This window comes from Rhinoraja longicauda, chromosome 31 (genome assembly GCF_053455715.1).
Source record: "Rhinoraja longicauda isolate Sanriku21f chromosome 31, sRhiLon1.1, whole genome shotgun sequence".
Taxonomy (NCBI): Eukaryota; Metazoa; Chordata; class Chondrichthyes; order Rajiformes; family Arhynchobatidae; genus Rhinoraja; species Rhinoraja longicauda.
In genome coordinates, this window is record NC_135983.1 from 15,503,540 (window position 1) to 15,791,897 (window position 288,358).

General features: G+C 41.8%; 2 protein-coding genes across 17 annotated transcripts in view; one reads left to right on the forward strand and one right to left on the reverse strand.

Moving 5' to 3' along the window:
- The first annotated feature begins 545 nt into the window (after positions 1–545).
- sh2d3ca (SH2 domain containing 3Ca) lies at positions 546–126,534 on the forward strand. 4 transcript variants are annotated; one of them, XM_078425754.1, is made up of 14 exons: positions 546–722; positions 7,012–7,116; positions 17,030–17,107; positions 42,160–42,820; positions 64,523–64,562; positions 107,001–107,129; positions 110,309–110,757; positions 111,820–111,944; positions 112,832–113,496; positions 114,695–114,810; positions 117,340–117,511; positions 120,781–120,892; positions 121,915–122,121; positions 124,116–126,534. In XM_078425754.1, the coding sequence occupies exons 2-14, from the start codon at positions 7,074–7,076 to the stop codon at positions 124,289–124,291; spliced, it is 2,973 nt and encodes a 990-aa protein (XP_078281880.1). In that variant the 5' UTR covers positions 546–722; positions 7,012–7,073; the 3' UTR covers positions 124,292–126,534. The 4 variants fall into 4 exon arrangements, with proteins under 4 accessions (XP_078281880.1, XP_078281881.1, XP_078281885.1 ...); XM_078425755.1 differs by lacking the exons at positions 546–722; positions 7,012–7,116; positions 17,030–17,107; positions 42,160–42,820 and adding an exon at positions 46,819–47,002; XM_078425759.1 differs by lacking the exons at positions 546–722; positions 7,012–7,116; positions 17,030–17,107; positions 42,160–42,820; positions 64,523–64,562 and adding an exon at positions 73,123–73,220.
- A 20,730-nt stretch (positions 126,535–147,264) lies between these two features.
- fnbp1b (formin binding protein 1b) overlaps positions 147,265–288,358 on the reverse strand; it is a 145,784-nt gene continuing 4,690 nt past the window's right edge. Inside the window, exons 2-19 of one of the 13 annotated variants that reach the window (XM_078426189.1) lie at positions 248,601–248,716; positions 241,384–241,440; positions 239,160–239,307; positions 219,107–219,169; positions 217,597–217,701; positions 205,677–205,805; positions 201,877–202,023; positions 196,151–196,345; positions 192,671–192,853; positions 187,736–187,819; positions 177,589–177,603; positions 177,430–177,465; positions 173,124–173,233; positions 169,671–169,803; positions 165,182–165,300; positions 161,307–161,446; positions 159,973–160,131; positions 147,265–153,045 (exon numbers count right to left, since the gene is read on the reverse strand). In XM_078426189.1, the coding sequence (XP_078282315.1) occupies positions 153,038–153,045; positions 159,973–160,131; positions 161,307–161,446; positions 165,182–165,300; positions 169,671–169,803; positions 173,124–173,233; positions 177,430–177,465; positions 177,589–177,603; positions 187,736–187,819; positions 192,671–192,853; positions 196,151–196,345; positions 201,877–202,023; positions 205,677–205,805; positions 217,597–217,701; positions 219,107–219,169; positions 239,160–239,307; positions 241,384–241,440; positions 248,601–248,716 (1,947 nt within the window). In that variant the 3' untranslated portion in view covers positions 147,265–153,037. Of the gene's footprint in view, positions 153,046–159,952; positions 160,132–161,306; positions 161,447–165,181; positions 165,301–169,670; positions 169,804–173,123; positions 173,234–177,429; positions 177,466–177,588; positions 177,604–187,735; positions 187,820–192,670; positions 192,854–196,150; positions 196,346–201,876; positions 202,024–205,676; positions 205,806–217,596; positions 217,702–219,106; positions 219,170–239,159; positions 239,308–241,383; positions 241,441–248,600; positions 248,717–279,404; positions 279,484–282,939; positions 283,651–288,358 lie in introns of those variants that run through there. The other 12 variants (XM_078426190.1, XM_078426199.1, XM_078426191.1 and 9 more) reach the window with 12 other exon arrangements.

Here is a 288,358-nt window from a genome sequence, read left to right on the forward strand (position 1 = left end):
TAAACTTTCGTGTCTCTCGATTTCCACACCAGCATCTTTTGGAATTTATCTGGGTTATCGTCTCACGAATAAAGGAGGAAAATAAAATGCAGATTACACTCTGAGATCACGAAGTCTGCATTTCCAAGAAAGAGACAACTTTGTTTTTAAAGCAAACCCGTTCTCGCAGCCCTGAGCGTTTTTTTTTGTAACTAGCTTCAATTCCTTCATTTCTTCTGCGGGAATAAAGAGTCCAATTCAGGACAGAAATGGACATCCATCTCTCCCCTCCCCTCCCCTCCCCTCCCCAAATACGGACACAGCAGAGTACACAATTAGAATTAGCCAATTAGATTGGCTGGATGGTCAGTTGCTTTAAAGATGTTGGTCCCTCCTTTATCCCTAACAAGCCTCTACTGTGAGAGCTCTCCTTTGCTTCAGTCTCTGCTTGTCCACGCTGACTGCACCATTCCATCTGGCTCCCTTCGGCATTCTTCTCATCACTTGACCTTCGCCCCTTGCAATGTCCAGTGTTCCTGCAGAGTGGCACTGAAGGTCGGCTCGTCCAGAGCTGAGACAAAGCATTCACTGTCCATATCTGTCTGAGACTCCCCAGCCACAGAATGCTGCCTCTCCCAAACAACACGCCAAGTTTTTAAAACCAGCAGAGAAGCTCGATGTTTTTGAAGGCAACAGCACAAAGGAATCAGTTACGCACCTGAGGCAGGGAATCGCAATTACAGGTACTTTAAATAACCAACATCTACAAGTATAAACTGGCAACAAATTGTAAAGTTTAATCTTTCTTTAAAAGTATTGTAAATAGTGGCAGTTAGTTTGCATGTCTCGCTCTCTAATTATGTTCAACTAGTTCCACGGGATGCGATCAATATTAATCTCAAGAATCAATTTGAAGACAACCTAATTCTACTAACTCAGCATAGTGAGAACTGCTTCAGCGATGAATCTGGATAAAGGCAGATCTATCTGCTTAAGATTGTCATAATCAATATGCCAAAAGGGTCTCCTGATTTATTTTATATATAAGAAAATAACTGCAGATGCTGGTACAAATCGATTTATTCACAAAATGCTGGAGTAACTCAGCAGGTCAGGCAGCATCTCGGGAGAGAAGGAATGGGTGACGTTTCGGGTCGAGACCCTTCTTCATCCTGATTTATTTTATTTCAATCATTTGTAATCGCCACCTGAAGGGGCTGAGTCAGCCTTATGTGCGGTGACATGACTGTCAAAGAATGCCCAGTCAGATAAGTTGTCCCTAAGGTACCAGTACCATTCACTGGCACGAACTTGATAGAAAAAACAGAAGAAAAATTGTTTCCAGTTGATAACTGCATTTGATACGAGTGTCCTCTAATGGATACCCTCCAGCTACAGATGTGCCTTCGGTGAGTTACAGACTTATTCGCACTACATTTTAAATGGATACTGATATATAGTTTATACTATTAGGTGGCTCCCTGCTTTATGAGTTATATTCGTGTACAGCTTCATATTGGATCCATTATTTCACACATACTACACTATTGTTTAGCAATATCGGCCCTGGTTGCAGTACATTAAGTTCAGTTGCAAGACATTCAGTGGCCCCATACTTCCTGTCATCTAATGAAGAAGTGCTTTTTCCCATACAGTGCCCACTATTCTTAAAGGAACAATCAGACCATTGAAGAACAAGATTACTCGGATATATATATCACATAAGAATATTTAAAGTCTGTGAGAGGCCATGAGGCTCAACAACTTCCTTTGGACTGATCTCTAAATCTGCATATGTGTAGGAAAGAACTGCAGATGCTTGTTTAAATCAAAGCTAGACCCAAATTGCTGGAGTAACTCAGCCGGACAGGCAGCATCTCTGGAGAGAAGGAATGGGTGACGTTTTGGGTCGGGACTGAAGAAGGGTCTGGACTCGAAACATCACCCATTCCTTCTCTCCAGAGATGCTGACTGGCCCGCTGAGTTACTTCAGCATTTTGTGTCTACCTCTAAATCTGCATTCTCTTTTGGTCCAGTACCTTCAGGGTTTGATCATTTATTGCACAACTTGTGCAAAATAAAACCAATTTGTCTTATCACTTCAAACTTTCCCAGTTTTAAATGGAGCCATTTGGTATCAGAATCCTTCATTATCTTTAATGGAATATCTGATCACTTCGAAGTCTTTTCTTCCTGAACCGTGCTTTCTTCCAACATAAATCTCTAAATCTGGGATTATTTCTGTTTTTCAACTCTATGCCCTTCAAAGCCAACTACATTACTCCTAAAGATTCCCAGAATTATTACAGTACTTAAAGCATGTTGAGTGACAACAAGTTTCATACATCCAACTGGTTTGTGAACTCAAGTGATTGTTGTCACTTCATTGTATATGTATTTAATCCAGGTTATTCCGAGAATGCTGAGAAGAAGAGAGATACCAAGCCAGTGATATCTTGTTTATGAAATGCAGGTCTTCAGAAATTAAAATGTTACAGGCGATCTATTATTGGCTTACAAGATGGTGTGATGGGCATGTATTCAAAATAAATCTGATATCTTGCTCTGACACTAGGACATATGCCAAAACCATGACCGAAGAAGAACATTATGAGAAGTGTCTAAAAAGAGAATGAAAATGGATTTATGGGAAATTCCCATTATAGGATTTTTGAACCAATTTAGGGAAATTCGGTGATTTGGGCTTGCAGTTGAAGACACAATGAAAGAAGTAAAATCATGGATCCTCCAAAGTGCAAGGTTGGTGGGATGGAGAAAAGATATTATTCCCTCTGGTCGACTGAGTTTCAAAACCAGAGGACTGTGGTTTTAATTCATTAGCAGAGGATTTGTAGAAGAAGAGAACCCAGAACACTTGACCAGAAAAGGAAGTGGAAGCTGATGAAAGGATTATGGGCAAATGGGATCCAAAATTGGCTCGATAGCAGGAAGAGAAAGGCAACGGTTGAAAGGCACTTTTAGCACTGGAATGACGTTTCCAGTGCGGTTCGGCAGAGCAGCAGTCAAATATTGTTCGCAATATAAGTTAATAATTTGGATAAATGCAATGGAAAGGCAAAGTAGTGCTTGGTGGGGAGAGGGACTCAACACATTGTCTGAAAAGGTGTTTGAGGTAGAAATCTTCATTACATTTAAATATTATCTGAATGAGCTATGACCTGCAGGAACATACACCTGCTCCCACAACTGGGATTAGCCTGGCTTTTCCAACTGTCATGAACATGATGGGCTGGTTGGTCTTTCTTGTGTTGTCATATTCTGTGAATCCATGAAAATGCAGAGATGGAAGCCAGCACTGTGACGGTGGACAAAATGGCCTCCTGACCCGCAGGTTTCCAAGATTCTCTGAAGTCTTTCTTTTATTGGCATTCAAGGCAGTGGTCTTGGGAAAGCTAACAGTGAAGTGGTACCTGAACCACCTCGCCTGCCTCTCCAAGCAGCATTGACTGAAGCCTTTGCACAAGACACCTGCTATTCCCTTGCCGTTACAACGCTGTTTGTAGTATTTGTGGTTTGATGTCTGCAGGGGACCCTCAGGCTTTCATTTCCTGATTCATACATTAGTGCAACACTTGTTTAAAATAACTTGGTCTACAGTTTAAAATATTTCATCAATGTCTGAAGAAGGATCCTTACCCAAAACATCATCTGCCCATTCCCACCATCGATGCTGCCTGTGTTCCACCAACACTGTGTTTTGCTCAAGATTCCAGCATCTGCAGTTACTTGCAATTCCACTTGTTTAAAATAGGTAGGCACACAGCTGCATTAAAACAGTGCAGGAATGAACCTTGCAAAATAAAAATTAAACAGAGGAAATGAAACCCCTTTTAAAACCCCTTTTAAAACTTGAACAATTTAAATTCAGATGCGAGCTCTGGGCAGTATTTATCCCTAGAGCAGTATCACATAAATAGTAAATGTGCTCATCACATTGCTATTTGTGGGATGTACTTACGGACAAATTGGCTCTTTTGTTTCTTTGCGTTACAAGACACTATAAAATACTTATTGGGGATGGGATGTGAAGCAACATCTTGAACTTGTGAAAGAGATTGTAAATGGGAGTCCTGTCCTGCTTTTAATCCTATATGCTGTCTTTTCTACGGCTTATTCCAAGCTTTCTTTAAATAAAAACAAAGTACGTGCATTTCTGACGAACCTAATTTTCATCACAGTGCTTTAATACTTTAACTCGATGCCTGACTGCTATAATTACAGCTGGGGAGAGCATTAACTGGCTGTGTGGTTTCTTTTGTGTATTTAAGTCAGAGGTTGTTGACGCAGCGTGGAAAGAAAAAACAGTGGGAACATGCCCCCCCCCCCCCCCCCCATGGGATCCGAACTGAGTTCACAGATCTGTACAATTTGGCCTTTGTGGCCTGAAGGCCTCAGTTGGTTTGTGAGGATTGCCGTGCCTTCACTGCTCTGAGCGACCAGTGGGTAGTCTTGGTAATTAATTCTGAAAAGGTGGATTATGTTAGTGCTTGTGTGTCAGAGAGCTCTCCTGGGCATCTTATTCTCACGCAGTGTGTATACCCTTAAACAAAGAGATGGCCTCTGCTCCATGGTGACTGTACACACTGGACCTTTAGAGGCATCAGCCCTTCCTGCAGTACTGATACTGCTCTGAATGAGGAACTGGCTGGCTGTCTTCTTGCCCTGTTATCTGTATTACCGGACAGAGTATGGTTTAGCAGAAAGATAAATGCTTTCACACTGGCCACATGAGGGGCATAGATGCTTTGCACATAGACTGAAGAAGTGTCTCGACCCGAAATGTCACCCATTCCTTCTCTCCTGAGATGTTGCCTGACCCGCTGAGTTACTCCAGCTTTTTGTGATACCTAGAATTTCTTTCTGTGCCTAACTCCTGGTGGAATTTCAGGGGTCTAGGTGACTGTGATCCCAAAGGCCCTGCCCACTTTGCAACTCCTTCCCCAACTCCCACCTCACCAGCTTCACCTCTACAGAGCTGAGGAAGCTGCTGCTCATTTGCAAAGCTGGAACCTGGGGCTAATGTGCTTTAAGATCAGCAAACTAGTCAAGTTTCTCGCTTTACAGCTGGGACAGAATCATAAATTGTGCATATGCCCAATTTCCAGATCCTTAATGTCAATCGAATCAGTTACCAGGGAGTGTAACTATTAACATCCAAGTCAAATTTCTGTACCACACCAGGTTTGGTATCTCAGTTGTATTTCTAGTGGGACAACAATGAGTTTGCCTCAATTGTGTATAATAACTTGCATGTAACAGTGCTCAGTGTATTATCTACTGTGCCTGCACTCGGGAGGGGGCGGGGAATGGGGGTTGATGGGTTTATGTGTTGTTACTATTATTTACACAGACTGAACATAGATCATTTTACATTTAAGCCACTCTGCAGAATTTGTGTGGGTGGATATTCCCACACTCGGGTCACGACAACCTCAGCCTTGTGTAAACTATGACTTCCCATATTTTCCCACATTCTGAGAACTTTTTATTTATATTTTAAATCCCAGCTGTTACCAATTTAACTTAGTCCCACATTGGCCACAAGAGACTTATCACCTCATAACCTGCACTCAAACAGCATCTAATACAATGGTTAATCCAAACATCAGGAGCTTGGAATGAATGTGCAGCTTTTATTAATAAAGGACTCTAGAAGCATAGCCACATGACCCATCCTGTCCCCTGCCAGTGAATACCGGCATGGATGTTCTCCAGAACTGAACTGAATCTCTTCGTGTTCACTCCTAGTTGTCAACGCTGCTTGGAGATATTCCTAGAGTTCTGATCACATGGTATTCTAATCCTGTGCCATTAAATTACAGCCAGTTTGAACTTGTGATATCTGAAGTTTCTTTGCATTAACTTAATAAACATAAGTTGTCCTGCGGTTCAGTATATTTGGAGGTTTCCTTCCGGCTCTGTTGCTCGCAAGTATCACTTGCCATTTGTGATGAAGTTCCCAAGACGTTATGTAAAATCATTTATTTCTCCCCCTAGGTTTTGTAGAGTGAATCACATCTCCTTGTTCCCCAGTAAATCATTGCAAGATCAATCTTCCACCATTTCACCACCCTCCACCACCACCTGTAAACTCGTATCCCTCCCTCCAGCTTTACATTTCACTCCTCCTCTCTCCTTACCTGATACCCTTTTGTCTCCTTTTCACTTGAGCCTTTGTCACTTATTCCAGCCATCAGCCAATCAACCACCGCCCCTCTGCCATCTGTATCCACCTATCAATTGAAAGGTTTTGTTCCATCCCCACCTCTCTTTTCCAGCTTTCTCCCCTCTCCTCCAATCAGTCTGAAGAAGGGTTCATCCCTCCACAGATGCTGCATGACCCGCTGAGTTCCTCCAGCACTTGGTACTTTACTCAAGATTCCAGCATCTGCAGTTTCTTGATCTCAGTCTTGCACTATTTGTCCACTGACAGGGACCCAGGTTGTAGGTACCTGCTCCTATCCTGGCTTTGCACAAAATGCCGAAGCCAACACCATTCATTATTCAGTCTCGCTACTCATTCCTTCCAGAATCCACGACAGATGATGGACGTAAACTATTAGTTCTTTGTAGCCACAGAGAACAGAGCCACAAATTGGTGACAAGGGAAGGTGACAAGTTCAGAGAAAAACAAAGGGTGAAGTCTGGCCAGTGTTGTTGACATATTCCAGAAGACTCAAGCAAAGCGAGCAAGGGTGGACAGGCCATATTCACTTTGCAGAATTCAGATGAACTCCCATTTATTTCCAATATATGAAAATCCAGCTGATCAAAGCTCTTCCCTGCACCTGATAGCTTGCCGATCCATTATGCTTAATTCATTTTTCATATTTTGTATTACAGTTGGAACTTAATAACTAATACTCTGATAAAAGTCCATGCATTTTACAACTGTGCAGGCCTGTTTCATTATGACAGCATTGTTTCTTTGTTGACTGGGGAATGCCACTGCTGGCCACATTTTATAAGGATCTAATGCAAGCTTCTTCACATTGTTTGTTCCCTTCACAGACGATCGGTGTCGCCAATTTCTAAAGTTTTGACAATCGAAAATCAGTCGACATCTCTCAACTATGTCCAGCATCCAAATTTTCCCCAGGCTTGACAAATGTAGAGGTAAGCAAGTGACAGGGGCTGAGAATCGAGATGAAGTGGGATTTGATGTGTTTAAAGGACACAAGCTACTGATAATGAGGCCAACCGCATTGACAGTTCAAGAAATTGATTAATGTACACAGTATAAGTTGGTTTTAAATCCCAATTAAAGAACAGTAAGCTTAACCCATTTGTGGAACGTAGATTGCGGTTTTTCATAATATCGACTAACTAATGAGACACAATCTGAAGGTCATCAGACACCCATGAGTGACAAAATATTACAAGTGCACACATATTTGCAAACAAATCGTAAAAAGGGAGTAGAGAGTAATATTCAGAATATTGGTAACATTGGAAATAGGATTATTCCATAGCAGGGTGAAGAATCATGTCTCATTCACAACTGAATCCCAGCCCTTCCTAGATTAGAAGTGACCCATAAAACGCTTCAATGACAATTTTCACTGCCTTGTAGGCAGGTTACTGAGTCCGAAGAAGTCACCTTTCCATGTTTTTCCAGAGAAGCTGCCTGACCCACTGACTTACTCCAGCCATTTGAGCTTTGATACAACAGCTTTTATGAAGATTCAAAGGACTATGTGCAACTTGAATAAAGTGGAAATGTTCACATGGGATGCATCCCCTGCTACTGGATCAGAGATCAAGAAACAAGGGAATGGGACAGGGCAGGGATGTTGGAAGTGGGGTTGGTGCGTGGAGGCAAGTACTAAACTAAGCAAGGAGACAGCTGATATTTAATCCTGGTTTATTTAATTAAGATATAAATTAACTCATGAGTTGAAAGTGTGCCAAATTTAAATTGATAATGATAGATAGAAGACAACAGATGCTACAGCACATTTTTTTTTCTGCCTCGGTGAAACTTGTGTTCAGTTCTCCACCTCCCTACTCTTTTCTAAAAGAACACAAGTAACTGGAATTTCATAGCACAGTATCAAATTTTCATGCATTATGACCACTGGCCACTGGTTGCTTGCAAATCACATTCAGCGGACAAGTAAACAGGCAGTTTTAACATATTAAGATCCTATGTACAGCTAATGTCCACGTGTTATATTATAGGTAGTGCAATTGAAACAGCAATGATAGTCAAACCTTGCAGAATTATCCTGAAGAAGGGTCTCAACCCGAAACGTCACCCATTCCTTCTCTCCCAAGATGCTGCCTGACCTGCTGAGTTCTCCAGCATTTTGTGAATAAATTTGATTTGTACCAGCATCTGCAGTTATTTTCTTATAGAATTATCCTGATATATTCTCGAGGTAGTGCTTGCTGTTTTCAACATACATATGAGGGCCTCAAACAAAAGATTTACCCAAAAAGGTCTCCCTCAGCAGTGCTCCCTCAGTATTACACGAGCTCAGAGTCGCCAGAGTAATACGGTGAGTCTCTGTGTGTTGTTTCAGAAGAGGATATAGTTTAGAGTTTTGATATACAGCGTTGGAAACAGCCCTTCGGCCCACCAAGTCCATGCAATCATCGATTACCCTATATTAGTTCCATGTCTTATACAATAGGAATTTACAGAAGCCAATTAACCTACAATGGTGGAATGTGGGAGGAATCCGGAGCACCCGGAGAAAACCCATGTGGTCTCAGGGGGCTCGTACAAACTCCGCATAGACGGCACCTGTAGTCAGGATCAAACCTGGGTCTTTGGCGTTGTGAGGCAGCAGCTGTGTCACTGCGCCACCCTTTTTTGGTGTATCATGACAATAAAAACCCAAACTAAAACGACCCCCAAACAATGTTTTGCTCTGCTTCACTTGAGAGATTTATTTTATTCTCTATTCTAATTTTGAATAATAAAAAAACATTGTTACAATTTGTCATTTTTCCCACCCTCCAGCTTCGCTTCACCTTGTGAAAGTGTCACAAAATAGCCAACGTGATGAGGCACACAAACTAGCAAAGTCTCAGGTTTAGCTCCTGTGCACAAATAGTTGGCTGGCCATAACTGAGTTCATGGCACAGAAAAGTAAAGAGTGTTGCTGAGTAATGTGTGAGGGAGAACAAGTTACGGACGTGGAGAGAAATATTGGGTTTACTCCCCAATGGGTCAAAAAGCCTCCTATGGCAAAGCACAATTACAGGTAGCCCGTGTACCCCAGGACAAAAGGAGAGGATTCCAGTATTAAACACCCTCCTGTGACTGCCTGCTAGAAAGTGAGTGCTAGTGCACGTCAGTGGAATCTGTACTGACCACCCTTTCCTTATAGCCAACCAGCATTTGTTGCAACCACCACTGGAGGAGAGCCAGAGCCAGTGGAATTTATCTCGGTTTCGTTAGAAGGGAACAAAACATTGGAAGATGGACATATTCCCACCCGTGGACCTGATTACAGAGAGAGAGAGTGTGGGAGGGGTGTAGTGTAAAGATCGAGCGAGGGTTTACAATGTCATTTAATTTCAACTGTTTTCTCTACGTAATGTAATGCCTTACTGCAGTAACAGATATCTCTTTTAAGAAATAGCATGATTTTCAGCAACATCTTTCAGGACACATTTCTCAGGCTGATAATGTAGACAGCTAAAAAAACTGAATAGACCTGGCGTACTGGTGCAGAGAGCTCATTATTTCCTACCCCTCTCCCCTTTGTTTCTGCAGCATTTAGAAGTTCACATGTTCTTGATTAAGTCCAGCCACAGGGCGTCGTTCTTTTACAAACTTGCCAAGTTCTGTAATGAAACACAGAGCCTTTGACAGGGCCTTAGCCATCTGCTCACAACCAGTGTACCATGCGGTATCATTGTTTAAAATGAAAACCTGCCAATGATGAAGGCTTTTAAATCACCACTGCATGTATTTCTGATGCAAACAGCTCAGATGAGCAATGGGTCTAATTTCCAACTGGTGCTGCATTAAACTTTCTTGGCCGGGGCAGCAGTAATTGCAGGGAGCAAGTAAGAGCAGGGGCCGTTAGTAGGGAGTTAACCGTATTCCCAATCCCTCACCCTTTTAGATTTCGGTTTATCTTTGGCCTTTGTACCGAGGTACAGTGAAATGCTTTGTTTTGCACCCTGTCCAGTCAGATCAGATAATACCACACATAAATAAAATCAAGTCAAACTCAAGTACAATGGATAGAGCAATATGCAAGATACAGAGTGCAGAATATAGTTCTCAGCATTGCAGCACATCAGCCCCATAGACAAGTTCCAATGACCGCAATGGGATAGAGGTGAAATGGCCAGTACCCTAACTGATGGAAAGATTTTATTCAGTTAACTCTGTTAATGAACTCCCCTAATGTAGGAGAGGGGTCAATTGTGAACAAGTTTAGGGGGGCAGGTTCTTCGGGGAACCGTGCTATAAATCATCATGTTTGTTTGAATCATATATTCCTGGCCTTCTGCATGTGATCATGGATAAATCATGTCGTAGTTCAAAGCTGTGCTGAAGCTCAAACTTTGTGGTGTAACCAGTGGTGTAACCTGCCATTGGACCAGGAGGTGGGGATCTCAGTAAGAAACTGAAATTAATCATCAACTTGGCACTTCTGGCTGCCTTCAGGAGGAAATTCTAGAGTTTAGGAGATCAGGAGCTGAAGGCAAAGCTGCCAGTGGTGGAGTGATTAAAGCTGGGAGAGTGGAGGAGGCCAGAAATGGAGGAGTACAAATAACCAGAGCCTTGTGGGGCTGGAGGAGAATGGGCAAATGCAAAATGCGTAAGGGAGGTCTCCACTGGCTGCAGAACATGTTGCGGTTCACGGGAACAGGATCTTTGGGACATTTGAGTTGTTGTCCCTGCAGTCTCTGGGGACCTACTGACCAGTTCTGTGCAGCCTTCCCAGTTGGCAATAATGAAATGTTGTAGTCTTGACACACATAAACCTATTTCCTTTCAGAGATGCTGCTCAACTTGACAAGTTCCTCCAGCTGATTGTTTGTTGCTCCAGATTCCAGTATCTGCAGTCGTGTCTGCACAAAAACACCAGGTCTCATTACCCTACTCCAGAGTCTCATTACCCTACTCCAACAACTTTTCCACTTATTCCATCTTATCACAAGGATCTCAATGTCAATTCTTATTTGCAATGTTATTTGCGAGTAACTCAAGTTTCCTTTCAGTTGATTATTGAATATAGCCTGGTGATTTACTGTAACATAGCAAAACACTTAGCCTTGTTTAAAACTACATCTGAACAGAATAGGCACAGTGTAGACGTAAAAACAGGCCAGACCATGAAGGAATGAACAATATTAACAATCCTCCACACTTTAGTATGTTTAATTTCTCTGTGTTGTGGTATCAGATGAATACACTTAGATGGGAGGCTGGAAACATCTGTTTATTGAGACAGGCCGATCTTAACGGAAGCTGTTGCAATGATGAGCCACATATTGTAATCCTTAGGTTGCCACAATCTTAAAGTAACAGTTGTTCTTACATTTACTGCACAAAACGCTAAACACTGTACATTCTTTTAGTAATGAGGCACCATTTTGTTTTGACACTAACCACTAACTCAGCAACTATGATCTACTATGGACTTTGTTTAGATTGCACAACAGACTTCGGTATTGCATTATTATAGTCTGGTTATCCAGTAATATTGATTATTAATTTATTGTATTATTGATTATTGTATATTTATTTGTTTGTTTTGCATTAATGATGGGCCTGTAAACCTGCAGCAAATAAGGATTTCATTGTCCTGTTGCTGGTATATTTGACAATTAAATACTCTTGACTCTGTTTCCTGGAGATGAGATAGAACCAATGATAAAACAACAGCACCCACTCCCTCAACTAACTGCTGGGGTTAGGTCAGTACTGGCAGAGTGTGGTTTCATGTGTTACTATCCGTTCACAATATGAGCTCAAAGCTGAACTGCTTGCCATAATCTGGGTGGAGTACACAGATCGGAACCAAACTACTTTCACACACACACACACACACTCTCACCGCCTCTCTCTCTCTCTCTCTCTCTCACATTATTCACAAAAATCTGCAGTCTCTGCTGTTCCTAAACCAAATTTTGATTGTTCCTGATGTAAGCTCCTTTAGATTTCTTGCGTTACACCCGTGATGCTCCATCAGAGTATCAGGGTGGAGAAAGCAACTCAGAAAATATATTGCTTTAATTAAATCAACGTTCTTTAGATAACTGTTTGGAATTGGTGTCAAAAAACTAACAATGTGTAGGAGATGAATTTACAGGTGTCTTTACATAAAAGGACCTAAATAACTTCACAAAAATGTGGAATCAAGAGTCTAATGAAAAGGATGATTAAAAGAAATTAATATTGGTAAAAAATAGTGGTGAAGAAATTAATAAGACTGACAGCTTGCTACTGAATCCCCAGGGTTTAGTAATATACATTCCACAGAAATAGTGAACACTTTAGGTTAAAGTTTAGAGAAACAAGCCCTTGGCTTACCTAGTCCACGCCGACCATCCATCACCCCAACCCTAGTTCTATGTGATCCGACTTTCGCATCCTACACTTTAGGAACAATTTACAGAAGCTGATTAACTTACAAAGCTACACATCTGTGGAATGTGGGAGGAAACCGGAGCACGCTGAGAAAACCCACACCGTAACAGGGAAAACGTACAAACTCTGCACAGATAACACCCAAAGTCAAGATTGAACCCAGGCACTGGTGCTGTGAGGCAGCAGTTCTACTGCTGCGCCACTTTGGTTGTCTTTTTCCAAATTTTATAGATTATAATTTAATCCCATTTCCTGTTCCCCGTTTGACACTAATTTTCCATCCATAAAAGTACACTACCCCCAATTCCATGTTTAAAATTTTCACATTAATTTTTCACATAAGACTTTAACAAAAATATACTGAAAAACTAAATGTACCACATCCACTGATTCAGCCTTATCTATTCTACCAGTTACATCCTCAAAAACACTAGAAAGTTCATTAAAATGTATTTTCATTTCATAAATAATGTTGACTTTGTCTAATTCTGTTGATATTTTCATAATGTCCTTTAGTTGCATCCAGCATTTTTCCTCTTACTGATGTTAAGTTCACTGGTCTGCAATTTCCTAGTTTCCCTCTTTCTTCTTTTTTGAGGTTACATTTCCCATCCTCCAATCTGCAGTAGACATACCGTAATCTATAGAATTTGGAAGATGACAAAGAAAATGTTCACTATTTCCATATTGAATGGAGGAGCATGTTCCAAGGGCTGCATGGTCTTCTCACCTCCAATTTCTTAATGCTTCTATTTAATTGCAACAAAAGTTTAAAGAATAACACTGATGGTGACCAATGAGAAAATGGACTGCTGACTCTTAGCCATACACATCCACTTGAAGCACAGACACAGCAGACCCAATACTTTCAAACACATTCTATCAGACCCCAAGGTACAATGTCCTATTCAATAATTTCTATTAGAATGCCAGGTGGTCAGGTCCATTCTCAATGACTCTCAAGGATATATTACAGAATGAATGTAATATTTCAATGTACAACTCAAAACATCCATTCAAATTTTAACCTACAGGTAAAGATGGAGCATACGTTGTGGATTTTACAATAATCACTTGCCACAGTTTTGAGCATGCCAAACATGGTAGGACATGTGCCCTTCACCCAGATTATGGGAAACAGCTCTGCTTTGAACCAATTATTCACCCATCATAGTGGGAAATCAAAATCCTATTAGCATAATCTTCGTATTTGTATTCACAGTGAATTAATGATGAAAATGGGTCAAAACATTTACAAATTGCCATCTTTTAAATTATAGCTTCCTACATTCCTGATCCGATAATGTACAGCCAAGCTTAATGTTTCTTTGCTAAATAATACTGTTTCCGAGCAGGATGGCAGAATCAAAATTAGGAACCACTACCGAGGGGAATGGATTATAGAAGTAGCAACAATAAATAGTTGCTAAAAATTCCCCACCAACACTTGGCACAGAAGATGCTGGGTTCGCAGGATTTATTTCTTAGTAAGCAGAGTGCTGGGAAACTCAACGGGTCAGGTAGCATCTGTGGATCATCTGTACAGACGACATTTTGGGTGGGCGCCCTTCCTCACATTGACTCGCCGAGTTCCTCCAGCACTTTGTACTTTGTTCAAGATTGCAGTGTCTGCAGTCTCGTGTCTTCTCTTTATTTCTCATCAGTAGTTATTTCTCATCGGTAATTATTGATAAGTTATGTTTTATTTTCTGATGCTTCTTCCGAATGTGGCTACCCATTTCTGACCATGTATGGAAATTAATTTAACTCAATAGAATGTTGGTATCAGAACTTCCTAACCTCCACAGACAATCTGGAGGATTCAACAAGCCCAATATTTGTGCTGGAGAGACTTAGGTGCCTGCTATTTGCTACTCTGAAGCATCTTTAGCAAAGAATAGGGATCTTTGGATTACTGAGCTCTCAGCCTTGAAGGCTGTGCTAATACATGTGATCAGCAACTCTTGTTGCATCAGTGAATTACAGTGATATCTCTTTTATTGAGACGGTGCTAAAACCTACTCTTGAGTCTCCAACCTCTCAGGATTCTGAAGATTTTAGGAATTCAAGATTATTCCCTTGGACATTGTTATAAGCAACAGCGGGAAAAACTCATGAGAACATTAAAAAAAAATTTTTACGCAAAAAGATTATTTAAATCACAGATTCGATGAGCCAGTGCTTTTTTAGTAAACAAAATGGTGCTGGTGAGACTTTTTTTTCCATCAATATGCCCCTCACTTTTATTTTGATCTTGTGCCTAATCAACTTCTAACTTCATAAACTAATAACTAAAAAGTAAAGTAAAATACTAAAAAATTGAAAATTTTGTTTAACTCTTTGGAATGCTATCACAAAAAAGCACGGAGTAATGCAGAGGCAGAAGGTTTGGCTCATTGAGTGCATGCCGGCTCTTTCAAAGATCAATTTAGTTACACCCTTCTGTTTGTTCCCTACAATTTATCTTCCTTGATATGGAATGGCACAAATGCAATTGATTCACCAGAAGTTATAGCACAAGATCCACAGACCTTTTGACCACTTACCGTTGTGCAACAAATTCTAAAAGTTTCCAGTTCCCTGTAGAAGATATTTCTCACATCTACTTGCACAACCCTTGTCAATTGTGAAAAGTTGCTGCTTTTTCTGGATTTCCACTGTGACCTCGCCCAACTTCCCTTAATTTTATCTGAACACATCATTGACTTTAAATAGGTTATCAAATGTCCTAAGATAGACACAAAATGCTGGAGTAACTCAGCAGGGCAGGCAGCATCTCTGGAGAGAAGGAATGGGTGGTGTTTTGGGTCGAGACGCTTCTTCTTAGCCCTATTTTGCTCCAAGGAGCATAGTTCCAATTTCCCAGGTTTTGCCATCCACACTGTTAATTTTGAAACCACTGAAGTGAATCTCCTTTAAATCCTTTCCATCGTGGACTCCGCAATGGGGGCCATGTTCCAGCCGGTGATTAAATAATATGTACTTGGGGGTTCAGCAGATCTTCCATGCATTTGCACTCTGAGCGTCTATTTATCAGGCCCAAGATCCTTTATGCTTTATTAACTGCTTTGGTAACCTGCCCTGCTGCTCTCCAGAGATATGTGCTTGAGCTCATTGAGACCTCTCTGGTCTTAAATTCACATAAAACTAGCAGTTTGGAATTATCTAATTGGATAACAGAGTCTGTGCATCTTCCAATCAGTATGGGAGGTTGATGTGTGCAAGGATAGGGTTGGGGAGCATGGCACAGGCTAGTTGGAGGTTCCGTGATGAAACATCACGGTACAGGTAGTGGAAAAGTATATGTGACATTTCGGGTTGGGACCCTTCTTCAGCCAGATATCGTGGCTGGGACAAATCTTCCTTGCTTGTTTATTTTGCCACTAAAATGCAGAGCAATCAGGAGAAATCTCCCCAAAGGTTAACACTGCCACTAACAAACCTTTTGTCAAAGTGAATACACCAAACAAAACTCTGTGGTATATTTACAATGCTGCTAATACACAGTCCGCAATGCAAATCTTCCCAGTGTGTTTCTGGACACAGCAAACAGGGCAAATCTTCCCATCAGTTTTACAATGTCATTAATGTGCAGTGAACAGAGCAAATCTTTCTGGTGTAGGAAAATAACTGCAGATGTTGGTACAAATCGAAGGTATCACAAAAATGCTGGGGTAACTCAGCAGGTCAGGCAGCATCTTTCGGAGAGAGGGAATAGGTGAGAGAGGGAGAGGCAAATCTTTCTGGTGCGTTGAATGGTGAAACCAAGAAACAGAGGACAAAGCAAATCTTTCTGGCATGTTTATGATGCCTCTAAAGTGCATGGCAACAAGAGCTAATCTTGTTACATTTGCTGTGTTACTAAAGCATAGTGACCACAGCAAATCTCTCTGGTGTGAGAGATTGTTAATACCACTGCTACACAATGGCCAGAGTAAATATTCTTGTCATGAATACAATGTCACAAGGTTGTACCACCAAGAGCAAAATCTTTCTATCAGGTATACAGTGTTAAAGATGCTGTTACCAGAGCAAAATCTTGCCTTGGTTAACTGAGTTAAACAGATTATTATCTCTTTATCTTGACAAGCATAAAAAATAAACAAAACACAACCCTCAGCCGCCAATGGGTTAAAGGGAAACTCCTCTGAGGAATTTAATAAAATCAGATGTCTTGGCTAACTGTCAGAGACAAGCCATTAACAGCTAACTGCATTCATATAGGAAAGACAGATGACACACTCTAAGTAAGCTATGAAACTCAGGGTTCAGAAAAGAGTCAGTAAATGTTATATTAAAGATACTCTGAGAAGCGGAGAGTGACCTTGTCATTCTTGAAGACAGCCAAGAAATGTGACAGCTCTCAGGAAGTGATTCAATGCCACACGCAGAAGGGGAGCTGCTGTAAATGTAAAAGTATGAGCGTCTGTGGCTGACAGAAGAGTGTTTCTTTTTTCATCATAACAGTGCATCTACTGTCCTTCGCTGCCTTTCCAAATGAGAGAAAACCTCTAACAGGAGCCAACATGAGTCTGAAGAAACTAAGTAAGTCACAACTATTAATTTTACAATCAAGCTGAGAAAGGCAAATTGGTGCAGATAAATGTATCATGCTTGAGTGCAACAGTTAACTGTGAGAGAGTTTAAAGAGAAAGATATCTAACAGAAGTTGAGTGTGTTTCGTGCCCCTGGTATTTATTCTACAATCTGATATTTTTATACAAAGAGAGAGAGAGAGAGTGAGAAAGAGAAAGAGAGAGAGAAAAAAGAGAGAGAGAGAGAGAGAGAGAGAGAGAGAGAGAGAGAGAGAGAGAGAGAGAGAGAGAGAGAGAGAGAGAGAGAGAGAGAGAGAGAGAGAGAGAGAGAGAGAGAGAGAGAGAGAGAGAATACCATACCATGTTGATTTAGTTGCTTGTTTGTGCTGAGCCATTTCAGTAAAGATGTGATACTGCTAGTAACATAATTGACATTAGTGCCCTTGGTCTTGATGAGTTGAGATTCATGCTGATTGAAGTGACCTTTGATGATGAAGACACGTATGAAATTGATTTAGAATAGCTTTAGACCTTGGAGAAAAAAAAAGAAAAAAAAAGAACAAAAAAGAAAAAAAAGAGAGAGAGAGAGAGAGAGAGAGAGAGAGAGAGAGAATAAGAGAGAGAGAATAAGAGAGGGAGAATAAGAGAGAGAATAAGAGAGAGAGAATAAGAGAGAGAGAATAAGAGAGAGAGAATAAGAGAGAGAGAATAAGAGAGAGAATAAGAGAGAGAATAAGAGAGAGAATAAGAGAGAGAGAGAATATGAGAGAATATGTTGGGATTTGGGTGTGCATAAGAGAAGTGTGTGTGTGAGAGAGAATGTTCATGATATGTATGTGTAGGAGAGAGTAGTTGTATCTCTGTGTGAGGAAGAGAGATAGAATGAAATGTCTAAGAATAATGTAAGTGTTAATATGCAAGAGTATCTCTTCTTTCTGTGTACATGAGAGTTAGAATGATGGGTATGTTGGGGAGGCAGTTGTATTTTAGGAGTCGTTCACGTTTTTAAATGTGCTGTTTGAAAAACAGTACATTACATCGCTGAACTATTTGGCATCAGTCCCCCTGAAAAGAGAACTCAGTTCCCGTCTCTTAAATGTAGTTGTAAGATGAACTATCTTTGATATGATGAAATAGAATTTCTAAAGATAACTTTAAAATGGTGTATATTTTTGTGGTTTAGTCATTGTAAATGTATGGGCTTCATGTTATTAGTTGATAATTTGGTGCACTGATACTTTATGTTGAGATAATATGTGAAGAGAGTTTTTTTTACAGGGATTAAAATGTGGTTTAAAAATTAATTGTAATAAACTGAGCCTGTTTCTGAATCTTGCACCAGAAAAGACTTGGGGAGATATTACCTACCTGCTACATCTTCGGCGTAAGCTGCAGAGGGATTACAATGATATTGAGATGTACTTTTGGGTATAGTTGACTACTTTCTTAAAAGTATCCAATTCTTCCTCCTAGGGCTAGCATTGCAATGTAGACTAGGCCTTTAAATTCTCCACCATTGTACTTCCATCACCAGGAAGCACCTCAAAGACAAGAACGGGCAGCATAGTAGCACAGCAATTAATGCTACTAATTCACAGCGCCAAAGACCAAGGTTGAACTCTCTAACCCAAGGTGCTGTCGGTGCAGAGTTTACATGTTCTTTTCATAACTGGGTGGCTCTAATTCCTCCATATCCCAACGATGGAAAAATGTAGAGGAAATTTACATGGATGTTGCAACGACTTGAGAGGCTGAGCTGTAGGGTGAGAATGGGCAGGCTAGGATTTAATTCCTTGGAGCGCAGAAGGCTGAGGGATGATCGTATAGAGGTGTATAAAATCATGAGGGGAATAGATAGGGTGAATGCACAGAGTCTTTTTCCCAGAATAGGGGAATCAAGAACCAGAGGGCTTAGGTTAAAGGTGAGAGGGGAAAGGTTTAATATGAATCTGAGGGGCAACTTTTTTTTCACACTGCGAATGGTGGGAATATGGAATGAACTGCCAGAGGGAGTAGCAAAGGCTGGTACAATAACAGCATTGATGTTATTTTACCTGGTCAGAGTAAATATTCTTGTCATGATTCCAATGATATCAAGTCACAACAGCTGGATCATTTAAAATACATTGGGACAGGTACAAAGATAGGAAAGGTTTAGAGGGATATGGGCCAAACGTGGGGAAAATGGGACTAGTTTACATGGAACATTTCAGTTGAGCCGAAAGGTCAGTTTCTGTGCTATGACCCTCTGTGCCAGTTAGTTAATTGGCTCCTGTAAATCATCCCTTTGTGCATTTAAGTGGCAAATGAACCACAGGGATGTTGATGGATAAATGAGAGAAACTAACTTGTAGGTCAACAAGGGATAGGGAGAGTGACTGTTGAGTGTGCTACATTGAGAGCTGGCATGGTCCTGATGAGCTAAATAGCCTTTTTCTGTTTCTTCACAAGATAAAACCTTCCAAATAATGATCCAACACTAATCCCATTTTATTCTTCACACATTCTCCTCAACTCTTCCCAGGAGGTAATTCAAGGTGGCACAAAGGCAAAGTTGCAGCAAAATGTCTAAAGGCATTTGTAGACAGCCAAGAAATTCCCTCTGCCTCCCCCACCCACTCACCCACTCATCTCCATACCTTATAAATATGCAGTTAAACCTCAGCCTGGTTTCTGCAGTGATAGTTGGAGTGCCATTTTATCTTCCTATCTATGACCCACTTGGAATTTTCATCCACAACTCCATTGGAAAATTATTGCTATCAGCTTCACCATGCCTCTATGATCATTTAATCCAAAGACACATCCCTCAAGGTGGAAAATTAATATTTGGGGCCAACTAACACTAAATTCTATATAGACACAAAAAGCTGGAGTAACTCAGCAGGCCAGACAGCACCTCTCGAGAAAAGGAATAGGTGATGTTTCGGGTCAAGACCCTTCTTCAGACATTAAATTCTGTTGAATTATTTGTTGAGCAACAGTAGTTGTACAATGAGAGTTCTGAAAACTATATGTTTACAGCCATAGAGTCACAGAGATGGTAGTGGGCCCTTCAACCCACCAAGTCTGCGCCGACCCTTCAACAACTCAGTTATACTAATGCTACAGTAATCCAATCCACCCCTACAATAGGCTGTATCCGCTGTTCCAGATGTCAACTTCTTTACATCGGCGAAACCAAACGCAGGCTCGACAATCGTTTCGCTCAACACCTTCGCTCAGTCCGCCTTAACCAACCTGATCTCCCGGTGGTTCAGCACTTCAACTCCCCCTTCCACTCCTAGTCTGTCCTTTCTGTCATAGGCCTCCTATAGTGTCACAGTGAGGCCCATCGCAAATTGGACCCCATATTTCACTTGGGCAGCTTACAGCCCAGCAGTATGAACATTGACTTCTCTAACTTTAGATAGCTCCTCTGTCCCTCTCTTCCCCTCCCCCTTCCCAGTTCTCTCACTGTCTTCCTGTCTCCAACTATATCATTTCTTTGTCCCGCCCCCCCTGTCATCAGTCTGAAGAAGAGTCTCGACCCGAAACGTCACCCATTCCTTTTCTCCAGAGATGCTGCCGGACCCGCTGAGTTACTCCAGCATTTTGTGATATCTTCAAGCTGATTATAAAATAGATTATAAAATAAGATTGCCTGAGGACTTACAGATGTATTTCCATCCACCCTTGCCTGGATAAGCCTTACAGCAGAAATAGACCACAGGTAGTAGAGAAAATCAATACTAAGCCTGCAGAATCTGGGACAGAATGTCAATACTATACCAACCGACTGCAAATTTTATTGGCAACCTATGCAATGCAGATTGCTTGGCCTTTTGGTGGTTTCCACTTCGATTGTCAGCTTTTCATTGAACTGTTTGACAAATGTTCAGATCTAATATTCATTATGCATAAAATGTTACATTCAATTTTATTCTTTCTCAATGTGTAATTCACAATCCACCAACTTTGGCTTCATGACACTCCGAGAGAAGACATTTTCGACATCACCATCAGAAAATGGTGACATACCATTCTTAAGCAATGCCCTTAATTCCAGGCACTATCATAAAGGGAACATCACCTTTCATTCTCCAAAACGTTTTATACATTATCCCTTCAACTTAGTGAATCTTATACCTCCATTTATATCTTTCCTTAAATTTAAAACCAAAATTGTACGCCATACTACACATGTGGTCTTACCTGTGCCTTGTAGAGTTGAATTAACACTTCCCTATTTTTACACTTTATTAAAGCCAACATTCTTGTAATCTCTTGAATCACTAGTTGTACCTGCATTTCAATCCTTTGTGTTTTATGCAAGATTTTCAGATCTCTCCACCGCAACAGCCTATATTCTCACCCCATTTAAATAATATTTTGCACCTTCATTCTTCTTTTCAAAGGGGATAATCTCACATCACATTCTACCTTTTCCGTGCCAACTCACATAACCTACCTATAAGAAGACACAAAGTGCTGAAGTAACTCAGCGGGTCAGGCAGCGTCCCTGGAGAATACGGATAGGTGATGTTTTGGGTTAAGAGCACTTCTTTAAACCCATCTATAATCTCTTTACAGGTTCTTTGCACCCTCTTCACACCCTGTCAATTTACCTCTCTATGTGTCATTAGCAGATATGGATATAATTCGCATAATCACCTCATCTAAATAATTAATATAAATGGTAAAGAGTTGCGACTCCAGTGGCATTTAGAGTCATACTGCTGAGAAACAGGCCCTTTGGTCCAAACCACCTATTCAAACCCAAGTGGCTATCTAAGCTAGTTCTATTTGCTCGTGTTTGCCCCATATCCCTTTAAACCTTTCCTATCCGCATACTTGTCAAAATGTCATGTAAATGCTATTATTGTACCTGGCTCAAACATTTCATCTGGTAGCTTGGTCGATATACCCACCACCCTCTGTGAAAAGTTTGCCCCTCAGGTTCCTATTAAATCGTTCATCTCTCACCTTAAATCTATACCTTCTGGTTCTTAATTCCCCTATCCTGGGAAAAGGACTGTGCAGTCACCCTTTCTTATTCCCCTCCTGATTTTATATGCTTCTATAAAAAATACCCATCAGCTTCCTGAACTCAGAGAACAAAGTCCTAGCCTGCATCGAGCTCTGCCCTCGAGATGCAGAATTTCAAATTCACTGCCTACAAGGCTGTTAGAATCAGAGACCGTCAAAGTTTCCAAAAGGTTTAGGGTTAATATTGTCACGTTTACCTAGATACAGTGAAAAAACTTTGTTTTGTATGGTATCCAAACACATCAGACATACCATACATAAATACAATGAAGTCAAATTCAAGTACAATGTATAGAGCAAAGGAGAAGATACAGAGTGCAGAATATAATTCACAGCATTATCAGTTTCACAGATATCTCCCAATGTCCACAATAGGGGAGAGGTGAATCGAACAGCACCCTAACTTATTTTCTGGCAACTGGAAGGATTATTCAGAAGCCTGATAACAAAGGGGAAGATGCTGTTCCTGAGCCCCATGGTACACACTTTTAAGCTTCTGTGCCTTCTGCTGTAAAGGAGCAGGGAGAAGAAAGAATTACTAGGGTGGGATGTCTTTGAATATGTTGGCTGCTTTTTTGAGTCAGCTTGAAGTGTAGATGGAGGCGATGGTAGGGAAGTCCGGTCTGTGTGATGCATTGGCTTACATTTACAACTCTCTTGCAGCCTTGGGCAGAGCTGTTTCCAAACCAAGCTGTGATGCAACCTGACAGCAGTCTTTCTATGCTGCATCAGTAGGGGATTAGCCTTTTGTGACACCTTGCATCACAAATCCCTTCATCACACTCCCTATTTATTTTGCCTGTCTCTTTGATTCCATATATCAGTTATACTCACTGATGGGTGATTTTACAGTGCCTGTGCCCCTAATCCAAATACAGGTCCATCATCGATTTTCCAGCACCCCTTGTTTCAGAGCCTTTCTGGATTATCCATTCGCCTCCGAGAAAGTCCAAAAGTACCCGAACATTCCACCGAGGAGCCAAGATGGCCTCGGAAGTCGGCTAAGGGAACGGATTTGCTGGCTCCGGTCAGACTCCGTGTCAGCCGCAGGGGTCAGATTCGACCCGCTGATCGGCCGCAGAACCTGGCTATGGGAATGGATCTGTCGGCTCCAGTTTGGTTGGAGTTCCAGGGCCCCGGCTGTCGGGGGCAAAATTGACTGCGCCGATTGGCGCGAAAGTACCGATGAGGTGAAGATTGGCCTCCCCTCTCAGCCTGGCCACCACATTTTCCGGGGGACATCCGGAAGGTATTTTGAGCACGCTCTCATAATTTTGTTCGATTTAAAGGTCTGATCAGTCCGCCAGTTGCCAGAAAATCATCGGTAGATTTGTACAAAAAAGCTAGAGAAGGTTAGAACAGAAAGGAATCTCCAAATCATATATCTTGGGAGTCACGAAGAGAGAGCTCTCCTCACCTACCTACGGGAAGTGCCTCGTGTGTCAGTTCAGAACATCCAATAAGATTCTGCACTCATAGGCTAATTAGTAATTACTAATTAGTAATAGGCTCACTAAATTATCAAATGTCAGTTTTTTAAGAGCTGGAAAATCATGGGGAGTGCACCTGTTATTTCCTTGTCTTGGAGTTGGTGGATAAATTTTCACACCAACAGTGTGAACATCACACTGGTGGGTTTGTTTACAGCTTAGCTTAGGACGAGATCATTTTGCATTTGCACCCTCCAGAGGCCATTTTGAACTGTGTGAAATGAAAAGACACCATCAAATGCATCCCCTGATATCCATTTCATTGGAGCCAAAAGCAGATAATGTGGCCGCACTAACATCATCTGGTTTGTATGATGTTCTAATATCAAAATTATCCCCTCAGTGTGTTCGCACATTTTCAGATAAAACATGCAAAGCCTTCGTATTTAGTTTGCAAGGAATAACAGGCCACGTTGTGAAATGTGATCTCCAAACACATTTTGGAAACATTTTCTACCAGTGTAATAAAAATGGAAATTACCTTATTCAGTCAAGGCCTTGGTTGTCGAACTATTTGAGTTGGCTGTTTTTTTTCCTCTTATTGAAGCTGGCTTTCCTGTGTTGGCACACATCAGCAACTCGACTGCTGACCCAGTTCAGAGCAGCCAGTGTAGCACAATTATTCAATTGCAGCCTCAGAGATGTGAAACCCAGTTATGAAGCACCTTTACTTTATGATCCATTGGGTGGAAATGGCAGGAATCTGAACACTAGAAAAAAAAAGAGTTGGAATAGGGTAAGTGTCCACTTGATCTTACTGCACCATTCATAAGATTATGGATGAGCTTCCAACCAACACTCTCCCCCTTAATCTCCATGTGTGTGAATTCTCTCATGCCAGCAAGTTGGGCAAATGGCACACTCTAATTCTGCCCTTCCCTATGGGAAGACACCTGGTTTTGGACACCAAGAATGCAGTTCACAATAGCAGCAATAAATTAATCGACAAGTTTTTGTTCTTTTTATTTCTAATCCTCAATGGTCATAATTCAAAGAGCACTAACTCCAGAGACTCATATTCTTCATGCGCAAGCACATCTTAAACCAGACCAATCCTCTTCTCTCTGATCAGCCCAAATACATGGTTCAGATAGCAGTCTGAAACTAGAACCCTGGGTGGCATTTTGTTCCCTTGAAGTATGGAACTGACTTCCACTGCAAAGCCCCAACCAAAGTCAGCCAGCTCCGCACAATCTAACTAACTCTGGTTTTCCTTCATTGACCCCACAAGTCATCAGAGGACCTAATTATGCCTTTTTTTTTTGCTTTAGTGTTTTGTTGTCCTTTGAATTAAATAATCCTTTTCTTCACACAGTCCACTGCACCAACATTCCCACACAACAATGGTGTTGTTGTCTTGGCGACAGCTCAAAGAGGGCAGGGATGAGCCGTCTGAGAGGAGAACCTCCTGCTTTGCGTGTCCTGCTTGTCCAAATCAGCCAATGTACTAATGCATATGAAAATGCTTCATTCCGTCACCTACAATGGGACCCCACCACTGGCCATATCTTCCCATCCCCTCCCCCTCTGCGTTCCACAGAGACCGTTCCCTCCGTAACTCCCTGGTCCACTCGTCCCTTCCTACCCAAACCACCCCAACCCCGGGCACTTTCCCCTGCAACCGCACGAGATGCAACACCTGTCCCTTTACCTCCCCCCTGAACTCCATCCAAAGACCCAAACAGTCTTTCCAGGTGAGACAAAGGTTCACCTACACCTCCTCCAACCTCATCTATTGCATCCGCTGCTCTAGATGTCAACATATTTACATCGGCGAAACCAAGCGCAGGCTCGGCGATCGCTTCGCTGAACACCTGCGCCCGGTCTGCATTAACCAAACTGATCTCCCGGTGGCCGAGCACTTCAACTCCCCCTCCCATTCCCAGTCTGACCTTTCTGTCATGGGCCTCCTCCAGTGCCATAGTGAGGCCCACCGGAAATTGGAGGAACAGCACCTCATATTTCGCCTGGGCAGTTTGCAGCCCAGTGGTATGAACATCGACTTCTCCAACTTTAGATAGTTCCTCTGTCCCTCCCTTCCCCTCCTCCTTCCCAGATCTCTCTCTATCTTCCTGTCTCCACCTATATCCTTCCTTTGTCCCGCCCCCCTGACATCAGTCTGAAGAAGGGTCTCGACCCGAAACATCACCCATTCCTTCTCTCCCGAGATGCTGCCTGACCTGCTGAGTTACTCCAGCATTTTGTGAATGCATATGGAAAGTCCAACTTCAAAATGATAATTTGGTAATTTTCAGGACTCAAGGCTTTTATTGTACCTTCCATTGTATGGAATTTTTTGTTGGTAACTCGAGATGCAAACTAGAAGGCTGGAGTTTTCATTCCAAGCAAGATGTTTTCAGTAGCAGTCCCTTTAACTCTATCATACATTCTTGAATGTGCAATATTTTCAAAGGCAAGAATGAAAAATTGCATTATTTGCTGAATAGATCTAACTGATCAAAACCACAATATTTTAGTTTATAATTATCTAGGAGTAGCTTTTGCAAGAGCTGACAGTGCATTCAGAAAGTATTCAGATCCCTTCACTTTTTCCACATTTTGCTACGTTACAGCCTTATTTTAAAATGGATTACATTCATTTTTTAATCATCAATCTACACACAATACCCCATAATAAAAAAAGTGAAAACAGGTGTTTAGAGATTTTTGCAAAGTAATTGAAAATAAATAACTGAAATATCACATTTGCATAAGTATTCAGACCCTTTACTATGACACTCAAAATTATGCTTATTTTCATCCTGTTTCCATTGAATTTTCCTTGAGATGTGTCTACAACTTGATTGGAGTCCACCAGTGGTAAATTAAATTGACTGGACATGATTTGGAAAGCCACACACCTGTCTATATAAGGTCCCACAGTTGACAGTGCATGTCAGAGCAAAAACCAAGTCATGAAGACGAAAGAATTGTCTGTAGACCTCCGAGACAGGATTGTGTCGAGACACAGATCTGGGGAAGGGTATAAAACAATTTCTGCAGCATTGCAGGTCCCGAAGAACACAGTGGCCTCCGTCATTCTTAAATGGAAGAACTTTGGAACCACCCGGACTCTTCGTAGAGCTGGCCGCCCGGCCAAACTGAGCAATCGGGGGAGAAGGGCCTTGGTCAGGGAGGTGACCAAGAACCCGATGGTCACTCTGACAGAGCTCCAGAGTTCTTCTGTGAAAATGGGAGAACTTTCCAGAAGGACAACTATATCTACAGCACTCCACCAATCAGGCCTTTATGGCAGAGTGGCCAGACGGAAGCCACTCCTCTGTAAAAGGCACATGACAGCCCCCTTGGAGTTTGCCAAAAGGCACCTAAAGGACTCACAGACCATGAGAAACAAGATTCACTGGTCTGATGAAACCAAGATTGAACTCTTTGGCCTGAATGCCAAGCGGCACCGCTCATCACCTGGCCAATACCATACCTACGGTGAAGCATGGTGGTGACAGCATCATGCTGTGGGGATGTTTTTCAGCGGCAGGAATTGGGAGACAAGTCAGGATCGAGGGAAAGATGAATGGAGCAAAGTACAGAGAGATCCTTGATGCAAACCTGCTCCAGATCGTTCTGGACCTTAGACTGGGGCGGAGGTTCATCTTCCAACAGGACAACAACCCTAAGAACACAGCCAAGACAACGCAGGAGCAGCTTTGTGACAAGTCTGTGAATGTCCTTGAGTGGCCCAGCCAGAGCCCGGACTTGAACCCGATTGAACATCTCTGAAGGGACCTGAAAATAGCTGTGCATCGACGCTCCCCATCCAACCTGACAGAGCTTGAGAGGATCTGCAGAGAAGAAGGGGAGAAATTACCCAATACAGGTGTGCCAAGCTTGTAGCGTCATACCCAAGTAGACTTGAGGCTGCAATCGCTGCCAAAGGTGCCTCAACAAAGTACTGAGGAAAGGGTCTGAATACTTATGTAAATGTGATATTTCAGTTATTTATTTTTAATTACTTTGCAAAAATTTCTAAACACCTGTTTTCCCTTTTTTATTATGGGATATTGTGTGTAGATTGATGATTGAAAAAAACAATTTATGCAATTTTAAAATAAGGCTCTAACGTAACAAGATGTGGAAAAAGTGAAGGGGTCTGAATACTTTCCGAATGCAGTGTAAGTCAGTTCAGTATCAGAATGTGTAGCCTGACAAACCCGGGAGATACGATTCATTCGAGTTCTTGCACACAACTCCAACTCTGTGGCTTTCCTTCATTCCAGCCCTTGCTATTGAAATGTTCTCTGCTGCTATCTGACAGAGCACGGACACAAGCCCTTCAGATCGAATTAATGCTGAACATACAGCCCCCACTTACACTTAACCCTTATTCTCTCTAGATTCCCTTTAACTCCTCACAGATACTGCCACCCATGGAGAATTCATAGTGGTCAATTATTCTACAAATCTTTGGGATGTGGAGGAAACAGCAGCGCCCAAAGTAAAACAACATGATTACAGGGGCCACAGTTTAAGAATAAGGGGTAGGCCATTTAGAACAGAGATGAGGAAAAACTTTTTTAGTCAGAGAGTTGTGAATCTGTGGAATTCTCTGCCTCAGAGGGCAGTGGAGGCCAATTCTCTGAATACATTCAAGAGAGAGCTAGATAGAGCTCTTAAGGATAGCGGAGTCAGGGGGTATGGGGAGAAAGCAGGAACGGGGTACTGATTGAGAATGATCAGCCATGATCACATTGAATGGCGGTGCTGGCTCGAAGGGCCGAATGGCCTACTCCTGCACCTATTGCCTATTGTCTATTGTCTATTGTCAGAGAGAGAGAAAAAAAGACAAAGTGCTGGAGTAACTCAGCAAGTCAGGCAGCATTTCTAGAGGACGTTAATAGGTGATGTTTTAGATCAGGGCCTTCTTTAAACACACAGAAAACGTGCAAACACTACACAGGCAGCATCAGTGGCTAGGAATAAACCCAAGTCGCTGGAGTTGTGAGATATCAGCTCTTCAAGTTACTTTATTGTGCTATCTTAGAGTGCTGCAGTGAGAGCATGCAGCATAACACAGTTCAAATGGATAGAGGATTGTACAACTAGAGGACAAAGGCTTAAGTTGAGAGGGGAGTGATTTAATAGGAACCTCAGCAGCAACATTTTCACTCAAAGGATAGTCCATATCTGGAATAAACTGCCAAAAAAAGCTTTAGATGTACGATACGATAAATCTTTATTATATGTGGATATAATTACGACTTTTAAGACATTTTGGCATACATGAAATAGGAAGGCACAGAAGGGATCTGGGACAAATGCAGGCAAATGGGACATGCCCAGTCGCCAATTTGGTCAGCATGGATAAGGAACTCTGAAGGGCTTGTTTCTGTGCTGTCCAACTCTATGACTGATGTCTCAAATTATTCGAATCAGTATTCAATCACACACTTAGACTGATACTCCAGAATAACACTGAAGTGATGCTATTGAAGGTATCTTTTGGTTGTGCTCTGAAACCAAATCTCATTTGTTCTCTGAAATGGGTGTAAAAGTTCAGAAGCCACCCCCCTTTGAAGAAAAGATTGGATCCTAGAAAATCTATTGCATGGCGGAAATATTAGTTTACAGGATTCAGAATCATACAACTTGGAAACAGGCCCTTCAGCCTAAGCCAACTGAGATGCCCCACCTAGCCTCATGTACCCACATTTGGCTCATATCACTCTAAGCATTTCCGATGTACCTGCCCAAATGTCTTTTATATATTGTTATTGTATCTGCCTCAACTCCATCCTCTGGCAGCTTTCTGCGGAAGATGGTCTTTGGAAGACGGATTGCAGTCGATCGGGTGCTTACTGTAATTAATGGCTATAACGTTTGCTCTCCACTTCTACCTCCCCCATGTGTATGTTAGAAGTGAAGGGGACATGCTCAGGGGCTTTCAAAAGGGGATGCCATTACATTGTCTCATGTGGATGGTGCAGGTGTCTCTGTAGATCAGAGATATTTACTTGGAAATTTATTTATTTTTCTCCCTGTGTAACGCGATAAAGATGGATTGTGTCAGGATTCTGAAATTGGAGGAGGGCTTTGTGTTCAGAGCAAGCTCTTTAAAAACTTAGAATGGTATTGTAAATAGTTTACATTTGTATTAGGCAAACTTTTCTTTCATATCAAGAATGCAGAGTTTTATAACTTGACGAGTGACTTCGTTTATTTGGGACTGGAGAGAAAGTTCACAAATAGTTTAACTCCCTGGCTGCAGATCCTACACATTCCATTCCATTAAAGGCAGTTACACCATTGGAGACTTACGCTGTACTGTGTTTTCCCTGGATTTGCATTTTACAAATAGTATTGCAATTTTTGACAACTTTGATACATTTCTACAAGTCTTTCAGATCCCCAGTTCTAGCTTCCTGTGCCTGCCTGATTTCAAATTCCTCCATTATTGGTATCAAGAACTGGAGGGCATGGAATGGGTACATAGCAGGATATGGGCCAAACGTGGGCTAAGGGACTTGCTTAGATGGAGCATCTTGGGTCAGCGTGGATAATTTAGACCAGATAATTTCTGTGCTCTATGACTATGTCTTTAGCTGTCTAGATATGAGCTCTGGAATTATGCACCTCCTCCCCTTAGTAACATACTGCTTAAAATTTACCACTTTGACCATGCTTTGGGTAAACGGTGCTATTGTCTCATAGTAAGGCAATCTGATACTTACTAACTGTACTGTAAAGCACCTTGAGATGATTTTACTACATTAAAGCTTTATTTAAATGAAGGTTGCCATTTTTCATCCACTAAATAATTGATTGTTCCAGTGATCCAAGAGTCATAGAGAGATACAGCATGGAAACAGGCCCTTCACCCCAGAGTCCATACTGACCAATTATCCATTTACACTAATCCTACATTAATCCCATTCTACCTACATTCCATCAACTCCCCCAGGCTCTATCACTCAATGACACACTCAGGGCAATTTACAGAGGCCAATTAACTTAACTCTTTGAAAGTGGCAACTCAAGAAGATAGAGTGTTAAAGAAGGCATATGATATGCTTGGCCTCATTGGTCGAGGCATTGAGTACAAGGGTCAGGATGTCATGATGTAGCTTTATGGGACATTTGTTAGGCCATAGTTGGAATATTGCTTGCAGTTCTGGTCGCTCCATTACAGGAAAGATGTGGAGGCTTTGGAAAGGGTAGAGAGGAGGTTTACCAGAATTCTGCCTGGATAAGGGGGTATTAGCTACTGGGAGAGGTTGGACAGACTTGGATTGTTTTCTCTGGAACTTCAGAGGTTGCAGGGAGACCTGACGCCAGTATATAAAATTATGAGAGGCAGAGATAGAGTAGACAGTCAGAACCTTTTTCTCAGGATGGAAAAAAATCAAATACTGAAGGACATAGCTTTAAAGTGAGAGGAGCAAAGTTTAAAGGAGATGTGTGGGGCAAGTATTTTTATACAGAGGGCCTGGCGAGTGTGATGAATGCCTTGAACGCGCTGTCAGGGTTGATTGTTGAGGCAGATGATATGATATGAGGCTTCTGAGACATATGGATATGCAGGGAATGGAGGGATATGGATTATGTTCAGGTTGATAAGAGATGGTTTGGGCATCATGTTCAGCACAGACATTTTGGGCCAAAGGGTCTTTTTTTGTGCTGTACTGTTCTATGACACAAAGAATGGATTAATTGGGGACAGTCAGCATGGCTTTGTAGATGGCAAATTGTATCTTACTAACTTGGTCAATTTTGTAGAGGAGGTGACGAAGGTGATTGATGAGGATAGGGCAGTGGAAGTTGTCTACATTGATTTTAGTAAGGCATTTGATAAAGTCCACCATGGTAGGCTGATCTAGAAGATTAAAATGCACAGGATTTGGTTGTGTGGATTCAGAACTGGCAGAGGGTGGAAGGGTAACATTTAGACTGGAGTTCTGCAGGGATCTGTACTGGGAATATACAGTATTCTAGGTGTGGCCGAAGCAATGTTTTGTACAGCTACACATGACATCCCAACTCTGACACTTAATGTCCAGCCTAAGAAGATAAATGTACCAAATGGCTTTATTGCCGACCTATCTACCTGTGTCGCTGCTTTCAGTGAGCTAAGGACTTGTACCTCAAGGATTCTCTGTACTTCAACGCTTCTTAGGTGTCTGACATTTACTCCGTAGGTTCTCCCAGAATTTGACTTTCCGAAGTGCAATACTTCACACTTGTTTGGATTAAATTCCATTTGCCACTGCTCTGCCCAACACTTTTGCTGATAATGTGCCCTGCTTTATGCTGGGATACCCTTCTTTACTATTGGTAACTCCAATGTTTTTTTGGCAATGGTAAACTTGGTGATCATGCTCTGGTAGCATGGCTAATATTTATCTGTCAATTAACATCACTAAAGCAGATCATCTTGCATTTACCACATTGTTGTTTGTGGAGGCTTTCTGTGCAAAATGTGTGAAGTGAGCCACATCCCTGCTTTACTACTAATCTGCACTTCACTGTGACTGTATCTTTCCGGTAAACTCTACATGCTGTTAAATGCTAGTTTTTATTCCTGCTATTAAATACCAGTGTCTTCAAAAACAAGGAATTCAAAGGGAGGGGCAGACAGCAGTTTCAGCTCTAAATTTATATTTTCTATATTAAAAAAAAACAGTTGCAGGCAACGGAAATCTGAAAACAGATATCGTATTTGAGTGCACAATCTGTTTAGGTTTGAAGGGCGAAACAGTTTCCTGTCAAAGATACAAATAACCTTCCCCTGCAGGGCTGACTTATAGTTTGCAAAACACAGACTGATATCCAGAACAAGGCAGGGAGGATGATGTTTTTCCAAGTTAAAGGGATCTAATGCAACTTGCCAGGAAGTTCCTGCACCGTGTGCCTTGAAAGCTTTTCTCTCTCTGCACAGCCTATATTTCTACAGCAAAGTTCAAACCAGGCCTTGTAGAGTCGACCTTTGAGGCCTCATGCACTGATGTGATGCAGAGCCTGTCATGCCCTGTCAACCACTCCCCTCCTCCACCTCTTGCCAATCTTTGCCCCACCCCCACCTAGGTCCCTATTAGTCTGAGAAAGGGTCCTAACACAAAGTGTTGCCGCTGCATTTCATCCCCAGATGCTGAGTTCTTCCAGAGTTACTCAGTTCCTCCAGAACATTTTTTTCCTTAAATTCCAATATCTGCAAGTCTCCTGTCTTGGCTTAATGGCAGGGTTTTATTTGTAAAAAGCAGACTTAACTGCTTGTCACGTCAGGATCACATGAGAGTTGCAGAAATGACAAAGCCAACTGAATTGCTCCAAATTCTGCAATATTCCAGAGGGCAAGGTTTATAGTGTAAGTTTACTTCACTCTTTGGAACGCCATTGGAACGTCAGGGATTCTGTGAACAGCTGTTTATGAAAAGCCCTCCCTCGGGAGACTTGATAATGAGCAGTGGCCACAATTCACCCTCCATCATTTTCAGGATTATGGGAGATGAATCCTGCCACTTTTTCCATATCAGCCACTTTTTTTCTCAACCAAATTAGGGAATTCTGTGGTAGTGCCTCGTTCCCAACTGCTCAAAGGCTCCCAACCATTTACAGAACTAAGAACAGGAGAAAGATACAACACTGGATGCACACTCAGCAGCTCAATAGCATTCTTGCCATTAGGAATACTGTCTCTGCCACTGGAATCCACATCAACCCATGCTATGACTGGTATATTGAAACTGCAGCCTGCATCACCAACAGTCGGGATAATAACAAGCATTATTTGCATTTCTTCCACTTGCAATTTGTACTCCCTAAAGCTCCTGAGCAGCAGATTCATTTGACATTCAACTTACTACAAGTCTCATTTCATTATTTCCAGCAGCAATTTAGGATTTTCCATGCTGGTCTGTAAGTCTCTTATTGAGTATAGAAAATATAGGAAGGCAGTGTATTTTTTAAATGGTGTGAGTTTGAAAGTGCTGTCGTTCAAAACAATACATGGTCAGTGTAGGATTGTGGCACTAGACAATAGACAATAGGTGCAGGAGGAGGCCATTCGGTCCTTCGAGCCAGCACCGCCATTCAATGTGATCATGGCTGATCATTCTCAATCAGTACCCCGTTCCTGCCTTCTCCCCATACCCCCTGACTCCGCTATCCTTAAGAGCTCTATCCAGCTCTCTCTCTTGAATGCAGTCAGAGAATTGGCCTCCACTGCCTTCTGAGGCAGAGAATTCCACAGATTCACAACTCTCTGACTGAATTTTTTTTTCCTCATCTCAGTTCTAAATGGCCTACCCCTTATTCTTAAACTGTGGCCCCTTGTTCTGGACTCCCCCAACATTGGGAACATGTTTCCTGCCTCTAACGTGTCCAACCCCTTAATAATCTTATACGTTTCAATAAGATCTCCTCTCATCCTTCTAAATTCCAGTGTATACAAGCCTAGTCGCTCCAGTCTTTCAACATATGATAGGGTAATATATAACCTATGGTTAGTGGCATAGCAGTGACCCGTCCCATCTCCTGTTGTGCCCATGTTCCCCAGGCATATACTGACCAGCGCCACCCAGTGGGCCAGAATTGCACTGCTCACCACAGTACTAAAGCTTTGCTGATTGTGGAGTAATATTTTGACTTGGGCATTGGAGCACACTGAATGATGGTAAATTTAAAACAGTTTTTCACTGAGTACATTCCCAATCCAGTATTTTAATTTGCCATTTGCACTATGGGCCAGGGATGCTCATCCCAAGGATGTTCAAAGATTGAAACTCAAAACAAAACTGCAAATCTGAAATCAAAAGACGTACAGGTATGTAGGTTAATTGGCTGGGTAAATGTAAAAATTGTCCCTAGTGGGTGTAGGATAGTGTTAATGTACAGGGATCACTGGGCGGCACGGACTTGGAGGGCCGAAAAGGCCTGTTTCCGGCTGTATATATATGATCATATCATATCATATCATATATCATGATATGATATGATATGATAAAACAGAAAATGCTGAAAATTCTCAGCAGGGCAAGCAGCATCTGTGGAAAGAGAAACATAATTAGTCTTTCAGGTCAAAGCCTCTTCATCAGAATAGGGGAGGCAAGGAACAAATTAAATTGAAATTACGGAGCCAGTGGGACAGTGATAGAGTGATGTTCGGGTTGCTGAGGTGATTCTGCTATTTATAAAATTGTCTGGTTGAACCTAGATTTGCTCTAGGTTCCCTGGTTTCCTCCCACAGCTGGCTGGTATGTTAAATAGTTACTGTAACTTACCCTGATGAAGATGGTAGCAGAATTCGGGTGGAGTTGATGGAAATGTGGGAGAGAATGGGTTACAGGGAAATGACCTCTTGTGAACGTGATTGATTGGCCAAAATGGCTTCCTTTAATATCATAATCAAATATGAATAAACCAACACCCATTACAGGTCCATCTACTTCCACAACTATTTCACTTGTATTCTGTCTGGAGAAGGATCCCAACTGGAAACGTTGTGTGTCCATTCCCTCCACAGATGCTGGTTGACCTGTTGAGTTCCTCCAACATTTTGTGTTTTAATCACTTGCCCTTCCTCCCAACCTGCATTCTCCCAGTTCCTCTGTTTCCACCTGCCCTGATGACGGGACTTTCCACACAGATGTCCTTGACATATCCTTAACCTTGGCTTTCCTTTCTGCAGCTGATGGAGCACCTCTCCTCTCTCCCGTTTCATAGATGCTACCTGACCTGCTGAATGATTATCAGCATTTACTGTTTTTATGTGCACATACAGGACGTTGTCATTTGGGGCAATGTTGGCATTTAGGGCAAGAGAAGCAAAAAATATTGGGGCTCCATCCGTTGTCCAATGACAAAGTTGTGGCCAATCCCCTTAATGGCTGAGATCAGATCTGTGATTAAATTTACCATGTCATTCTCACCTTGTCAGAGGAAATAAATAGTAATGGTTGAAAAAGAAGGAACTTGTATTTATCATCTCAAGTTATCCAAAAACACATCAGTATATTTTGAGGAATTTCCGTCATTTAAAGAAACTGTGCAGCCAAAATTGCTCGCAGCAAAGCTCCACAAACAGCAAAGATTTAATATCTTTATTTTCTTTGAGGTTATTCAGGGATACATATTGTCCAAGGTATGGGGAAGAACTGTGAGATTCTTTTTGTCCAATTGAGAAGGGGTCTCAGTTTAACATCTCATGGAAACCTCTAACAGTGAGGCATTCCTTCCGTCAGAATGTGATTCATTTCCAGGTCTGACGGTGAGAAAGCACAATTAAGATAAAGCTTTTGTCTTATACAGCCAAGCTAGTAAATCCTCCCAGCTAGTCTCCCTGCTAACAGTGTTAGTTCTCCGTGGTTGACCAAAATAGTCAAAAGTAAATCCAGCAAGGAAAAAAATATGTAAATTTAGAAATTGCCTTTTTGAGCTAAGTATTAGTTCAATAGACAAACGTCGTGGGACTGTTATAGATTGCAACGGCTGAGTTTCCTAATGCTGGGTTCATTATGAGGCAATGTGCTGTTTTGTAAACGTGGTAAGTATGTCGTTGGAATGTGTTTGCAGCTGTTTTGCAAGCCAAGAAATGTACTTCTGGTGATTATCCCGCTGGGGACAGCTGGTGCCCAGAGAACCTGAGAGAGATCAGCTAGATGGCGCTGGCTTCAAGGGCTTGCAAACTCTCCCAGCTTGGCCTCCAATATTTACAACAAAATTCCACTTCAATGACATTACGATGTGACTCATGTGGTAGGGAAACTGGGAACAGCAATTTCTGATTACAGATTGTTTAGAATAAATCACTTCAAACCTTTTTTCTTGCAGGTCAAAGGGTCGCTTTAGACTTGTATCATGGACAATCATAATATATTTTATATATAGTGTGCTATTTAATATCTATTGGATTGTTAACATGCCCATGATATTATAAGTGTGTGTGAATGGTTATAAAAATCTAGTAGATGCAGAAATTTATGCCTGATAACATGGGTTAAATGCCTGGGGACATACATTGCAATAGCCACTATCTTTGCGAATGATCAATAATTCTCGGTCACATCATTTATTATGTAAACATACATATGGTGATTACATAGCACCACATCTATCATACATAAATGTAAATTCTACTAAATGAAAAAGGTTTTATTACAAAATATCACATTTTCCTGTAATTATCCAGCTCATTTTGATAATTATGTGTTTTGTTCAAACTTAGATCATTGAAAATATTTAGACCTGAATATGGTATTGAATTATCAGAAGAATGCCATTTACTGCAATAAGTCAGTAACAAATTTAAAAGCTGCTAGGTTTTAATCACCATGCAAATGCTCAAATAGCACTTTAATAATCTAGTAAACTGTGCTGTAATACACTGGGATATTGCACTGCCTACTCCATAATATAGAATAGGACAGGATACTCAACAGTACAATGTACAATGTTTCATTGGGACATTATACTCCCTAATCCACCATGTTATAATATAGTGTACACTGGGACTGGACCCATAGCACAGTGTGTATAACACAGGAACAGAATACTCCATGATACAATGTTATCATCCAGTTGTCACTGAGGCATTTTGCACAGCAGGATGTTACACTAGGTGTGTAATGTTGAAACATTAACATGACATACAGCTCTGTAAAAAGTTAATTATGTTATCGAATATCCCATTCTTTTGGGCATGAAATTTTAACATCCATGGGTGCAGTTTTTGATTCGGATTGCATCTTGATTCATATTGTGTCGTTATTTTATGCAAATTTGAATTTGACCTGCATCATTATTTTCACACCGTCTTAGAGAGAGAGAGATTCTATGACATTGCTGCATGAGTGATACACGAAGAATTATCGCTAAATTATTGCCAAAATATACAGCTTTGTGCACAAAGGATTGTTTATCAATTAGCCCTCTCTTTAACTTGTTTGTACTTAACTGATGGGTTGAATTTCAGATCAGTGTTTTATATTCACTTTGAGGAATTTGGGCAGCTATTTAGAGTAGCAGTTTTGAGAGAGTGGTTCGCACCTCTGGCTCATAAAATTGAGGCCTCCCAGCTCATTCCCGGAGCACATAATCTAGGGTGGCGTCTCTGCACTGAATGTAAATGTTGCTGTTTATTGAGGGTGCTACTCTTTGAATAAGGAATCAGACCTTGCAGGGAGATGCCCTTCACTACCTTTATCCCTCAAAAGGAATGGGTTTTTTAGCACCGTGTCGTGTGCTGGAGCCCAAAGTTCTATAAGAGACTGTAATTTCTCCTAAATCAAAATAGCAAATATGTTTCATGAGCTGTGAGGGGTTTCTGAATGGTCTGAAGATATAAAAGATTTCATCTTGTAAATTTCCCCGGTGTGGGACGAATAAAGGAATATATTATTATTATTATTATTATTATTATTATTATTATTATTATTATTATTATTATTATTATTATTATTATTATTATTATTATTATTATTATTATTATTATTATTATTATTATTATTATTATTGTTATTATTTATTATTATAATAATAATAATAATAATAATAATAATAATTATTATTATTATTATTATAACAACGTCCATAATAATAATAATTATAACAACATCCATAATAATATATTATTATTATTATTATTATTATTATTATTATTATTATTATTATTATTATTATTATTATTATTATTATTATTATTATTATTATTATTATTATTATTATTATTATTATTATTATTATTATTATTATTATTATCTGGAAGTCAGAGGATAATAATGCCCTGTCAATTCTAGTCATAGAGCCATATAGCATGGAAACAACGTCCATGCCGACCAAGAATCCCCATCTAATCTAGTCCCATTTGCTGCTTTTAGCTCATATCCCTCTAAACCTTTCCTATCCATATACTTGTCCAAATGTTTTAAAAATATTGTCATTATACCTGCTTCAACTAGTTCCTCTGGCAGCTTGTTCCATATATCCACCACCCCCCAAAAAGTTGCCCCTCAGGTCCCTATTAAATCTTTCCTGCACGCTTCGAGGAATAAATTCCTACCCTGTTCATCCCCTTCCCATAGTTCAAGCCCTCAGGTCCTGGCAACATCTTTGTAAATCTTCTCTGCAATCTTTCTAGCCTAACGGCATCTTTCCTATAACAGGGTGACCAAAACTGTGCATTTTTTATATGAATGTTTTTAATTATAACAAGGAGGTATGCAGCAGCATTTCCCTTCCCATGCCCTTTCCTTTGTGTATCCAGATGTTTGACAGATGCACAGAGGGGACGCTGTCAGGGTGAATGAGAACTAGCTGGAGAAGCCCTAACCCTGTTACGAGGTCCAACAAAAAAAAACGTTCAATTTACTTCAGGTTTCCATTTTTAACCTCAAAGCTGGTGATTAGAAGCAAACATAACATCATTCTTAAACTACATCATATCCTTCAAACAGGGGTTCCACAGACAGATTGTTATTTTAAGATGTCACTGAGTCATGGGACAGGCCATTGAGCTGCACCAGGCCTCTCATTACCAACACCACATGCTCTCTCGGAATGTGACCAGAAATAACTGAGAGCCTTTGAATTCTCATCATCTCCCTAAAGGCCTGGCTAAACCCTGGGAATCTTTCAGTGTTCGCTTCTCCCCCACAACTATAGATGGTCCACACAAGCTGATAATTGGATTCACTGACTTTTGCTGCAACACGTCAGAACTTAAAATGTGCCGAGGATATCACAGTTGCATGGAGAGTCCAATACGAATGAAAACACTCAATTGAAATTTCACACAAAGAAAATTAAAAATAATGGGGAGAATGGGTGTGTTGCAGGGGTGGTTTAGTGGAGTTTCTGTAATTTATTTATGCATTCCCTGGGCTCAAGGGTTCAAGGGGAACGAATTTCAGCCAAAGGCCCTCATTCTGATAATTATCCCATGACCTCCAGCTGAAATGTTTCCAGTTAAGAAGGGACACAATATGAGAAAAAAAAACATAACTAAATTGCTTTCTGCCGTTGAATAACCAACAGGAACCCATGGAATAGTGATCCCAGAGGATGTTGGTGGATTTTAAACATAGTGTTACGTGTTCATAGTGAAAATGGGATGTCGGATTTGGATATTAATAAACATTTCTATTTCTTCACTGATCGATGCAGGGATGGGGGATGGGGGATGGGCATCGAGATGGTTCTTATCAGTGCTTGGAGGGATAAGCCAGAGGGGTCTGGGGCAGCTATTCAGCGATACATGTGTGCATTATGTTGGAAGGGCTGGGAGTGAGTTCTAACGAAGGGTCTTTAGCCAGAAATGTCAATTCTTTTTCTTTCCATCAAGGCTGCTAGACCTGCTGAGTTTACCCAGTGTTTTCTGTTTTCATTTATGTTGAAAGGGCTATTCTGCTTGAGATGGTCTTGTTAGTCTTATCACGGTCTTAGTTTTCTCTAATACCTTGCAGTTTTTTTTCCCCATTAAAACTCAGTCTTGTGATTTATTTGAAGATTATCACTTAATCATAATCATAATCATACTTTATTAGCCAAGTATGTTTTACAGTTTACGAGGAATTTGTTTTGCCATACAGTCATACCAATAAATAGCAACAAAACACACAAAATACATTTTAACGTAAACATCCACCACAGCAACTCATCCACATTCCTCACTGTGATGGAAGGAGAAAAAAAAGTTCAATCTCTTCCCTTCTTTGTTCTCCCGCGGTCGGAGGCCTCGAGCCTTCCGTTGACGGGACGATCTTGGCTCCCATAGCCGGCAGTCGATCCTTCCATGTCCGGGCGATCAAGTTCCTGTATCGGGGGGATCTCAGCTCCCCGTGCCAGGCAATCTACCCCGAGTTGGGCCTAGTCGAACCTTCTACGATTTGGAGCTTCCCGACATCAGTCTCTACCCGAGACCGCGAGCTCCTTGATGTTGAAATCCGCAGGCCGTAGTTGGAGCATTGATCCCAGGCAAGGGATCGCAGGCTCCGATGGTAAGCCCAAAGCCCCGCGGTGGGGCTCAAAGTCAGTCCCAAACAAGGCCGCCAGCTCCCTGATGTTGGGCCACAGAGCGACCGGAGATACGATCCGGAAAACAATCGCATCTCCGGCAAGGTAAGAGATTGAAAAAAAGTTTCCCACCGCCCACCCCCTACATAAAACAGACCAGAGAACATTAACACATACTTTTAAAACACACTAAAAATAAGAAAAAACAGACAGACCGTTGGCGAGGCTGCCATTGCTGACGGCGCCACCCGGTGGAATTTTGGGTAATAGTGTGAAAGGAATGGTATTAGATCATCAACGACTTGTACCTCCTTTCTAAACATTCTGAAAACAGGCCCTTTGGTCCACCAAGTTCACAGCTTGTTCACACTAGTTCTATATTATCCCACTTTCGCATTCCATTCCTTACACAAGAGGGGCAATTTACAGAAGCTGATTAACCTACAGACTCACACTTCTTCAGAAGTGGGAGGAAACTGCAGAGAACGTGCAAACTCCACACAGACGGCACCCATGGTCAGGAATGAACCTGGGTCTCTAACGTGGGATGCAGCATCACTGCCAGCTGCACCACTGTGCTGAGCTTCTTCCTTTGACAGCTATGCAGCTATGCTGGTGCACTGATTTACATCATCAATGACTGCTTTTGCTGGGAATTGGCTCTGGACACATGGGGAGTGATCCACTTTTTTTTATAATTTAAAGAACACTCCACTTTCAACAAAGTGAATGACCAAATAGTATTCCTGCGGTGTTCTTGACCATTATCTATATCCCCCTGAAGTGTCCATGTATCCCCTCACAATCTACACTGTCACCCAACTTTGTAATGTCAACATTACAAAGTTTAATATTATACATATTTTCCATATCTAGATCATTGATATAGATTGTGAAAAGCTGGGCTCCCAAGTCCAAACCATGTAGCTCTAGAGCCTAAAAATACCTATTTATTTCCTCACCATTTTTTGTTCACTTTCCAAGGCTCAGTCCATGCTTTTCATTCTCCCAACTTCATGCATTCCATTTTTTAATAATCTCTGCTATCAACTAAATATTAGAGTAATGTATTGGGTTGGATTCATAATATGCTAAAGAAACAAAGAGTTTGAATCTCTATAGCACTTGTTCCAGTTAGGGGTTGTTCTAAGATATGTTACAACCAGTGAAGTACTTCTGAGGTATCGTGACTGCTGTAATGTAACAACAAAATTCTGCACAACAAAATCTGTGATGTGGTACTAACCAGCTGATCTGATTTTCTGAGATGTTGGTTTTCGTAAATATTACTCAGGACATCTGACAAAAACTCGCCTGCTCTTTAAAGTAATGTGCATGTGACCATTTGTGTCCATATGAAGGTCAATGAGGTACTTGCTTAGTGTCTCATTTGAAAGCCCAGCACTCCCTCAGAACAATTCATGGGCTGCATGGTAATGTGGTGAGAGGGATAAATATTGACCACAATATTTGTACAATATTTGTACAGTTTGATGAAGGAAGAAAGTTGATGGGCTATATAGCGATCTCTTGTTCTATATGTAATAATATCTTAACTAAGTTCTTTTTGTTCCCTTTGTTTCAGAGTTCTTTAAGTTTAAGGGTTTCGGCAGTTTAACAAACATCCGGCGATCTTTCACCAGTTCTTCTGAAGTTAAGAAGAAAGAGTTGGGAGACAACCATGTAGATTTCCAGATTCGTAGGGAGACAGTGCAAGGAACTTTGGATGATTTGGAGACCGTGGCCCACACCCCTAGCTATGTCCGATCAAGTGATATGTACACCTACATTGGCACAATGCCACGTCGGAACTCTAACAGGGCTGAGAAACCAAACAAAAAGCCATGTGCAGCTGAAGGACAGATCAAAGGAAGGGGTAGACATGGCCCTCTGCCACCCGTGCCAAATAGTGACCAAAATGAAACATCGGAAAAGGAGCAATCGCTGGCTGAGGTGGCATGGCCAGAGAAGGACGGTACTGCCCAGGAAGGCCAGAGCACCAACCAAGTAAAGCCAGTGTTCTTTGACTCTGAAGCACCAACGTCAAACTCAGCCCAGTTATCTCCTCATCGAAATAAGGATGATCAGAAGAGACACGTTGAACCCCAATTTAAAGATAGCCAGGACAAATCAAATGAACTTACAAATGGAGAAGTTCAGGCATTTCCTGCTAACGATGGAGCTGACCAATGTAATCAGACAGGATCAGAAATCACAGCTGTCAAGAGTGAGCTGACAGATGACAGGTAGGATAATCTATGGTCTTTCTTCAACTCAGATCACAGTGTGGGATATGAAAACATTTATATTGTACTTTAAAATTTCGAAATGTTTTTGGAAAAACTCTCCAGCTGATTAATTTCCCTTTTATTTCATGTTTCACAATCAATTTTAATAGAGGTTAAATTGAATCAACCTGGATTGGCAACCGATGAAAGGGTGGACTGTATAAAACTTGAGTAACATTACTCAACTTTAATTATAAATAAATGTTGCATTTGATTTAGCAAATTATTCCTTCCCTAATTTACTTCTTTAATAAAAATCTTGTTTCAATTATTCAAGTTGGATATAATTTTTAAAAAATCTCTGGAAAGAATGATATCCATTCAGTCTATCTAATCAGTGCCTTATGGATTCTGACAATCACTTGATGACAAAAAGATTGAAGATGCTGGATTGTAGAACATAAAAACAGAACACTGGAAGAACTCGGCAGATCAAGTGGCATTTGTGGCAGTGAAAAATGCAAGTTGACATTCGTGGTTAATACCCTAAACTTGGGCCTGAGGGGGTAGAGGAAAGATTGCCAGTTTGTGGCAGTATCATAGTGAAGGAGTGAGATGGGTTAGAGGCTGGTTGGCGATAAGGGGGACCAGAAAGCAAGGGAATAATTTACAGATGAAAACAGGTGGGGAGAGGGAATGGGAAAGGTGAACAAAGGGAGTAAAAAAAAACTAGGTTGATAGCTGTGTATGTGTAGGGGAATATGAGGGGAGTGAACAGAAAAAATCATTGTTCATGACTTTTGTTTGTAAGCTGCATAAATGGGATTGAGATGTTGTTCTTTCCTGAGCAATGGAGAAGTCCAAGGAGAGATTGGTCAAAGTGGGAAGCAGAGTTGAAATGACATACAACCGGAAGCTTGAGATGGCTTTTGCAGTCAGAATGCAGGAGCTTCCCAAAATGTTTGCCTAGCCGATGCTTGGTTTCATCATTACCTCTTTCGACCAGTGCACATGATGTGGCTTCCTTTACATTAGTGAAACCAACTATATGCTAGGCAGTCATTTTGCAAAGCACGTGCACTTTGTCTGTGATAGCCTTCCTGAGCTTCTGGATGCATGTCACTTTAGCATTCCCTTTCACCTCGACATTGGCGTGTCTGTCCTCAGCCCTCTCTATTGCTACAGAAAACCAAATGCAAATTGGAAGAGCTGTATCTCCTATTCCATTTGGGTAGTTTACATTAAATGTGTCAATTTCAGGTAACCCACACCCCTTGTGTTCTCTCCCACACACATTTGTCTATCCACCGAGTTTTCTTCTTTCTTTGTCCATCATTCCCATTCTCCCACCTACTTGGTTCCACCTACCCATCTTCCCTCCCCAACTAGTTTCATCTATTACCGACCAGTCTCTGTACTACCCACCCACTCCTTCCACTGGTTTTACCTGTCCACCATCTATTCCCCATCTTGTTCTGTCCATTGCCTACCAACCTCTATCCCACCCCTCTCCCTTGTTGAAGAGAGAACCTGTGGAACAATCCAGGGTGACTTTTGTAGAAAAAAAAGGAATTCACGTTGGACCTATCTAAGACCATCATCATATTCAAAGAGGCCTCTAATTCCAACATTTAATCAGTTCAAATGAATCCAAAAGTCAATAGCTCGCAGATATAGGGTTTTGACTTGAAACGTCAACTGTTCAACTCACCACCCCTCCACCGCTGCATCTTCTAAGATGCCGATCGAACGGCTGAGTTCTTGCAGTCGATTATGTGTTGCGCATGATTCCGGTATCTGCAGTCTCCTGTGTCTCCAATAGCTGTGTGTGTTGTGGAAACTCCTTTATAGTTTAATAAAGCAATGCTGCTCCTGGAGGTTATAGGTTGTGCCTGCAAATTGAGCCTTCACCTCACCTTGCCTGTATTATTAACAGGGAGCTGTGTTATAGGAAGGTGCAGACTAAATTCTTAGCAAAGCTCATATACACTTGGCTTGATCCATATTGATCAATTCTTGACAATACCATATCATAGTTGTCATAATAGTGGTCCTGGCAATTCAACTGCAGACAATGTTTATAGAAATAGTTTGGCTGGTTAAAATGGCACTTGGCTACAATACACAGACCAGTAAGTTACAAGTTCAGTTTCCTCTTCGGCATTAACCACCTCAACCAAAAGGAAAGCTCCAATTGAATTTGAAGTCCTTGGGTTAGCAAGGGAAAATCGGAGGGAGTTTCTACTTCTGAGCCACAAATAAAATGCACTGATGCAAAGTACATCAACAGTGATCATTGAACATTGGGATCAAGCCGTGATATCTCCTCACCGTATCCTCCCATGCTGCACAGTCTGTAGACTGCTGGGAATCGAAGCAGGTATTAGACCAAATGTGTAGGAAGGAACTGCAGATGCTGGTTTAAACCGAAGATAGACACATAAAGCTGGAGCAACTCAGCGGGACAGGCAGCATCTCTGGAGAGAAGGAATGGGTGATGTTTCGGGTCGAGACCCTTCTTCAGACCAGGTAATTTAGGCCCTCAAACACATCATTTCAACAGGTCTTATGTCAGCTGTTGTTGACTTCATCCACTCCCTTTGTTTTTTTTTAACATTTAATAACATTAAATGATAGAATATGCGTTTGTTGCAGAGGTTATTGCAAACCATAACCCTTTTAGAGAAGTGAAATTGCTCATCCTTCCTTTAATGAAATGAATCTGCTGGGTGTGGGGAACTCAATTGTATGAATAAAAATGTCCTGGGGCATTTCCACTGCTATGCTCTTGATGGAGGAACACTGGTCCCTGAAAGGCCCATTGCATTAGGACACCTCTGTGACTCTATACGAGACTAGCTTTGGAGGGTTACCTTGGTCGGCATGGATGAGTTGGGCTGAAGGACCTGATTTTGTGCTGTAATATTATAACCTGATTACAACAGTTGGATAAAAGAACAAAGAGATCAGGCAAGCCCAAAACTAAAATGGTCGTGCTTGCTATGTAGTTAATAAAGTCTTTGGATCGTTATCCAGGTGTAAGGCTTCTGTTATTATATGGTCACCATAACACTAAGTATCTGTTATGAATAAATACCTTCATTATGAATCTGTTGTGAATAAATACCTTCGATTTGTACCAGCATCTGCAGTTATTTTCTTACTCTAAGTATTTGTTAAGTGTCCGTTAAGTATCTTAGAATTAAAAAAAATCTAGATTGAAGAAACTGCACTAATGTAAGCTGCAGCTGCTGATGTTTGACTTTGCAGCAAGAATTGCAACTAAATCTTGACAGGCGACTTGACTGGGCAAGGTGTCATGGTCAAGCTAGCACCTGCAGCAAAATAGCCAGGCTGCATGTAGTAGTCAGAAATCAATATAAAGTAGAAGTGAACCAACAAGAAAAAGCTATTGACATTGAACCTAACTTGTGGGGGAGTACATCCAACAGCCTTTCAACTCAAGGCTGCTTTCTGTTTTCCCATTTGGAGATAATTTTCTTCACTAGAAATTGAAAATTTAAATTTACTTTGCTTTCAGAGACGTTATACCGAATAAATGATTTCAACTCATTAACGATAAGTTATACTGAAAAAATGTTGGTCATCGGCCAACTAAAGTGATTAGTAAATCTCGCAGATATTAAACAAGCAGCAAATCACAAATTAGTCTTGAACTAGAATAAAGGAGCTCATAGTTTAATTCTCCAGTACAAGCAGAACATAGAGTAAAAGTGGATAATGCGTGAGAAAGTGGCTGGAGATTATGAGATTTCTTTCAACAGGACAGAATGTTCATTCACTGTGTGGGGAGACGAGGTTTTACTACAATCCTATAATCCCATTCACAAGGTCAAACTACTGAATGTTATACCTCATCAGTAATTTTATCAAATACTTAAAAGAAAACTCAGCGGCCAGGCAAAAAAATGGGATGAAATCCCTGCCCCCTCACTTGGCTGGATTGGTACATTCCGTAAGTCGTTCTTTCCTCTCTCTCTACCCGCTTGTGAGAGGTCTGTTGAGATTGGATTAGTCTCTCTGTGAGACTGTCAGCCAAGCCTTTACAGAGGGAGCTGAGTACCTTAATTGTTGCTCAGCAGTGTGAGACAAGAGCCACTCAGTCCTGTTTGGAAGCGTAATAAGTTAGTGAGGACAGATGACAGAACTAGCCGGTGGAGGCTGGACCATGGGTCTGAGGTAGGTTGCATGTGCTTTTGTCTATTTTTACCCCTCTCCCCTATGTTCTTCTTGACTTAGTGAAGTTAACCTAATCCAGCTGTTGCTTTGAATAAAACTGCATTTTCAGTCTGGGGTGGAATTTAGGGTTCACTGTTTAACTGGCTTTTAGCTTAAAGGTTTCTTCACTTCCCTCTTTGTTTCTGAAACAACTTTCTTTCTCACTGGAAGGATTTGGTGCGAATGTAGCTATTCCATCACTGTTTCAGATTCCATCACTGCCGCTGCTTTTAAATATAACAACTGCCACATTTGTTTAACTAGCCAAAGTTTTAAGGTTTCCCTGTGTCTGCTGCTGTGACAAAGCTGCTGGGTCCCCAATTAACGAAAAGGCAGGTTGGATGAAGGCTGTCAAATAGTGAGAGTTAGTAATCTGTTCAAAGAGGCCCGAAGGCCAGAGCAATAATTAGAGGTGGACTGAGAATGTCAAAAATAGCTAAAATAGTGAAACGTAGGGTCAGTGGATAAAATGCACAACAGTATTAAAGAGACAGACGCGCAGGAGCAGATAGTAAGACATCTACATGGAGATGATCAGAGAATGCAGAAAGACACTTAAGAGAGAGGAAGTGAATGCAAGTCAGGAGAACACGCCAGGTAAGGGTAAAAAGAACAATTGAAAAGATAAGGAGGACGTAGAACACAGAGCATAGAACAGTACAGCACAAGAACAGGCTTTTCGGCCCACAATATCTGTGCCAAACATGATAACAAGACTAACTCTTATCCGCTAAGGAGATCAAATGAAAGGCATAAAGAGGAAGAGGGAACTGGGGGCTGAATTTTCCCTTAAAATTCTATTTGCATTTGTTAACTGCTGTCTCAGATGATCCCTGGTCTCTGCACCACTTTTAGTAAGTTCTCTGTATTAGGCCAACAATGTTCTGTTAACAGAATACCCGATTGCCCCTCAGCTTTGTCATGTGGTCTTCCTTAGATTGAAGCCGAAGCTGTCCCGGTCAGCACAGGAGCTCGGTTGATGAGATCTGATCCTGGTTTCTCCTCAGTCGGCTGATTTTACCTATAACAGAATTAGCCTCATTATTCTGGACCCATTGGGGCTCTGATTCATCAAAGTTTCTGACATCTTGAGATTCCTGCTGGATGAGGTGGGAGATGCCCAGCTGAGATCCCTCCATGTGGCAGTATCAGCTGGACCGATGACAAAGATGATCACCAAAGGCACCAGAATTGTATCCTAGCAAATAGCCAGTAAGAATAAAGTGGTGGGATTGGGATCGAGAGAGGGTGGGGTTGGGTCGATGTTCTAGGGTCTACAATTTCAGAAATGTCTCCAAAAGATGCAGGAAAGAATGGTTGATATCAAAGATAAATAAGGAATATTACGTTAAAAATTGATTTTAACTGCAGTGTCTTCATCGCCATGTTGGATTCGTGCAATGCCTTCAATGGGATAAAGATATTGCAGAGCATTTCACAAGGAAGTCATCTGATAGAATTTGTCATTGGCATCGCGGAAAAAATGGGGAGAAAGCTTAATTAAAGATTAAGGTTTTAAGGGACTATTTCAAAGAAACTGAGAAGTAGGAAGGATAGGGGTGGTGCATAGGTCTATTCTGACCTTGGGCGGCGTTTGCATGTTCTTCCTGTGACTGCCGCTGTTTTCCCCGGGTGATCTGGTTTCCTCCTACATCCTAAAGACAGATGCTTGATAAATGGAGGACAGAAAATGCTGGAGTAACTCAGTGGGACAGGCAGCATCTGGAGAGAAGGAATGGGTGACCTTTCGGGTCGAGACTCTTCTTCAGACTGATATCAGGGGAGCCCATTCCCCTGACATCAGTCTGAAAAAGGGTCTCGACCCGAAACGTCACCCATTCCTTCTCTCCAGAGATGCTGCCTGTCCCGCTGAGTTACTCCAGCATTTTGTATCTCCCTTCAATTTAAACCAGCACCTGCAGTTCTTTTCTACGCTGCTTGATAAATTAATTGGCAACTGTAAATCGCCCCTAGTAAAAATGGTTGGTAGGAGAATCCGGGTGCAGTGAATGGAAATGGAAAGAGCCGTGGGTCATACAGCACAGACACAGGCTCCTCGACCAACTCACACAATAGACAATAGACAATAGACAATAGACAATAGGTGCAGGAGTAGGCCATTCAGCCCTTCGAGCCAGCACCGCCATTCAATGCGATCATGGCTGATCACTCTCAATCAGTACCCCGTTCCTGCCTTCTCCCCATACCCCCTCACTCCGCTATCCTTAAGAGCTCTATCCAGCTCTCTCTTGAAAGCATCCAACGAACTGGCCTCCACTGCCTTCTGAGGCAGAGAATTCCACACCTTCACCACCCTCTGACTGAAAAAGTTCTTCCTCATCTCCGTTCTAAATGGCCTACCCCTTATTCTTAAACTGTGGCCCCTTGTTCTGGACTCCCCCAACATTGGGAACATGTTATCTGCCTCTAATGTGTCCAATCCCCTAATTATCTTATATGTTTCAATAAGATCCCCCCTCATCCTTCAAGATGCCCCATCTAAGCTGGTTTTATTTGCTTGCATTTGGCCCATCTCCCTCTATACTTTTCCGTTCCATATACCTGTCCAAATGTCTTTCAAATGTTGTTGTTAAAGAGAGAAGAGATTACAGGGAAATAGACGGGGGAATGAGAGCTTTGATGGGCCAAATGGCCATCTCCTAGAGATCTTCAATACTTTGACCCCATTACATGGCCATCAAGGTGAAAAAAAGAAAATCTGGAATGTGCATGGGGACAGAATTGGAGGTATGCAGGGATCCCAAATGCTTGTAGGAGTGGAGGAGATTGCAGAGGCAAATTTGGGTGGGAAATTTGAACCCAAGGGTGAAGTTTCCAAATTATCATTAGCAGTTTCTGGTTCTGCTCCAAAGTTCCAGTGACCAGATATGTGACTTTGGTGACAGACAGATCTAAGGGCCTTAATGTAATTTGAGCTGCACAGCACAGAAACAGGCCCTTTGGCCCACCATGTCCATGCTAACCTACTGTATTTGGCATACCTTTTACTGGCAATTGACTTATAGCTCACTGTATCTGCCTCTGTAGTTTCTCTGGCAGCTAATTCCTGATACGGACTCTGCTCTGAATGAAAAGGTTGCCCCTGAGGTCCCACTTAAATCTCTTTCTTCTCACATATGCCCTCTTGTATTAGAATCCACCATCTTGGTAAGAAGACAGAGCATTTACTTTATCCATGCCCTTCATGATCATAAATACCTCAATAAGGATCTTGCACTTGCAGAAGGCCTGAGAGCTCCTCAGAAGGGAGGATAACCTTATTTTAAACCTATGTGCCTTCTGTACTTTACAAATTGTTGACTTGTACAAAATGCAGCATAAAGGAAGTCAGTCAGATACTTGGAACCTGACTCCAGAGGATTTCCCTTTCACCGTTGGGCTTATAATTGTTTATGTGTCATTTCCTTCAATAGTTCACCATCATAAGCTCTCCTTTGTTTTTCTTTGTCGCTTCGGAATTGTTATTCCAGACTGTATGTTCGAAAGCTGTGTTTGTGCATCGCAACATCCCCATCACATCTCTCGCAGGACGATAGATGAGCTGAGTTGGTGCATCAGTCTGATGGTGCTGTTGGAGTTGTGGTACCTTTACAGGAGAGTAGTGACAGCACGAAAGGTAGAGCAAGATATTCCTGCATAAATTCCGGCATACAGGGAGAAATGCAAGTTATCCAGATATCAGTAAGTTAGATAGCATCTGTTAGAGAGAAAGAAACATGACTTAGAATCAGACAAAAATGGAGTGGCCTCTCCTGTTGTTGTTGTGTACCCGGGAGAGGGTTGAATAAATTTGCACAAAGGAGCAAGTCTAGGTTTCTGCCATCACTGTGGTGGCCAGTCCAAACATGGCAGCACGTGTCAGTGCCTTTACTGGGCTAGAATGTGGAGGTCAGGTGATCTGATGACATAATTCTACATAACAGGTAAATTCAAGTTAATTACACAAGGGTTGCATCAGTAATGATGGCCATGAAACTAATTGCTTCCGCATTGAAGGAAATATAGTTTAGAACTATTTGTGATTGCAGACCTACCAAAGAGGTTAACCCTCACTGCCCTCTCTATTGATTATCATATCATATCATATATATACAGCCGGAAACAGGCCTTTTTCGGCCCTCCAAGTCCGTGCCGCCCAGCGATCCCCGTACATTAACACTATCCTACACCCACTAGGGACAATTTTTACATTTTTACATTTACCCAGCCAATTAACCTACATACCTGTACGTCTTTGGAGTGTGGGAGGAAACCGACGATCTCGGAGAAAACCCACGCAGGTCACGGGGAGAACGTACAAACTCCTTACAGTGCAGCACCCGTAGTCAGGATCGAACCTGAGTCTCCGGCGCTGCATTCGCTGTAAAGCAGCAACTCTACCGCTGCGCTACCGTGCCGCCCGGATGAAGGTGACCATTAGGGATGGACAATAAATGACAGTCTGCCTAGTAAAAGGTTGCATTTACAAGCATTGCTCTATTTTTTGGGACATTTTCCTGCGATCATCATGTTGACAGGCATTAATTCTTGCGAAGGGAAAACTTTGATTTATATCCCCTACTCCCAATTCCTCCGTCTACGCCGCATCTGCGCCCGGGTTGAGGTGTTTTACACTAGGGCTTCAGAGATGTCCTCATTCCTCAGGAAACGGGGATTCTCCTCTTCCATTATAGATGAGGCTTTCACTAGGGTCTCTTCTACATCCCGCAGCTCCGCTCTTGCTCCCCCTCCCTCCATTCATAACAAGGACAGAATCCCCCTCGTTCTCACCTTCCATCCCATCTGCCAGCGCATCCAACAAATCATCCTCCAACATTTCCGTCACCTACAACGGGACCCCACTACTGGCCACATCTTCCCATCCCCTCCCCTTTCTGCGTTCCGCAGAGACCGTTCCCTCCGTAACTCCCTGGTCCACTCGTCCCTTCCTACTCAAACCACCCTATCCCCGGGCAATGTCCCCTGCAACCGCAGGAGATGCAACACCTGTCCCTTTACCTCCCCCCTCAACCCCATCCAAGGACCCAAACAGTCTTTCCAGGTGAGACAGAGGTTCACCTGCACCTCCTCCAACCTCATCTATTGTATCCGCTGCTCTAGATGTCAACTTATTTACATCGGCGAAACCAAACACAGGCTCGGCGATTGTTTTGCTCAACACCTTCGCTCAGTCCACCGTAACCAACCTGATCTCCCGGTGGATGAGCACTTCAACTCCCCCTCCCACTCCTAGTCTGACCTTTCTGTCATGGGCCTCCTCCAGTGCCATAGTGAGGCCCACCGGAAATTGGAGGAAAAGCACCTCATATTTCGCTTGGGCAGCTTGCAGCCCAGTGGTATGAACATTGACTTCTCCAACTTTAGGTAGTTCCTCTGTCCCTCTCTTCCCCTCCCCATTCCCAGTTCTCCCTCTATCTTCCTGCCTTCACCTACATCCTTCCTTTGTCCCGCCCCCCTGACATCAGTCTGAAGAAGGGTATCGACCCGAAAAGTCACCCATTCCTTCTCTCCTGAGATGCTGCCTGATCTGCTGAGTTACTCCAGCATTTTGTGAATAAATACCTTCGATTTGTACCAGCATCTGCAGTTATTGTCTTACACTACTTTGATTTCAGGTGCTCAGTATAAGCAAAAGATCTCTCAGATGTAAACTAAAGCATCTTCTGCTCTGCCCACTCCAACCCCTGAGCTTCCAGTTGCATCTGTTTATCCCCACACAGCTGCAACTAGTCAGTACTTTCCTCAGTCAAGATGGTTTTCTAGTATATTGTGGTGTATGAGCATGAAGCGTTAAATGACGTTCCACAGACTAGTTCTACTCAGCCTGCTGAATCAGGTGACACTCACTCTGTTAGGTTTGTATGAGGGTTCATCTCTGAGTATTTTTTCCCTCCAAAACAATTATTTTATCTAAAACATTTGGAATTATACAATACAGGACATTTAAATCTCCTCATCCATTATCCCAAGCATACCATTGCAATAAAAAAAAAAAGATATTATGATACTACATTGTGTCAACATAGCATTATTATTTAAAATTTTCAACAATGCATTCACTCACGCACCCCAGCCCATAACGCAGGGCAAGACAGAGGAAACAACTTAACCTGCCCAATCTTGCACGGAGCTGCCCTTAGGGTCTGGTGATAAAGTGACCCCTGCTTCAGCACAGAAACTCTGGCTCCCTTCTGCATAGAAGAAAGGGATAGGCAGAACAAAATAACAAAAGACTGAATAAAAAAAGTAAAGGAGAGGTTATTTGGCTTTGATTGTAGTAATCTGTTGTCATGGAGACCAGACCAGGAGGAAACACATATCACTGGGTGATTGATGGTGGAACTAATCCAGAGTCAACAAGAGGATTATTAAGAGCAAGTGAGCAAGCACCACGTTATATCTTGAAGTAGCCTGACCCATATACTTGATAACTTTCCTGACTATTCCAAATTAACATGAGGGTCCCCTACCATTAAACATAACATTTAAGGTGAGCTATTCTGCAGTGCCTTGGTTGTTTAAAGTCGCCAACATGCTATTGAGGAATATAACACACACAAAGGCCTCAGGCTCAGATGAAACACCCCTGGGTTTCTTCGGAGATGAGCCAGGCACGATTCCTGCTTCAACTGGAATCTTCATGGGGGTATGTGTTTCAATTAGAGCTATTGAATTTGGCTGTTAACTACCCACAGTTGGATCCTCTTGTGCCACCCATCGTGCAGTTGGCTTGACATCACATGGCAAAATTCTGTACCTTCAGGAGTGGAAGCGAAAACATTTACAACAGTTTAAAAAAAAGGCTCAGCAGGAAAATTGTTCTTCCTCGTGATTGTGATTTTATTGCCAAACTTATGAATGGTTGTTAGAGTCTATTGTTTCCATAAATTGGCTGATATTTTTTCTATACTGAAACAAGTGACTCTGGAGTCATAGAGCTGCACAGCATGGAAATTGGCCCTTCTGCCCACCTTGTCCATGCGGACCAAGTTTGAACACTGGGCTAATCCCATTTGCCTGCATTTAGCCTACAGCCCTCTACATGTTTTCTATCTATAACCATATAACCATATAACCATATAACAACTACAGCACGGAAACAGGCCCATTCGGCCCTACCAGTCCACGCCGACCACTCTCTCTGACCTAGTCTCATCTACCTGCTCTCAGACCATAACCCTCTAATCCCCTCTTATCCATATATCTATCCAATTTACTCTTAAATAATAAAATCGAGCCTGCCTCCACCACTTCCACCGGAAGCCCATTCCATACAGCCACCACCCTCTGAGTAAAGAAGTTACCCCTCATGTTACCCCTAAACTTTTGTCCCTCAATTCTGAAGCTATGTCCCCTTGTTAGAATCTTCCCCACTCTCAAAGGGAAAAGCCTACCCACGTCAACTCTGTCCGTCCCTCTTAAAATTTTAAAAACCTCTATCAAGTCCCCCCTCAACCTTCTACGCTCCAAAGAATAAAGACCCAACCTGTTCAACCTCTCTCTGTAGCTTAAGTGCTGAAACCCAGGCAACATTCTAGTAAATCTCCTCTGTACCCTCTCCATTTTGTCGACATCCTTCCTATAATTTGGCGACCAGAACTGCACACCATACTCCAGATTCGGCCTCACCAATGCCCTGTACAATTTTAACATTACATCCCAACTTCTATATTCGATGCTCTGATTTATAAAGGCAAGCATACCAAACGCCTTCTTCACCAACCTATCCACATGAGATTCCACCTTCAGGGAACAATGCACAGTTATTCCCAGATCCCTCTGTTCCACTGCATTCCTCAATTCCCTACCATTTACCCTGTACGTCCTATTTTGATTTGTCCTACCAAAATGCAGCACCTCACACTTATCAGCATTAAACTCCATCTGCCATCTTTCAGCCCACCCTTCCAAAAGGCCCAAATCTCTCTGTAGACTTTGAAACTCTACTTCATTATTAACTACACCACCTATCTTAGTATCATCTGCATATTTACTAATCCAATTTGCCACACCATCATCCAGATGGGTTTTTTAAAGTCATAATTGCATTTGCTTCTCTCACTTCCTCTAGCAGCTCATTCAGATAAGGGCTACCCTCTGAGTAAAAAGGTTGCTCCGGAGGTCCTTCTTAAATTGCTCCCATACACCTTAAGCCTCTGCTTCCCCCCAGAGAATCCTCTATCCTGGGGGAAAGACTGAGCTTTATGCCCCTCTTGATCTTGTAAACTTTGTATCTTTGTACTTTTATAAAGTTCTAATTAAAAACCTCTGAAATTGTGAAAGACAATAAAATTTATGGGGTTTAAAGAAAAATAATGTTTAGTCAGTCCAAAGAGCCAGTGATTTTAAAGTGAGACTGTAGTTTGCAGCCAGGGTGATCCTGTAAAGTTCTCATCTGCTCCATGCTTGAGATCAGGATGCTCCTGAAAACAGCTGCTTCTGGATTTGTAACTTGACAAGTGCAACAAGCTACATTCCCGACACTCAGAAGCCCTGTACATTCAGCACTTGTCCAAACATCTGTCAGCAAACTCCCACCCTTCGAGGGCTGATCACTCACACTTTATATTCGCCAATCAACACCAAATCCTCTTTTCATTGTCCCTTACAAAACTTTATGCCTTTAATTTGCTATTAACACTTGTTGCTCACGTTTCAGTGTCGTCGCTCTTTCCGTATGGACTGCTCTAGCCAATGATTTCATCAAGGAGATTGATCATTGAAATTTCAATACACAGCGCTATTATTGAGATTTCCCTACAGGTTCAGTTGGTGATTGAACCATAGAGAGCAGAAAGGCCACAATCCCTACTGTTAGATGATCTGAAAAATTGCAAATGTGTTTAACAAAAGTAACCTTCAATCCTCGTGCTTAATGAAGAACAAGTTCATGCAAGGGACCTGATTGAGATGTACAAGACCATGAGGGGCATGGATAAAGTGAATGCTCATAGTCTTTTTCCCCCCAGAGTAGAGGATTCTAAAACTAAAGGCCGTAGGCTTAAGGAGAGAGTGGAGAGGTCTAAGGGGAATCTCAGGGGCAACTTATCCACTCAGCGGGTGGTCCATATCTGGAATGAATTGCCAGATGAAGCTATAGAACCGGATGCAATTGTGTCTTTTAAAAGATATTTGGACAGGTAAATGGATAGGAATAGGTATTTGGAGTTTGTAAAATGTGTGCAGGATAATTTTTTGCAGCAATACGTAGAGGTGCCTACCAGAGAAGGGGCAGTGTTGGACCTCCTGTTAGGAAATGAGATGGGTCAGGTGACGGAGGTATGTGTTGAGGAGCACTTGGGGTCTAGTGATCACAATGCCATTAGTTTCAATATCATTATGGAGAAGGTCAAATCTGGACCAAGGGTTGAGATTTTGGATTGGAGAAAGGCTAATTTTGAGGAGATGAGAAAGGATTTAAAAGGAGTGAAATGGACATTTTTGTTTTATGAAAAGGATATAATAGAGAAATGGAGGATATTTAAAGGTGAAATTTTGAGAGTACAGAGTCTTTATGTCCCTGTTCGGTGGAAAGGAAAGAATAATAATTTGAAAGAGCCGTGGTTTTCCAGGGAAATTGGACACTTGGTTCGGAAAAAAAGGGAGATATACAATAAATATAAGCGGCAGGGAGTAAATGAGGTTCTTGAGGAATATAAAGAATGTAAAAGGAATCTTAAGAAGGAAATTAGAAAAGCAAAAAAAAGATATGAGGCTGCTTTGGCAAGTAATGTAAAAGTAAACCCCAAGGGGTTCTACAGATATGTCAATAGCAAAAGGATAGTGAGGGATAAAATTGGTCCATTAGAGAGTCAGAGTGGACAGCTATGTGCTGAGCCGGAAGAAATGGGGGAGATATTAAACAATTTCTTTTCTTCGGTATTTACCGAGGAGAAGGATATTGAATTATGTGAGGTAAGCGAAACAAGTAGAGTAGTGATGGAAATTAGGAGGATTAAAGAAGAGGAGGTACGGACACTTTTGAAAAATATAAAAGTGGATAAGTCTCCAGGTCCTGATAGGATATTCCCTAGGACATTGACGGAAGTTAGTGCAGAAATAGCAGGGGCTATGACGGAAATATTTCAAACGTCATTAGAAACGGGGATGGTGCCGGAAGATTGGCGCATTGCGCATGTTTTGCCTTTGTTTAAAAAAGGTTCTAAAAGTAAACCTAGCAATTATAGACCTATTAGTTTGACGTCTGTGGTGGGAAAATTAATGGAAAAGATACTTAGGGAATATATATAATTATTTGGATAAACAAGGCCTGATTAGAAACAGTCAACATGGATTTGTGCCTGGAAGGTCATGTTTGACTAATCTTCTTGAATTTTTTGAAGAGGTTACCAGGGAAATTGATAAGGGCAAGGCTGTGGATGTTGTCTATATGGACTTCAGTAAGGCATTTGACAAGGTTCCACATGGAAGGTTGATTAAGAAGGTTAAATCGTTGGGTATTAATAGTGAGGTTGCAAGATGGATTCAACAATGGCTGAATGGGAGATACCAGAGGGTAACGGTTGACAATTGTATGTCAGGTTGGAGGCCAGTGTCTAGTGGAGTACCCCAAGGATCTGTGTTGGGTCCACTGTTGTTTGTCATTTACATTAATGATCTGGATGATGGTGTGGCAAATTGGATTAGTAAATATGCAGATGATACTAAGATAGGTGGTGTAGTTGATAGTGAGGTAGATTTTCAAAGTCTACAGAGAGACTTGGGCCTTTTGGAAGGGTGGGCTGAAAGATGGCAGATGGAGTTTAATGCTGATAAGTGTGAGGTGCTGCATTTTGGTAGGACAAATCAAAATAGGACGTACAGGGTAAATGGTAGGGAATTGAGGAATGCAGTGGAACAGAGGGATCTGGGAATAACTGTGCATTGTTCCCTGAAGGTGGAATCTCATGTGGATAGGGTGGTGAAGAAGGCGTTTGGTATGCTTGCCTTTATAAATCAGAGCATCGAGTATAGAAGTTGGGATGTAATGTTAAAATTGTACAGGGCATTGGTGAGGCCGAATCTGGAGTATGGTGTGCAGTTCTAGTCGCCAAATTATAGGAAGGATGTCGACAAAATGGAGAGGGTACAGAGGAGATTTACTAGAATGTTGCCTGGGTTTCAGCACTTAGGCTACAGAGAGAGGTTGAACAAGTTGGGTCTTTATTCTTTGGAGCGTAGAAGGTTGAGGGGGGACTTGATAGAGGTTTTTTAAATTTTGAGAGGGACGGACAGAGTTGACGTCGGTAGGCTTTTCCCTTTGAGAGTGGGGAAGATTCCAACTAGGGGACATAGCTTCAGAATTGAGGGACAAAAGTTTAGGGGTAACATGAGGGGGAACTTCTTTACTCAGAGGGTGGTGGCTGTATGGAATGGGCTTCCGGTGGAAGTGGTGGAGGCTGGCTCAATTTTATTATTTAAGAGTAAATTGGATAGGTATATGGATAGGAGGGGATTAGAGGGTTATGGTCTGAGTGCAGGTAGATGAGACTAGGTCAGGGAGAATGGTCGGCGTGGACTGGTAGGGCCGGACAGGCCTGTTTCCATGCTGTAGTTGTTATATGGTTATATGGTTATATGGAATGGTTTGAAGGGCTATGGGCCAAATGCAGGCTAATGGAATTAACCCAATATGCCAACTTGGTTGGCATGGGCAAGGTGGGCCAAAGGTCATGTCTCTGTGTGGTATAACTCTATGACTATGCCTGGTCCTGGCATAATGGTGACCTAAGGTTTAAGTACTAGTGTGGATGTCCATTGGCACGTTGTTATAGAATGGTTTCACACTGTCCACACTCACATTTGAGTTCTCACATGAAAACAGGCTGCACTTAGGTGAGGTATTGAAGTGCAATCAGCAACTTTGAACCAATGCTGAGGCTTAATGCCTTCAATGTAGGCGGGGAATAATGCTCCTCATTAAATTTTAAATTAAAAGATTACTGAAAGGAAAAAGAGTCACTGCAGTTAATTAATCACATCATTACACAGCCATATATTGGTGCACAGTTACCATGTTTGATATCATATTAATGTCTTGTCAATAGGCATTTTACTTCATGGTAATTGATTTTAATTTCTTCTTCAAATCTGCCCCCTCCCCTCTAAAAACAAAATATTATTGACAATGCCAAAGAGAAGCAGACACATTAACTTCCACTAATGCAGTTCACCGCATCAAAACATTTCGCACTGGAAAGTGATCCTGGTTGTTTGGTTGTCCTGACGTATTCTCAGTGGCTGGATTATAAGTATTCACTTTCTTATTATTGAATTCCACAGAGTTTGAGAGGTTTCCTACCTTACCTTCCACGTAAAGGAACATCTGGCTGCTGAAGTTAGATTTGTCTAGTCTCTAACCCCACTCCCCTCCTATCAAGTGACCACTTAACCTGGACTGAAAGTGCAATATTCTTGGTGTAGGAACAAGAGTAGACCATTCTGTACAACTGGGCCATGCAGGTACCAACGTGGCCACTTGTGTATGGTTTCATTTAAAATGTTCAACTAATTTATTTTAATGATTAAGGTTTCCAAATGCATTGCATCTTGTTTGTGTATAATTGGCAGAATATTACCTGGGGTTAATTTTGTAATTTGATTCCTATAATCATTAAAAAGGCTTTTTTCTTAGAGTGTAATGTCAACGTGCAAAGTAGTGAATCTAAAATTTAAATTAGATTTGAGAAAAGGGATGAAGGGGTTAAACTTCAGATTCAGGCCCATTGCAGATGGAAGGATATGTTCTGATTGCAAGTTCCTGAGTTTAAAAGGTGCTGCCGCTGTGAGTGTTACAGGAACAGACGTTCTTCCACCAGAATGTACTTGCTGTCCCAGTGAAGGAAGCCTTAACTCTGACCTCGCCCAATCTAGAGAGAGAGGACTTGCGTCAGTGTTAAGTGTTTTGTGCTTTCCAATGAATCTAATCTGGACCACATTTTGCATGCATGTTTAGTGACCTTCCCCACCTCCACAGCTGTGAGGAGATAGGGTCATACCATGTCACAAGTAAACATTTTTTTAGGACTTCTGAAATGGTCTCATGCATTTTTTTTCACTGAGGTAGTTTTGTGTGTTTCAGCCCCAGTGTTCTAAAATCACATTTTTATCCTGAAAAAACCTTGACAGTGAATGTGAAGAAATTATTGTTTCAATGAGGCTATCAACATTCATACCACAGGCCTGATACAGTTTGGGATTAACTTGAGACAACATTGAAACAGGCCATGTTGCCCAACTGGTCATTGTTGCTCTCCTCCCACCTTTCATCATTTCGTATTCCTATCATAATTCTTGTAGATTCATAGGGCTGCTAGGCCCAACTGTCCATGCCGACCATGATTAGGAGGCATGGCAGGGGGCATTCGTATTGTGCCTCTAAAGGTAAAATTCTTGGACTGGCGCAAGAGGGAGGCACAGTAGTGCAGCTGGTAGAGCCGCTGCCTCACAGTGCGTTTTATCCTGACCGTGGATACTGTCTGTGTGGAGTTTGCACGTTTTCCCTCTGACTGTGTGGGTTTCCTCCAGGCGCTCCGGTTTCCTCCCACATCCCAAAGAAATGCGGATCTGTAGGGTAATTGGCCTCTGTAAATTGCCCCTATTTTGTAGCGTGTGGATGAAACATAGAAACATAGAAAGTAGGTGCATGAGTAGGCCATTTGGCCCTTCGACCCAGCACTGCCATTCAATATCATTGATGATCATCCTGAATCAGTACCCCATTCCTGCTTTCTCCCCACATCCCTTGATTCCGAATGAGAAAGTGTGATAACATAGAACTAGTATGGAATGGGTGATCGATGGTTGGCATGGACTTGGTGGGCTGAGGAGCCCGTTTCAATGCGAGTTGGAATACAGGGCTAATCCCATTTGACTGCATTTGGCTCACCGCCCTCTAGACCCTTCGTATCCATATATCTGCCCAAATGTCTTTTAAATGCGTATTCCTTTCTCTTTTTTTTGTATCTCTAGACTAATGATATATTAAACTCTGTCAAAGTTATGAATTCTATGTGTTAACTACTCTCTGGTAGAGAGATTTCTCCTGAATTAGTGACTATTACATTTATGGCCTCTTGTTTAATTTCAAAATGAAAATGTTATTCTTGTGCTTACTTCTTCCAATCTTTTCATACTTGTCAGCTTTCTTTCAGTATCACCTGAGACTCTCTACAGCAGTGATTCTTAAACTGGTGAATGGTTCACCCAAGGGTGAATGAAATTATTTTGGGGTGAATGAAACTAGAGGGGTGAATTATAGACCAGTTAGTCTGACATCAGTGGTGGGGAAGATGCTGGAGTCAATTATAAAAGACGAAATTGCGGAGCATTTGGATCGCAGTAACAGGATCGTTCCGAGTCAGCATGGATTTACGAAGGGGAAATCGTGCTTGACTAATCTACTGGAATTTTTTGAGGATGTAACTAGGAAAATTGACAGGGGAGAGCTGGTGCATGTGGTGTACCTCGACTTTCAGAAAGCCTTCGACAAGGTCCCACATAGGAGATTGGTGGGCAAAATTAGAGCACATGGTATTGGAGGTAGGGTACTGACATGGAGAAAGTTGGTTGACAGACAGAAAGCAAAGGGTGGGGATAAATGGGTCCCTTTCAGAATGGCAGGCAGTGACTAGTGGGGTACTGCAAGGCTCGGTGTTGGGACCGCAGCTATTTACAATATACATCAATGACTTGGATGAAGGGATTAAAAGTACCATTAGCAAATTTGCCGATGATACAAAGCTAGGTGGCAGTGTGAACTGTGAGGAAGATGCTATGAGGTTGCAGGGTGACTTGTACAGGTTGTGTGAGTGGGCGGATGCATGGCAGATGCAGTTTAATGTGGAGAAGTGTGAGGTTATCCACTTTGGTGGTAAGAATAGGAAGGCAGATTATTATTTGAATGGTGTCAAGTTAGGAAAAGGGGACGTACAACGTGATCTGGGTGTCTTAGTGCATCAGTCACTGAAAGGAAGCATGCAGGTACAGCAGGCAGTGAAGAAAGCCAATGGAATGTTGGCCTTCATAACAAGAGGAGTTGAGTATAGGAGCAAAGAGGTCCTTCTGCAGTTGTACAGGGCCCTAGTGAGACCGCACCTGGAGTGTGCAGTTTTGGTCTCCAAATTTGAGGAAGGATATTCTTGCTATTGAGGGCGTGCAGCGTAGGTTTACTAGGTTAATTCCCGGAATGGCGGGACTGTCATATGTTGAAAGACTGGAGCGACTAGGTTTGTATACACTGGAATTTAGAAGGATGAGAGGGGATCTTATCGAAACGTATAAGATTATTAAGGGGTTGGACATGTTAGAGGCAGGAAACATGTTCCCAATGTTGGGGGAGTCCAGAACCAGGAGCCACAATTTAAGAATAAGAGGTAAGCCATTTAGAACAGAGATGAGGAAAAACTTTTTTAGTCAGAGAGTTGTGAATCTGTGGAATTCTCTGCCTCAGAGGGCAGTGGAGGCCAATTCTCTGAATACATTCAAGAAAGAGCTAGATAGAGCTCTTAAGGATAGCGGAGTCAGGGGGTATGGGGAGAAAGCAGGAACGGGGTACTGATTGAGAATGATCAGCCATGATCACATTGAATGGCGGTGCTGGCTCGAAGGGCCGAATGGCCTACTCCTGCACCTATTGTCTATTGTCTATTGTCTATTGACTTAATATATATAAATTTATGCACAAGGGAGAATAAGATGAAAATTACCATAAAACATAAGAAAATTTAGTCGAGGGTGAATAAAATTTTGTGATAAAGACTCAAGGGTGAATGACACTGAAATAGTTTAAGAGGCACTGCTCTACAAGACTGAAAGGTTCCTTTAAGATCTGGAATCCCCTTGACTTAAAGATGAGATGAATGATCAGGCCAGGAAGCTCAGTAGGAAATGGTTCTGTTCAAATGTCGGTTGCAGATTCCGTTCCCAGCTCAAGCTTTGAATAGCTGGAAGTTCAAATGTAACCCCAAGTGGACCAATAATAAGCAACCCTGCCTTTCCCTTTGGGTATACAAACCTAAAATGGGCAGGATCCTCATACTCATCTTTCCCGATTCATCAGTTTGCTGCGATAGCTGTTTCCCAGAAAAAATTACAAAGATTCAACAGTAAAAGCCAAGGTTTAAACACCCTCTGTCCAATCTCAGGAATCATTTGATTTTAATACGAGAAATTAAAATGAAAAGCTGAGGGGAAATGGCATGAAAAATCAAGGTGTAGGAATGAATCAAAGGTCAGTTGGGCTAGAGATGCATGGGTGGAGGAAGACAGCATCTCCTTGGAGTTCAGTGATTATGAAGTTGTGAAAATGAGCAATGGGAGAAGTCTCTATGATGAACCTTTATTCAACATTCTGTCAATGTAGAGAGAGGGAAGTTTGGATTTTAGTATGGACAAAATAGGAAAAGTACATGGACTGTATGTGAGTGATGTGAGTTGGTGCTATGTGAAGGGCTCTCTGCGAACTTGTCTAATTCAAATGCTGTGGGTGGGTATGAAGAGGAGAAACATTGAAGGTATTTATCTTCTCCCTCGAGTTTTTATTTTTCTGATGGTCTTCCCAGGGTAAGAAAGTAAATGGATGATTTGTTCACAAGGTACCTGCTCCCTACTGAGATGCTTTTGTAGAATCATAGAATTACACAAACTACAAAACTACATCCCTGCCACACTGCAAATGCTGGAATCTTGAGCAAAACAGAACCTGCTGGAGGAGTTCTGCAATAGACAATAGACAATAGGTGCAGGAGTAGGCCATTCAGCTCTTCGAGTCAGCACCACCATTCAATGTGATCATGGCTGATCATTCTCAATCAGTACCCTGTTCCTGCCTTCTCCCCATACCCCCTGACTCCGCTATCCTTAAGAGCTCTATCCAGCTCTCTCTTGAATGCATTCAGAGAATTGGCCTCCACTGCCTTCTGAGGCAGAAGGCAGATCAGGCAGCATCTGTCTAAGGAAATGGACACACAATGTTTCAGGTTGGGATTCTCCTTCTAAAGAAGGATCCTGATCCGGACAACGCCCCCTGTCCATTTCCTTCCACAGATGCTGCCTGACAGTGTTGCAGTGCTAATGTTTTAGGGGCCGGAGCTGTCACTGGTGCCGGAGCAACCGCTGTTAAATTCCCCACTGGTTAAAATTCCCCGCTGTTTATTTTGGCTTTTTTTCACAGACGTGCCGGAGCGGCACTCCGGTGAGCTCAGGCAACACTGCACCCCTGCCGCCTGATCCACTGTGTTTCACCAGTAGATTGGTTTTGGCAATGAAAATTTTGTATGTTTTAATGAAATATCCTGCTCTCCTTGAGAGATTATAGACGCAGTTTACTTAATCACGCCTCACTAGACAATTTCTCCCGATTCCAAGAATCAGTTTAATGAGCCATTGTAATGCTTGCCGTCTTCCTGATGCTAATTGTATATATAAAAAATAATTATTTTAATGTTTTTACCTCAACAGTAACCTACAGAACATGGATTCCAAGTCAGAATATGTCAAGGTAAGTCTCTCTCCTATTTATCTGAAAGGCAACTAATGTGCTCTAAGAGATGTGACTTGGTTACTATCTGGCCCTAATAATCTCGGAATAATCTCTCTGACCTCAATAACAGGATTTAGATTTCACTTTAGAAAAAACACTTCAATAGAATAGTCATTAAGCTGGAAAGTTAGAATGTTATGTTGATTTTCCCCTTTCCCTGCAAGGGACGGAGTCCCCAGAACAAAAGGTCTTTGGCTCCCATCCAATGAGTCTGTTGAGGTGAGACACCGCAACTGTGTTGAGCCAATTTGGTTCAATGGCAGAGGAGTAATGGGCTAGATATGGGGAAGGGGGAAGGGGGAATTTTAGATGAGTCATCTGCTCCTAACCATTAACCATGTTGGGAAGGTACTAGTTTTGGCTTGAGCTAAATACCCAATGCACAAACGAGCCTTGAACACTGACCTTCAAGCCTGGGGATAACTACACTGGAGAGAAAATGGAGAACGGTTACTTGGCGTGAATCTGTCTGAATAACTTTCAGGAGGAAAAATAAATCAGCTGAAAACCTTTATAAAATTGCTTAGAATTAGGTTTGTATTGATTCCAAAGAGTGCCAGGCTTTTCAACAGCATTGCCAGGCACTACAAATATTCATTGATTTTATTGTGTGTGTGCTGAGAAGCCTCTCAGTCCTAATCCAGTGGCTCCACAAGGAATGGCTGCCACAGTTAGAAAGTTCATTTACACTTGGAAAGACACAAAATGCTGGAGTAACTCAGTGGGGTCAGACAGCATCCCTGGACAACATGGATAGGTGACGTTCCAGGTCGGAACCCTTCTTCAGACTGGGGGGTGTTGGTGGGGGGAGGTTGTTAGTTGACAGATATTGCTGAGAAAAGACACATGGCTGTAGTAGTGAGTCCGGGTCACGCTACTTTTTTTTTACAAAATCCGACATCGATTTCCAAAATGATCTACACAATAAACCAATTTTATTTCTGTGATGTGCTGCTCAATAACATGACGTTGGTGATCTAGGTGATGGTGATTAATTTTAACAGGGTTATCTGAGTTTGAATGTTGATGCGTTGTTCAGAAAGACAAAATGCCGAAGAACTCTTGATAGTTTTTTTTTGTTAAAGGGAAATAATCAATTTTGATGAGCATTAACTGACGTAAATTCAGGTCTGAATTGAATCTAGAGCGAAAATGGAAAATTTCAAGCTCTACTTATAGATGATGGCAGAAGGATTATATTTATTACATTTAATGTAGCATTTATTGTACTGTACTTGTTTTTACCATCGCACTCAAAAAAATAATATGAGTTGGTGTGAAATGAGAATTGAGAGAGTAAATAAAAGAATACAGAACAAGAAAGGAACTGGTACAAGAGGTGAGAAATGTGTACCACCTACACACACGCAGACACACTAGGTTCTAGCCAAGGAAAAGTAAGCAATAGAAAGATATGATGGTTGACTATAATTATATTAACATCCAACATTGACATCCACCCACCACAATCTGTTTAGGTTTATGTTGGTGCAGCACCCACTAATACTTTGAAGGGAAAGTTGTTCCAAACTATAAAATTGCAAATATCTGTATACTGCTGTAGAATTATCTGCCCTATGTTCTGAGTTGGGCAAAAGCAATCTGTAAATTTCATCTGGCTTGTAACATTGCCAGCAGTTACACCACAAGAATGTCAACATCGTGTCTCTTTTCGCGTGTTGATGTCATGATGGTGAATGACGGCAAGTAAACAATCTTGGCGGACGGCTCTCTTTTGTAATTGAGCTACACATGTGTGCATGCAAAGAGTCTTAACTGTCTGTCAAGTGAGCAATGTGGTTCTAATGTTAACAGAATGCGTCAGAGTGAGATGTTTGGACAGGTACATGGATAGGAAATGTTCACGGGGATATGGACCAGGCACGGACAAATGGGATTAGCTAAGATGGGACCTGTTGGTCGACATGGACAAGTTGGGCCTGTTTCTGCATTGTATGACTTTAATATTCCCGTTCTGCAGCTGTCCCCATCTTAAGATCATTGGGTGATATAGAAAAACTGTGTATGTGCTTTGAGCTATCCATTTAATACCACCCCTCTGCTTTATAGACAATAGACAATAGGTGCAGGAGGAGGCCATTCGGCCCTTCGAGCCAACACCGCCATTCAATGTGATCATGGCTGATCATTCTCAATCACTACCCCGTTCCTGCCTTCTCCCCATACCCCCTGACTCCGCTATCATTTTTTCAACTTCAAGTAATTATTTAATTTTATTTCGAATATATTACTTTTGAATCCACTTTCACCGCCCAATCAGCCAGTGACCTATAGATTAGCAATTTTTAATTCCATGTTCTCTGTATAATGGCCCTTCTTCCACTGGAAAACAGTTTACTTTCTCTGGCAAAATACATAATGATGTCTGGCCCCCTCAATCAAACCTCCTGTTAATCATCTTGGCTCTTAGAAGGTGGCAGCGTCGTCCATCGCTCTGATCGCTGGCATCATTCTTGAAATCTCTTCTGCACTTTTCCAGAGGCGCTGTTAAAAGCAGTGTCCCAAATAATACTCTGGAGGCCTAACAAAACTTTTATGAAAGTTTAGCACAACATGATATATTTTCTTCAAGTGCAAACTTTCATGTAGAATATAAACGGTCATAATGCTACAAAAGATTCTATTTCCAGTTGTGTTTTTAGATTTTGTTATCATACATACAGTTTGGTTTAAGGTTGAGCTCATCAAAGCATTGCCTGGGGTTGCTGAAGCTCTGGTATTCCCTCCCTGTTCCTCCATGGAGCACCTTTCAATTCTCCTGTAAGATTATCTACCTTTTTTACTTTACTTTTGGCTATCTGTATAGTTATAAATTAAAGGGGTGATAATTTAACACTGAGATGAGTCAGGACAACCAGCTAGTAGTGAATTTCTGGATTTTTTGACCTAAATGGTTTTGGGAGTCAGATGTTTTATGGTATATAAAGTGGAGGTAGATACATTTTTGAAAGATGAGAGAATTCAGAGAACTGGCGCAGAAGAGAAGCCTAGGGCTGATCAGCCTCTAGCAGGACTGGATGGCTGAGTTGCCTATTCCTGCTACCATTTTTGTATGTTCTTGCATTGTAAGCATAGGGCATCACATGTCTCTGTGCTCAGTTCCCTGCTCTGATGATTCTATACCCATGACTGTGTAGCTGGACGTTCCAACTCCTTTCAACACATTACTGGAAACGATTTAGCGTACAGGGAGATTGATCGTCTGATTGAAGGGTGCCATAACAACAACCTTGCTCTCAACGTCAGTAAGACCAAGGAGCTAAGTGTTGACATCAGAAGAGGAAGGCTGAGAATCCACTAACCTGTCGTTGATGGGTTAGTGATGGAGAGAGTCAAAAACTTCCAGTTCCTGAGAGTAGGTATATCTGAAGATCTGTCCTGGAACAAGCACATTGATGCAATCATAACGAAAGCCGATCAATACCTCTATTTCCATGGAAGATTGGGGAGATTTGGTATGTTAATCAATACTCTCTTGAACTTCCACACGTGTATAGTAGAGAACATATTTGTTGATTGCACATTAATCAATTGCATCTGGTTGGTTCTGCAACTCTGCCCTGGAGTGAAGGTTACAAAACGTGGTGGGCGCTGTCTGGGCCATCACGGGTACTGATCTCCCCACCATCGAAGAGGTTTATCGAAGGTGCCACTTCAAAAAGGCAGCCAGCATCATCAAGGACTCTCACCATCCTGGCCACGCTCCCATTTCACTCCTGCCATCAGGAAGAATGTATAAGAGTCTGAAAACTGTGACTTCCAGGTTCAGGAACAGCTTCTTTCCAGCAACAATCAGGCTCTTGAAGGCTACAAACACCAACTAATCTATGAACTGTCTTGATTGCACTAGGGGCTTAGAGCTTTTGTTTTTGCAATAATATTTTAATTTATTTGAACTTTCTTTTGTTTATTGCGTTATCTATGGCTGAGTTTAAGTATAGTTTGGGCTCAGAGGTTGTTTGGAAGAGGATGAAGTTCCATGACAGGGAATCTTAACTTTAACAATAAAGAGGTTGCAGGGAATCTCATCAAGAAAATTATAATTCAAATGTCTTAATACGAACAGGTTGAACATGCAGAGTGGAGAGGCTTTGTTTTTGCCCCTTTGGAAGACATGAGAAGGAAGTTGATGAATGTGGCATAAATAGACCGGAAATGACAAGAAAATTATGACTTTTAAAAGACATTTGTACAGATATATGAATAGGAAGTGCTTAGAAGGATATGAGCCACTTGCAGGAAATGGGCCTAGCTCAATATGCCAACTTGGTCGACATGGACAAGGTTGGCCGAAGGGCCAGATTCCAAACTATACAGCCCTACAACTATAAATCTAGTGATGAAGTGAGGATTAATGGGTTCCCCTGATTTGAGAGGGCTATAGATAGAATCAGTTTAAGTATTGCTGAATCACTGGAACAAATGCAATAGACCAGCCTTGGTTTCGACTCAGTCCAAACTGTGAACAAGTGGGAGCTTTGTGCTTGATGTTTTCGATCTGTTGGCACCACTTTGCTGTTCCTTTATTTCTTCTCTTCATTCCAAGAATTAAGCTGTAAGGAGGAGGGTGTGGGGAGGTTTTATTCCCTCCTTTGCAATGGAAAGAATGGCAGAGGAAGAGAGAAGAGGCTTTGGTAAGTTTTGCAGCAAGGGAAGCATGAAGGGTCTGAATGAACTCTACGCACAGTCAGTGATTGTTAGCACTGTCACTTTTTTGCTGTCAACTGTGAGGGAATGTAGTGATCTGATGCCAATGTAAAAGACTTTTGCTTAAAAGGACAGGATCACTGTTAGTCCACAGTGAAACCTGGCCAAACAAAAAGTTTACAGTCAGTTTCCAAATTCAAGCCAGCTTGGTACAAAGCACAGAGGTGCTGTGCTGTAATGCCTGATGTATTGTTTAGAGGCTCCTTATTATGAAGAAAACTTCATTACATTTTTTTAAATGAAACTGGAGAATCTATTTCAAGGTTACACTAAGATGTCTTAAATCAATCCAGACATTCAATGCAGCAGAAACTACTCCAAGGTAACATTCAAAGAATGGACATCACAACCTCAATACACCCATAATGGGTAAAGGAAGGCAAAATATTGAAATCAACCAGTATATCATTTTTTAATCATGCGCTAATGATTTACTATAGTAAGGGCATACACTGTATGGGCATTGGCTGAAGAGACGATTGAGCTTTGATGCCAGTTAAATAATCCATCAATAGTCAACATTTCAGAGTGAATGTGCAGGTACAACATCTAACAGCTTCCTGTGTTATATAACAACCCGGTCGGTCCATTGCACAGATATTGGTGCCTCTCTGCACAAAATATTAGTAGAAGCAGTGACCAAGATTATGGTCAGAGTTAAGCTTTAAGCAGCATCTTCAAGCATAACAGGGGAGGTTTTATCAAGGGAATTGCGAGTCCAGGAACTCAAACAGCTGAAGGCACCGCTGCCAATGGTGGAGTGAAGGAAACGGGCAACTTTCCTGTCTTTAAAAAAAACAGCTGCTTGGCTGAATCAGTGAAGAGCACTCAGTTATTGGGGCATGCAATCCTAACCAGAACTGGAATCTTGGTAGAATGGAGAACATAAGAACACAAGAACCAAAAAAGCAAGATTCAGTGTTTGTGCTGACTGAAATAAAGGTGGGAAGATGATTAGTAACTTCTGTAAATATTTATCTTGGCTTCCTGCTTTGGTAATGGATCCAAGTCAATTTGGCATCTCCTCAACTTCTCTCAGCAAACTTTATGAGCAATATACTAAGTGGATCTAATGAAGTGAGCAGACTTGAAAAAGACCTTTGTGCTTTCCCCTCTCCCAATCTTGTTGAATTTTGCCCCCTACATGTAAATGCAGGTAACATTTCGGATCAAGTCTGAGGGATGCTGAGGAAGAGAGGAGTCATTGCCAACCATGGAGGTTCATTAAAAAGCCCCACATTTTCAAACTACTTATATGGAGAAACATTTGTAGTCATGTCTGTTTCAAACAGCAGGAGAAGATTTGCTTTGGTTCCTATGTGCAATGTGCATAGATACAGTCTCCTGATAAGGTTCTGAATAATTGAAGCGGGGTTTCATCACACCCATATCAATACATCCAAGCCTCACAACTTACATACACCGATTAGCCAAAACATTATGACCACTGACAAGCGAAGTGAATAACATTGCTTATCTTGTTACAATGGCACCTGTCAAGGGGTGGGATATATTAGGCAGCAGGTGAACAGTCAGTTCTTGAAGTTGATGTGTTGGATGCAGCAGAAATGGGCAGGAGTAAAGACCTGAGCGACTTTGACAAGAGCCAAATTGTTATGGCCAGACGACTGGGTCAGAGCATCTCTGAAACGGCAAGGCTTGTGGGGTGCTCCTGGTCAGCAGTGGTGTGTACCTACCGACAGTGGTCCGAGGAGGGACAAACCACAAACCGGCGACAAGGTGTTGGGCGCCCAAGGTTCATCGATGCGCGAGGGCAATGAAGGCTATCCCGTCTGGTGATGAAACAGGGGAGAGCCTGAAGAAGGATCCTGACCTGAAACATCACCTGTCCATCTCCTCCCCAGATGCTGCCTGTCCCTCTGCGTTCCAGTTTTGCTGAAAAAAAGTCCATGGCACAACCTCCACAGGGGATTAACCAGTGGAAATCTTTTAGGTGTTAATTAATTAATGGTGTAAGAAGGAACTGCAGATGATGGTTTATAACGAAGATAGAGACAAAAAGGCTGGAGTAACTCAGCGGGCAGGCAGCATCTTCTGGAGAGAAGGCGTTTTGGGTCGAGACCCTTCTTCAGTTTGAAGAAGGGTATCGACCCGAAACGCCACCCATTCCTTCTCTCCAGAGATGCTGCCTGTCCCGCTGAGTTACTCCAGCTTTTTGTGTCTAATTAATTAACCTTGATTGATATGTGTGTGCGTTTTACCGGGGTTGTCCCCAGTCAGCTTTGCAGCCCATGGACCGAGACATAGGAGGAAAGGGCACTTAATATATGTGGTAAGCCAAAGCCAGGGCAAGCCAGGGTGAGCCTGCAGAGCAGCACCAGTTATATCCTGACAACCCTGACAATTCCTGACCACCTCACTTTCTCCCCTCACTTGGCCGTCTTTATTAAAACGATCAGCTTCTAACATCTTTCTCTTTTGCTAAAAGGCTTTCATCAGTGCAGCTGCAAGTGGAAATTGATTTTAATTTGAGACTGCCTAAATTACAAGGGAGAGCTGAGTCCACAGAGGAACATAAAATAACGTGCAATGAGAAGCTCGATCTGGTCAATGCAGATGGGGTGCAGGTGCCCTGCAAAACGGTTGCTGAGTGTATGTCTGTAGAGGGGGGAAGGGATGAAGGGGGGAGGGGGGGCAGCTGTGGGAAACCACATTTGGTTTAATTGCCTTTTAAACCAGTGGATTCTGCCGAGTGTAATTATTTTTTTCGTTCCTGATGCAGGATCTCCATCTTTGTCATACCTTTGCCCCAACTTGTCCATGCTGACCAAGATGCCCCATTTAAGCTAGTCCCATTTGCCTGCATTTGTCCCATATCCTTCTAAACCTTTCCATGTATCGTCCAAAGTCCTGGTAACAATTTGTTTCTGGTTAGAGCATTTACTGTATGTTCAGTTTCAAAAGATGGGTAGATTGGATTAGCCCCAGGGGAGTATGAAGAAAAATGGCAGTATGTTCAATGGTACGTGTTTCATTCACTTTGTGGCGTACCCACATAGACCATGGCTTCATTCCTTGGTCAAGCCTGAATAATTCATGCCCCCAGGCAAGGACAGTCTTGAGCTTGGCTGTGATTACTGAACTACTGGCCACTGCTTTGGAGAAAACTGAATGGAGGCCACATAAGTTAAGTGTGAGAAAGTTGGTCAACCTGTTGGAGAAAATAAATAAACAACGTCCTGTTTAAACATTGGTAGTCCTAATGCATGATACTGATTTCAAGTGTCAAAAGATGCCAGGTTCTGCCTAACAATTCAAGCTTGTCATGGGTCCAAGTGGATTATTTTGTTCTCTTTATGCCTCGATACCTCCCGCTGAGGCCCATTCACATTTGTACAATCTCCCAGCTGGTGAGATGGGTTGACTGTGCCAGAGTTAATGTGTTTCCAAAATCCAGTATTGGAGGGACCTGAAGGGCGAGTTTTCCTCCGCGTTTGCTACTCTTTTATTGGGAAATATTGGGAATTTCCTGGACCTCCTGACTCCCCCAATGGTGGCAGACACTGTGTGAATGAGGCTGGGTGGTCTTTGATACCTGCTCACCTGTCATGTCTTGGCCTAAACTGTGTGTTGAGTTGGATAGGGCAGCGGAAAAATCAAGCTGGAATTAAGATGTGTGGGGGGAAAGAGGGAGTGGGAGGAAGGAGGGAGGCAGCAAAGATTGTGAAGGAGGCTGAGTGATCTCTGATGCCATCTGGTGGACAGCAAGAAGGGGACAGATTGAAATTTCACTCTCCCAGCACATTCAGCAGCATTAAGTAAGGGTTAACAAACAGATAAAAATTGCATGTGAGCAAAAAATCGACTTCAACTATGCCGTCGAACCATATCTACAGATCTATAACGGCAGCTGGCACAAAGGAGCAGGTGAGTAGGCATCAATATCAGCCTTGAGGTAAGGCACAATGATTGAACTTTCAAAAAAACAACAAATGACAGGATCACCACTGCATCAATTCGAGACAGACCATCCAAGTGCACTCACAAAGACATGTATTTCCCCATTTATTGGGGCAGGAACCGTTTTTTTCCCAACAAAAAATGCATTTTCACCAATCCCTGCAGATGTTGTCACAAATCCATTCAGAGCAGGTGCTAATTTAACAACAACAAAAAAACATGCATTGCAATAGTGTCGCTATTTCCCAGATCAGGTATGTCAATAGTGAGAAATGAATTAGCCCTGTGGGCTAATTAGTATTACACACACAATCAGAAAGCGGCCAGGAAGCAGATTGTCTCAGTAAATGAGGCTTGTAGAGCACAGATGTGCAGGCTCCATTTCCTCATCTGTCCAAGTGGAAGTACTTGTTGATGCAGTGGATTAGGCACAGGCCCACAAGCCTGGATCATGCATCTGAATCCAGCCCAGAGAAAAGGATGTGACTCTTGTATATGTCGAGTGGGGATCATTGGCTGTTCCCAGCCCAGCCCTTGTTGTGCACAGGCACTCAGTACAAAGTTGCAATAACTGACAACACAACTTAGGGCACAGGGATGATGGCTGTTGTGTGAAATCAAAAACATTGCTCTAATACCTTATGTTTATAAATCAACAGCTTTGATCTAAACCTCACTGAACCTGTGGCGTTCTTGTTTATTTTAGACAAAATTAGTTGTGCACAATTTGTTTCGCAGTCTGCTAGTGCAGTCTTTACAGATTCACACCCTCCACTGATGCTTAATCCTAAATTCATAGAAAGGTAGAAACATACAGATCAGAAACAGGGCCTTCAGCCCATCATGTCCCTCCCACCACTTACCTACACTGATCCCATTTACCAGCACATGGTTTGTGGCCTTCTGTGGCCGGGTGATTCCAGTGCTTGTCCACATAGTTTGTAAATGTTGTGGGAGTATCCATCTTTGACATCCCTTCAGGTGTTTTGATCCAGATTTCATCTATCCTCTGAGTGAGAGAGTTTTTCCCCAATCCCCCCCCCCCCCCCCCCTCAAACCTCTTACTCCTTACTCTAAACCTATGCTTTTCAGTTTTAGGCATTTCAGCTGTGGGGAAACGTTTCCCACCTGTGCTGTCAGAAATCTGTATACAAAAATCAGAGTGTCACATTGAAAAAAAACAAGTTGGACCAACTGGGTCCATTGCAGAGCGGAGGGATGTAACTGGTGGAGTACACCAGAGATCTGTTCTTGGCCCTCAATTGTTTACTATTTACATTAAAGACTGGTAGATAGAATAAAATGTAAGGTTTCAAAGTTTGTAGATGATACGAAAATAGTGGTAGGGTATGTTGTGATGAAGATATTGTGATTCTGCCATGGGATCCAGATAGATTAATTAGATAAAAATCTGGTCAATAGATGTTAATGTAGGGAAGCTTGAGGCAGTGCACTTTGAAATGAACCAATATATTTAGGGTAAGGGCCTGATGTGGGCAAATTGAACTGGTGCAGATGTGCATGCTATAAGGCCATCATTCATGTGGTTGAATTTTCTGTGCTGTTCAATGCTGACTCTCTGAATCTTCCCTGAGTCACACACCATCTGCTGCACAGGAACTAATTGGAGAAAGGAGAGAAATCCTTTCATTTTTGAGCACAAATCTGAGATAAGTGGGAATCAAAAATAAAAGCGAGGGCCTTGTGAAAACAATTCTCTCATTCCATTAAAAATCAGAAAAGGATGCACTTTCCCATCTGTGGTGTGACTTCTCTATTAGTTCATCTGCCTTATTGTAATCCTGCTAATTTATCGTATCAGAAACCTAAGACAGCATCAGTTTTACAGGCACAAGTCACTGCAGAGCAGGAATCTTGAGCAATAATCAAAAGTGCCGGAGGAACTCAGTGGGCCAGGCAACATCGGTGGAGGAAAATAAACAGTGGACTCTTCTTCAGAGCTGAAGCATTGATTCTCCATTTCCTCCACAGATGCTGCCAGGCTTGCTGCATTGTTGCACAGCATTTGGTTTTGGTTTAGTGCTCCTAAATTGAACATGGCGCCTTGAACACCAAATGCTGTTCAAAATTGCACAGAGAATACAATAATAAGTCAGGACTGCAGGGAGGATGAATGCATAGGGATAGGAACCCATGACATGTTCCTTTCTCCTAGTCTGCACATAGCTAGTGTTTAAATTCAATTATTTAAATCCTTTTCAACACAGAACAGTCTGCTCATCTATTTTCTAATGCATTTCTGTCAAAGGAGGACCTCAGTCATCCAATTGAACAGAGGGAATTTATTTTCTGGCCTTGGCTTCATTAGGCTTTTGGGTTTTGTGGAGAGAGAATTTGCTGAACAAACTGAATAGAAAAAGGACAGAATTTTATTTTGCTAACCTTGACATATTTTGCCAGCGCATTGTTTGTACATCCGTGGTGCGGAGAAGCATTAACGCAATTCACAACTTCAACCTGCCGAACCATCTTCCTGTGTGAACGTCAGCAGAGTGGGCAGCATTCTGACCTCTGAGACAGATAATTGTGGGTTTATATCTAGTGCCAGTTATTTTGGGGCAGTTTCTTCCCAGCTGAATCAGACAACTGAATCATCCTACCACACAACCAGAGAACAATCCTGAACTGCTATCAACCTCATTGGTGACCCTCAGACTATCCTTGTTTGGGCTTTGCTGGCTTTACCTTGCACTAAACATTATTCCCTTATCATGCATCTCTACACTGTAAAAGGCTCGATTGTAATCACGTATAGTCTTTCCGCTGAATGGATAGCACGCAACAAAAGCTTTTCACTGTACCTCGGTACAGGTGACAAGAAACAATAAACTTGGGTGAATGTTCTAATCTTGTGCAAGTTGATGGTGCGGTAATTTGGGTGGGTCCAGAGGTGAATTAAAATTAAAATGTGACTGCTTTTCTCAAGGATTATTACACATAGATACTTTACACATACTTGTGATGTATAATTACTGGTCGGTAGTCTACCCCGCTCCCTTACTCACCTCTTAGCTGCATTCCAGCCCTTCTTAATCCTATAAAAGATCAAGGGATTTCCCCCATGTCCTAGAAAAACCTTTCCACCATGAATATCACTAAAGCATATTATCTACACAGAGCAAGCCTGGCAATCACTAACAACCACTTAATATGCTTTTGTGATATGAGTGGTGGAAAGGTCCTGGCCAGATCTTCTTCAGTGTCATGGGATCTTTTAGCTCCAGTCGGTGTAGGCTGGGGTTGTGAGGAAAGGGTAAGGGGATGAGTGTGGTTGCAGTGGCATGGCCCACTGCCTGGCAATCATTAAGCACAAGTGATTTAACAGTACATTGTGGAGTTACTCGTATTGGATTTAAAGGGGCAATGGGCAAAGTTGAACTGGTCTAGGTGGAATTGATCATGGGGGCACTGCACATTCTTCCCACACCACTATTGATTGTGGGATTGCAATAATGAATAAGCCCACATAAGTTTAACTGTCTACTCTCAGTCCAGCACAATATTTGAACAAAGACACAGAGGGTGGTGCAGAGGAAAATTTGAATATTCAGGGACAATTAAATGGATCTTCATCAAAAACATTAATATACACTTACTCTCTTAACGCCAGTTCCTCAATCTCTTCACACATAACTTTATTGGTTGAGGGGACAGGAGGTCTAATCCAACCACTGCCGTTCTCCATGAAATTCGGTGATTTTTCTTTAATGAAAAATTAATTGAGATCAACTTCCCTATGATTCTTAGGAAAGGATTTGTTTGTAGAACAGAACAATGAAGCAATCACAGGACTGCACTTCACAACCGAATCATAGAACAAGTCAGGGGTCAGAGTATCCATGACTAGACAATGATGTATGGGTTTATCCCACCGAGGGACTGTTCAGTTTCAAACCGTGAAATGGTTAATGTCTTTCCAATCAATTCAATATGTTGAACAACGAGCACCATCCACTGGCATGTCAATGATGGATCACTTTGCATTCCAAAACCACACAATCAGCTACCCTGTGAAAGGCTTAGCCGGTGAAAGAGTGACCAACACATCCCCACAGACCCGAAGCAGAGTCCGTCTGATCTTCAAGTCTGTATTGAGGAAGTTAGAGGTGTAAAGTGGCATGGAAACAGGACCTTAGGCTCACTGAGTCTGCACCTGCCGTCAACTACCCACTTACATAAATCCTACAATAACCCTATTTTATTCTTACCACATTCTCAACAATCCCTCCGAGATCCTACCCCTCACCCGCACACTAGGGACGTTTACACCAGCCAGTTAACCGACTAATGTCGCCATCTTTGGAATGTGGGAGGAAACTGGAGTATGCAGAGGAAACCTACAGAGTCACAGGCAGAATGTGCAAACTCTGCACAGAGGCTGAGAGTGAAGCTGGGTCACTGGTACTGTGGCACCGGTAGCATTTGGCTCTATTAGCTGCACCACTCTGCTGCCTCAAATTAGGTTGAATAGTAATTGGGGCCAGCAATTCTGAGTATGGTTATGGACCTTCTTTAATCATTCCTGGATCATCTCCAGGAAAGAAGAATGAATGTCTTGGCCTTTGCTGCCAGTAACCCCAAAAGAAAAATCATTGTGGCATTATTTTAAATGTGTGTTTTGTTCAGTTTCTTTTAAGAGTTCTTTGTAAACCATGACAATTACAGGCAGTGAAAGGAAAACAAAGATCACTTGGAGTCGAGAGTTTCTGTGTTGAACAAGTGGAAATGCCAAGTTTCCCCTCACCTGCACAAAGTAGAAAGGAAAGGGTTGGGCAAAAACTTGTCTTGATTCTGAAAAAAAGATGAACACTAGCAGGCACAGAATAATCCAAGCCTTTGTCCTGGTGGAGGTTCATGATGAAAAGATTAGCAGCTGGCTAAAGAAATCTCAGGAATTGTTAATCTGTTCATTTCCTCTTATTGTAGACTTTCAGTATTTTGTAGTCACTTTTTTTTACCCAGCCTGCTCTACATGTGATCCAGTAGTATTTCAATGTTGTATAACAGTATAACAGAGCTTTATTTGTCGTTCGGTACCGAAGTACCGAACGAAACTACATAGCAGTCATAGAAAAAAAAAAAAAAAAAAAGAACACAAGACACATGACCTCAACACAAACGTCCATCACAGTGACTCCAAACACCCCCTCACTGTGATGGAGGCAACAAAACTTCCACTCTCTTCCCCACGCCCACGGACAGACAGCTCGTCCCCGACCGACCCGCACAGTCCCCGCACCGGGCGCTGAAACGTCTCGCGGCCGAACCGGGCGATGAAAGGCCCGCGACCAAGCCTTGCGCAGCTAAGTCCCGTGGTCGAGCCGCACCGGGCGATGTCAAGTCCGCAGCCGAGCCGCACCAGCGATGAAAAGCCCCGCAGCCGAGCTGCACCGGGCGATGTTAAGCCCCGCGGCCGAGCCGCACCGGGCGATGTTAAGTCCTGCAGCCGAGCCGCACCAGCGGTGAAAAGTCCCGCAGCCGAGCTGCACCGGGCGATGTTAAGCCCCGCAGCCGAGCTGCACCGGGCACTGTTAAGTCCAGCGGCCAAGCCGCACCAGGATGTAAAGTCCAGCGGCCAAGCCGCACCGGGATGTAAAGTCCAGTGGCCAAGCCGCACCGGGTGATGTAAAGTCCAGCGGCCGAGCCGCAGCGGGCGTTGTTAGGCCCCGCAGCCGAGCCGCACCCCGCGCCATGAGGAAGAGAAAAGTCCCCCCCCCCCACACCCACCCACCCACACCACCACCCCCTCCCACACATACACAACCAAAAACAATATATAAAAACCATCCCAACACCGACACACAACAAAAAAAGGGAAAAAAAAGACGGACAGACTGCTAGTCAGCCGCTGCCGTTAGGCGCCGCCACGTGAGTAAAAGACAAACTGCTGGAATTCAGCAGGTCAGGCAGTCTGTGGAGGGAATGCATAGATGACATTTCGGGCTGAGACCCTTCTTCAGACTGAAATATTGGATGTCCATTTTCCTCGACAGATGCTGCTGAACACCTCCAGCAGTTTACTGTTTGTTCACTCTTACGTTTTGATTTTTAAACTGCTGCACCACTTTCCCAGACTGAAGAGGAGATGGTGATGAAAAGCAAGCCTTATTACAATGAGTCAGAACATAGCATCTTCAAACGTTTGAGGATTTCCATGCCAATGGCTGAGGTCGCCTCCACCACTCCTAGTTTACCGTTGCAGATCAAACATCATTCAATGATATTATTGACAAGTATTGCATTGAAGGAAAAAAACTGCAGATGCTGGTTTCAATCTGATTGAAGAAAGGTCTCGACCCGAAAGTCACCCATTCCTTCTCTCCCGAGATGCTGCCTGACCCGCTGAGTTACTCCAGCATTTTGTGTCTACCATTGCATTGAAGGAGTTATAGATGTAAATTCAAAATCCAATTAAGAAAGCAAAAAATAATATGACCAAGGGATTTGTGAGCTGGATAAAAGGAATTTATAGTCCAGTCTATATTTTGGGATTGGGTCAAGTGCTTGGCTTATGCTTTGTCCCATTTTCTGATCAACTTACATTACCGGCGAAAATTGGTGGGGAAGAGACAAACCCCAAAATGTAGAAAATATCATAACCTCATACAGAGGTGCACATTGGGCATCCGACGAAAGGTTTCCCCTTTCTTACAATGGGTGGTGAATATCTGGAATTCTTTACCCCATGAGGATTGTGGAGGCTGGATCATTGGGGGTGCGTAAAGAGGAGGAGATAATTTTTGAAAAATGAGGGAATTGAGGGCTATAAGGAATTGGCACAGAAGAGGAGATGGGATCTGGGGCAGATCAACCATGATTATATGGAATGACCGAGCAGGCTTGAGAGGCCAAGTGGTCTATTCCTACGTCAGTTTTCTAATGTACTCTGTCTCTTTGCTTGTTTTGTGTAAAAGTGAAACCTCACCTCCTACCTGATGGATGCATCATGTCATTTTAAATATATATTTGCACACTCATTTCTGCCTGTCCGAGGACTTTTAAGATTTCAGTCAAGTTCTGTAGACCAGGCCAAGTTAAGTTTCACTGAGGGAATCACTTGGGATACTTTCAAGGCACAAATGTAAATGGCAAGTATATGATGTGTAATCTCTATATAATAACACACTAAGTTATCATACTAGTAAGAATATCAATGCATGATTTTCCAAGAGAAAATTGGTTCCAAAAGCATAAGGTTTAGATTTTCAGAAAGTAAAGGAAAGAAGTAAGGCTTTTGATAGGCCCCTCATGGTAGCTGATCCAGAAGATTCACAATGATTGTGAAGATTTGGAACTGGCCTCATTCATAGAAGACAGAGGGTTGTGGCAGAAGGTAGGTATTCTGGCTGGAGGTCTGTGACCAGTGAAGTTCTGCAAGGACCTCAGCTGTTTGTGATATATACAAATGACCATGGACTTGGAAGATGGGTCCTGACCCGAAACGTCACCCATTCCATCTCTCCCGAGATGCTGCCTGACCCGCTGAGTTACTCCAGCATTTTGTGTCTCCCTTGGACACGGAGATTTGGTTGGTGAGTACGTTTGCTGGTGATGCAAAGATTGGAGGAGTTGCAGACAGAGGAAGGCTGTCAAAAGATACAGTGAGATATAGATCAGCTCCAGAAATGGGCTGTGAAATGCCGGATGGACTTTAATCCGAACGAGTGTGAGATGTTTCACTTTGAGAGGTTGAATGTAAAGCGGGAGTGTACAGTTGATGGCAAGCCCTTCACAGCAATGATGTGCAGATGGATTGCAGAGTCCAAGTTCATAGCTCCCTAAAGGTGGCAACATAAGTAGATAGGGTGCTAACAAGGCATATATGGTATGCCTGTCTTCGTTGCTAGGGCCATTGAATATAAGAATCAGGAAGTCATGATGCAGCTCTATAGGACGTTGGTTAGGCCGCATTTGGAATATTGCATGCAATTCTGGTCACCCCATTACAAGAAAGATATCAAAAGTATGGAGAGGGTGAAGAGGAGGTTTTCCAGAATGCTGCCTGGATTAGAGGGTTTCAACTACAAGGAGAGGTTGGATACACTTGGGTTGTTTTCTCTGGAATGTAGGAGTTTGAGGGGAGACTCGATAGAAGTATTTAAAATTTATGAGAAGTATAGATATGTTAAACAGTCAGAACCTTTACTCCCAGAGTGAAAATGTCCAACACAAGAGGGCATGGCTATAAGGTGAGATGGGGAAAGTTTACTGGAGAAGTGGGGGGTATGGTTTTTGTGCACAGAGGGTGGTGGGGACCTGAAATGCATTGCCTGGGATGGTGGTGGAAGCATATACAATAGTCGTGTTTAATGTATCAGGAGAGAAAGAATGGGTGACGCTGCCTGACCTGCTGAGTTACTCCAGCTTTTTGTGATACCTTCGATTTGCACCAGCATCTGCAGTTATTTTCCTACACATAGTAGTGTTTAAGAGGCTTTTACATAGGCACAAGCAAGTACAGAGAATAAAGGGATATGAATCATGTGCAGGCATAGTTCAACTGGACATCATGTTCAGCATAAACATTGTGGGCTGAAGGGCCCATTCCTGTGCTGTACTGTTCAATGTACGAAATAGGAGAAGATTAATGGAAAAAGAGAGGACAAAATGGTCCCATTGAAAATATTTACTCTCTTTTTGAGGTGAGGTAGTTGTCTCTCGAGGAAAGATTGAGCAGAGTGGGCATAAACCTATAGTTTTGAAGAGGAAATACTGATCCTTGAAATTAAAAAAAAATGTGAGAAGCTAAATGGAGTCAATGCTATGAAGATGTTTCCTTTACTGGGTAACACCAGATTTGCAGTGTACAGTTTCAAAATAAATGATTGACCATTAAGACTGAGTTGAGGAGAAACCTGTCCTCTTAGATGATTGTGAATCTCCAGTATCCTCTACCCAGAGAGCCTGAGATGCTGAGTCATTGAACATATTCAATGCCGAGTTGTTTTAATTATTTAGGAATACAATTATGGGGATTGGGGAGGAATGTGAAGGGTTTGGCCAGAGATCAGATTAGCTATGGTCTTGTTGAAGGGTCTTGTAGTAGACTGATGTGATCATTAAGGACATGCTATTTCCCTCTCTCCCTCAGAATAAAAAAAGATCTGCCAAAAATCTTTATGGAATTAAATGTCTCTTAAGGCATGGCCTTGGATTCCTAAATATAGATGTTTCAATTCGCTGCGGATTGTTCTGACCATGATGCAATGGACTGAAACAGTTCATCCAGCTCATCATGCAGCAGAATCATTAACATGGAATAAGACTAATACCATTGGAGGCAATAAGAATTGGCAGGCAGCATCAACACTCATTCCATTTCATGTACAAAGAAACCATTAGATATCAAGATTTCTAAAGTGGGGCATTGGATTGTAGAAACAAGGAACTGCAGATGTTGGTTTACAAAAAAGACACAAAGTGCTGGATTAACTCAGGTCAGGCACATCACTGGAGAACATGGATAGGCGACATTTCAGGTGGGGACGCTTTTTCAGATTGATTGTGATGGGTGTTGATAAGCAGATGGTTGGACAAAGGCCAGAGATGAAATAAACAAAAGGTGTGAGATGAGGTTAGAAGAGTTGCAAACTGTGAAGTCAGAGGAAGGAATGTAGGTGGACGGGGAGGAAAGAAATGGGTGTGTATCCAGGTGGGACACAGGGAGGGGGGTAGGTATGGGTGCTGGGAAGAAGGGTTTTGGTTAGTTACCTAAATTGGAAAATTCCATATTCACACTGTTGGGTTGTAGGCTACTCAAGCAGAATATGAGATGCTATTCCTCCAGTTTGAGTGTGGCCTCACTCTAGCAATGGATGCGGCCCAGGACAGACAAGACAATATGAGAACAGGAAGATCAGTTAAAATGGTTAGCAATCGGATCCAGTGTTTCTTTGTGATCCAGTGTCAATTGATTGAAAGAAACGGTCGCCGAGTCTGTGCTTGGTCTTGCTGATGTACAGGAGGCCTCATCAGGAACACTGGATGTAGGAGAGGAGGTGCACGTGAACCTCTGTCTCACCTGGAAGGACTGCTGGGGTCTCTGGATGAAGGAGGTATAGGGACGGGTGTTACATCTCCTGCAATTGCAGGGAAAGTACCTGGTGAGGGGGTGGTTGTGATGGAAAGGGATGAGCGAACCAAGGAGTTGCAGAGGGTGCGGTAAAGATTGGTTGTCTTTCCGTTAACACCAGCTGCATACGTTACAATACTGAACTTAATTGAGGGTTTCAAAACTCAAAATAAACGGACTTACAAATATCGGGTATTGTATTAAACAGGCTTGAATTTACCACCAACTTTCTGCTGTTACCAATCATCCAAATAGTTCGTTTTCCACTGGATTGCCACTGGGGACACTGGTGATTGGTAAGGTCCTGCTGGCTACTGAATTATTTGACCTTGGCCGAAGTGCTAATGGATGGCATGTTACAAGGAAACAATCAATCCGATATATATTACAGGGACCAAAGCAAACAGTGTAAAGAGAAACAGGCGTGCTTGTGCCCAGTTGAGCCCGTTTTGGATGCTCTTCTACACTAAGTAAGCTATCCATTTGCATAATAACTAGAAGACCCACAATCTTTTGAGAGAAAGAAGCAGTTTACAATGAATACAACTCATATACTTGTATATAAATCAATTGACACTGGATCACATACATGGAAAAGATGGGGATGTTAGGAAGGTGTTGACAATCACAGTGATTGAGAAAGAACACATTATAAAATGTATGACAAAGGGTGAGTTTACACTATAAGCCTCATTGGAGTAATGCTTCTCCAATCCATGTTACACAGTATTTATATGGATAGTTGCACACTTATATTTTTTGGATAATTTGAACACTCTACTATTGAAGATGCCGCACCTTTTCATGTTGTTACATTTATTATATAAATTACATAACGACAATTATATAATATGACTTGGAATATTCACAACTAAAAGGGTCATTCAATAATCAGTCAATGCAGGCATTGCTGAAGTCAGTGGTGTTGGAACCTTCTTCCATTGTTTCCTTATCCAACTATCATAACCTGCTGATAAACGTTCTATTATCCTCAACTTTTCTCTTGAGGCCAATTATGTGACAGTCATTTTTACTGGATGCTCCCCTCTTTCCAGCTCCAGTTCATTCACCATTGCCAGATCAGGTGGTGAGTCTTTCCTTGTGGTGTAGTAGTCTTCACCCTTTAGGAACTCCATTTCCGAATCCTTTTTACCCACTCACCTGCCTGTTAGTTTCAGTGGAGTTAAAATTCCCCATGAATATTATATTAGATGGGTGGTCTGAATGCTATTGTTTTTGTTATTGATCCTTATGTATTTTCATCTTTTCTAATGTAGATTCACTTTTTGTCTTACTGACATACTGGAATTATTTTACCTCTGCTTGCTTTAATGTTTCACCTTTCCTTTGCTCTGACCATCGTTTCTTTTTTTTAAATCCTACAGTGATTAATTTATACTAATCTATGCACTATACTATATTAAACTTTCCAATCCTTTTTTGTTTTAAACTTAATGTATTTTGGCATATGGACAATTTAACATTATTAACAGGATTTCCTCACACTTTGTTTTAATCACCACTTTACGTTTATTCTTATAACCCTATTTATTCCTGATCTGTGTTAAGACCAACATGTTTTATAGATCAGAATGGCACATCCAAGCAAAGACACAAAATGTCAATTCTCAATTTCTCCCTACAGATACTACTGGCCAGCTGAGTATGTCTAGCATTCTCTGTTTTTTGATGTTACCTTGTATATATTATAGGGAACGTATAACCATAATATATTATAGAAAATTTATCCACTGCATAGAATTGCAACAATACTTCAAATGTTGCATAGAATGATGGAGTTGGAATGTCAAATTACAACTTTATAAAATACTGAATAAACAAGGAACTGTAGATACTGGTTTACAACAAAAAAAAAGACAAAGTGCTGGAGTAACTCATTGGGCCAGGCAGCATCTTGGGAGAACATAGATAGGTAACATTTCAGGTCTGGACCCTTCTTCAGGCTGATTAAAATACTTGTAAGAGGATGTTATTGTTTTGGAATGGGTGTAGAGGAGATTCACCAGGATGTTGCCTGGATTGGAACATTTCAGTTGTAAGGAAAGACTGGATGGGTTGAGATTGTTTCCTTGGAGCAGCAGAGGCTGAGGGGTGACTCGATAGAGGTATTAAAACTACAGGAGGGATAGATAGTGGAAATATTTTCTCATGGTGAGATGTTAAAGTTTCAAGGGGATCTAATGGGGAATTTTTCACACCGAGTGTGAATCTGCTAGGAAGTGGTGGAGGCAGACACTGTCACATTTAACAAGCACCTAGGAGACTACCTGAACTATCAACCCAATGTACCTAAATAGGGATAAATGGGATTAGTGTAGATAAGTACAACGAGTTGCATGGACATAGTGGGCCAAAGGGCCTGCGTCTGAGTATAGGAGCAAAGAGGTCCTTCTGCAGTTGTACAGGGCCCTAGTGAGACCGCACCTGGAGTACTGTGTGCAGTTTTGGTCTCCAAATTTGATGAAGGATATTCTTGCTATTGAGGGCATGCAGCGTAGGTTTCCTAGGTTAATTCCCGGAATGGTGGGACTATCATATGTTAAAAGACTGGAGCGACTAGGCTTGTATACACTGGAATTTAGAAGGATGAGAGGAGATCTTATCGAAACGTATAAGATTATTAAGGGGTTGGACACGTTAGAGGCAGGAAACATGTTCCCAATGTTGGGGGAGTCCAGAACAAGGGGCCACAGTTTAAGAATAAGGGGTAGGCCATTTAGAACTGAGATGAGGAAAAACCTTTTCAGTCAGAGAGTTGTGAATCTGTGGAATTCTCTGCCTCAGAAGGCAGTGGAGGCCAATTCTCTGAATGCATTTAAGAGAGAGCTAGATAGAGCTCTTAAGGATAGCGGAGTCAGGGGGTATGGGGAGAAGGCAGGAACGGGGTACTGATTGAAAATGATCAGCCATGATCACATTGAATGGCGGTGCTGGCTCGAAGGGCCGAATGGCCTCCTCCTGCACCTATTGTCTATTGTAATTTGTGTGCGATTCCCAGCAGTCCTAACCAACTCCAACACTCCCCACGCACACAACCTGCCTTTGCACCTGTCCGAGCGGTCATCCCGAGTTACCCTGGGGATGGAGCTCACCTTCCCCACCCGGACAGGCGGGTTGTGCGATGGGGCAGAGCGATAAGAGCTGAGGGCAGAGAGAGAGAGAGAGAGAGAGAGAGAATAGACAATAGGTGCAGGAGGAGGCCATTCGGCCCTTCGAGCCAGCACCGCCATTCAATGTGATCATGGCTGATCATTCTCAATCAGTACCCAGTTCCATTGGCTTTCTTCACTGCCTGCTGCACTGCATGCTTCCTTTCAGTGACTGATGCACTGGGACACCCAGATCTCGTTGTACGTCCCCTTTTCCTAACTTGACACCATTCAGATAATTCTCTGCCTTCCTATTCTTACCACCAAAGTGGATAACCTCACAGAGTGGGGATGCGGGGAAAGAGCTGGGTGTGGGTACGTGCGAAGAGGGGAGCATGTTTACGCGGGGGTGGGGAGGGAAGCCCCGTTGTGTCTGTACAGACCCCGGCTGCAGACTTGCGTTGATGAGCAGGCTGGCTGGCGAGCGGCTGGCCGGCTGTTCACTCGCCCAAGATGCAGCTAACGCGTGGTGTCTGAATCTGACTGTGGGCACCGCGGGCTGCGAGGCTGCCTGAGCAGAGAGCGGCTGCTTTATCCGCTGTCTTTTCCTGCCCTTTTATATTTGCCACTACCCCCCCCCCCCCCCCCCCCCACCCCTTCCCCGAGAGAACCCGCGGAGTGAGAGCCGAGCTCTTGGCGTCAGCCGGTGCCCGGGGGCAAGGGGGCTGTGGGCTTGCAACCCAGGACAAGTGTTCTGGCTGGGAGTGGCTGGGTGGGTGAGTGGGTGGGTGAGTGGGTGGGTGAACTGAGTTGGACTCGCCCATCCTTCCCCCTCTCCCCTCTCCCCACCTCCATCACCATCAGCTCCCCATCAATTCCCGCTGGGACTTGCTTGCATTTTCATGAGCTGGGAAGCAGCTCCTGACAGTCGTCATTGGCGGTGCCGCGGACTGTCAGGAGGGTGATGCCTAGCAGCATCTCCGGGACTGCGCCAGACCACCCTCTCCCCTCCCCTCCCCTCATCCAGCATCTGTAGATGTGTAACGGGCAGTAATTCAAGCCGAGGGTGTGGGAGGAACCCGGGGGTCAGTTCTTGTTAAGATCCTGGATTACACTCACCCTTGGAGGAAGCGAGAATGACTGACAAGTGCAGTTTGTGGAGCGCGATCTCGGCGGCAGCTTGCTGCTTCTACCGAGGATCCTTCATGCAAGTGCAGGTAAGGAGAACATGAAACACATGCACTGGGTGCAGCTCGCCGGGCTGTGCACGGTCCCCACACGGGAAGGGGTGGATGCCACACCGCGACTTTATGAATGAGATTTGCCAGGTAGTAATTGTAAACTGGTCTAAACGTTCGCTGCTTGCTTTCTACTGAGGGATTCCGTAAGTAATCCCATCGCGTTGGCTTGGTATATACACTTCTACAGATAGCGTTTGAATCAACGACATTATATATTTTACACACAATTAAGATTGAATGTACGGATGGATTACAGTTAAACAAATGGCAGTAAAGGACCTAGCAGAGGCGCCCAGCAGATTGGTTTGTAGACGATGGTACAAGGATGTTAAACATATACATACACAAGCAATTTCTGAAATTACACTTGGGCAATCGGAATCGTTCATGTACAGAGTACCTGGCAGATGAGAGAGGGGTGGACCAGGGTCAAACAGAACAGGCAGATACAGACACTAAATGGTATTCGGAGGGATAGTCACAAGAAATGCAAAGAGACGGAGATTGGAATGATTCAGATCTGGGGAGAAACTGAGACATAACCAAGAACAGGAGACTGGGGTGAAGAGTCGCAATGGGCTGTATGTAGGGAGTGAGACAGAGACATGAAGGGGGGGAGATACGAGCGGACACACACAGTGAGACAATGCTACAACCCAGACCCTCGGGGAAACACAAAGGCACATAGGCTCACAACAGCACACATACTCATGGGGACAGATACAAGGCGGGGGGCAGTGACTGTCTCGGTGCCTGTTCCAGTGTGTGATGGATGTGTTGATCTTCCACGATCAGTTCATGCACTCGGTGATGTAATGCGGTGCCTCTTCCTCGTGTCGTGACCGAGTTCTGCTGGAATTTGAAATATGGCCCGTGTACCATGTTCACAGTCTGATAGCAGTCAGAAATGTTTCAGGCCCCAGTCGGTTTCTTGATGCTGGCTCAGACCAGGTCGGTCACGATTAAAGTCTAGGTTTCATGCTCGGTGTTGATCAAAGCACCGTTCATTCAATACCGGCCAAGGCAGTAGTGAATAATGAAGTGAGCTAACTCGGAGGAGTATTGCATTTCCAGGATTCCACCGCACTATTCCTTGCCTCCCTCTCCCCCCCCCCCCCCCTAACCTCCGCCTTAACACAAGTGGAGACGAAGGGGCATCGTAAATGGGCTGGTTTACAAACAACTAAACACAGCAAGTTGCTGGCAGTGGGAGGTGGTGGTTACCAAACAAGAGACCCTCCAGTTGAGTCCTCATCCCCCTGCGTTGGGCAGCTTTATATCGAAACACAAAGGGAGGAACTCTGCGGGCCAGGCAGCATCTGTGGGGGGGGATGGACAACGTTTCGGGCCACAGCCCGCTGAGTTCCTCCAACACTTCGTGCTTTGCTCAAGATCCCAGCATCTGCAGTTCCTTCTGTCTCTACTTCAATTTCTGGTCCGGTCAAGAACACATTCAGCCAGAGCTGGATAATTGGATGGATGTTCCCTCCCTGGTTAAAGGATGACACTCGGAGGGTGATCAGCAGCGAGATAAAGCACCAGGGACCTGCGCTCCCTCATGCGGGGATCTATGAACCAGTCCCCCCCGCCCCTACTTGGCACAAGAAACAGACTTGGAGGAAGTAGTTCGGAGCAATTCCAGTAAGACAGCACTTGTCACATCAGGACCGAGTGAGTGTAAAAAGCACGCTCATTCGGAGAGATGAATATAGGATGCGTGCTTTGGAGATTCTGGCATGATGTAAGGACAGGTGTGGTGTGGTGTGGGGAAAGTGCGAAGCAGGCGGATGCTCTGTGGCTTCCTTGTAATGTGACTGAGCGAATGACGGCGTGGGGCAGCTGGATGAACGTGGGGATTGAAAACACTGTTCAATAACATATTCCATTCTTCCTGCGCTAGTATATTCTATATAAATATAACGCTAAATGCTTTACTTTCGTTTTATTAAGGATTCTGATGACGACTGTTGTCCTCCAGTGCCTGACAAATAACAATTCTCTAAGGTCATCGTTGGAGTGACCAACATCACAAGCACGTCTGCTCGTTCCTTACAAAGAAAGCCTAAATTCAGAGATTGACTCCCAGTCCATGATTGAGAATACTGATCTTTGCCCATTTCCTTGCCCAGAGGCCACGTACCTAACTAACCCTGCCTAGGAAATACCTGTTCACGGCGGAATCTGTTCAGTGTAACAATTGCCCTTGGTCAAACCCCACAATGCTGGTGTTAATGTTTATGGGCTATTTCATCACAGGATCTTCGTCCCAATTACACTCAGATGCGTTTTCAAGGAAGGATCAGCGGTGACAACAGTCTACTCGCTTCCCTTCTCCAATCTATCACCAAAATACACACACAAACACACACTCTACTCAACACAGATTAGGAATTGAGCAGATATATCTGCTTCTCAATGATTCACTCCATCAGCAGTATATTTGTAAATCGGCCCGAGGGGGGGTTTTGGAAGATGTACTGCAAATTAACGTATTTGCATTGTAATCTCGTTCTTTCTAAATGTGTTCCTTATAATTGCAACGTGCACTGCACATTATTTTTTTTGCTCCAGGAAAACATTATCCGCTTTATTGATCACACATTGAAATGCAGACACTTAGCCACTCACACGCCATTTCAGGCTCCATTGGAAACCCCCGACCTCATTCAGAGAGAACGACTACATCGCTGTCTCCCTGCCGCCTCTCCCCCACACCCACGCTGCCTTTAACCGCACAGCAGTAAGTTCTAAAAAGTTTCCAAAAATTGACCTGCGGAAATGAATTCACACGTAAAGTGAAGATAAAAATCTGAATTCTCGTGGAAGTACAATAGTACAAAAGTACAATGGGAAGTAACGTTTCCAATCCATTTCAGGCACGCTGGGATCAATTCATTTACAATGTGATGGAACTGGACAATATTCTAGGCTGGCCATTCCAATATATGTTTTTTTATAGCACAGAGGCAAGGCTCTTTAAATTAGTTGCCAGAACATCATTTTGTTCCCAATTTTAAATACGGTGCTGAGCACTTCAATATAATTCACTTTCACTTCCACAGAACTGGTGTCCATTTCAATCATCGGGGAGAAAATAAAGGTGTTCAAATGATAACAGAAACTGCCTCTGAAAAGATTACGTAACCAAGAAACATCGATGTGCAGTTTCGGTCCAATAGACGAGTCAGGTGCCGGGTAGAGAGAGACCCATTACAATAACAGACGATCATCTCTGTTGAAACAGCGATTGAGAAATGGCACGATGCTCATTTAGCTCCTCATTGCCGGCAATGGTTTATAATCTTCATTGAAACACCCAAAGCAAAAACAGATATAAAAACACAATCAGCTATGCGATTGTAGCGGGGAATCGTGATTTTTTTTGTTTTGTTGTTTTTGCTGCGTGTAATAATTCCTCCCTTTTTAGAGTACGGAGAGGTTGAAATCTAGCATCTGTGGAATTCTCTGCCTCAGAAGGCAGTGGAGGCCAATTCTCTGAATGCATTCAAGAGAGAGCTAGATAGAGCTCTTAAGGATAGCGGAGTCAGGGGGTATGGGGAGAAGGCAGGAACGGATTGAGAATGATCAGCCATGATCACATTGAATGGCGGTGCTGGCTCGAAGGGCCGAATGGCCTCCTCCTGCACCTATTGTCTATTGTCTATAGCCACTTCTGAACTGGGAATGCGCTGCCCCTGAGGAACCAAACTCACTGACAAGTTTCGAAAGGGATTGTGACAAATACTCGGGGCGGGAGATAATGGCAGAGAGGTGGATAAACAAAAGATTGCCGGGGGTGGGGAGTGGTTGGACGGAATTGGACGGGCCGAACTGTCTCTAGTGAGAAGTGAAATGCACACTGTTCATTTCTCGAATCCCCAAATGTTTATTAAGAAAATAACTGCAGATGCTGGTACAAATCGAAGGTATTTATTCACAAAATGCTGGAGTAACTCAGCAGGTCAGGCAGCATCTCAGGAGAGAAGGAATGGGTGACGTTTCGAAGGGTCTCGACCCGAAACGTCACCCATTCCTTCTCTCCTGAGATGCTGCCTGACCTGCTGAGTTACTCCAGCATTTTGTGAATAAATACCCAAATGTTTATTGGGCTATTTCCTCACTATTGAGTCACTGGTGTAACTCAGTTTTTTTTTTACACATCGTGTTGGGTAAATAGTGTCTGCCACACTCAAAATCGAAAAGAGCATGTTTTAAAAAATATATTGGATCCAAAGTCCGATTTAAGGCAAATAAATTGCAAAAAAATGTTTAAAAATTCTGGAGGTAATCTGCCCTTCTAAAATAGACACACAATGCTGGAGTAACTCAGTGGACTAGGCAGCATCTCTGAGACTCAGATATGCTGCTTGTTCCGCTGAGTTACTCCAGCATTTTGTGTCTATCTTTGGTGTAAACCAGCATCTGCAGTTCCTTCCTACACATTTCGTCTACCATTGTCTTTCTGCCCGTAACAGACATTCTTTAAACCGTGCGGGGAAGAAAGGCAAACATGACTGAAGGTCGGTGCAAGCAGCTGTACCGTGTTATCACTGCACCAACCAGAGCTTTTCCTTTGTGGTAGCGGTTACATCATTTCTGGCCAATAGCACCCCTTCCCGATGACATCTACAGCAAAAAAAGAGCCCGTTGACAGAGAGAATCCTTAACCTTTTCAGTGCCAGAGTCTAAACTCCCGTTCTCCCTGTCACTGGATATGGTGGGCTTCGACTTCCTCGCTTAATATTACATTTCCAGTGTCCAGTCCAATGTACCAATGTCCACAGAGAGTTGTGAATCTGTGGAATTCTCTGCCTCAGAAGGCAGTGGAGGCCAATTCTCTGAATGCATTCAAGAGAGAGCTAGATAGAGCTCTTAAGGATAGCGGAGTCAGGGGGTACGGGGAGAAGGCAGGAACGGGGTACTGATTGAGAATGATCAGCCATGATCACATTGAATGGCGGTGCTGGCTCTAAGGGCCGAATGGCCTCCTCCTGCACCTACTGTCTAATGTCTACCCTTCCCCACACCTCCCCTTGCATGCCCGAAGCCAAATAGATAGCGTAGGAAGGAATTACACATGCTGGTTTACACCAAAGATGGACAGGCTGCCTGCCACTGTATGTTTCTTTTTTTTCCTAATCAGATGTACAGCACTTTGGTCAACGTGGGTTGTTTTTAAATGTGCTATACAAATAAAATTGACTTGACTTGACTTGACAAAATGCTGGAGTAGACTCAGCGGGTCAGGCAGCATCTCTGCAGAAAAGGGTCTCTGAAGTGTCTGAAGAAGGGTCTCGACTCGAAACATCACCTATTCATTTTCTCCAGAGATGCTGCCTGACCCTCTGAGATACTCCAACATTTTGAGCCAAATAGACAGTGTTTGAGAGATGTTTGAATGCTGAAGGCACCAATAAGGAATCCAATTTATACATGGAGCCGTACAGCATAGAAACAGGTCCTTCAGCTCAACTTGTTCATGACTATCAAGATACCACATCCAAACTAGTTTGACGTTTTAACAGCATGCGTTTGGCCCATATCCGTTGAAACCTTTCCCATCCATGTTCCTGCCCCAATGTCTTTCAACTGTTGTAATTCCACTGACAGCTTAGTCAATATACCCACCACCCCTTGTGTTGAAAAAAGTTGCCCCTCAAGTTCCTACAAATCTTTTCCCTCTCACCTTAAACCTATGATCCCTGATTCTTGATTCCGCAAACCTGGGAAAAGACTGTGAATTCACCCTCGCCCCACCCCTCATGATTTTATGCACCTCAGCCTCTAGCACTCCAAGGAATAAAGTCCGAGCCTGCTCAACCTCCCCCTGCACATCAGGACCCTGATTAGTCACTGCTGCATGGGGTTAACCTCAAGTGAGCTGAAGACTGGAACTTAACAGTTCATCTTGGTTTGGTTGAGTTTGTGACTGAAGACAGTCCAGGATGAGTTTGTGTGTGAGGACAGTCCAGGATTTTATCTTACACTTTAAGATGACGTGACTCGTTTAGTGACTGTTTTTCATGCTGGTGCAGTGTTGTCAGTCTGTGTGCTCCCATTCGCTGCTGAGCTGTGACGTCAGTGCTGGAGGATTAATTGCTCCTGCACCAGGCTTGCAGATTTATGAAGAAATTATTTGCTGCTCATTACCGGCAAATTCAGTGTCCTGTATATTATCAATTTTGTTAATCGTTTGTTCCATTTTTACATTTTCTAGCTCAAGTAGTTGAGAATTTGTGATCGGAAGCTGTGTTGATATCAGGCATCCACTACACATGACATCTATATATTAGTGAGTGGCTCGGTGGTCTCAGCAGGGACAGAGTGTGTGTGTGTGTGGGGAGGGAGGGAGGAATCTGCAGACAGTCCCTGCACAGACTCCTGAGAGGAAGAGGTAGTTGTGTTTAAGCCCAATTACAAGTTGCGCTTGGTTGCAGAGACCAGTTTGTCCTGTTGCTCATCACCTTCCCCCTCACGTTTTCACCAACGCTCTCTGGACAAACACAACAGAAGCTCCAAAGTGGCCGTTTCTTTGTTTCTTTCTCCTTTGCAAATCCTACAGGATTTCATTCTTTGTCCAGGGAGTAGCACTTTCATCTCGTTTGTCGATTCTAATCTATTGCAGAGATTCGAATACATAATGTCGACTGATGATGAACAACCTTTCTGTGGGGAGGGGCAGATTTTACAGTGCAAACCACATCTGAGGGCCAATCACAAGAATCTCATTTTGTTTTAATTGTATATAACGAGATGGATATTTTTAGAAACATTTATACACTGGTGCCATGGCACCATCTCATTGATCCACTCGCTCCCACAATGCTGGTTTCTCTAGTGATTGCTCCTTCATCCCTCAGCGTCCTGTGCTCCGAGACATGCCTACCCAACCTCTCCCCAAAGCACAGGCTCCACATGCGAATTGACCCTGCTGCAGGGATAAACCGAGAATGAGTTGCAGACTGGAAATTAATTACCTCACAGTTCAGTTCGGTTTGGTTTAAAGCTGTGTTTGAGTTTGTGATTGTTACCTTGAAAACATGTTTTGTCTACTTGCTGCCCAGTTATTGCCCCCTAGCATTGAGTTTCACCCAGGGACACAGATCTGGGCTCAGGAACGCCACAAGGACATAGAATGTGGGAACGGTGGACACATCTAGTGGACAGATTGCGGCCTATATGCCATCCATTTTCCCCTATGGATTCAGGATGACACTTCAGTGCCGTTCTGAAGGTGTGCAGCAGTGTCAGTCCTTCAGATGAGAAATTAAACCAAGATAGTCATCAAAGACATAATCATCCTTTAACAAGATGACCAAGGTAATCCTGAGTGTTTTAGTTTTCAGAGATACAGCGTGGAAACAGGCCCTTCGGATCACCAAGTCCACACCAACCATCAATCACCCATACACTAGTTCTATGTTGTCCCACTTTTTCATCCTATACCCTGGGGGGAAATTTACAGAAGCCAATTAACCCACAAACCTGCACGTCATTGGAATGTAGAAGAAAACCGGGGCACCCGGAGAAAGCCCATGCAGTCACAGGGAGAACTTACAAACTCCGCACAAACAGCACCCATTGTCAATATGGAACTCGGGGTCTCTGGCACTCTGAGGCATCAACTCTATTGCTGCGTACATTCTAGCTAATGTTTGTCTCTTCACCAACATTAATGAAAACAATTGGTTTGTCATGATCACATTCCAGTTTGTGGGAAATTTTGGCAAATTTCCTTCTGTACAATGTAGAGGTGTAGAGGTCGCAAAATATATTATAATGCATCTAAATCTTTCTTTGAATGAGGTGACAATAAAGCCAAAGGTTTCCCATGGTGATTTTTCTCCAATCATATTTCTATTGAGCTGTTGGAAATGGCAGCATGCCATTTCAGCGCTAAACATAGCTGTCTTTTCTTCTCGCTGTAAAACAACTCCAATTGGAATTCATCTGGGAGCAAGGGGCTGGTCTCTGCAGTGAAAGGTAACAGGATCCGGCCTCTGACCCCATTAACTGTTCCATCTCAGGACAGTGAAGGTCAGTGGTGGCGTCAGAAAGGTCACAACTAGAAAACCAGGTTGGTCTGCTGTTTCCCAGTTACAGTTTAGGTCAATATTAATCTGTTCAGGGTTCAGAGAATCACACTGTGTGATGTGTAAAGGCTGTTTGTATTGGTTAGAATAGGTCGTAACCTTAATTTCAACTACCACAAGTGACTGAGAAAAGCCAAACAGTAAAAAAAAACCTTTCAGAACTGAATTCCTGAGGTGATTATTCTGGGCTCTGCAAATTTGCCCGATTGAATTGTGCTTGCAATCCTTTTTAATCATGGAATGTTGAACCCAGTGGTACAACCAAGACTTGCCTTCAGAGTGGAATTCTCAGCTTTATAATGGGGAGCCATATTATTAAATGATGTTTATCATGTTGTATTATAATTGGCAGCCTTATCATCAGAGATGGGTGCATCAGACTGGTGCAGTCAGAACTGTTGTCACAAGAGCATTATAACTGGGAGCCTCATCAGCATGGATGTGGCAGGCATTGTTATAACTGAGTGTCTCATCATCAATGCAATGTAGCGTAATATTATCGAGAATTCTGCAGTAGATGTGAAAACACTGGTCCATTCGGCCGCCAATAGGATAAGGTTTCACTATGTAGATGCAGGGTGTTGTTAAATAGATACTTACATTTCATTATCTGAGCTACTGGGGAAATATACACAGGCTGGAGAAGTAAATGTGGCTCTTGTCTTTACTAAAAACATGACCTTTGCCAATGTTGCTCATTCATTAATTCATCATTCGGGTGGGCACCTTTTGTGCTAGTGTCTAGATAGTGAGTATCATCTGGAGATAAAGTATGTCAAACTGAAACCAACATCATCCAATGTCATCCATTCGTACGATCATGAGCAAAACCCTGGATTGCATTCTACCAAGCTGGAATCCTACCATTTCCTTCAACCTCTCCTTCTCTCCGCTTTTGTTATACCAGGGCAGCTGTGACTAACTGAAACTCTATCACTTTCTCCCTGGTGGAATCTTGCTAAGTTAGAATAGACCAATAATGAAATCTGGGATCTTTTTGCACACAGGAGATGCATTGCAGAAGAATAATCTGTAGCATTCTGATGTTTCTGTAATTTCACTTAATGTCTGGGTGAAATAGTATTATCCCTGGTAATTGCTTTAATTTGGAAGCTATAGCTTTTATAGGCAAAGAATATTCCTAATTTAATTAGTTGGAGTTGTTTTTTTATTATCATGTGTACTGAGATAAAGTGAAAAACGTTGTCCTGCCTGCTATTCTGTCAAAACATACCACGCATGAGTACAATCGAACCACATACAAGTACTTGGAGAAGAGATTTAAAAGAGTAAAAGGATTGTCACGGATGATAATGGACCCTCTGCTGGGAACAGCGGGCTAACGGTTGCCACACTCTGGCGCTTAGTAGAATAGAGGGAAAAGTAATTTTTACTGACATAATCCTCAAAATGATCAGACAAATGAGTTCTCGTGGTTCCGATTTTCTAAAGAATCTGGCGATCCTCATCTATCTGTTCCTTGGAGGGTACAGACCATAATTGACACTGACTGAGCATTCTTTACAAACATCAACTCTATTTTGATAAAGCAGACATCATTTCAGGTTTAGCACGACCAGTTGAATATTCATTAGTTCATTTTGCACCAAAGTGATGTGTTGAATCACACTTGGTAAATCACATTCCAAAGCCACTTCTACATATTTTATAGACTGCAGTTGATTGTGAGGTTATTATGGTAATTGCATTATCCTCCTTCATGCTTAACTTGAACCCTGGCAATTTCAGATGTGATGGAAATCATTCTCTCAAATCATGGGATTTGATATGAGTTGATGGCTGAATATCATTAATATTCTAAATGGTGGATCTTGGTTGTGGGAAGGATGATCAGTGAAGTACCACTTAGGACAGGCTGAAGTTAGACCCTGAATGAGCAAACCTTGTGATTAATCCAGAAAACGTAAAATGCTATTCTGAGTTTAATGGGCACTTCATGCATTATTGAAAAGGCAAAAAGCACTGCTGGAGTCCAGCAGAGTTTAGGCATAAGAAATGTAAGCTGCTTATATTTCAGTAAGTGACTCACCATCGATGCATCAAAAACACTTCCCGTAAAATGTGTTCACAACCAGCAGTGCTATTATGCAGATTCTATTAACAGGTTATTGATTTTACACTGTTTCTGGAGGCAGTTCACTGGAACAGAAAGGAGAAATATCCATTGGTGAGATTAACTAGAAATGTCAGGAAGGCTTTGGTAATACAGCCCCTCAGGTTCCCATTGGTGTCCCTGCTCCTCATGATCTCAACTGTACCCCAGTCCCTGTCCTCCCCCCCCCCCTCATTGGCCTGCTACCCACCTAAGTTATTCTCTGCAACAAATGTGTTCACCTAACGCAACATCTTTCTCCTTCACACCAGTACGAGTGGACACCGTGTCCTTGGTCTCCACCACCAATGCCCCAGTGACTGTCCGATCCCTATGTTCATGTTACCTCCTGGATCATACTTGGCATAGCCCACATTCATGCTGCCCTTTACTCTTGCATCCTCGACTATATGCTCATGGTGTTCCAGCTCCCTCTGTGTATTTTCAAGCTTGCTAATCCCATGTCTTCTTGCTGCCTGCCCCCCTTGCCGCTACTCTTACTATTGATGACCCCATGTTTTCTTTGTACCCCCCTTCTCCCCCCACCACCACTGTATTGGTCATTGCTCCATGTTCTTGATGTTCCCAACATTTCTTACTCCAAAACCCAGGTTATATTTTTGTTCCTCACCATCCCACGTCATTGCTTCCCACTACAAGGATTCTTTTTGTACCTCTCTGTTTTGAACATTTCTGTTTTGAAACTCCGCTCCACTTCAGCGGAAAAGCCGAGTGAAAATAGAAGACTTGTAGGAGGTACAAAGGTCCTACAAGGTTCAAAATGGATAATTTTCTAGGCAGATTACAGTAACATCTCACATCTACCCATACTACAATCTGAGTCAAGTTGTCGGGCGCTCCCTACTTTTCAGTACTTCACAAGGAAATGTTTAGTTGGAGCGGTGGGTTGTGGGGTGGTGGATGGGGATTAACAGTGCAGTTATGGATAAGGAGAAGTGGATTGCCAGGGACATAGAAATGGATGGCCAGGAACATTAGGGACACACCCAACCAAGCCAGCCTTTGGCAGTGTGGATTCCACAAAAAATGTACATCAGCCACTTCGGAGCACAAACATATTGGAAACTAATCAAATGGGACTAGTTTAGATGGGGCATCTTTGTCAGCATGGGCGAGTTGGGCCAAAGGGTCTGTTCCTGTGCTGTCTGACTTTAAATCATCCTTGGCCTTAGAACTGCCGAGGAAGATCGGGCAATGGTGTGAATAGGTGATGGGGGGAATCTCCTGTTGTAGATGTATCCCAGATTTGGTTTACCTCCATGTTTAGTCACTGTGAGGCTCATGCAGTGAGAAGGAATGGAATTGATGAGAGGATGGAGATTTGATATGGAACACCCCTCGCATTTGATTTGATTATAACCTGCTCCTGGCCACACAGTGTCAGATGTTATGCTATCTTTAACATTTGTAGTTTAAAGTATAGGCGTGATAAAACCGTGGTTACACCTGAGAAACCAAAGGCTTCCTGCAGCTTTAGAATACCAAGCCCGTTCCTTAATAAAATGTGCTTGCCCCCCTCGCTCTGTGCACAGGACTGGTAGGGACAATATGTCAATGCTGTAAATCACCATGGTCCCAATGCTTTACTGCAACTTCCTGCCATTGTCGCCTGCCTTACATTGTGTGTCTATCTCTTTTCATAGACAAGTATACTCAGACACACCCACATCGGCACAAACACAAGCATGTAGATAGACACACACACACACATATAAACTCATTCGAATCTGCATAACACTCATGCTGAAACCTAGAACATAAATGAGCCAATTTCCTGCTTCGTAATTCAATGACTGTCGCTGTTCAATCCTTTTACTTCACCACGATTAATTATGGACCTTAGGCATTTGAGCATATTTTTTTCCCCCCTGCCTCTCTGATCATTCTGTATCTCAGCCACGGTGGGGAAGGTGCAGGTGAGCTGTGTGCAGGGGAATAGATGGGGAAGTGCCCACTGAAAGCTTGCAGTCAAACGCATTGTGAGGAGCTGCAGCTGAACTAGACATTACCTCATCTCCCTGTAGCCTCACGGGCACCAAGCACTGAGGGGGAGGGGTAGAGAGAGATAGAGAGAGAGAGATAGAGAGATAGATAGAGAGAGAGAGAGAGCCGCATCAATCCAGGCTGCCCGAGTGATAATAAAAACTAATCTCAATCAATCGGCATGATTAATATTTCGATCAGCAGCAAACACAATAATATACCTTTTGCAGCATTTAACGTTCAATTTTCCCATAATTTATGTTCAGTGTAAAAAAAAAATGCACAGCTATAAATGTAAAATGTAAATAAGCTGCTTTAAATAAAAATGGGATAATAAAAACGAAGGAGAGATTGACTTCATAAGTTTAAAACAAACCGATGGTGATATTACTAATCTCCTGCTGCTGTTGTGGGTCTGGAATGTGGTTTCCTTTGGCCTTCTCTCCCTCCTCTCCCCTGGATTTACCCACCGAGCTTTCGTCCTACTTTGTCCCCAGTTCACCCTCAACCAAATGACTGAAATGGTTATCGTCTCACTGATTCACGGGTGTGCAAATTCAGTTCCTCCAAGATTACACTTCAGAATTATTTTGTTGGCTGTCGGGGACTTGAGGGTCCCCTTGAAAGGCACCATTCAAATAAAAGGTTGTCCTTTCTACAGACACCACCCAACATGCTCGCTGTCGAGGCAATTCATGGAATAAATGGGACTCTAATTAGGGAATAACATTCCTCTGTACCCTTAACTACAGGCTCGAGTCCCACCTCCCATATGGTCCCATAAGCTATGAATTAGAGCTGTGTTCGACAGTATATGGTAATGAATGCTGAACTGCAAAGGCACATCATTAACCAGAGCATGTAATTATCAGCATTGTGTTCTCTTATTTAGTCTTGCCCCTGATTGTGAAGACACAAGGAGAGAGGCAAGCTGATAAACAATTAATTAGAGCTTATAATTAAAAGCACTAGGAATATTAAAACTGTTCAAATATGTTATCGGGGAGACAGCAAGATATCATCAGTCGGAGATCATTAAATGTTCATCATTTCAAAACAGGACAGATTTAGGGCGGTAGAGTTGCTGCCTTACAGCGAATGCAGCGCTGCAGACTCGGGTTCGGTCCTGACTGCAGGCGCCGTCTGTACGGAGTTTGTACGTTCTCCCCGTGACCTGCGTGGGTTTTCTCCAAGATCTTCGGTTTCCTCCCACACTCCAAAGACGTACAGGTATGTAGGTTAATTGGCCTGGTAAATGTAAAAGATTGTCCCTAATGGGTATAGGATGGTGTTAATATGCGGGGATCACAGGTCGGCGCGGACCCGGTGGGCAGAAAAGGCCTGTTTCCGCGCTGTATCTCCAAACTAAACTAAATGAAAAGATTAAAAAGATGGGTGCAGGTTTTGCAGCACAAAGTTGACAGTTCTATCCTGCTGCACAGTCTCATGTGCATGTCACATCTGATGATTCAAGATGACACAAAGCTGAGTGACAGTGTGTGCCGTCAGGATGATGCACAGAGGCCCCAGGGGTATTGGGAGGTAAGCAAAAGGGCAAGGACATGGCAGAAAATGTGAAGGCATCCTTGTTGATATCAATAAATAAAAGATAGATAAAATATATTTGTTAAGTTGTGAGAGATTGAAAGGTTGGTGTTCAGAGTCTGAAGAAGGGTCCCAACCTGAAACATCGCCTGTCCTTTCCCTCCACAGATGATGCCTCCACTGTGTTCCTCCAGCAGTTTGTTTGTTTTTTGCTCAGGTGTTCAAGGCACCTGGGTGTCTATGCCCATGAAATACGGCTTGTTGAGACAGAAAGCAAGCAGGGGGGCAAATGGTATATTATGTGCCACTTCAGTCTGAAGAAGGGTCTCGACCCGAAACGTCACCCATTCCTTCTCTCCCGAGATGCTGCCCGACCTGCTGAGTTACCCCAGCATTTTGTGAATAAATACCTTCGATTTGTATCAGCATCTGCAGTTATTTTCTTATACTATTATGTACAGTACTGGTCTCCCCAGAGGAAGCACTACAAGATCTCACCAGATTGATACCTGGGAGTTTGTTCTATTAGGAGAGATTTAGTAGACTAGGCCTACACTCTCTCCTTTAAAAGAGTGAGGGATAAATATACAAAATCATTACATGGCTTGACAGGGTAGAGTCATTGAACTATACACTACGGAAATAGGACCTTCGAGTCAACTTGTTCACATGCCGACCAAGTGCCTAACCAAGGTAGTACCACTCGCCTGCTCCTGACCCATACCCCTCCAAACTTTTCCAATCCATGTACCTTCCAAATGTCTTTAAATGTTGTAATTCTACCACTTCCTCTGGCAGCTCATTGCATATATCCATGTGTGAAAAAGTTGCCCCTCAGTTCTTGATAAATCTTTCCCTTCTCACTTTAAACTCATGTCCCCAGGTTCACGATCCCAACTCTGGATAAAAGACTGCGGTTATTCACTTTATCTAAGCCCCTAGTGATTTTCTACAGCTCTATCAGGTCACGCAGCAGCTTCCAATACTCTGAGGGAAAAAGACACAATCCATCGAGCCTCCCCTCATAACTCCAGACCTAACAACATCCTTGAATCTTTCTTGCACATTTACCAGTTTAATAACAGCCTTCCTTTAACAGGGCAACCAGATCTGTACAAAGCACTCCAAAATCCTAACTCCTGCACCCAGTGATTTGAACGATGAAGGCAAGTGTGCAAATACTCTTCACCACCCCGTCTATTGGTCTTCACTTTTGTGGAACTATGATATTGTGGCATCCAGCCGCACACTATGTAAACCGCTGAGATCTCGTGACATTGGGACGCAGCTGATACCAGGCATCGTTCTATTGTTCAAAATCCATGCTTATAGTATTGGCTTCATTCAAGCTGGCCTTACACAGCTGGCTGCCTGCCAAAAGGTAAGGCTGCTGGGAAGATTATTTTTTCAGAGAAGAATAACAATAATCATCCTGACAGCACCTGCAACCACGTTGCATCTTTATGCAATAAAACATCCTTGAAGGAACATAATCAGGTAAAATACCATGCTAATGGGCAATGACCAAGAACTTGGGCAATGAGGTGTCTCGTAAGTTACTTTCTAAATGAGGAAAGAAAGCTGAAATGTTGAGAAAGGGAATCTTCGGGTGAAATCTGAGCTTTGTTAGAGTGTTGTAGGAAATGGCTTTGCACAAGAGATTAACGTTGGAGAAATGCAATCACGGAGAGCTGGAGAAAGTTACACTGTTAAAGTCAGGTACATCAGAGTCGGAAGAAGGGTCTCGACCCAAAACCTCGCCTATCCATGTTCTCCAGAGATGCTGCCTGACCTGCCGAATTACTCCAGCACTCTGTGAAACCTCGCCTATCCATGTTCTCCAGAGATGCTGCCTGACCTGCCGAATTACTCCAGCACTCCTGTCCTTTTGTGTATTATCCGGCGTCTGCAGTTCTTTGTTTCTAAATTTGAGATGATGACAATTTATAAACGTAGGTGAGTGACTTGCTTTCAATCCTCTGTTTTATAATATATGAAGTTTAATTCCAGAGTCGAACTAAACCACAAAATGCTGGAATTACTCAGCGGGTCAAGCAGCATCCACGAGATAGATTTCTAGTTTGGGTTTTTTTCTGCACCTGCAACATTTCGCTTTTGTAATTTCCTTGGTGGATTTATTTAGTTCTTGGTCTGTTTTGAGCCCATCTGTTTCTCATCCCATTCATTTATTTGCTCCCATCCCGCCTTAAAAGCACCACTTTGGGCCAGAGCTAGGCCGTAAGAAGTGCTCACGGCAATGAACTACGCTGACTGTCTCTTTCCGGGAATCACTACTGTGCCTTAGCTTTGATGGGACTTGCTCTCCTTCTAGCCTTAATGTTTCTTTCAGTTCCATTTCCACTCCCACTCCTCTCATTTTGTCTTTTCTCCTGTTTTGTCCGCTTGCTCATGTATGTCTTCCCCCTTTTTTGTCTTATTCTCTGTCTCACGGTCTTGTAACTAAGCCTTTCTCAATTTGTGTAAAGTCCTTCTTCACATCATCTCTCCCCCTTTGTCTTCCTGTCCTTGGAACCGGCAGTTTAAACCTTACATTGTACCAGTGCCCCAGGGAATCTCGAAGAGCAGAGTAAAAATATAATATGACATCACCAGCTGACCTGCATCAGCACCGCGGTGTGTGTGTGTGTGTATCTGCAGTTGCAATAGCAGAACACATCGAATTAGCACAAAGGAATCAAAAGCAATTTCACACAGACAAACCCTCCAGGGCTGGCTAGTAAATTAGGAGGAAACAGAATGAGTTTGGAAAAAAGCTATCACCATGATCATGAGCACAGGTGGGGTTCATTATAAGAATATTTTAACCTTCACATTATATGAATTGACTGCTAAACCTCAGTCACATATATAGCACGGCCCTCACTTCACCACTCCCTCATATACCACACCTCACATATTACTGTTTACCACACCACACTCATTCCGTAGAGTACATCCCTCATCACACTGTCCAAAGGAACATGTCTCCACTTACACCCTAACCTCCAGCTATATTTAAAAAGCTGCTTGAAACTTCTCTTCATGGTGACAAGCACAGATGCAATAAAGTCCGTGGCAAACTCAGATGAGATCATTGAAGCAAAATGGCCATTGGACACACTTTGAAGTACTCTCTCCCCACAAAAGATAGTGACGTATTGAATTTTCCGAAGTGTAAGACAACATGTTCCACTGGGGAGCTTTATTTGGGACACATTCTTGGTTATTTGTCATGCTTCATGTTAAAACGTATGACAGATACCGGAAAATATTCATCTCTCCCTGCCATATTGCACCTTGATATATTGGCACTATTGAAGGAGGCTAAATAAATGCTGAATAATACCATGTGATTTGTTGTCTCCTCCTGTATCTGAGTAATGTTTAAAGCATGTTCCTTTATTCCCAAATGCAGGAACATATAACTACAGATACTGGTTTAAACCAAAGATAGATACAAAGTACTGGAGTAACTCAGTGGGCCAGTCCAAACAAGGGTCCTAACCCGAAACATCACCTATCCTTTTCCTCCAGAGATGCTGCCTGACCCACTGAGTTACTCCAGCACTTTGTGCCTATCTCTCTTTTATTTCAAAGTTGTTTCTTCTGAGGTGCTTACAGGATTGTTCCAATGATTAATCTTCAAACCCTGGAGGCATCAGGATATTCTGTCACGATTGGCAACCTAACATCTGTAAAAGTCAGGCATTGCGAAGGATGGAAAGAGTGGTGGAGTAATTTAGTGTGGTTCTGTTGTTGGTGTTTTACTGTGTCTAGTGAGGCTTTGTACAAGTCGGGGAATATCAATTTGCCTATATGGAATTCAGAATTCACTTCCAAAAATATTTACCTTTGTTTTGGTATATTATGGTCACATTTACCGAGATATAGTGACAGACTTTGCTTTAGATGGTGTCCAGCCACGTCATATCATGAGTACAATTATACGCAAATAAATGAGTGAAACAATTGTAGTTGTCAATTGTAGCTGGTAGAGCTGATGCCTGACAGTGCCAGAGACCCAGGTTTGATCCCGACCTCTGGTGCTGACTGTGTGGAGTTTGCATGTAACTGCATAGGTTTTCTCCAGGTGCCCCATTTCCTTCCACGTTCCATTGGGTTGGTTGGCTAATTTGCTTCTGTAAATTGTCCCCTGTGTGGGTGAATAGCAGAGTCTGTGGGGAGGGGGGGGGGGGGGGGGGGGAGGGGGCGGAGTTGATGAGAATAAGGAGAGAGTTTTGAAAATGGGATTCATGTAGGATTATTGTAAAGGGGTGATTGAGGGTAGACAGGGATTCGGTGGACAGAAATTGGGAAATTTATAGAGCCCAATTAACCCTCAAATCCACTTGTCTTTGGGATGTGGGAGAAAACTGGAGGAAACCTACAGGCTTACAGGGAAAACGTGCAAACTGCACACGAACAGCACCCGAGGTCAGGATTGAACTCAGGCGCTGTGAGGTAGCAGCTTTACCAGCTGCGCCATTGTGCCATTGAGCCATTCATTGAATGCTATGTATCCTGTCTTGCAGCAGTGGTCTAAAGTACTCAGGGACCACCTAAGATAATTAATAGTATTTTTTCATTTGTGCTAATGTGTACTGTGTGAAAGAGCAAAAATTTTAAAGCAGTGTTTTACCCAACAGTGACACAATTTGCAAGCTTTGGTTCCGTAATTTTGGTCAGCTTTGTTCCCCCCAAAAAGTGAAAGTAACTGTTACAGTCTTGAAGTAGTAATGTGCTGGAAGATCCTGTTGAAGGTTTCAGAATATAAATATCTGGGAACCTGAAGCCCTTTCCAATTTTGACGAGATTTGAATATCAGAAGTACCAGTCTAATTTGAAAAACCTCCACATAGGTTTTCTGTCATTTAGTTAAGTTTAGAGATACAGCGCAGAAACAGGCTCTTCGACCCACCGAGTCCGCACATCCAATGATCCCCGCACATTAACACTATTCTACACACACTAGGGACAATTTTACATTTATAACCAAGCCAAGTATCCTACAAACTTGTACGTCTTTGGAGTGTGGGAGGAAACCGAAGATCTTGGAGAAAACTCACACGGGTCAAGGGGAGAAAGTACAAACTCCGTACAGACAGCACCCGTGGTCAGTTTCGAATCCGGGTCTCTGGTGCTGCAAGGCAGTAGCTCTACCGCCACACCACCGTGCTGTTACATAACATCTGGGGTACAGTCTATCCAGTTTAGGCATTTTCCTTTCAAGGGTTTTGATGTCTATTTAATTCAGAAAATCTCATCAAGTCTATGACACAACAGGTATCCAATTTTGGGAATCTCTCAACATTTATGGTAAGTAATATCCATCAGGTTTAGGCATTTATTTCCAGTGCAGGGGTAGCCTTCCAGAGCAATTGCCCAGGAGCTCTGGGGTAGTAGTCAGAAATCTTTAGGACAAGTTGGTAGAACTTACTGAGCTAAGCATATGTTCCAATCCAAATTAACAGCAGACAAGCCCAGGTGTTACTTCAAAAAAAAAAAATCCAAATTATTACTAACATCCAGTTTCCCTTGTTTCCTCTAGTTTTCAAAGGATAAATATATCCTGGATTCCAGTCCCGAGAAGCTGCACAAAGAGTTGGAGGAGGAGCTGAAACTGAGTAGCACAGACCTGCGGAGTCACGCCTGGTACCATGGGCGCATCCCACGAGAGGTAATGGAAAATGGCACCTTAAATGGTTTCTCAGTTAACAAAGGGACAAATTATATCATACCTACTATATTTCTGTTGGAGCAAAAGTTATTATTACCACAAACTATCACCCAAAGCGCGTGACATACATTGCAGATGATAATATTGTGGAGTATCTTTGAGGTTGTTACTTATGATGGAAACAAAGGCTGTTGTTTATGAAATAATTATGAATTATTAGGCGCAATGTTTCTCAGAAGCCGTTAATAGAAAATTCCTCCAGCTCCCTCGACGTTCTGTGCCTCTTGCATGTTGTGAAGTTGGTGTGGAGGAAAATCATAGCTTTCCTGTTTCATTGTTGCTTCTTGGAGAACCACCAATTGCTGAATGCTCCCGCTCCCTCTTATGGAGCAGAAATATGTTGAGAGAGTGACTTCAAAAAATAGCACAGCCAGCAGGTTTTGTGAATGTAAGAAAATGATGAGATTACAACAATCACTGATAGTTACTATCTTTTAAAAAAAATGTGTGGAAGCCTTTTATAGCTCACTTTGAAGTGCCTGCTTTTTTAATGTTGTTTGCTGTACCCATGGGACATGGATTTACACTCACAGTAAAACCCTGCCCGTTTCATGCTGGGTATTTATGCGGCATGTTCTGTACACTAGGCTACTAAAGTCAGCATTTCCAAACTAAAAACCCGTTCAAATACTTTATTGAATTATTTCTATTTTTATGATATAAATCAGTGTTGTAATTTATTCGCTGAGTAACACAGTTCTTCTCCAGGATATCTGCCTGGATTTTCTATTCACATCAGGCTACTGTCCAGATTTCCACAATTTCACACTATGTGAGGTACCAAAGCTGAACTTCAGCAGTCAGCTTCAGCAAAGATGTGCACAAGTTGGAAGGGAAATTGACTGAAAAGAAACACCTAGTAAATTGGTCACCCATTCCTTTTCTCCAGAGATGCTGCCTGTCCTGCTGAGTTACTCCAGCATTTTCTGTCTACCTTCGATTTAAACCAGCATCTGCAGTTCTTTCCTACATGTAAATTAGCTGCTGTTCATTTTTGCACTAACTTCAGGGGAGAATTTTTTAAAACTATGGAAACGATGTTTACAGATTAGGACTGTGAAATTCAACTTGCTAAAATACAGGCGGAACACCTAAATGGACATCTAAAATGGGACCCCCTCTTCAGACTGATTGGAATAGGGGGGAGAAAGTTGGATAGAGATGGGGGTGAGACTAAGTCTGGCAAGTGACAGGTGGATACAGGCGTGGGGAGAGGGTGATGGGCAGATGGGTGCAGTAAGTGACACAGGTGAGAGATGCAAAGGAAACAATGGGGTGTCAGAAAAGGAGAGATGAGGAGTGAAATGTTGAGCCAGAGGGAGCTATTTGTGTGGAAGGGAGCAGGAGGTGGGAAAGGAGTGTGTGTGGAGGGGGGATAAGAGGGAAATGTGAGACTCTGCGATTGTCATGTGTATCGAGTCACAGTTTTGCATGCCAGGAGGGAAGGGAGCTGAGCATACAAATGAGGGGAAAGGAGCAGGGTGACCAGGGTGACAAGAGATGGCGATCTGGATATCTTCTATTTCAAGCCATGTTGAAAGAAACCCGATAAGCTTTTAAGAAATTATTTAAAAGTTAAGTGTTTTTATCAATGAATTACCTACCCAATGGTAACCAATGGTTCATCTGTAACCTGGGCCTTATTTAAGAATCGTATGATATTCTATGAAATGTTTATATTTATTTTGCCACTGTTCTACAATAAATAAGTTATTGGTAAAGGCATAAGAGTTCATCTTATGTGCCTTATGTTCAGACTTTTATGTTGTAACTACTTCCAAATTTAGTTCCAGTCACTAAAGTGACTGTTCTCAAGATGTTTTCACTGTTTTCAAGGTGTTTGTGGAAGCACTTGACAAAGAAAGCAGAAAATTCAGTTACCAGGAATGAATCTAATTTGAAAACAAATTGAAATGTCACAGTGATAGCTCCCTCGTGTATTACTATGAATACAAATGGAGTGATCAAGAGATATGGTCACCTTAAAAGCTGGGAAAAAAACTGCAATATATCTCCTGCTTTTCCTCTATGCAGGAAAAAGATTTGACATTTTTACTGCTACAGGCATTAAAAACATAAATATACATCAGAGCACAGTGAGCAGTTGGGGGGGAGAGTGCAGCTGACAGTCTGATGAACTGTCTGTGGCTTCTCAGTGCCTTGACACCTTTTCATTAGTTTGTTCTGAAAATGTCATACCTGCCTAGTGAGGTGAAGAATGGATAGTGATCTTCAGCAGACATGTCAATTGAAAAATTATTTCCAAATTTATCAACAATTTTCTCCCCATCAATATGTCCCCTTCCTCTGTTTTGATTCTGTGCCCACACATCTTCTAATTTAATAACGGATAACTAAAAAGGTAAAATCAACTCCTGTTATAAATTAAACATTATTTGAGAATCTAGTTTTTATCTTTTTAGAAGATACTTAAAAAGCACTGATGGTCTTTATTTTCAGGATCTCAAGGGTTAGTGACATGACTGTCAGGTCATGTTCAGCCACCTCAAGCACAGTGGATCACTTTCATTGGTTTCACCAGGGGGTGCCTCTGTTGCAACCCTAGGAAGAGTACTGTTGTTCAAAGTAGTTACATTGATGGATGGGAAATGGTCCTGTCCCCATCCATTAATGTGGGTCTTTGCAGAATGATATTCCTACTGCTGAGCGGAACTGCTGGTCAGTGATCAGGAGCAAGAACATTGGGTGATTTTATCTAAACGCCAGCCCATGGGTCAAAGCCACGTCGATAGAGCACAGACTGTAGACAGGGACTCACTTCAGTGGCTGGGCGACAAAGGATGTGTCAATGGAACTGATGCTGAGGGATTGGCCATTAGAATTGATGGAGTACCGAAGTACGTTGAAAATGCGGTGTTAAGTTAGAAATCTGGAATCCTTCAAAAATGCTATTGAAACTGGGATGGGGAGAGGTCGGGGGAGGTACAGGGTCATCTGAAAGGGACACACTTTTTTTTAGGTAACTGCATAAAGAGAATCAGAATTATGAATACAACATAGATTGTCCATTATCCAATGGTAGGGACGAAGAGGCTTGTGGGGACAAATCTGGTTCCTGTGTTCCTCAACAATTATTTAACATTCTGATATTTTTTCAGGTGTCTGAGAATCTAATGCAGAAAAATGGTGATTTCCTCATTCGAGACTCCCTCACGTGCGTTGGTGATTACGTGCTGACCTGCCAGTGGAGAAATGAACCTCTCCACTTCAAAATCAACAAGGTGATGATCAAACAGAACGAGTCCTTCACCCGCATCCAGTTTCTGTTTGAGCGGGAGAGCTTCGACAACATCCCCGCCCTGGTCAGGTTCTACATCGGGAACCGCAAGCCCGTGTCCGAGCAGAGCGGTGCCATCATCTACAGCCCAATCAACCGCACCCTTCCCCTCCGATACCTGGAGGCCAGCTACGGACTGTCCAACGGGAAGTATGGGCTCGCCCACCCCTCAGCAAACCAGAAAGGTGGATACATTAAGCGGAGGAGCGTGACCATGACAGACGGTCTGACGTCAGACAAGATCATCCGGAGTGACAGCTGCAGCAACAGGTGAATATTTGGGTTCTTCAGGGAAAAGGAACTCTTGTTTCCCTTGTGCTGCAGAAGATGAGTTTCAGATCCTCAGACAGCTTTGTATCTACGAGGGTGGGATTGGTAAGGGGGTCAAGGGTTATGGGGAGAAGGCAGGAGAATGGGGTTGAGAGGGAAAGATAGATCAGCCATGATTGAATGGCGGAGTGGACTTGATGGGCCGAATGGCCTGATTCTGCTCCTACAACTTATGAACATGTACACATGCATTGGGACTAAATGGAATACTTTGTAACATTGTCAGCACCCCATATGTGGCGACTCTTTGCCTACTTGTGTATGCAAAACAAAGAATTTCACCGTGACATCTCACTTGTGATAATAAAGTATCATTCTTTCATCGGTTGAGTATAGGACCAGGTTTTGTTATGATTTCCTTGTGCCCATTTCCCATTATCTTATTGTCCTAGACACTCAAATGACCTGCAAACTGTGACCTTCTGCTTGAAGATCAGAGAAGCAGGAAAACATTTGGCAGTGGGGTGGGCGTGTTCGTGAAAATGGGCTATGCTTAGGGTGGCAGTGCCTTGGAAATGGAGGCTGGCTCTGAATTCCCGCAACATTGGGCAGTGGGTTGGCAAGCTGCTTATTGGAAGTAGGGAGGATCCTAGAGTGGCAGCATTGCTTCTCTGGACTACAGCTGCTTCAGCGAGACTCCCAGAGTCAGGTGGTGAGCCCACTTCAAGGTTCAGTTCAGGGCCTATGCTGTAGTTTAGGTTGCCATTATACGGGATGTCCAGCAGTTTACTGTCAAGTTGTGCTCTCTTCAATTTGTAAGCTAAGTGAGACAAAGATGGTCAGGAGAAAGCTGGCAGTCTCCAGCAACACCCGATCTCCATCGATGGCCAGCTGGCACAACATAAATGAAAGCTGGTCTTCAAAATGGACAGGCTTTCACTAGCTACCCTAATTTACTCCTGGATTTCGACTTCCAGAGAGTATGTTGTGTCCTCTTGACAGTTAGATGGTAATTGGCAACGCAAAAGAGCCACCATTCAACAGTTTCTTGCCTTCCTACAGCACTCCGTCACCGCATCACAAGAATCCAATCCGCAACTTTGCTCTGAGCATGGATCAAATCAAGGACATTCGCCAAGGAATGTGCCCAGTGAATGAGATCCCTCTCTCTCCAGAGTACAGCACAAGTAAGTGACCGCAAAATAATACCGTAACTGGCCTTCCAGTAACATTTTTGCCATCTGACTCAACAAAGCATTTTATAAAGATCTAAGCAGATCTAGAGCATTTAGAGTCATAGAGGAGCACAACATGGAAGCAGGCCATTTGGTTCGCCTTGTTTATGCCAACCAACTGGGCATCCTGGAAAAGACCCATTTGTTTGCACTTGGCCCATTGCCCTCTAAACATTTCCTATCCTTTCCACTTGCAGTTCTTGCTAGATATGAATTACCTTCCGAGTGAAAAGATTACCACGAATGTCCATCTTAAATCTCTCCTCACTCACCCTCAGCCTATGCCTCTAGTTTTAAAATCCTTCAAAGAAAAACGTCCCAGCCTCTCCCTGGAACTCAATCCTGCAAGCTCAGGTGACATCCTGGTGCATCTACAACCTTTACAACTTAATAACATCCTTCCTATAGCTGTATAAGAAAATAACTGCAGATGCTGGTACAAATCAAAGGTATTTATTCACAAAATGCTGGAGTAACTCAGCAGGTCAGGCAGCATCTCGGGAGAGAAGGAATGAGTGACGATTCTGGTCGAGACCCTTCTTCAGACTGAAGAATAGCTTCCTATAGCTTCCTTCCTATAGCTGGGTTACCAGAGCTGCACACAGTTTTTTTTAAAGTTCTGCTTCCACAAGTGAGAATCACTGTCAGGGAGTCACTCTGGTAGATGCGTGTGTTTAAAAAACCTCAGACCCACATTTTGATTGGGCCCTGGATCAATCTCAGGCACTGGATCTGTAACCCAACAATATGTCAGTTTCATCAGAAAAGCACAAGAGCTGGGGGTAGGGGGTAATCCAAGTAAGGTACCAGCATCTAACGTTGTGTTAAATCTTCCCCAGGCTTGAAGCACAAAAGCCAACTGGGCCGGGTAGCAAGGATGTCGCCGTCATCGCCTGTACTCCGGCGATCCAGTGAGCCACAACTAAGCCCACCGATCGGTAACAGACTATGTCAGGAGCCCAACAAGGAAAGGGCTCCCGAGGCTTCGAGTGGACCTCATTGCACAGGCACACATTCCACCCAGTCGCACGGCACCTCGCAGTCAGACCAGAGGGTTGCCTCAGAGAACTGTGGAGAATCAGAACACAGCCACTACTGTGAGCTGCGGCCATCTTCACTGATCGACTGGGAGAGGCAGCAGCTGGAACTGGCCCTCAAGCAAAGCCAGCCGATGGCAAAGAGCTACGTGGAACGGTTGAAAGTTGAGGAAAATCCGAACATATCTAGCTGGCAGTCTGAGACGAACTTCGGGTTCCTGGAGACGGAGACGTACCTCAGTCCATTGCCCAGCTGTGCCGAGGAGGAGGAGGGGCAGCAGTGCCATTGGTTCACAACCCCGGTCATCGAACTGGAATCTTCCTTTCACCTAAACGGTTATCAGTCCCCGCTCATTCCCTTGGAGAACAAGCCACTCGAGATGACTGTCCTAAAGAGAGTCAAGGAGCTGTTGGCTGAGGAGGATGCAAAAACTATTGCCAAACATATCACAAAAGTTGACTGCACGGTAAGAAAAAAATCCAATTCCAGTGGATTCATCTCAATTATATTTCATTATTATTGTGCTGAGTTGGGGAAATAGTAAACCTTTCTTATTAACAAAACTAGTCCCATCTAACAAAGTCCCATCCAAACAGCTTGTTGGCATAAAATGCTCATTCCCATGTTGCCTTTTCGAATCATCAGACGCAGACAAAGTCCTTCTCACAGAATAAAGACTTGTCATCATTGTAATCTAATAAATGGCACCAGGAAACTTCTATAAACAATAGTGAAAAGAGGACAGGTTAATCTTTGCGGGTGTTTTTTAGTCGAGCATTGAATGTTGGGTTCGACAGCCGAGAAGAAGTTCTGACGCTTACTCCACGAGGTCTTGTATATCAACCTCAAAGAATAGATGGAGCTTCAATTTAAGGTCTCACAGAAAACACTGCATCTTCAGTGATGCAGCATTCCTGTAGTATTGCACCAAAGTGCCAGGCCTGATTATACTGTACAATACCTCTGAACCCCCAATCTCTAACTCAAAAGTGTAATTACTGAGCAATACAGGCTGTAGAAAGTCTCACAATCTATGCTGTTGGACAACCTGAGGCACAGTGCAAGCTGTGCACTCCTGTTGGTTTTTCATGTACTGGATCTGGGGAGGGAGCTGTTTTTCCCACTAAAGGTTGTTAACTCATCAGTTGTCCTGCTGGAATAGTCAGATAAGGACAGGACCAGTTCCGGTTTTCTTACACGTGCAGCTGAATATTTATCATGGACAATGCCCTGGCTCTCATATTATCCAGGGCCTCTTAGCAGAAGCTGACTGAGTCCTAGTGAGCCCAGAAGAAGAAATGGAAGTGGACTTGAATTGCTTGATTTATTCATCTTTTAAGCACAGTGGTTGGCACATTACCAGCCTGTTCCAACCACCAAGTTCCATTTGTTCCCTGGCTAAAAAGCAACAATGTTCCTTAAAATGATGCAAAACATTTTTCAGTATGTGGATCCATACTTCTCTTGTCCAATTCTGAGAGACAAATGTGTATCCCAAACAGTTAATTGGGAGTCTTGATGTTTCACAAACGCAAGACTTGGTGTGGAGATCCTTTTGACAAACAGATCGATATTCAGAGGGTGAAAGTGATGGTTGTAACTTGTGGCCGTGTAATTGCCGAGAGTGCAAGTCGATTAATCCCTTTTATATCCTGTCTCTGCAGGTTGCCAGGATACTGGCTGTTTCTAAGGAGCTGCAGGAGCAGATGGGAGTGAGCTCAGGGCTGGAGTTACTCACTCTTCCCCATGGGCACCAGCTTCGACTCGACTTACTGGAACGGTGAGAGAAGCCGAGAGTCGTGATGCAAACCACGTCTGTGTTCTTGGCCGCCTTGCAGCCCAGTTGCTTTGAAACAGGGTGGCTTCTAGAGTGGTTTCATAAATGTTCTGGCATCAATTTTGAAACATTGGGATAATGTCACTGTATTTGAGCCAAACTGCTTGTGGCAATCAGATGGCCAATCTCCTGTGGCCATTAAATTAAAAGCCAGATCTGATGTTCCTGGAGCAAGAATATGTGCAGAAAATTTCCATTTCATTTACATTTTTGTCCTGTGGGAAGGAAAATTATGATAATTTCTTCCTATCCTAAAGGTGCTGCCGCCTGATTGGTTTGTTCCCTTAGGTGCATGTAAAATAAAGGCAGCCAAAGCTATTCCACAACAAGGGACGTTCACACAACAATCTAGAGCAAGCACACGGAGGAGAGCACATGTTGATTTTTAGGTCAAAACTCATTTGTAGGTCAGGAGATTAAAGGCCAGATCTGATGTTCCTACCCATGCTGTAGTCAGCCACACATGACCATGCAACATATGTTTTTAAGTTCCAATCTAGAACGTAGAGCACCATTTTGGCTCTAGCTGAGCTGCTCATTTCAGGAACAAGTTCAAACAAGGCCCAAGTCTGCTGTTTAAAGTGGTTGTGAATGATCCCAAGTCTCAGTATTTTGAGACCACCGAGGGGGTTATCCCTCGTGTTAACATAAAACATAGAACAGTACTGCCCTTCAGCAGGCCCTTCAGCCCACAAAACTGGAATGGTGAGAGAAGCTGAGAGTCGTGATACAAACCACGTCCTGTGTTCTTGGCTGCCTGGCAGCCCAGTTGCTTTGAAACAGGGTGGCATCTAGAGTGGTTTCATAAATGTTCTGGCATCAATTTGTAACATTGGGATAATGTCACTGTATTTGAGCCTATATTACTTTCAAAAATGCTTTTCACTATATTACTTTCAAAAGCATTGGTTAAATCTTATTTTACCTGTTGGCAATTTTGGAGATTAATTAGAAGAACTGATAGGCTCTGGGGGCTGCTAACTCCCTTAAATGTTTTGCAGCAGCACAGTGTGATGCCTTTACTGAGCAGATCTTACTGGGGGCTGAAAATTAATATTTAGCCTGCTGGCAGGGAAAATTAGTGCACAGCTGTATGTATTAATTTAAAGCAACAAATAATAGCATGTTAGGTTCAGTGGCAAAACCTGGAAACACTCTGGCCAGTTTGTAAGTCAATAAAAGTACCTAAACAAGAATGGTCATAAGGGACTTGGAACCAGGAAGGATGAAGGAAATGGAGTGTTATGGAGCACGCAAAGACAGGATCCGGGTTAGAAGACAGTGATTGATATGTTATGGATATATAACTGCATTGTTCTTCCTGAGAACAATTAATGTGTGACAGGGATGCTGCCAGGCCTTGAGGGCCTGAGCTATAGGGAGAGGTTGGCCAGAGTAGGATTTTATTGCTTGGAGTGCATGAGATTGAAGGTTGATCTTATACAGGTTTATAAAATCATGAGGGGAATAGGTAGAGTGAATGAACATGATCCTCTACCAAGAGTAGGTCAAGCAAGAACTGGACAATATAGGTTTAAGGTGAGAGGGGAAGGATTTAATAGGAATCCGGGGGGGGGAACTTTTTCAGAGGGAGTTGGGTATATGGAACAAGCTTCCTGAGGAAGTAGTTGAGGCAGGTACTATAACAACATTTAAAACATTTTGGACAGGTACATGATTAGGAAAGGGTTTAGAGGTGTATACGATAATGCAGTCAATGGGACCAATGTAGATGGGACTAACTGTTTGGCATGGACAAGTTGGGCTAAGGGACGGGTTTCATGCTGTATGACTTTAATTGTCCACAAATACAGGTGGGAATTTTGACAATCATCTATCACTGCAGGGCAAGTAGCTGAGTGTTCTTAGAGAATTCCCCAGGCCAATGTTATTCACTGAACTAATTAGACCGCGGTTGATTACAGTGGTACAAGAGGGGCTGGAAGACGCAAGTGACGGCAGATGCTAGAACCTGCTGGAGTAGCTCAATGGGTCAAGCAGCATCTGAGGGGGAAGGAATGGTCAATGTTTTGGGTTGAAACCCTGCATCAGATGTTCTGCTATTCTCTGCAATGAAAAGTTCTGACAAATAGTCATTTATTCACAGTGGTATGAACATCGACTTCTCCAACTTTAGATAGTTCCTCTGTCCCTCGCTTCCCCTCCTCCTTCCCAGATCTCCCTCTATCTTCCTGTCTCCACCTATATCCTTCCTTGGTCCCGCCCCCCTGACATCAGTCTGAAGAAGGGTTTCGACCCGAAATATCACCCATTCCTTCTCTCCCGAGATGCTGCCTGACCTGCTGAGTTACTCCAGCATTTTGTGAATAAATACCTTCGATTTGTACCAGCATCTGCAGTTATTGTCTTATATGACAAATAGTCATGGTAAGTCAGTTTGCTTTACCTAATCCACTGAGTATCCCCTGCATTTTCTATATTAACTCTGGGTCTTCTTTACTCTTCTCATAGATTTAATACCATGTCGATCATGATGGCAGTGGACATTCTGGGCTGCACAGGCAGCACGGAAGAGCGAGCCGCCCTCCTACATAAAACGATACAGTTGGCTGCTGAACTGAAGAGCAATATGGGAAACATGTTTGGCTTTGCTGCTGTGATGAAAGCTTTGGAAATGCCTCAGGTGGGTGCTGGAATCGCTGAGATAATCTGAATTTGTTCTCCTTGTTTTATTATTATTCCACCATTGGGCCAAGGGAAGAGTGAGATTTGTGTTCCTGGACCAACCCCCAACAGCCTGACTCTTCCGTTCCCCTCGGCTCCATGAGGCAGCATAGCCTGTTAAACGCCCCAGTCTGACTCCCCCCCCCCCCCCCCCCCGCCACACTGTGGAAGACCTCTGCTTCCTCACAGAGGGAAACAGTTAAACACTCAACAGTCGGGAGTATTGAGGGTAGCAGGGAGTGCAAATCTGATACCCTCCAGGATATGTGGCATTTGTTCCATCGTTCATCGTAAGAGCATCAAATTCCACTGTTTTTTTTTGTCTTTGAAGGAGGTTTAAGTCACATTCAAAACTACCAAGGAACCATGTTAAATAATTAATTGTATTGTTGATACTTAGCATCATTACATTAAAAATGTCCACAGGGTATGGATATCAATGGTTGTGCTCTCGCATACTACAGTTGATGTCCCATTAAATATATTAATCCATCACCGATGATACTATATTGATCGAAACTCGATTAGCTGGAAATATGAGCGAGGTTTCTCCAGTAAAGGTCTTTTGGTGAATTTCTGATTATCGAGCTGGCAGTTGTTCCAGGAATGTCATTGTCAGCTTCTGCAGGTTTTATTCTTGCTTGGAAACAGTTTTGATTTGGTTATATATTACCATACTTTGCAGAAGTTGTTTATTCAGGGAACTAGTTCGTGTGAATTCAAACTCTACTACTTTTCCTTGTCCATTGTTGTCAGAATATGATCGGTGGTGGACATTGACTGAGTAGTTTGAGTTGGAAGAAGATGTTTGGTTCAGGTTCCTTGTATCCCGCGGATCTTCTCACTGCACCAGTCAGCCTCCTGCGGCATTGCCAATCACGATTCATCATTTTACAATATGACAATTGATTTACCATGGCTAAGAAACTACACTCCTAATAAGCAGTTAGGAAACAGGCCCTTCGGCCCACCGGGTCCGCGCCGACCAGCGATCCCCGCACATTAACACTATCCTATACCCACTAGGGACAATTTTTAAATTTACCAAGCCAATTAACCTACAAACCTATACGTCTTTGGAGTGTGGGAGGAAACCGAAGATCTCGGAGAAAGCTCACGCAGTCACAGGGTGAACGTACAAACTCCGTACAGACAGCACCCATAGTCGGGATCGAACCCGGGTCTCTGGCATTGCATTCACTGTAAGGCAGCAACTCTACCGCTGCGCCACCGTGCCGCCCGATTCTGATGGTTTTTTCCTGGTGTCTGATGATTACATTTCACGGCTTGTTCCATTACTTTGTAAAATCTACAAAATCACATCCCTTAAACTTACCAAAGCTCCAAACAGAAGGGGAATGCCGTGCCTATGCTTTTTATATGCTTATCCAATTGCCAGTTTAAAGTTACAGTGGAGTGTGATTCCACCATGCTCAGGAGGAGCTGCAGATCTTAACGACCCTCTGAACAAAGGCATTTCACCTCAATTGTCAATTATTTTTAATCTACAACAACTTGTCACTGATTTACAAGGAACTGCAGATACTAGTTTACAAAAAAAAGACACAAAGTGTTGGAGTAACTCACTGGGTCAGGCAGCATCTCTGGGGAACACGGATTGGTAACATTTCATGTTGGGAGCCTTCTTCAGACTCCCAAATCTGAAGAAGGGTTCCGGCCCGATACCTGATCTCCAGGGATTCTGCCTGACCCATTGAGTTATTCCAGCACTTTGTATCCTATCTACATAGGTACATTAGAGTATTCAGTGACATCTCTTTAAACCTCTAAAGTTGAAGCTGCTAACTCTCTCCACTATTTGCCCCACCAATGGTCTCCCGACTTCCCCATTCTGGTCAATGATTAGTTGCTGGATTTTGTTGATAATGAGCGAGAGGTTGTGATTGTGACACCACTCAACCACCTGTTCTATCTCCTGTTTTCTGACTCAGCACCACCTGTGATTCAGCCAACAGCAGTGGGAGCATTGGCAAATGATTAGATGGCATTGGAGCTGTGTTTAGCCACATCGTCATGGGTGTAGAGAGAAGAGCAGGGGGCTAAGCACGTAGCCTTGAAGTGCATCTGTGTTGATAGTCAATGAAAAGGAGATTGTGACCGTTTTCCTAACATAATGTGCCTAGCATTATAAACATTACTCCTTCTGAATCTTAAAATGTGATTTGTGAAGATTAAGCATGCCTCCCTTGCTTTTATGATTTACACTATTATCTCATATGTTTTGTTAATTATCACATTAGCTTTTCTTGACACCTTCAGTAATATACAAAATCTCATCCTTGGTTATTTTGCTTTTCACTATACCACCTCTTCAGAACAGTGGCATCTAGTTCACATTTCCTTTTTCCCTAAGAAACTCGCGTCACACCACCAAGCCCAATTAAATTGCATTTGTCATATCTTCTACCCAGGGAAAAAGTGATTCACAGTCTTTTTCCCAAGACAGAGAGTTCTGAACCTCGACTGTGAAGGCTGAAGGCGAGAGGGGAGAGATTTAAGAAGGACCGCAGGGGCTACTTTTTCACTCAGGGCGGATTGCATCTGGAATGAGCTGCCAGAGGAGGATTAAATTACGAGTTTCAAAAGACATTTAGACAGATATGTGGATAGGAAGGGTTTAGATAGATATGGGACTAGTCCAGTATGCCAACTTGGTAGGCATGAACAAGGTGGACCAAAGGGCCTGTTTTCTACTGTACAGCTCTATGACTCAAATATCTGCCTTACCATCCGTCTTTATTCTCCTGAACTGTGCACTGTCTACTGTACTGTATTATACTGAACTTTGCCATTAAACTCCTTAAATCCAGCTTCAGTTTGTATCCATAATACCAACCGCCACTTCCTACTTTCCTGCAGTAAAAACTGTTCACCGCTCCTCTTTATTGCTACCCGTTTGCCTCTAATGTCCACAAGGAGTCACCAACTGAAATACCAAAGGCTGCTACTCTGTGAATAAATCTGTAATGTGATACTTTATCAAATGTGTTCTTAAAAATATATACACACATCGATTGGACCATATTTCTTCAAATCTGTTGCCTCAAAAAGTGAATTCAATCAAGCTAAGTAAGCAACCAATATGAAATTCCCCTCTGTGACATAAAGCAGTTTCCTGACAGGTTACCCACCATGAAATGGTCCAATTCATATTAAATCTGTACCTTCCCAGTTGCAACATTTATTCACCTCAAGTTTCTATCGTAGATTTCGAGGCTGGAGCATACATGGATGGCTCTTAGACAGCGACACACCGAGGGAGCGATTCTTTATGAAAAGAAGTTGAAACCCTTCATGAGGAACATGAATGAAGGAAGAGGTAAGACGCAGAATTTCATCCGGCATACATGTTCGTTATTAAACTGCTTTCATACACTGAAATCAGTCTAGTAAAGGGAAGGAGAGAAAATGATTTTAGTTAGATAGACAACACATCTTCAATGCCTATCCATGGTGGCAAATTGACCCCTTGCTAATTGTGGGATTAAGGTCGACCTCATCTGATGATGCACAAATGAGATGAGAGGGATTATAGATTTGAATGGATATAGATCCAATACCAAGAACATCTCTTAATATGAACACGGGACCATTATGTGAGTGTTTATGAAATAAATGGAAAACAAGCTCCATCCTCAACTGCATTTTAAAAAGAGTTATTGATGATATTGGAACAGACCAACAGGATGAAATGCTCCCCTGGGCAATACTCGTGCCCCTGAGAAATAGGTTTGAGACAGGGGAACTGTTGCTACAAAATCAATTACTGAGTCAAAGGGCCAGGGTGAAAAAAACATTGACAAATATCATATCATATCATCATATCATATATATACAGCCGGAAACAGGCCTTTTCGGCCCACCAAGTCCGTGCCGCCCAGCGATCCCCGTACATTAACACTATCCTACACCCACTAGGGACAATTTTTACATTTACCCAGCCAATTAACCTACATACCTGTACGTCTTTGGAGTGTGGGAGGAAACCGAAGATCTCGGAGAAAACCCACGCAGGTCACGGGGAGAACGTACAAACTCCTTACAGTGCAAGCACCCGTAGTCAGGATCGAACCTGAGTCTCCGGCGCTGCATTCGCTGTAAAGCAGCAACTCTACCGCTGCGCTACCGTGCCGCCCTTTTAAATATTTAGTAATTTAAAAAATATATATATTTTATGGATCAGAATATTTAGCAACTGATCAAATGAATGAAGTAGAAATTGTAATTAGGCAGATAGTGTGTGGTAAGAGCAGCATTGATGGAACCTCTCATTCTGCACATCTCATTCTAATTTATTTAGCTTTCTGAGTTTTATTTAAATAATAACGATTTGCCTTTCAGAAGCATCTCTGTTGACCAACACCACCTTTCCTCACGTGGTTCCTCTCATCACTTTGCTTGAGCGTAATTTGGCAACGACTGAGAATTTTGAGCCCTGGGAGATCAATGACAGTGGTGGCGAGGTGGTGATGTCACATCTGGAGGCTGCAAGGACTATTGCACATCACGGGGGACTGTATAAAACCAACGCTGAACTGAAACTACAAGGTAAATACTTAGAATACTCTCTCTTGCTGAAACAAAGAGTTATAGTTAGCATCCATCAATAATCTCTCCCTTCCCTGGTCTCCCCTCTTTGTTCTAAAGGACCTGCAGGGTTTGTCTCATTGGTTCAAGCCAAATGCCCACCCAGGTACCAAATCCAATCTTTACACGAGCTCCGACAGCGACCAGCTGTTTAAACACTGTATTGGCCTGACCTACGCATCTCCTATCGTTTCCCAGCATTGGCCACTGTCAGGAACCAGTGTTGGACTTTTCTTTCCTACTGCTTTGACTCAGGCTGCTGTATCCAACAAAGTCTGACCGCTGCCAGCCTGGTTGAGGGCAGCTAAAGTGGCCTTGGCCAGAGACCCACACCTATCAGTCTGAGGAATGATGCCAACCAAAAACATCATCTGTCCATTCCCCCCACAGCTGCTGCCCGACCCGCTGAGTCCCTCCAGCACTATTGCGTTCTTCTCAAGGTTTCAGCATCTGCAGTTCCTTGTGCGTCCTCATTGATCTGTTTAGTTCAAAGCCACATTTGCTTTGAAGGGAAAGTGGAAAGCAGACAATGGCATGGGATGATGTGGCTACACACATTCAGACTGCATTTGTGCATTGGTCCAGTATGGGAGGAGGGGCTGGACTGAACAGATGGCGGTTATTTTGTCATGGGAAAGGAAGGAAACCCCTAGCACAAGGTTGTCCTCCACAAGCCTTTTAGATGGTTACAAAGCACAATTGGCATGAAGCCAAGAGCAATTTGTTTGTCTGGTTTGGGGAAATAGTGGAAGCTGTAGGGGGACTTAAAAGTAAGACAATATGCACACATATTCCATTATTATTGTGTAGCACCTGTCAATACATTGCAGGTACCCTGACCCTCCGAGACTTGGGTTTGGACATCGTCCAAGCTGATAGGTTTTAATATTGGTGGTAAGGCTTTAGCTACTTGTAAACTCAGAGCACAGAAAAAGCACTCGCTTCAGTTCAGGGAGATGTGTGTGGTTGTTGGATGTCAATCATCCCAGCCCCAGGGCATCACTACAAGAGTTCCTCAGGGCACTGTCTGAGACTCAACCATCGCCAGCTGCTTGATCAATGACCTTCCACCACTAGAAAGTCAAAAGGGATGGAGTGTGGGGTGATCACCGATGCCTGCACAAAGTTCAAGCCCATTTGGAACTCCTCATCAAATGAAACAGTACATACCTTCAGGCAACAAATGCAGGCTGTTAAGCAGCAAACAGCATTGGTGCTACAAAGTGCCAGGCCCCGACCATCTCCAGCGAGAGACAGTCTAACCATGTACTCTTGATATTCAATTACTTTACCAATGCTGAGTCCTCTACCTCAATGTCCCCCGGGTCAGCATTGATCAGAACCCACATATGTAGCACCTGCTACAAGAGCAGGAATGTGGTTGGGTATCCTGTGGTGAGTGACTCGTTTGTGGCACAAAGCCTTAAACCGTGTACACAGTCCAGTCAAGGGTATGATGGAACATGCTTCTCTTGCCTGGAGGAGTGTTGCTCTAACAATACTCAAGAGCACAATGACATTCAGGTCAGTTGTTAGGCACCAGATTCACCAGACTAAACATTTGTTCTCTGCACCACTGGTGCACAACCTCAGCAGAATGAATCGATGTTTCTCATTTCTGCTACTCACACAGCACCTCTCAAACCCACAATGTCACCTACCTAGAAAGAACTGTTCAACAGGTGCATAGGAATATCACCCCCACTGCTTTCCCGACCATGTCATACACCATCCTGACTTGGAAGTGCATCACCGTTCCTTAATCATCACGCGATGTAAATGCCCCAACCTATCATGGATAATAAAGGACTTTTGTTTTAAATTGGAGCAAGTTGAATGATCTAGAGCACCATTTGAATGGAGATGTTTACACCATCCTGGCTTTGTTTTCAAAGCAATAAACAATAGACAAAGTCACCGCATGGTGTCACACTCTTCTCTTTTTCATTCCGCAGGTTTTCAGGAGAACGAGCAAGTTGTTGAAGTCTTCAAGACAGAGTTCCAAATGCGGTTGCTGTGGGGCAGTCGAGGAGCAGGCGGCAGCCAAGCCGAGCGATACAAAAAGTTTGACAAGGTCCTATGTGCGCTGTCGAACAAGCTGGAGCCTCCAGTCCGTCACAGTGAATTGTAGCATGGAACAAATATCTTCACAAGCCTGGTTAAGGGGATCACTAAACAGGAACTTCTTAGTATTGTTCTTTTCTCATTGACCTTTTTTCTAGAAATCCCATCTGTTTAATGGGCTATCGTAAGAGTCATTGGTAATTCATAAGTGCACACAGATTCATAAATAGAAAGAGATGGGCATGGATTTCAAACGTTGATTAACCATTTTAGATTTAGAAACCATGACAATCTCTGACTTAGTGTGCTTTAATAACGTTCTTAATCATTTATTGCCAAGCAGTATGGATCAGAATAGTCCACAGAGAAGCATGTGCAAAAAGTAATCTCATTTCACCAAGGTGAGCATGGAGGTGTTACAGTGGGTGTAAAGGATCTTTCTTTTAGACTGGAGAAGTGGGGAGAAAACTCAGCAAGCAGTTGTAATCCAGTGAGTTTTACTGGGAAGTGGACCTGCATTTGAAATTGGATTGAGCCAAGGTGCTACTAGCTAACTGGGACTGATTGTCAAACTTGTTTTGACAACAGTCATATGGATAAGGTTCTGGAGCCTGAATTGGCTCCTTTTAGAAGAGGAACTAAACCACAGTGGAAAACTGACAAAATCTTTCAGAAGGTGATCAAACCCCAAAAGATTTGCACTTTTTCCAAAAAAAACGAACCAAAAATATTGCAATGTGTAGTTACCTAACATCTTTAATGTGGGGAAATGATAGCTGTGATTGTCATGGTGCCCCACTGCATAAAGGAGATCCAGCCGAATGATGCCTCCGAGATCTAAATGACTAAAAAATCAACAAACTCTTAATGAAAGATGGCAGGCAGCTACCCTTCAGATGCAAAACTAGGGTTGTTTGGTTTGTAACCCATAAAATGACAAGTCTGACTGTCTCACTGTGAAGTTAGCAGACTGGAAAATTATACTGTGAGATAAGTTAGGGGTAAGATGGCACATCAGCATCCAATACCACTGTGGGAAGGGTAATCCCAGACTGATTAGCATGTTACATGGCATCAGTAACACCCCGCACCCATGTGCAGTGTGAGAGGCATCTCATTTTTGAAATGGCTTGGAGCTTTCTAATAGCAGAGTACCTTCTGCACACTGAAGGCAATGCTGAGGAACAGAGAATAAAGATACATTCAGATGTTCCCCATTACCCGAGCTAGTTAGGAAGCAAATGCTTAGCTTCCAATCTTTGTTCAGTGACCTTCCCCACATGTGAAACATTGATGCCTTGTATGCTTTCCAACCCTCTACAACTGGACTTCTTTGTTTAAACTACTTTGAAGAAAGTTAAACCCAAGGAAATAGACGCAAGCACTTTCAGGAGGGAAAACAGAAGACATGCCAGAGGGGGAAGATTTGGGGGGTGGGGGAAGGGTTGTTGCAACAACAAAAAAGAGTAATTGTGCTCTTAAGTATCAGGATACCAACCTTTTCCTGGGTCCTGTTGGACTCCTGCACATCAAACTGTCCTTCATTGGAGGAGTAGAGAAACTCAACAATCTGGAATAGACTGACTCTTATGTAGCTTTCTGCTTTAAAATACAGAATTTATCTTCAAAATATGTCATTACCAGTGTACTTAACAGTGTTAGTGAATAAGGTTAGGTTAGACACATATGTGGTTTATCTTACCGCTGAAGACAATGAACTCTGGAAAAGCTGAAAACAGGCCTTCACCACAGTGCTAACATTTACTGCTATTCCCAGGGTGTTCCTTTGGAGGGGACGGCATTGTTCTGTTTCTGAGACAGATGCTGTCAAAACTATGCTTTCCGATTCACATATGACACACCAAAAAAAAATTTAAAAGCACTCCATTTGGCATTGGCCACGCTGAATGGCACAACAACAAATGGAATGCAGGTGCACAGATCCAGACAGACATTTAACTGAATAGACAACAGTAGTTAATACATGTCCAACACCAATCCTGCATTATTTACCCAGGAAAGGAACATACCTCATGTACTAACGTGGTTCTCAAGCCATCTAATTACATTTATGTTTAACCACAAAACTCTTCAGTGCTCTTCTGCTTTTGCAACAATGGCACAGTGTAAATAGAAAGAGATGTATATAATGAATATGTCCTTACATAAAATTGTCCCATTTGTTACAGAATATAATCTTGGTTGTTTATGAATGATTTCATTTGTATTAAGATGTGTATGAGGGAAAGTAAGTGATCGTATGTCATTTCTGACTTCATTGGTGCAATTAAAATAATTTTTTTAAATATACGTTGATTAAAAGTTGAGAAATGCTAATAAATTGAAAAAAATGAGATAAAATAGTTTATAATTTTTAATCATGAAATAGTTTATCCTTTGGTTAAAGTTCTTGATGTTTCAATTGATAGCTATATTTGCCAACAGTTTAATCCCAGCACTGAGAGCTCTCAAATCATGTTCAGCATAGGTCAAACTACAGTTAAAACCCTGTCCCAGAACACCTTCATCCCCAATCTCCATCATTCCCCGTACTTTTATACGATCCAACCTACAAGACCTCACGGCAGATGAAGTTATCTTGAACTCAACGGCTGTGAAGTCGGATGAAGGCTGCAACGGATCTATCAGCTCCAATCGTCTTGGTTTCCTTGCCATTGGAATTAGTTGATTGATTTGTGAAGGACCGTGTGCTTCTTGGAGTGCAACATCAAGTACACGTTAAACAAACACACGCACAGGCGTATTCATTATGTGAGCAGCATAAAACTTCACTTAAGACTTTCGGCGATGGGGGAAGGGTGACGGGAGCAGGCTACATGATGGCTGGAAGCTCCTAGTCAAGAACCGGCACGGAAGCGGTGAATACTTGATTTAATCGCTACAATGGTACGTAGACCATCATCCTCGACGATAAGGTGGTGTTTTAAAGTTTTCATACTGCATCTCCTGCGGTCATTCAAAATGTGGCCGCTGTGTGTGGTAGAGGCATACACACACAAGAATGGAGCAAAGAATATAAGCTTTCAATATGCAATTTAAGTCTTAAATCCATCCTCAATAGAGTTAAGCCATCTATAGATTAGGCACCTTTTGCAAAATGTGCATTATGCCGCCCTTTCAGAATATGCTGTTCAAATTGGAAAGCTTTATCCAAAATGCACAGCAGTCCAGTTAGAAAACTTGAACCGTTTTCTGTGGAATGGTAAGAGATGGAATGTGCTCCATATGGTTTCAATATGCTTCCATCCAAAGGGGCAGAACTTAAAATATTTCAGTACTGGTATCATCACTGACCAAAATCAATCAAATAAACAGGTCGTTCCCCCGAGTGCTGAAGCAAATTGCAGTATCCAACGATTCGGTGCACCAGTCTTGGAAACTATAAACACACAAACATTACTTATGGCTCCTTGGAACACAAAGTGTTGGACTAACTCAGTGGGTCAGGCAACATCTCTGGAGAACATGGATAGGCGATGTTCTGTATCGGGACCCTTTTCAGACCTTTTGGCTCCTTTCTGTCCCCCTTCTCTTTTTTAAATAAAATCAATAATCAATTCCAAAATTAGAGTTTTGAAGTAAATTAAAGCTGCTAGAGGAGGCGGCATGATGGCACAGTGATAGAGTTGCTGCCTCACAGCCCCAGTGACCCGAGTTCAATCCTGACTATGGGAGCTGTCTACAGTGAGTTTGTACGTTCTCACCGTGACCGTGTGGGTTTTCCCCGGGTGCTCTGGTTTCCTCCCACATTTCAAAGACGTACAGGTTTGTAGATTAATTGGCTTCAGTAAAAGATTATAAATTGGCCCTAGTATGTAGGATAGTAATAGTGTACGGGGATCGCTGGTCGGCCTGCAGTCGGTGGGCCGAAGGGCCTGTTTCCGCACTATATATCTAAACTAAAGGAAGTGATCAAGGCAGATGCAAGTAAATAACACCTAGATAAGCACATAAATAGAAAAGGTTTGGTGGGATTTGGGCCAGGCATATACAAATGGGATAGCTAGGTTAGGCAACTTGGGCAGCATGGATAAGTTGGGCTAAAGGACTTGTTTCTGTGCTGCAGTGGTTTCACCATTGGGAATCTCATGCACATAACCGTGTTCTTGAAAGGATGGTCAACTGGGGATGGCAGAAACACCATGAATGGACCAAGCCTGATCCTGTCCTTGGCCTGCCATTAACAACTTCCATTAGTGCATGCCTAATACTGCAAATAAGTGGAATTCGCAGTTAACCCTTTTCTCTACGGCCTGCCACCAACTTAGGTTAGCCAAGCAATGAAGAATGAAGCAATGCTGGCTTCAATGTTTAGAGCTATAAATATTATCCAGCTAATTGCATCAACAGACCTGGTATTCTCTATAATCCTGAATGAATCTTAACTTACCCAATATCTTAGTAGGAGACAACATGGAAATGCGGCCTTTATTCTATATATTATCAGTCATTGAGTGCATTTAAATGATATCCCTCTCTATGTTTACTCCTACTTTACAAATACTTAGGCTCTGAATGCAAGCAGGAACATGGTATACCATCTCTTGCAGATTTCCATCAAGTCACTTATTATCTTTACTTGAAATTTCATTAAGGAATATACAAAATGCTGGAGTAACTCAGCGGGTCAGGTAGCATCCCTGGAGAACATTGATAGGTCACGTTTCGGGTCAGAACCCTTCTTCAGATCTCAACCCGAAACGTCACCGATTCATGTTCCCCAGGGATGCTGCCTGACCCTTGAGTTACTCCACCATTCTGTGCATTACCTTTGCAAAGCAGCATCCAGTTTCTTGATTTCTACTACTTAAAAAATTACACTATCATTGTTGCTCTGTCTAAATCCCAGAACCCATTATCTAAAACAGGGGTGGCCAAACTTGCTTAATGTAAGAGCCACATACGATAAAGTTCAGATGTTTGAGAGCCGCAAGACATGAACTTAAATATTTTTACTAACCATGAACATTAAACTTACGTTTTATTCCAATGGGGTCTCAATTCATACCCAGTAAATAATGATAAACATATATTATATAACATATATAACAACTACAGCATGGAAACAGGCCTGTCCGGCCCTACCAGTCCACGCCGACCATTCTCCCTGACCTAGTCTCATCTACCTGCACTCAGACCATAACCCTCCAATCCCCTCCTATCCATATACCTATCCAATTTACTCTTAAATAATAAAATCGAGCCAGCCTCCACCACTTCCACCGGAAGTCCATTCCATACAGCCACAACCCTCTGAGTAAAGAAATTCCCCCTCATGTTACCCCTAAACCTTTGTCCCTCAATTCTGAAGCTATGTCCCCTTGTTGGAATCTTCCCCACTCTCAAAGGGAAAAGCCTACCCACGTCAACTCTGTCCGTCCCTCTCAAAATTTAAAAAACCTCTATCAAGTCCCCCCTCAACCTTCTACGCTCCAAAGAATAAAGACCCAACCTGTTCAACCTCTCTCTGTAGCCTAAGTGCTGAAACCCAGGCAACATTCTAGTAAATCTCCTCTGTACCCTCTCCATTTTGTCGACATCCTTCCTATAATTTGGCGACCAGAACTGCACACCATACTCCAGATTCGGCCTCACCAATGCCCTGTACAATTTCAACATTACATCCCAACTTCTATACTCGATGCTCTGATTTATAAAGGCAAGCATACCAAACGCCTTCTTCACCACCCTATCCACATGAGATTCCACCTTCAGGGAACAATGCACAGTTATAAAGCTTGAAATTTTTTCTTATTTCCTCCTCATAACCTACAAAGCCCTCCATAACCTGGCCCCATCCTACCTGACTGACCTCCTCCACAGGCACACTCCCACCTGCACCCTCCGCTCTGCCGCTGCCAATCTCCTATCCCCCCACATCCGGACTAAACTCAGATCCTGGGGGGACAGGGCTTTCTCCATCGCTGCTCCCACCCTATGGAACTCACTACCCCAAACCGTTAGAGACTCCCCCACACTCACCACATTCAAAACATCGCTGAAGTCTCACCTGTTCAGTACTGCCTTCAACCACTGAAGGTCACCTCACCTTCTGTCTCCTTTCTCTGTTCATTTATTTATTTACTTATTTATCTATTTATTCATTTCCCTATGTTCTCAAAATCTCTGTAAAGCGTCTTTGAGTATATGAAAAGCGCTATATAAATAAAATGTATTATTATTATTATTATTATTATTTACCTTTTATATTAACTGATGAAAAAAGGAGCTCAGCCAACATATTTCCACGAGCCGCATATTAAAGGTCAAAGAGCCGCATGTAGCTCGCGATCCGTGGTTTGGCCACCCCTGATCTAAAAGATACGAGAGCACCTTTACCAGAAGGACTGCAATGATTCAAGAAGCTCACCACTATTTTCACAGGGAATCCTAGCATTAACCACATCTCTATATAAATAAAGACATCAGCTAAAGAGAAATTTATTTACAAGGATTGTTGCTTATCTTTTGAATCCTCTACGCCATACTCTTTGGACATTCAATTACAATATAAATTGAAGCATGATATGGATAGATGGTAAGAAATTAAGAGATGTTAATGAGGCGGAAAAGTGCAGTTGATGTAAAAAGTTGACAATGACGTTACCAAATCGTAAAGGTGTGTGTGCAAACTTTTCCTGCTGCTTCTTAAAAGATAAATAATATTTTTTCGCATTTTTGAACATATTCTATTCCTACAGAATCTGACAGCCATTCCTAAAAAGTACGTCAATTCTTCATGTGCGACTTTTCAGTGCACCCTGTCCACACACAAACACTCGGGCACTTATTCGATGGCAGCCAGAAGTGAAATCATCAACAGATTCCTCCCCACAGAACGAGAAAAATTACATCATTCCTCTCACTGGTCTCACAATACCCATATCACACCTAGTTTAGGATCTTAACCCAAACTCATTGTAGGAGCACAAGGAGAATAAAAATTCCATTGTTGCATTTCGATGCATATGACAATTAAATACACTTGACTTTACCACTGGAGTTTTGAATATTAATCTGTCAACACTACAGCTTTTTTTTGTAACACACATTTCATCTTTTTAAGGAAAAGTACATAAAAAGGGCAATTTTGAATTAAAGGTATTCTCTGACAACTGGAACGACACCCCGTTGAATACAAATCTGGACCAAATGTGTACTTTTGATTAAATGCAAGAATATTTCCATATAATCTCACATAGCACTGTATGGATTTTAATAAACATCCAATTTTCAATGAAAATTTTCAGCTTAGTATATAATACTCAACTTCCTACTGCTTCGAGGTGCAAATTGTGTGGGAAATAGATTGGGTGATTGCAGTCCTTTTCCCAGGGATGGGGAATCAAGAAACAGGACATGGGTTTAAAGTGAACGGGGGAAAGATTTAACAGGAACCTGCGAGGCAACTTTTCCACTCAGAGGGTGGTGGGTATATGGAACAACTTGTTCAGCTAGAGGTAGTAGTTGAGGCAAGTACAATAATAACATTTTAAAAAGATTGGAACAAGTAAATGGATAGGAAGATTTTGGAACTAGGTGGGCCAAATTCAGGCAAATGAGACCAGCTGAGATGGGGCATCTTGGTTGGCATGGACGAATTGGGCCGAAGGGCCTGTTTCCATGCTGTATGGCTTTATATTAAGAAACAATAATAGGGAGATATTCACATGCTAACCAATATAATAAGAACCCTCTGTTGTACTGGATAGGACAAGGCAACATTAATGCTCGATTTACTATCCATATATTGATATTGAAGCCGTATAGACTTCAGCAGTTGCATGCTTTTTATTTGGTTAACAAACAAGGGTTTGGCTAATCTGGATTGAATGACCACCCCCACCTCCTCAGCCCTCAACAGATGCCTGTCCTGCTGTTGGTCTCATCTGTCATGGAGACAGGTATCAGCATGACAATGGCGTTGCCCATACCTCCAGCTGCCTCCGGATTCCACAAGTCACTGTGCGGTGGAATTACTGGGAGATCCCAGTTTGTTCTCTCACATCAGTTTCACATAAGACGATTTATTGCAATGTGTTACACGGGTGTGGGAGGGTTGAGGACATATTTCTACTTGTCAGTTTGAGATTATTACCATAACAGCAGACGGGGACAAAATAACAATGAGCTGCTCCCCATTGGTTCAGCAGATAATTCATCATGCTCTGTGTTACAATTACCAACATCGCAAAGTTATGTATCATCTTGGAAAAACATAGCTTTCTCTATATTCTCTCAATAACAATTAAACAAGCCTTTATCATCAATTCAACATTCTTAAAATCTCTCGTACCACAGTAAAAGGAATCACGCACAGCATTGAAGTTTAGTTAAGTTTAGAGATACAGCACGGAAACAGGCCCTTTGGCCCACTGAGTCCATGCCGACCAGTGATCCCCACATACCAACACTATCCTACACACTCAATTTACCAAGCCAATTAGCTAACAAACTATGTCTTGCGAGTTTGGAAAGAAACTGGAGATCCCAGAGAAAACCCACACAGGTCACGTGGAGAACGTACAAACTCAGTGCAGACAACACCCGTGGGCAGGACTCATATCATATCATATCATATATATACAGCCGGAAACAGGCCTTTTCGGCCCACCAAGTCCGTGCCGCCCAGCGATCCCCGTACATTAACACTATCCTACACCCACTAGGGACAATTTTTACATTACCCAGCCAATTAACCTACATACCTGTACGTCTTTGGAGTGTGGGAGGAAACCGAAGATCTCGGAGAAAACCCACGCAGGTCACGGGGAGAACGTACAAACTCCTTACAGTGCAGCACCCGTAGTCAGGATCGAACCTGAGTCTCCGGCGCTGCATTCGCTGTAAAGCAGCAACTCTACCACTGCGCTACCGTGCCGCCCTCAGTTAAATCTGTGGTCTGTATTTGATCTGGGTCGGCACATATTCATTTTGTGCTAGAAATCAACATTTCACTGATACATCAATACTTGAAGTATCTCAGGTCTAAATGTGTTAATCAATGATTCTGTTAAAATCTCACTAGCTATCAAAACAACAATCTCCAAGCTCTACATTTCTGCAATTTCACTACCCACAAACTGAAACGGCTTCCTTATAAAATAGGAAAAGGAGCTTCCTTTCAATATCAAAAGCTGAATGCACTGACTTGACCCAGCTACCAGCGCCACGTAAAAATCATCCACTTTGGGCCTGAGTTTTGAAAAAAATTCTGTGCTATTCAGCACAATGACTAATGACTTTGTACTCAAGTTTTGTTTAGCAGGAGTGATTAGTCAAACTAATGAACAGCTGTACTCTCTATAACACAGAAAATATTAAGTTCCCGCTTCAGTAGGGACAAACAATTCAAAGTATTTACTGTTATTTCAAGTATTACCTTCCTCCAATGATAATACAGACCAGCCTCCCCATCATTGCCTCCATCTACACACGGTTGAATAGGCAAGTTACAATCACTAGGTTTGCACGTTCATTAGCCTCTCTGGCAAAGTTATGATCATGGAACGTAATGCCAGCAAGCACCCAAGGTCCAGGATAGATGGGGAGAATAACAAACTTCCTATTCGAGCTCCAACTTCACCACCTTTCTCTTTTGTTGAATGCACTGTTTTAAGGACAAAGCCTCCATTGTAATACCTTTTTGCTTTCACTGTGTCTCTTTCCATCCTTCAGCCAACAATGCTTTGGATGCCAGCTTCACGTAGTGATTCACTGCAGTCCCATCTGTCCATCGCAGCTGTGCGGCTGCAGCTTAAAGTCCGCGGTCTGTTGAGGTGTAATGCATCATGTCCAACATGTCAGCCAGACATTCAAGGGCTTCAGTTACAAATGGGGAGAAAGCTTTTCGAACAACAGATGCGTTAAAACAGTTCAATGGAGGAGTATCTGGAATGTTCTTCGCAGTCTAGGTTTAACGAAGTTCACTTCATGCAAAAATCAAAATGCCAATGTATTTCCCTTCTTTGCTAAACAAGATCTGGGGTCCTTGCAGAAGGGTTGAGGTACAGGGAAGTATCACAGTGACCATTTGGGCCATTTAATCCCACCGCCATTCATTAACATCAGTTATCCTGTATCTCAACTTTGTTTTCTTACTGCAATTCTCTTGACACAACGACCCAACAAAAAGCTCCAACACTCTCACTCTCACCTCTTTTAAGAGGGGAGGAGTCCCAGGTATGTTTGATTGATTGAAAAATACAGCAGGGAAACAGGCCCTTTGACCAATCAAGTCCACACCGACCATCGATCACCCTGGTTCTACATTATCCCACTGCGATTAACATTTGAAATAACTTTCAATTATCTTACTCTATCCCTTCCTCATCTGACCCACATTAACCCTGTGTTGTCATCCAGAAAGTGAACTCTGACTTTTGCTACCCTGTCACCAGTCACCCAGACTAAACATTACATCTTTTCAGTCAAACCTGGCTTGGCGGCGACTTGAACAACACACTACCACTGGATTGATTCCTTGCCTTTTAACAACCACTCTAGCATTACATTTATAGCTTTCGAGTGCTCATCACAGACTTTATTATATATTTATTACACTTCCATTTAAGTTTCATTGCCCTAAAGTAACTGGCACAATAAATGTATGGAGAAAGCCATGATCTAATCAGCATTAGAATCAGACAACATGTAATGTTTTACTTAACAGATCAAATTATTTTCCCTTCCTCATGTTAAACTCTGGTCTCCGCAGGTGTTGAACAGAGAGTCACGGAGTCTGATACCCATTCCTCCTGTGGTGAGGTATGTGCCAGTTCAATGAAGGGCAAGAATAAAGGCTCAAACACAAACTTTGATGTTTCATTCAGTCCATCTACAATACACAAGCTCGATTCACACCCACAGAGCTGCAGTTTTTCCCCCTGTGATGGTGGAAGAGCAGAAGACGATTTCCATCATTTTCTTTCTCCAGAACAGACTCTGCTCCCAATCACCCTTGAGATGTGGACACATGATGCTGCTGTTGTTTTAGTGATCCTGACGGTGATTTGCTTCCAACGGTTCAATGGTTTCATTTACTATCACGTGCACAGAGATAGAGTGAAATGCCTGTTCTGCATAATATCCGGTCAAATCATACAATACATGACTACAATAGAACTTGTGGAACAGCACGCCGCGTGTCGCCACGTTCCAGCGCCATCTTGCAACTTCCAAGTCTCTGAAAAGACCGATCTTGGCCCTGGGAGATGTGCAATTTCTTATTTTCATTCCTTCAAGGTCTGGGGTCCTGGTGCCATGGGTTGATGAAATAGGGGCCGGCATGGCCCAGCATGATGCCATCAGCTCCTCGAAGTGCAGTATTCACAAAATAAAACTCTTAATCATAATGAACTTTTCACTCAATCCTTTATTGACATTGTTGTCCATGGTGGTTTCCCATCACATCAATAAGCTGTTAACCCTAACAAATTGATAAAGTGAAGCTCTGCTCCTCCCCATCCCGATGATTGAGAAGACTCTGATTCTGACATGACTGAAGAGGCCAGTGTGCTTGGCAGGGCTGACGGCTGGATAGTTTTGGAGGTGGTTCACTTCTACCATTAATGCAGGGCTTCCATGTGCTCCTGATGTACAGACTCAAACTCCCACTCCCATGCCAAGTACTCCTCCATTGCCTTGAGTGATTCAGGCATTCCCAGGAACTGGTGACAATGTTTTTTGTAAATCGAGGAATCTTTACAAATGTCCACCTCAATTTCTTTCCATGGAAGAGTTGTGTTTGGAGCGCCCCCTTCAGGCACCTTGTGATTGTCTTATCCTGCATGCACATTTGAAGAATTTTGCAGAGGTAAATGGTGTGAGTAGTTCAAACCACAGAAGCATGAAGACATCATCGCAGCTCAGTTGACCATGAGTTTGTGCTGGGTGTGGAGTCTTGATCTTCAATTATCCACTTCCTCTCTTGACCAAAAGATGTCCGACCATTGACACACCGTGCTAGACTTGAAGTCATGCTCACAGTGGTGGGATTGCCATAACTGTGCATTGATAAAATGGAGTTGACTTTCTGGGGCCAAGCCCTGGAAGGGATGCCATTTTAATCAAGTCATTGCTGAAGTTTTAGAGACATTACATTGCTTTTGGTACTAAGCCAAGTGTCATAAATTGGGTAATTCAAACCCAATTAATCTGAATTCTGTTAAAATAAATTTAAACCTGGAAGGTAATTACATGTAAAGGCAATGTTGGAGATGTCAGATCGTTGTAAAAACCTTACCAGAGCCCCTTTGAGAATGAAGCCTGCTTTCCTTACCTGGTCTAGCCTATTTATGTCTCCACACCAGCACTGTTGCCTCTGGACTGTCCTCTGATACTGTTTACAGGTAGTATGGTAACTGGGAGAAAAATTAAAATATTAATCTCACAATCTCAAGCAACATGGGAAACATCAGAATTTTGAAAAATATTCAAGTAGAAAATAAGTGATTAAATGGAGTGAAACACAAAGTGCTCGAGGAACTCAGCAGGTCAGGCAGCTTTCAGTGGAGGGATGGGATAGACAACGTATAGGGTTGGGATCCTTCTTCAGACTTAAAATCCCACTCTCAACACAAGTGGGTGCTTTGATCTGCTGTTACCCTGACCCAGGAGGCTGTTGGGAGTCTGCTCCTTAATGAACGATGGACTATTGTTTTTCTTACACTGAACTTTGAAATGTTGCTTGGATTGAACTCATGAAATACTCTTCAACATGTTTCAAACACTAACACGCCTGTACATTTTATCCTTTCAGTTCCCACATATTTAGTACTCACCTACTACTGATACATTTAGAATTACGATCATGATTGTGAAAGGTTTGATACTAACTAAAACTGCCACTCTCCCAGTGTTTGCTTTGAACCTTGAGTCCATTCTCATGCACATCGGTTCAATGGCCGAATGGCCTAATTCTGCTCCTAGAACCTATGAATGTTGCTTCTGTGAACACCCCTCATGTTCTAAAATGGCAATTTACCACTGGTGTCTTCTGTTTAACCTATTTCCCTCCACACTGGCACTTTCTTATTTACTTGTTTCACCAAAAGCAAAAACTGAAATTCTAATTTAAAAGAACTTTGAGAAACACAAGAAAACTGCAGATGCTGGAACCTTGGCCAATATATAAAGTGCTGGAGTAACTCAACGGATCAGGCAGCATCTGCGGAGGGAATGGACTGGCAATGTTTCAGATCGATCAGAAATGTCACTTATCCATGTTCTCAAGAGATGCTGCCTGACCTGCTGACTTACTCCAGCATTGTGTCTATTTAAAATAAACTTTAGGACTGATTGTAGGTGAATTAACAGAATTAACAGCAAGCAGATGCAGTATAAAGGCAGACGAGTTAATACAGTAGACCAGTGAATTCAGAAACGTGAGAGCTGATGAAAAATTTGAACGGAGGAGAGTCAATGTGAATTGTTCATGTTTCTGCACCTTGCAAGCATTTAACATTTATTAAAAAATTGTATTTAACCTGACAGACACAGAAAACAGCCTGGGTGTTAAATACTACAATAAGAAAGTCTTACAACATTTGTTATCGTTCCGCTGTTGTATACCATCTGTACTTTTGCAATAGTGTTTCAAAATTCCTCCCTCCCTTTGCTCAGGAGTTATCAATTAGTGTTTGGTTAACAAAATAAAACAGGAAATTATGACCATTACCATGCAAGCTTTCAATATAAATTTTTAAATAAAAATGTAAGTTTAAGAAATTTTCTTTCCCCCGATTTTCATTTATGATTCATAAAGTACCATTGAATTGAATCCCCACCTGCTTGGAATCGCTAATCGCTAATAGCTCAATGCTGCTACCTGCTGGTAATAAAAAGAAACTGCAACATCAACTACTGACATAACTCTGCCAATCCACCCAATTGTCTATGACTACTAAAACATTGATAAAAAGTGGATTGGATGTAAGCCTGTTCCACATTGTCTGATGTTCAGACTTCCGATACCACACTGCTTCAAATGTTAAAAGTATTTTGTGAAATGTAATTTTTAAAACCAGGATGCATTGAGGGGCAAAATTCTTCTTAATGAAGGTCAATAAGAATCTGGGACTCCACTCCTCCTAAGAGTTCTTCATGGATATCTATTGCTGTCCAGACTGAATGACGGGCACAGTACTGATTAAAAAGTATTTAAAATGTAACTGCTATACAACTGACTATTTCCATATTTCTACACTTTATCTTATAGAACTCTGATAAGTGTGATGTGCTGCAGGCTCAATGTCCTGAAGAAATAAGTCATAGGTCAGTCAAAATAGAAATGATTAAATAATGTAATTCTCAATTTTCTCTGTAACAATAGACAATAGGTGCAGGAGTAGGCCATTCGGCCCTTTGAGCCAGCACCCCCATTCACCGTGATCATGGCTGATCATGCACAATCCTGCCTTCACCCCGTATCCCTTGACTCCGCTATCATTAAGAGCTCTATCTAACTCTCTCTTGAAAGCATCCAGAGAATTGGCCTCCACTGCCTTCTGAGGCAGAGAATTCCACAGCTTCACAATTCTCGGAGTGAAAAAGTTTTTCCTCATCTCCGTTCTAAATGGCCTACCCCTTATTCTTAAACTGTGGCCCCTGGTTCGGGACTCCCCCAACTTGATGAAGGCAAAAATGTGTGCATTAAGCTGTATTAAAAATGTCATGGTAGCTTATTACATGTAAAAGTGCTTCATCTGTAATTCAGTAATACAAGGTTTTCTCCGCAATGTTTGGTGAGATCAGAGAGCGAATTACAGTTAGTGAGCAGAGGCTGTGGGCAGAAATGGAAGTGGGCAGTTGATTTGAAGGAGGAAGAGATAACCTGTGATGAAGAAAGGTTGAATAGGTGGGAGAATTAAGAGTGGCTTCAGTGTTGTGCAAGATTCCAGTACACTCACAAAACCTTCAATTAATATTAAATAAGTGAAAAGCGAGTCCTGCCCTCGGAAATGACTCTCCAAGTCCCCATGATTAGGGCCTAGATATGCCAAGGAGGTTGATATTTGATATTCAAGTTATCCAATGGCAATCGCAGTGATTAAGGCAGCAGCAACTAAACATAGCACAAAAAGTAAGGAAATTTGTGTTTGGTAGATTATTTCTTTGTTGTAACAATGCTTCTTGGCAATAAATCTTATACCGTTGGAAAGCCTGTTTATTTCCCTTTTAAATGGTGCCACATTTGTAAGGAACATGCATTTGTGGGATGAGCAGCAGAGCTGAGTATATGGGTTGCGCCCATGAAAAATTTGCCAAATCTTCTCTGCCAATGCCAAACAGCTTATTCTGCCATTGACTCTTGTTCGGTGTTGTTTGGTGGATTGGATGATTGAAGTCTGAAGAAACAAGACATATTGGCAATTTAACAATTTATTCATTTAATAAACAGGAGCCACAATAGCGTGTGGAAGAACCATACACAGCCATAACAGCCTGGCACCTCCTCCTCATGCTGGTCACCAGCCTGGTCACACACTGTTGTGGGATGGCATCCCATTCTTGTCAGCACCTGGGGGTACCAGAAGCTCAAAACAAGAGTCAATAGCAACAGCAGAATAAGCTGTTTGGCATTGGCAGAGATTTGGCAAATTTTTCATGGGCGCAACCCATATACTCAGCTCTGCTGCTCACCCCACAAATGCATGTTCCTTACAAATGTGGCACCATTTAAAAGGGAAATAAACAGGCTTTCCAACGGTATAAGATTTATTGCCAAGAAGCATTGTTACAACAAAGAAATAATCTACCAAACACAAATTTCCTTACTTTTTGTGCTATGTTTATTTTGTGCTCACTTATTCAGTCAGATGATGTAGACTGTAGTGACATACAAGGCCTGTGAGGCTGGCTCCCCATGGCAGGAATTGTAAATTATGATAGGAAAAAAAAAAAAGGAATAATGAAAATCACGACTGGAGTACGAAGTGTTGACTAGAATGGAACCTTGACAGCTTGAATTCCACAATGCCTCACAGACATCACTGCCACACCATTCACCTGGTAATCTACTGTCGCCAGAGGGCTGAAGGATGGTTGTAACTACCATACCATATGACTGCACTCCCCTTCCCTCCATTAACTAACAGTGAAGAAAGTGAGGGATCCAATTGCCAAAAAAGTGATATTTTAGGGTATCCTTCCATACTTCCTGCATGCTGTGAGGAAAATGTCTCTCAAATCATTGAGAGACGCAATGGTGGCGCAGCGGTAGAGTTGCTGCCTTACAGCGACGGCAGCGCCGGAGACTCAGGTTCGATCCTGACTACGGGCGCCGTCTGTACGGAGTTTGTATGTTCTCCCCGTGACCTGCGTGGGTTTTCTCCGAGATCTTCGGTTTCCTCCCACACTCCAAAGACATACAGTAGGTTAATTGACTGGGTAAATGTAAAAATTGTCCCTAGTGTGTGTGTGTGTGTGTAGGATAGTGTTAATGTGCTGTGCTGTGCTGGGCGGCGCGGACTCGGTGGGCCGAAGGGCCTGTTTCCGCGCTGCATCTCTAAAAAAAAAAAGTCACAAGTTGGTAGAAACAAGTGCAGCTCTGCCCAGTCACAATGCAAAACATTTCACTTCAGAAGGTTGACTCCAGCCTGAGTGAGTTGATATTTGCATGGAAAATCTCAGGTACCGCTTAAATAACACCCTAACATACAATTCTCAACTAGCTCTGGGATAGTTCTGCGGAAACATCAGATTTCGGAGAAATTTAAAACCTATTAGTCAAGAATCAAGTGTTTAATTGTCCTATCTACCGGCAACAGAACAATGAAATTCTTACTTGCTGCAGCTTTACAGGCTCGTTAATGCAATAACACAGATAAATACATAATAATCAATAATATAATAAACCAATAACTGTAATAGTAGGTTGCCACAAAAGTGCAAAGCCAAAGTCCGTAGTGCAATCATCCATAGAAGATCCTAGTTGCTGAGCTTAGTGTTGTGTAGTGTTCAAGAGACTGATGGTTGCTGGGAAGATGCTATTTTGACCTGGAGGTCAGTTTTCAGGCTCCTTACCTTCTCGCATTGAGATGAGAACATGGCCAAAGTTGAGATGAGAGCATGGCCTGAATGGTGTGGATCTTTGATGATAATGGCTGACCTTTGAAGGAACACCTGCTTTAGATCCCTTCAATCATCTTCTGTCAAGAATATTCTTCTGACTTAGTGAAACCTTTCAGGTCAGAAGGTGCATGGTTCGAATGTTTTTCTGTAGTTCTGGCAATAGGGACTGGAACACTGGTTCTGATACCTAAGTTGGCATCTTTTAGAACAGTCACATCTGCTTGTGCCTGGCAGCACAGATTAAAAATCCAGTTTAATTTCCTCATCGATTCCTTTGACGTTGTTGCCCTGCCCTCATCTCCCAGAGCATTGCCATTCAGAATATTGGGCAAAGTCCCAGGATTTGCAGGTTCAGTGGAGCCTCAGATTTAGGCAAGGTGAACGTTGGCATGAAGACTGATGGCAATAATGGAAGGCAAGAGAGAGAACCATGATGAGAAAGGTCCAGGAGACCAAGAATCGGTACTGACCTCACTTTGCCATCATACCTTCCACACTATAGCCTACATCAGGATGGAAAATCTCTTTCGTGCAGTACCTGCTGACAGTATAATCCACATCAAACTCATTAGAAAGCTCACAATTAAACAATACTCGTGATTGTGTACTTAAAGGCTTATAAACAGATAGGGCTAATTAGCCTGCTCTGTATCAGTGAAACATTTTAAATAATTAATCTGTTTGCTTTAAAGATTTTTTTTTCCAAATTGGAATAGGAATGCACATGATAAATCTGTGCCATTTCTTCAATCTCTTTCAGTCTAACGCAGCTGAGGTTTAAAAGACCCTTGATTTGAATGATTAGTAAAAACCTAATTGGGGTAATCATCTGGTGTGAAACAAGTGCAGACTACAACACAGACCCAGATAAGCAAACAATGAGCAAATTAAATGAATTCCTAAATCATGCTGCCTGACTTGTGTTGTAAGCACGATACAGTGGAAGAAGTTGTAGATCGTATGCCCACATACATGATCTTTCTCCTAAAGTGTTCTGTCAAAAGGGTCCCGACCCAAAACATCTCTGTTCATTCCCTTTACACATGCTGCCTGACCCACTGAATTCCTCCAGCACTTTTTTTTCACTGAAGGAACTCAGCAGGTTCTGTGGAGGCAGTAGGTGTGGGTTAACATTTCAGGGTGACATTCTGCATCAGAACTGAGAGAAAACTGACCTTCCTCTCTGTGGCTCCAGATTCCAGCATCTCCAACTTCTAATGTCTCCATTTTACTACTCCATGCAAAGCCTACTCAAAGTATGCCTACTTTGAGGAAGTTCTCCTCCTCTCTCGGACAAAGGTTTTGCGAGATCTTCTCTCACTGCTCCCACTCTTTGATTCCTGCTGCTCTCCCACCACGGTCTGACCCACACTCACTATTACAGCCATGTGCAGTCTGAAGAAGTCTCAACCCAAAATGTCATCTGTCCATTTTCCTCCACAAATGTTTCCTGAGCTCGTAGTCACACAGCAGGGAAAAGAGGCCATTCGGCCCAACACATTCATGCCGACCAAGGTGGCACATGCAATCTAGTCCCATTTACCCGTGTTTGGCCCATATCCTTATAAACTTTTCCAATATTGCAAGTTCCTCCAGCGCTTTGTTTTTGCTCCTGTATACTTTAGCTGAATATGTCCAAGAGCATTTATCTCAGAGCTTTTGTCACTGCTTCTTAAGAAACCATCAGTCACAAATCTCACATAATGTGGAAAATATCGAGGCTGTTTTGAGGGTAATAGTACAAGATAAACTGACAAAATCTGCTTTACTGAAACTGTTAAGAGTCTTAAACACAAAATGATACCTAAAACTATCACTTGGCAAAGGACTAACACTTTAAATCAGAAAAACACAACTTGATAACTATGTTTTATCATGCTATTATGAACAACATCTTTAAATATGTTATACTATATGCTCTTTATTTGGATACTAACATTGTGAGTTACAGGGAAACGTTGTCAATATTCAACCCTTTCCTTCCTCCATTCCCCTCCCCGAGTATTTTGTGTAACTTACATGGCTGACGTTTCCACTAGGCATTAGCCCTTCATTTGGGCACGGTTTAAAGTATCACTACATATATAAATTGTGTCCTGTTCCTTCTCTTTTGATCAGCACAATCACTACCTACCTTGACTAAAACACAAAGTGCTGGAGGAACTCAGCAGGTCAGGCAGCATCTGTGGAGGGAACATTTCAGGTCTCAACCCTTTTTTACCCAGACAAATCTAGAACATTTCACCTGAAATAATGTTCCACGGAGTGAGTCTTACTAATACTGTCTCAGTTTTTCCTCGATGTAAAATAGTAATTCACAATTAAAATGTTACATTCTGTAACAAACTGCATGGGGTTATCGACAAACATAGAAAATAGGTGCAGGAGGAGGCCATTTGGCCCTTCGAGCCTTTCATTGTGATCATGGCTGATCACCTACAATCAGTAACCCGTGCCTGTCTTCTCCCCATATCCCTTGATTCCACTAGCCCCTAGAGCTCTATCTAACTAGAGGATCTCCGCTTCCCTCAGTTCAGATGATTTCAACAACAGGTTCTATCACAGGAGCAAAAAAATTAAGTCCACACAACTCATTTTTACATGTTCAAATAAGCTGTTTAATTAAACCTTCAACTTATTTCAAGCCAGGATTTGTTCGTTTAAATCTTTAGAAAGAGAAACTAAAGATGTCGATTTCATGTTTGGCAAACTCAATGAATAATAAAAGAACATTTTGTTAAATCACAAGCTGAAATGCAAGCTGTTACAGAATGAAATGTCTACTTTTCCATACGTTGCAATTTCCCCCCATGAAGGATCGCTGATGCCTCAATTTGTTCAGTTTTGTTCCATCCTCCCAGACGCTAAAGTGCACTCTGATCTTCCAATGTCACGTTGGTCTTATTCCAGAAGCTCATGCAGATTGCTACACAGCGTTGGTAAGTCAACTATGCATCGTATAAATTTTCACTCACAGTATCTGCAGTCCAATATTCAGATGCCGGCCACGTTTACCAAATCCAAAGCCAGATGAAATGAACACATGATACTTTGGCTCCACGGTTTCTTTGATGGTGAGGACAATCATTGACCAAATTATTAACATCTTCTGATCTCAAAATGCAGAAATGTGCAGAAAAACGATTTCAATGTATTGCTTTAGTTTTTCCAGATTGTTATCAAATTGGCATTTAGAAACTTCTAGGTAGCTCATTTCAGGTGCCGAGAGTGAGACAATGTTTTGTAAAACCGTTAACATTTCAAATACAGTATTTCTATGCAAAAAATATATCTTTATAACTGTTGCATCAGTCAGTGCATTGGCCTCGTCCTTATAAACTTTTTTTCCACCCAGCTCTTTCCTATTGCAACAGACTGAAGTCTCTTGAGTTGGCACACTTTACCTCCAAAGATCACTGCAATTCTTATTCTGTAAGAATTCCAGGAATAACATGTTGATATCTGTCCAGAATTGGCATAAATTTGAAATCCTTTTCAAGCACATATTTTATCCACCAATTTGCTCATTTAAAAAATATAAGATTATTCTTCTCAATGCAATTTTATTAAAATAAATTTCAAGTGTACTGGCGTCCTGTCGTATTTGGAATGCTACCATGTCTCACTCACACTGTTACCCACTCTGCACTCATTTCAGTGAAGTTCAATAACTTCAGGATTCCCAATCTTTGGATGCATTTGCTCAGTAATATAAAATTGTTTCATTTATACAATGAGATAAGAAGTAATTTGCCCTCACCACTCCACACTGCCCTGGACAAATTTCCTTTTGGCTTGCATGAACCAATTTAAAATTAGATAAGGTGGAACATTAAACAAGTCTTTTTTTTTAACCTCAGATAAGAAATAATATCACTGTAAGCAAATACTAAATGTGGACTTAGTACAATTAATTCTACCCCAGGCACCTACTCCAGTTTGATCTCACTTCTTTTTACCTTAAGAAGGCTAGAGGAATACCTGTAAAAAGTTTCCTGAAAACAATATCACATTATTAAAGGACGACCAGTTTTCTTTAAATATTTCTCCATTTGCCTCATTCAGAATTAAATGAGCATCTTCTGCTTTAAAAAAAAAAATTCCAAAGTTTGTACGTTTGCTTTTAAGCTGATTCCTCTAGCGTAGTTTACATGTGGGGGAGAAGATTTTGCCAACACAAACACCACAGCATTAAACTGGGTAAATTGAACTTCCAAAAAGGCATATTGTACAGGGTAAAATAATCACAATTAACTCAGTGCTCAGAAACAAGGCATAACAAAAGTGCACAATTGTAATATTTTTGTAAATATAGTTATATATAAAATTAAAAAAAATATTTTGGGTTTAATTGGCTATATCTGGAGAGGTGGCAAGGAAAAAAGTTACACTATATAAAAATAGCAAATACAGTTTTCATGTCTAACCAATGCACAGCTGTAACCTTCAACTTAAACAGAAACAACTTTTTCCAGATGGTTTAAAAAAAAAAATATCGTTAACATTTTTCTCCAAAATATTCACACAATATAAGGGAATAAAACTCAGTAACGTGTAACATTCCTATTTCTGGCTCATATTGTACGGCTTACATGAATTTAAAAGTAAAAAGCAAAATAATTTCTCATGTTTTGCTGTGCGGCAGCAGAACAACTGCCTCAGACAGCTTAATCTATAAACTGATGCAAGATCCATGAACTCAAAATAACAGCAGTCATGTCTACAACATTCTGCTCAAGAGGCTCCTCAATTACCATCACAGTTTAAGAATATTACAAGGAAAACCTGGTTTACAGCAGCGCACCGTGTCCACTGAGATTTACATAATGAAATCCCATCCACTAACAATCAACCAGAATTAAACCACTTTAAATGAAAAACTATGGTTTCAAACTACAAGGTCAGGATAACTGCTGGTATTATAGTGCGTTATAAAAAGACGAGCTTGTGGCAGTTTTGTGAAAAAGTTTATTTGTAAACATGAGCTGTCAGCCAATAAAATAAAATCTCAATACTTGCCATCTTTCCTGAGTTTTTGTATCATAAGATCAATGGATGCCACTTTATTCACAATTGGAGGGTGGGGGGAGGGGTAGTAATTATTTTGGAATGAAAAGTTTTTTGTCTCTATTTGGTGAGCCGTTTGTTTAAGCTTGGCAATTGGAATTATAACTATGCAGCTGAGTTTGTATTATTGTATTATGTTCCCAATGTTATAAATGTGCCTGGCTGCTTCCTCGTCTATGTACATACTAACGTTTATAGAATGTTAAACTCCTTAGAAAAATTGAGTTTAAATTAACTGAGTGGTTACAAAACTGGACTTCTTGCAAAAGCAGCTCACTCTCAAAAACTTTTATCTTGGGGAGACACAACTTTGGACATGACACAGAAAGTGAAACAAGTACGTTTGCCACTCAAAAATGAATACTTAAACTTTGTAGATAAAAATCTTTCTTAAAATAGGAAACAAAACAAATCATGAAACTTCTATAAATGATATGTACTGTATAGTGCTAATAAGTTCTCAATTTTTGTGCATTAATTACAAATAAATACATTAGTAACCAGTCTATAAAATGTTCGAATATATGTTCATCACAGAAAATGCAATACAGTTAAAACCAGCACGAAGATTAACGAGATCAAAGTCACCTTTAATCCTTGTATAAACATCTTCATAAAGGCAATTAAAGGAAAAATATTTCATGTTAAAATCACTTTTTATGCAGTGTTGAGAAGCCAGCAGGAGAGAGTTCAACAAACTGACAAAAGGTGGCCAAAATAATTAACCACACTAAAGCAAAAGCACATCGAAGGTATCACAAAATGCTGGAGTAACGCAGCAGGTCAGGCAGCATCTCAGGAGAGAAGGAATGGGTGACGTTTTGAGTCGAGACCCTTCTTCAGGCAGTCTGAAGAAGGGTCTCGACCCGAAACGTCACCCATTCCTTCTCTCCTGAGATGCTGCCTGACCTGCTGAGTTACTCCAGCATTTTGTGATACCTTCGATTTGTTCCAGCATCTGCAGTTATTTTCCTACAAAGCAAAAGCACATAATCAACTCACAGTCACAGTCAGGTGCAAAAGACAGGGAGAACTAACTAACTTAGCAAAAGCAAACAGAGCAAGTAGCTTTGGACTGCTGAAAGACAATATGAAGTTCACTTAACTACTTTTTCCTATAGTATCTATTTGAAACTAAATTAATGATATTTGTACTGGAGCAAATTCAAGGCGGGTAGCTTTCATTTTTTAACATTATGTTTCTAGGCTGCGTAAGAGAGCAGGCAGGAGGAGTACCAACATTTTAAACAGCGCTGTCAGTAACTTTATGTGTAAACACCGTTTCAAAATTAAATCTTGTAACATCTCAAACTACAATCATTCTAAATACCAATTTCTAATATTAAACAACATTTTAAACACCCAGATGCAGTCACAAGGGCAAAATAAGAGCTGAATTCCTCATTGAGCCATGCCCTGTGCAATTATTAAATTGTACCACAGACACCTGTGAGTGGAATTCATTTTTAAATTGTGTACAGTTGTATAAATCTGTAACTCAATTGCAAAGTGTATATTTGTATGTATAGATCTTTTTTTAAAAGGTTGAAATATACAACAGAGTGAATTTAACAGTGATGTACATACACTGCTAGATGAGGATGATATTTGCTTAGGAAAGCTGGCAAGTATAGATCTTTAGATTGTGTGGTAGAAATAATATGCAAACAAGTGTGCAATGCACGACAAAAATCGATAGACAAATGAATTAAAAACATCTTGAAGCAATGTATTTTTACTTCCTTTTCAGTTTTGGCTCTCCTGTCCCAGTGTGATAAGCTCGTTCGACCATGATGCACAAAGTATCATTCTCAATAATGAATTTGAGTTGGTTCACAAGAGTTCTGAATCAGTTTCCCTGATAAGTAACAGCCACAGCATGTCTTAAGGAAATCCCACATTTTACTCCACTTTGACAGACCAGTGTGTAAAAGCCAATGACCCTGTGCAAACATGCCTCCTTGCCAGTTATTCTCACTGTTATAAAAATGCTCACAGAACTCCAAGACACACTGGGAACAATACATTAGCATGAAATTTTCAATTCAAGGAACAAATCTACAGAAAATGTTTTTTTTTTTTTTGCAATGGCACTTGAATTGAACTCTTGTTAATAAATTAACATTATATTATTTTTTAAATTATTATTTAAATCAGTACATGCGCCCGTGCACATCACTGGGGATAGGCAAAGCCCAACACCAAAAAGCAAACATCACATGTGGAGAGTTCTCTCCTCATCCAGAAACAGAAATTAAAAAACATTGCAGCTTTTTTTGATACAACAGATGCCAAAAGGAAAGTAAAATATTGAGATAGGTTTTTCTTGGTCCTTCCATGTGCATTATTTCTTTAAGTAAGTTCATTAGGTTTTATTGTTGTTTTTCCCACCCTAAGTGTTCTAAGTGCTTGGAGTTGCACATTCTATTTCTGACTATGATTTAATATTTTGCTAGGTACTGCCAACTATATTTATTTAGTACCTTTTTATTATTCTCTGCACTTGATACCAGACTGTTATGGACCCATTCTATACTTGCAAACAGTTTGCTCGAGGTTACTTCTCGTCTTCCATTGTCGAGGCAGAAGCAGTTGATGGCAACACATCTAAATACTGAAAGCCATCTCTAGGTATCTTATCAGGAGTTATAGAGCTGACCAGCACGGAAACTGACCCTTCGGCCCACCTTGATCATGCTGGCCATATTGGCAAATTGGACCAATGCCATTTGTTTGGATTTAGCTCATATCCCCCTAAATGTTTCCCATCCATATATCTGTCTAAATATCTTTTAAAAGTTATAATTGTAAGTTACAGCTGAAAATCGGGAAAACCACAAAGCAATTTTCATCTGGTCAACTAGGTTTTACAGGAGTTAAACTATGTTTATTCAAAAATAATCTTGTTACTACCAAACTCTGTAACCGTGAGGCTTTCCATCTCCAACTGTCTACATCTTCCATATCCTTTCCTATATAATGACCAAATTCTAAGAATTAGGAAAAAAAACTACATTATTGCTATTACCGGTTAAAGACTTACTCAGTTCCTATAGTAAAGAGGAGGACAAACAATAATCTGGCATCACGGTTGAAGCAAGTAAATAAAACTCTTGCAAGGAGGGAGGTAATGAAATATTGCACTATAATTATCTGTGATGAGAACAAAAGTTGAGAGGAAAGTGATGGGGAGGGTTTCCTGGGTAACTGCCACGGATTGTGAGGTGCCTCCCAATGTTCCCAGTCATTGGTCCCACCCAAAAGCTGGCTTTAGATTTCTACACATGGGTTTTTATGTCTGTTCTACCATTAGAACGAGGTCAAATGACATTTCCTGGAGGAATGGGTGGGTAGCATTGGAAGGAAAAAAATGTTTTCATTTATTATCTATTGGGACGGGACAGCTGTTGGGACATACACTGATGGCTTATCCACTCACCCTTTGCTCACTGAGTAAATAAAAGGGTGCTCCTCTTGTGATGTACATGATGCTGAGTTATCTGCAATGGCCCACATTCCCTTGTGATACAGAGGCAACGCCGTTTTAAACTTTCTTTTCTAGCTCATTAAATAAAATAAACTTATTCCACAGGGAACCAAAACTGGAGAAGTAACTTCTAAGAAACTCTATTCAATACTATAACTAAATGAACTAAAATCAATTTAACATTCTATTGGTAACAAAAATGTAAACTATAATCACTGCTTTATTTTCTAGACAAAAAGGTGCCAGTATGCATATCAATTAAAAATTAAGCTTTATCACCTTTTTATGATCAAGATATCCAACTTTGGCTACACTAACTCATAACATATTAATTGAACACTGTCTAAACAAATAAATGCTCCATTTCATTCAATTACGCTATCCATTAACTAGGCATGATTAATAAACAAACATGTCATGCTAGAGATACTGGTGCAAAACTTTGGTGAACACCGTAACAAATAAAGCACTGGCTATCGTTCTCATATTAGGTAAACCTGGGTGTTTCAAATTGACAGTCTTGGTTTCTCCAGGATATTCTTTAACAAGCCTCAACAGTCTGATACTCTGAGGCTCCAGTTTCTCCACCTCACCTCAATGCTGTGGCTGCACTGGTCGAGTACAATTAGTCACCAAGACAAAAGCACTTCATAAATGCCTCTCACAAAATAAACAATAAACCCTGATGATTACTGATTAACTAACGAACAAACACACATTTGGAAGGAGTAAGATTAAGGTTTGTGCAATGCAAAACCCAAGCTGGACTTTTGTCTTTTTAAGAAATCAATGAGGTATTTGATTTATTTTGCAACTGTTGTATTTATAATACTGACACAAAAATACAGGGTTTCAGCTGAATTTTATAAGCATGGTCTCTATTGTGAAAATGTATTTCAGAAACATTTTTAAAAATTAACTTAAAACTACAAATGAGTGTAGTTTTTTTTTCTGCAGCATAATTGGATTATTTAAAAATAAATGAATTTCTGGTTTGGGAAATTCAGAATTAACATTTTTTTGGGACCTGCACCTTAAAGCAGCTTCGCACTGCATTTCTGATCATCGACGAGAGTGATCACAAACATCAAAAATGTCTGAATAATCAGCCAGCCTTTGTTATCCAACTATGGTTGAAGGGTGACCAACACGACCAATGCTGGGCATTGTGTCCCGCTTGTCAATGTAACAATGTTTGCCAGTGGTATCAACAGGGAATTACTTTCCACAACAGTATGAAACTTTTTTTGGTTAATTTTAATATCTGCCAGAAGAAACCAGCATACATTCAACCTCCCACACATGCCTTTCCAATCTCAGTCATGCCTCATGAGGGTGATAGTTGGTAAGGCACATCCTTACAGAAATCTTAGTGCTTGGTTGCAGAAACCAGTTGGCATACATTTGAAGGCAGGCTGACCTCAGGTGGAATAATACCAGTTTTGGACTATTTGTCCACTACAACCACTTTCTCACATATCTTTCATTAGTAATTCAACTTCGATTTGCTGTGGGATAACAATGGAACTGGGATTCAATGTGACTGCTTTACCTTAAGGTGCAGTCTATGTATATTTAACCATTGAAACAGCAATACTTGGGGGGGAAAAAACATTCACCGATAATTGAGAACTGTGGACAGCATTAAATTAAAATCCCTTGCAGAAATGCAAACCAAGCACAAGACTCTTCCCTGGATCGCTCATTCCTGGCTCTGCGTGCACAGTCAATGTAAACTATTTCTTCACACTTTCACTTGGATGATGTTAAGTGTCGAAGCGATTACAAACAGCTGAAACCCCAGCAGTTTAGCAGACAGTGGTTTGTAGGCAGCTTTAGGGAGAGCAGCTACTGTTCAGCAGAAACTCCAACAAATACACAGGTGAACATGCAAGAAAATAAAACGTGTCACACGACCAGCAACTCCACTTCTTAAAGCCGACAAAATAATGATGCAGAAAATGTGACCATAACTTTCATTAAGGTGGGCACAGGCAGAGCATCAGGGCGAGCATGCAGACTGGAAAAGATGGACTGATGTTGGGCAGTGCTACAAACCGAAAATGATAATAATGATGTGATGGTGACAAAGAAATCTACCAAACACCAGATACAGGTACTGCATGACCACTCCAAGTGCTCCACTCTGTCATTCCAGTATCTACATGCTTTGACAATTAAAACGACTCCATCCACGCTAAAATTATCCTACATTTCTACTTGGCTAAATGCTCACAAGCAAATGGGACAGTAGCAAGCAAACGGGACTATGGCCTTCAACTATCTTCTTTGCATTTTAATGGGCAAAACCTCAGGAAGTTTCTCTATTTTAGCAAGTTATGTTGGCTGGAGATGTGTGGAAGAGGTAGAGAAAAATTCAAATATAAAACTTAATTAAAAACTCAGTAGAGTTGAGGATGAACGAAAATTAACTGCACTTCAGTCAAATGTTAGTTGTAATTCTTTTTACAACTCCACATAATTTTATCTTCTGGGAAGATTAACTAGTATGCGGTTTGCAATGCAAGTTCATCAAAAGTGAGGTATGAATGTATCTCTCAGGGCTTCTGAAGCCAAGATTATAAGCATTACAATTTTGACAGGACTCGCACTGCAGTGGCGTCGTTTCTCTGAACACTGAAAATGCTCTGTGGTGAATCCCAAGTGATCCCTTAACTTCTTACATAGAACAAACTAAACTAAACAAAATGAACTTACATTGTCAATCACTTCATTTTACTATCCCTCCCCGACCAAGAACTACCTGTACCTTGGCTCGAATAAAGATTTAATGAACAACATCCACCCAAACAACGGACGGATACTGTGGTGATGAAGTACATGTATTCTGTAAAGTAGATTTCAAAATTTACATTGTTTTAAAATTTTAAAAATGGGCAAAAAATTTTAGACAGAGGCATGCATCAGAAAATTGCATTTTTGACATTTACGGAGTATCCAGGTTAATTAGAGCAATAGATGGCATGCCATGAAATAAGAGCAAGCACTTGCACCTTATGATCATATAATTTTTTCATCTTGCTGGTTTTGCTTTTGATTATTAAAAACGAAACCAGTCTGGCTAGTCTTCCATTTTGAATATTAAGCTGAAGAAGGTGTCCTTGTATACCAGCTCGCCCGTGATTCATGGACCATGACACCACCTTAGGTACCTAGAGTCCAGAGAGGGAGAAAGGGACATGGGTTAGTGACATTGACAATGTTAAGGGGACAATCAGAAACCTCACAGCTGACGCAACTAGACAAGGCGCCTACAAGGAAGCATTCAAGAATGCTGATGTATTGAGCACAAGTCTTCCAGTTCTTAACCTAGTTAAAGCTTTTTGTATGGTACACCAATAAGATCAACAATTTTTAATATTGTTCGTTACAATTAGAACTTGAAGGTATAAACGAACAACATTAAAAATATTAATAACATTAAAAAAAAATATTCAAAATTTGGCCAGAGGGGAAAAAAAGAAAAATACAATAAAACTAACTCGATGAAAGGTGATCCACATTAATTACTGTCACGTAGACATTCTGAATCAGATATTCCAACAACATTTAGTGGCTTGGCTATAGGTGCCATTGACATTCAGTGTTAGATCATTAGCAAACATTTCTTTTCTGGAATAAAAACAGAAAACACTGGAAATTGTTTTCAGTGGAACACTGGAGAGGGGATCTTATAGAAACATATAAAATTCTTAAGGGGTTGGAGAGGCTAGATGCGGGAAGATTGTTCCCGATGTTGGGGGAGTCCAGAACCAGGGGTCACAGCTTAAGGATAAGGGGGAAGTCTTTTAGGACCGAGATGAGAAAACATTTCTTCACACAGAGAGTGGTGAGTCTGTGGAATTCTTTGCCACAGAAGGTAGTTGAGGTCAGTTCATTGGCTATATTTAAGAGGGAGTTAGATGTGGCCCTTTTTGCTAAAGGGATCAGGGGGTATGGAGAGAAGGCAGGTACAGGCTACTGAGCTGGATGATCAGCCATGATCATATTGAATGGCGGTGCAGACTCGAAGGGCCGAATGGCCTACTCCTGCACCTATTTTCTATGTTTCTATGAAATATACAGCAGGCCAGGGGGTATATGTGGGAATCAAGAAAGAGCTCAGTTTTTCTTCCCATTGATGCAGTCTGACCTACTGAGTATTTCCACAATTTCCTGTTTTTATTTTATATTTCCAACATTGGCAGTTTGAAAAAAATGATTTTCATATTTCTATGGAATTGAAAACACATCTACTTTTTAAGTGGGTCTTCTTATTCTCCAATTTTAGCAGTTCACAAACATATTGAAGCAACGTTAAATCATACACTGATACAGCACCATGTTCTGAATTTAAATATACAGGTGCAAATGTTCGATGACAAAGTTAAGGAGACGGCAGGTTTGAATGCAAACTGAAGATTCACCATAATTGCAGATCCAAAAGCAAAATAATAAATTTAAACCTCCTCTCCAAAATATGACAGATTCAGTGACGTCTCACAAAGCAGTCTGATTTCTGTTCCTTTGCAGAGGGCGTGAATCTCAGACCCCACTACATATGTTGTGTTGCTTACAAATTAAACAGCAGTTTGCAAAGTTTCTTGTTTTCACTGCAAATCCATGGTTTAAAGTACACTTTCTCCAGCACAAGCACAAATAGGGCATTACCACGGAAAATAAGTCATGGCCCCAAAAGACAGAGGAGATTAAAATATTATCTTTTTAATAAACATTAGAAAGCATATGAAATCAGACACTACAAACAACCACAGAAGTGGGATTAATGGGCTGTCTTCCTGCACATTTTAACTGGTTGGTTGACAGCAGCATGAGTGAATGTTTGAAGGTCCGATAGCTGATTGTTCTCTACAGAAGATGCCGTCTGGGTCTGATGGGGATGGAATTAAGATTGTTTCTAAATAAACAACAATAAACCTTTATACTTCTTTGGAAAGATTTACGACAATTTTTTTCCATTTTCACTAAATCATATCGCTATAGTTTCATATGCAATATGTAAACGTGGTAAATGTTCCTTGCCTTTTCATGCAATAATTGGAATATATACATGATACCTTAAAAAATGGCACCATTCTGACAAACTAGTAAAAAAGTTAAATCTTTTAATACACAAGAAATATGAGCAAGACCAATACACTTGACTCCTCAGGCCTGCTTTGTCACACACCAAGATCATGCCCCAACATAATGTGTAGGAAGGAATGGCAGATGCTTGTTTACACCGAAGATAAACACAAAATGGTAGAGTAACTCAGCGGGACAGGCAACATCTCTGGCTTGAAGGAATGGGTGATGTTTCGGGATGAGGTCCTTCTTCAGACCTCAACATAATGTGCCACAACACCGTTTTTCTGCCTTAGAACACGGGAACAGGCCCTTCGGCCCACAATATCTTCTTATATCTAGATTCCTTTACTATCAAGAAATCTATCACTCTCTGCTTTGAATGCAATTAATGACCAATCCTCAATGGCCTTCCAAGATAGAGAATTCCACAGATTCACCTGGCTTAGAAGACAATCCTCATTTCAGTGAATTATAATTCTAGACTCCGGAGCCAAGGGCAGTGTCTCTCCTGTTGAGCTGTCTGTATACGTACCATAAAAAGCAATTTTTACTTTCTGACCTTCGGATTGTTGCAAAAATTAAAAATGCAGCATTTTCCCATATAATTATGGAAAACATTCTAAATAAATCCCATCCCCTCCCCTCTCTGCGTTCCGCAGAGACCGTTCCCTCCGTAACTCCCTGGTCCACTCGTCCCTTCCTACCCAAACCACCCCAACCCCGGGCACTTTCCCCTGCAACCGCACGAGATGCAACACCTGTCCCTTTACCTCCCCCCTCAACTCCATCCAAGGACCCAAACAGTCTTTCCAGGTGAGACAAAGGTTCACCTGCACCTCCTCCAACCTCATCTATTGCATCCGCTGCTCTAGATGTCAACTTATTTACATCGGCGAAACCAAGCGCTGGCTCGGCGATCGCTTCGCTGAACACCTGCGCTCGGTCCGCACTAACAAAACTGATCTCCCGGTGGCCGAGCACTTTAACTCCCCCTCCCATTCCCAGTCTGACCTTTCTGTCATGGGCCTCCTCCAGTGCCATAGTGAGGCCCACCGGAAATTGGAGGAACAGCACCTCATATTTCGCCTGGGCAGTTTGCAGCCAGTTGGTATGAACGTCGACTTCTCCAACTTTAGATAGCTCCTCTGTCCCTCCCTTCCCCTCCTCCTTCCCAGATCTCACTCTATCTTCCTGTCTCCACCTATATCCTTCCTTTGTCCCGCCCCCCTGACATCAGTCTGAAGAAGGGTCTCGACCCGAAACGTCACCCATTCCTTCTCTCCCGAGATGCTGCCCGACCTGCTGAGTTACTCCAGCATTTTGTGAATAACTCAAATTTATTATATTAGATGTTTTCCCTAGAAAACACATAACATGGGTGGACATTTAGGTATATTTGAAAACTAAGCCATTTAGGGGAGAGAATCTGAAAGATTTCAGATGGTATAGGTTTAAACGACAATCTTTGATCCCAAGAACAAGATAACAGATTCTACATTCTCCAGCCACAAGAAACAGCTCCCAACATTTCAAGCCTGCTAAGAAATCTGTAAGATTACTTCTAATTCTTACAAAAGACAAAATCCATTGCCTCACAGGACAAACCCAAATCAAAATAGTGAACCTCGTCTGCAAGAATAGAAAGTGAAGTTGTGGCATTTGTCAGGAATCTTTCGCCAACAACCTCCCTAGGTACAAACAAAACTGTAAAAAAAAACACATCACAACCAGTCTGGCCCTGTGATTATACCACCATGTAGATTCAAAATAGGATTTCCTGGATATAAATAGTAAACTTTGAACAATAAGCTTTGACGCTTAGGCTTGGGGTGTGCTGACACAATTATATTTACTATATCTAACACTACATCTACAACAAAGAAGCTTAAGTATGCAAGAATAACAATATTGTAAAGATCAGGCAGCTTCCAAAGGAAGATATACAAAATTATATAATATTAACAATTTTATCAGGACCTCAGAGACTATTCAGAGATTGGGTCTCAAGGTAAAATTACACTGGTTTCCAAAATTAAACCAAGTATTATTTACTCATAAAGAACTCTACAATGCAACCTGAAAGTTAGCATTCACAAAGTACAGTTTGGCTTAATGGATATTTTCCCAATAGTGACACCATAAAGGTAAAAAACAAAGGACAGCTCACTAGAGTGTTACCAAGCTGATTGATGGTTGGTGCTCAGTTCTGCTTTGGTGATGATTCTCCAAACATGTAGGAATATAATGTGGATTTTTATTTTAAGATCTCAGAAAGGTTATTTGCTGATGAATTCTCGCTGAGAGGCCGAGCACTAATTGCTGCTTGGACGGAGTATTGTTCTGCTATAAAGAAAAGGTTCAGCAGATTTGTAGACCACGACTGGCAAAATGAAGTGTGTTCAGGGGACAATATTCATACTAATTTGTCCATGGCTCTGTGCACTTTTGATATATGGTTCATTTTTTTAGATCATCTTATGTCCTTCATTGCATTGAGGCTCTCTTGCATCATATTTGAACTATAATTATTTTTTTGTCCAGAGCCATTTCCTTCCAAAACAGACTTATAACACTTAAGGTAACGAATCAAATTGCTGTATAAAACAGCTAGCTATTGTAATGTAAAAAAAAAAATACTGGTAATTGATGGAATGTAAGAAGACATTTCTCGTTGTAGAAAGAATTTGCAGTTCAATGTTACAGAAATTTCTACATAAAGGGCTTCTGCAATTGACAGTTTGCAAGTGTTGTACACTGACTTACACAGAGGACAACTTGAACCAGTGAAGTGCATGGGAGAGAATTCCACCTCAGCTTCTTGTGCTAAATGCAATTAGATAGGTACAGTTGCGTTTCCATCAGTCACTTCAATGGAACTAAATTACAAAAGGCGAACATGCAGCAAGTACTGTATCTGCACCGTTCGCCCAAGTACCCAGAGAAGTTTTACCCTGCATTGCATGCAAAATACGTCACTCAGTCTTCTCGACATCAATCAATCTCTCTGTTCATAGATACACAGCAAACAGATGAAGAGGTGGAAAATTGAAACAACAGCAATGAAACAAATGAAAACTGGTGCGAACAGCTAATAATCAACAAACATCTTGTGTACCGAATGGACATGCTGCTATAATTAGATCAGCCCAGGCAGTCATGCAAATAATATATATTTAAAAAATTCTCTTTTTTTAAACAAAAAATTAACAAAAGTTATAAAAATGTAAAAACTGTGTAATTAGGTACCAGCAGAAATGCGAATGGACCATTATTTAAAAGATTAAATAGCATTGTTAAACAATGATATGCAATTCATTCGGTTACTTACAAAATTCTTTATACAGAGGTTTATGCTGGATGCAGTTCATTGTGGAGAAATAAAATATGTAACATGGGTGTTTCTGTACAACAATTAACCCTTCAGTGACTTAATCTGTCAAATTGGCACCCACTCAGACAATTCTTTCAGCATTGAAGAGAAAGATAGAGGGAGAGGGAGAAAGCGAGAGAGAGAGGAGAGAGAGAGAGCCATAGAGGGAGTACAGAGAAGGTTCACCAGATTGATTCCTGGGATGGCAGGACTTTCATATGAAGAAAGACTGGATAGACTCGGCTTGTACTCGCTGGAATTTAGAAGATTGAGGGGGGATCTTATAGAAACTTACAAAATTCTTAAGGGGTTGGACAGGCTAGATGCAGGAAGATTGTTCCCGATGTTGGGGAAGTCCAGAACAAGGGGTCACAGTTTAAGGATAAGGGGGAAGTCTTTTAGGACCGAGATGAGAAAGTTTTTTTTCACACAGAGTGGTGAATCTGTGGAATTCTCTGCCACAGAAGGTAGTTGAGGCCAGTTCATTGGCTATATTTAAGAGGGAGTTAGATGTGGCCCTTGTGGCTAAAGGGATCAGGGGGTATGGAGAGAAGGCAGGTACGGGATACTGAGTTGGATGATCAGCCATGATCATATTGAATGGTGGTGCAGGCTCGAAGGGCCGACTCCTGCACCTATTTTCTATGTTTCTATGGAAGGGAGAGGGGGAGGGGGAGGGGGAGGGGGAGGGGGAGGGGGAGGGGGAGAGGGAGAGGGAGAGGGAGAAAGACAGAGAAAGAGAGCGACACCACGCTCTCTCTCTCTCTCTCTCTCTCACTCCCCCTCTTTGTCTCTCTCTCCTCAGGGACAGAGAGACAGTGGGGGAGAGAGAGACAAAAAGAGAGAGAGAGCGCACGAGAAAGAAAACTTGAGAGCAAGGTCGGAGCGCGAGACAGAGAAAAAGACAAAATGAGAACAAGAAAAAATGCTTTTATATTGCATCTTTAAGGATATCCCAGAATGTTTTAAAGTCAACAAAGTACTTTTAATCATTCACTGTCATAATACTGCGTGGTGTCAGCAAAATAGCAGAAATGTATCACCTTGAAAATGACCTGTACTGTGGACAGGATTTCTCTACAATGCAGCTGCATCAACTGGATATGGGCAGAGATTCCTATGGTCATGAAACTCATTATGTACTTTAAATAAAAGTAAGCAGCCATTTAATAATATAGAAAAATGTGCATACATATCAAAGCAATGGAAGCAAGTACTTTGTGCATTAGATTTTGTGAAATGAAATATAAATTCTATGTACCATAGAAATATAAATAAGTTCTATGTACCATAGAAATATAAATAAGTTCTATGTACCATGAAGTGATTTTAGTTTGTAAGAAGACCATATTGTTTGTATGGACAGAGGCAAAGGATGTTGATTTTCAAACATAAAACACCGAACACTAAAGTCGACATCAGGATGTACCAGAACCTAACTCACCGATCACAAACTCCAATCAGCACGAGAGAGGTCTCCCCACCTGCTCTCTCGTAACATGCAAAGGTCAGTAAGTATAGTGCAAAATAAGGAATTGATATGACCAGACAGTGTATTGCACTTTGTTGCAATCACTTGTATGTGTAAAGGTCCGGTCTAACCAAGAGTTTACTTAAAACTAGATATAAGTCATTGCACCTTTAACACTTTTGTTCAAATAGACCTCCACGTAAGATGATGGAACATATCCTTCCTCGTCTTCGCTTCGTCGAACTCTTGTCCACCCATCTCCTTTATCTTCCTCTATCACACTCAGCATCTCTCCCTCTGTAATCGTTATAGTTCCTTCATTCTGACCTGAATTGAAAGCAGATTCACAAATCAGATTACACCAGACGCGACGATGAGTACAGATAGCACTAGGAAAGACAAACATTGTGTTCATTGCATAGACCAGTACAGCACAGAAACTGGCCCTTTGGCCCACAATGTCCGTGCTAAACATGATGTTGAGCTACAGTAACTTCCTCTGCCTGCACATGATCCATATCCTTCCATTCCCTGGATATCCATGTGCCTACCTGAAAGCTTAAATGCCCCTGTTGTATCTGCCTCCACCACACCTGGCAGCACTACGTTCCAGTCACCCACCACCCTTTGAGTAAAAAAGAACCTATCTCCTTTAAACTTTGCTCCTCTCACCTTAAAGCTATGCCCTCTAATCTTTGACATCTCCACCCTGGGCAAAAGGTTCACCCTGCTACATATAAACTCTCTCAATCCACAATTTGGATCCTCACTTAGGACAGGGATACAGTTTTCAAGAGAAGCTTCAGGTTAGCTGGTTTTGCTCCTTTGAGAGTCTCCTCCACAGTTATTGCTTCATCTCCAATTAACCCCTGATATCCCACTTAAAAAAAGAGGCTCAAAAAGGTCTGATGTCAATTTCTCTGCACAGTGCGACACATCTTGTTTGCAGCTTCAACCCCAATACTGTTCCTGATTATTTGTAGGGGGAAACTGTCTTCTGATTGAAAACATAGAAACAGAAGAATGCGTCCTCATCCTGCTACCCCTCGTCAGGGTTAGATTTAGGTTTATTACTGTCACGTGTACCGGGGTACAGTGAGAAGCTTTGTTTTGCATGTTATTCAAATGGGATCAGATATACTATACATCACTACAATCGAGCCAGTCTCTTTGTTCCAATCATCCCCTTCCATGGGTGGAGAGATCAACCTGTGAATTACATCCCATTGCTCGAACCAGGTTTCCGTACAATTGCAACACAAAATCTCTCCTCTTGTACTCAAAGCCTATTGCAAAGGCGGCCAACATACTCTTTATCTGAAGAAGGGTCTCAACCCTAAACGTCACCCTTTCCTTCTCTCCTGAGATGCTGCCTGACACGCTGAGTTACTCCAGCATTTTGTGTCTACATACTCTTTATCTCTCTAAAGGACATACAGCCGGTGTTGCAGGATTTCGAAGGTGTGGTTTTTGCTGCTTTATTTTCTCCATGGTCTTTATACCTTCAAAAGGATACATGGCCTTGCATGTTCCAATTGTTGTCAGCACTTCTTCATCATCAAACTCATCGTCAAACTCGTTTTGGGCTGCAACTTTTAACTGTGGGTCTTGGCTTTGTTCTTCGGTATAGCTACCATCAGGACTGCTCAAGAAAGAAAGAAATACAGTAACTATAGAAATAGTATGTCCCAAATAAACCACAGCAGATCCAGAGGCCATGGCAGCATAATAGTCAATAGAAATCATGTAGTAAAGCAATATCATATGCAGCTGCAGCTTAACAACCAGTAGAAATCACTTTGGAAACCATTAACAAAACCCTGGACTCAATTTATGATAACTAAAAACAGGGCAAGTTATAGCAGAGAAGAAGACCACTCTGCCCATCATTTCCATTGCATTCACCGATGGACTTGGATCTGATTAAACTTCCCATTCCCTGGTCTATAGTGACACAGGCTTACAGCTCTTCCAGTGGCCACTGGTTAAATGTGGTGATCGTCTCAGGCTCTAGTAATCTCTCATGCTGAAAGCTGCACACATTATGTAATACCCGACAGTCGCAATTTTGGATAAAAGGTATTGAGTCGATCTGATAGCTTTAATTCATTAATTTCCCATAATTTATAATTTGAAACTATGCACATACAGAAATTGCGAATTCACGTAAAAAATTATCAATATTCCACTTTGGGCGTCGTTGAACGGCAAATATTAAAGTTTATATTGCACTCTTGTTTGACACTCAAAATACGTTAAGAGCAGTTGGCATCTGTTTATTATTGCCACGCGTACTGAGAGAGAGTGAAAAGCTATTTCCTTCACTGTATTCTTTTCAATTGTGTTCATTTGTTACAAAGTATACTTCGACGTATGGCAGAAATTGCAAGATTGTTTCATCAATTGTTTCCATTTCAAGAAGAGATACACTGAGAGTAAACTCATTAATACTTTTAGATATTATTTGATTAAACAAAAACAGCATGGGGACACCAAAAACAGCAATCTTTTATTGATTTTACATATTGACCAATTAGTGCTTTATTTCAATTTCCAGTAAATGCAATTCTTATTTTAACAACCCCAAAACCCCGCTCCCCGCTCCGCAGTAACTATGATAGACAATAGGCAATAGGTGCAGGAGTAGGCCAATCGGCCCTTCGAGACAGCACCCAAATTCAATGTGATCATGGCTGATCATCCACAATCAGTACCCCGTTTCTGCCCTCTCCCAATAACCCCTGACTCCGCTATCATTAAGAGCTCTATCTAACTCTCTCTTGAAAGTATCCAGAGAATTGGCCTCCACTGCCTTCTGAGGCAGAGAATTCCACAGATTTACAACTCTGAGTGAAAAAGTTTTTCCTCATCTCTGTTCTAAATGGCCTATCCCTTATTAGAAACATAGAAAATAGGTGCAGGAGGAGGCCATTCGGCCCTTCGAGCCAGCACCGCCATTCATTGTGATCATGGCTGATCATCCACAATCAATAACCCGTGCCTGCCTTCTCTCCATATCCCTTGATTCCACTAGCCCCTAGAGCTCTATCTAACTCTCCCTTAAATCCATCCAGTGATTTGGCCTCCACTGCCCTCTGAGGCAGAGAATTCCACAAATTCACAACTCTCTGGGTGTTCTTAAACTGTGGCCCCTGGTTCTGGACTCCCCCAACATTGGGAACATGTTTCCTGCCTCCAGCGTGTCCAATCCCTTAATAATCTTATATGTTTCAATAAGATTCCCTCTCATCCTTCTAAATTCCATTGTATACAAGCCCAGTCGCTCCAGTCTTTCAACATACGACAGTCCAGCCATTCTGGGAATTAACCTCGTGAACCTACGCTGCACTTCTATGGACTGTGTCTTTGGATCCACTACAGGCATTGGCTTTGCACTATTATGGTTACCTAGTTTTACTGTTAATAATTCATTGTATTATTGATTATAATATATTTAACTATGTTTTATTACGGTTATGGGCCTGTTAAGCTGCAGCAAGTAAGAATTTCATTGTTCGGTTGTCGGTACATGTGACAATTAAACACGCTTGACTCACCCCTGACTAACTCTCTGCATCAACTGCAGCGCATTGAGTTGGGAATTTACAGTTACATAAACTTCTGTTAAATGAAATGACTTCATGGCGCCTTGTAAAATTAATCTGACAGCAACATCAAAAATTAAGTTCTCAGGAATAGCAGAAAGACTTAAAGAAACAATTTAATCTAAATTTTTAAACATTTCGAAAAATGGCACAGGAATTCACAATTTATAAACTGCTGGTCAAAATATATCCATCTAATTCATCAGGTCCAACATGAATTCTAATTTATTCATTCTACTCTATTTTGTCTATTTTAAAAAACAGATAGATAACTCGATGACGAGTTTCAGTAAATGGGGAATTTTTGCAAAATAATTTCAAGGGAAAGGAGTGGTAATCTACAGATAGGTTCAAATTGCCCAGATGATATTGTGGAATTTAAATTCAGTTGAAAAATCGAGAATCAATGGCCAATAATAATGATAATAATTAAATAATAATAATTAAATAATAATAATTAAATAATAATAATAATAATAATAATAATAATAATAATAATAATAATAATAATAATAATTAAATAATAATAATAATAATAATGGCTATAATGGTGAGCAAGAAAATCTTATAAATATTCAACAAATTCACAAACACCCCGAGAGAAGAATTTTAGTCATTTGTGTGCAGTGACATCATTGGTGTGATCACCGTATATTTTCCACACTACCTTCCATTTTCCCCTTTCGACACATGACACATTGGCACTGTTACCTTTAAACACAACTTAGAAAAAGCACCTGAGGATAACAAACCCCTCGGCCAAGTCACATGCAATCTTAGAAATGTCTTAAACGTGGGCAAATGGGACTAGCTGAGATGGGGCATCCCGGTCAGCGTGGACAAGTTGTGCCGAAGGGCCTGCTTCTGTGCTGTGTTACAAAAACTTCTCTATGTTACAAAAGAAAAAGTGCCAACTTGGCCAACCAAGTCCATGCCGGTTCATTGTACAGAAGTCCTGTCAGTTCCAAATCCCAGATTTTGCCGCATGGTCATGCACATTGGCTGCAGTCTGTCAGGCACACTGCAAGATTGCGTCTGTGGCAGATGGCGAGAGAGAAAAAAAACGGCCTCATTTTCACATGTCCATCTGTTCCATATGCATCAATTCATTGGTGACCATCTCAATCACCCAGAAAGATCAGTCCTGTCTCCATAATAAAGATGTTCTCAATATTACTGTGTACCACTGTGTTAAGCGGGATAGATTTTGAGTTGAGTCAGTAGCTCAAAACTGGACATTCCTGAGGCAAATTAAGGTCACCAGGATCATTGGAGTAACATTCTATGCACCCACATCTTCCACCATCATCCCCTCTTCTCCCCACCCCTTCATTGTCCCCTTCCACTCACATCCCACCCTCTGGCTTTCTATTTTACTCCTTATTTAACAGCCGTTTGTCTCCATCTCTCGCCTTTATCACTAACTCCACCCATCAGCTATTCACCCCCCCCCCTTTACCTCTATCCTATCATTTGCCAGGTTTTGTTGCACCCACCTCTCTTCCACTTTTCTTCCCCCCCCCAACCCCCACTACAATCACTGAAGAAGGGTCCTGACCCTAAACATCATCCGCCCATCTCCTCTACGATTCAGCCATAACCAGGAAGGCAGAGATCAGATTAACTCTGTGCTGTCTGATCCTTGTGTGAAGTGACCACAGATCCAATAACACACACAGTACAAAAAGGGAACAGCAATGCCTGCTGTCATCTTCAACTTCTCAACATTCAGCTCAGTCTGTGAGTCTCCGTGACCAGTAATGGTACCGTACCTCTCTCTGTCCTGTGGACAGTTGTTGACGACACTGCTCTGCGACTCGAACATTTCACTCTGCCGCCGAGTTTGATCCGACTTTGCCGGTAAGCGACCTTCCACCTCAGCAAGCCAAGCCTGAAAACAAATGAGAAATGGACGCTGAAGTACACATCACCACTTTGGCACGCTGAGTCCAGAAGTTGGGTGTAAAAACACAGAGCCGGAAGAACTCAGTAGGTCAGGCAGCATCTGCAGAGAGCATGGATAGGTGAAGTTTCAGGTTGGAACCCTTCTTCAGACTAAAAAAGAGCCTGAAAGAAGATATACTCCTCAGATGCTTACTGACTTGCTGAGTTCCACCAACACTGTGTTCTTGGCATACGTTACCAGCATCTGCAGACATTGGAAAGTTATGTTACAGTTGTAGATGACGATGGTGAGGCCACACATGGAGTATTCTGTTCAGTTTTGTTCATCCTGCTAAAGGACAGATGCCATTAAGCTGCAACAGGTGCAGAGAAGATTTATAAGGATGTTGCCCCCAGGACTCGAGGTTCTGAGCTATAGAGAGAGGTTGGGCAGGCTAAGGCTTTATTCCTTGGAGCCCACGAGACTGAGGGTAATCTCATAGAGGTGTTTAAAATCAGGAGGTGAATAGATATAATGAATGTCCACAGTCTTTTTCCCAGGGTAGTGTAAGTCAAGAACTAGAGGGCATAGGTTTAGAGGGCGTAGGCATCGGTCTAGTCAGACAGTGGGGAAAGATTTAATAGGATCCTGAGAGACAACCTTTTCACCCAGAGGTTAATGAATATATAGAATGGGCAGCCAGAGGAAATAGTTGTGGAAGATATGATAAAAACATTTGAAAACCATTTGGGCAGGTACATGGATAGGAAGGGTTTAGCAGGATATACAAGTCAAACGCGGGCAAATGGGACTAGTTTAGATGGAATGTTTTGGTCGGCCTGGATGAAATATACTGAAAAGCCTGTTTCCATGCTAAATGACTGTTTTCCAGTTAAATGCAAGAAAGATGTGTCCTCTGGCTGGGGAGGAGAGGTGAAGGAAGATCTTGATGAATGACTGAGAAAGCTGAAGTTCAAATGTTTTATGTTCTTTTAATTTCACACTTGAGCATCTTGATTGCGGTTTGTAGTCACCAGAGGGCATAATAATGCTGGATAATGGCATAAGCCAGAGATCAACTCTCCTTCATGCACCTCGCATTTCCATCTTACTGTAAACATTTATCCAACAGTTAGCATCCACAGGTATTTTGACTTTAGAGCGTGTAACAGATAAACCCACACCTGTTCTCAAACAAAATGGACATGCACTTACTCTTGTGTCGAATCACCTGTAATATCCAATGTACTGCTTTGGCCAAGACCAGCTAAATTAGCACAGAAATAGGATTAGATCAATGGCCGCCTGGTTCCTGTCACTTAGTGATACGTTGGTATCAGTTGCAAGAAATATCCGCCTCAGTCTCTGAGAAACATCACTAAAATTTCACTGGCCATTTTAACTCTGCAGAAAAAGAACTGTAAATATTTGTTTACTTTGGCTTATCATACTGACAATATGACAGTCTATTCATTATGTGGTTTATTTTCTGATGAGTTCAGCAGTAATGAACATAGTAAATTGGATGTAGTCACGGTTCAGTGTCCTCACGTAAACTAATTATCCAACCACTTAGGAGTCAAGGGATTAAAATGTTTGTTGTCTTTCATTTAATCAAAATTGTTATCAAAGCCTTAGTGCTTACAACACAATTTGTATACTTGCAGGCCTCAAATCTTGATTAAAATAAACATTCCTCTTTTGGGAAAAATAAATGCTTCCTGATATTCAACACTTTTTGTTTAATTCTAAAGCAGTCATGGTATTTCTCTTAGGGTCTAAATGTTAATTTCAATCCTGAGCAAAGATGTGTCACTATCACTAATGAGTCCACAGAAATGCCTGCGGCCTGCCTGTAGGTTGGGCATTGTGACATGCAGACGTGTGAGATTTCAAATTCCATTCCTGGTTGTGCAGCAGCAGCTAATCGGAGTCATAGTTGTAAGGAGACTGCAGAGAGTGGCAGACACCACCCAGTCCATCAGAGGTACTGACTCCCCACCATTGAAGGGATCTCTACGTGGCACTGCCTCAAAACCACAGCTAATACCCTGGTTACGTTCTCATCTCACTACTGCCATTGAGAAGAAGGTGCAAGAGACTGAAAACCATGACTCAAAATTCAAGAACAGCTTCTTCACAGCAACTATTAGGCTCTTCAACACTAAACTACAGTAACCTTGGCACTCATGTCCTCCAAAAATGCGGCCTGACCCACTAAGTTACTCCAGCACTTTGTTCTGCAAGATTCCAGCACCTGCAGTTCCTTGTGTTGCTCTGTCTTCAGCAACTATAATCTCCTGTGTAGTGTCTCTAGTTGCACCACATGCTCCTGTTTTGCTCTATTATTGACTGGTTACCAAGTATTACAATGAATACATTTATTGTTTCCTTTTATATATCATCAGTGTTGTTGCATTTACAGGCTTGTTCAGCTGCAACATGTAAACATTTCATTTTTTTGTTGTACATATTTCAATTAAACACTCTTAACTGCAGTTGGTCTCAGTACCCCAAGCTAAGAAATCAACAAAGATGTCTTCTTGAAGAATATTGCTGTACGTACATCTGCAGAGCACTGCACAGTGAATGACTGTGAACCATCCTACGAATCATCCAAAAGTATTGGCTACTTGAACTGAATAATGAGGTGCTGCATTTTGGTAGGACAAATCAAAATAGGACGTACAGGGTAAATGGTAGGGAATTGAGCAATGCAGTGGAACAGAGGGATCTGGGAATAACTGTGCATTGTTCCCTGAAGGTGGAATCTCATGTGGATAGGGTGGTGAAGAAGGCGTTTGGTATGCTTGCCTTTATAAATCAGAGCATCCAATATAGAAGTTGGGATGTAATGTTAAAATTGTACAGGGCATTGGTGAGGCCGAATCTGGAGTATGGTGTGCAGTTCTGGTCGCCAAATTATAGGAAGGATGTCGACAAAATGGAGAGGGTACAGAGGAGATTTACTAGAATGTTGCCTGGGTTTCAGCACTTAAGCTACAGAGAGAGGTTGAACAGGTTGGGTCTTTATTCTTTGGAGCGTAGAAGGTTGAGGGGGGACTTGATAGAGGTTTTTAAAATTTTAAGAGGGACGGACAGAGTTGACGTGGGTAGGCTTTTCCCCTTGAGAGTGGGGAAGATTCCAACAAGGGGACATAACTTCAGAATTGAGGGACAAAAGTTTAGGGGTAACATGAGGGGTAACTTCTTTACTCAGAGGGTGGTGGCTGTATGGAATGGGCTTCCGGTGGAAGTGGTGGAGGCAGGCTCGATTTTATTATTTAAGAGTAAATTGGATACGTATATGGATGAGAGGGGATTGGAGGGTTATGGTCTGAGAGCAGGTAGATGAGACTAGGTCGGAGAGAGTGGTCGGCGTGGACTGGTAGGGCCGAACGGGCCTGTTTCCGTGCTGTAGTTGTTGTATGGTTATATTAATTAATCAGATGGGGAGAAACTAGAAAACAAAATCATGCATGCCTTCGTCAAATAATTATTTCACCTTTTCTATTGTGTTCTACAACTCAAAGTTTTAAATCAAAGGATTACCATGTTGAACGTTTATTAAAGCACCCACAAGCTTCAATGTACTGTGCCAGTGGCTGGACTAAAGAGCACATCACTTTAGCATGAAAAGGTTGGCTTTTGCAAACTCTATCTGGGCCAGATAATTTGACTAAGGCATGCATGACATTATTGATGAAGATAATGTTTAAATTATTTAAATCGTGATATTAAATAACATAGGTGGTGGCTATTTGGCCCACTGTAATTGAAAAGAATTGTTAAGGTTAGCCAATATTATGCCAGTTTTTTTTCCCTCCAGGGTAGAAGATTCGAAAACTGAGGGCAAAAGCTGAAGGTGAGAGGGCAATTATGACTTTTAAAAGACATTTGACAGATATATGGATAGGAAGGGTTTAGAGGGCTATGGGCCAAATGTAGGCAAATGGGACTAGCCCAATATTGCAACTTGGTTTAGCATGGATTACACATAGAAGGAACACTTGCACAGGTAGATGGAAAACCAGCTCTCAAAATTTGGTCAGATTATTAATCAAGAGAGAGTTAGATTTAGCTCTTAGGGCTAACGGAATCAATGGATACGGGGAGAAAGCAGGAAGGGTTACTGATTCTGGATGATCAGCCATGATCATATTGAATGGCGGTGCTGGCTCGAAGGGCTGAATGGCCTACTCCTGCACCTATTTTCTTTGTTTCTCTGTTTAATCGTCATGTTGCCATGTTAAGATATACTGAGTGCTACATCATTAATGAATCAGTAGGATGGAAGAGATAGGGCTAGCTTGAATGGCAACTGCATACTGTGGGGAGGTGGGAGTAAGAGAATTTGACTTTGAGTCAAACGTTACCTCAAATTTCTGACTCTCTTGTCGTAATTTCTCGATCGTCTGTCCGATTTCTGCGAGCCTGGGAGCCACACTGCTGGGGTCACCCATCTGAGGGTTCTTAACGTAGACATCTTTCATCTTTGTCAAGCCATCTCTACGAAGTAAAAATAAATACAATTAGTGTACCAATACATTGCAGTCTACTGGTTGTCCTCTTATTAAAATTGAACAGTACAGCGCAGGAACTGTGCATAGGAAGGAACTGCAGATGCTGGTGATAAGGGTATCCCGGTTACTAAACACTTTAACTCCCCCTCCCATTCCCACACTGACCTTTCTGTCCTGGGCCTCCTCCGCTGTCACAGTGAGGCCCAACACAAATTGGAGGAACAGCACATTATATTTCGCTTGGGGAGCTTACAACCCAGCAGTGTGAATTTTGATTACTCCAACTTCAAGTAATGTTTGAATTCCCTCTCTCACCATCCCTCCCTCACCCAAGTTCTCCAACTAATTTCACTGTCCTTCTGATTAGATTTACTGATTGTATGTCTACTTGTCACTTTCCCCTCAACTAACAATGAACCATTCTAAATTTCCTTATCATCGTCTGCTTTGATCTTTCATTTTCACACCTTACCCCTCCATATCTTTAGACACCCTGTCCCCTGACTCTCAGTCTGAAGAAGGGTCTCGACCAAAAACGTCACCCATTTCTTCTCTCCAGAGATGCTGTTAGTCCCGCTGAGTTACTCCAGCATTTTGTGTATATTTTCAGCTCAGGAACAGGCCCACACTGCATGTGCTGAACATGATGCCAAAACCAACTCTTATCTACCTGCACATAATCCATATCCCTCCACCTATCCAAAAGTCTCTTACATGCCACTATTCTACCCCAACGATCACCCCAGGCAGCACATTCCAGTCACCCTCTGAGTAAAATAAAACATGAAAAGAGTATTAATTTTACAAATAAAACACTCGGCAGATTTGTGTGCTAGTGTCCTCTTGTTCTGTTTCTGAACTGCTCTCGGGAGGGTTTAAAGTGGACTCGCAAGTTGGAGAGAACCAGAGCAGCAGGTCAACAAATGGAAGGGCTGTTGAGAAAGTGGAGGTCATGACAATTCAATCTCAAAGGAAGGAGAAGCAGGGAGTGGTTCATGAATATGGGGATAATGAACAGCTGAAGTGTGTTTACTTCAATGCAAGGAGTACTGTGGGTAAAGCTGACGAACTTTACTGAAAGCTGGATCAGTGATTGGAATCATGATATTGCGGCCATTACGGAAACCTGCCTGTGCGAGGGACACAGCTGGCAGCTCAACGTGCCAGGGTTTCGATGTTTCAGACGTGACAGAGCGGGAGGTAAAAGAGGTGGAGGGGTTGTTTTACTAATCAGGGAGATGTCATGGCGGTTCTCAGAGAGGACATACTGGAGGGCACATCTACTGAGACATTATGGGTTGAGCTCAAAAATAAGAAAGGAGCAAGCACTTGAATGGAATACAGGCCATTCAATAACCAGTGGGAAATAGAGGATCAGATATGTAGACGGATTACGGAAGGATACAAGAACCATAGGGTTGTTGTAGTGGGTGACTTTAACTTCCCCAGTATTGACTGGGACTTACACAGTGCAAGAGGATTAGACGGGACAGAATTTGTTAGGAGGTTTCCTTAAACAGTAGGCGGATGGTTCGACTCGAGGAGGGACCATACTGGACTCAAATTCCAAGGCTTTTTATACACATGTTACAAACAAGAGGGTGACCAGGGAGAAGGTAGGACCACTCAAGGATAAAGGAGAGTACTTGCTTCGAGTCGGAGGATGTTGATGAGGTGCTAAACAAATACTTTGCATCTGTATTCATCGACGAGAAAGACTAGGAGGACAGCGAGATCAGTGTGGGAAATACAAATATGTTAGGGCAGTTTGAGATCGAGTAGGCGGTGGTGCAGAAGCTCTTGAAGAAGGTGGATAAGTCACCAGGGCCTGATGGGATCTATCCAGTCCCCAGGGCCTGATGGACCTATCCCATGTTATTCAAGAAGGCAAGAGAGGAGATTGCAGTCGCCTTGACGAGGTTCTTTGTTTCTTCTCGAGCCACAGGGGAGGTCCCAGAGGACTGGAAAGTGGCCAATGTTCTTCCTTTGTTTAAGAGAAAGAAGGAACTATAAGCTGGTGAGCCTCACATCAGTGGTCGGGAAACTATTAGAGGAAATTCTTTGAGATCAATTTACTCCCATTTCGAAGAAAATGGGCTAAGTGGGGATGGGCAGCACGTCTTTGTATGCAGCAGGTCATGTTGTACTAACTTGATTGAGTTTTTTTTGAGGATGTGATGAAGGGGCCTGGATCATGTTCCGATCAGTTTAACTTGGATCATGTTCGGCATAAGTACTGTGGGCCAAAGTGCCCGTTCCTGTGCTGCATGGCTTGACGTTTAGGTAGCACTGTGCAACTGGAAAGAGTTTGACCGGTCATACAGGGTATTTATCCGCAATGACATCACAATACTCGGCCACTGTCAATACCCTGGGAGTAATCACGGACTAAAGACTCAACTGTGTCAGCCACCATGTCTGCCTGCACATCAGTGACCCAGTATCATGTGCCTAAGAAAATGATGCACCACAACGCGCCACAATGCTGAGAACTATATTCTGAACTCTGTATCTTCCCCTTTGATCCACCTTATGTGCTTGAGTTTGAAATGATTCTATGTATATCTGATCTATTCAGATAGCATGCAAAACAAAGCTTTTCACTGTGCCTCAATACATGTGACAATAATAATAAACCTACAGTGACTCACCTCACGATTTCCAAAAAAATTCCCCCAGTTTACAAGGCACATCAGTGGTGTGTTGAAATACTCAACACTTGCCCAGATGAATGTAGTTGGATACCATTCAGGACAAAACAGCTTGCTTTATTGGCACCTCCCCCACTACACTGAGCAACAAATCCCTCTACCCATGGCGCATTTATGGCTCCAAATTGCACAACAGATATCCACTGAGACAAACCAGACAAGTTTCCACAGTCAACAAGCTTGAATCAAGGACAGAGAAGCGGTCTGATTGGATGATCAGTCTCCTAAAGTGACACACAGTCTTGACTTGGAAATAAATCACTATTCCTTCAATATTGCTCTCAGCATCGTAGACTCCTACCCGTCACAAGGGCTGTTCATGGCACTGACTCATCGCCATTCTCAGCAGAACAATTAGCGATAGGCAACAAAAACCGGTCTTGACAGCCACGCCCACATTAAAACATTAATCATTTCAGCAGTGCAATCAAAGATGTCGAACGTCCACCCGTCAACAGATAATTAGCAGTGATTACTATGAAAGATGCCGTTGCAAAAATACTCAGTAATACTATTGCTTAAAATGCTTTGTACAGCACTGTCGTGAATTCACGGTGGTGACAAAAACCAAAGAGAATAATGAACACTCTTCTACCTTTCATCAGACTCCTTCTGGATTTCTTTGTTGATTTCATCAATTTTCTGTTGAAGTTTCTTTCTCCGTTGCTCTGGTGGCAAATGACTGAAGTCTTCTGGTCCCGAGCCCTGTCCAAGCCAAGATTAGATATGTCAGTATCACAAGTAGATTTACACCTTAGGTCACAGTTTATATCAGAGGCCAGTGATTGAAAAAAAAAAATCACTTTCCCCATTCAGCGTGTTTCACTTTCTCAAACCCATATTACTTAGCCTGGTCGCCTGAATTTAATTTAAAGTTTGAATTTAAAGTCATAATTTAGAACTGCTCTAATTTAAAGTCATAGAGTCATAAAACTCTACAGTGCAGAAACAGGGCCTTCAACTCACCTTGTCCAATTTCCAACTTAAGGACATCTTTCCTAGAGCTTTAATTTATTACTTAAACCACATTTTCAATAAAAAATACTTTACATGTCTTTGCTTCAATGACCTGGCTACCACATATTTTAATGTTTATGAGAAAATGGTTTTAATAAAAAATGCCCCAAAATAATCCACTTTGCGCGTGCACGCTCATGTGTGTATGTCACATATGTGCGTGCAGATGCACGTGTTATTCCCTGAAGTTGCTGTATAAACTCAGGGGTGACACAGCTGATCTCACGGCGCCAGAGACCCAGGTTCGATCTCAACCTCAGGTGCTGTCTGTGCGGAGTTTGTTGGTTCTCCCTGTGTGTGGGTTTCCTCCGGGTGCTCCTGTTTCCTCCCAGATCCCAAAAGACGTGTGGGTTTGTAGGTTTATTGGCCTCTGTAAATTGCCTCTAGTGTGTAGGGAGTGGATGTGAAAATGCAGAAAGCACTGGTGATCCAGTCAGAGTTTATTTACATCATGCGCCCCAAGTGCTCAAGACTGAAAAATATGTTAATATAAACCCCGCACCTCTGAATTGTAAGCGGGTGGAAACAGTAGACATCTTGAACGCAAAAAGAAAACCTTAATACTGTTGGGGGGACCAAAACAAGTGGAGAGTTTATTGGGGAAAATTAGCGTGTCTCTTTCCTCACACATCACACTGCAGACCCTAAATATACTTCTCCACTGCTTCAACCGGAAAGGATTAAATAAAAAATTAATGCCATTCCTTTAAAGAATGGCAAACTCTCAGACAGTGAGTGACAAGAACAGCAAAAATAGCATTCACCGACTAGCTTTACTTGGTCACACAAAAATAACAGCGGTTAATTTTAGGCATCCTAAGCCAGTGCGGAAAAAATACCAAGCATTTTCAAAATAGAATGCGTCCATTAACAAAAAATGAATTAAACTATTTAAAACTTCTGCATTATTACAGAAGCACTGGTTCCGATTTTTTCCAACATTTGGTAGAGTGAAATAATGCACTGTAAAACAGCGCAAATTGAGTTAATGAAAGGAGATCAGCAGGTGTTTCCTAATCTTGCTGTCACGTCTCCTCTGTGCAACCTTAGCCTCTTCCAAACTATTAGTTTCATTAACAGGCTGAAGAATGCAGAGGCACTGGATGCACGAGACTTGACACTTTTTTCCCCCCCGTTCCTCTTGTTTCTTCGTATCACCTATGAGGAGGCCCACCCCAAGAGAAAAGTAAATCTGGCTCCATCTCATCTTGAAACTCATGTCCATCAGATTTAAGAACACCACCTTCCCAGCAGGGGTCTCGAACACTAACCTCAGCAACTATGATCTTTTATAGACTGTGTCTTTGGTTGCACTATATGGGCCTTGGTTTTGTTCTATTATGATTTCCTAGTATTATGGTTATTAATTAATATAGCATTATTGATTATTGTACATTTATTTGCACACACTATGGGCTTTGGTTTTGCTCTATTATGGTTACCTGGTATTATGGTTATTAATTAATATCGTGTAATTGATTATTGTACATTTATCTGTGCGTTATTGCGTTAAAGGGTTTGTAAACTGCAGTAAATAAGAATGTCATTGTTCTGTAGCAGGTACATAGGGCAATTAAGCACACTTACCCCCTGCCTCACTCTAAGTTATTAAAACCATGAAGGAAAGCGTACTGTGTCGATACACAAGATGTATAACAAGATCCGAGCTTTATTCTACTGACTATTGAATATCAAAAGACTATTCAGACAGATGTGAAACTGACGACTCAATTGCCCTTTGAAATTTACATTACATGTCTCATACTGCTGTTCTGATTAATTTTTTTTCATCAAATAATGTAATTTCTCGTTAAAAAAACAATTTTTTTGCTCACTATCACATTCTGTCTTTATGAGTTTGCTCTGAACAATGTCTCAAGCTCACAAAAGGAGCTTTGTAAATATGTTTCCCTTTTTAGAGTCATATTGTCATACAGCACGGAAACAGACCCTTTGGCCCAACTCACCCATGCTGGCCAAAATGTCTCTCTGCACGAGTTCCATTTGGCTGCATTTCACCCACATCCCCCTAAACCTATCCTATCCATGTTTGTATTGTCAATACAAACTTTCTAATTTAACGGTTAGATCAGAAGTTGAAGATTCCACACACATCGTCGTGTTCTTTCGGCATTTTTACCTTACATTTCAGTTCTTTGGATAGTAAAAGCCATTGGAACAGACAATTTATAAAAGTACTCATGCCACTGTGAACGATCGTTAAATGCCACAATCCCAGTTCAGGTAAAATTTAGCTGTCCTGTGTGGCCAAGTAGGGATACAAAAATTAAAAGATCAAGCACAAAAAAAGCCATTATTCTACAATAAATTTCACTAACTATATCCAGAAACTTTTAAAAAAAATGGCATCAGTTTCACATTTATGTGTAGAGTCTAAATTTTGGCATATAAATCCAATCTACTGACTATTTAAAATATTTAGAAAACAGTATTCAACTGGTACAATGGATGTTGGCGACAGTCAAATTCCAACTCAGCAAATTAAATATAATGAACCAGTTAAGTTCTATAATAACCTCAAATTACAGTGTTCAATTTCTCTATAATGCGCTTTACAATTGCCGGTTTAACACACAACGTAGCCCATGGGAGTACATTGTGTTTAATGCAATATACGAGGATTAATGAGAATTAGTGCGTTTCTTTAGTAATTCTCTAGCATGTTATGGAGAGGTTATTTTTTAATATTTATCACTAAAATTCCATCCAATCTGTAAAAAAATCCCTGGTGAACACTTAAACCACCTTCCTTCTTCTCCCTGCTCCCATTGGGCCGAAGGTTGAAAGCGTGCACCAGCAGAAACACTTTTTCCCCTCTGTTTTCAGGCTTCTGAACAGTCCTTCCATGAGCTAGGATACTGTCCTATTCAAATCTACCCCATTGCAAACATTGGACTTTGTCAATGGAACTGATCAGTCTATGAACTGATGAGCGACAATGCTAAGAACTATATTCTGCTCTCTTTATCTTCCCCCTTGCTCTATCTATTGTACTTAAGTTTGATTTGATCGTATTTATATATAGTATTATCTGATCTGAATGGCGAGGATGCAAAATAAAAAAATTCTCAATACCTTGGTAAACGTGACAATAATAAACCTAAACCAGGCTCCAAATATTTGTTCAATCTATAGCTCTCAGTGGGAATTTGGAGCATTGCACTAACATTGGGAAATTGTTACAAGGTATAGCCATCTCTTAGAAATTAACACATTTACATGCAACAACAAAGATCTTCGATCTTAAGAGAGAGTAAAGTTCCTATTTGATTCCCATCGGGACTACAACACATTGGAATGCCAGCTTTGATAAGATTTTCAGTTTGTTTCAGCATGACCCTGACACGCTGAATCCATTACAAACTCCTTGCATCTTGTCACTAACTTGTGGGTGTAAGTAACAACTTGCCATTAATTACTTCTTATTATGGGCGCACAGTAACAGGATCTTTTACAACTTCTCGGTATTGCTCAAGTTATTAGGAGAGAGATGTTAAATGAAGCCAAGAAAATCAAGAATGCCCATCATCCATATGTTAAATCCACCCAAGTGTTACAAATAGATCACAGATCACCCATATTCCCATAAGGCTCACCCATATTCACTTGAATCACCATGGGGGAGGAGGGAGGTTGTGGGAGCCTGGGTGCACATTAGGAGCACAACTGTCTATGGCAATTGATATTTGCAGCTTTGAGTTAGTGACATAGTGCAAAGGATTTGTATTGGATTTCACATTGATAATTATAGCTGGTTTTGTAAGTTGGATGCAAGACCATCAATTAAAAAGTGTTGCATTTTTAATTGTGCAAGTGTGTTAATTCATTAATAATGTGATTAAAACAATGATGCCAGTGTTCACCTCAATAAAATTCCAGACTTGTGTATTCAACATTTTCTGACAAAACAAACAAGGACAAAGACAGTCAAAAAAAATTATTCACAATTAATTTCACAAGTGGTTATCATGGTTGGTGAATCACATTACGTTGGACAGACACACAAATGCCACGTTGCTTACCAGTTTGAGAGAAAGCTTCACGCAAAATTGGAGAGGAAAGGAAGAAAGAGAAAAGAACAAGTAACGTCAATAGGAGATGATCATTCACTTTAAACGTGATACAACTCTGTACCGAATGAAGATGGTAAGGTTACAATGAACATGGTTCATAAGGGAGCCATCTGAAAATGCACTGCTAGGATATGTAAACTGCAGTACCAAAAATCCTGTATTTGATCAGTATAATATTGAAACATGAAAAAGAATGGAGTAAGTTTAGTTGTTCTATCAAGTCTGTTCACATTACATATCATATACAATCCAATTGGTGCAAACCCAGTTCATTTGACCTTCTTACACATGCTGTGGCCAAGTTTCTAGCAGCTCTCCAAAAATGTAAATCAAGCAAGATTTCAAGGCATCAATCTAACTTTCATTCTTTTGTCCACCAAAGCCTTTCCAGAAGCCTCATGGCCAGCAACCAGCGTAGACAGCAAATCAATCTTACAGCTCACTTTTAAATCACTAAAATCTATTCCAAAAGCAGTCATACCTCCATAAAGTTCTGAAAAGTCCATATCTGCAGCTTCAAAGAAAGAGTTTACAAAGTTAGAAGTGGCACTAACCTAGTCTGCCCACCACAGCTATGTGCTGGAGAGAAGCAACCAGTCTGATTGCATCATGGTGTGGTTCGGTAACTCACAAACTGGCAGTCAGCACTTGTAGAGAGGTTAGTTTTAGTTTAGTTTGGAGATACAGCGTGGAAACGGATCCTCCGGTCCACTAAGGTCATGGCGACCAGTGATCCCTGTACACTAGGACTATCCTACACACTGGAGATAATTTACAATCTTTTACCGAAGTCAATTAACCTACAAATCTGTATGTATTTGGAATGTGGGAGGAAACCGAAGCACCCAGAGAAAATGTACAAATTCTGTACAGACGGCACCTGCAGTGAGGATCGAATCTGGGTCTCTGGCGCTGTAAAGCAGATATGCTATCACTCTGACACTGTTCCACAATATTGAGGATGCTCCTAATCATGAGACCAATATCCCGATGACTAGCTGGGTTCCACATGGAACTGCCTGGAAGTTTCCTGTGTAGGAAGGGACTGCAGATATTGGTTTAACGGTGATGGACACAAAATGCTGGAGTAACTCAGCAGGACAGGCAGCATCTCTGGAGAGAAGGAATGGGTGATGTTTCAGGTCGAGACCCTTCTGCAGACTGGAGTCTGAAGAAGGGTCTCGACCCGAAAGGTCACCCATTCCTTCTCCCCAGAAATGCTGCCTATTTCACTGAGGTACTCCAGCATTTTGTGTCTAACCTGGAAGTTTCCTCTGTTGTCTTACACCAGTCAGCACAGGGGTAAGAGCATGTGAAGGGAATTCCCAACGTGAAAACCTGGTGTTTAATGTGTATTTAATTAACGTACACAGTTATAGAGTCATGTCATATTTTATAGTCATGTTTTATTCAGAACGTGGTATTAGTGGAAGGAATGGTTTGAGCAAATGATAAAGATGCATTTAAAACATGGCTGGAAAGCAGGGTAATGCTAACAGTTAAATAAAGGGAAGACATGAAGAGGTTGTAGTATAATTATCGCATGGACTGGTTGAACTGATTGGTTGTGTTGTATGTGCTGTGAAGTTTCAACCTGGACCTTCTGAATGGCCTAATAAATGTCTGTGCATTTTATTGCATTCTGTAAGAAATTATTGGAATTGGGATATTATTTCTGATACTGTACAGATTTCAGTATTGTTCCCCTTCTTTATATGCAACACAGATGCAGATATTCTAATAATTAAAAAAAACCCTGAAAAATGTAAAACACGTCAATTGAAGTTTCAACCACTTGAAATGCGAGCTGATGGATTTTCCCTCGGCTGCTTGGCAATCAGATTACAAAACTGAGTCAGGGTGATAGAGCACCTTGTTTCCATATGTCGAGTCACCAGCTTAGCTAAAGCTAAAAGTATTTACTGCAGAGCCCAGTTTCGTGACAGACAGCCACGCAAGTGAGCTCACTTGAACTTTCAGTTTTTAGAATCAAGTGCATTAGTACAGTAATTGTGATTTGGTTGGTCAGAGCCATTGCTTCCAGCTTGGCACTAGACTATCAGTATGGTAGGCAATGGATCTTTCTGATATATAAAGCAACTCAGAAAAAAAATAGCTGCAATGAATTAAAAATAATTTAGTCACTTTTACAGTCAAATATCTGTCTTTTAAAAATACTTTGATAGATAAAGTAAGAGCTGGACAAATATTTTTATTTTCCATAAGCTCAAGGTCAATGTTATATCACTTTCAACTAAAGAAATAAAATAAATAATTATAATTTCATGGAATATATGATTTGGTGTTTCAAATATCTTTGCCAAAGTAATATTGTTCACACTCCAATCACATCACAGAATGGCTTCCTTATGAACCTTGGCCTGACACAATGAACAAGCAACAACTGCTTTTCTAACAGACATCTACTGTTATGCACAACACAGACATGAAAGCCTTATATTTACTGTATTCTGTCTTCACTCTATGGAAAACTATAAACTCTTCTCTTTAAATTGTAATCTAAAACTGATTCTTAAAAATTCTGGTGTTTTCAATGCAAAATGTTCCAAATGAAACAATAAAAAAAGATACTTACTTCTTTTTGGTCGAGAACATTCAATTTAAACTGGATGAGTTATCTTGTACATTGCACACTCCTGACATTCAATAAACTTCAAATGAATCACATAAATCATGCTAAGCTTCTCAAGATGGCTATGTTTTAATTTAAATGAGGTCTTCAGAAGAATTGGTAGAAGGTCATGCATTGAAACAACTATTTACAATTGAACCTTTTAACAAAATCAAAAGATCAGAAAAGAACTGAAATCCAGGTGTCCGAGAGTGGATAAGAAATGGCTGACTCGGTCACGGCCATTGTTCAGAGAACAAAATTAAATTTGCAAAGCTTGGTAAATATTCAAATTAATGTTAATCTGTGTATAATATCTCACCACAAACTATTTAAACTGGGTTCAATTTATTTGAAAATTAAAATAAAAAACTTCCTAAGATTCATGTAAAACTGCTTACATTACTATCAATTATTCCTTAATATTGGTGTGTTTGTTTGAGAAAAGGATGCATTTACATAGCAACCCTAGGACAAGCAACACATTTTCAATTACTTTTCACCAATAGCCTATTGATGATATAAAATGCCCTAAATACAACTATAAAATTAAAAGTTGTGAATTAATATCCTAAAAGGAGAATCCATCTTGGGACTCAATCGTGAAATATCTGACAGCTTCGACATCTATACATTCACACAGGCAAGTTTCATTTCATTTCTCCCTTTCCTCCTCAGATTCCTCCTGATTCTCTGGCTGAAAGTCTGGGTATATACGTGAAAGGACCTTTTGACCGAGACAGCTGATTGCATAGACCACCAACTGAAATATCAAAGCACTGATATCAATTCAATGAAGGGAATCAATGAAGTCTCAAGGGATTTGCTTCACAATCATGGATCAAGTTAACTTGAATTGCTTCTATCACTGTATCATGCCAATTATATCTTCATGCTACTCACATCGGCTGCGTTTAATCATATCTCTACTTGCAAGTGTCACATAAATCTGATTCCACTTTACATTTAGCTGTGCTTCTCAGCGTTCTGGCAGTGGTTGCTTGTAGATGATCTCATTGTTTTCCAAAAGGAGGACAGAATTACTTTCCCTCACAAAAGAGTTTGCAGTTTGTATTAGACACATCCTTTATGAACCACTTCTCACTTACATATTCATCCCCAGATATGTGTCAACTTGAACTGAAGATCCAATCTGATTCAGCTGCACTATTTGACTGGGTAATTAATGAGATGGGATTTGTACATCAACTTTTTGAAATCCAAGTCACCTTAACTTTGATTGAAACTTCAGTTTTCTTGGAAGATATATATCTCATTTACTCGAGTCAGGTCCGTATGTGAATAAAACTCTGAACTGGAACGGTTTGCAATTTCACAGCACAAGTTGACTCAGTTGCCCAGAGATCCTCAATATGTGACCATCACCTTTAGTAAATGAACACAACAGTTCCCTAACACAACAGTAAAACACTGGAGCCATTGACATCGTAATGTAAAACATTGACAAGGCCTTTACACAAACCATTGTGCAGCATGTCAGCGGAACTAATCCAAAACTAGATATAACCACTAGTGGTAACCTTTCGCCTCCTGCCATTGTCCAAGCCTCACAAGTATTAGTGCTGCCATTCTTTCAAAAGGGTAACCACTGGCTTTTTCTTGCTGACATCAGCCTCATACCCAGTCTCTTTATTCACCCAGATTTAAAACGGAAATGTTCCTTGCTGAGTGCGCATTTCTTCCTGAAGAAGAAAACGCACCAAATCTTTTTCCCCACAATCACGAGATGAAGAATTTAGCTCCAATCTGCTTTGTATTAAAGATGCACCCACACACTGCCGAGGAGACGTCAAAGCTCACTTCGCACAACATACAACTAACTGGCTGACAGCTTTTATTCCAGTGGTACAGTCATTCCCTGAAACTGAGATTCATATTAAATTACAGGCAATGGAAATTCCAAAACTCACCCTCACAATAAAAACGGGAAGCTGACTGAATTGCCAAACCTTACTTGCGTGCAAAGATCAATGGTAAAGGTAAGAACAGGATACGGAAATTAGCAAAGGAGCTATCTTTGTCAATTGTCACTCCTTTGTTTGAAACCCTCAATGATGTTGGTGCCAGGCCGGAGGCATTGCTCATTTCTGAAACTGGAAAGCTAACCTCAGCAGCCACGCATCAGCACAACCGAGAGCATTTTTAATCTCAATGTATGCAAATATAATTTACAACTAGGGCCAACAATTTAAAAAATATTCCTTTCCCGTTCAGTTCTTGAACGCCATCACATCAAATGCATTCAATATCACAATGCTAGCTAGAGGTATTCTCAAAGTGGTTTTCCTACTTTGAGTTGATAAATGAGAGTTAAATGTTTGATGTTCACTGTGAATTAAAAATTAACATAACCCTATGACTCTAGTAAAAAAAACCTGCCTTCTGCAATTGAAGGGCCGGTATACATTTCTGTTTGCAGATCTTGCTTGCAAAGTGACTTGAAATAAAATATTTTATTGCATTACATTAAACTGCTGCAAGTTTCTGTGTCTCACTGGCATGGCTCAAGTGTCCATTTGAGCTAGAAATGATTCCTTTCAGCTAGGTGTCAGTAACTTGAGAAGTGGAAGAAATACTAAATGAGAAAAGTACTCGGCAGTCTGGAAGTTCAATTTAAAGCTAATGATCATATTGACAGAAGTTAAAAGATTTGCTGAATGTTCATGCTTTCATTTCTCTGCATTAACTGCCTAAAATCCATGCAGGCTCTCAGATGCATATTTATTTCAAAGAAGTTGGATTTGATTGTTTTTCCATCTCTCTCTTTAGATCTTCCACATTATACCCTTGGTCAGCAACTCCCAGGCTGGATGATATGTAACAAAGCTTCAGTGAGTTGTTTATTCTCCACGCTTGCCGATGAGAAAGTGTCTTTCCTCCATTCACTGCCATAATTTACTATGTGGCTGAGATGAAGATTTCAAATGCATAAACCATTCAAAGAGGAAAGTTTATATCTCTCCATATTTGGTGCAGTGTGTTACCACTTTGAATCATTCAAAAAATATGCACATATGCATTTTAATAGAGTTTTGAAAACATGCCAATGAAATCACCAACTAGGAAAATTAACGGGAGACACCGTTTAGTTTCTTTTAACAGTTTATCTCCTAACAAGCACTAATGATCTTATAAGCTTACGACAACTAACAATGAGAAACAAAAGTCACAGTCTTATGGGTTTTGTACTCAGCCTACATTTGTTTCAGCAAGCATCTACTCACAGTTAGCTATGATGTGAACTGGAGCCACAAGATGCAATAACACATACAATGAAGCAACAAATCCATGTGTTATTGTGAATTCCAGGCAGTAACCCCACTTACACAAATATTTACCTCGGTACAGAAATTTGTTTTATGCCAGAGCTAAAATTAGAACTATACTTAAATAAGTTTGGACGTAGAGACCTCTTTCAAAGTTCTTAAGAGGTTCATCATGTTTATGGTGCCTTTTGATTTAATACTGCAGTAATGTATTTTTTCAATTATGTTCCATTTTGCGTACCATGCGCCTCACTACAATAATGATCAAGTTAACTGCTTCACTGAAAGTGAGAATGGTGATACCATCAAAAGGCAAACTCTAAATTTTGTGTTGTCTCCTTAGAGTATTAGGCCAATCTGCAAAATCTCCACTATGGAACTCCCATTTAAAAACAAAATAAATTTATTTTGAAAATAAATTTAGAGAATCTGCCATTTTTTCTGCATTTCTGGCTTTCAATTAATTGAGATTTTTAAAAAAAGCTATAGTGCTCTTGGTTCAACTACAACTGTAATAGTGCTCTTGGTACAACTACAACTACAAGCTATAGTGCTCGGTGCAACTACAACAGTTTGGATGAATAGTCATTGATCTCTAAGTCACTTCTGTTGGTCTCTCCGTATCTATTATTTGACCTGCTGAGCATTAACTGCATTTCCTGTTTTTACTTCACATTTTGAACACAATGTCCATGTTCCAACCAACCTTCAATATTTCACCATGTTTCTCCAATTGTCAATCCACTCATGGATTCCGTTTTATTTCATGTTGGAACACATCCCTTCTCGTTACCTATTGTTCTGCCTGCTCAGAATCACACAGCTGCACAGCACGGAAACAGGCCCTTCGGCCCACCTTGCCCATACGGTGCTACTCCCATTTGCCTGTATTTGGCACATAGCTCTCTAAACCATTCCTACCCATGTCCAAATGTCTATTAAAAGTCATAATTATATCCGCATCGAGAGTTTCCTTTGGCCGCTCATTCCAGACTACCTTAAAAGGGAAATAGTTGCCCCTGAGGTCCTTTTTAAATGTCTCCACTCTCATCTTAAGCACATGACCTCTAGTTTTAGAATCCTCCACCCTGAGCAAAAGACTGTGAATGCTCACTTTACCCTTGCCCCTCATGATTTTGTAGACCTCTATAAGGTCACTCATCAGCCTCCTATGGTCCTAACAAAAAAGTCACAGCCTATCCAAATTCTCCCTCTAACTCTAGCCCATTGTATATGTAAACATTTTGTGTAAGTACCAAAGTGTTAACAGCTGTATTTATGAACGGATCAGCATGGAACACCCAGCAAACCTGCTTCACCTTACCAGAGACATTCACATTGTCATCTTCACCCTCCCCCCACCTCCCTGCAACTTGCTTTCTCTTGTTATCTGTAGTGACAAAAGTTCTTTGATATGAAGTATTAGTTCTGTTACTCTTTCTACAAATGCTGCCTGGCCTGTTAATTGTTTCCAGTTTATTTTTATTTCAGATTTCCAGCACCATTTAATCTCAGATTCTAATGCTTGTTTCTAAGACTGCTGCACAATATATCGGGCATGTCAATTTTTTTTTGTTGCCATCTGTTAAATCCATTGCGATCAATTCTTTAAAAATAATTGCAGTGTTACAGGGAAGGAGCTGAGGAATTGGTCAGACAGGTGCAGTCTGATTTAAGACATCTGCATGGTTTTGATAACCACATTTTCTGTGAATGTTAAATTTGCTTGTCCATGTGTCAGATAGAGGGAAAAATTGAAGGATTCAATTTATATTAAATGCCAATCAATTTTATTAATAATTGAAAATAGTGCGGTTTGTTAAACTTTGGACCTCGAAAATCAAAATGGGATTAAACTTCCCAGAGTCAGCAGGAATTAGAGAAATATATATGTCAGCAAAGGTGCAAGAGCAATCGAGTTAAAGTAACATAGAGACAAAATGCTGGAGTAACTCAGCGGGTCAGGTAGCATCTGAGATGCTCCAGCATTTTGTGTCTACATTCGATTTAAACCAGCATCTGCAGTTTTCTTTCCCCTACAGAGTTAAAGTAACATTGGCAACAGTCTGAAATTGCTCCGACATACAATTGCTATAATTCCATTGTGGCCTCAGTTGTTGAGACTAAAGGTTATGATCCACAAATCCAAATATTGAAAGCACATTAACATGTCTGATGTTGCAGCATTCAATTTTCTGCACCTTGAGAGTTTCCAATTCCCATTTTCAACCAGATCAGCTTCACCAGGAACACACAATCCCACCAAGTTGCTATCACAGCCCTGAGGTCCAAGGGGTCTTTGCCTTGAACATCGGCCCAACCAATTCCCCTCCACCCAGGTTCCAATTTTGCTTCCTCGTTCTCCCACTGCACAACTTCTCCACCCTAGACTAAAGCTTGTATTTCCCGCATATCTGCCCTCAATGTCTCTCCTCATAAACACAGAGACAGAGTTCTCCTGGTCCATGTCTTCTACCCAGCAGATTTCATATTCAACTGCTCATCTTTTGCATCTACTGTCACCTTCAGCAACATCCCACCAGCACACCAATTTTCATCTCCCCTTCCTTTTCACTGTGAAGGAACTGCACTCTTTGCTATTTCTGTCTGCTCTTCCATCTCCACCAAGCATTTCCCCCCTTGGGGCACAACATCTGCTCTTGTATTACTTCCCTTGCTACTGTCCAAGGATACAAACAGACCTTCAGTGCAGTTCACTTCTCACAATCTGATGCACTACATTCAGTACTCACAGTATTCACATTGTCTAGCACCTGTGTTCAGTCCAAGGGAGTTAACCTGAGCTTCCTGCCACTTTAGTTCTTCATCAGAACCGGCTGGTCCATCTCTGATATTGGTCCAGTTTGTCTCTCCCTGCAGGGCATATCTTTGTGCTCTACATTTCCAAACTGTTTCAGTCATTCGAAGCATTCTCTCTCTCTAACTGCCTGCACTTCATCCCTGTTCCACTCTATCGCTAACAGCTTCTATTATTCGATCGGCCAGATTACCTTGTTTACAGTTTATCCCACATCAATTCTGGCCTCACCTTAGTACAGATTACCTTCATAATATGCCATATTATCCCCTCCCTCTCTTTGGAACTTAACACTAACTGGCTTTCTCAATCTCCGTCCTGAGAAAGGGTCTTTCACCCAAAATGATAGATGTGTATTTCTGTCCAGAGTGTTTGCAGTATTATTTGACTTTTGAGATTACTGGTGCTGTGCGTGACTGTTGTATTGCCTGTCTAGCTGGCTGAATGTACATTGTAAAAATATTCAGCAATTACAGATGGTCAAGTTTCACATCTGTTGCTAAATACTCAAACTGCTTCACTGCAGCCTGTGCTGGTCACCTGCCTCTTCGAGCTGTCGATCAATTTCAGGGATAATCAAACATAATGGAGAATTCTAAATAAAATAATTATTCTACTTTCTTCGGTCTCCACCTGCCAAAATGGATTCCTTTTTGCTAATCCCTACAATTAGATGTTAAGAACGTAATTCAAATGTTGGCTCTTATATATTGATCAATAGCGAGGTGATTCTTCCAGAGTTCCTTTCTATGGGATAGGATTTTATCCCTGCATGAAAGAACTCCACTTGAACAGGCTTTAGTCTTATTAGAACTGTGCTGCATGTTGATGTTTTAGCTCAACACAAGGATGATCTGATGAAATTTGTTCAGTTCTCAGATTTGAATTTGAAGCAACTACATTCTGGCATGCATTGACCTAATCTTACATTGTTTCACATGCAATGTCCATTCTGTCATTAGTATCCCTGAACCACACCAAAAAACCCTACATCATAATTATCCCCAAAAATTGACCTTGCAGAATAAGATGTTTTTAATACATAAATATAAAGGAATGACTTATTGAGATCAGATTTAATTGGGGTCAATACTTTCTTTTTAGGAGATTAGATCGGTGTAATATCTGATATGCTGTAAATTACAACTAATGCACTTCATATTAGCTTGCACCGTAAACATTTTTTAATCTATTTGCTTTTTATGACATTGTATGTTATGACTCTAAGCATTTCTAAGCTGATTAATTAAGTATACATGCAGAATGGTGCAGAAGAGATCGAAAGTATGATATTGCTTGTGTAAGTGGGGCTAGTAACTGTGGGGTGAGGGTATGGCAGGTCACCATACTTAGACTTACAACAAATTCCCTCGCCTCATATGCATAAGTAGGTTTCCCTAATGTCCTCTTCATCAGTTCTTTGTGAAAATAGAGAGACCGAGTCTGGGGTTTGCATTTGTGGAAAAGAATACATTGGGATTAACAGCCAGCAGTTCAAAACCAGCTTTTAACGGCTATTTAGGTTTATAGGGTAAAAGCTATAAAATATAGGGTAGGCCTTAATACAGAATTTCCTCAATCAAGGATATTGCTTTGAAGTGGTTTGTCCATATTGTAGGGCTATCTCTAGGTTAAGCTGAACTGAATTACCAGAGAGAGCCAAATAGAGGATGCCAAGAATGTGGCACAGTTCACACTGGGATGCAATCAGACAATGGGTCTAAATCAGATCAGCTCCACCCATGGGCTCTTTACCTCTTCCATCCTTCTTCTATGATTACCTTGTAAAAACCTGAACCATTTAAACTTTGATTTCCCTCTGCAACGGCATCACCGCGTATCATATTAAGAGTGCCATGTTTGAACTTCTCTCCCCTTTTCCTTAATTCTAAAGGCAAATATGGAGAGTGATGAAATTCTCTGACATTACAATTGAGAACATCCCATTAGCTGCCTCTGCCCTTACTCTCCCCCCCCCCCCCGCTAAATTTACCAGATTAAACTTCTAATTATCCCAACTGCCTTCTTCCAAACCTGGAGGCAGTTTATCTTTCCTCAACCCTCTCTGAACTTGCACACATGGCTTTGTTCCCAATAAACTGCTGACCAGCTCATTTCTATTCCTGCATAGCCCTACTCTCACCAGGATGATATCATTGACTTCGCTCAGAGTTATTACTCTGATGAGAAAGGGAAACTTGGAATTGAACCACATTCGTAACTTTCCAAACACGATCAAGGTCAGGAATACCATTTAGTATTTCTAATGAGCCAAGTTCGATGAGACACTGCTGACTGATTGAAAGCAGGTTTGAACAAAACAAAGGTTGTCAGGGTACAGCAGAAATGTTTATGCAGCAACTTCCCTGATGTGCCAGTATTAGCTCAAACATCCCTATTCTTTTTACATAATTACATTTCAAACTTACGTTAAAAAAAAAGTAGCAAATGCAATTCCTGGCAATGGGCCATAAATGAACTGGTGGCCTGATTATACAGCCAAAATCATAACATCCTGCAGCAATCAGAGATTATTGGAAAGGCACCGGATTAACCTGCCCCGCTGCAACTCTGATTAAAAACTCTACAAGCAGCTACTTATCTCTGATCTCCACGGTCAAGAAATATCTCTTTCGCTGCTTTAGCAAGGGCTTTTTAAATAATTCCTGAAAGAGTGAATCGTAACAGTGAAAGACTTTCCACAGCCACGAGTGGGTAACAGCGTGCCTTGAGCATGGCAGGTTGGGCTAGAATTTAGCAAATGCAGGCAGCCTTTTCCAGGCAGGCATCAAGTCGTATGTTGAAAGGCTGGAGCAATGTCGTATGTTGGAAGGCTGGAGCAATTAGGCTTGTATACACTGGAATTTAGAAGGATGAGGGGGGATCTTATTGAAACATATAAGATAATTAGGGGATTGGACACATTAGAGGCAGGAAACATGTTCCCAATGTTGGGGGAGTCCAGAACAAGGGGCCACAGTTTAAGAATAAGGGGTAGGCCATTTAGAACGGAGATGAGGAAGAACTTTTTCAGTCAGAGAGTGGTGAAGGTGTGGAATTCTCTGCCTCAGAAGGCAGTGGAGGCCAGTTCGTTGGATGCTTTCAAGAGAGAGCTGGATAGAGCTCTTAAGGATAGCGGAGTGAGGGGGTATGGGGAAAAGGCAGGAACGGGGTACTGATTGAGAGTGATCAGCCATGATCGCATTGAATGGCGGTGCTGGCTCGAAGGGCTGAATGGCCTATTCCTGCACCTATTGTCTATTGTCTAAGTCAAACTGACAAACTACATCCAGCAAATGCCTTCACTTTGCAAGAGATGGTCTATTCCTTGCAGTTGTGACATAGTTGGCATGCTTTCCTTCAGCTTGCTTCTGACCCTCAGTTAAATGAGAAACCTTTCCACAGAATAAAAATTTTGTTTCTTAGAAGATGCAGGAGTTACACAAAATATTGCAGCGATATTTCATATAATAAAACAATGGGAATCTTTTGTGTGTTAATAAATAATCATAATTTTGATTACACTGGGGATGTTTAGAATGTGGCACTGTTCATACTGGGACGTGATCAGACAATGGTTCCGGTTCTAATTGGCTCCATTCATCACTCACCATTCATATCCCTCTTTTCTCTTCCACCCTCTTACTTCTGAATCCACCTTGGATAAATATAAACCACTTATCCTTTGATTTCCATTTGCAATAGCATTTCTATTTATCATATTAAGAATATCATACGCTTCAACTCCTCTCCCCCTTTTCCTCCATCCTCACTTCTAATAGCAAGCATAAAGAGTAATGGACTTCTCTAATATTACGAGTGAGAACATCCCAGCAGTTGCCTCCAGCCCTACTCTTTTTCCCCTAAGCTTACCCGAACAAACTTCTACTTTTGCAAATTATTCTCTTCTAAACTTGAATCCAGTTTATCTTTCCTCAATCTTCTCAGCTTTTTCCATATGTCCTTATTCCCAATAAACTGCTGATCAGATCATTCCCATTCCTGCCCCATCATTAATGCTTCCTTGTCCTCTAATGGTGTCTCCCTCTCCTTGAAGTCTACTATTACCTCATTCCCCTCGAAAGAAATCCTTGACAGTCTATCCATGCAAACGACCATGACACCCCAAGTTTCCTTAGTTTTCTTAACTCTTTGCAGATGATGTATGACCCTGTATTTGTGGCAATGTGATCAGGAACACCTCTCTGAATCCCTGTAATCAAGCTCCCACTGCTGCCCATGCCAACATCGCTCTTGATCCAAGCCATTTACAGCATCTTAAGCAATTGGTACAAAAGGGATTTCCTTCTTGCCCTAGCCTTTAACATGGTTGGCTACAGCTTAATGACATTTTTGGACATAGACATCTTCAAAATGTCTGGTAATATTTCGAAACAAAACATGGACCCTTGATTGAGGAAATAGTTTTTTTTTTAAACCTTCTGTGAATTTACTTGTTAGATTCTGAAGGCATTATACATTTTTGAATTGCTCTAATCAAAAGTTCACATTTTCATAATTGAAATCTCAAAATTTAATGCAATGTAGAATGTAGAAAGTAAACAAGGAACATAAAATAAAAAATGATACAGCTATCCGCTGCACAAGATTCAATACTGACTCTCACAGATACATAGAAGTTCACACATTTGAAACATTAATATTAAAAAGATAGCTTAGGACACGTTTTAATGGACTAGTCTGTAATTTTAAGTCCATTAATTGATACTTTATTCAATTAAGTTTATGTTCACCGCCCTTTTAATTCTAAATCTTCATTATTGAAGCCATATTTTTTTTTTTTTTACTTGATTGCTCTCAAGACATAAATGAATTTACAGCAAACCATATTTATAAATAACCATCAACCAAATTAGTTGCTCGGGAAGATGTATTATCTTCCTTTGGCAACTTGCCCTTTTTGTCCTAAACTTCCTTTGTGGAAATACGAAATGCAACCTAAGTTTTCGATACACCATTCCCTTTAATCTACCCTTATTAAGATTCCATTTTAGCCCTTCTGCTAGAAGATGCCTTTCAGGTGTAGCATGGTACAGTTTATGGATCTGGCAGGAGAAGCAAAGATTAATAAGCACATCTTTTGCTCAAAGTGCTGATTGCACATAAATTACAACAAAAAAAATTTAGGTTAGTGGATGAAAATAAAAAGATTTTAATTATCGTTTAAAAAATATTACATATTGTGCTATCCTTTTTTTTATTGGAGGTGAACATTCTGAAAGGAGCAGAAAGGATTTAAATCTCCAACAAATACATGCGATTCAGATGTTGTAATTCTCCTTTAAGCAATTTATATTTTGGCGTTCTATTAAAAGTTTCACATCTAATTTCTGGTCATTCAATTGAAGACATAATCAATTTCCTTCTAATAAAATATCATAATGGGGCTTTGCTTATAATTATTAAAAACATGAACCCATTTCTGGAAGAGACCCCAAGGTTCCCCTATGTTTATTTAAAACTGCAAATGTTTGCTGACTATTTGACCACATTTAAAATCAAAACAGTGCCCTTATTAAACAGAGGAATATTTGAACAATGAAAAATTTACACTGAGTGTGAATGGGAGTCCTGTGGGATTTATTAAAATGATCCCAACTCAATGACATTAAGGACAAACATTACAGATATTAAATACTTGGGGATCAGCACAGCTGAGAGAACCGTGAAGTAGTGGCCAGATCAAGTCAACTACAATAACATTTGTTGCTGTAGAATTTTCCTTTTAAGGGTTGATAATTATTTTTAACTTTTAACCCAATACATACCAATTAATTGCCTGAATGTTAAAACAACTCGGGTCATTCGAAAACACCTTACAATTAGTCCCTGACGTTTTGCCACAATTCCAGACTTCTCAGCTCTTCAAATAGTCTCTCAATTAAACTTTGAAAATTCTGATTGAAACAACCACCAAGCTTTGAGCAAGTGCTTCATTCCAGATCATTGCAATTCCCTCAGTAAAAATAATTTTACCCCATCTCAGGTTCTTTTAAACAGAAACTCTGGTTCAAAGTTCTTTAGCAAACGAACCCACTGCCAGTGTAAAATTGTTAGATTGATAACGAATTTTTAGAAATTCTCTAGCATAGTATTTCAAAATTTAGGTTGCATTTCTACGATATTGAAGGAGAATAAAAGGTAATTCTCTATAGGCAAAGTGCTCTACAACGTCAGCCAATAACCAGCATGGGCAGTTTCTCACAGACGCATCGTTTCAGGGAGGAACGCAAAGTACAACATTGAACTACAAAAAGATGAAAGCAAACTTACCCCCCGCTTTAGGCTCCTGAAACAGTGGATTTTGGGTTTGGAGGTCATGAATTCATTCAGGCGGTGAGAGAGGGGCTCTTTTTGCTGCTTGGGAGACTGAGGGCCATTTGAAACAGCAGAAGGTGTGGTAGAGGAAGGAGGAGGAGGAGGGGGCTGATGAGGAGATGTCAAAAGGGACATAAGCTACAAGTAAGAGATGGATGTAAAAAGGGGAAAAATAAAAGAGAAAAAAAGCGAACAGAAATAAGAACCACAAATGCACGTGAAAAACATTAAGGCATGGCATTGCAAATAAAAAACATTGATAAAAGATTTTAAAAATTGCTGATAAATAATGCATCCAAGACAACCCAAGGAGGAAATGAAGTGAAACTATAATGACAGAAAGCACATGCAAACATTGATTCATGCACATCTTAGCTATTGAAGAATAATTCAGTAGATATGCCAACATACATTTTACTCGTACAATACAAAATATAATGGCTCAAATGCATATTTGATAAATACAGATAGAGAACAATCAATTGATTGCCTCACTGGGCATTCCGATTTCTTTTTAAAAAGCGATGTACCAGCTATTAATTTGGTGGTACGCACCTAAGGTCAAAACATTCAATTTCTTTTTTAATCCAATTGATTTAAATTCCAAAATATGATGTAACAAACAATTTTGAATGGACGTTATTGTCAAAACTCTTTGTGGCTGTTTTTAAACCACTCAAACCTTGGTCTAGGATCATCAATAAACGTGATAAAATTCCAGATAGTTTAATCCTTGGTATTACAAGAAAAAGTGACAACTGGGAGAATTGCAAAGGATCTCATATATACATTAAGAATTTAATGTTAAATAAGCACAAATGGTAAGTATGGGAATCTTTGCAATTGGAAGAATAGTTGCTACATGTTTGTATGAACCTAACTCGCAGAGAACCGATCCTGGAACTAAATAAATTGTTTTGCAAAGGACTTAATATTGTAGAATATGCAAGATTTAATGGTTGATGGCTCAATGTTACTCGAGGGAAGCCAACAAGTGTTGTCCATGGAACTTTTTTCAACACTATTTTTAGAATAATTTATGATAGAGGGAAGAAGATTAGACTTTATTGCCTTCCATCACAGTGAGGAATGTGGGGAATCTGCTATGGTGGATGTTTATGTTAACTTTTATGTAGTTGTGTGTCTTGTTGTTTTTTTTTAGTATAACTGTATGGTAATTCGAATATCACTGTACCTTAATTGGTACACATGACAATAAAAGACCTTTGTTCTCTCCCTTTGCTGGCTTCCTAATTTCTCATCAATGTGATTATCTTCCAAAGCTTGATGAAACATCTGCACTCACTCACTGGCAAGTTACAGTATCTTGAGTTGAGGTTGTAAGATGTGAAGCTCCAGGAACATGGGTTGGTAACATTCATTAGTCTGGGGTCTGAGTCAGTACCTGGTGCTTGAAGCTCCCAAATCCCACAGAATAATTGGACTACACTCAGAATCATGAAATAGCAGACATTGTAATCTAAAACTAAACAGAAAATGTTGGTGGAACTCATAGGGTCAGGCTGCATCTGTGGAGGGAATATACATGTTAGATTGGGACCATTCTTTGGACCAATGGAAAAGGGGGGAACAAGCAGGAATAGAAAGAGGGTCAGAACAAAACAAAATGAACAGGCAACCTTTTGGGTTGGGACACTTTAAAAAAAATGGAGAGTAACAAGGGAGAGAAAGCTGGTATATGAGGAGTTTGGTTTACTTAAAATTACCAACATTTTAATTTCAATGTTTTCAGTTTCTTTGCCTATATTTTGAGTTTTTAAATAGGAAAGTATTTGCTATTGAAAACAACAGTAATTTAAAAAAAAATTGTTTGAATAGCTTTAATCAATTTAATCATATCTGTTTATTGTCTTCCTCTGACTAGTTACAGAAACAAAATGTTTCACATCTAATGGCTAGTTTCAATGGTGTTAAGAAATCATTGAATGTTACATTATTTGATATATTGATAAGACGAGATTTGCCTAGTCAGTATCCAAACCAAACCACTTCAGTGAACCCTCGCTGTGAACCGGTGGCCTATGTTCCTACAGTGTGTTTGATTACTGTAAGGTGGTTGCATGCAAATGGTTTTCTTTCTGAATTGTAGCTGGATTTTGAATTAACTATCCGCTAGCCCCATTCTATAACTCCTGACGATGTTTGCTTCTGCAACTAATATTCCTACCTTGACAAATTATTTTGAGTGAATTTGCATAAAGTTGGACTCCTATAACCAGGTGTCCTGTAACCCAGTGAACTCCTGTAGATGTTCGTAAGTATTGTGCCACGTTGTAACATTTTCTATGTGGAGATGATGCATAATCCTGCAGAGCAAGCTGTGAGGCGCTTTTTAAAAACAAACATAAAATTAATCGAATCTTTAGTGCCCAGTTTTAAGGTTTCAAGATCATTCAGTTATAACATATAACATATAACATATAACAACTACAGCATGGAAACAGGCCTGTCCGGCCCTACCAGTCCACGCCGACCATTCTCCCTGACCTAGTCTCATCTACCTGCACTCAGACCATAACCCTCCAATCCCCTCCTATCCATATACCTATCCAATTTACTCTTAAATAATAAAATCGAGCCAGCCTCCACCACTTCCACCGGAAGCCCATTCCATACAGCCACAACCCTCTGAGTAAAGAAGTTCCCCCTCATGTTACCCCTAAACCTTTGTCCCTCAATTCTGAAGCTATGTCCCCTTGTTGGAATCTTCCCCACTCTCAAAGGGAAAAGCCTACCCACGTCAACTCTGTCCGTCCCTCTCATAATTTTAAAAACCTCTATCAAGTCCCCCCTCAACCTTCTACGCTCCAAAGAATAAAGACCCAACCTGTTCAACCTCTCTCTGGTTTATGCTATATTTATACATTTGCAAATCACGTTGTTTGAAAAAATTAATTTGCAGAATGCCTTCCTTGAGATATGTTTCCTTCAGATGGGTTCATTCTGCAAACCATATCATTCATGTATAGTCGCATCCTGATCATGAATCAGAATTTCAAAGAGGGGTCTTTGCAATGTTAAGCTGGCATAGCTACTATAAGAAAATACACCACAAAATTGCTAAATAAACCAATGTTTAATAGTCGTGCCAAAGGGCTTTTAGTAAAAGTATAATAAAACATGCAGCTGCACCTGACGTTAAAAGAATATGGTTAGTTTTTTAGTTGAGTGCTTGGAAAGCACATACATGCCCTTTTAAAAAAAATCAGTAATAATAAACCACAGCAAGCACAAATAAACAGAACCATATTTTTAAAATTGAAGTAAATTCGAAGGCCATTCATCAAATTAAAACCACCAACCCCATTACAAGAACGTCATAAAAGGTCACATCAATTACTCAAATTAATGAGTTATTAAATGAGATGATAACTGTAAGGTTCACACACTTAGTGAGACACTGAATGCTTTTACCTTATTTTTCTTGATGAAAGGCCAGAGTTTGCCCTTGGACTTGCCACTTTTGGAGTCTGGTTTGACGTCAGGTCTGCTGTTCGAGAGACTACTTTCTGAAACTGTCCGTTTCATGCTTTGGCTGAAATCCTCAAATTCAACATCTCCTGGCTGCTCAAACCCAGATTTGAAAGACTCGATCACTAACAGTGTGTCCTAAAATGAAGAAACATCCATCACTTTCAGTACTCTAGGATTTTCTGTTGTAGGAGCAAAATATGAACCAAACTTCCATGGAAACTTCACAATCACACGGAGTAAATACATTTACCTTGAAAAAGCCATGACCTTTAAAATATTATTTAACTCAAACTGCACAACCCCATAATACCCAAGATTCAGTGTGATATTCTCCTCAGCAATACACATTATTTTATCTCAAAGAGTTATACAGAGGTAGAAGAAACAAAAAGAAACAAAATGAAATGTCACCTATCCACGTTCTCCAGAGATGCTTCCTGGCCCACTGAGTTACTCCTGCAGTACTCCAACACTTTGTTTCCAGTAATTTTTGTGTTGCATGCAAACTTACTCTCCAACTCGTCTACATTTTCGTACGTCCATTATATGGATCACAAACAACAGCTATCCCAGCACTAATCCCCATGAGAAACAGAACTGGCAGATAAAATTAAAAAATAAAACACCCAACTATGTTTTGGAATTTTTTTATTACAACAAATTGAGTTCTTAGTTCTTTTGTTTTGAGAATTTAGTTACACCCAGCATTTACTTTACTATCTGTACTTTAGGTATCTATGAGAAAATAAAGATTTTCTTTTTGAAGAAAACCAATGTGTCTAACTACATAGTTGGAACAGATAATGAAACAACATCTGGAGCAGCTCAGCCTTATACTCTGGACGAAGAAGTCAGAGGCCACAACAGTTACTTAAATGAACTCAAACAAACTGAAGGGGGAATCATCTGCTGCAATACAAGGATCTCACAGAAAATCTAAATATAGCAGTGACGCAGTCCTCTAAAGAGAGCATCAACAATCAACAGAGGAGACAAGGCTCCAAGAAGTAGCTACGTGGCAGGTGGGAATCACATCCACTCTCATTGTCTAATTTTCCTACCTATGGGGCCAATGTCAACAAGGAAGATGGGAAGGCGTGGGATTGTTAATTTGAAGGAATGGACTACGGGGACACGTAAAGCTGCTCTGATATTCAAGCTTGGAGGGTTATTAAGTTCACTGTTGGATTTCCAACCATTTTGGTCTTGCAAATAGGGTTGACAATTGCTAAAATGTACAACCACCTGAGTGAAGAAACAACAAGAGACTCTTCAAGAGCGCATTTCATGTATTTGGTTGTTGTAGAAATTTATGTGCCTCTGATGATGCTGCAAGGTTTTCATTCAACCTGTACCTCACCATACTTGTGCACATGACAATAAACTCAACTTGACTTGCAAGGACCTAGATTGAAAAGGTCAATGTGGGAAAGTGCCATTTTATTTTCATGTTTTTAAATTAATTTCCAGGACATAGAGGGTTAATATATATTTTTTTAATCCTTTTTCACGGCTTTAAGAGGCAAGTTAATAAAAATTTAAAAGTCCTCTGACGGCAGCAAGTTATCAAAAAATCGCAACTGCAATCTGGAGGTGGGGCCTCAGGATCTGGTGACTGGGGACTGGTTGCTAACTGTGGTCTGCTCTGTCTTGCCTTGAACTCAACTGGATTCATGGAGCATGGCCCAACGCAAAGCACCGACATCCAGGCTTTGCTGCCTCCTCATAAATCTAAAACATCACCTCTGTTTTCTTAACTAACAAGCCAGCATATCAGCAATGCACAGAACACAATCAACAGGAAATTACAACCTGATAATGGCTTGAAAGCATTTTTGTACTCAGGCATGTATTTAAATTATTATTGGGGGATGGTAATCTGATCCAAGATAAAGTGAAATGAAGTTACAGAAAAGTTTCATGAACAACCAGAGAACAATGGGGAAACAGAACTGCATTTCTGCATTTAACGGCACGATAGTAAAATGTGCGACGTATTGTATAGAAACAAGGAAGTGTAGATGCTGGTTTACAAAAAAAGATACAAACCGCTGGAGTAATTCAGCAGGTCAGGCAGCATCCTTGGAGAACATGGATAGGCGACTTCTCAGTTTGGGGCCCTTCTTCAGACTCCAGTATTGCATACTTTAATTTATATACCAGAGATCCCCAAGCAGGTTCACTTAAAAAGTCTCTGGTGCTAGAAATAATATTGATGCACTGGGCCAGAGAGGGGAACGTGATTCATAATTCTTATGGCAAGTTTTTTTTTTACACAATGGTTGGTGCCTGTATAGGTGGAGACAGATACGATAGTGGCGTTGAAGAGACATTTAGATAGGCACATGGATATGGAAGGAATGGATCATGTCCAGGCGGAGGGGATTACTTTAATCTGGCTTCATGTTCCTCGCGGACATTGTGGGCCAAAGGGCCTGTTCCTGTGCTGTACTGTTCTATGCTCTGTGTTACTTGCTGTTCAGTGAACCCCTGGTACCCCACGCCTGTATTCGCTTGTGTGAGATCAAACAACTGACCAATAAGCAGAACATACCAAGGGGGGGGTGAAAGCTGACTTTTACCCTGAGCACATGAGTCCCATAATGAACGGAAAGAATGCTCCAAACACCCGGCTTAATTCACTTTTAAATCCTATTTCCAAAGACGTCAGCACTGAAACTAATTTGGCCACAAATAAAGTTAGGAACCCACTTAACTGCTCCCATGATAGGATTGCTTTACAGCTTTCATGACACAAACACATTTTGTAAGCCATAAGATTTATGTCTTGTGGAATCCTGGTGAATCACGAAACAATGAGCATCTTAAATGAGCAGTCACTTCTTAGCGGATCTATTCACATTATTAAAAACTTGAAATGTAGATTCTGCAGAGCACTGATTGATTCCAAATGAATTTTGAGAAGACAAATTTAAAACTGACATTCTGTCAATAATTAAACAAGACCTTCATAAATTTTTTATCTCAAAAGCAAAAGTGGTGCGATTTACTTCTTTTACTGGAGTTCCATCATCGCCAGAAACAAAACAGCTGAAACCAGCGCAAGCCTGAGGATCAACGTCTCATCTTCCATTGGGACAGATTTCACCCTATGAGTCTCAGGTTCAAAGTCTCACTCTCTCATACTGTTTCTTGCATGAATTGGTCATTTTGCCAGCCATCATTTTGGCTCAGTTTTCCTACTTCTGTTTAGCGCAATTTGGCCCACAGAACGCATCCCACAGCTTCACGTTACAGAAACCAACTCAATCTGATTTTATCTGTTCATTAATTGTCAGGCGAGGTCATCCAATCTCACCCAAACACCGAAACTCCTATCTGTTGTTCCATTCATGCCCTTCCTCCATCTTCTCTGCAATTTTATTCAAACCTGCTTCTCAAAAATACAACCACAAAAAGGCTGACAATATCAAAGACCCATACCACCCAGGCACACTCTCATCTCACCGCTAACACCAAGAAGATCATACAGGAGTCTGAAAACTATGACCACCAGGTTCAAGAACAGCTTCTCCCCAGGAGCCAACAGGTTCTTGAAGACTAAACCCCTGCAACAATGATCTTCTCTGGGCTGTGTCTTTGGTTTCACTGCAGACTTCAGTTTTGCATTGTTATGGTTCTGAGTATTACTGTTATCAAGTTGTTGTATTATTGATCATTGTGTAGTGAGGAATTGCATTGTTCAGTTGTCAGTACATATGACAATTAAACATTCTTGGCTTCCTTTCCCAGTCTGATAAGTCACAGACATGAATGGCAACAGTCTCCTTGTCCTCAGATGTTGTGTGAGCATATCTAGCATTTTCTGCAGAATAGAGAATTCACCATTTTGAAAAGTATTTGAAGCAAATAGCTTGGGCTCATTTAAGGAGAAACTGGACGAGTGGACAAGGGAGAAAGGAAAGGCAAAATATGATAAGGACAGATGAGGAGGGGAAAAACCTGTGAGGAACAAAAACACTGTCATATTCACCAATTTTTGAGTTGTGCACAACTTAATTCCATGTAATGTTATAATATTTAAGCCACAATTAATATTAAATCAATGGGGAATAAACGATGGAAAAACACACCCTTCCCAGGCTGCACTTGTGCCAACAAAGGCCGAGAAAATAAGAGAAAATAAATACAAAAGAAAGTGTGGAAAAAAAATGGTCATGCATGGAATTAAGACAGATTTGAAAATTCATTGTTCGATCAAAAGACTGTAAAGTGTCCAAAATAAGAAAATGTTGTTGATATCTACACTTGGTTCCAATGCTGTAAGATGTAAGATCACAGTGGGAATTGGAAAGAAGCATTCCTGACAAACCAGGCCATGAGGCTGCAGTTGTGGGCTAAATAGGTGTTCTCTTGTCTGCATGTGGTTGATCTATAATTATCTCAATCTGTTTCCACAATACGTGTCTAAGTTCAAATCACATTGTACAAAACTGAAGATAGGGCAATGCTTTTGGATAAATTTTAGTGCATATTTCAACTCTTTTCTTGTTTTGACAGGATTAAAACACATGTTTCGATACCCCGCCTTTAAAAGGCCACACTCAAACCTGAACATGTCCGTTTCTCACAGATGTTGACTGACTTGTTTTTCCAGCACTGCGAGTTATTACACCTGACTGGAGGAACTCAGCGGTTTAGGCAACATGTGTGAAAAGAATGGATACAAGATGTTAAAGGTTGGGACCCTTCTGCACACTGATTCAGACAAATGAAAGGTCCTGACCCAAAATGTAGTTTGTCCATTACCCATTACAGATGTCACCTGACCATTGAGTTTCTCCAGCATTTTGCTTAAGATTTCAGCATCTGCAGTTTCTTATGTCTCCATTATTGCATCTTACATCTATCTGTTACATCTTAAAGCAAAGAATATTGAAAACTAGTGTCCATACATCACCAACTACATAGGTCTGACTGATTTAGCACAAGATTTTAATGTTCAGCAAAAAGAGCTGTATGAACTGTCAACTGTTCTGCCACTGTACAAAAGTACAAGCACAATATTCTTTACTTGTCCTGCAATTTCTAGATCTGCAGAAGCCTAAAGGTGGATGATTCTGCAACTGTTCAGTGCGTTTGATCCACACCACCAGCAATGTATCAGAGCAGTTGACGACCATGTACAAAGAACCATGGAATGGTGTCTGCAAATAGGTCAACACTCTATCTTGCACGGTTAACCACACTGTGTAGAAAATAAAAACGTCCTAACATTAAAGTCTGTAGCCAATATAGCTATTTATTTTACTCTCAAGGTGAGAAGTTACTCAAGGTTAGTCATGGACACATGCAGCACAAAACAGGCCCTTCAGCCCACCAAGTCTGTGCTGATCATCAACAACATATTTACACTAATCTATTTTAATGCCATTTTTAATTCTCTCAAATTCTCATCAAGTCTCTCCAAGTCTTTGCCAACGTTAAAATTCTGGGTTTATTTATTCTGTATTTATGATTACATTTCTTGATAAAGTTAATTGTACTGCAGAAAAGTAATGCGCTACAGCATTAAATAGCCCAAGATAAAACCAATGTTTGCAAAGTTAAGAAAATGAAATCAAATTCAATTCTATGACTTTAACTTCTTTAACTCTGACTTTATCTATGACTCTAAATATTGTGTTCATTGTCCCGTGACTCACCTGCTTTTCATCAATAGATTCAGCCGCCTTCGTGATTTCATCAAGACACTTCCCAATGATAGGAATAACCTTTCTGTCAACCTCAGAGAAAGTCTTCATTGAATCACCAATTTTAACTATTCTTCTCTCATCCAGATCTTGAATTCTCTGAAACAATATTAATTCACGTTTGATAGTAATGAATAACCTGTGTTTATGAGGCCGGGAGTTAAAACTACAAAGAACCTCTAGGAAGAGCCCAAATCATGTGTTTTGGCCCCTGTTTAATTACCTAGATAAAGATTGACAGAGAGCATTCTGCCTGCAATAAACTTAAAACATCGGAATAAAAATTCAACCACTTTAAAATATTGAGGATGAATCTGAGTTCCTGATTTGTAGTTGTCAAAGGACCCAAAACATCAACAAAATGCAATGCAGTAATTTGTTGGTCATTTTTAAAAGCACCTCAAGAATATACGAACTCAATTCAATATATATATCTTTTTGCCCAGTGTAGAGGAATCAAGAACTAGAAGACATAGGTTTAAAGGGAGAGAGGAAAGATTTAATAAAAACCCAAGGGGCAACCTTTCAACGCAGAGGGTAGTGGGTATATGGAATGAGCTGCCAGAGGAGGTAGTTGAGGCAGATATAATAACAACATTTAAAATCCATATGGACAGATATTTGGATCGGAAAGGTTTAGAGGCACATGGGCCAAACACACGTAAATGTGATTAGCTTAGATGGCCATCTTGGTTTGTCATGGACGAGTTATGCCAATTAGGACTCTATGGCTGGTTATCGGATGTTGTTAAAACCAATGTTGAGCCAATATTATGATCAGCCATGATCATATTGAATGGCGGTGCAGGCTCGAAGGGCCGAATGGCCTACTCCTGCACCTATTGTCAAGGCCTGCCTTCCTACTCTCTCTCCACTTTTCACTGCAACAATAAACTCCTCCCTGTCCACTGGCATCGTCCCGCCAACCCTCAAAATCGCTGCTGTCACTCCCATTCTGAAAAAACCTGGTCTCAACCCTGACACCCCAAACAACTTCAGACCAATCTCCAACCTACCCTTTCTGTCCAAAGTTTTGGAACGTGCTGTAGCTTCCCAACTCAAATACCACCTCTCTACCAATAACCTGTATGAAACTTTCCAATCCGGATTCCGCTCCAACCACCGTACTGAAACTGCGCTCCTCAAAATCACAAACGACCTTTTCCTCTCCTCCGATGCTGGCAACCTCAACATCCTCATCCTACTTGACCTCAGCGCTGCCTTTGACACCATAAATTACTCCATTCTCCTCACCCGACTTGAAACCTCCTTTAACATCACCGGCACAGCCCTATCCTGGTTCAAATCTTACCTCTCTGACAGGCACCAGTTCATCTCCATTAACAACTGTAAATCCCCCACCGCTCCCCTCCCCCAAGGTGTCCCCCAAGGCTCAGTCCTTGGCCCCCTCCTCTTCATCCTCTACCTGTTCCCCCTTGGTCAATTAATCCGCCGTCATGGTCTCAACTTCCACTGCTTCGCCGATGATATCCAGCTCCTCATCTCCACCACCACACATTCTACACTGACAAACTGCATCACTGAAATAAAATCTTGGCTTCAATCAAATTTCCTCAAACTCAACGGCAACAAATCTGAAATCATCATCATTGGTCCACAAACGCTCACCAAATCCACCCAAAACTTCATCCTCAATATTGATGGTCTCCCAGTATCCACCTCCCCTCACAACCGGAATCTTGGAATCATCTTTGATCAAACCCTCTCCTTCGACAAACACATCAAACACATCACAAAGACAGCCTTCTTCCACCTCAAAAACATTGCCCGTCTCCGTCCATCCCTCTCCTCCACAGCTGCAGAAACCCTCATCCACGCCTTCATCATCTCCCGTCTGGACTACTGCAACAGCCTCCTCTATGGCGCACCCTCAAAAATCATCAGTAAACTTCAATACATTCAAAACTCCGCTGCCCGTCTACTCACCCACACCCCGATCCGTGACCATATCACCCCCATCCTTTACAAACTCCACTGGCTCCCCATCCCCCAGAGAATCCAGTACAAAATCCTCCTCATGACCTACAAAGCCCTCCATAACCTGGCCCCATCCTACCTGACCGACCTCCTCCACAGGCACACTCCCACCTGCACCCTCCGCTCTGCTGCTGCCAATCTCCTATCCCCCCACATCCGGACCAAACTCAGATCCTGGGGGGACAGGGCTTTCTCCATCGCTGCTCCCACCCTATGGAACTCACTACCCCAAACCGTCAGAGACTCCTCCTCACTCACCACATTCAAAACATCACTGAGGTCCCACCTGTTCAGTACTGCCTTCAACCACTGAAGGTCACCTCACCTTCTGTCTCCTTTCTCTGTTCGTTTACTTATTTATCTATTTATTCACTTCCCTATGTTCTTTAAATCCCTGTAAAGCGTCTTTGAGTATATGAAAAGCGCTATATAAATGTAATGCATTATTATTATTATTATTATTATTTTCTATGTTTCTATGAGTCCAAAACCTGCAGCAAGCCCAGACATTGGGACTTGGATACAACAGTGTCAGCTGCTAAAGACAGCAAAGTCAGAATATTAATGGAATGGAGAATTAAAGTGACAGACAACATGAAACAGAGTCAGGTTGGGTCAGAGCAGACGTGTTCTGAAAGCAGTCAACTAATTTGGGAGTGGTTCCTCCAGTATCGAGAAGAGCACTGAGTTGTCATATGCTAAATTGGAAGTAGCTCAAGTGAATTGCTGCTGCACTTGTGAGGAGAGTTTGGACCCCTGGACGAGGCAAGGGAAGAAACATGTAAAAGGAAAGATGTTGTGTCTCTCATAGTTTTGTGTGGAGTGTCTTGAGAAGGAATCGGTTGTTGGTGGTGGGGGAACTAGGGAGTCACAGAATAAATTGTCCTCTTGGAATGCTGGATGGGGAATGGAAGGGAAGATGCATCTGGTGGTAGCATCTCATTGAAACCACAATGGGAAATGTATTGGTAGGATACCGCAAATACTAGTGAGCAAAGCAATAGGGAATTGTACGTAGTGATCCAACAGCTAAATCCACTGGGACTACTCAGTAAATTAATGCATTAACCATTGCTTTGCAATCCCACTTGGGTGAAATATGTTCCAATACCAAACACATGCACAGACCTTTCTTACATCATTAAAATCTTCCCCTCCCCCCCATTAGCAACACCTTCGAATAACTAATTACATTACCAGAGGGCATAGCTTTAAGGTGAGAGAGGCCAAGTTTAAAGGAGATGTGCAGGGCAAGTTTTTTTCCCCCCCCCACAGAGTGGAGGGTCGCTGGAAGACACTGCCAGGTGTGTTGATGGAGGCAGGTACAATATGGCATTTTAAAGGGTCTTTTTGATAAGACACATGGATATACGTAGGGAATAGAGGAATATGGATCACACACAGGCTGAGGAGATTAGTTTTAGCTTGTAAGCATGTTCGCACGGACGTTATGGGCCGAATTCTCTGCCTCAGAAGGCAGTGGAGGCCAGTTCTCTGAATGCATTCAAGAGAGAGCTAGATAGAGCTCTTAAGGATAGCGGAGTCAGGGGGTATGGGGAGAAGGCAGGAACGGGGCACTGATTGAGAATGATCAGCCATGATCACATTGAATGGTGGTATTGGCTCGAAGGGCCGAATGGCCTACTCCTGCACCTATTGTCTATTGTCTATTGAAAGGACTGTTCCGGTGCTGTTTTCTTCTCTGTGCTATATTATAGTCTCACGTGGGGTAAAGTAACATAATTTCAGCTTACCTGGAAAATATTTGGTATGTTTGTATAATAATGTTCATGCTGTTCCTTGTTGAAGTTCTGCAGAATGCTGCAATATTCTGCCTTGCTATCTGAAGCCATCTGGTGTCGGGTAAGGGCTTGCTGCCGAGCCTGCACAGAGATATTCACAAAGAGTCATTTGATCCACAGTGTTATACGCGAGTCTCAGATCATCTTGTTCACTGCTTCAAAAATGATATATCAGACAATAACTATCTGAAGGAACTTGCAAACCAACAAATATTCAACAGAAGGAACAAAGGATCCGTGCACATCAAAAATGCAAGCGATATTGACCGAGAAATATATGAAAAAATAAACAGTAAGGAATAAGAGGAGGTTAATCACAGGATTATACAGCTTGGAAGGCTCATTGAGTCTGACTTGCTCCACTTACAATACAATACAATATATCTTTATTGTCATTTTACAGGGTACAACGAGATTGGAAATGCACCTTCCATACGATGCAATAAATTAATTAGCGAATCAGTATAAATTTATACAACCCAGTGAAACAAATTAGAAACAGTTTAAAACAGTATAAAGTTCAAGTAGGTCTGTGCCGGTTCACTGTGCGATGTGACCATCCGGCTCAGCAGGACCGGTTCATAGCAGCTATGGCCCTGGGGATGAAGCTGTTCCTGAGTCTGGAGGTGCGGGCGTAGAAGGCCTTGTAGCGTCTGCCCGATGATAGAATTTCGAACAGACTATTGCAGGGGTGTGAGGAGTCTTTGTGAATGCTGGTGGCTTTTCTGAGGCATCGTGTGTTGTAGATGTCCTCCAAGGCTGGTAGCTGTGTTCTGATAGTCCTCTGAGCTCTGTGGACTACCCGCTGAAGAGCTCTCCTCTCTGCCTCCCTGATTAAGAGCAATCCAGCTAGTCTCACTCTCGTGCCCTCTCCCCACAAGTATGTAAATGTTTTCATGATTTTAGGAGGCCCTGCAGCAGTCGGGTGAGCGAGCAGATCGAGCGAGCAGATCGAGCGAAGCCTGCGGCAGCTGCAAGGATTGGCGGTGGAAGGAGCTGACAGCATCGTGTTGGGCCAGGCTAAGCTCTACTTCATTTGAGGAAGGACATTCTTGCGATTGAGGGAGTGCAGCGTAGATTCACCAGGTTAATTCCCGGGATGGCGGGACTGACATACGATGAAAGAATGGGTCAACTGGGCTTGTATTCGCTGGAATTTAGAAGGATGAGAGGGGATCTTATAGAAACATATTAAATTCTTAAAGGATTGGACAGACTAGATGCAGAAAAAATGTTCCCGATGTTGGGGAGTCCAGAACCAGGGGTCACAGTTTAAGAATAAGGGGTAGGCCATTTAGAACTGAGATGAGGAAAAACATCTTCACCCAGAGAGTTGTGAATCTGTGGAATTCTCTGCCACAGAAGGCAGTGGAGGCCAATTCACTGGATGTTTTCACGAGAGAGATAGATTTAGCTCTTCGGGCTAAAGAAATCAAGGGATATTGCGAAAAAAGCAGGAACAGGGTACTGATTTTAGATGATCAGCCATGATCATATTGACTGGCAGTGCTGGCTCGAAGGGTTGAATGGCCTACTCCTGCACCTATTTTTCTATGTTTCTATTGACCCAGTGCTGCCAGGACACCAGGACTTAGTGAGAAAATAAAATATTACATATCGCCTTGGGCCAAGATCGGACCTTTCAGAGACTTGGAAGTTGTAAGATGGAAGTTGCAAGATTTCTGCACACGGAAGAGAATCTATTGTCCTCATCTATAGTATAATTCTCTCTGCACTCTCTCCAAGATCTTCATTCCTTCCTGAAATGTGATGCCCAGAGGGCACATAATACTCCAGCTGCAGCTGAACAGGTATGTTGTAAAGGATCAGTGTGACCTTCTTACTCTTGTATTCTAAAATTCTATCAATTGGGCTGGGTGTCCCATACACCTTTGAATCATCTTCTCAACCTTCTCAAAAGAGATTTGAACAGACGTACGGATAGGAAGGTTTAGAGGGCAATTGGCCAAATACAGACAAATGGGCCCAGCCCAACATGCCAACTTGGTCGGCATGGACAAGATGAGTCGAAGGTCCTGGTTCATTGCTGTACAGCTCAATGATTTATTCTATTCTTCCTCACTTTCAATGACCAAATACCATACAGCTCTACCGCATGCAAATAAGCCCTTTGGCCTGCCTGTCTATGGTGACATAGAAACATAGAAAGTAGATGCAGGAGTAGGCCATTCGGCCCTTCGAGCCTGCACCGCCATTCAATATAATCATGGCTGATCATCCAACTCAATATCCTGTACCTGCCTTCTCTCCATACCCCCTGATCCCTTTAGCCACAAGGGCCACATCTAACTCCCTTTTAAATATAGCCATGAACTGGCCTCAACTACCTTCTGTGGCAGAGAATTCCACAGATTCACCACTCTGTGTGAAAAAACACTTTCTCATCTCGGTCCTAAAAGACTTCCCCCTTATCCTTAAACTGTGACCCCTTGTTCTGGACTTCCCCAACATCGGGAACAATCTTCCTGCATCTAGCCTGTCCAACCCCTTAAGAATTTTGTACGTTTCTATAAGATCCCCCCTCAATCTTCTAAATTCCAGCGAGTACAAGCCGAGTCTATCCAGTCTTTCTTCATATGAAAGTCCTGCCATCCCAGGAATCAATCTGGTGAACCTTCTCTGTACTCCCTCTATGGCAAGAATGTCTTTCCTCAGATTAGGAGACCAAAACTGTACGCAATACACCAGGTGTGGTCTCACCAATGCCCTGTACAACTGCAGTAGAACCTCCCTGTTCCTATACTCAAATCCTTTTGTTATGAATGCTAACATACCATTCGCTTGCTATGAATGCTAACATACCATTCGCTTGCTATGAATGCTAACATACCATTCGCGACAGGTTGGCACACTGGGCGAGCCCCATTTGCCTGCATTTGGCCCATATCCCCCTAAACTAAGGGTTCCCAACCTGGGGTAAATTTACCCCCAGGGGGTAATTTTGAACAAAATAATAATGTTAAAAACAGTATGTTAAAATTTCCCCTTTGTCAGTTGCTTTATTATGGTAGATGTGTAAACTCAAATTACTGAACAAAACAGGGTGGGGGTAAATTTACTTTCGAAAAGTTACCAGGGGTAAACAGGATGAAAAAGGTTGGGAACCCCTGCTCTAAACCTTGCCTGTCCATTTATTTGTCCAAATGTCTTTTAGAAGTCATAATTGTATCTGCTTCTGTAGCTTCTTCTGGCAGATACGGACTACCTTTTGAATGAACAAGTTGCCCTATGGCTCCCTCTTGAATATCTCTCCTCTCACCTGAAGCCTATGCCCTCTAGTTTTAGAATCGTCTGCCCTGAGAACAGGACCGTGAGCATTCATTTTATCCAGGCTCCTGACTGTACTACTCCCTATGGGATTGACATAAAAATCTAGTTAACACCCACATTACCACTACATTTTAAAATTATGCTCTTATTCTGTAGACTTAAATTAAGAATCTATACTTTTACAATTCACAAATGAACTGATCCCTTATTTACTAAATACGCCAGCTTCCTACACCCAGAATACCACCCTGCTTACATATTCATGTGAAATATTTTAATTTGGCAATACACTGTTTACTTGTGCAACGATCATTGTGGAACAAAAAAATAATTGACACAACTATTTGGCCGCCAGCCTAAATATCAGCTGATTACTAAATTTCACCACGACTTGTTTAGAATTACTGCTGGAGAAGCTGGATTCTGTACACTTTTACCAGAAAGCTCTGGATGCAAAATATTTCTAGCTTTACTGAAGACAGTTGGGAATAGAGTCAAGTGAGAGTCCGAGAGTCAAGAGTGAAGAAGGTTTTTTCTATGTGGACTTGCACTGTTAATTTAGAAAGCTCTAAAATTCTTTGTTTCTTCAAGAGTGCTCAATTGTCACATGCACTGGCAACAGAACAATTAAGTTCTTACTTGCTGCAGCTTAACAGGCTCATTAACACAATAATAAACAGATAAGTATACAATAATTAATAATATAAATTAATAACAGTGATACAGCGTGACCAAAATAATGCAAAACCAATGTCCACGTCTAAAAGTAGCCAAAGACACAGTCCATAGAAGATCATAGTTGCTGAGCTAACAGCAAACAGGAATCAAAGCTAAGTTCATCTTTCGCAATGAAATCAACTGGACTGTGGATTAAAACGCTTCAAGATGCTTTTTGTAGTTTAAGTAAAATTGGTCGTTGAATTCAGCTAGTTTAATGTGGCGAACCCATGTTAGGTGAAAGATCATCAGCGTGAAACACCAACTTTTACCCTCACACTCAGCTAGTCCCAGTATTTCCAATTTACATTTGAAGTGGGTTTGTGTAAGAAAATAACTGCAGATGCTGGTACAAATCGAAGGTATTTATTCACAAAATGCTGGAGTAACTCAGCAGGTCAGGCAGCATCTCAGGAGAGAAGGAATGGGTGACGTTTCGGGTCGAGACCCTTCTTCAGACTGAAGAAGGGTCTCGACCCGAAACGTCACCCATTCTTTCTCTCCTGAGATGCTGCCTGACCTGCTGAGTTACTCCAGCATTTTTTGAAGTGGGTTTTCTTTCTTAAGTGAAATCTTATTGTAACATTAAATCCATTTTTATGCCTAGCATTACAACACAGTGATAAGCATAAAATGCAAATATTTGGAAAATATTTCCCCCCAAATTATTATTTGTGCCCTGAAGCTGGTTCTGGTACAGCTGTGGAAAGACATTCTAGCCTTAGAGGGAGTACAGAGAAGGTTCACCAGATTGATCCCTGGGATGGCAGGACTTTCATACGAAGAAAGACTGGATAGACTAGGCTTATACTCGCTGGAATTTAGAAGACTGAGGGGGGATCTTATTGAAACATATAAAATTCTTAAGGGGTTGGAGAAGCTAGATGCGGGAAGATTGTTCCCGATGTTGGGGATGTCCAGAACCAGGGGTCACAGCTTAAGTATAAGGGGAAGTCTTTTAGGACCGAGATGAGAAAACATTTCTTCACACAGAGAGTGGTGAGTCTGTGGAATTCTCTGCCACAGAAGGTTGTTGAGGCCAGTTCATTGGCTATATTTAAGAGGGAGTTAGATGTGGCCCTTGTGGCTAAAGGGATCAGGGGGTATGGAGAGAAGGCAGGTACAGGTTACTGAGCTGGATGATCAGCCATGATCATATTGAATGGCGGTGCAGGCTCGAAGGGCCGAATGGCCTACTCCTGCACCTATTTTCTATGTTTCTATGTTCTCACAGAGTCAAGTTCACGAATGCTAAGTAAATGGATGTAACAAAGTCCATCAACAATACATTCTATGTTCTATTCATATGATTCACTTTAAGACCAGCAGTATTAGACTGTTTATGGTTCCTGACTTTGGATAATACATACACAATAATTTCCATTCTGACACTGAGGCACACTGAGGTCCCTAAAGAACCCTAATCAGTTAAACTGTGCTGCAAGGCAGAAAGCAATCCTTTGTTTCATCTCGAAAATAAAACCTGCGCATTACTCAGAGCTACCAGGCTCCACTCTCCTCCAACAAACCCTAATCAGACATCAACAATGCCCTGGTTAAAAACAGCAGTAAATTCAATGAGGCTCAGTTAACTTGGAAAAACAATAAGGTCATTTATGGCTGCCTACAATAAAAACACGGAGTTAGGAATGAGCTATTTAATCTAATAACAATTCTGTTTTCTTGAAAGGAAAGTTTCATTAATATCTCAAACCTGCATCTGGAGCAATTTCTGATTTTTTAAATAACGATAGATTTGTACTTTGAAGTTCACATGATGGGCCAGCCTGTAGCGAATATTTCCATACACCCTGAACTATACAAACACATGGCAAAACCTGAAAATCCAAGGCGGCAGATGGACTCAGAGGACTGAATCTTTTGCTAGATGAAACTCCATTGATTTCAAAAAGTAGAAACAAAGTAGGGCAGATGTGGTTTACACCCAAGATAGACACAAAGTGCTGGAGTAACTCAACAGGTCAGGCAGCATCTCTGGAGAAAAAGGAGGTGTAACGTTTTGGATTGGGACCCTTCTTCATACCTAGATTTCAGATTGAAGAAGGGTCCCGACCCAAAACTTCACCCAACTATTTTCTTCAGGAATGCTGCCTGACCCGCTAAGTTCCTCCAGCACTTTGTGTCTGTGCATTGCTTCCAATGTCTACAAATAAGCAGGCAAAGGTGAAGGCATGTTACTTTTGCTGTTATTATTGTCACGTTTACTGAGATACAGCAAAAAGCTTTTGTTTACTACAATCAAGTCACACACCAGTACAACAGGCAGTGCAAAGAGAACAGTACCAGAGTACGGAATATAGCGTTGTAGCATTACAGCCATGGAGAAATAAAACTTCAAGCGTTCACAGTGAGGCAAGTTGGAGAATCGCGACTGCACGCCATCTAATGGGAGGACCATCCAGTAGTCTAATAACTTCAGGGAAGAAGCTGTTCCTGAATCTGGTGGTACAGGCTTTCAAGCTTTTTAATCTTCTGCCCAACATGAGGGGGGAGAAGTGGGAATGACCAGGGCGTGAGTGGTCCATGATTATGTGGGCTCCTTTCCCAAGGCAGCATGAAGTGTAGATGGGGAAGATGTTAGGGTGGCTGGTCTGTGTGATGGGCTGGGCTATTTTGATTTATTTTAAATTATTTTTATGTGTATGTTTTTAGTTCGTTTTTTAGTTGCTGCTGTTTTCATTGATAACTTCAATTGCAACATTTTTGGGAAACATCTCTGATAAGAAACTTTTAAAAATGATTAAGTCAATGACAGGTTTGAGAGCCTGATCTAGCCTTGCCAACTGCTGCAGATATTCTGGGGAAAGGGCCTCCGAACATCATTAGAGGATGCCAGATAACATCTAGGCTACAAGACTTGACCCAGACTGCAGAGGACCAGAAAGATTAACTCTTCACAACCAGCCAAGATAAATAACGACACCAACAGTGGCCTGGTTAAAAAAACAGCAGTAAAGTCATGATTGGCAAGCTGGATCTGACCCAAAACCAGACCAAATCAACATGCAAATACACAAACAATAATTAACCTGTGATAGACACAAAATGTTGGAATAACTCAGCGGGACAGGCAGCATCTCTGGAGAGAAGGAATGGGTGACGTTTCGGGTTGAGAGGGAAATTAGAGGTATAGACGATGATATAGCGAGATATAGAACAGTTCTATATCTCTCTACATCATCGTCTAATTTCCCCTTCCTGTGACTTTCAGTCTGAAGAAGGGTCTCAACCCAAAATGTCACCCATTCCTTCTCTCCAGAGATGCTGCCTGTCCCGCTGAGTTACTCCAACATTCTGTATCTATCTTTGGTTTGAACCAGCATCTGCAGTTCCTTCCTCCCAATAGTTTACCTGTGACTGGTCGATCATATATAATAATTACTAATTAATCACCTAATTGATTGAGTTTTTTGAGGAGGTAAAAAATAAGATCCACATGGCAGGCTGCTCTGACTAGACGGGCAAGAACACTGGCTAGACCATACTTGGAGTTGAGCTTGCAGTGCCGGCTGCCACACTAAAGGATGTGTTTGCACTGGAGAGGATGCAGAGGAGATTCACCAGGGTGTTGCCTGGATTGGAGGATTTTAGTTATCGGGATCGATATTGGACAGGCTGGGCTTATTTTCCTTTTAACAAAAGAGGCGGAGGGATGACCTAATAGAGATATGTAAAATTATAAGAGGCATAGGGTAGGGTAGATAGTCAGAATCTTTTTCCCATTGAAGAGATTTTGTTTTTTAAATGCTGCCTGTCCCGCTGAGTTACTCCAGCATTTTGTGTTTATCTTAAAAAAAGATGGGTTTAAGGTGAGAAGAAATTTTTGTAAGTGTGATTTGGGAGGATTGTCATCGTCGTCCCATCCCCCCACCCCCACCCACCCACCCCCCACTCCCTCACAATACAATCTTTACATTTAACAGTAACTTAAATAGGATGCTGAACTACAGTGGCCAAATGTGATTCGTGTGGATGTACAAAAAGCTTAGCATGGACACTTTGGGCTAAAGGGCCTGTTTCTGTGCTGTACAACTCTATGACTATAATAACTCGTTTCTATTTCCAGAATTATATAATAATTTGGTATTTAAAAAATTACATTTCTTAACTGCATTCTTCAAAACTGTTACCTGGACAGATTTGATTCATAATTGATACAGGTCTCAAGACTGAAATGCCATAAACTATGAATATGTAAATGTTAAACAACATGCCTACCCCAAAAATATTAAATATAGTCTGTAAGCATTAACAAGAGTCCTCTCTCAATTTAAGTTAACTTTACATTTGAGTGTGGTCACATGGGTCTTTTCACAAAAAGAGCATTATTCAAGATATGAAATCAATGAGCAATTGAGCATTTATCAAACACTGTCCTCAGTGTTTAGTAATATTGTTCCACATTCCATGCATTATGATAACCTTATGATGTTCAGCAGCTCCACATAAATTGGCGTAGCTGCCTCTGCTTTGGTTACATGTTTCTCTGCTATATTTAAAAATGCCAATTTCTTGACTTTTTCACGTCTAAAATTTCTCATCTGTGGCTTAATATGAAGGCGTTGTTTCTGCAATCCCTTCACAGACCACAGATACAGAGAAGGACCTAAAATGAATGCAATATTAAAGTTGCAATAATACATAAACTAGCATTATTTTTAGACACATCCCTTCTAATGACATTAGGGATTCCTTTTTATCTATTATTTTCCTTTCTTACTATTAACTCTTGCTTTAATAGTTTTTATTTTAACTTTAATTTCTTCAAGGGTCCACTGCAGAGTGAGCTGTTACTTTATTTCTTGCAGGGAACTTTCAGCAGTCATGATTCGAAGATTCCTATTTTCTTCTGTCAATTCCCATCCGAAACGCTGTTTTTAGAAATCCTGTTGACATTTCCTTTTCCTCAATTCAATGCAGATATTTTTAATTGTTCTCCCATCCTTTTCCATTTTCACATCGTCTTCAACTTGTTTTGAAGATACTAAATCTGAATTGTTTCACAGTTGCACACACTAGTCATTCGTGCACAGAGTCCCACAACAAATATCATACATGACTATTTTAAGGGATCAATGTCTTCATGGACATCAAAGAGTTGCCTTTTCTTCATCTTTTAATATTTCAAAATCTTTCACACTCACCCGATAAAGCAGGTACCCGATTTGAAAACCTGCAGTTCTACCAAGTGAAACTCCAGTTGAGAGACATAAAACTGGACAGCCGGTGCTGCAGAGACGGAGAAGCACGAGGGGCCATCTGCTCATTGGTTCGAGCATGAAAAGGTTAATCAAATCTCAGGCTCAGGAACAGCAGTGCTACCACTGATTTATAGGCTAAGGTGAAAGGAGAGATATTTAAGAGGGACTTCAGGGGCAACTTTTTCTCCCAGAGGGTAATCTATATCTGGAATAAGCTTTCAGACAAAGATATACAAGTGGATACAATTATGACTTTTAAAAGACATTTAGACAGAATATATGGAAAGGAAGGCCATGGTCCAAATGCAAGCAAACTGCACTAGCCCAGTGTGCAAAATTGGTTGGCATGTACAAGGTGGATCAAATGGCCTATTTCTGTGCAGGGCAGCTCTATGACGTTATGTTTAGATTTTCAGGAATAGACAATAGACAATAGGTGCAGAAATAGGCCATTCGGCCCTTCGAGCCAGCACCGCCATTCAATCTGATCATGGCTGATCATTCTCAATCAGTACCCCGTTCCTGCCTTCTCCCCATACCCACTGACTCCGCTATCCTTAAGCGCTTTATCTAGATGAAGAAATATGCGTTTAGTGCAGAAAATGGCACTAAAGTGAAAGGTCAACAGGTGAAAGGAAAATGAGGTGCTGTTCCGCCAGTTTACACGTGGCCTCACTCTGGCAATGGAGGAGGCCCGGGACAGAAAGGTCAATGTGTGAATGGGAAGGCAAGTTAAAATGGTTGGCCACCAGGGGATCCAGCAGGCTTTGGCAGATCGAGCACAAGTATTTGGTGAAACGGTCACCTAGTCTATCCTTGATCTGTAACACTTTTAAGAGATGCAGGCTAACGTTAATTACAACCAAACATTCATTTTATTGGCTCCCAACTGATGAGTCCAACCACAAACAGGATCCTGAAGTTGGCAGCGTTATAACTAACAGATGTCCATTATCAGGGGATATACTGTATTTGGGCACTGTATCTTAAAGCACCATCCACAAACATGTTTCCAATAACCCACACTTTTCTTTGCTTTGTAAACTTGGGAAAGGCAACAATAACAGCTTCTCAGCTTTAAAAATGGTGACATCACCCTAACTATAATTTTATTCAAAGTAATTATCAGAACTATACACTTAATGAGACATACTCCAACTGCTACAATTGCAAATGTGTCTCTTTCACACCCATTTCGGATAGTGAGGAAGATAGTCCAACAGTCAACATCTAGGACAGGGTTGAGAGTTGGACAGGAAAAGAGTTTAATTCCTGCCAATTGCTGGAATAAAGATTAGCCACTGAGCACTTTCCATCCGTGGACATTTGCCCATAGCAGGGTTACAATACAAGCCAAAGACAATCTGAGATCCAAGCTATATTATGGTAGTGAAATCATTCCCAGAACACCATTACTCCAACATTAATTATTTGAATCGAGAGGTTGCATCAGTCAATCAATTCCAGTCATTAATCAGTCAGAAAAAAGTCCAGCTAAATATGAAAATAATATTTCAATGATTTAATTCAATAACATTTCAATGGATTCATTTCTCTTTTGGATAATTGCAAATAATCTTTTTTTTAAAGCCAAACATAGTGATACTAACCCTAAATATGAACAACAGACTTAAGAAGATTGTGGTGACTAATTTGATGAGAAGTCATTGGTTTGCTGGATCATTTGCTAAATCATTTCTCTGTATACAGGCTGAATGGAAAAACATTAGATTTATTTCCCTGTAGGACACAAGTGACCCAGATAGGGCTTTAAGTGAACCCTGAACCTCATGGGCACTTTTTGACATTTATTCAAGATTTTTATTCAATTAATCATTTACTTTAAACTCCTAAATTGAATTGTCCTGGTGAACCATTAGTTCTGTCCAGAAGTCATACAATACTGAAACAAGCCCTTTGTCCCAACTCGACAATGCCGACCAAGATGCCCTCTCTAAGCAAGTCCCATTTGCCTGCTTTTGACTCATATCCCTCTAATCCTTTCCTATCCATCAACCAGTCCAATCTTCTAAACCCAATATATACCCACCACCCTCTATGTTGAAAAACAAAATGTCCGTCACGTTCCTATGAAATCTTTTCCCTTTCACCACAAACCTATGATCTCTAATTCTTGATTCCCCTCTCCAGAAAAAAAAACACCGTGCATTGACTGTCTATTCTCCTCGTGATTTTATTCACCTCTATGAGATCACCCCTCAGCCTCCTGTGCTCAAAACAATACGAGTGGTCCTCTTGTATTACTTTTATTAAGTTCACAACATGAACTTATCCTATCCCAACTGTCAAATAGCAAAAGTACATTTCCATCAAACTTCTTGTGGTCTCAAAAGTGCAACATTCAGTTAAACCAATAAAACAAATTAATAGTCATGTCAAGAGTGCTCAATTGTTAATGGAACAACAAAGTTCTTGCTTGCTGCAGCTTAAGAGAATTGCTAATGCAATTATGCAATAAATATATAATAATCAATAATGCAATAAGTTCATAATTATAGTATTAGGTGACCAGAATAATGTAAAACCAAAGTCCGCAGCGCAACCAATGACACAGTACATTAAAGGACGTTGCTGAGTCATCAACCCATCTTCCAACTGTGTATTAGATACTTCCTACATACCTTCTCCACATCAGCCTTTGTTACATTCACGTCAGAATCCATCTTCTCAAAATGTTGCTGTGCTCGCTCCGCTTCTTTGCAATCTCTCTCAAATCTTCGCTTGCTCTGTTATTGAACGGGAATTTGCAAAGGGAAACAAGTAGAGCACTATCAGTTTTTAAACAATGCGTGTGGAACAAAATAGACGAAAGGAAAAACAAAGCGTTATTCTGATTTGCACGTACTCTATGTTTTGTGCTTCTTATAGAGAAAAAACGCCAAATTGAAATCTAGTCTGAAGACAGGTCCCGACCCAAATGCTGTCCACTCCCTCCACAGATGCTGTCTGAACTGCTGAGTTCCTCCAGCACTCCTACAGTGTTTGCTCAAGATTCGAGCATCAGAAGTCTCGTGTCTGCATCTTATCATTCACATGATTAGGTCTCACCGTGCTTTCCTGCTTTCCTCAGTGAACTGCAGTTTATGGACTGTCTGGATGGTAACGGTAGAGTGAGGCATCTACGGGGGTGTAGATTTCAAATACTATTGTTAGTCTGCAATATTTCCAGTTTTGAGCTGCCAGGTTTGTTTTACTCTCGTTAGTGTGTTTGAAGCGCTAAACGTAATGGAGGACGCCATCGCCGTGAGGGTGGGACTTCATCTCCCTAAGCAGTGGACACTTTCACCAATACATCCATGACAGATTAGTAAGGATTATCCAGACCAGCAGCAATGTCCCGATGAGTTTCAGAAGTTGGGGTAGATGTGGTGGAGGATGAGAAGTGCCCCTCCCAGAGTGCAATTTATGCCCTTGCTGCCTCCTGCTTTTCTTCCAAACCTTGTCCGATGTGGAAGATTCATAAGTGAAGAAAGAAATTATTTGGTGATGAGGACGATTCCTTCTCCATGTTTGACCTGTGCTGTGATTTCTCATGGGGTCAGTAATCAACATTGATCATAGCTACTTCCTGCTGCCTTCATACCCCTGCCCCCCAGATGGCATTTCCTACCAGTGGAACAGGATATAACCAAGCATCACCTCGGCAAGTCTGACCAACTTAACTGAATCTTTTGAGAAAGAAATAAAGTTAGCCAAAGAGAGTGCAGCATTTCATTTGGGGTGCGTGGCTGTTAGCAAGACATTACATTGACTGAAAAGCTGTTTCATGTGGGATTAGAGGTCTGCATTAGGTTCTTTGCTCCTTTGATATTAACAGTGAGTGATTTAGACTATCATATTGATATGATTAATACATTTGCAACAGAAACAAAAGTTGCTGATCCAACTGGCAAATTGAGGAGAGCAGCTGTAAATGATACAAGAAGATAACAATGGATGGTGAGAGGGTCAAATGTGACAAATAAAATGTAATAAGGAGACATGACAGATGGTGCATTTACAGAGACTTACATTTGAGGTACTAGTATGAAATAAATGAACAAATTTGTGAACAGTTATAATTTGGAAAGGGGTGCTATTCAGTAACGAGAGGTAGAATAAATTAAGCATTGAATGTTGGACCAAACTTACTGCTTCGAGTTGTTTCCAACAGCTTTCTATGTGCTGCTGCGCTCTGCGCCCTTCCTGGAAATGCTGGAAGAGAAATAGACAAATTAAGTTCTGCAAATAGATACTGTTTTCATTCCTGTCTGAGATTCTTCTTCGATGCAAAATCATCTTATCGTCAAAGGTGAAACACTATTTCAAATAATTTACTGCCACTGAGAATTCATGAGATATAATTTTTTTAGTTTAACAGTTTAATACTAATTAGATACATTGGTTGATACATTTTGATGATAATTAACGGCTGATTTCTTGAACATCTTTCACCCATCACATGATAAATGTCAGGAAATCACAAATAGCCAGAAATTTAATTTCAAAATACTCTCTGTTTTACAAGATAAGGTCAGTTCAAAATGAGTGTTAATGAGCCCAATGAAGGATTGTGCAGTGTAGCAACAGGCCCTTTGGCCCACCATAATGGGCTAGTCCCATTTGGGTGCATATCCTTCTAAACCTTTCCTATCCACACATCTGTCCAAATATTTTTTCAAATTGTAATTGTATCCACTTCTATAGCTTCCTCTGGCACCTCATTCCATATAGGGACTACCCTCCGAGTGAAAAAGTTGCCAGAGATCCCTTTTAAATCCCTCTCCTCTCACCCTCTAGTTTAGAATTCAGCACCAAGGGAAAAAGACTGAGCATTCACATTATCCATGCCCCTCATGATCTTGCCCAGAGCAGGGGAATCGAGGACCAGAGGACATAGGTTCCAGGTGAAGGGGAAAAGTTTTAATAGGAATCTGAGGGGTAACCTTTTCACACAAAGGGTGGTGAGTGTATGGAACAAGCTGCCCGAGGAGGTAGTTGAGGCTGGGACTATCCCAACATTTAAGAAACTGTTTGACTGGTTCATGGATAGGGCAGGTTTGGCTGCCTGCACTTGGTCCATATCCCTCCATATCCATATTGGAGGGATTTTGACCAAGCGCAGGCAGGTGGGAGTAGTGTAGCTGGGACATGTTGGCTGGTGTGGGCAAGTTGGGCCGAAGTGCCTGTTTCCACACTGTATCACTCTATGGCTCTATGACCTCAATACGCTGCAAAGAAAAAAAAAACCTTTCTCTACAATACAAGTCCTCAGGTCCAGGTAACATCAGGCATTGAATGCTGGCGTCACTAGTGTACAAGAAGAAATCTCACATTTACTCTCCTCATCCTGCCAAGGGAGGACATTGAGAATGGAGGCACAAGAAACTGCAGATGCTGGAATCTTGACAAAACAAAAGTGCTGGAGGAACTCAGTCAGGCAGCATCTGTGGAGGAATGGCCAGACTACATTTTGGGTTAGGAAATGGGTCAGCGTTTCAAAGAAGGATCTCGACCCGAAATGTCATCCGTCCAATTCCCTTCACAGATGCTGCCTGACCCATTAAGCACTGTATAAAAAAAATTGTAATAGTTTTTAGTTTCAAATAAATTTAAGGTAAAATTCAAGATTTGAAATTGATCAACACTGAAAGTAGGAGGCTTAATTATTATCTTCAGCTAATTTGATGAAAGCTTTCAAGTCAGATTTTGGAAAACCAGCCTTGGAAAGATTCCTCCCCACCTCCCCTCTCCAACTGCAACCATAGAACAATGTGGTCACTAGTGTACAAGAAGAAAGCTCACATTTACTCTCCTCCTCCGTTATTAGTTCAGTTCCTAATTAGTCTGAAGAAGGGTCTCGACCCGAAACGTCACCCATTCCTTCTCTCCCGAGATGCTGCCTGACCTGCTGAGTTACTCCAGCATTTTGTGAATAAATCAGTTCCTAATTAGTTCCTAATTCAGAGCAGATTGAGAATGGAGACACAAGGAACAGTAGATGCTGGAATCTTGAGCAAAACACAAAGTCCAGGAGGAACTTAACAGGTCAGGCAGCATTTGTGGAGGTGATGGATCGACTACATTTTTGGGTTGGGTCCTTTCTAGTCTTTTGAGAGTAGGAGCTAGAAAGCTGGAAAAGTACGACAGGTGAAGAGCTGGCAAGTGATAGGTAGATACAGGTTACTGGCAGATGGGGAGAGTAAATGACATAGCCGAGAGGTGAAAAAGAGACAAAAAGGTGGCAAATAAAGACAGAAGAGCGAAATGTAAAACCAGGAAGGAAGGATATTGGTGGAAGGGGCAGATTGAGAGTCAAAGTTAAAACCTTTTGTGGGTGCACAGTGCAATTACTTCATTCAACAAAAATGACAAAAATTAAAGCCTATGTTAGTTTATTCCAAAAAGGCCAGGCATGCATGCATTTATCCCAGGTTACTTTACAAAGTACTCCTTGGAATTTAAAAATGAAGGAATTTTCAGGAAGTTCAACAATTAAATTTAGTTAATTGGAAGGAATGGCACACAATATAATGGCCAGTGGTGCAATAAGTCTGGGATTTCTTTTCATCTCAGTTAGTGCAACAATTAACTATGCAATGGAAAGTGTGGCGTCAACAGTTTCTCCATTTGTAGAGTGCGTGACAACCCACAGTGGAGGTGGTCGGCTCTGCAGGAAACCATTAACGGGTGCTTGGTGCTGACAAACGGCATACTAACTACTCAAAGACTTTGCTTCCATGGAAGCCTCACAACGACCTTGCCCGTAAGCATTTATTTTAAAATTACACTTCTATTGTCATTTTACGCCAATTGTTCGATTTCGATGTCCAAACAATCAACGCTGGGGTTGACAGACCTTTATGCAATTAAAGTTGATGACAGAGGACCATTGTGTTCTCATCCTGCATGGCAACCCGTGAAAGAGTTCTATGGATGCAGTAATTTAACTGCAAGCAAAAGGCCATCAAAAATCTGCAGAGAAAATTCTGCTCTCACTTCCTGGCTTCCTTCAGTGCAGAATTCACGAAGTTGTCATAGATTCATACTGCACCGAAACAGGCCCTTTAGCCCAACTCGTCCAAGCCAATCAAGATGCCCAAAGGTAGCCCCATTTGCCCACATTTACACAATATTCCGCTAAACCTTTTCTATCCATGTACCCACCCAAGTGTCTTTTAAATGTATTTTTAAATGTGGACAATTATAATACCTTCCAAGACACATTGCAAAAGTAACTTTGCTGGGATTTTTCAAAGCTACAATATTGAAATGCCTGAATAAAATGTTGGAAAACTCAACCTTTGTTGATTATTTCCAACACTTTTGACCTGACTTGACTTCTGCATTCTACTTCTACACTGACTTCTCCTTCTACATCAGCCAATATTAAAGACCTACACCACCGTGGCCACACTCTTATCTCACTACTACCATTGGGAAGCAGATGCAGAAGCCTTAGAACCGTGACCACCAGGTTCAAGAACAGCTTCTTCCCAGCATCCATCAATCTCTTGGACACTGTACAACACTAACCACTAATGACTGAGATCTTCACTGGACCAGATTTTTGGTTGCAATATGGATTTTGGGTTTGCACTATTGTGGTTACCTAGTATTGTGGTTATTAATTTATTGTTTTATTGATTATTATATATTTATCTGTGTTATTGCATTAATAGGCTTTTAAGCTGCCACTGAACAATTGATGAAAAAGGCATATACAAACATATACAGCAATTATGTCTCTGTTGCAAAAAGATTTGAGATAAATCTTGAGATAGCAGTAGCCCAAGCAAACTGTTGGCGTCAAGACCAGCTATTGAGAGATTCGATGCAGGTCTGTGGGAAAATGGACGAGCTGTGTTATCTCAGTATGGAGCCAACTGGCCAGATGAAGTCTTGTGTGCCGTGCCAGCGCTGCCGTAGGGAGGAGCCAGCGCTGCCGTCGCAGCTGCGGCTTGCCTGCAGTCCGTCTGTCTTTTGTGTTTTTTGTTGTTTTTGTCTCAATTGTAGTGTTAATATGATGTAGTGTTGTATGTTATGTTTTGGGGGGGGGTGGGAGGGAACGGGAACTGTAACTGTAACATTCTCCAGAACGGAGACGCGACCTTTGTTCTGTGCCGTGTCTCCGTTCCCGTTGCGGCCTACCACCGGCCATGCACCTGGGACCACCTGGGGCTCTGGTTCGCAGAGCCCGCGGTCCGGACTCACCACCTGCGGCGCTGGCTGCCTGCGAATGCTGCGGGAACGGCTGCGACTCGTCTCCGGAGGCTCCGGCGCGGGCCGCGTGGACGTCAGAAGCCCGCAGGCCCCTGGATGGGGGCCGACATCGGGAGCTCCGGCAGCGGCAGAGGCAACGTGTTCGCCCGCCCCGAATCGCGGGGCTTGGGTCGGCCCGCCACGGACCTTTCACCATTCGGCGCGGCCTGGAATAGGCCGTGGGATTTTTTTTCACCGCCCGGCGGGGGCTTCAATGTCGGGAGCCCCGACCGCCCCGACGTGGCAACTCCAACAGCCTGACCGCGGGACAAGACGGCAGGGAAGTGAAAAAGACATTCTGGCCTTCCATCACAGTGAGGAGGGACTGGAGGAGACTCACTGTGATGGATGTTTCTTTTTGTTTGGTGTTAGTTGTGATTGTATGTGTTATTGCATTTTTATTGATTAATCTTATTGGTCTTATTGTTCAACTGCGGGTAATGTTTCATTTTACTACACATTTATGTGTATGTAACAAATAAACGACTATTGACTATTGACTATTGAAGATCAAGAGTTTTTGCGGCAAGGAATAATGCACTGTACTCTCTTCAAAGTCACCATGTGCCCTTCCTATAAATTTGTTTTTGAGTTGTCATAGTAGCTGATATTCTTCTTGAGCATCTGAAGCATCTTAGAACAACGGTTCTTGATATTAAATAAGCTATATGAATGCAATGTAAAAAGTTCTTAGAGTCAGGTGTAAATTGATTTGAACGTAATGAAATTATTTGAACATAATAACTAATTGTTTTAATGTGATTAAACAGACAGAAAATCGTTCTCCAACTGACATAGCAGAGTTGCAAGGGTGTTTATGCAAAGATTCCAATATTATCTGTTATATAGACTCTGCCTCGGATTGCCACTACAACAATGCTATCTGACCAGTTTCTCTATAGTAGGCACCATCAGGATATTGGTGGTGGAGAAACTTAGCATTGCAACATCAATGATGTTTAGATGGCCCTTGTCGAAACTCATTTCCACCCACAACTTGTGAAGCAAGAATAGTAACAGTCACGCAGAACATATACCTAGTTTTCTAATCATTGAGTACATGGTTACAGCTTCAATCAGAGGAACTGAACCAACTTCACAGTAAGGAAATATCTGGAGTTATCCGACCCAGATTACCACCTGGAAAACACCTGGATCTCCATCTTGGGGCTGGGATAAATGATCTTCAGCAACTAAATCCATTTTTGTACCAATTTCCAAATTAAAATGCTGGTGGCATTGTTATAAACTCCATTTATACATTGATCTGTCTGTAGAAATATGAATGACCAGAAACTTAATCCGTCCATTCCCTCCACAAGTGCTGCCTGATCCACTGAGTTTCTCCTGCAGTTTGTACTTTGCTCCTTTAATAAATAGAATGATTCACTCTGCTTAAAGATACTTCTGAAATAAAATAGTACACACGAGAGGGAGAGATGATGAGCAGGATTTATTCTGCACGACAGGAGTTGGAATATATTGGACTGGACGGTAGGTTTGAAGCCAGTCAGGACAACACTGGAGAAAGGATACCAACCTGAAACTGTTATTCAGCAAAACAATCTCTCAAATAAACAATGATGCAACTTAGCTATCATTATATAAACATGACTTTTAAAATTTACTTTATCTACTTCATCTGATTAACATCTAAAATGGCTGAACCTTTCCATGAACCATCAACACCAATCAAGGACCGATTACCGATAAATAATTTATTGTATCATAGATCAATACATTTTAATTTGTGTATATTTATTTGGGCCTTTTAAGCTGCTGTACGTAAGAGTTTCATTATCCCATTGCCAGTACATGTGCCAATTAAACATTCTTGACGATCAATCTTTCAAAGACACAACTTGGTGTCAAATGCTCAGCACTATTTATAGTCACTGATTTGTTGTTATCGCAATAACTTTGTCCAAACTTTAAGGGCATTGGAGTGCCATGCACACACTGTTCTAGCAAGTACTCATCAGAACCGCATGCTGTGATTGAAGGCAAGACACAGCTGCCTTCACTGCTGCTCTGTGAGAAATGAAGCTGTTGTGATTGTTGGACAGACTTTAGAAAGAGAAATTTAATCTTAAATTCAATAAGATGATATATTACAAATAGGCAATTCTGAGTTATGATATCTTTCCATAAAACACTGAAGTATTTCAGCATAAAGAATACAATAAAAATGACATTTAAGTCCCAGCACGTAGACACAAGAAGCCATAAATGCTACAAACAAAAATCAGCTACATGTAGAAGCACACAAAGATATCATCTATCATAAACAGCGAGACATGTTATGTGGGAGCTGGCAGTTTTTTTTTGTTTCCGTTTGCTATAGCTGGAAAATCACCTTCAATTCACTGATGAATAAAAATTTCCAGTCCTGCCTGAAAAACAATAAAAATACTCTGGACCAGGAGCATTTATAAACAGGAATGTTACTAAGTATTGCATATAACAGAAATAAAATGTAAATGCAATAAACTACTCAAAGTGTTCACCTGGTGCATTTTAAAAACTGTTGAAAGTTTTTGCATCAATCAACCTGCTTGGCCACAAAGTTCAAACAGCATTATCCTTGGGTATTTTTGTTTAACCTCTTAACTTCTCTCTAATTTTTCTATCACCTTAAATCTATGACCCCTGATTACTGATTTAACGGCTGAAGGAACATCGGAATTCTCACAGAACACAACATAGGAAAAGGCCCTTCAGCCCTCAATGTTCATGCCACACATAATGCCAAGATAAACTAATCTCAAAATAAACTAATCCATACACCTTAATTCCCCTGCATATCGATATATATCTATCTAAAAGCCTCTTAAACATCCCTTTTGTACCAGGTTCCACCACCACCTCTGGCAGCGTGTTCCAGACACTCACCACTCTCTGCGTAAAACAAATTTCCCCGCATGTCTCCTTTAAACTTTGCCTCACCTTAAAGTTATGCACTTTATAATTTTATCATGTCTCTTCTCAACCTTCGGCATTCCAGAGAAAACAACCCAAATCTGTCCAACCTGTCCTTATGGCTAATATCATTCCTATTTATTCTACTTTGTACTTCCAAATATTAACTTTTTTTTACACACCCCAAACTTCCATTTTCTCAAGAAACCATCTCTAGCCTGGCTGCTCATTCCTCATTACATGCATTTATACATAAACATATGAATTAGGTGCAGGACTCTGACACTTTGGGCCTAAAATCTGCTTTGGGATTCACTAAGATCCCAATTGATCGGGACATAACCTCAACATCAAATGCATTCCCACCCGCAGTAAACCTTACAACGCCTATTTATTGAGTATCCATGCACATCTGCTTTAAAAATATTTAAGGATGCTGTTTTCACTGCCCTTTGATGAACAGAGCTTGAATATCCATATCCCTTTGAGGACAAAAAACTTCAGTGCTCTCATTAGTGGTCAGGCAATTGTTTTTGAACAGTGACCCCAGCTCTCTATTCTCCCACAAGAGAAAGCATCCTCCCCAGATTTACCCTGTCAAGACTTTTTACAATCTTATACACTTCAATCAAGACACCTCTCACTCTTCTGAATTCCAACAGATACAAGCCTAACCTATCCAACTGTTCCTCATGAGACAACCTATCCAGTCCAGGTGAAAGTCCAGTAAACCTTATAATAAACTGCTGCCAAAATGTTTACATCCATTTTTGAAAAGAGCAAAATGACAAAATCAATAGAATCCAGAGTACTCCAGACGTGGTCACAACAGTATCCCAGAGAATTAGAGGAGAAGAGCCTTATTTTTGTATTCATGCAATGAACAATAATGTTCTGCAAGCAGCCCTAATTAGTAATAATTTGGAAGCTGGAAAATAAATGTATTTTCTCTGAAGATATGCCCCACGGCCTTGTGTATTTTAATGCTTCAACCTACACATTTAACAAAATCACACGAGTGGCATTTCTAAAATACCTGCTTGATCATCTGATCCCCTGTGATCCTTCGCTGCTCACTAATGCCTTTTGTGAACCATGCATAGGAAGCCCACATCTCTGTGCATATCAGAGTTCTGCATGCTCTTACCATTTCTGGATAAGAGGGGGTTTGTCCCCTTGTTAAATAATAATATATTCCTTTATTCGTCCCACATCGGGGAAATTTACAGTGTTACAGCAGCAAAGTGGATAGCAAGACATTATAAATAAAAGTAAAGACAAGAATAAATTGTCATCAGTTTTCTGGGTGTTCTTAACTGTTACTGTTGACTCGTCTGCTGGGAGCAGTGCTGGTTGTGCAGTCTCACAGCAGCGGGAAGGAAGGACCTCCTATATCACTCCTTCACGCACTTGGGGTGAAGGAGTCTGTCACTGAAGGAGCTACTCAGTGCAGTGACCGTGTCCTGCATGGGGTGGGAGTTGTTGTCCAGCAGCGATGTTAACTTTGCCATCATCCTCCTCGCTCCCACCACCTGCACTGAGTTGAGGGGGCAACCCAGGACAGAGCTAGCCTTCCTGACCAGCTTGTCGAGTCTCTTCCCTTCCGCCACTGAGATGCTGCTGCTCCAGCAGACCACTCCTGGAAAATGGCTGATGCAACCACCGTGTTGTAGAAGGTCCTTAGCAGTGCCCCCTGCACTCTAAAGGACACGAGTCTCCTTAGCAGATAAAGTCTGCTCTGGCCCATTCTGTATAGTGCATCGGTGTTTTCTGTCCAGTCCAATTTATTGAGGTAGACACCCAGGTACTTATAAGAATCCACCCTCTCGATGTCCATTTGCTGGATGTCGGGGGGACCTGGCTGCGCCTGCGGAAATCTACCACCATCTCCCTGGTTTTCCCCGCGTTGATCTGGAGGCGGTTCCGCTGGTACCAGTCCACAAACTCCTTGATCAGTTCTCTGTACGCCCTGTCATCGTCACCTGCGATGAGGCCGACGATGGCAGAGTTGTCAGAGAACTTCTGTAGACAGGAGTCTGCAGAGCTGTTCCTGAAGTCCGCAGTGTACAGGGTGAAGAAGAATGGAGCTAGCACTGTAAAATAGATAACTTCACATTTTCAATCATATACTCATTTGCCTACTCTTTGCCTATTCAATAAGCCTATCGATAACCCTCTGGACTTTCTTTATTGTCATCTTTAGAATTTGCTTCCCTACTTGTAGAGTCATAGTGCTGTACGACATGGTAAGAGACCCTTCAGTCCATCTTGTCCATGCTGACCAAGTCAGCTTACTGGGCTCGTCTCATTTATCTGCATTTGGTCCATATCCCTCTAAACTCTTGCTATTCATATATCTGTCCAAATTGTCCTATAAAAGCCGTAATTGTAGCAGCTTCCAAAGCAGCTCATTCCAGCTATGGACGACCCTCCAAATGGAAATTGTTGCCCCCGAGGTCCCTCTTCAATCTCTCCTCTCTCATTTGAAGCATATGCCCTCTAGTTTTAGTGTCCTCTACCCGAGGAAAAATACTGAGTGTTCACCTTATCTTTGTGCCGTGGACACATTTAGAACTGTATCTTCAGTGATTTAATCCTGGTTATTTATATATACTGTTAAGGTTTGAAGACTGCAGTCACAGCTCAGTACATCCGGCCGTTCAGGACAAAGTACATTTATGCCCATTTTCCATTTCATACTCGCCAGCAAACCTCCTCTCTAGTCCAAGATGACAGTTCCTTCACCATAGGTTCTTTGGAAAAAGTTGTTGATAAATGTAACTTAATTTTTCATTGATCTGCATACCAGCACCTTTTCGGCTACAAACAGAAAAAGCACTGGAAAGGACTGAAGAAACATTCCATTCATCCAATGTGTAATTGATGTCAAGGTATACAGATTTGGTAGAACACAGCAAATACATTCAAATCAACAGTATTTTTTAACAGAAACCAACAAGGAAAAAAAATTGTGGTAAAAATTATGGCAAATCTCACGTAAATAGCACATTGATCAAAAACTTAATTGCACCAGGTACATACAGACTTTCAGTACAAGAGCAAATGCCTCACTTCCTGGCTCCCCAAAGTCTTTCAATCATTCACAAGGCTTGAGTCAGCAGTGCAGTAGAATGCCCTCCATTCACTTGTTTGGGTGCAACTTTTAATAGCACTCAAGCAGATCAACACTATCGAATAATAGAATCATACAGCACAGAAATGGGCCATGCTGACCAAGGTAGGTGCTCCATCACAGCTAGCCCCATTTGCCCAGATCCCTCTAAACCTTTCCTATCCATGTACCTGTCCAAATATTTTTAAAATGCCATTTTTCTTAATCAGTACATGGTACATTACTTGAACTGCATAATCCCACTATGCCTCATATTCGCTCATTGGACCTGCAGCACACTATGACTGCCCTGCGTACCACCTATAAATGCACTGGAGCAACTCGCTAGGCTTTTCTCAATCTATTTCCAAAACTTAAAATCATTATCATCCATAAGAACAAAGGCAGCTAGCACAAGGAAAGTCGATCAATTACAAATTCACCTCAGAAAATGCTCAAGTAACTCGGGGGGGGGGGGTCAGGCAGTATCACTGGAGAACTTGGATAGGTGATGTTTTGGGTCCCTCTTCGGACTCTTAAGATTTGTTTCTACAAATTCACCTCCTAAGCTTCTCACCAGCTGTAAATATACTTGCATTTCTTCATCAATCCCAAGGCATGATCGTGTAAACCACAGCCAATAACCTTGTGGAAATGCTACTACCAGACTGTTTCACTACTATCTACCAGCACAAGAGAAGGGCGATAAATGTTGACCTTGCCTCCAACATTCAAACCACACAATAACAAATAAATAGGAAAGAGCTGAATATATCTGAAAAGTCTAATTTAGAATAAGATAATGTTTGGGTATACAAACATGCCCACTGTTGTAAACTCAATTGTTTTTTAATGAAACCACAAAGTGGTGCATTGATATTAAAGGAAAACACACCGTATTATCCATTAAACAGTATATCCTATACAAAACATGTTCATTTAAAATAGCTTGCAGGACCTATTTTTGACAGGACCAAACATGTACAATTGTGGTCATGAAAATAATCCCTGCAGTGACAATGCAAACGGTTGAGCCTGCAGGGCATTTCCCACAGCTCTGTTCTGCATTTCACAGGTTTTACATTCCTCTACCCAGGTCTCTCCCTCACGGCCAGTATTAATTTTAGTTTTAGTTTCGTTTATTGTCATGTGTACCGAGTTACAGTGAAAACCTTTTTGATGCGTGCTAGCCAGTCAACGGAAAGACTATACATGATTACATTCAAGACTTCCGCAGTGTACAATCATTTAACCAACTGCCCTCACCTAAAGCATCCCTGGTCTCAAGCCCATCAAAAATGGTCCCTTCAACCTATTCATCCCACCACCATTACCTCTGCTACTTAAAAGTAAACGGTTTTCATTTCTCCAGTTCTGGAACATTAACTCTATTTCTCTCTCCACAGATGCTGTCCAGTCTGCTGAGTACTTCCAGCATTTTCTGTTCTGTTTAATTTCCCAACATTGCAGTTTAAAAAAAAAATCCCCTGTACTAGATAGATCTGGTTGGCAATTGACAAATATTCCAATTGGAACCATTTGAATTCATCATTTGAAACAGCAATACATCCCTGACGTTGGCACTTATGTTACCAAATCATGGAAACACAGTACAGAATCAGGACCTTCTACCCATTTACTCCACACCAATCCTGATAGCAATCTATTCTAATTCCCCCCCACTCCGCCCCATGCTCACATTAGGTCTGTCTCTCTTTGTTCCTTTCCTATCTAAAAAACTGTCGAAATGCCTTTGAAACTGCTCAGACAGTTCACTCCAGATATTCATTATCCTCTATATGAAAACTCACCCCTCAGGTTTTCATTAAATTTCTCCCCTCTCACCTTAATGCCTTCTATTTTGAGATTCCCCTGACCTGTGAACAAGACCGACTATCTATACTATCCAAGCCCCTCATCATTTTATAAACCCCGATAAGGACACCCCTCATCCTCCCACGTTCCAGTGAGAGTAAATCCAACCCATCCTGTCTCCCCATATAACTAGAGCCTTCTATTCCAGGCAACGTTCTGGTGAATTTCTTCTGCTGTCTATCTGCTATCACATCCTTCCGGTACTGTGGTTGGTGGAAATGGAGATAACACAAGTGCTGTCTAACTAATGTTTTGTACAACTGCACCATGACGTCCCAACACCTTATATTCAATTCCCCAGACTGCAAAGGCACACCTGTCAAGTGCCTTCTATCAAAAAACTATCCACCTGTGTTACCATTTTCAGGAAGCTATGGATTTGTACCCAAGCACAGTCTGTACATCCACACTCCTCAGGTGCCTGCCAGTTCTCTAAATTTCCTATGAGAATTTGACTTCCCAAAGTGCATCAGCTCATTTGTCCAGAGAATCATTTATCTGTCCATGCACTTTGTCCATCGCATAGAACCCAAAGCCCAAGGATTCCGATGGGGATTATAGGGCTAAGAATTTGCAGGTATAAGGGAAGGATTAGATATTTATTTAAAAAAATATTTGTCATCATTTATACTTCCTAAATTATTTTTAAATGTTTTCAGTTAACTTTATTTTGTTGATTATTTTAATTCAATTTTGACTCTCTCTGAACAACAGTGATTTAAAAAAAAATCAACAAACAAATCTTGGAGCCAGAGTTATACAACAGGGAATTAAACAGGTCTTTGACCCCATTTGTCCATGCCAACTAAGATGCCCCATCCAAGCTGGAAACATATGCCGGCATTTAGCCCATATCCCTCAAATCCACATATCTGTCAAAACCCTTTGAATGTTGTTATTGTACTTGTCTCAATTACTTCCTCTGATAGCTTGTTCCATATACCACTGTATGAAAAAAATTCCCCTCAGTTCCAATTAAAATTTTCCCCTCTCACCTTAAGCCTGTATCCACTGGTTCTTGATTTCCCTATTCTGTGAAATAGACTTAGCATTTGCCCTATCTATTCCCCTTGTGAATTTACACACCTCTATTAGATCACCTCTCAGTCTGGCTGCACACCAAGGAATAAAGTCCTAGCCTGCCCAGCGTCTCCCTTTTGGTCAGGCCCTCTGATCCACAGCTCCTTACTCTCTGCTTTGCTGGCTGTCAGCTGCATTTCATGGGGCAGTGCCAACACTCTCTACCACCTTAGGGGCTGTCACCACTGATAACATGCTGCTGAACTATAGGAAGCAGAGGTCCACTCAGATAAGCTGTACACATCTACAGACTCAGGCAATTATAGATGTTGATTCCAGACTGCTGCCTCAGGCAAAGATCTGCCCCAAAATAATATTAGTGATGTGAGAACAATAGTGTAGGAAAAATTACTGTTGATGCTGGTTTAAATCGAAGGTAGACACAAAATGCTGGAATAACTCAGTGGGTCAGGCAGCATCTCGGGAGAGAAGGAATGGATGACGTTTCGGGTCGAGCCCCTTCTTCATCTTTGTCCCGCCCCCTTCCCTGACATCAGTCTGAAGAAGGGTCTCGACTCGAAATGTCACCCATTCCTTCTCTCCTGAGATGCTGCCTGACCCGCTGAGTTACTTCAGCATTTTGTGTCTATCTTCAATAAAGAACAATCTTCCCCTCAATATTGGCACAGGTGGTCAAGAGAGTGGAGTGGTTGCAAAGTTCCTGACAGGCTCGTCAACTTGGACACCCAGGAACAATGGAGGCTGCAAAGACCAACAAGCACTGCCTGATCCATCACAGGTACAGACCTCCACATCACTGAAGGGAACTAGAGGAAGTGATGCCTTAAAGTCAGCTAATATTATCAAAGACCCACACCACCCAGGCCATACCCTCATCTCACTGCTACCACCATGGCATCTACAACACACAATGCCTCAGAAAAGCCACCAGTATCCACAAAGACTCTTCACACCCCTGCAGCAGTCTGTTCGAACTCCTTCCATCGGGCAGACGATACAAGGCCTTCTACGCCCGCACCTCCAGACTCAGGAACAGCTTCATCCCCAGGGCCATAGCTGCTATGAACCGGTCCTGCTGAGCCGGATGGTCACATCGCACAGTGATCCGGCACAGATCCACTTGCACTTTATTCTGTCTTAAAACTGTTACAATTTGTTTCGTTGGGTTGTTGTTGATTAAATTAATTAAATTATTGCATTGTATGGGAGGCACGTTCCCAATCTCGTTGTACCCCTGTACAATGACAATAAAGATATATTGTATTGTATTGTAATCACTTGAGTCTGCAGCTGCATGGTTAGATTGAGCTGGGCATCATCACCTTCATGTAAGGTGAACATGGTGGGCTGCAGTATTCTGCCGCAGACAAGCAGAGAGCAACATAGAGGGCATGGCCATCTGCTCCCGGCATGGAATGGGCCAGTCGGCCATATTTCCCTTGTGGAGATCTTGCTGTGCTGGAATACCAAGGGTCCATTCTAGACTGCAGGAGTAAATGCTGAGGGACGCACTGAAGCCTGGTGCAGCCAACGTGAAGGCTCCATGATGGACGATCACAATCTAGGGTCTTTCTGCTGCTGGACACTGAGGGACTGAGTTTAGCGAGGACATCCCTCAAACAAGGGAAGAGATTTCACCCCAGGGGCCACACAAGTGGTTATGGTGCTATGTGCATGGGAAAAGGGAGCTGCTAACACTACTGGGTATAACACGAGCAATATTGAATGCAGAGGCACACTAAGAATGGATTAGAAGTTCTGCATGTTTTTTTTGTTTTGTATATATTTTTCCATTTCAGATAAATGAAATTAAAAAAGGTTTCCTCCCAACAAGGTTCCATGCACATGGTTCCCCAAAATGATCACTTGGTGGTTGCTCTGTGTGGAACTGGGAGCAGGGGGTGATATCCCATCTGCATTCACTCTCAACCAAAGGAGCAGTCAGAAGATGAAAGCCTGGCCTCAGCCTCTCGTTGGGAAGGAGAGTGAAGTTAGTGTGGGCCCTCGTTTCTGATATTCGTCCAATATTCCTTCATGAAAAATGTGCAATTGAGGATGGTTTTGGAGTTAAGCCAGGATCTGATGCGTTATTCTCTAATAAAGCAAGACAGCATCCATTCTCCTGGACTCTCGCATCTATAAAGAACAACTGGAAAAGATATCAATGGATAGGCAACAGCCACATGACAACAGCCACATGCACAGTAATCCCGCTTGAGTGTACTCCTCATAATCTTGGAATCATCTTTGATCAAACCCTCTCCTTCGACAAACACATCAAACACATCACAAAGACAGCCTTCTTCCACCTCAAAAACATTGCCCGTCTCCGTCCATCCCTCTCCTCCACAGCTGCAGAAACCCTCATCCACGCCTTCATCACCTCCCGTCTGGACTACTGCAACAGCCTCCTCTATGGCGCACCCTCAAAAATCATCAGTAAACTTCAATACATTCAAAACTCCGCTGCCCGTCTACTCACCCACACCCCGATCCGTGACCATATCACCCCTGTCCTTTATAAACTCCACTGGCTCCCCATCCCCCAGAGAATCCAGTACAAAATCCTCCTCATAACCTACAAAGCCCTCCATAACCTGGCCCCATCCTACCTGACCGACCTCCTCCACAGGCACACTCCCACCTGCACCCTCCGCTCTGCTGCTGCCAATCTCCTATCCCCCCACATCCGGACCAAACTCAGATCCTGGGGGGACAGGGCTTTCTCCATCGCTGCTCCCACCCTATGGAACTCACTACCCCAAAACGTTAGAGACTCCTCCACACTCACCACATTCAAAACATCGCTGAAGTCTCACCTGTTCAGTACTGCCTTCAACCACTGAAGGTCACCTCACCTTTTGTCTCCTTTCTCTGTTCGTTTATTTATTTACTTATTTATCTATTTATTCATTTCCCTATGTTCTCTAAATCTCTGTAAAGCGTCTTTGGGTATATAAAAAGCGCTATATAAATAAAATACATTATTATTATTATTATTATTATATAACCAAATGTACATCAACTTAATAAACACTTTTTCCATTAGCAGCATAGCTCCAAGTTATGTAAAAACCTGATCAGCTTCTGAGAGTTATCGAGCTGTACAGCACGGAAACAGGTCTTTCGGCCCACCTTGTCCGTGCCTACCAAACAAATATTAAAATGCAAAATGAAACATCCCAAGTAGTGGTCATTGTTAGAAGTCATGTCACAGATTCAACACTGGCTCCACACACACTTCTTGAATTTCCTGTTTAAAATGTAATTCCATTAATTCTACATCAAAGGACACTGAATGAGTGTCACTGTATGTTGAGGTGCACACCAGTGGGAATGTAGACAGAGCTCTACAGTTTAATCTCCCCCTCCCTGTGTGTGAGAGACTAAGCTGAAATGCACCAGCTCATTGTCCCAGTCACAATTTGTTAATTCAGCACAGGCCAGTTCAAATATGGGACCTTTGGGCAAAGTGGGAATTGCCTTTTCCCACTCAGCCTTTTGAGGTACTGATTAATTCCTTCTGCTCTGAAAGAGGTCTAGGCACCTCCTATGAGTTGGAGGCGGAAATTAATTATGTATTCAGTTCATAATAACAGCTTAGAAACCAAAATTAATACAACATTTGCAACAACAATAACTCGCCTTAGTATAATGTTACGGGCACAACTGAAACATCCAAAAATGTTTCACGGGAGCATAGCCTGGGAAAAATAACGTACAGATTTGAAGGGTGTATTTTAAGTTTTACAGAGAGTCGATCGAGGGTTTAACAAGGTGAATTGCGTTGGCACTTGGAAAAGAATAATTCACAGGTTAATGGGGAAAGAGTAAAAAAAAAAATGCAATTGTCTGCATTGCTTAAGAACTGTTGCTGGCCCAAACAGCCTTCTTCTGTGCAGGAATGCGTCTATAATTCAATTTCATTAATACGTACACAAAGTCCAAGATATTCCTCCCCCAATGACTCCTGTACCATCCGCCCAACCAACAGCAATGCCAAAAGCAATTTGTCCCTTGCCATTCCTGACCTGCACACTTGGTGTGATCCTATCTCGCCAACTCCTTCACATTTAACCCCCGTGCTGGGTCTGACGCTTCGGACCATCAATCACCAGTATTCTTTCGCTCCACAATATAGTTTTACTTGTGAATTAAGCCGACTGTCCACACTGATCACACTGCACCTGAACATCTTTTGACTACTTTTCATGTCTTGCCTTTGTCACTTACTCCACCTATCTGCCAATCACCCTCTTCACTTGTATCCACCTTTCACTTGCCAAGCATTTTGTTCCCTCCCCCCTCCCTCCCACCCCATCGTATCAGTTTGAAGAAAGGTCCCAACCTGAAACATTGCCTGTCCATTCCCTCCACAGTTGCTGCCGAACCTCCCGAATTCCTCCAGCATTTTGTGTTTTGTAATAGTTTCTTACATGACTGACTAATTACTAGCTGGGGGGGGATACACTTCTGCCATGTGTGGCTAAACCAAGTTTGGTATTGGACCAGGGGCCAGGGCAAGGCCACTCCTACCTTCTAGGCCCAAATTGAATTCTAAACTTGGCAGTGCAACACTGATAGTTATAGGTCTGTCATTGTATAACAGCTGGTGGACACTGTCTGTAAAAGTGTAAAACTGACAGGCGACTGATGGACACGGGCAGTCACGGATGGGCGCGGGCGGTCACGGGCGGACACTGATGGAGACGGGTGACACTGATGGAGGCGGGCGGTCACTGATGGACGCGGGCGGTCACTGATGGACGCGGGCGGTCACTGAAGGACGCGGGCGGTCACTGACGGACGGTCACTGACGGACGCGGGCGGTCACTGACGGACGCGGGCGGTCACTGACGGACGCGGGCGACACTGACGGACGCGGGCGGTCACTGACGGACGCGGGCGACACTGACGGACGCGGGCGTCACTGACGGACGCGGGCGGTCAGTGACGGACGCGGGCGGTCACTGACGGACTCGGGCGGTCACTGACGGACACGGGCGGTCACTGACGGACACGGGCGGTCACTGACGGACACGGGCGGTCACGGATGAGCGCGGGCGACACTGACGGACGCGGGCGGTCACTGACGGACACGGGCGGTCACTGACGGACTCGGGCGGTCACTGACGGACACGGGCGGTCACTGACGGACACGGGCGGTCACTGACGGACACGGGCGGTCACTGATGGACGCGGGCGGTCACTGACGGACGCGGGCGGTCACTGAAGGACGCGGGCGGTCACTGACGGACGCGGGCGCTCACTGACGGACGCGGGCGCTCACTGACGGACGCGGGCGCTCACTGACGGACGCGGGCGCTCACTGACGGACGCGGGCGCTCACTGACGGACGCGGGCGGTCACTGACGGACACGGGCGACACTGACGAACACGGGCGGTCACTGAAGGACACGGGCGACACTGACGGACAGGGGCGGTCACTGACGGACAGGGGCGGTCACTGACGGACACAGGCGACACTGACGGACACGGGCGGTCACTGACAGACACGGGCGGTCACTGACGGACACGGGCGGTCACTGACAGACACGGGCGACACTGACGGACACAGGCAGTCACTGTAACACTGAGGTACAGGGGACTCTCATACAGCAGATTGGAATTTTTTGGTAATCAAGGGCAGAAGGATATCAAAGAGACATCATTGTAAAACATTGCCATGTTTGGCACCTGTTTGTTATGCCCTCAACAAAATAAATACAGATCAAAAGGGCACAAAATGTTGGAGTAACTCAGCAGGTCAGACAGCATCTCCGAACAACATGGAGGTGACATTTTGGCTTAAGACCCTACTTCAGATTGATTGAAGGGGGGGAGAAGAAAGCTGGATATTGGGAGAAGAAAACTCGGAAAGGGGAAGAGGCAATGACAAAACATGGCAGGTAATGGGTTGACACAGGTGAAGGTTTTCTTTTGACATGCAGATGGTTGGAACTCAGGGTGGAAATAAGAAGAGCAGGTGAGACAGGTCTGAAGAGTTATGGATTGTTAAGCCTGGGGGAAGAAAGTAGAGAATGGGGGTGGTGGTGGAGGGGAGAAATAGGTGGGAGTTTGAGATGAGGCACAAGGGAGAGAAGGGGGGGGGGGGAGGGTAATTACAGGTTACCAAAAATAGGAGAATTCAACATTCATTTGTTTCTACTATAAGCACACAAAGGATTTCCAGATAAATCTGTTGAGGATAGTGGTTTATCAGGAAGGAAATATCCAAGTTTCTAACTTAGGTAAGGTGGTGGGGAATGTGCGCCTTCTGAGGCACTTGGTTCAAATTCAACAATCGTGGAGTGTTGCCTCAGTTTATCAGCAATCACAATAACAGAGAGCCAAGCCTGCGGAGCTTACAAGAAAATAAACCTAATGGTAAAGAGAAGTTCCTCATTTGTGCGGGAACACACATGAAGGGACCAACAGTCTCCCAGGCGACAGCTTCATTGGGTATCGTATCTGGAACTAATTTATGATGACAAAGCAAGTCCAAAATGAGCAATAGATTCCTGAATATTATTAAAAAGTAAAGATGAATTGCGAACATGACTGAAAATGGCAGAGATTCAATTTTGTTTTTTCCGATTAAACTCTTGTCCTAAAGAGAATAGCTCACACCAGAATATAATTTATCTGAAATTATAACCGTACAATTTAGAAGAAGTGCAAGTTCTACAGAAACAATTCCAAAATACGTATACAGCTTAATTTGTGAAGATAGACACAAAATGCTGGAGTAACTCAGCGGGACAGGCAGCATCTCTGGAGAGAAGGAATGGGTGACGTTTTCCATTCCTTCTCTCCAGAGATACTGCCTGTCCCACTGAGTTTCTCCAGCATTTTGTGTCTATCTTCGGTAAACTTCAGACTACAGTTCCAGCAACTGCAGTTCTTTCCTGCACATGAATGAATGAAAAGTTGTTCAAAAACATCTGAAATAATTGCAGCAACAGCATAAATTGTCAATAATTATAAATGATTTACCATTTTCCTTTCTTGCTTGAGCTCCTGGATGTAACGAGCCAGCTCTGCAAATATCATCCCACTCATATTCTCAGCAACAACCTCATGCTGGCCTGCGTAGTCATTCATTTCATTCAGAAGAGTCACAAAGGCTCGGCAGGATGTGAATCTGCAAAGTATTCAGTTACATTTTACTCGTCTTGGGTAAACATATCTGTTCCTAATCTTTTAAATTCAGAAACCCAGGACTGGGGTAAAGAAAACCTTAAAATAAACGTCCAAAAATGTATCATGAATTTGCAATTAATTGCACTAAATATGCTAAACGACAAGTTGTGAATGTTGCATGACTTTCTCAGAAAATATTTTGACAATTTAGATCATCAGACCACATTTCACTCAACACAGAAACATTAAAGGCATGATGCTAACAATAACATATCAACTTTACATTCCATCTCCCTTCCAGCTTTACATTTCATTCTTTCACTTCTCTCCTTATCCGACTCTTTTGTCTCACTTTCACTGCTTGCCTTTGCCACTTACTCCACCCATCTGCCAATCACACCTCCCTCACGAGAATCCTCTTACCACTTGTCAGGTGTTGTCTTGCCCCCAGCTCTCCTTCCCACCTTTCTCCCCCCATCTCCAGTCAGAAGGTTGCCGACCCAAAATATTCCCTCCACAGGTGCTGCCTGACCTGCTGAGATCTTCCAACATTTGTTTTTCCATCAATTTACAGTGTTGCCCAGGTTGTACTCAGTCTGAAGAAGGGTCTCAACTCGAAACATCACCCAATTCTCTCCTGAGATGCTGCCTGACCTGCTGAGTTACTCCAGCATTTTGTGATACCTTCAATTTGTACCAGCATCTGCAGTTATTTTCCTACACAGGTTGTACTCAAGTAACTGGCATCAATATCACTGTTCAAAACAATGTCATCAATTACAGAAGGGGGGAGAAAAAGGATCTCCCTAACATTTGAAGTCTGAGACGAAAGGTGGAATAGTGAAACCGAAGCTCTGATGTGACTCTCATGTAACAAGTGATGCTCTAATGCTTTTTAAACGGTCACAGGTTTTTTTTGCTCCTCTTGGCATTGTTCATTAAAGTGTTTAAATAATTTGAGGGAGTGCAGCGTAGGTTCACGAGGTTAATTCCCGGAATAGCGGGACTGTCATATGATGAAAGAATGGAGCGACTGGGCTTGTATTTACTCGAATTAAGAAGGATGAGAGGGGATCTTATAGAAACATAAAATTATTAAGGGATTGGATACGCTTGATGCAGGAAACATGTTCCCGATGTTGGAGGGAGTCCAGAACCAGGGGCCACAGTTTAAGAATAAGGGGTAGGCCATTTAGAACTGAGATGAGGAAAAACAATTTCACCCAGAGAGTTGTGAATTTGTGGAATTCTCTGCCTCAGAAGGCAGTGGAGGCCGATTCACTGGATGCATTCAAAAGAGAGTTAGATAGAACTCTTAGGGCTAGCGAAATCAAGGGGTATGGGGAGAAGGCAGGAACGGGATACTGATTACGGATGATCAGCCATGATCATATTGAATGGCGGTGCTGGCTCGAAGGGCCACCTCCTGCACCTATTGTATCTATCTATGTTTTTAAATTATTGACCTCAAACGTTATCATAGTATAACAGAAACATTAGCAGTACTTTCGATTTGACTGGTCAAGTTTGAAATTATGTTGTTATATCCCATCATTATGGTGTTTTTAGTTTGAATACATTACAATTGGAATCTAAAATATCAAAGTAGGTATCTAACAAAGAAATGGAAAAGGGCTTCACTAGTAACGACAAATTTTTCCTGTGTGGGAACAAAACCTTTCATTAAAATCATTCTCATTATTAATTTGTCCTCTGGTTAAGAACAAACTTAACAGTTCTTGAGCGACAATCGAGCTTCATGATCAGAATGGTTTTCCACTGCAAAAGCATTGACAGACCTACTTTCAATGAACTATGCTTTCTGAAACACAACTGCCCATACAGCTTTCTTTATTGTCTGCCGGGATAAACACAAAATATTTTGTACAAAACAGGCAATTGCAACTTCCCGGATAAATTTTAATATAAACAACTGTTACGTATTCTCAAAGAGCAACTGCCTTGTGTTTGCATTGAAAACACCCAAGGATAGCATAAATGGTATCTGGATACTTTCACTGCAGACAGAAGTTTTGTTTGATCGCATTGCTGTTTGGAACTTGAAAGGAGCACCCACCTCTGTTCCTCCTCTTCTCTGGAGTTCTTTTTTGGCTGATACTTCTTTGTAAGATTCCTGCGAAATAATACAAATTAGAGACTTTAGTTAAGGCAATAAAGTCACCATAATTTATGACCAGCAGACCACAGGATTGGTAAACCAATTTTGTAAACAAAAATCAAATTATTGACTGCATAACTCTAATTAGCTTTAATTAGCTATACAGATTCTGGGTGTCAGGTGCCTTTACAATATCGTTCAAACATTTAATTGTTTGAGTCCAGAGGAAAAGGAATTGCTAGTGGCCGTGGTGGGTGAATGGATGGTGACCTTTGGAAAGTTGGGAGCCTGGGAACGCATGGCAATAAAAAAAAGATAGACAGATTTTTTTAAAATAGTACTTAAAATTCAACAACCTTTCATAATAAGATTGTTCTGCGAATTAAATAATTGCCTTGTTTAGATCATAAAAGGACAATGCAAAGACAAATACATTTTAACATGGCTAAATGTTTGTTATTCCTGTGGCTGGCTGCAAAGTCAGAATAAAATTGCCCTGGTTCTGCGAGTGACTTCTTCAGATTCTTCTTCTTAGGAAGTGTCCTGACTCACCTATCCATTTTCTCCGGAGATGCCGGCTGACCCGCTGAGTTACTCCAGTACTTTGCATCTTTTTCTGTAAATCAGCACCTGCAGTTCCTAGTGCCTGACACAATTGAAAACTGGTCTGCCATGATGTCCTGCAACCTAAGTATGGGTTAACAGGGTAGCCAGGTGTAGAGGTTGCTATAAACCAATACATGACATAGGGAAAGACAGGAATGTTGATAGAGGTTGATTGGAAAGATGAGTAAAACTGATAACTGACAAATGGGAATAATAAGCCACAAAAAGTAGGAGGGCAATTGCTTAATTCATTAAGGGATCTTATTAGGAAAGCCTAATAAGTTAAATGTCGTTGAAGTACCATTTGAAAAAAAAATCAGATGACTATTTTTTGTTTAAGGCACGTTTTCCCAAGCTCCTGACTTTCCAAAGGTCACCATCTATTCCACTCTCACAAGCGTTGCTTTTGCCAAAGAATTTTTTTAAAAAGATGGAATGATATTGTAAAGGCACAACATCGTAAATATGTGGAGCTAATTATGTCGTCAATGATTTGATTTTTCTTTTCACATAAGTTCACATAATCGCAGAGGGAATTAAGAAATAACTTCACTCAGCACGAAGAACAATTGTGGCTCTCCTTCCAAGGACACAGTTTTGCCAAAGTATTATCAGCGATCCAACAGGCCCTGGTTTGGTGGATTTCTGATAATCATTTCTGGATCTTCTGCATTGCATGACCTACTTATTATATGTGGAGGGTATTGCACATCCACTGCATTGTCAGACAGTGTTCAGCTCTGTTTTGACATTGAGTGCAATACCTAATAACAACAAAGGGAAAACAAGTAACCACAGATGCTGATATACAAAAAAAAGACACAAAGTCCAGAAGTAACTCAGCGAGTCAGGTGGCATCCCTGGAGAACATGGATAGGCCACGATTCGGGAACCTTCCTCAGACAGATAAAATCCAGATTGGATCCGAACTGGGAGGCCTGGAAACGGATCTGGAACACAAGATGGCGGTACAGCCTAGCGACGAGGAGAAACACGTGGCTGTGGTGGCAAGTCCGAGTCAGAACATGTTCATAGAGCAGGAGAGCAGGAATCACAGAGGGGCGGCAGTGAGAGAGGATCTCCCAGAACTCCCATCGGACAGAGGAGAAGAACTTGTGCAAAGTAGGTATACCTTGAGGAGATTTTGTAGTGGAGCAGTGGTGAAGACCTGAAACGTCACCTATCAATGTTCTCCAGGGATGCTGCCTGACCCACTGAGTTACTCCAGCAGTGCTGAAGACTAAATGTTATATTTAAAAGCCAATAGCAGCAAAGTATCAACTGAGATCAAAGTAGAGACAGCAAAAGTGGTTATAATGGAACATCCTGCACAGAACCAGCTGGTGTCAGTAATTATGCACCTCTCAGGCCTCCTCCCTTATATCTTAGCCATTTGTTGTCATAACTATACATTCCATTCTCATTCCTTCTCTAATGTAGCCTCCCTTAAATGCATAAACATCAGGAATGTCAAAACTACAGCTCTGCCAAAATTTGTCCATGGCTGCCTCTGGATTGGCCCACCAGGAGGGCCAGTGATATTCAACCAAACAAGACCCAAGGATGGAGAAAGAAATCTGGGTAAACCTCGAGATGAAGAGTACGAATCAGAGGGCAGATCGCACAGGACGTTGGCAATGCAATGGGGTGGTGAGGCTGCAGACAGCGGCAGAGTGGGGAAAGGGTCAAGGAGGAAGATGTCGGCTTCAGACCACGTAGAGAACGCACCTCAAAACTTCGGTTAAAATATTTTCCTTGGTCTCCCAGAACACATTAGCGTAGTAAAAGTTGCACATATTGTTTGATCTTACAGTGCTTGCACAGTGACCTCGTTGTACTGGCAGCCACAGAAGAGCCAGAAAATCTTTGCATGGTGGATTTCTGTGATGTTTGATGGACTCTGTGGGGTGGGAGGACCTGTTGCTCCTCCCGTGCAGCAGGTGGCACTGCACAGGACAAAGGGAGATATTTTGTACATAGTTATCTTGGCTGTACACAGTGTGGAGTGTGCAGTCAGATTGTGGGGTCGCAGCCATTTTAGTTGTTTTGCTGCCAGCATTGAGTTACTGTAATAAAGACTTCTGTTGTACCTTGAAGACTCGCAAAGTTTCATACAGGCATAGAACAAGAACACGAAAATTTCCGATAATATTTCCTCATACTTCCTTGGATGGAGATCCACAATCCTACTCTGAGTGAAATTCTATGTGTGATTTTTCAGTGATGGAGTAATTCTGCTCTTCCAAGCAGAAACACACTGTTGATTCTATCAAACTCTTCAAGCCTCATGAGTGTCCACAAGAACTCCCCCATCCACTAGGTTATTTCAAGAGAGGAGTCACAATGGGCTCCCTGTCCCTTAATAGATATAACCGTGTGTATAAAATATCATACACAAGGAACTGCAGATGCTGGTTTACAAAAAAATAAACAAAGTGCTGGAGTAACTCAGCAGGTCAGGCAGTATCTATGGAGAACAAGGATGGGCATTGTTTCGGGTCAGGGCCTTTCTTCGGATTGACTATGGTGCGGAGAGGGATAAAGACCTGCTGGATCTCCCTCCCTTTCCGATTGACCTATCTGTCTTGGGCCTCCTTCATTGCCAGAGTGAGGCCACACGCAAACTGGAGGAACAGCATCTCATATTACAACCCGACTGACTGTATGATGTGTGCCGATTTCTTCCTTTCCCTTTCCACTTGTATTCCTCTTCCCCGGACTTCACCTTTCACACATCTTCTATTCTCTTCTGTTCTTATCTCACACATTTTGTCTTATCTCTCGCCTTCATCCAATCAGAAAATCCCCCCAACAGCATCCAGGCTTTGTCCCACCTCTATCTCTCTTCGTGCTTCCCCACCTCCCATCACAATCAGTCTGAAGAAGAGTCCTGACCCCCAAAAAATTGCCTATCCACACTCTCCAGAGATGTTGCCTGACCCGCTGAATTACTCCAGCACTTGGTCAAAAAAGTATTGGCACCAAATTATATTTTATGCACACAGTACTCAATTCAAAAAGCGTATCAGTCTTGAACGCATCCAGAAATATTTTCTGACAACACGGCAGAGGAAATCCGTCAGGATGTTGCCTGCATTGGGGTACTTGTGACATGGGGAGCGATGGAACAGACTGTGTTCGTGCTGCCTGCAGCAAAATACGCGGAAAAGTGACCAGAGAAGATTTTCAGAAGCATAAATAGGGAAGGTAGTCAAAACCATTTTCACATTTTAGGGGTATCACAAAGGAGGCGACTCAGGGTTAAGGTGGAAGGAGTTTTAAAGGGAATTGAGGGGGGGGGGGGGAGGAGTGTGTTTTATTTAACGGAGTATGGTTGATATCTATAATACACTGGCACAAGGTAGTGAATCAAATACAATTGTTGGATTTGAGGCATTTAAACAGACAGTTAAATAGGCAAAATAAGGAGGATATGGTCCTAAGGCGGGAAAATGGGATTAGTGTAGATGGGCAAAAAAAGGAGCATAGACGTGGTGGCCTGAAGGACACATTTCCGTTCCGTTTGAGTTTCTGATTTTAACTGGAAAAATAATCATCTGACAGGGAAGGAGCATCTTGTGACTACCTTGTGACATAATGACTGTTTGATACTAACACTGAGAGGAAAGATCACATGCACACCAGAGTTGTTGCACAGCGAAGAGTCAAGGGTGGCTATTTGTCATATGTACTGGATATAAACTACAACTAGCCATTACCCCAGCAACTATGATACACCATGAACTTCATATAGCTTGTACCACGGACTGCAGTTTTGCAGTATAATGGTCTGGTTACATAGTGTTCCTGATTAATAATTTATGGATTATTGATTATAATCATTGATTATTGTATATTTATCTGTGAATTTTGCATTAATGGGCCTGTAAAGCTGCTGCAAGTAAGATTTCAGTATTCTGCTCATGGTATATGACAATTAAACACCCTTGACAAAAGAAAACTCTTACTTGCTGCAACTTTACAGACACGTGTGTTAGGTGGTTCGGTGATTGATTAAACCAAGGTTTATGGTGCCATTTAGAAATGAATTGACTTTCTCAAATTTATGAATATCAATCATGCCAATGAGGGTTGCAAACCAACACCACTTCCTTCACCAGAATGCAATTACTATGATGTCACTAAAGATTGATATAATAGCTACTTACAAAGCAAGCATTTATCTGCTGAATCCTCCTACCTCTGTTCGTAGCAAGGGAACAGACCCTTGCAATTCAAGCTAATTATGTACGTCAAGTTTAATCTCTTAAAATGTAATGAAACTATAAAATCATTATTTTCATTTTTCCATTCTAATTAAAATTTAAAAATACTCTCTGTACCCCAGGTTAAAAAGCCTTGAAAATAATTGAATTTTGTTGAATAATGAATGAATTCCCTGGCTAGGAGTGAATTCCACACAGGGAAAACCAATCCATTCATACCAAAATAAGAATTAACCTGCATCGACATCATGTTTTTCATAAACCATGTCCAGAAATGTTTCGTAGCCAATTTTGCCATGGTCACTGTATAAATAAGCACACCAGCCCCAAGATGCATAAAAATTCAAGATAGTTGCTGACAGACAAAATAATTGTTTCAATTATACTAGTTGAAGGATAAAGTTGTAGGTACAAACTAAGATTTATTTTGAGGACTGCGATTTGCTGGTAGAGAGAGAATGGAGGTAAGGGGGAGTGATGAAGGTTGACTCGAGGATGGAAACATTTGGGTTGGGGAGGCATTGGGTGAGTGGTGGGTTGCAATTCATGAATGTTAAGACAAGAGAGGACCTACTGATCAGAAAAGCAAAAGGCCTCTTGGACCCACCAACAATGGCCAAGGTGAGATCGAGGGTTCTTTCACCCACAACAAACATGATCACAACTATCCAGTTAAGTGTCAGCTTTCAAGGCCAATGGGGTTTGCAGGGTTTGGATGCAGGGAAAAGCCCTGTACAAGCAGCATCGAACACATCAACTTTGTTACCACTGAATGTGCCCAGCAGTCTCCAAAAGCAGGGGCATCTGGAGAGCAGATGCTGGAATCTTGAGCAAATCAGAAAGTGCTGAAGTATCTCAGCAGGTCAGGCAGCACCTCTGGAAGGAATGGACAGACGGCACAAGTTAAACTCAGCAAGTTCAAGCTTTAGCCTTCTGTTCTACCTAAAAGAGACTCCCCAAGCAGCAGCGTTTAAGCACACTGAGCCTGTAATATAAACTATCCAATTGCTTCAAGACTGAGGAAGGGTCCCGACCCAAGATATCGTCTGTTCATTCCCTCCGCAGATGCTGCCTGACCCACTGAGTTCCTCCTGCACTTTCTGTTTTGCTGATGATTCCAACATCTGGAGTTTGTGTCTCCAATTTGCTTTACTTTCATTTTACCCATTTGTTGAATTGAGGGCATTTCTGGCGAGATCGCCATTTATTATCTATTTCTAATTGACTTTGAGAATTATACTCACACAGCCACATTGGTTATCGTGCTCCATAATTTTTGACAAAGTGACAAAAAAGGAAGAGCAATATAATTCCAAGTCAGGATGATGTGCAACATATAGAGGAACCTGCCGGTCACAGTATCTTCATGGGTCTGCTATGCTTATCCTTCTTGGTGATAGTGGTGTGAAAGAGACACAGTGGGAAAAGGCAGAAAGTAGGATAATTCTCAAGGCTTGGCCATAGGGCTCATTGAAGCCCTTTTGAGAATGGATAATGCCACTCAGTCCCAGTTGCAAAGCAAAATTGAACGAAAGTGAACTTCCTAAAACCTCAGCCTCCTTTGCACCATGAAAAAAAAGTCCTAGCAGTCCAGTCTCTCCCTATAGCTCAGGCCCTTCAGCCCTGACAACTTGTCCATAAACCCAAGAGGACTGAATAGTATGGAATGTAGGCAAGCGACTGTAATCACGACACAGAAAATATCAATGTTGGCATGCCAAACTTGATCATCTTTTACTCCAATTTTTAGTATCTTCAGTCTCTGGCATTTCAATATTTGTGTGCTGGCGCGCTGGCTCATTAGATAGCAGTTATGGCACACGAACCTAGGACATTTGTCAGTGCGGAGGAAAATTAAACTCCAACAATCTTCTTGAAAACATACAACCTGTGAATTTATGGAGAACATTTCTTGATTCTCTTTTGTACTATTCAATAAAAAACACTGACAACTAGAGTTTTGGCTGCAGCCATAGCAGTTTTACCCAAGACACAAATGTTAATCGGAAAACATTTCACGTGTACTCAAGCAACGCGGACAAGTTTACTTCCCGTCTGCCACGGTTCAGTAATGAGGGAACCAACACTCACATGGATTGACACTCACCTGTGGGGTATTGTTTAAACAAAACACTGAGTACCCAAACACATACTGCACGATTGTGCATGGGTGTCCATGTTTCTATTCTATTCGAAGGGCCGAATGGCCTCCTCCTGTGCCTATTGTCTATTCACAAAGTAATCAGTCTGAATTCTTAATGGTGTAAGGAAATCACACAATTCTGATTTATAGCATTCTCTGCTTGAAGCATAAACATCAAAAGCATTTTTCATAGTACTCACCGAAGCTGCTTTGCATAATTGATCTCAATATCCGTTCTGTCTTTCACAAACTTGTTGTATCGCTCCACAAATTCAATCCCCCATTGCAGGTGTTTATCCAAGTTGTCAAACTGATCCTGTAAGAGTGCAAAAAAAAAAGAATCACTGTATATTTTCCTCCCCAAATTCAGGCTTTTTTTTCTCATTCTCAATCAATTATTTAGTTCAGTTTATTGTCACGTGTACTGAGGTGTACAGATATTGTCATGCTTGATATGTCATGCTTTTCTACATGAAAATAAACTAATTTCTCATTAAATAATAAATGCAGTGCAGAAAGTGGAAACACTGAAGAGTCAAGAGTGTATAACTGCCACATGTCCTGACAATGGGATAATTAGATTTTTACTTGCTGCGTTTTAACAGGCCTGTAAACGCAATAACACACAGATGATCTATAATAAATTAATAATACAATAAATTAATAATAGCAATACCAGGTAACCATAACTGTGCAAAAACCGAAGTCCGTAGGGCAACCAAAGACACAGTCCATCGTAGATCATTGCTGCTGACGTCAATGCTGTGCAGTGTTCAAGAGCCTGATGGTTACTGGGAAGAAATTATTCTTGAACTTGGTATGCATGGTTTTCTGAACCCTGCAGGGACTTCCTGATGGTCGTAGCAAAATGAAAACATGGCCTGGGTGATGTGGATCTTTGATGACATTGGCTGCATTTTTCAGCGGGTTCCTCCTGTAGATCCCTTTGATGATAGGGAGATATGGGACTCTTGATGGACCGGGCAGTGTCTACCCCTCTCTGTAGTTTAGTTCAGTTTATTCTCACACGTACCGAGGTAGAGTGAAAAGCTTTGTGTGAAAGCTTTAGTTTCTTTTGTTCCCTAATTGCACACAACATGCCATTAAAGTCTTGGAATACTGCATGCTTTAGAATCTATGGTCATACTCCTAGAAGGCGGCCTTTGGCTCTTTGGCCAAAAGTATTGCTTCATTTAAGAGCAGAGTTTCTTCTTTATTTAAACCACATTGCAATCAAGCCGAGGGGTTGGCAGCTATCCAATTTAAGTTGGAAATGAGGCTGTTTATTCACAGGCCACAATTTCTCTGCACTTTTATTCGAAGTGGCCGCTGGACTTAACAGTGCCCAGGCCACGGGGCCTAACATCGCCCGGCGTGGCTCGGCCGCTGGAATTAACATCGCCCGGTGCGGCTCGGCCGCTGGACTTAACATCGCCCGGTGCGGCTTGGCCGCGGGGCCTTCCATCGCCCGGTGCGGCTCGGCCGCGGGGCCTGACATCGTCCGGTGCGGCTCGGCCGCGGGACTTAGCTGCGCACGGCTCGGTCGCGGGGCCTTCCATCGCCCGGCTCGGCCGCGGGACGTTTCAGCGCCCGGTGCGACTCGGCCGCGGGGACTGTGCGGGTCGGTCGGGGATGAGCTGTCTGTCCGTGGGCGTGGGGAAGAGAGTGGAAGTTTTGTTGCCTCCATCACAGTGAGGGGGTGTTTGGAGTCACTGTGATGGACGTTTGTGTTGGGGTCATGTGTCTTGTGTTCTTTTTTGTGTGTGACTGCTATGTAGTTTCGTTCGGTACCTTGGTACCGAATGACAAATAAAGCTCTGTTGTTGGATGAGATATCGCAAAGGCAACCCTGTTCACCACATTTGTGCTTCTTCATTTAAATGCTGCAGCAATCAAATTTGCAGTCCTCCATTTGTGGCCTCCCCAGTGTATTGTACAGTTGCAGTGGAACTTTCCTACTTTTAAACTCAATCTCTTGACATAAAGGTCAAATTCAATTAGCTTTTCCTGTTACCTGTTGCACTTGTCTGCTTGCTTTGTGTTCACACACAAGAAACCCCAAATCCTTTTCTGCAGTTTCACTCCATTCAAGATTTTTTTTTTTCTTCTTCCAAAATTAGTAACTGCACATTTCCCCACATTTTAATCCATTTGCTACCTTTTGCACACCCACTTAACCCAGCAACATCTCTGCAAGCTGCTTGTGTTCTTCTTGCAACTTGTCTTCCAAACTATTTGTGTTTCATTTACAGGTTCGACTGCTATACTTTCACTTCCTCCCTCCAGGCCATTAACACACATGCCAAGCAGTGCGGTCCCAGCACAGATCCCTGTGGTATCCCAACTCTGACCAGTTCTTCTGTTGCTTACTTTTTCTTTACTCCAGCCATATACGGCTTCCCCACAACTGGTTGTGCAACCATAAAACACCCAAGGAGTCCCGGAGTGACAATTGAGAATCTGCTCTGCAAAATACCCATGCTGTAAAGCAGTTGAGAACCACTTGTACTATCACATCCTGTGACTAATTACGGACATAAAAATTGTTAAGTTTGCTGATAAAATAAAATTCAACTGATTAGGAGAAACAGAGAGAGTGTGTGTGTGTGTGTGTGTGTGTGTGTGTGTGTGTGTGTGTGTGTGTGTGTGTGTGTGTGTGTGTGTGTGTGTGTGTGTGTGTGTGTGTGTGTGTGTGTGTGTGTGTACGCATGCATGCTCATCTATATACTAAAACTCGTGTTTGTTATCTTGTTTGTGACTGAACTTCAGCCAAAACGGTACACGATAGCGCAACAATTTTAGACCCACCTTACTCACCATTGTCACTTTAGTGATAATGCAAGTAGATTTATTGAAATCAGTGTTATATATTTAAAGTTATTTTAAAGTTTAAAAGGAGGGGAGGAGGGAGGGGGAAAGGGGGAAGTGGGGGAGAAGGGGGAAGTGGGGGAGAAGGGGGGGGGGAGGACAGGGTGCTGCACCAATGCAGGAGAGATTTGGGCCCAACGGGTCCACTTTGTCTAGTAAGAGATAAACCTCAACAAGCATAGCGTCAAGCATGAAAGATTTCAAGCACTCTTGCCCGAGTCAGAAGGTTGTGAGTTCAAGTCCCACTCCAGCAAATTGAGCACAAGATTGTTGATAGGTGCTCCAGTACCCATCTTCTTTATTTAAACCACATTGCAATCAAGCAATCAGAGAGAGTGTTGCATTGTTGAAATGGTAAAGAATTGTTGAATGGTGAAAGTATGACAATTTCAAAAGAAGAGCAGCAATTATCCCGTGTCGTGGACAATATTTATTCTCTAACAAAGCAACATCTCTGCAAGCTGCTTGTGTTCTTCTTGCAACTTGTCTTCCAAACTATTTGTGTTTCATTTACCGCCATGCTTTGTGGGATCCGGCTGTCCGCAAGCTCTCTACCATATCTGCTACCTCATGCGTCATTTACTGTCAGTGGGTGGTGGTGTCCTGTGGTCAGGAAAGGCACTGCATGAATATTTTTCTTATTCCCTCATTACCGAATGATTTATATCCGTACATTATACATAATTTTAAATACATAAAGTACAACAAAGTACTATTCAAAAAGCTTATCGGTAGAAATATGAAGCACAAAATGATAATGGTCTACTCAACCAGGACCTGGCAGAATCAGACAACAAAGTGCCACAATTTACACGTCTGCATTTTGATTAATTACTTCCCCCACATTACCTGGACATTGCTCCAACAAATACCCATCCTTGCATCGACCATTGGCAGAGTTTGGCAAAAAATCTCTCTTATTTCTTCAAATTGAAAAAAATGGCAAATGAAACAAAGTAATCTGCTTCACATGTATAACTGCATTTATCCTCAGTGTTATAACTCAGTGTTGTGAAGAGTTATTCAGCACAGAAATGGTGGTATGATGATGCTCCCTACTTCAAGGCCAATTGATGAACAAACTGCAGCAGCATGTGCCTAACCACATCCTGTAGCTTCAATCTTATTTCCAGGCACTTGTCTCAAACTGCTTGTCGCCACCGAGCTACACTTCCTGGAGCAACTACCACTTAAAATTGAAGTACAGCTCACATTCTGAATAACCTCATTTTAGTTTTTATATCAGCATTAGTTTTTAAACAGCACCCAATCTGGATGCAAAACAAAAAGGGAAGCAAACTATTTTAATTCCCTAAAAAATCGGTAATATGTTCCCAGATGGGTCACCGAGTGCAGTTTTAAAGGTGAGAAAGTCAAGTCAAGTCAAGTCAAATTTATTTGTCACATACACATACACGATGTGCAGTGAAATGAAAGTGGCAATGCCTGCGGGTTGTGCACAAAAAGAATTACAGTTACAGCATATAAATAAAGTTAATAAGTTACTATTAGTGTCGACAAAAATTTAGTCTCTGGGGTTATAAAAGTTGACAATCCTGATGGCCTGTGGGAAGAAGCTCCGTCTCATCCTCTCCGTTTTCACAGCGTGACAGCGGAGGCGTTTGCCTGATCGTAGCATCTGGAACAGTCCGTTACTGGGGTGGCAGGGGTCCCTCATGATCTTGCTTGCTCTGGATCTGCACCTCCTGATGTATAGGTCCTGCAGGGGGACAAGTGTAGTTCCCATGGTGCGTTCTGCCGAACGCACTACTCTCTGCAGGGCCATCCTGTCCTGGGCAGAGCTGTTCCCAAACCAGACTGTAATGTTGCCGGACAGGATGCTATCTACAGCCCCAGAGTAGAAGCAATGAAGGATCCTCAGAGACACTCTGAATTTCCTCAGTTGTCTAAGGTGGTAAAGGCGCTGCTTAGCCTTACCCACCAGTGCGGCAATGTGCGTTGCCCACGTCAGATCCTCTGCGATGCGGACTCCCAAGTATTTAAAACTGCTCACCCTATCCACAATAGACCCATTTATCTCCAGTGGCGTGTACGTCCTTGGATGTTTAGCTCTTCTGAAGTCCACAATCAGCTCCTTTGTTTTAGTGACATTCAAGAGGAGGCTATTGTCCTGACACCAGAGTGCCAGATCAGCCACCTCCTCCCGGTAGGCCTTCTCATCGTTGTTGGAGATCCGGCCCACCACCACAGTATCATCAGCAAACTTGATGATGGAGTTTGAGCTGAACCTGGCCCCACAGTCATGTGTGTACAGGGAGTACAGTAGGGGGCTAAGGACGCAGCCCTGGGGGGATCCTATGTTCAGGGTGAGGGAGCTAGATGTGTGTTCCCCCATCCTGACCACTTGGGGCCTGGCAGTGAGAAAGTCCAGGACCCAGGCACACAGAGGGGTGCTAAGCCCCAGTTCCAGCAGCTTCTCAACCAGTCTGCTGGGGACTATTGTGTTGAATGCTGCACTAAAGTCAATGAACAGCATCCTCACATAGCCCCCCTGGCTGTCCAGATGAGAGAGAGCGGTGTGTAGAACCTGGGAGACCGCATCATCCGTGGACCTGTTCGGACGGTATGCGAACTGTAGTGGGTCCATGTTGCGAGGAAGGAGGGCGCAGATGTGCTTCTTGACTAGCCTCTCAAAGCATTTCATGACAACCGAGGTGAGGGCCACCGGTCGGTAGTCATTTAAACACGCTGGAGAGGCATTCTTTGGCACCAGTACAATGATGGATCTTTTGAAGCATGCAGGGACCACGGACTTTCCCAAGGAGAGGTTGAATATTGTGGTGAGCACTGGAGCAAGCTGAGTAGCACAAGACTTTAGTACTCGCCCAGATATACCATCTGGGCCTCCAGCTTTCCTCGTGTTCACACGCGTCAGAGCCCACCTCACCTCATGCTCGGACACCGAGAATGTGTGCACATCCCCGACGGTGGATCCCCCTCCAGCCTCGCTAGCCAGCGCCCCTTCGGTGCTGTTTTTAGACGGCGAGCTGGTGGTGTTACCCGTCTCAAACCGTGCATAAAAGGAGTTCAGGTCATCAGCTAAGGAGGAGCCGGCACTTCCGGTTGAGGGGGTGCTGGACCTGTAGCTAGTTATAGTCCGTAGCCCCTGCCAAAGGCGCCTGGTGTCCTGCTGCTCCATCTGTGACTCCATCTTGTCCCGGTACCTCCTTTTTGCGTCCTTCACCGCCCTTCGCAGTCGGTAGGACTCTCCCTTGTAGTCGTCCATGTTGCCGGATGCCAGACCGGAGTTGTAAGCAGCGGTGCGAGCATTCAAGGCCAAGATTTAGTGGTAATCTGAGGGACAATTTCTTCATTCAGAGGATGGTGGCCATATGGATCGAGCTGCCAGAGGTAGATGAGGCAGGAACAATAACAACATTTAAAAGACATGTGGACAGGTACATGGATAGGAGAATGTTCATAAGATTATAAGTATTGGAGTAGAATTTGGCCATTCGGCCCATCAAGTCTCCTCCGCCATTCAATCATGGCTGATCTATCTCTCCCTCCGAACCCCATTCTCCTGCCTTCTCCCCATAACCTCTGACACCCGTACTAAACAAGAATCTATCTATCTCTGCCTTAAATATATCCACTGACTTGGCCTCCACAGCCTTCTGTGGCAAAGAATTCCACAAATTCACCACCCTTTTTGACTAAAGAAATTCTTCCTCATCTCCTTCCAAAAAGAACCTTCTTTAATTCTGAGGCTATGACCTCTAGTCTTATACTCTCCCACTAGTGGAAACATTCCCTCCGCATCCACTCTATCCAAGCCTTTCACTATTCTGTACGTTTCAATGAGGTCCCCCCTCATTCTTCTAAACTCCAGCAAATATAGGTGCAGTGCCATCAAACGCTGATCAAATGTTAACCTACTCATTCCTGAGATCATTCTTGTTAACCTCCTCTGGACCCTCTACAGGGCCAGCACATCCTTCCTCTGTTATGGAGGCCTGACCTGCACCTCAGAGCTTCAGCATTACATCCCTGTTTTTGTATATAAGCCCTCTGGAAATAAATGCTACCATTGTGTTTGCTTTCTTTACCACTGATTCGACTTGCAGATTAACCTTTTGGGAATCCTGCACCACCATGCCCAAGTCCCTTTGCACCTCCGATTACTGAATTCTATCTCCATTTAGAAAATTATCCAAGTTTCTAGGTTTAGAGAATCTAGATTTCGAGAAAAAGGGAGCAAACCCGAGCAAATGGGACTAGCTTAGATGGAGCATCTTGTCCATATGGATGTGTTGGCCTGAAGGGCCTGCTTATGTGCTGTATGACTCTGCAACTATAAAACATTACTGGAAATCATATATTTTAAAGTATGGAATTAATATTGACAAAACTATGGATTGGTAATGTACCAACCAAATCTGTGGGGAATAAAATTGACATTTCGTATAGTACAATCAAGTTTGTTAAGTGGAAGCTGGTGGAACTCTGCAATAGCAGCTTCACATGGTATTTATGCTTTTACTCTCCACCGAGAACAAAGGGAAAAAAGTGTATCAAACAGACCATGCTCAACGTTTATAGTGAACAGACTTGAAGATACAGTCCACCACACATGTCCATTCTATTGTAAAATAATGCACCAATTGATTTGGGATGGGTGGTTGACGTCAGCGGGGAAACAGAGGATCAAACTGCACTGTTTAAAACATAACACTTTTAAGCATTTGCAAAAAAAGCAAAAGTGCTGGAAGAATTCAGTGGGTCAGGCTACCTCTGTCGAGGGAATGGGCAGACACGGTTTCAGGTCGGGACCATTCTTCACACTCAAGAAACATTGTCTGTTCATCCCCTCTACAAGAAGGGTCCCAACCCGGACCATCATCTGTCCATTCCCTCCACACATGCTGTCTGACCCTCTAAGTTCCTCCACCTCTTTATGTTTTGCTCACGATTCCAGCATCCGCAGTTTTATTTATCTCCATGTCACAACAAAGCATTAACTCAGAGAAATTAAATAACTCAGTAAAAAAATGAGTTATATTTATGAACAAGCAGAAAAACACGCTAGAGGCAGGAAACATGTTCCCAATGTTGGGGGAGTCCAGAACCAGGGGCCACAGTTTAAGAATAAGGGGTAGGCCATTTAGAATGGAGATGAGGGAAAAAAAATTCACTCAGAGAGTTGTAAATCTGTGGAATTCTCTGCCTCAGAAGGCAGTGGAGGCCAATTCATTGGATGCTTTCAAGAGAGAGCTAGATAGAGATAATGATAGCAGATTTAGGGGGTATGGGGCGAGAGCAGGAACGGGGTACATTGGGGATGCTCAGCCATGATCACATTGAATGGCAGTGGTGGCTCGAAGGGTCGAATGGCCCACTCCTGCACCTATTGTCTATTGTCCATAAAATCCTCTACATGGGCTGAAGATTGCTCTCATTTTGTTCCTCGTTTGTCTTGATTTCTATCATTGTATCAACATTATACTAAATTTGTTAAAATGTAACCAGGAATAAATGCAATCTAAAAATGCTATCTTTGGGGACAGTAACTGTCTGAAGACACTTCAATCATGTGAGGTTTCACAAGTATAATTTTTTTTAACTCAACAAAGCATGGCAGTAACAGATGGATATAATCCAGTCAATATTGCAATAACATCAGATGCTATCTTAATAAATTCAAGTCACCAGGACTGCGAAGCATTTGAATTTCAGGCATTAATTACAGACACATGGGGAACAACACATTCCACTGGAACACTGGCAAAAATCTATTTACGTCATTCAATTTACACTTTTCCCTCTGTAGATCCATGCATAATATGCATGTCCAACCATTCCAATAAATACATGCAATGTATCTTTTGAAAAAATATTTAAATGAAACTGATTTGATCTAGTTGAAAAAATTATGAGAGAATGTTTTATCAACAGGTTAAGTGAACTTGAAGGATTCCCAAATAAAATGTACTGCTGTAAAGCTGAGTGGGATTTTTGAGGGGTGGTAAGTAGGGAATGCTTCCTTGATCTAAGGAAATGGGAAATGTTTGCCTTCGTTGAGCCAGATGTGATGAGCTAGCTTTCTCCAAAAACATCTGCTTTGCTGTATTCTTTTTTTCTGAATGGGATCTGAAGTGTTGCTTTTAGAGATTAGTGCTCAGAGTTCAGAAACAAGTTTGATTCTAGATCCTGCATTGTATTATTTAGCTTTTCACCTGGTTAATGTAATTTAATGTCTTATACATGGTGACATGATGTGATTTTGGCTCATTTCGTACATGCTCCGTAAACCATTTATCATTTCTTGTTAGGTCACAATAGACAATAGGTGCAGGAGGAGGCCATTCGGCCCTTCGAGCCAGCACCACCATTCAATGTGATCATGGCTGATCATTCTCAATCAGTACCCCGTTCCTGCCTTCTCCCCATACCCCCTGACTCCGCTATCCTTAAGAGCTCTATCTAGCTCTCTCTTGAATGCATTCAGAGAATTGGCCTCCACTGCTTTCTGAGGCAGAGAATTCCACAGATTCACAACTCTCTGACTGAAAAAGTTTTTCCCCGTACACACGCCCCTCCCATATCAAAAAGCCCCACCATAAACAAACCCAACCCAGCATAAGCCTCACCCACAACCAGTTCCTTCTGGTATATATACTGTGTTGGCAACCCCACCATACATCATGGGCATGGTGGATTGTTCAGGGGATTCTAAAAACATCCATTGTTTCAAAACAAAAACCTATCTTCAGAATATCTGCTCTAATATACATTCCAAAGAAAAAACAGTTTGAAATTGGAAGGACGGCTTTGGAAACTTGAGATTCTCGTGTGCATCTACAATGGACTATGTTAGTTAGCCTATACCAAACCAGGTATGTCCAGTTTAAGTTATTTCACACCATTGCGATAGAGATGAAGGAAGCTTCCAGACCAGACATTTTATCATTTAGCACATCAAGTATGATTTATAGAGACATGAGGGGCGGCAGATGTTGGAATGCCAAGTAATTCAATGGAGCCTTTTGTTAAATATCGAAGTTAACAATGTTATTATAGCTACTGAAATTGTATTGAATTACCTCCTTTGATCTTAAGAGCATAAAAATTTGATGTGCTATAAGTTTGGGACATTTTACCGAGAGGGTCTCCAAGAGAATGTCTGTTTCTCTTTGTGAATGAAGACATCTATATACTAAAACTCTCATTTGTTACCTTGTTTGTGACTGAACTTCAGCCAAAATGGTACACGATAGCGCCACAATTTTAGGCCCACCGTACTCACCATTGTCATTTTAGTGATAATGCAAGTAGTTTTATTGAAATTGGTGTTATATTTTAAAAGTTATTCGCATTTTAAAGTTTAAAAGGAGGGGAGGAGGAGGGGAGGGGGGAGTGGGGGAGAAGGGAGGGGGGGTTGTGGAGAGAGGGGGGGGGACAGGGTGCTGCACCAATACAGGAGAGGTTTGGGCCCAACGGGTCCACTTGGTCTAGTTTATATTAACAATCTGAGTGGCTTAGTTCACAAGTTACAACAAGTACACCTGCAAACTTTCATGTTTACATTCACCACTATTTCCTCACAAAAATACATTAAATTGATGTCTCATTTTGAGTAGAGATCCTCAATTACTTATGCAACAATACTGGATGTCCCGGTTACTAACCATTTTAACTCCCCTTCCCATATCAACCTTACTGCCCTGGGCCTCCACCAATTGCCAGAGCAATGCCGCATGCAAACTGGAGGAACTGCACCTCGTATTCTGTTTGTGCCGCTTACAACGCAATGATACGAACATTGAATTCTCCAATTTTAGGTCGCGCTCAGTTGAGAGCTGCTGCCTCACAAAACTCCACCTCCACACTGGAAATAGATTTATTAACTATTTTATGATACTAATGCTGATATTCAATTTGTAGACTGACAAGAGCTTTGGAATAACCTGGTGTCAAATGTAACTATTTCACATATTTCATCCTCACTGGTTTCCACAAAGCACTGGTTTGTCTTAGTCTGCTCGATTTTTTATTTCCTCTGATAAGAATCCCGCCATCGGTCTGAAGAAGGGTCCCAGCCCGAAACATCTTCTGTCCATTCCCTCCACAAATGCTGCCCGACCCACTGTTACACCAGCACTTTGTGCTTTGCCTCAAGGTTCCAGCATCTGCAGTTGCTCGAGTCTCCATGATCTATGACATGCTGTTCACATCTCAATTTCTGGTCTGATCAGAGCTAAAGTTCTAGTCCAAATCTCTAAAACAGCCACTGGCAATGTGGTCTTTCATCTGCTCCGAGACAGGAGTCAGGCCTGCGGCAGTTGGCAGATTTCAGCGACGGCTTCCTTATAGACGCACAGGCATGTTAAACATTCGCCATCATTAAGGTTCAAGTATGATTTCTTTCCAGATGCCTTGGGCAGAAACATCCTCATGTTACAAACCCTTCATAACTTCAGTATTTGCATTAAAATTCCTCATAAACTTGCAACACCAAAGAATGATGAAAGAGAAGTTAACTACAACGCACTTTCAAGTAGTTAATAACTAGATTAAATAATGCTGATAATGGGTCCTTCACTCTAAAGTATTCACCATTGAATGTGCATTATTCACAGACGAGACTGGAGGGCCAAGAGTCGATAGACTCAGGCTCGGCGAACGTATCGCTGAACACGTCCGCTCAGTCCGCCTAAACCTACCTGATCTCCTGGTTACTGAACACTTGAACGCCGGCTCCCATTCCCACCCTTACCTTTTTTGTCCTAGGGCTTCTCCATTGTCAGAGTGAGGCCCAGCGCAAAAAGGAGGAACAGCACCTCATATTTCACATGGGCAGCTTACACCCCAGCGGTATGAACATTGACTTCTCTAACTTCAAGTAGCCCTTGCTTTCCCTCTCTCTCTCTCTCTCCATCCCCTTTCCCTTCCCAGTTCTCCGACCAGTCTTACCATCTCCAACTACATTTTATCTCTGTTTGCTTTGTTGTAACCTTCTCCCAACTAACAATGGCCTATTCTACATTATTCTTTGATCTCCATTCCCTTGGTCCTGTTTTCACACCTTATACTTCTTTATCTATACACTTCCTTATCTATGTACCGCTCACGCCCCTGACATCAGTCTGAAGACGAGTCTTGACTCGAAACGTCACCCATTCCTTCTCTCCAGAGATGGTGCCTGTCCCGGTGAGTTACTCCAGCATTTTGTGTCTGTAGTCGATAGACTAGTGTTTAAATGTCATATGTACCAGCGGCATCAGGCCGTAGCTTGACAGGCTCATAAACACAATCACAAATAATATAATAATACAATAAATGAATAACCTCAATACTTTGTAACCATACGAGTGCAAAACTCAGTCTGGAGTGCAATCAAACGCATGAATGTCATTTGCAGTAAATTGAGGGCAGCCATGAAATGTCAGCCAAGCCACTAACTCTTGTGACTTCCTTTGGTTGTGGGAGAGGTTCTACCCTTGTCAGTACTCTTGACCCTTGCTCAAAAAGTAGCAAAGCTGCTCTCAGCTCTCTGCTTTTCTCAAAAATGCTCTGATCTTGGCTACAAGTTAGATCCATGAAGGAGCGGGGGAGGGAGGGAGGGATTGGGAGGTAGAGCTACACCAAATTAGGCTTAGGGAGTTCGCCTGTGCAGATTTTTTATGAGTTTCTATTGCATTCCTTAGAGTAGAATGGCTGCAAAAGGACCACGTATTTAATGTGTTTGATTTTTTTTTAGAATTTAGTTCAATGCTCTTGTGCATGTTTTGTTAAATGATTTGGGGAATGCTGGTTTTACAATTCAAAAAAGCCGAAAATCATGATGTGATAATTTGTTTTTTTAACTGATTTGCTGTGAAATTAATAGATAGAAATAATTTTCTTTATGTCTTTTGCCCTATCATAAAAGTGAATTTAAAGTAACAAGCAACAAAATAGTTAGTGGATACACAAAATGCTGGAGTAACTCTGCAGGTCAGGTAGCATCTCTGGAGAAAAGCTATAGGTGATGTTTTGAGTCTGAAAAATCACCTCTACGTTTTCTCCAGAGACGCTGCCAATCAGCTGAGTTACTCCAGCACTTTGTGTCAATCTTCAGTATTGACAACACCTGCAGTTTCTTCCTGCACAAAGATGCAGAGGAGTTGTGTCGCAACTTGGACTTCGACACACTCAGCGACAAATTATGTAACCAATAAACTTCCCAGTCAAGTGCTTTGATGTACTTTGAACTTGCAAATAACAACATAAGCCGCAAGTAACAAACAGCAGGATTCAAAAACAAGGTAACAATCAGCGAAGCTGCAACACAGGGATATATACAAGCAAACCAAATGACAGAACAAAACAGAGTGATCTAAGGAATTGTACAACTAACAGATCAATGCACAACCCTGCTGCCACATCCAGTCAGGAATGGAGATGGAGTACGGAGAGCATAGACCAGTCCTGCACAGGACCAGGCCCTTTGGCCCACAATGTCCGACCATAATTCCAAGTTAAACTGAATCTCACCTGCCTGCACATGATCAATCTCTCTCCATTCTCTGCCTTCCCATGTGCCCATCTAAATGCCTGTTAAATGCCACTATCGTGTCTAAATAGTTCTGAATCATCCTCATTATGAGTGATCTGGGTGCATATTTTATCCTGCACAGTTCAAGATCATGCTGACTCAGTTAACATCATTCTGCCTCGTCATACTGTTGGAATTAATGTTAGGAATTTAGTACTACAATGAGATAGTTGACCAATATTAAAACTCATCCTTTTGACCATGAGAAGTGTAACTTTAGATGTTATCAGAGAAGCTTTGGTGGGTGGTTGCTGTGCTTCTTGTTTAAGGTCCTGGGTGAGATCGTTTAGTTTAGTTTAGAGATACAGCATGGAAACACGTCCTTCAGGCCACCGAGTCAGCGCCAATCATCTGTTCACACTAGCTCTATGTTATCCCATTTTCTCATCCACTCCCTCAACAGCAGCGGCAAAATACAGAGGCCAATTAGCCTACACACCTGCATGTCTTTGGGATGCGGGAGGAAACTGGAGCACCTGGAAGAAACCCACGCGTTCACAGAGAGAACGTGCAAACTCCACACAGACAGCACCCGAGGTCAGGATCGAACCCGGGTCTCCGGTGCTGAGGCAGCAGCTCTGGCCAGTTGCACCACTGTGCCCCCAAACACATTGCAGTACTGTGAACAACATAGAGCTTCTTGTGTTATTGAAGCTGTGTTCAAAGCAAATTGCAGAGGGGAGTATAGTGTGCCCTCGTTCACCTCTGGCTTGCAGAGTGTGATTGGTTGAGAGATTTGGGGAATAATGCAAGTGACGACACAGATCACTTTGCCACAGGTCTGTTATTGGTGCCACTGTGTTCGTGAAGTGGGGGTAGATAGATTTCGGTCACTGGCTCCCCGGATAGTTGCAGTGGTAATGCCTCAATGCCAATGGGATGTGGTTGGACTCTCCAGGATGGTCCTTGCCTGGCACTTGTGTTGAGCGGGAGTGACAATCACTTGCTCACTTATTACTCCAAGCGCCAATGTCTAGATCTTGCCTGCATGGACAGGGGTTGCTACATTAACTGGGAAGCTTGCAGGTGGAATTGGAGCACTGCGATCGTGATCTGACAACCCAATTCTTAATAAATGCACATTGTCATGGTGAGCAAAAGACAAAGCGCTGGAAGAACTCAGCAAGTGAAGCATTCACAGAGGAAATGGACAGATGACCTTTCGGGTCGGGGCCCCTATTCTGACTAATTCATCAGTTATTGCCATGTCTTTTTCCACAGATGAATTCACTTGTCCTTGGTTGAGGTGTTCAACCACTATTAAAATTACTCTGTTACTCGATACATTTATTCTCTCACAGTGTTATTAATCTTCCCCATTGGACAGCTACGCAGTGAGCACTCCAAGCCTACCATTCCATAAAACTCAAGGGTTGTGTCACGGCATGCACAAAGTTACGTATTAATGCCCAATGAAAATAAAAGTTAACATATAAAATGTGTAGGAAAGAACGGCAGATGATGGTTTATTCGAAGATAGGCACAAAATGCTGGAGTAACTCAGCGGGACAGGCAGCATCCCTGGAGAGAAGGAATGGATGACGTTTTGGGTCGAGACCCTTCTTCAGTCTGAGATATAGACAGACATAGAAAATAGGTGCAGGAGTAGGCCATTCAGCCCTTCGAGCCTGCACCGCCATTCAATATGATCATGGCTGATCATCCAACTCAGTATCCCGTACCTGCCTTCTCTCCATACCCCCTGATCCCTTTAGCCACAAGGACCACATCTAACTCCCTCTTAAATATAGCCAATGAACTGGCCTCAACTACCTTCTGTGGCAGAGAATTCCACAGATTCACCACTCTCTGTGTGAAAAAAAACGTTCTCATCTCGGTCCTAAAAGACTTCCCCCTTATCCTTAAACTGTGACCCCTTGTTCTGGACTTCCCGCTGAGTTACTCCAGCTTTTTGTGTCTATCTTCGGCTAACATAGACAGATACAAAATAACTATATTTATTAATGCAGGAATTACTTAACAGGATCAGCAACAACAACAATAAAATCACCTCAGTTGGTCCATATTTGAGAGTTAATATCTGTGATCCATCTAGGTTTTTAAAGTGCAATATAAAATCTTCAATCCACAAGAATGTTCCAAGTGTCACATTCCCAGTGCATGGTAACGTCACAACCTGAGGGAATTCTCGTTTATTTATTCAAGGAAATAAAAAGCACCAACAGCTGTGTAGCTATCACGCACAGAAAAAAAATCACAACAATAACTGCACAGAAGGAATTGTAAAATAATTTCAGATTTTAAAACCATTTCAAAATTCCAATCTCAAAACTAAAGGTCAGAATTTTCCTACTTTAAAAAAAAAAAAAGTATGCGCTAATCCATCATCCAAACCATCCTTTTCTGCTGACCACTCACAAACTATCCGCAGTACACTGTTCAACATCTGACAATGAACTTCAGATGAGCTCTCAACACACATCCACTGGGAAAAACAAGCCAATTGTTTCATGCCCCAGGTGCCAGTAAAATGTAGCAGAATAATAAGCCATTTACACAAAATGTAAAAGAAATTAGTTTTGCAAAAATAAAGTTAGTGACTTAAATTGGGAGCGATGATTTTTACTGTCATTATGACTCAAGGATGCTTGAGTGAACACCTGCCCTGTTTTGAAGAATCTTTCCTCCAATATTCTCCAGCAGCTTTCTTATCTTCCTTCCAATCTGCTTCTTTAAACTCATCTGCTTCTTTAAACTCATCTTCTCTGACGTCCTTCCACAATTCTTTGGACCTTACCCCACTTATCTGGGTCTCACAAGCCAACACGACAAAGAAAACAACACAACACGAAAATGACTCTCTGGGATGAAAGCACAGATGTCTTTTTCCCCAGGGAAGGCAAATCAAGAACTAGGGGGCATAGGTTTAAGGTGAGAGGGGAAAGATTTAACCGGAAACTGAGGGGAAATCTTTTTCACACAAAGGGTGGTGGGTACATGGATCAGGTGTCAGAGGAAATTGTTGAGGGAGGTACAATAAAAACAATTGAAAGACATTTGGACAGGTACATGGATAGGGAAGGATTACAGAGAAGATTTCCAAGTCAACATGCTTTGGTCCAGTACCCCTTCTTCAAAGTGAGTTATATTTTACTCTTACATTTTACTATTTTAGAACGGAGATGAGGAAAAACCTTTTCAGAAAGAGAGTTGTAAATCTGTGGAATTCTCTGCCTCAGAAGGCAGTGGAGGCCAATTCTCTGAATGCGTTCAAGAGAGAGCTAGATAGAGCTCTTAAGGATAGTGGAGTCACGGGGCAAGGGGAGAAGGCAGGAACGGGGTACTGATTGAGAATGATCAGCCATGATCACATTGAATGGTGGTGCTGGCTCGAAGGGCCGAATAGCCTACTCATGCACCTATTGTCTATTGAAAGATTACAATATTGCCAGAAACAATGAGAGCTTCTCTTGCTCTTAGCTACCTCCTGCACCCGTGCAGAACTCATGGACTTCGTCATCTGATCCACTTCGAAAATTGATTTCTCTCACTTCAGGTAGCCCCGGCATTCTCTCTCTCTCTCTCTCTATCCCTGCCCCACCCAAGTCGCACTAGCTTCTCATTTTCACCCTACAAACAGCTTACAATGGCCTGTTTCCTTGATCCTTTTTTGCATATCTTTCATTCGTCAAGTCAAGTTTATCTCTCCACATCACCATCTATATCTCTCGTTTCTCTCATCCCTAACCAGTCTGAAGAAGGGTCTAGACCCGGGATGTCACCCATTCCTTCTCTCCAGAGATGCTGCCTGTCCTGCTGAGTTACTCCAGCTTTTAGTGTCTATCTTCGAGAGCTTCTTTTAAACTGAAATGGGCACTTTATTAATAAAGAAGGGAAAATATGTTGAATAATTACTTGCAGCAAGGACAGGGATTTATTAAATTGAAGAAGATGAATTTCAAAATAATAATTAAGAACGTTAAAATCCTATAAAATGATGCTTTCTTCCCCAGGGAATATTATCGAACATGTAATAAGGCATGAAATTATAGCAATCTTTAATTAAGATAAAATGAAAGTTTAATTCGTCAGTGAGACAAGAAGATTTAACTTGTAGATCTCAGTAATCCACATTACTAAAAATAAAATTGCTTTTTTTAAACATGCATTTCATAAACGTCATAGGACAGTTGGCAGTAATACTGAAACAAATTATATCCAATAAATAATTTTATGAGAAAAGAAATGCAAATTTAACTTTCCGAATGCATTCTTCTTCAAAATGAAGACTTATTACTGGAGTGTACTTTTTCTTCGACAATGTGAAAAAAGTAGGGAAATGGGGCTAATTCTTTCTACAAATGTGTACAAATACACTGGGTTGAGCAGCCTCTTCTGTGTGAACAGAGACCAACATTAAATTATTCCAGCAAGTGGAAGTCAGGCAAAACCTTTTAGCTTGCATATACTTCCAACAATAAATAAAAATTCTCCAAAGTTGATCATAGAATTAAATTGTTTTCTGCAGAGATTTTAAAATTATAGTACAGAAACAAATACCAAGAGTGATTAAGGGGGTGTTAATTCCATTTTTAGACATGGTATGATAATTTCAGCCATGACATTGCAAAGGAATGATGCATGTAGTCGACTCGAGTCACAGCAAACCTTCAGCCGACTACAAATTATTATCTTCAAATATGGTAGAGGAGCCATGGTATGTTTTCTGGATTGCAGCCAAGCAGAGGAACCCTGTTTACAACCCTGATTTCCTGGCAAGCTCCTAAAGTGTCCTGTTTTGTAAACAACTCTTTCATACATGCACACATCCAGCCATGCACATTGTCCAAAGAGTTCAATATTTACATGCTCGAGACACAAGATACGGGAAAGGAAACTGCACTCTGAACACATTAAGTGTAGTCAGGCTGGCTTAGAAATAGTGATGTCTACAGACTTCTTAATCACTTTGCAAAATAAATTTGATATCACAAAAAAAACATACAAGTGCTGGAGTAAAACATACAAGTGGGTCACCTCTGAAGAATATGGATAGGTGCTATTTCAGGTCGGGTCCATTCTCCAGACTGATGTTTGTAGTAGGGGAGCGAAAGCTGGAACAGACGGGGGTGGGACAAATCCTGGCAGGTTGCCTGGACCCACCTATCAACTCCCCCTCACCTGCATCCATCTATCATCTGCCTGGCTTTATCCAACACCCACCTCTCTTCTGGCATCCTTCCCTCTACTACAATCAGTCTGAAGAAGGGTTCTAATCTGAGACATCGCCAAACCTCGTTTCTCAACAGATGCTGCCTCTGTGTTTTTTTTATAAACCGGCATTAAGAGTCAAGAGTGTTTTATTGTCATATGTACTGAAACAAAACAATGGAATTCTTACTCTGAGCAGCACACCAGGTCAATAAACACAGTATTCGATAAATATAATAAACAAAAATACTTTCAATAAATAAGACCCAAGAGTGCAAAAACAAACACAACCCGAAGTCCCTAGTGCAACCATGGCAGTTCGTAGTTTAGCTGGAGTTCGTAATGTTTAATAGCCTGATGGTTGTTGGGAAGAAGTTGTTCCTGAATCTGGATCCCCGTGCCTAAATTTGATATTACGCTAGATTTACAATTGAGCAAAATGAAACCAAATTCATGCCAGGCACCTTCTCTGATTCACTTTGTTCTGCAGTAATCTGAATTTAGATTTGGGTTCTGCAACTGAGAAAATAGTGCAAATATATCCATAATTGGTGGGTATATAGAACGCACTGCCAGAGGAAGTAATTGAGGCAGGTACAATAACAACATGTAAAGGACCTTCGGACAGGGACATGGAGAGGAAAGGTTTAGACAGATGTGGGCCAAATGGGAGTAGCTTAGATGGGGCATCTTGGTCAGCATGGACGATAGTATGCTAGATGGTATACGCATGTCCAGGGTGGCACAGTGGCTCAGCTGGTGGAGCATTTGCCTCACAGCACCAGAGAACTAGGTTCAATCTTGACCTAGAGTGCTGTCTGTGTGGAGTTTGCACGTTTTCCTTCAGGCAGGAAAGGATCAAGAGGAGGTTTACAAGAATGATACCGGGGATGATTGGGTTAATGTACGAGAAGAATTTGTTGGCTCTGGGCCTGTATTCACTGGAGCTTAGAAGGATGAGGGTGGATCTCATTTAAATCTATTGGGTAATGAAAGGCCTAGAGGGAGTGGAAAGGATGTTTCCAGTAATGGAAGAGTCTAGAACCCTAGGGCACAGTCTCAGAATAAAAGGACATGCCTTTAGAATGGAGACGAGGATGAATTTCTTTAGCTAGAGGGTGGTGAATCTGTGGAATTCATTGCCACAGATGGCTGTGGAGGCCAAGACATTGGGTATTGGATAGGTTATTGATTAGTAAGGGGGTGAAGGCAGGAGAATGGGGTTGGGAGGGAAAGATAGATCAGCCGTGATTGAATGGCAGAATAGACTCGGGCTGAAAGCCTAATTCTGCACCTAAGTCTTATGGGTCAAGATCTCTTGAATTCCCTCCGGGTGCTCTGGTTTTCCCATCACATTCCAGTGTGGACCGGTAGGTTAATTAGCCTCTGTAAATGACCCCTGGTGCACTGGAGTGGCAGAATCTGGAGGTTGAGAGTTGATGAGAATTTTAAAAATGGGACAAACAGGATGAGTGTAAATGGGTGGTTGATGGTCAGTGTGGGTTGAGTGGTCAAAGACCCTGTTTCCATGCTGCTTCTTTCTATAATTCAAATACTGTAGCAAGCCAAATCTCTATTTCTGGTTTCATTCCAAATGGTAACATAATCAAAAACTAATATATTCTAGATTCTCTATCCATTAAACAATACAGTATTGTTTTCATCTTGTTAAAATAAAGAAACTAATTCAATTTGCTTCTTTTTAAAGCTGTAACAATAAGCGTAATTTTCATGATCCTTTTCTGCTGATGGTGGCAAATAATTGCCTCAAATGATCTCACGTTAACAACTCAGTTTGAAATGCTTCATTCTCTTCTACTTTGGATTTCCAGCTTCAGAGAAGCCTTTGAAATACAACGGACTGCGCAGGATAGAAATCTTAAATTAATAACACACAAAATGCTGGAAACACTGAGCAGGTGAGGCAGTATCTCTGGAGGGAGAGGCAGAGTTAAGATCAATGACCAGATGAAAAGTATTCCCAGCTTTTGTTTCTACTTCCCAGAATGTCTGATGATTTTCACCGATCTCCGACACAATACTGCAGATGCTAGAACCTTGAGCAAAACACTAAGTGCTGGAGGAACTCAGCAGATGAGACAGAATCTGTGACAGGAATTTGCAAATGACGTTTCTGATCTAAAGGATCCCAAGCCAAACATCGTCTGTTCATTCCTCCATAGGTGCTGCATGACCCCCTGCGTTCCTCCACCTCACAATCTCACTTGTGTTCCCTCCCCCATGTAAATGAGACAATGGCTGTCCTGGTCCATCTCTCCCGACGTAGAATTAATATCCAGAACTGCATTCCAGGTTCATAAAATGTGATGTAGCAACATCACACCATGGATCAGTGTTGTTGTTAATTAAATGAATGATTTCTCAAATATTGCTTAATACATTCCAGCCTTTCTCAGGTTAGTCTGTGAACCAAGTGTGAAGCATCGAGCATGGAAACAGGCCCAACTTGTCCATACAGACTCCATTAAATCTCAAGACACCAGTGCAAATATAGCCAAGGAAATTTCATGCCAAATACCATCCATTGTCCTTCCTCAGCTGATTAGTGCTTCTTCACGCTGAACAACACCAAGAAGAAACGTTGAAAATAGCATGGACTAAAAATGCTTTCTGGGCGGAGGACATGAAAAATCTAGCACCAAGGATGGCTTGTACTGTACAGACCATGTCCTGAAGGGTGTCGGGGAAGGTTTGTAGCAGATGGTGAGCAACCAACACAAAGGAATCTTACCCAACTTCATCGAAGGTATCACAAAATGCTGGAGTAACTCAGCGGGTCAGGCAGCATCTCAGGAGAGAAGGAATGGGTGACGTTTTGGGTCGAGACCCTTCTTCAGACTGACTTCATCCTCACCAATTAACCTGGTGATGCATCTCTCCAGAGCATAGGCCCTCATAACACAGCACCTCTGGATTCAAGCAAAACACTAAGTGCTGGAGGGGGGTCAGGGAGCATTTGTAGAGAAAATGGATAGATGACCATTGAGTAGCAGGGGGATAAAGCTGAAAGAGAGATAGGGATAAAGACTGGCAAGTGATAGGTGGATACGTGCGAGGGGGAAATGATTGGTGGAGTAAGTGACAAAGACTAGAGAAGAAAAGGAGATAAAAGAGTGGCATAAGGAAAGAGGAGGAATTACATGCAAAGGCGGAGGGAACAATGTGGGTGGAAGGGACAGGGTGGAGAGGGTGAGAAAGGAAGAAGAAAGGGGGGACAAAAAGTGTGACTCGGGAACAGGAGCAGTGTAGAGAAGAGGGGAAAGGAGCTGGGAAACTGGCGTGGTGGGAGATAGTAGGAGCCAAATATGTACACCGCTGAGGGGGAGGAGATTACTTGAAATTGGAAAATATTTGTTCATGCCAATGGGTTGTACGTTTAGTTTAGAGATACAGCATAGAAACAGGCCCTTCGGCCCACCGAGTCCACGCCAACCAGCAGTCACCCACACATTAGTTCTATCCTATTGGGGACAATTTACAGAAGCCAACTAACCTCGTCTTTGGAATGTGGGGAGGAAACTGGAGCACCCAGAGAAAATCCACGTGGTCACAGGGAGGATGTGCAAATTCCACACAGACAGCACCTGTAGCCAGGATCGAACTCGGGCATCTGTCGCTGTGAGGCAGTAACTCGACCCTTGTGTGCACTCATCAATATTGTCTCTGTGAGGTAGTAACTCTACACTGATGTGCACTCATCAATACTGCCAGTTCCGACACAAACTGTAATGGCTGGTTAAAAGCCTTTCACTGTACCTCGGTAGAGGTGACAATAATCGAAACTGAATTGAATTGAACTGAACTGAAGTTGTTGATTCAATGCAGGGTCTTGACGGCATCAACGTCTTATCCAGGATATGAGATGGTGTTCCTCAAGCATACCTAGGATCTGTTGGAATAGTATCAGAACGTTGGGCTGAGGTGGAGGATTGAAGTGTCAGGAACTGCAAATACAAGGGTCAACTTGCAAAATGAACAAATGAACACAGTTTAGATTTTTAGATTTAGAGATACAGCGCGGAAACAGGCCCTTCGGCCCACCGAGTCCGTGCCGCCCAGCGATCCCCGCACATTAACACTATCCTACACACACTAGGGACAATTTTTACATTTACAACCTGTACGTCTTTGGAGTGTGGGAGGAAACCGAAGATCTCGGAGAAAACCCACGCAGGTCACGGGGAGAACGTACAAACTCCGTACAGACGGAGCCTGTAGTCAAGATCAAACCCGAGTCTCTGACGGCGCTGCATTCGCTGTAAGGCAGCAACTCTATTGGTGCGCCACTGTGCCGCACAGTTGTCACCTAACAAGTATCTGCTTTTCCAGTGATAGGGAGAAATCATCATGAACACCGTATGTCATTCAGTACATTAAACTGGAAGTATGCGAGTCGCTGCTTCAGTGACGGAGCATGATGGTCAGAATAGAGAACGAGGACAAGTGGAATAGTCCTTTAAGAACAAGTTGAAAAATCAACAGAAAACATGTACAAGTTATTTAGCTTTCCTAATATTAGGAAAACAATTATGGTAATGTTGCATTACATAACAACGCTTTGATTTCAGCTGGACGATACGCATTTTACTTATCTTTTTTAGTTCTATATTCCCTCACCAGGGGAAGCTTTCACACTGTATTTATCCTGTCAAGGCTTCTCAGGATGTTCTGCTTCAAAGTGTTCTGCTTCACTTCTCATTCTCGTTAACTTCAGATATATATAAGAGCCCTGAGCTAATGTAAAAAATCTTCCCATCTCAGGCTTGGGATCATTAAATAGGCATAAACAGAGTTACCTGATTCAGTTCTCAAAAAAATAAAAAGACACAGCACACGATAATTAGATTGCCGGAGATGGAATTGAGATGATAGAACAGAGCTTAGCTGGGATTGCCCATCACAATTGCAAGGGAGGAAAACAGATGTGCATCAAGGTTTATTTTTATCATTGGGTAAATTACCATTGGAATAACATTGTGGAGATGCTACTGAGAGCTTCAGACACATTGCTGGGAAATCATAATATAAAAACAGAAGGCAGCTGAGAATGAAATGAATGGTTTGAAATTCAGCAAGCTTACAAGATCACTTCTGAACAATTGAAAATAATTTAGTTATGGATTTTTCTCTTTTTATTTCACCTAATGCGTATTGAGTGGGTGGGTGAGAAACTGAGAGGATATGTGGATGCCAAAAAAAGAAGCAATACCCATTCCTTTCTGTTTGGCAACATGAATAGAAATTGAATATATTTTATTAGCCAACTATGTATACATACAAGGAATTTGCCTTGGTGCTTTGCTCACAAGTAACATGACATACAGTAAACAATTAAGAACAAAACATGAGGATTCAAATCATCTAATACCAACATTTAATTAGATACAGGAACTGCAGATGCTGGAATCTTGATCAAAACACAAAATGCTCGAGTAACTTGGTGAATCAAGCAGCATCTCCGGAGATAAATTAATAACCATAATACCAGGTAAACAAAACAGTGCAAAATCAATGTCCCCTAGTGGGTGTAGGATAGTGTTAATGTACGGGGATCACTGGGCGGCACGGACTTGGAGGGCCGAAAAGGCCTGTTTCCGGCTGTATATATATGATGATATGATATGATGATGATTGTGCAACTAACCACAGTCCATACAAAAAATGAAAAATAATATTGTAATTTCCCTTTTTGATGATTCAGGACCAATTTCTGGCACATGACCTGCACCAAATTATTTCACTTCTGTGTTTCCAGCAGCCCAAGTTTACACTTCTTTTAATTATGATCAGACTCCCATTTTTGCACAAACCAGAATTATAAATCAATAGCAATTTTAGAAAAAATGTCTATTTCCCACAAATTATTTCCAGCAAGCAATGTTTTACTAAAAATGTTTGCATGTTATTAAAGTCCTTGCTAAAAGATTATTTTGCTCTTTCACAACTGAACTGAAATAAATTAATAACAATAGCATTAGGCTGAAGAAAATGTACAGTGGCTGCAAGATATTTGAACAGATGTATAGATGGAAAGAGTTTAGTGGGATATAGGCAAAATGAAGGCAAATGTTGCTAGCCCAGTCTGCCAACTCAACTCGCTCAGCATGGACAAGGGGGGGGGGGCTGAAGAGCATTTCCATGCTGTGCAACCTTATGGCAGATTGCAAAAACCAAAGTGCTTCTTCAATTGATTTTGAATCCAATTTCAAAAAGCTCAGATGACCAGAATGAAGAACTAACTTTTTCATAATTCAAAGTTCATAATTCAATTGCAGCTACTTTCACTTTTTTGAAGGCACATTGCACGTCTCCTTTCAGTCAGGAAATGGAGTTGAAATGTACGGACAAACCACAATGACAGTCGGATTGCTATCGTCGGAAACTTGAACTTCTCCAAAACTATCTGGGATTACTTTAATGCAAAAAGCTCAGAAGGGGGTGGAAGTTACATCAAAAAAAGTATTCCCATGAGAGCTTTTTGATTTATTATGTGCCTATCCTTGCTCCAGAAGTGGGAACACTGGACTAAGTCTTACAGTAGATATCAGCCAAGTGAGGGTAGGAAAACATTTGAGATAGTGACACAAACTCAAAGTTTTTAAATAATTATATAAAGAGTGAGGGATGGTCCAAAAATGAAAGTCTTGATTTGGAGCTGAGGTTGGCTGAAATAATACAAAATCAGGCAGAGGCAGCTTGGGAGGAACGTCAGGCAGCATCACCAGTGATGGTGCAGCCCTTCCTGATGTACTTAATGCATTCTATGCCCGCTTTGAGCGAGTGTGCCTTCTCCCACGGTCACTGTTGTAGGAGAAAGATCGGCCTTCCTGAGAGTGAACCCACAGAAAGCAACTGGCCCGGATGGAGACCCTAGCCACGTCCTTTGGAACTGCACAAACCCTTCCTCAGTCTCAAAGCTTTCTTTCTACAAATTCACCTCCTAAGCCTCCTAAGAACATTTAATATTGCAACAAAAATTAAGTTTAAAACATAAAATGTATTAATTAAATTCGGCAGTCGACTCTTAAACAGGTCGAGCAACTCGTAGGACAATGATCCACCGTAGACACCAACAGCAAAGAACGACATGTGGAACGGCATCTTTTGTCTACAAAAATGCACTGATGGAAACTGAAGGGGAGAGTATTGGTCAAATTAATGAAACGTTGGTGAGGCCACACATGGAATATTGTGTGCTTTGTTAGAAATCAAAGGAGAGGGTGCCTAAAATAAGTTAGAAGAAAGGTCACGCAATATTACTGGCAGACAAGGTGAAAGAAAATCCCCTCATCCCCAGGCAGCTTTATGTAACTGCAGGGAAAGAGTCTAACATGGAAAGAATAGGGCCTACTTGGAACCAAACAGACTATCTGTGAAGCCAGAGTACACAGATGAGGCCTTAATTGAATACTTCTCACCTCAATTTACTGAAAAGGACAGTGAAATGGGAGAACTTAGGGGGAGGTGAAATCTGAGATCACATTATTAAAAAGAAGATTGTAGATGTATTAGTGCACTTGAAAGTAGATCAATCCCCACGGTGTGATGAAATTAGTCCCAGACTGCTATGAAAGGCTGGAGAAACTGGGTTTATATTCCTTGGAGCAGAATAGCTGAGGGAGAACCTAAGTGAGGTATACAAAATTATATCAAGTCAACAGAGCCCAATACATTTATTGTTGAAAGGTTCACAAAAAAACTGAGCAGAATCCAATGAAAAGCTTGACAAACTATTCACATCATCCCATGCATTTAATACGGATACGATCTGCCTAAAAGTTGCAACATCCAGAGTCACTCCAAACACATTGAATTATGATAAGGCATAGGTTCCATCGAACTGGTGATCCTGTAGCCATGGAAAATCCACCCCCCTCACGCCACACTATGCTCCCCCAGCACAGATGCCCTGCAGACAGCTCTGGCTGAATTTCCTCCTCGACAGCCCCAGTGTGAATTAGAACACTCGCAGTACACAGACACACAAGGAATTGCAATGTATTTACACTGGTATGGTGTGGTCACACAGATGGCAAATTTATCCACTGGAGCATGGAGAAGGCTCCAACAATTACCTTTGTTTAATTAGAACTGCTTTCAACTTCACGACCAAATTGAGTAGTGATGTACAATTAATCTTTTCACGTTGTATTTTATGGCAATGAGTTGCATTTGGCATCGTTTGAAGCTCATGACAAGTCTTAATGAAATATAAAGCGCAAGTATTAAATTTAAAAATAGGAAAATCTGGAGCAGTCAGAAATTTGACCTGGTCAGAAAACTTTCATTTCAATGTCCTTTTATTTCTGGGCACTCAAAAACAAAAGCCAGAACCGCTGCCGAGATGTTTACTCAACACATCTGTCACTACTAGGATTTTTAGCTGAGGGTATACAAACTATCATTCCTTCTCTTTATCAGGTCCTATTCTTGCAGAAGGTGTAGCCTCTACACAAACTGGTACCTTTGTGCCAACTGCATGTAGCAACTCCAATGCATCTTATTAAAATTAGCTACTTTGCAAGATTGACATTAACATAAGAACAAGATCAGGTAAATTGTCTGAGGAACAAGGAAAGTTGGAAAAACAAGAAAAATCAGCCACTAAAAGCCTCAGGAAAATTGTTCTAAAACTCTTGCCTACCAATATTTCCATTCATTATTTAGCATGAGAAAAGTTCCATAATGCTTGTAAATAATTAAAATTAAAATTCTGCAATTCCACGATATATCCATCTAAAACATCAAAGTTTAGAATGCATGCTTATACTTTTATGTCCTATTGTCAGAGTTAAAGCAGTTTTACACAAGTTGTGGCATCCCGGTTTATATGGAAACGTGAATGTACATTTTCCTATCCCTGCCTCAATGTGGATAGGGGACATCTGTTTTATTACATTCTGCCATAGGCCATCTTACTTCAACATTATAGTGCAGCGCTTACCCCAATCAGCTTGAAACAAGTGATATTCATTCTGGTATGATCCATTTAGAACACCTTTTGCAATGCTTATATATTATGAAACAGGGAAGTGAACCAGGTAGTGCCGTAAGTGGCTGCCTTGCCAACGGTATGTCTCGTCACTTTCGTCTTTTGTTGGTTTTAGTCTGTTTTATTTGTACGTTTTAGTGTATCTTTAGTTTTGTATTATGTGGGGGATGAGGGGGGGGGTTGGGGGAAACTTTTTTTATCTCTTCCCTCAACGGAGATGCGACCTCTTCCGTATCGTATTGCCATCCGCACCGCGGTCTAACATTGTGGAGCTGGCGGTCCCTCTGTTAAGGATCGACTTCGGGAGCTCCGAACGCAGGAGCTTCGACTGCCCCGATCACAGGAGCCTCAACCGCTCTCTTACGGGGGCTTCAATCGCCCCAACTGCGGGTGTTTCGATCGCCCCGACCGCGGGTGTTTCGATCGCCCCGACCGCGGGAGAAAAGGAGGAAGAAGGTAAAAGTTATTTGCTTTCCATCACAGTGGGGAATGTGATGTCGCCGAAAAGCAAGATGGACGTGCTGCCTGCGCTGGTGGGGACTCGGAGGGATTGCCGTGAGTGCAGTGATCTCGGTGTTTGTGAGGACATCGCAGCATGAGAACACCCTGGAGTCTGCTGTGAGTGTGGACGGCTTTCTGACCGTTCGGGCGGACAGGGACTGCGGAGAGAGTGACAGCGGGCGGTACAACTCTGTTCACATCACAGTGAACGAGCGCGCGTGTGGCCCGGACATTGAACTGATGGCTGTGGGTCTCCACTTATGCTGTGTGACCTGGGGATTCTCACGCTGCTGTGGTGGCTGTTTATGTTAAAAAATTTATGTCGTTTTGTATCTTGTTGCTTTTTTGGTATGACTGTATGGTAAATCAAATTTCATTGTACCTCAGTACACGTGACAATAAAGGACCATTGAACCACTATGTCAAAATGAGAAGATAAATTAACCTGTCTTTTCTTGACCTATCAGAAATAATGGGAAAATAGGTATTATTAAAATATCCAAAACTATTATCCTGCTTTTAACAAATTCAATCGACATAATTTTAAGAAATATTCAAAGCTCCAAAAATGATTCATTTTAAACGTGGAGCAAATAAATTTAATTCCAAACATGTTACTCCTTTGCCAGCGTTTCAGATCACTAGTAACACTCAGCTTCTAAAGATTTCACAATGTAACGGTTAAGCCAGATTCATCTAGTGTAGCAGTGTATAAAACCATGAGGGGGATTAGACTGGGTGAATGGACAAGGTCTTCTTACCAGAGTCGGGGAATCAAGAACTAGGGTGGGGAAAGATTTAGGAGGAACCTGAGGGGTATTTTTTTTTAAATGTTGAGAGTGGTGGGTGTATGTAACGAGATACCAGAGGAAATAGTTGAGGCAGATACTATAACAACATTTAAAAGACATTTGAACAGGTACATGGATAGGAAAAATTTAGAGGAAAATGGGCCAAACGTAGGCAAATGGGACTAGCTTAGATGGGGAATCTTGGAGGCATGGACAAGTTGGACTGAATGGCCTGATTTTGTGCTGATAGCTCGCTGACTCTATGATTTCCTTTAATACTGAAGCTGCCAACTAACACCATGATAAACCTCCGAAGCAAACCTTTCTCATGCCTTCACATCCTTCAAGTGTGGTAGCAGAAAATGTTCATAACACTTCAGTTCAGTCCTAATTCAATGACTGACAAAAAAAACCCAGTTTGACCATTTTCTGTTAAAATTCAATTCCTTCAGTTATAAATACAAGAAAACTATTTTTTCCTAATAAATTTATCAACTTGACCACCATCCTTAAGAATGTACATTGACATCAAGTTCTCACTATTCATGTACATTATAAAAATTGTGCCTTTTATATAATACTAGTTCTCCCTGAGAGAAACATTTCACATTCTTCACGGTGAATTCCATCCTTTTGCTTACATAACCAGGCAATTTACATTATCTTTAGGTTCCAACTATCTTTGTTGTAAATTGCTGCGATTTCAACTTTAGTATTATCTTTGAAACACAAGGAACTGCAGCTGCCAAAATATTGAGCAAATCAGTCTGAGGAAGGTTCCTGGCCCAAAACAATACCTTTCCATTTCCCTTCTCAGATGCTGACTAACCTGCCAGGTTCCTTGAACAAATGTGTTCTGCTTAGCATTATCTTCATTAACTTCATAGTCCCTATATTCAAGTCTGGGTCATTCATAAAAATCGATCTGACCATAAATCTGCCCTTGGGAAACACCACTGTTTGTCATATCCTGGTCTGACAAAAGCAGCCCTCAACTTTCACAATTTAATTTGATATCCTAACATGGGCCCAGAACAATCTTTTCTGAATGAAAGAAAACTTAATTTCAGTTTTTGATAAAACTTCAAAATTATTGAAGCATTTAACATGCCTTAACAGTAAAACATACATGGGAAAAAAACAAAATTATTTTTATGCCCCTCCTGATCTTGTACACAATAAGGTAACCCCTTGGCCTCCTAAGCTCCAAAGAAAAATGTCCCAGCATTTTCAACCTCTCCCCACAACTCAAGACCAAAGCCCAGGTAACATCCTTATAAATCTCTTCTGCACCCTACTGCCTCTGAAATACTTCTGTCATGCTGGCAATGTTATCCTGAAGTCTATAACTATCCTTTCTGTCCATTGCCAGGTTTAGACTAATCTGCAGACATTATAACAGCTATAACATTTGAAAATTGACACACAAGATCTAAGATTCTCCAAATCAGATCTCCACTACACTGCTAAGACAAAAGTTATCCTGTCAGTTCCAGGTGACCAACCCAAAGTAAGTGTGAACAATTTGATCGGTTTTGAACGGACACTGGCCTGCAGCAGAAATCAATCACTGTATTTGGCAAAACAATGAAAAGCCTTCAGACATAACTGTCACTGTGGTACTTGGAGCCATCACTACCATGCTGTCTGACAGTTAAAAAGTGGAACAGGAAAAACAGCAGCAGCAAAAAAAAAAAAAATCTTCCTTTTAAGCAATTTTGTCACTTCATATGCAATAATAGCAGGTGCTTCCTAAAGTTAAACAGTTTCTATAAACTACCAAATCTGTGTGAGTCATCTGCAGCAAACAGGCATTGTACAAAATTCAAGCCTTTACAAGTTAACATTTTAAATTTCCCCACTGCACAAATGGTTAAGTAAAAGAATGTAGATTCACCCATTTGAAATATTTAAGAATCATCACAAAGTTAAAGAAATATTTTCTTGAATATTCAGATACTCAATTATTTATTTCAAAAATATGAACTGTTAAAGATTAACGAATAGTACATAATCATTGAGCAATCATGTTACTAAGCTGACAAACAAGAGTGCTCATCCCACAATTGCAGTTTGAAAACCTAATTTCAACAAAATAAACCTGGTGAAGATGCGACTCCAGTCCAAGAGCAAAGGAATGATGCCTAACTTGATGATTGGTATGCTGTCATCAAAACTGCTGGATATGTTACATTTGCCTCTCTGATTCTTTGGCACAGTTTAACTCTTTGTAGAATTCTGAATAATTTTCAGGCTGGGTCATTTCTTATCCAACCAGCAACTTTGCATGAAATACAAAGAATCAGTCTATTGTATTCAGTTTATTGGACATGTCGCTGCTCTGAAAGAAATATCAGATTTACCCCATTCATCTGTTCTTTCTCACTGCAAATATTTCCTCAAAGTATTTATTAATTTTCATGCAGGAGAAACTAATGAAACTGCATCTGTCATTCCTTTAGTGAATGCCAGATAATGCACTTGGCAAAAACTGGAGAATTGCAAAAATGCATGGGGATCTTAAAATCATTGTCACAGAGCTGTACCACACAGAAACAGGCCCTTAGGCTCACTTTGTCCCTGCCTACCAAAATAATCAAGTTCCCATTTACGTGCACTTGGCCCATATGCCTCTAAACGTTTCCTATCCACATATCCATCCAAATGTATTTTAAAAGTCATAAATGTATCTGTTTCTATAACCTCCTCCGACAGCTCATTCCAGATACCAACTACCATCTGAGTGAAACAGTTGCCCCCGAGGTCCTTTAATTTCCTCTGGTTGTTGGCCCTTCTTTATGAATTGCTTCTTCTAACCTATTAACAAAATATCTGATCATTTTAGCAATTCTACAGAATTTCCACTTCTCTAACTGTGCTCAAAGGAGAACAATCCAGCATTCTCCTTTTTCTTAATCCAAGTCCTTAACCTCTGGTTAGATTCAAGTAAATCTTCTGGGCACATTTTGAGATCTTCATACTATTCCGAAAATATAGTCCAGAAGTGGACATAACAGCTGAACTGAGATGTTACATTCCAAGATTTGCTGAAAGTCTATGTTGCTTTCTTGCTCAAAACAGCAAGACTGCACTGTATCTCTAAACTAAACTAAGGTATGTGGATAGTGTAAGAAAATAACTGCAGATGCTGGTACAAATCGAAGGTATTTATTCACAAAATGCTGGAGTAACTCAGCAGGTCAGGCAGCATCTCAAGAGAGAAGGAATGGGTGACGTTTCGGAGAGAGTCTGGAGCTTAGACATACAGCATGGAAACAGGCCCTTCAGTCCACGCCAACCATTAATCATTTGTTCACATTAGTTCTATGTTATCACACTTTCTCATCCACTTCCTACACATTAGGGGCAAATTTGTAAAGGACAAATACCCTGCAAACCCCCACGCCTTTGTAGCGTGGAAGGAAACTGGAGCACCGGGAGGAAACCCATGTTGTTAAAGAGAGAATGTGCAAACTCCACACAGACAGCACCCAAGGTCAGGATCCAGTCTGGGTCTAGCACCGTGAGGCAGCAGCTCGACCAGCTATGCCACTGCGCATTTAGATGAAATTTAGATTACGATCATCTAAGTTAAGGCAAAGTAGAAGGAACAGAAGTGCATGCGAGACAAAGAGAACAGGAGATGCTGGATTCTTGAATAAAACACAAAATGCCAGAGTAACTCAGCAAGTCAGGCAGCATCTCTGGGAGGACACAGATAGGCAATGTTTCCAGTCAGACTTCTTCAGCATGTGAAGTGAGCACAGGAAGACTTCATTGAACCAGAGAAAGCGGAGAAAGTGAGCTGAAACAACCTGTTTCTATTCAGTTTTAAAATGGACCCAATCATTTTCAAGCATATCACCAATACCCACTTCCTGTCAGGATATGCTAAAAAAAGGCAGCAATATGATGATGCTTCTCCTTTCTCAGAATTCAAGCAATATCAAGATAGTTGTTCTGCCCATGTTGTTCCAAATATCGATTGGAGAGTTCTGCCAGGCCATCTCTGCACCAGGACTCCAAGAACTCTTATTTCTTTTTACATATGTCTACCAAAAAAGCGAACATTAATTCATGCTCCAGCTCAAATGCTAAAAGTGTATACAATAGAGTTAATGAGGTGAGAAAAATGTCAAGTGTGATTGCAGAGTGAAAATACAATTTTGAGCATATTTAAAGTTTAGTTTAGAGATACAGCGCGGAAACAGGCCCTTCGGCCCAACGGGTCCGCGCCGACCATCGATCCCCGCAAAATAAACACTATCCTACACCCACTGGGGACAATGTTTACATTTACCAAGCCAATTAACCTGCAAACCCACAGGTCTTTGTAGTGTGGGAGGAAACTGAAGATCTCGGAGAAAACCCACGCAGATCATGGGGAGAACGTATAAACTCCGTACAGACAGCACCATCAGTCGGGATCGAACCCGGGTCTCTGGCGCTAGATTCGCTGTAAGGCAGCAACTCTACCGCTGCGCTGTGACAACCCTGTTATGCCAATTTTATGAATCTATTGGCCTATGTTAGTATTAAATCTTGATTGCATTTGCCAAAACACTTGAACAGTGCTCAAGAGGTATCATGCGGACAGTGTAACCCAGAAACAACTATTAATAATCAAGAGAACACAAGTTCAAATCCTCGTTTGAAAATAACTCCAAAAAGCTAATTTTATTTTTCCATTTTCTAGAATGCATCTTAGTGGAGAGCCACAAACTAAAATGTTCCTAGATGTACAATGGAGACAGATAATTCAAGGAAAATCTCTGTGAAATAATCATCTTTAAAATGAATTGATATTACATTAAGCACCAATGTGCAATCACAGCAAGTTAGCACAATGGCCATTCCATTTAAACCTGAAATAATTATTTAGCAGCGCATCCCCAATCATTTCACAGCTGCAAAATTAAGGCTGCCATCTACAAGATTAAGGCTACCATCTACAAGATTAAGGCTACCATCTAGAAAATTAAGCACAGGCTACCATCTACAAGAAACTGATTGTACAGAGGAATCTGAAATCATAAAGGGAATAAATCAGGTGAAGGCGCAGTCTCTTTCCCAGGCTCGGGGAATTAAAAACTGGAGGACATAGGTTTAAGGTGAGAGGGGGAAAGATTTAATAGGAACCAGAGAGACAATCTTTTCCACAAAAGAATGTGGTGGGTATATGGAAGGAGCTGCCGGAGGAAGTAATTGAGCCAGGTACAATAACAACTTTTAAAAGACACTTGGACTGGCTAACTCCATAAATTTCAGATTACTTTCTTTTATTGCAGCCTTTGATTGTGATATATCTGTCAATGTTATTATTGCTGTTTAATGCATTCCTGTTCAGCATATGAATCACCACTTCTGCTTGGTAAGTGCTTTGGTAAACCAAACCAAATGCTCTCACTCAAATCTTATCACGACATCTTCACATTGATTTAAAGATACAACTGCTATTGTACGTCAGGTAACCATTACGTAGATTCATAGGGTACACATTTGATAAGTGACTTTTTTAATTCGCCAATTTACGGACAAAGAAGTTGAGTTTTCCTAAATTAAAAGTAAAATAATTATTGCTGCCACATTCTACAACAGTGGTGCACAAAAACTCAAAAAAAGTTGTCATTACTCACCATAATTTACCATCAAGTCGAACCTATAGAAACAGTAGTTCAGTTGGTCTGCACAAGGATTTGCAATCCATCCGTGTTCACTTCACATGCTCCTCTCTTCCCAATCTCCATTATTCTTCGGTAGTATTCATTCAAACTCTCCTTGTGGCAGCAAGTTCCACATTTTTACTTTTTCTGATTAAAGTAATTTCCTTAGATTAAATTATTGATCTCCAAGTCATTGTCTTGTACCACGAGTGGAAAATATTTCCCTTTTCTACCTGGAGAACCTAATTCTTATCACCTTGCTCTGTGGAAGTATCGTAGCCTGCTCAATACTTAATGAAACCTCCAGCAAGAATCATAGTATAACTTTACTTTAAATCTTGCCGCTCCTAATTCACTGCCTTATTGTAAAAGAGATCACAGCTACACAGCATTTCAAATCCAGTCTAGCCAACGTCCTGTTCAAATGCAACTCAACACCCTTGCCTTTTGAAACTTGATTAATTCTTAATTATTTCTTGATTAATTCTTTGCTTTTTAATTGCACTGTTAACCTACATGCATTTTAGTGCTTTATGCATTAGATTATTTTGCTCCTGTACCCCATTTCTATGTGCTATTCAAGCAGTGTCTCAATTCTTAAATTGAAAAGCAAAAAAAAAATGCATATGTAACGAGAAAAGAAGAGGTTGCATCCAAGGAGAAACTAAACGTGAATATTTCAGATTGATATCCCTCCATCAGAAATGGGAAAGTTTTACAAAGCAGGAATGTTTGGAACTGCAAAGAGTGGGAGGGGCGGGAAGAACAAAGGAGAACCCTGTGATAGGAGGGAGACCATGAGACAATGGATGACAGAGCCTAGTGTCAGGGCTGTGAATGCACATTCACCCCGCCCCTCTCTCTTCTCTGTAACATTTCTATTTTTTTTCTGTCCTAACAAAAGGTTATTGACACACAATGTTATTTCTGTTCTGCTCTTCCAATGCAGAATATCTCCAGTATTTTCTGTTTTTACTCCTCATTCCTGCAGTAAGAGGTATCTACGCTGGGGAACAGAAGTTTTCCCCGCTTCAGAGAAAAGCAGCGAGCTTAACTTTTCCATGTCTCAAATCAATTGTGCCAACTTCCTACAAAACAATGAGGCATTTCTGTAATGGAGCAACACCCACGATAAAATGCCCAAAGCCATTTGAGACATGCTCAACTAAATGTCATGCTATTTTGCCCAGCAGGAGAGAAAGCCAAGTATCAGAAGAACCAAATTGCTAACCAATTATCCATCTCCTCTCTAGAATGTACACTTGTAAAGTCTTTCCATTTCTAAAATTAAACTGAATTACAATTTTCTGTCATCAGTAATTTCAATGATCGATTGCCTTGAAAATAGACTAAAGGGGTAAGGAATTAAAGACTAGAGGACATAGGTTAAAGGTGGGAAAAGATTTAATAAGAACCCGAGGGGAAACTTTTTCACTCAGATGACGGTGGATATAAATGCAATGTGTGCCAGAGGAAGTAGTTGAGGCAGGAACAATAACAACATTTAAAAAACATTTGGACAGGTCCATGAATAGGAAAGGCTTTGAGGGATGTGGGCCAAATGCGGGAAAGGGACTAACTTACATGGGGCACTATGGATGAGTAGGCCAAAGGGCCTGTTTACGAGCTCTATGAACAAGCTCCACAATCTGAATGAAATAATGGGCTGTTCTCATTTTCACAGAAAATTTTATGTTCTTTTGGACTGATATTTCAGAATCTACCAATTAGTTCTATCCACCACATTTTTTCTACAAATCAAGGAATGATTGATTGATTGATTACGAGGGGACTGCATACATTTGGGTTATCCTTTCCATGACATACATAAATAAAGTGTTTTGAGCAATGCAACACTAAGGTGGAGTGAGGTTTAGATTAATTTCCATTTACGGGTGTGTGCCTTGGTCAAACTTGCAGACAAAATCAGGACGGCTATGATTTGCTCCTCGTTACACCAATCAGGTACGAGGGGAAACCACAAATCCAAAATCACAATGAAAGATATTTTCACTCCTGTCATAAGCTGCAACCTTCTGCCTGGAAAAATGGAAGTGATATTACAGGTCATTTTAAAACAAGAACAAGGTAGTGAATGGAGGATGAGAAACTTAAGAGGGTTATGTATGAAATGCAGGGATGTGAGCTTAATCACAATTCCCCTTTCAAGGTGCGATGATAGTCAGAATAGGCCCAAAGGCAGCCTCCTGGGCTGACAACGTCTGTGTCTGAGCTTGTGGTGGAGATGTAAACACAGGATATGTACTTCAGCCAACTTCCTGTTGCATTACTCAAAGAAATAAACCCAGATCGTGAGGAGAGAAAAAATGAAGGTAGATCTGCCAGGAAAGAATAATAATTTTTTTAGGCTGTTCTGTCTCCAAAAACCAGGTCCAGTTGTAATGTGCTATGTATAGAGATGCTGTGCTGTGCTGTGTATAGGTATTGTGCATTTCCGTCGCTTACTGCAGTTTAAGATGGCTACCAAAGCAGTCCTTTGGATTCTTACCTGTGACTGATTGGTGCTGAAATGTCCTTAACATTTTTAAGGACAGGTTCCTGCAACATTGTTTGAAAAGAAAGCATAAGGAAGGGGTAATTTTGAAGTATAAGGTACATTCAAAACAATTGCTCGGAAAACACCCACAATTACTATTCTCTGATTCTGCCTTTATCTGAAGCCCGAGATAGACACAAAATGCTGGAGTAATCTCTGGATAAAAGGAATGGGTGACATTTCGGGTCGTGATACTTCTTCAGACTGGCCTGAAGAAGGCAGTCTGAAGGAGGTTTTCGACCCGAAACGTCACCCAGCAGTGTGAAGAAGGCTGTCGGCCTGAAAGGTCATCCTTCCTTCTCTCCAGAGATGCTGCCCGAGTTACTCCAGCATTTTCTGTCCATCTTCAGTTTAAACCAGCATCTGCAGTTCCTTCCTACAACATCTGAAAGCCCTATCTTTTAAATTTCAAACTTTATATCTAAGAACTGGTTTTAGGTATTGTCGGTAGTTCAACAGAAAACCTGGATAAGTCAAGTAATTTAATCCAAATTCAAGGTGGTGAGGAGCAAGTCAGCAGAATCCCATAACCAAACTAACCATTATTCTGTCTTTTAACAAAGCAAAAACAATAAAACCCTTTTACTCAAGTGTCCAGGCATACAAATTCAGGCATTTTGTATGATAACTATTTTTTGAATAAGCATTTAGAACAAAGAACAGTGCAGCAAAGGACAGACCCTTTTGACCACAAGGTCTGTGGTGAATATGATGCAACGTTAAACTAATCTCCTCTGCCTGCATGTGATATATATCCTTCCATCCAAGTGTTTATCTAAAAGCCTCTTAAATGTTATTGTTGTATCTGCCTCCACCACCACCCCAGCAGCACGTTCTAGGCACCCACCACTGTGTAAAAAATCTTGCTCCGCACATCTATCTCTCCATCCATCCATCTATCTATATACTAAAACTCTCGTTTGTTATCTTGTTTGTGACTGAACTTCAGCCAAAATGGTACACGATAGCGCGACAATTTTAGGCCCACCTTACTCAGCATTGTCACTTTAGTGATAATGCAAGTAGTTTTATTGAAATCGGTGTTATATTTTTTAAGTTATTCACATTTTAAAGTTTAAAAGGAGGGGAGGGGGGGTGGGAGAGAAGGGAGAGGGGAGGTTGAGGAGAGAGAGGAGGGGGGAGGCCAGGGTGCTGTACCAAAACAGGAGAGGTTTGGGCCCAACGGGTCCATCTATCCATCTATCGCCAAGGTGGCGCAGCGGCAGAGTTGCTGCCTTACAGCGAATGCAGCGCCGGAGACTCAGGTTCGATCCTGACTACGGGCGCCGTCTGTACGGAGTTTGTACGTTCTCCCCGTGACCTGCGTGGGTTTTCTCCGAGATCTTCGGTTTCCTCCCACACTCCAAAGACGTACAGGTATGTAGGTTGATTGGCTGGGAGGGAGTGGGGGAGGGAGGGGGGGCTGGACCAATGCAGGAGAGGTTTGGGCCCAATGGGTCTACTCGAGCTAGTCTCCTTTCAAATTTTGCTCATCCCACCTTAGAGCCATGCCCTTCGAGTCTTTGAAATTTCTATCCTGGGGAAAAGAGTCTGACTGCATACCCTATCTTTGCCTCTCAAAATGTTCTATTCATCTATTTGGCTTTGGCTTAGTTAACAGCAGAAGTTCCTCTGTGCACATAACTTTTTCTTCAGATATTAATTGCAATCACAAAATAAAACACCCACAGAAATAGTGGTGTTACATGTGGTCGATTTGTGACAATATATTTCCAACTTTTCCGATTTAGGATTTGCAATATTGATGAAATATGCACTCTATCTCACAATATATGACCTGCAGTACACACTAGCTCCACATAAAATCCAGGATAGAATGCATAGAAATATATTATTGTAAAGCAGCATGTTCGTACAAAAATTCACATTTACTAATCATTTCTCTGAAATCCAGGTGGCATCAATGTAGATGTTAACTGAAAGTTCATAATAAAAAAAGTCTGGATTCTCTGACAACTTGTACTTTGTCTACTCTGTAAATGAAAAATGCAAGATCATATGAAAATGCAAACTGTCTTGAAGACACAAATCGACATGGCCATCAAATGCAAGAACTCAACAATACTGGACCTCAATCTTATTCCAGGACATTGTTTTTGCACAATTGCAGCACTAGCTATCATAGCGAAAGCCACTGATAATCAATAAATGACAAAGCGTGCAAATAACTGATATCACAAGACCATATAATCAGAGACCTATGCCAAAGTTGTTTAATAACTTGCAATTGTTATCATAAAACTCATTCCAAGTAAGATAACAAGAATAAAAGAGTGATTGGAATAATGTACATAATAAAGTAACCAAAAGAACACCTTTACAAATACATTAAATGCATGTACTGGTTATCAAGCAAGAGGTAGGAATTTGGGATAAGCCTGCAACTAGTAACATCCAACTTCACTCTATTTCACATAATGTCACAGCAATCAGTAGCTGCAATGTTGTATAGAAGTACCTGATTGCACTGCTGAAGGGCAAGTTCCCAAATAATTACATTGAATTGCATTCACTACCTGAAAAATTCACTTCCACAAGCGTATTATACAAATCACCAGCCATTCTAATTTTACAAGGAATTAACAATCCACATTGGCAACTTCTCCACTTATATTCAAAACCAAATTGTCTTACAAATTACTGATCGTCATTTCAATCCAACCAGCCACAACTGGTTTAAAAAAAATGAAACCAAATTACCTCTCATCCTATAAACTTCATGTTGTTGAGCACAAATAAACTTGCATTAACTGAAACTCATTTGCTCTGTTCAATATACAGTAGCTACTTCCTTTAACAGTGTTTTTCACCCAT

Coding starts and splice junctions, on each gene's coding strand:
- sh2d3ca (XM_078425754.1), top strand. CDS start 7,074: ATGTCCAGCATCCAAATTTTCCCCAGGCTTGACAAATGTAGAG. Junction 42,821..64,522: donor AGTGAGCTGACAGATGACAG/GTAGGATAATCT, acceptor TTACCTCAACAG/TAACCTACAGAACATGGATT. Junction 120,893..121,914: donor GAACATGAATGAAGGAAGAG/GTAAGACGCAGA, acceptor TTTGCCTTTCAG/AAGCATCTCTGTTGACCAAC.